The sequence below is a fragment of the Vulpes lagopus genome, chromosome 11 (assembly GCF_018345385.1).
Source record: "Vulpes lagopus strain Blue_001 chromosome 11, ASM1834538v1, whole genome shotgun sequence".
NCBI classification, from domain to species: Eukaryota; Metazoa; Chordata; class Mammalia; order Carnivora; family Canidae; genus Vulpes; species Vulpes lagopus.
This window is the reverse complement of record NC_054834.1, coordinates 6,324,319-6,612,676: the sequence shown is the minus strand read 5'-3', so window position 1 is coordinate 6,612,676 and position 288,358 is coordinate 6,324,319. Positions and strand designations below refer to the sequence as shown.

The 288,358-nt window shown below is 41.2% G+C and overlaps 5 protein-coding genes across 14 annotated transcripts in view; 4 read left to right on the top strand and 1 right to left on the bottom strand.

Annotated features, from left to right (window-relative positions):
- The window catches only part of HECW1 (HECT, C2 and WW domain containing E3 ubiquitin protein ligase 1), a 440,869-nt gene extending 390,921 nt beyond the window's left edge, over positions 1-49,948 (top strand). Inside the window, exons 23-29 of the mRNA XM_041773230.1 lie at positions 170-322; positions 28,570-28,668; positions 29,209-29,338; positions 34,256-34,402; positions 35,584-35,698; positions 38,345-38,543; positions 45,989-49,948. Coding sequence (XP_041629164.1) covers positions 170-322; positions 28,570-28,668; positions 29,209-29,338; positions 34,256-34,402; positions 35,584-35,698; positions 38,345-38,543; positions 45,989-46,100 — 955 coding nt within the window. The 3' untranslated portion in view covers positions 46,101-49,948. The remainder of the gene's footprint in view (positions 1-169; positions 323-28,569; positions 28,669-29,208; positions 29,339-34,255; positions 34,403-35,583; positions 35,699-38,344; positions 38,544-45,988) is intronic.
- An 11,651-nt stretch (positions 49,949-61,599) lies between these two features.
- On the top strand, positions 61,600-99,637 carry STK17A (serine/threonine kinase 17a). Of its 2 annotated transcripts, XM_041774067.1 has the most exons (8): positions 61,600-61,924; positions 72,109-72,321; positions 83,296-83,440; positions 93,941-94,067; positions 96,815-96,863; positions 96,950-97,129; positions 97,704-97,819; positions 97,919-99,637. In XM_041774067.1, exons 1-8 carry the CDS (start codon positions 61,716-61,718, stop codon positions 98,026-98,028), a joined length of 1,149 nt encoding a protein of 382 aa, XP_041630001.1. In that variant the 5' UTR covers positions 61,600-61,715; the 3' UTR covers positions 98,029-99,637. The 2 variants fall into 2 exon arrangements, with proteins under 2 accessions (XP_041630001.1, XP_041630000.1); XM_041774066.1 differs by having other exon boundaries at positions 61,602-61,924; positions 97,704-99,637.
- Positions 99,638-110,535: 10,898 nt separating this feature from the next.
- Positions 110,536-178,913, bottom strand: LOC121501731 (cytochrome c oxidase assembly factor 1 homolog). Of its 5 annotated transcripts, XM_041774069.1 has the most exons (9): positions 178,826-178,913; positions 173,659-173,712; positions 136,942-136,991; positions 136,678-136,832; positions 120,745-120,790; positions 118,580-118,679; positions 115,885-116,033; positions 111,810-111,886; positions 110,536-110,906 (listed from the first exon to the last, which is right to left on the bottom strand). In XM_041774069.1, exons 6-9 carry the CDS (start codon positions 118,662-118,664, stop codon positions 110,807-110,809), a joined length of 411 nt encoding a protein of 136 aa, XP_041630003.1. In that variant the 5' UTR covers positions 118,665-118,679; positions 120,745-120,790; positions 136,678-136,832; positions 136,942-136,991; positions 173,659-173,712; positions 178,826-178,913; the 3' UTR covers positions 110,536-110,806. The 5 variants fall into 5 exon arrangements, with proteins under 5 accessions (XP_041630003.1, XP_041630004.1, XP_041630005.1 ...); XM_041774070.1 differs by lacking the exons at positions 136,678-136,832; positions 136,942-136,991 and adding an exon at positions 172,383-172,491; XM_041774071.1 differs by lacking the exon at positions 136,678-136,832.
- Positions 178,914-179,012: 99 nt separating this feature from the next.
- On the top strand, positions 179,013-234,777 carry LOC121471481 (biliverdin reductase A-like). 5 transcript variants are annotated; one of them, XM_041722291.1, is made up of 6 exons: positions 179,285-179,473; positions 208,445-208,477; positions 217,962-217,991; positions 231,122-231,243; positions 232,825-232,944; positions 234,438-234,777. In XM_041722291.1, exons 2-6 carry the CDS (start codon positions 208,466-208,468, stop codon positions 234,664-234,666), a joined length of 513 nt encoding a protein of 170 aa, XP_041578225.1. In that variant the 5' UTR covers positions 179,285-179,473; positions 208,445-208,465; the 3' UTR covers positions 234,667-234,777. The 5 variants fall into 5 exon arrangements, with proteins under 5 accessions (XP_041578224.1, XP_041578225.1, XP_041578223.1 ...); XM_041722288.1 differs by lacking the exon at positions 179,285-179,473 and adding an exon at positions 201,886-201,950 and having other exon boundaries at positions 234,438-234,768; XM_041722290.1 differs by lacking the exon at positions 217,962-217,991 and having other exon boundaries at positions 179,013-179,473; positions 234,438-234,742.
- A 14,176-nt stretch (positions 234,778-248,953) lies between these two features.
- On the top strand, positions 248,954-254,034 carry LOC121471483 (biliverdin reductase A-like). The gene is made up of 2 exons (XM_041722293.1): positions 248,954-249,156; positions 253,680-254,034. The coding sequence occupies exons 1-2, from the start codon at positions 249,119-249,121 to the stop codon at positions 253,936-253,938; spliced, it is 297 nt and encodes a 98-aa protein (XP_041578227.1). The 5' UTR covers positions 248,954-249,118; the 3' UTR covers positions 253,939-254,034.
- The last annotated feature ends 34,324 nt before the right edge of the window (positions 254,035-288,358 follow it).

The following is a 288,358-nucleotide window of genomic DNA, read 5'->3' as shown; positions in this document are numbered from 1 at the left end:
CTCATTTTCTACAGCCAATTATGCTCCCACGGGGATCCACTGTAAAGAACAAAGGCTCCTCTCTGCTTTCCTTTGCACTGACTCTGAAAGAACACACTAGCACCTGGATAGAAACAGGCCCTCACCTCCCACATGTAACAAGCTTCCTGGGCCTCTGCTTCCTTTGCAGCCTGGACTACAGTGGTCCTTCGCGAGAGTTCTTCTTCCTTTTGTCTCAGGAGCTCTTCAACCCATACTATGGACTCTTTGAGTACTCTGCAAATGATACCTACACCGTGCAGATCAGCCCCATGTCCGCGTTTGTGGAGAATCATCTCGAATGGTAAGATCTGGAAGACTTGCTTCCTTATGCTTGAAGGTTCTGGTCTCTCTTAGTCAGAAGTCAGTAGTATGGACTTGAGCAACACTAGTTCTTGTGTAGAGTAGTGGGCCAGATATTAAGAGGAGTGATGGGAGTGGACAACAAGGCCCTAGAAGGAAGACTCAGTTAGTTTTCACCCAGAACGTGAAATAAATTACTAAAGACACTGCACATTTACTATCAACTGCAAATTGATGTTGATGAGCCAGTAATTGCCTTCAGAGGAAACACTAAGGTAAGTAGACATAGCTGAATGTTGAAATTTTTACTAAGTGTTGAAAAGTCTACTAATCATAAGAGTCCCCAGTGGAGGCTTCTTGGAGCTATTCATGAGTTTGAAATTTTTTGATTGTGGACCAGTGGCTCTAGGACTGTGGATGTGAGCTTCTACATCTTACTGTGAAGTAAGGCTGCTGGGCCAAGTGCTCTCTGAGCATCCCCCTGGCTTGAAAATCCATTATCTCTTTGGTTCTCTTTTATCAAGGCATCTATTACCACTTACTGAAATGTGTAAGAAGTTAAGTATCAGTCAACTCTATGCAGTTCTGTGTGTGAAATACCTCAGATATGGATATTAGAAGTCTCCAGAAAGCTGCATGGGACATCTAGGATGCAAGCTTTTTCCTGCTGTGGCACCACCACACCTGATTTGAAATTTATTCTTAGTCTCACTGTAGGAGCTCCTGCTGTTAGGAGGGAAATGAGTCCTGGAAACTGCTAATGTGGATTCTTATCTGACATTGCTCATTTATGATGTGTTGTGACAGCTGCTGGGGAAGGGAGCAACTGGGGTGATCCCTGGCCTCCTGGCTTAGAGCCCAAATGCCCACATTTTGTTTTAAAGCATCAGAACAACCCACTTCTGCTAAGACTTCCAGCTATTGCACATGCCCTCTCTCTCCAAAAACTCTTAGCTCTGAAGTTCTTGAGCTGAGGCAGCCGTGTATCTACATTAAGTGTTTGGCACAAGTGAAGAGCCAGAAGTTGCCCTTTTTTGTTCCTTTTCCTGTAACTTATCAAGAAGTGGATGCTGAAGTCTGTGAAACAGAAACACAGAGACAGGGCAGATGGAGCAGACGAGTGGCCCTTAAGGGGAGTTATGACCCCAAGAACTGAATGCCAGCTCTGACTTAGGTCACATCAGGCAGTTGTAGCAGTAGAAACTGCTGCAGCACCCATGACACAAGAGTACATACAAACACATATTATACTTAATATGATCCCTCAATCATCCTTTAGTTTGCGAACATGAAATTTAACATGATGTCTTGAAAGTCATAAATTAGAATTAGCAATCAATAAAGAAATATTTTCATCAAATATTATACCACATATGACTATGCTGAGGTGTTGTGGGGATACCTTCATTAATTCACCAGTTATAAATCAAGCACATACTATGTGCCAGGAGGATACAAAGATGAAATGAGAAAGATCTTCCCCCAAGGAGTGGTGGAGTGGTAGTGGGAGCAGCATATGATAGACCAACAACTATGCATAATGTCTTAAATGCCTGGTTATGCATGCTTAACACACGTGCACATGTGTATGTATGCAAGCCTAAGATGCATATATAATTATGCCTGAGAATTATATTAAATCACAAAGAAAAATGTCTCACTCCTCCCAAGGGAGGAAATGGGGTGTGGGAAGTGAAGCCAGTGGATCTTATAAAAAGAGGGTATGGCTACACCAAATCTTAAGGGACAGTTGAGTAGGAGACTCAGCAGAGAAGGAGAAAGAAGATATACCCAGGAGCCAGATTAGGAAGTAAGAATTGAAAGGCTATGAGAGGAGCCTTAAGCAAGCAGTGTAGACAGTTCAGAGCAGAGAATGAACTCAGGGTTGTGGTGGGAAGTGAGGGTTGGGACAGAACGGAGGCAGATGGTCATACCCTATGTGGTGAATACCATAATTGGATTTGTGGTTTTGAAAAGTAAATCTTGTCATAGCGTGGAGACACATTTGAGGAGGTAAAACTGGAAAGAGCAAGACCAGCTCTAAAGCTGTTGATGAGTCAAGGGGGAGCAAGAGAGATTCAAACTCAGGCAGAGGTGGTGTCTGAGAAAGGAAGGGACTGACTTGAGGGCCACCTTGGAGAAAGAAGAGAACTATTTCGTTCACTGAAGGAATGTTCACTGAGGTGAGGGAGGGAGAGAAGTGTAGCATATGTCAGAGGTCCTGGATGAGTGGACTGGTACTATACGATGGGAGTTATGTGAAGTAAATGATATTCAAATGTTTTATTTACTTATTTGAGAGAGAGAGAGAGCACATGAGCAGGAGGGAGAGGAAGAGGGAGAAAGAACCTGAAGTAGACTCCACACCAAGTATAGAGCCCAACATGGGGCTTGATATCACCACCTCGAGATCATGACCTGAGCAGAAACCAAGAGTCAAATAATCAATTGACTGAGCCACGTAGGTGCCCCTAAATAATATTTATAGGAAAGATAATTAATTTACTCTTTGGCAGGTGGTTTGCAGTTTCTGCTGCAAAGACAGATTGATGTATAATGTAACTAGAACTATGGCCCTGGTTAGCAGGAAAACATCTGGGCTAGAAATTGAGGTTTGGGAGATGGCAGAATGAATCAACTTTGAGAGAAGATGAGAGCCCTCAGAGCTTATGCAGAGGACAACCAGGGCCAAGGCCCACAACAAGGTGGACAACGTGGATGTGCAGGCATGCATGGAGTCGTAGATCCCTGAGAAAACTAAGAAGGAGCAGCCAAATTGCTGAGCTCCTTGAAGGAACATGATACGAGAAGGAGCATCGCGGTGGGAGCAGAAGGTGCTCAGGAGAGACCCTCTGGGAGAGAGAGAGACAGGCTAGAGAAGAGGAGCAGAGGGGATGTGAAGGCAATAGAATGGGGTCTCCAGGGCTCCAGAGCATAGGATTTGGTAAACAGAACTGAGGGGATCAAGGAAGTAAGAGCATTCAGATGACCAAGGGAGCTGCATTTGGATGGTGGTCTAGAGTAATAGGGTCAGCACCCTAGTGACATTACAGGACCCAACATTTTGAAGGAAACCTTGCAGTCAAGCACATTTTGGTGCAAACACAGAGTAAGGCCACAAATGAAGACCTAATGAGAAGCACAGAACTTGCGGGACCTGTGGCATGCTACTTGAGAGTGGCCTCAGTCACTTTCCACTGGGGCAGGTGGCTAGCCCGCTGCCTGGCTCCTGCTCTCAACATGACTTGGTTGTCTTCTGTTCCTCTATGAGGAGCTGAAGACAACTATGTCAATGTGTAAGTTATACTTTATCGCAGTGAGGAGGGAAACTGTGTTATACATGGATGTTGCATGCATTAGCAGAATTCTCTGGATGGACCCTTTATCAAGGATATCTTCTTCCATCCTCCAGTCCCATTGGCTAAACCATCCATCCATAAACTGGAGGACAAGGGATCTCCAGATATTGCAGCCCATAGCAGCCAGTCCCCAAGGTTACTTTGCAAGGAAAATAACAGTGGGAAACCCATGAAGATGGAAGGCCAGGATTAAAAATAGCCAGAAGAGCCTCTACAGCTCAGGACTTTCAATCCATCCACTAGAAATACTACCATTTGCTAAATCATATGTGGCTATCATATGTGTCTTTGACTACAGAAATCTCAAAATAACATTCCAAATTCTATATCTTTATTCTTTACCGTTTCCATATTAATGAGGTGTTCATATGTTGATCTTTTTATTATTTTAATCTCTATCATATGCTGGTTTTATAACCCTGGAGATACAGAAGTTAATATAAAGCTAAATAATAAAACATCCATTGAAGGCTTACCAACCATGCCAGGCACTGTTCCAGACATTTTCTGTAACCATATTATAACCCAGATACTGATTATCCTGCTTTTACACATGAAGACAATGAGGTATAGACATGACCAATGTTATGACCTAAGTGTTTTATGTCCTGGAGGTAAGCAGCAAACTTCCCTAGGATTATAGTGTTACATGTCATAAAAATTTTATTATATATATATATGTGTGTGTGTGTGTGTGTGTGTGTGTGTGTGTGTGTGTGTATACCTCATTATGCACTTATCATGTTGTATAAGGAGCTTTGAGGATGAGTGGGAATAAGGGACTTCCAGATAGAGGTCCCAACATTCACAGCAGGACAGGGGTGAACACACACATGTCCATTTGGTGTGGCTACAAAATAGAGAGACATAAAGAAGCTATAAAGTCATCATCATATCAGTAGGAAAAGGCATCTGATGCATTCCAGGGAGTTTGGATTTTTATCATGAAGATGACAATGTAATATTTTTAGAAGAATGTCTTGTATTTTAGAAAGTCAACTTGCTTACAAGTAGTTGAATAGGAGTGGGCATTAGGGGTGTCATTTAAAAGGCTCTTGAAATAGCTCTTTCAAAAGAAAATCAATTAGGACAGAAGCAGTGGAAATGGAGTTGTTTCAGAAGGAAAGTGGACAAATGAACGAAACTTGGTGTGGGATTATAGATGATGGGTTAAGTATTCAAAATTCTCCACCTGTTATAAAGTGATGTATAAGAAAATACCAGGTAAAAGATCCTCATATATTTTTAGTGGAAGTGACAAAACAATAAATGTGTAAAACTTCAAACTTATATTTATGTCTAATAGAGTATGAATGGTGCAAAATGCATATATTTTCAAATTATTATGCTTGAATAGGAAAGATCCACGTTCAGCTTAAACATCTCCTCTAAGAGCCTTCGTTGATCACTTGATTTAAAATAGCCCATCCATTTGTACCGCTCCAATTTAACAGCTTTTCATAATGACAGAATTTATTTCTTTATGAAAGTATATTTATATATTTATCTTGTATACCTTTAACTCATTATTATTTGCCTCTCCCCCTAGAATGGAAGCCTTGTAAGACCAGGGTCTTGTCTTTCTAATCACAAGCCTGGCACTCAATAAATACGTGTAGAAGCAAAGAAAGAAGTATGGGAGAGAAGCAAGAAGGATGGATGGATGGATGATGGATGGATGGATGGAAAGAAGGAATGAATACTCTTCACTTAAAAATCCTTAGTTATGAGAGTTTCAATCTCATTTCAATTTTTAGTTCAGAATATTTGAGATTCAGAAAGACAGTGCTCATTTCTGAATGTAATTTAAGATTTTCCCAACTGTCCTCTCTAAAATCACCACTAGAAATTCTTTTTCTGTCTCAATGATTCTAACAGCCACTTTTCCCAGAGCGAATCTAAGATGCACGGAAGCCTAAACAATTGAAATAGGTGAATGGCTTCTCTATTTTGAGGCAGAGTTCTGGAATGTCAGATATGCTCTGTTTGTTATAAGTATCGGCATGTCTCATTTTAAGCAGTTACTGTGATATGAGTCACTCTTTACTAATCGCCAGTGCAAGAATTTTCAGAAGCCAGGTTTTAAATTCGACATTGTCTTATCAGTTTCTGTTCAACAACTAGAAGGTCCATGTGGTCATTTTATGCCATGATGGTGACAAATAGAACTTTTTCAGTGTCACAACCAGAATTCTAAGACCCCTCAAATCAAAATCTCCAGGAGCCTTTGCTAACTGCAGCATAGGCTCTTCCCCTCCTTCTGCCTCTGCCCTGACCTCTCTCCCTTTCCAAGCAGACACGACTTGGGTGGTAAAAATCTTCTGCTTTTAGGTCTTTAGCAAGGGGAGGTACAGGGAGGAGAGGGACTCCTTTGAACATGTTTAGAGGTTGGCCACATGGGTATTAAATGTAATTGTAGAGTTTTATGGAACTTAAGAAGTCCTGGATAGCATACTTTAAATATCCCTTGCTATATGTGCCGAGTCTTGAATTAGTAGGTAGAAACCACAATACCACAAAACCCACTGGATGTCTCCTGGCCCTTCAACCCCCCAGGGCCCCTCCTGACAGAAGAGCTCAGTGTGTAGTTTTTATTTGAGTCAGAATCAGATGAACTCCCTGACCCCAAGTCATCCAGTAGCAGTCACTAGGGTCTTCTGTAGACCAAGAGCTTCATGGTTCCCATTTCTGGCTGAATCCGAGTAGCCTTCCTAGCAAGGCTGGGAAGAAACTGTGGAGGATAAACTAGTTTAGAAATCAGCATTGAAATGGGTGTGACCTGTTGTGACTGTGTCCCTTCTGTTCATTTCTTCGCCCCGCTTTCTTCAGAACTTGTGAGAAATTCCAGGTAAGGGCAGCCCCGGTGGCGCAGCAGTTTAGTGCTGCCTGCAGCCCAGGGCGTGATCCTGGAGACCCTGGATCGAGTCATACGTCGGGCTCTCTGTATGGGGCCTGCTTCTACCTCTGCCTGTGTCTCTGCCTCTCATTCTCTCTCTGTGTCTCTATGAATAAATAAATAAAAATATTAAAAAAAAATTCCAGGTAAAGTTTCAAAACCATTAGAAAGTATGCTCACTTTGAACACTTGCATTATCCAAACATAGACCTGAGGATTTAATATATTTAATACATTCAATTCAGTTGGAAAAGAATGGGTTCATTAGTTAATGATGCCAGTACAATGAGCCGTGCAACAAATGTTTTTTTATTTTTTTTATTTTTTTTTTGCAACAAATGTTAAGTTACATTTCTCCCTAATCCGAAAGAGTATGTGAAAATTGTAACAAATTTGCTTATAGATACTTAAAGATATTCTAGAACATAAGTGCTATTTAAAACGTAAAAAATAAAATAAAATAAAAAAATAAAAAAACCTTGAGTGGTAGAGACTCTTTAAATCATGACTGGAACCCTAGAATCTATAATAGAAAAGACATGTTTGAATATACATAAAAATGAAAATACTTTTTACGGTAGAAACACCATAAACAAACTCAAAAGGCAGGCTTTTGATTTTGAAAAATAATCTTTGCAACTCAGGAAAATCAGAGGTTGAAAATCCGTAATGTAGTTTTCAAAGAGCTCTGACAACTTGAAGAGGAAAGACAGCTCTAGAAAAATCAGCAGAGAACATGAGAAAGCTGTTCAGAGAAGAGAAAAGTCCAAATAATCAGCAAAGCCATAAAAAGAATTTCCGTTTTACCCATGATCAGGAAACGCAAAATAAAGAAACAAAGATTGATCACTTCATAACTATCAAATTGGCAAAAATTAAGAAGTTATATGAATCTCTTTTGGAAGGGGACATGGCCAAAAGGATACCCTCATGTATTACCAGTACAAACATGAATTGTTACAGCCTTTTTAAAAACACAACCAATGATATACACCAAAAAATGTAAACCCCGTGTAACCATTAGCCCATGAATCTATCTCACAGAAACAAAAGCACTACTGTAAGTCCCCCTGTAATAATAGTTAATATTTATGGAGTGCTTATGATGGGCCAGGTATCTTTTATAAACACTCTACATGAGTCACACATCCCGTTATGACCCCTCTATTTTACAAATGAGGAAACTGAGGTTTAATACTTGCCCAAGGTCAACACAGCTAGTTAAGTGTCAGAGCCAGGAATCAAACCTAGGCAGTCTGGATCTAGAGTGCCGACTTTTAAAAGCTATCCTGAAAAATAAATAAATAAATAAATAAATGCAAGCTATCCTGTGCTGCCTAACAAAACAGACAGAGGTGTTTGTTTCAACACTGTCTGCAAACACATAGATGTGGCAGCAACCCAAATGCCCATCAGCAGGGGACTGGTTAACTCCTTACAGGGGATCTCCACTGCATAGTGACATGAGGCAGAAGAGGACTGACAAAGATCTTGCCAGGTGATGGAGGGGGAGCTCTTCAAGACATGTAGAGAGAAGCAGCAGAAAAATATGAGCAATAAGATCTGAAATTTGAAAAGGAAGGATGCCGGGCACCTTCCGGCATCAGTCAATTGAGTGTCCAACTCTTGGTTTTGGCTCAGGTCATGATCTCAGTGTCCTGGGATCCAGCCCCGTGTCGGGGTCCATGCTCAGTGGGGGAGTGAGGCAGGTCTGCTTTAGGACTTTCTCCCTCTGCTCCTCCCTCTGCTCACATTTTCTCTCTCCGTCTCTCTCTCTCAAATGAATACATCTTTAAACAGAAAAGGAATGATGGAAAATTATGTTTGTGTGGACATAGATACATGAGTATAAATAACTTAGTATGTAAATGGAGGATTTAGATGAAAACTATGGAAAGATACGTCTTAGTCAACATGGGTCACAGGAGATGAGGTGAGGAGAGAGGAGACAACCGAGATGGGAGAAGACAAGACCATCGATAATAAAAATTTAAAAAAAGGATCTACATTCATTTTAGTGAATTTATCTAAAGATCATATGTGTGCGATTTTTTAAAAATAAATTCCTAAAGACTAAAAAATGCCATTTGGTACAAAGAGCTTAGCTAAATTACTAGAGGGAAGCATGTCTCAAACCTGAAGTCCTCTGTGCACTCCCACCCCTGGGACTTGTGCTGGGCACACGGATTGCCTGGCAGTGAGCCTCCTCTGGCTCACGTAGTATGAACGCTGCGTGTACGTGCTGCTACCTGGCTCTCCCAACCTGGCCTCTTCCTTTCTCTTCACTCTTCCTCTTCACTTTCTGCCACCCCTCACCCCATTACTCAGCACAAAAATCTTTACTAATCCCCACTGTCTACAGAATGAAGTCCAGATTCCTCGGATGCTCAGGCTAGCCTGAGGCCTGAGGCCTCTGGCCTTGAGACCCCATCTGCCTCTCCTGGCCAGCGCTCCCTCGTCCTCCCCCTGTGTCTCCCAGGGCTGCGATCCACTCTCCGTGCTCCCTATTTTTCCCCTGTCCCTCTCCTCTCAATCGTATGGGTCCCCCCCCGCCCACCCAGCCCCTTTAAAGTCCACTTAAGATATTTCTTTCCTGGACTTTCTTCTGAAAAACAACCTCAACTTCTCTTGAGTTCTTTAAGAAACAAAGTTGTTCAAACACTTTTAACTGGAACTGCTTGCCAGTGGAATTCACATTCAATCCTAGTGTCTAGAACAAAGAAAGTAGAGCCAGTCTCCACCAAGAGCTGGGTGGCTGCCCACTTGCCCACTCAGATCCTTCTTCTCCCTCCCAGGTCTTCGCGTTGTAGAGATTTGTGTTAGTTTTGAAACTGAATCTGGCAACACCTTTTCGTCTTTGCCCTTTGCACCCAGTGTGGTTTCTGGCACAGAGGCAGCATTCCAGCTCCTGAGGCAGGGTGCCACCCAGCAAGAGGGGATGACTTCAGAGCCTGGCACACCTGGGTGTAAATTCCTACTCCAGCTCTTCACTGCTGTGTGAACCCGGGCAGTTTTCTTAATCTACCTGAATCTCAGCTTCCTTGAGGTAACAGTGCCTATTCTGCAGGCTGGTTGTAAAGACACAGCAAAAGTGACTGGCACCTCATCCATACTTAAATTAGATGCTATCATTCCGTCCTTGATATTTTACAGGGACATCAGAAGGTGCGAGAGAGAGCTAGACTGGTTCCTTTGATCTGCAGTTTCTCAACCTCAGCACTATCGACATTTGGGGCCAGATAATTCTTTGTTGTAGGGACTGCCCCGTGTGTTGTAGGATGTTTAGCAGTGTCCCTAGCCTCTGTTCACAAGGTACCGTCGCGTCACCACCACCATCCCCAGTTGTGACAACCCAGATGTCTCCTAGGAGGCAGACGTCTCCCTGTTGAGAACCTCTGCTTTGATGTTCCCATATGGAAAGGGGTTGGGAAAGGAAAGTGTCGCATGGCTCAACAAGGGCAGCCACATTTCTGCAGGATAAAGAATATTTCTGCAAGTGTATAGTATCGTAAAAATATGTTCAACATTGGAATAAGTCATTTTTTTGGGACATCTTTGGTTACCGGATCCATATAACCCAGCCTCTGAGCAGGGACCCCGCAAGAGCCTCGGTGCAGCCAGGCCCCTGACTACATGTTCTGATTCTTTCTAGTCCATCCAGAAGAGAGCCTCCCAGTTGCTTTAATCACTTGTTTCCAGGACACTTGCCTCCTGGACTCCGGGACAAAGCCTAGAGAGAGGCCATGCTTCTCAGAAATCAGGATTCATGTGGAGTTCCTTAGGAGGGTTGCAGGCAGGCAGTTCTCTTAGGCCGAGTGATGTCACCTGCCCAGTAGGCCACCTTCTCCCTTCCAGCAGGCCTGCATCTGTGCAGGAGGGCCAGGTACCATGTCTCAGTTTTCTGTAGACCAGAAGGGAGCAATTACAGAGCAACCACTAGTGGGATTGCCAGGGCCAAGTCCAACCCACCACTCACTGTGGAGATGAGAGACTAGCTTGAGGCCAAATCCTGTACTCAGCTGGTAGGAATGTGCACCAAGCAGAGGGAAAGAAAACAATGCTGGGCATGGGATGGGAGCAAGAAGGGACATGTCACCCTGCTAGAGGACTGGGAGCTGCAAAGAACCAAAACTCCACTTTCCTAACACCTGTTCCAGAACAGCTCCATAGCAAGGATGTCATTATTGTTGGCACTTGCCCCTGCTGTTTGCACTGTGTGTTCAATTTCTAAAGGGAGTTCTGCTTACGTAAGTTATGGGGATGTAGTACACAGCATAGAGAGGACAGTCAATGATGCTCTAATAACATTGTATGGTGATAGATGATAACTAGACTTACCGGGGTGAGCATTTTGTAATATATAAAAATACCGAATTACTATGACAAATACCTGAAACTAGTAGGATATTGTGTGTAAGTCATACTTCAATTTAAAAAGTTTATATTAGCAATCAATAGCCTTAAAAATGGCTCTTTCTGGGAGCCTTGCTGTGTGGAGCAGTGAGAAGCGTGTAAGTTTTTTTAAGGAGACAATGTAAGAAGAGAAACAAAGACCCCCGTTATAAGAGAGAGCAAGAAATTGATGGGACAAGAGCCCATCTTGGGCAGGAGGGAAGACGACCTGTCACACTCTAGTGATGAAAATGAGAGAAGGTCCTAACTGGGATAGCAACCTCTTTCTGGCTGGAGGTGCAGAGCTAACAGGTGTAGGTTGCAGATGCGCACTTGAGGCTGGCATGTGAAGGGGATTGGCTTTGGCAAAGAAGAAGAACCCCTCCCCTATTTATTGTAGTGGAAGGTAGCAAGACAGGTGCATGTGGCTGCTGGTAAGTGGGCTGAGAGGAGGCCCTGCAGGCCACTTCATATCCTCTGCTTTGAGAAGAGACGGGTCCTTTTTTTTTTAAGATTTTATTTATTGGTTTGACACAGAGAGAGAGAGGAAACACAAGCAGGGGGAGTGACAGACAGGGGTAGAGGGAGAAGCAGGCTCCCCGCTGAGCAGGGAGCCCAACAGGAGGCTTCATCCCAGGACCCCGGGATCATGACCTGAGCCAAAGGCAGATGCTTAACTAACTGAGCCACCCAGGTGCTCCAAGAAGAGACAGGCCTTTACACTCCATCCCTGCTCCCCTGTCTGTGCATCAAATACAATGATTGATGCCTAAGACAAAACTCCACTTCTGACTTTCAGAGCATTTTTTTTTCCAGTTCAAAAAAAGGATGAGGGCTTTGGAGTTAGTGATTCTCTTTAGTTGGCAACCGCAGAACTTGTTTTAAATGCAGATTTCCACAACCCACTCACAGAGTCTGCTCTCTGGGCACCTGCGTTTTAACAAGCACCCCAGGGATTCTGATGCCAGTAGAAGGGTCTCCCGGCTTGGAGAAACACTGCTGTGGATGCTGGCAGCTTCAAGTGCCCTCAGAGACCGTGAGAAGAAGAAAGCTAGGTGTTCATGAGGTTTTCACCAGAGAAATGAATTCACCACAGGCAGAAGCAACAGATTTTTGCTCAATTTACCAATATGTGAGATGTTAGAAAACATAAAGATCCAAAAACGAAGGCAATAATATTGGGTAAAGGCACAGAAACATATGTTGTATGGGAACATCATAAATATTGTGTGCACTTAAATAATGAGGTTGAGAAAGGATAATTATTTTTAATTAATAATGGTTATGAGCATAAGGAAAGAGGAATATCTTTGAGATAGGTTTATAAAGTAGAATAGAACTTAGCAATTATGAAGTGCTTTTCATCTTCAAAGAACCTATTAACATTAAATTACTCTTCTTTTTAATTTTCCCATGAGGTAGGTAAGCAAATTTTAGCATTATTATCCCTTATTTGTAGATGAGAAGTGTGAAGAAGCTGTGACATGCCCGTGTAGACGTAAAATTGAAAGGACTTAAAAGGAAATAAAAGTTCCCACCAAAAAGAAGATCTGGGTTTTCAGGCTCTCGTTTCACCTTTGCTCTCCTGTACACTTATATTTTTGGAAAAGAAATTAGAGCAGATTTTGTATAATCAGCTGTTGGTAGAGGGATAAAGAAGCTCATTGCTGCACAGGGATGGGAGTTGCCATTGACTTATTCTCTTGATTTCCCTGGTGTATTAGGATTTAAACTGAAAAAGGCTTTTGGAAGAATCACAGTTAATTAATTTGACCAGACTATTTACATTATGTTACTTCAGCATACATATGAGTGGGGATTGAAAATTATGCTTTGATTACATGACTCTTTTTTATGAATACATTTATTATGGCCTGATTAAATAAGTAGGAATCAATGCTGCCCACCTTAAAAGTTTCCTTTGAAGACCAAGGAAAGGAGAGCACTCTAGTAACAATGTCAAGCCCAGGAATAAATTAGCATATGTGGCAAATATCATGGCTGAGAAATCCCTAAACTTTATTCTTTCTAAGTATAAATATTAACAAAGTTGGAGGTATCGTTTAAATCACTGAAAGATGCACTTTCCATGAAATTTGTTCATTTTCTGATTTGCCTTAATACCAAATAGAATTTAAAAAAAAATACCAAATAGAATTAACAGAGTCAACTACATCCTATTGGAAGAGGTTTTAAAAATAAAAACTATGTGAAAATATAGATTTATTTTTTGGTTTAGCCTCAATCTCATGAGAGGAAATGTATATTCAGAGCAGTGGGAAGGGTGGAGTTTGACAGCAGCAGAAGCTGGAATGATTGGAGGGTCAGGACAATGTAAACCACATAGAACGGATTTCTTAAGTTGAGTATACTATTCTGAAAAAAAGGTGTCGAGAATGGCATTTGCAGAGTTGAACCAGGGACAGGTGTTTAACCTTAATCAAGTTGAGAAGAGGATCAAGGGATCCCAGTGATCCTGAGAAAGTACAGACAGACAAACCTAATGATCAAGAATATCATTGTGAAAGATACATGCGAATCACTCTAGACTTCAGGGAGGTGTATGATATGATCCAGGACACAGATCCCCAGGCATGGGGTGGGCACAGATCTTGGGACCTTGGGATCTTCAAGGGCAAAAAAAGAGTCAAGAAGGGCTTAGAGTTTTCAGATGATGAATAACAAAGGTAGGTTCCAAGACTGGCTTTCCTTACTTACTATCCAGACTGCCAGGGACTTTGTCTTTTTATGTTCTAATTCCAAAGAATATCAATTAATTCTGTTATCTAAAGAAAAGTACAGTCAGTGGATAAATCTTCAAAACAGTAAAGTCAAATAGTTGCAAAACTATTTAGTCATAGTTAATAGTCATAGTTGCAAACCTCAATATCACATTTATTTTTTATTTTTTTTTTATTTATGTTTCCCATACTCTCCCTCTATCATTACAGTTAATTCAGAACCAATTACTTGGGGATCCCTGGGTGGCTCAGCAGTTTAGCACCTGCCTTTGGCCCAGGGTGTAATCCTGGGGTCACAGGATTGAGTCCCATATCGGGCTCCCTGCACAGAGCCTGCTTCTCCCTCTGCCTGTGTCTCTGCCTCTCTCTCTCTCTCTCTCTCTCTCTCTCTCTCTCATGAATAAATAAATAAAATAAAATAATTTTTAAAATGTTTTTAAAAAGAACCAATGACTTAAATAGCTTCAAGTAGTCCCACTACCCTAGTTACATCAGTACCTCTGTAGCTTAAGAACTTGATATTGTCAGAGCCAGCATTATTTTGCCAATCTCATGAAAATTATAGAATGTCATTGAAGTTGAGGCTTCAGTGAGTCTAATAATTTCCTGACCCCTAATAATTCACTAGACAATATACTCCATGGGAGCTTGGGAGGCTTGTCTGTCGTGTTTTCAAAGTAGCCCAACTACTAGCCCAGTTCCTCAAAAATGGTAGGCACCTCATTATGATTTGTCAGAAGGAAGGCAGGCAGGCCTAGAAGTTGTTTAGGATGTGTCAAACTGATTGTTTTCTTTTTACCCTTTTAGTGAAATACTGTGCATTGCTTAATGAGTCACAGGCAAGAGAGGGACACATCATTCAAAGGGTCAATAAGGCATCATGGATTCTGCTTGGAGCACAGTGACATTGCTCCCCTATGGTCTCTGCTTTGTGTGGCTCAGATAATTAAGAACTTTTAAACCTACACTTTCCTGGATTACTCAGTTAGATGAGGATATAGTAGATTTCAGAGCATTTTAGTTATCCAGGCAAGCAGCCCTTTCTGATCAACTTTTCTACGTAATTCTGGGCATGGAACCAGACTCTGGGTCTCATCCGAAATTAGATATATTCTCCTCTTGCATGAAATGAAATATATGAGTTTAGTGGATCAACTTACAAACTACATAGTGATACACTCGTTGAGAAGCATTCCAGAAAACTAAAGAGGATTTTTGGATTCTATATTTGTGTTCTATATTGCTTTCTTCTGGTGGCCATACCAAATTATCACAAACTCGGTATTCTCAGAGTTGGAAGCCAGAAGCCCAAAGTCAAGGTGTTGGCAAAGACACGCTCCCTCCAAAGCCTCTAGAGAATCCTTCCATATCTGATTCAGCTGCTGGTGGCTCTGAGAATTTCTTGGCTTGTGGCTGCATCATTCTCTGACTCTGCGTCTGTCTTGGCCTCTCCCTCTTTTTCTGTATCTTCTCTTCTGTCTCTAATAAGGACATTTGTCAGTGAATTTAGGGCCCATGTGAACAATCCAAGATGATCTCATCTTGAGACCCTTAATCATATGCACAAAGACCTTTTTCCACTCACAAGTTCCAGGGTTTAGGAAGCAGACATACCTTCTTGGGGACCAACAGTCAACCCACTACAGGCACAACCCACTTTAGCTTTCTCTAAAAAAGGAGTCACTCCTTTGGCCGCCATATTGAGGAACAAGCATCGCCGTTCTTACTTGTTTGCCCCCTGCAGGGCTGATATTAATAGCGGGCACTTGGCAGGCATCAGGGCTAGACATTCATTTCAGTTGCTAATTAGCAATCAGAAGATAATATCCTGTCATTATCTTGTGTTGGCAGTCTCTTTCATGGCAGATGAAGAAAATTTCAAGTTTTCTCAGCTCATTGCAACACTGTTTCCTCACACAAGGAACTATGAAAACCAAATAAAAATCATGCCTTGCATCTGCAGTATTTAAGCAGCTCTGGAGATGTGAGGGAGGGGATTCTTTACACATTCCTTGAAACATTATCTGGATAAAGGTGGGTGTAGAGAATAGACTTCATCCACTTACCCCAGGGGCCTTGACCTACATTCTACTCTGACCACCTGCTCCCACAGTGGCCCTCCCAGCCTCATTATCACCCCAAACTGTGCCATATCTGAAACTGAAAAATCTACAATCCCACCATCAATCATTCTACAGCCAGCGTTCCCACCTCCTCCCCCTACCACAGCTGCTCACCAACTTCATTTGCACCTCAGATTCGCCATCTCCTTCCCATCTGGCACGGCTTCCTTCACCCCAGGCCTCCATGCTTGCACTCCATCTGATGGGCAAAACGCCACCTTGGATCAATGTCATAATGCGCTCTCCCACATTCAGTGCCAGAGCTGTTTCCTGTACCTCTAGCACCAAACAAAATGAAATAATTCTGAGAGATGGTACAATCCTAATTCATACTCTCTGACCTCAGCAGGTTCCCAAAAAAAGCTCACCAGTCCTTTGACTGATGCATCTTCCATTCCACTGTCCTGAAGGCCCCTGCCGAATAGACTCCTTCACTTTGAGGAGGTGACTTCAGATCCCACTCAAGGAGAAACACTGAGGTGACCACCTCAGTTTCACACCCCAATTACAAATACCCAGTGCTGACACGTTCCCAGCATCACCCTTTTCCTGTTCAAAAGAGACTTCCACTTAGGCTCTGGATCCATCTTCTCCCATATCCTCCGTGCCCTTACTCCAGGAGTTTTCTCTTTCTTATCTGTCTTTATATTTTTACTTCCTCCTCTGGTTATGGCTCCTTTCCCCTGTTCACTTCTCCTATTGAATCCGATGTCAGGATTCATCACCAAAACTACCCTTTCCATGAGCAGCAGAGACCACCTAATCAACAAACCCAGTGAACAATTATCACTTTTTATCTTAATGGAAACTTTTACTTACATGTTTTATGTGTAAATAAACATATATAATATTATCACGTCAATAATATGCATTCATTGTAAGAAATTTAATTCTCATAAGGAAATATCTTCACACAGAAATAAATATTATTAATATTTTGACTTGAGGGGCGCCTGGATGTCATAGTCTGTTAAGTGTCCAACTCTTGGTTTCAGCTCAGATCATGATCTCAGGGTTGTGAGATCAGGTCCTGATGTTGGGCTCCGGACTCATTGAGGAGTTTGCTTGGAACTACCTCTCCCCACCCCCCCACTCTCTCCCCTTGCCCCTCCCCCTGCTCTCTCAAATAAATTAATCTTTAAAAAAATATTTTTGACTCGAGTCCTTCCATGCAATTTGATGGACAGTTAGATGGATGGATGGAAAGATAGATGCAAGTCTATATAAAATTTAACAATAGAATCAAAGTTTACTGTTTTATAAAGTTCTCTCCATCTTGCAGTATAAATCCTAAAGCTATATTTTTAGCCTCACCTCTCTGTTGAGCTGCAAACTCTTTTATCCAAACACCTATTAAACATCTTTATCTTGATCCTCCTCCAAGTTAACCTCTATCTAATCTCTCCCATGGCGACTTCCTGCCATCCCTCACAGCTCCTTCTGCTCACATAAAGCTCCATGTCCTGACCTTTTCACCTCCAAAATTTTCTCACAACGACCTGAACATACTGTAATACACTCTCCAATCTGCCCTTCTCCTCGCATCCATCCTTCACATGACTGCAGACTGATTTCTTAAATGTCAAACCAAGTATATCACTCTCTTGCTGAAACCCTTCAGTAGGTCCCCATTCTCTATGATTTAAAAGCTGAGCCTGTTGGCATGGAAAATGAGACCTTCCAAGACCTCCCACTTCCTCTTTCTTCAGCCCAATCTTGCCGCTCCTTGCTCTTTATGCTCTAGTCATCGTGAATTGCATGCTACTCTAAACACATTCCATTCTATTCCCTGCCTCTTTCCTCATGTGATTTTATTTTCTTGGAAAGCCCTTCCCTGCCTTGAGTGATCTAATTTCTACTCACTCATTAAAGCTCACCTCAGTCATCACTTCCTCCAGGAACCCAGCCTAGATTTAATCCCTTCCAAATCAGCAAGTGTCCTTCTTCTGTGTTTGCACACACCCTGTGTACTTTTCTACAGCCCATCTTACCTGGCATTGAATTGCTGCATTGTTCTGTCTACCCCACTCCTGTCCTGTAAACTCTTCAAAATGAATGTTTACCGTTGACATCTTTGTACACACCTGGCACATGGTGGACAATCGGTAAATTTGTTGAAATGAAAATGCACGAACACACGGTATATAATTTCTCTCACCTTTGAAAAACAAACCCAACCCTCGTTTGATGTCACACCCTCCTCCACCTACAACTGCAATTTACCACTCCCCCTGAGAGACAAATTCATACAAAGAGTTATCTGCTCACGTTCTCCACTTCCTTTTCTCCCATCCTCTCCAGCCAGCCTTTCCTCCCCTTTACCTCCATGGAAACAGCTCTCATCAAGGTTGCCAAATCCAGTGGGTAATTCTCAGACCTCTTATTACCTGATCTCAGATGCACTCTCTTGGTTCCTCTCCAACCTCATTGTCATTCCTTCTCAGTTGATTTTATTGTCCCTCCTCATCTTCCAGATCTGTGAGTGTTACAAATTCTCAGCCCTTGGTCCACCTCTCTATCTGCACCTATTTCTTTGGGGAAGTCTTGTCCAGCTGCATAGCTTCAAATCCAATCTACATCCTGCCAACCCTCACATTAACATCTGCAGCCAGGCCCTGTCCCCAGAAATACTGACTCAGTGATACAGCTGCCTACCCAACAGCTCTACCCAGATATTTAATGAGCCTATCAAACTTAGTATGTCTGAAGGAGAACTCTCAAGTTTTTTATGCAACCTTCTCTTCTGGTGTTTCCCAACTTGGTAAGTGGCACCACCATCTACACAATTGCCCTGGTCCAAGACCATGGACTGTCTTTGGTGCCTCTCTTTTTCTCACATCTCCCATCCAGTCCATCAGCAAGTCCTCTTGTCCCTATCACGAAAATACATCCTGAATCTGACTTCATTGCCCCCACTATCACGACCCTAATGTAAGCTACCGTCACCTCCCATCTGGACCTCTGCAGGAACCTCTAAACTGGTCTCTCTGCTTCCACTCTTGCCAGACTCACCTCTCTCCATGCAGCATCCAGAATGATCATTTTAACACATCAGTCAGTTCATTCATAGACCCTACATGAAACCTCCAGTGGATTCTCAATAAGCTTTGGATAAATTCCAAAGTCCTTACCAGGGACTGCCACCTCTGATGTTCTGTTCCCTGGGTGTCTCTCCAAACTCATGTTCTATCCTCCTCCCTTTCTCTGTCTGGGGTCCAGTCCAATTGCTCTCTTCTCTGTTATTCAAACAAATTATATGTCTTCCACATTGGACATTGCTATTCCCCCAGCTTAGAATACCCATTCTCCTTGAGGCTCACTCCTTTCCATAATTCAGATCAAGCATCATCCCCTCAGAAAAGATGACACAGCCTGGTGTATTTGGGAGGAATCACTCTTGCCTCCCATCTTTTCCCCAAGAGAAACATAAAGGCCAAGTTTCTGGTAGGAATCTAAAATTATATTTGGTGGAGTAGGAAGGTATACTTAGCTATTCTAGGAATGGTGGAAAATTGCTCAGGTATTGCAGAGTGGAGCATAAAGCCTTGAGATTGGTGACTTTCATTGCCTCGGGAGGCCCAGGAGAGGCAAGTGGTGCCTATGAGTCAGTTAGAAAGGAGACTATAATCACCTAGATTTGTGTATTCTTCCCCCAAAAGGGTGGCTTTGCCCTCACCCCCTCCAAAGGACATTGAGCAATGTCTGGAGACAGGTTGGGCTATCACAACTGGTACTGGCATCTAGGGGGGAAAACCACAGGTAGTGTCATACGTCTTCAAGTGCAAAGGACAGCAACAGTTAATAGTGCTATAGTTGAGGAACCAGCTCTATTGTTTTGGGAGTCACAAAGGTCCTTAACCCCTGCAAAGTCCTGCCAATTGCCAGGGAAGCAGTGACCTAGGATGATCTAGAAAGTAGCAGGAAGAGAAAGCATGGCTGCTATAGAGAGAGCCTTCTAGAATTCAGCTGACACAAACCACCTGCTGTCAGTCTGCAGGTGACAGGCAATGCACAGGTAGGTGCAATAACAGAGTCATAGCTTGGGAGGCAGGCCGTCGAGATGGGGCATTCAGGCATCAGTGCAGTTTTAGCAGCACTCTGGCCTCATTCGTTGACTCAGCAAAATGTATTTGAACCCCTGGTACTTGCCAGTACAGTGCTGGTCTGGACAGGTTTGTGCTCCACAACATGCTGTGACCTCCAAAGGCCTCCAAAGTCCATGAACTGTGTACAAGATTTAGCAGACCTCCATTCCCTGCCAGATGCTCAAACATCAGCTGCAGCCTCCATCCCCTCACCAGAGGCACCAAGAGCCAAACATATTATCACCAAGTGTCCAGCCTCTTTGCTGCTCTCAATATACCATCTGATCAGCGGTCCAGGCAGGAAGGCCAGAAGATAGGGTCAGCTTTGGGTCTTTCAAGGCTGAAGCTGATGCCAGGGGTCTCTCTGATGCTGAGTGGTATTGCATCAGAAGATCCAGCAACCAGAGTCGCACAGAGGGAGACTGAAGGCTTGCAGGGCAAGACTGAGAAGATCACCAAACTCAGAGACACCTTGCAACAACTATTAGGGGCCCATGTTTAATGCCAGGGGGTCAAACTACCAGATACACCACAGCAGAACCTTTTTGACTTGGCATATTACCTGGTGCTACACTGAGGGTTTTATTCCATTTTATATCACTTTCATATCAAGGGATTAATTAAAGGTTTTTGAGAGTATTTTGTTTCACTCTCCAAAATGTCCTTCCAGGGTATCATTAGGTCTTATTTCCTTCACTTGTCAAGCCATCTGCTTTCCCTTCCATAAATCCAGCCTGTAAACAAGAAATTCCTCTCCCTAACTTCCTGACTGAATTGTTTGCCATTGAGCAAACTGCTTTTGTTTAAAGAATCATTTGAAAAATACGCTGTGAAATCATTACATACTACCCCTTACGAAAACAGATTCCCATGGAAAGTCCCACTGGACAGATCGAAGAGGGAGTGGGAGGGAGAGAGAAGCCTGCTACTGCGTTGGTGTCTTGGTGTAAAACATTTGCCGCGTCCTTCCATATGCTGATCCAGTCACCCAGTCTCCTCTGCAGCTCAGTCGTTCTGTCTTCCTGAACGGAGACCTCTAGCGATATTGGAAATGTGAGCAATTAACCCAATCAGACGGGCATCAAATAGTATATGATGTTGCAGAAATTTTCAGTAGGCTGGTATAGTAGTGCTCCCCTGGGACAAAATCAGATGAGCATTTTTAATTTACTTCAAGTCAACAAACCTTGATGGGGTCCCTTACCTGTGCCAGGCATTGTGATCTGTGAATGTTGTGTGTAAGCAGAGCAAAAGCTTGTAGTTCTGTAGCAGCAGCCAACTGCCGGCTAGTCCACTGGCCCAGTCCACATTCTCACCCTTCAGTCCAGCGTGGGGTAGGCCCTGGGTTCTAAGGGAGAGGCATGCCAGTGTGTACATGGTGTCTATTAAACACTCAGGTGGACTGACCTCCACTAGTCCCTGGGCAAAGTCTTTTGTGTTTTAGCCCTTGCCCTATACAACATTATGACCCCCATTTTGCAGATGAGTAAACTGAGGTCCTTGGATGTTTAGCAGTTTGCCCAAAGTCACACAGGTCAGAGGAGTTAAACTGAGGCAGCGTGACCTTAGAACTTGCAATTTTGTCTTTCCCACCACACTACTTGTTTGGGATTATTGGCCAGCGGCACACGGTAATGAGTCAACAAACAGTAATACATTCAAGGAGAGAGTCAAGTCTTTGTTGGGCCTTCAAACAACGTGGGAAGATGTGCCAGAAATGTGTGAAACTCCATTCATTACCTTTTAAACTCACTGAAATGTACAAAGCTCAGATGAAACTGAGATAAATCCTTGCCAGTAACTTTGGTTCCTTTCGTATCTCCTGCCATAATCTCCTTCCATGTCTTTATGAAAACTCAAAGTGGCTGCAGTTGCTTTCATCAGAGGCAATGTCAGTTCATCCTCCAGATATTTGGTGAGCTGTTATTGAGGATGACTGAAGAGTGACATCTGCCCATTACAGAAGTCCTCTGATGGTCCCAGAGTTAACTGGCTGCATGCTGCCTCCCCCAAAACCTATGAGCAGATGGATAAAGATGAAAACCACTTAGGTTTCCATCAGAGCAGGAAGGGCCACACCAAGAGAAGAACATTTATGAAATGAAATACTTTGCAAGTTTATCTAAATAACACGATGAAACCCTATATTTGCATATATGTGAGGGTATCTGTGCTGCCCTGTGGTGTGAAAAGAGGAAGCTGCAGAGAAGCAGGAGCGGCAAGGCTGCCCCATTCACAGACACAAAGTGTCGGTGCTCACCAACTGATATGCAGGAGAAAGACCCATCACGGTCCACAAGAGTGCCTCATGTGACGGAGTTGATGTACTTTTATTTAATACTTTCTATGCTGTGTGTATTTTTCTTTACACTAAAAAATATCCAATTCTGTTTTGTTTTGTTTTGTTTTCCTTGCCAGGAGGATAAGGGTTGATGATACCAAAAAACCAAAACTTGCAACACATGGAAAATCAAGGATATGAAAAGAACTTAGAGTCCAGGGATTGTTCCTACAAATCACAGGGTTGGTGGGGTTAGGTTGAGAAACGTTAACTGTGAACCATCCACATTCTTACCCCTGAAGGAAAACAGACCATGCCTTCTCAACAATGAGACCCATAGTTGACTGACTCTCAAAAGAAGATTTTTTTCCTATTAAATGTGGAGTTCTTGGTATTTTGCTATCTTGATCTTATTTTTGTGATGTCTTAGGTCCAAATGGGTTTCTGTGGATTAATCTCTGACCAGTAAATAAATAGGAAAATATGGTTTATGTGTTTTTAGAGGATCAGGAATACATCTTAGGGTGATGGCGTATTGGAATATCCTGGGGAGTTTTCATATTATACCCAAGGTGGAGCCAGAAGGAAACTCTCTCTTCTCCAGACTTGAGGATTACTGATGGAGGGAGGCCCCATTCCTGACCCATCAGAGTATTGTATCCTTCAGGTGGCTGGAATGGAGAAAAGATTGAGACCAACCATCTAGTACCAGGGAAGGGTCTCAGAGGGACCTGCCATGGTGTAGGTGACATGCAGATTTAGACAGGTCTGGTACATGTAGTCAGAGGACATGCCTTATCTTCTCATGTCCTCAACACTTCCATGCTGTCTGCATGTGCATCTGCTGATTTACCTGGGGCCTGAGGCCCCTCCTGTGAAGAGAAGTTGAATGGTGCCCCCCATTGGAATCGAACACATGTGGGCATGTCTGATATGCTTGCAAAGGGGAGCCAACAGAAAGCAAGTGTGAGCAGGGAATCTGGGGTCCTCAGAAATAATACAGCTCAAGAGAAGCAGAAGAATGGCGCAGCAAGCCAGAGGGGCCAGCGAGCCTGAGATTGAGCTCTGAATGAGGAGTAGTAGCTGCTCCTTAGGTCCACCATGACTTTGCCAGCCTAGGGACTGAAGGACAGTGAGTAAACTTTAAAAGGAATCCTAAGGACACTGGGTGGCTCAGCAGTTGAGTATCTGCCTTTGGCTCAGGTCATGATTCTGGGGTCCTGGGATTGAGTCCCACATTGGGCTCCCCTTGCTGAGCCTGCTTCTCCCTCTGCCTGTGTTTCTGTCTCTCTCCGTGTGTCTTTCATGAATAAATAAATAAAATCTTTGGGGAAAAAAAAAAAAGAGGAATCCTAGTAAACTCTCAGGTCCCTAGCAACTCTGCTGTGAAGTCCCTCTAACAGAGCAGATCAATACAAGGAGCTGTTCCCTATCAGCAACATAAAAATGAACTTAAGCCGCTCCAAAGAGCACATCTCGGGCAGCGGCATCCCGGGGATTGATGGCAGTGGCACCAGAACATGCAGCACTTCAACCATTTCTGGGATGTGCTGAGAGCAGTATGGCTTCAAGAATGGCAGCCCAGAAAAGGAGGAATAGTGTCACACTGTGAGCCAGGCTGGCCTGCAGTATCAGCCGAGACTTCTCGCGGGGCCCCTGGTGAAGAAAGAGGAACAGAGGTCCTGCGAGTTCACACATGGGGGCCCTGCAACTGGGGACCCTGGAGCCTGGATATCAAAGTGACACATGAACACCCATAGGCAGAGAAGGCACAGTTGGCTACCTCTGTAGGGACTTACTTTTATTTGTCCATAAAACCCTTTATTTGTGGGGCACCTGGGTAGCTCAGCTGGTTGGGTGTCCAACTTTTGATTTCAGCTCAGGTCATGATCTTGCAGTCCTGAGATTGAGCCCTACGCTAGGCTCTGCACTCAACACAGAGTCTACTAATCCCTCTCCCTCCTCCTCTGCCCTTCCACACACTCACACTTAGTCCCTCTCTCTCTGTCTCTCATAAATAAAATCTTAAAAAAAGAAAAACCTCTTTGTGCCAAGTAATTTCGGTCAAAACATAAACTTTTTTGCTTCAGTTATGTGCACAATGTCTTCAATTATCAATACAGAGGCTAAAGAAACATAATTTCTTTCTATTTCATAATTCCTACACGTTGGTAACGAGTGCAATCAATTTCCCAACAAGTAATTGTTCAAGCTAAGTGAGATAAACAAAGGAAGTGCAAAATTACTAGAAGATGTTTTCTCATAAATGAAATTATGCACCATGGCAATTCATCAACGGGTAAAGGTTTTCCATTCCAATCTATGTTTTTTTAAGCGACTTGAATTGTACAATTGGATTGTGCTTTACATAAACACATCCCAGATCATAGTTCATTGCTCTGAAATATAGTTTACTGTGTATATTGGTCTGGCTCTGAGCCATCCTGTCTGTGTTTATGTAAAGCCAAACCACATTATCCTGGATTGCTTGCACACCTTCAGAAAAATATCGAGGGCTTACTAGTGGCCCACATCAGCCCGTGAAACCAGTATACTTTTGTCTTTAGAAATTCCATCTTATGAACTATTTAAAATGCTGTTTTCCCTGGCCATAGAAAAACTTATATTAGGAAGGCATTGTGTAGCAAAACTACTTATTCAGGCCAAATGGGAAATGAGTATGTGCAGTGTGTTTCTGTTATCTACTAAGTGTTGTTACTGAGTAAATGATTTAATGATATTTCTAAAAAAAAGAAGAAGAAGAAATTCCGTCTTATGATCTACCCATTCAAAGCAAATAAACAACTGTGTATCGGTGGTCTGCATTGCAAGTCTCCTGTACTAGAAGCCATGCCATCTGCTGCACTCCATCTGGTCGCAGCCCCTTGTTGAGAGGTAGGCAGCGGTGCTCCTCACTGCACAGCACTGGGCAAGACACCAAACCCGGAGATTCCTCCCCAGACCTTGCTTTCCTGATCACTGATGGTTGGTCCAGGGTGGGCAGCCAACCTGAGTTGCAACAAGCAAGGAATCGTGCTGGAACCTTGGACCCGGGTCAGAGAGGGTCAAGTTGGTCTCTTGAGGATGAAAACCATAGGAAGTATTGACATAGAGAAGAAAGGAGCAGATGTGCAAAGAGAGGAGCCAAGGGGAGAAGGTGGACAAGGGAGAATGAGGTCACTCAGGTCCCTCATCTTCCTGACACGCACTGCATCCATGACCCCAAATTCCATGAGATATCACCAGGGAGTTGTAAAAAATTTCCCCGGGCATCCCGGGTGGCTCAGCGGTTTAGCGCCACCTTCCTCCCTGGAGACCCAGGATCGAGTCCCACATCGGGCTCCCTGCAGGGATCCTGCTTCTCCCTCTGCCTGTGTCTCTACCGTGCTCTCTCTCTCTCTCTCTCTCTCTCTCTCTCTCTGTGTGTGTATGTAAGTGTCTCCCATGAATATAAATAAAATCTTTAAAAAAAATAAAAGAAACTCCTCCTTGGCTTAAGGTAATTGAAGTTTATTTGAGCCAAAGTATTTCTAATTAGCAGAAGTCGGTGCTGGAAGCCAACATAAAATAAGATAATACTATCATTTAAAGAGTGCAGTTTTCCAGAAGAGGAAATGGAGACCAGGTAGTTAAGTCTTTGCATGAGATCATAGGCCAGGCAACCTGGACCCTAGACCAGAGGATTAACTTCTCTACTGTTCAACTTCTCCAAACGGACACAAAGGGAAGGGCGTGATCTGGTGTGAGGCAGATAGGCATTGGTGTTCTCACCCTACCACTTGCTCGGGGCTAATTATGGACCCTCAATTTCTTAGTTTATGAAATGAAGAGAGCTAGAATCGTGAAAATAGAGCTGTTGCAAGAGTCAGGAAGATAACGTGAGTAACATGTGTTGGCCCAATAGACATTCATTGAAAGTTATTTCCAATCTGTTTCCAATTTTTCACTCATAAGTAATAGCAGTCAGCGGAGCTGAGAGCATATTGTAAAGGGTGCTGGTCAGCAGCCTCCTTCTGCATTTTTACTGTTAAATAGGGCGCTGAGATAGATGCTCCTCATTATGGGAAGGAAGCAGTCTTCTATTCCTGCTTTACAACAAAGATTTTTTCCTTGGAAATTGATGGCAGATATTATCAAGTAACCAGCTTCTCTCAACAACAAAAGTCATATGTTTTTGTCTTTTGATTTCATAATTTATTTTAATAACAATACCTAATATTAAACTGTCCTCAGTTTCCTAAAATCAAATATCTTTAATCACTTCTCATTGTTCTGGGAATGAATTGGTAGGTTCTGGTGTTTTAATTATGGGTTGTTTTTTTTTTAATGTATGAGTTAAATATCTTTAGTTTTCTTTCTTTTGCTCTTTGCTAGATTCCATTTTGTGATGATGGTAGCTCATAATGATGAATTACGGAGTTTTCTATCCTTTTCTGATTTCTGGAACTATATAAATAGCAAAGGGGTTTTCTATCCATGGAGGGTTTGAAAGAAACAAACATGTTTTTAAACATGTGTATGTGTGTATCTAGTCTCACCATCAATTTTGTATGTAGTCCTTTTTCCTTATAGTCTTCTAGTTCATTCGGTGGTTATTTGTCTATTTAAGTTTTCTGCTTCTTCTTGAATAGTTGAATAATTTATATTTTGTTAGAAAATTTACGATTCATTGAAATATTTCATTTTTTAACATTGAGCTGAAAATTGTGTTCTTGTATAATATTTTCATCTGCTCCCTATCTGTGGATACCTACTACCTGCTAAGATTACAATTTTTCTTTAGTAGGCCCTTGGGGGCCAGCTCTAAGTGAGGAGGGTACTTGGCCAGGCACCTGTGTTGATGTTTGCTCTCTTTCTGCTTTGGGTGTTTTGATCATCTCCATCTGCATGGTTACAACCCCATCATCATGCTAGAAGGATCAGCTGTAATGCTTAGAGTCCAGTTAGAGTGGGTAAGCCTCAACTGGGGTAGAAGTAAACTGTGTTTGTATACACAGGATTGTGGTCACCATGTGGGGGACTGGTCAGGTAGTGAGCTGGTCAGGAGAGACCGCTGAGGGATGAAGCACTAGTGGGGCACGCTGACCTCAAGGACTCTAAGACATCTGATTTCCTACAAGATCCCCCACGCACGGTGCACCCATAGCACCTTCACTGAGATTTCCTTTGCCTCTAATCTCTTCAGTCAGTAATATTCGTACATTGATATTTGTATATTATTTCCTGCAAATAGAATTGATCACTTGAAATATGTCAATTTGAAGAGTTATTGATAATTATGCTCATTCTATAGGATCAGATGATCTATTCATTTTAATAATTTTTAAAGTAGTTCTAGAGTAAGAAATCTTGTGAGTCTGAAAAGAGTGTCACGAAAGGTAGTAGAGATGAATTAGTTGAAAATTCCAAGTAAGAGGATCTGATCAAAGTCACAACTAAATCTACAGTTAGGTGAAAATCTAATTAGATGGAAAGAGGCCAGGGAGACCCCTGTATTGGAGGTAGGATCCAGAGATGGGCAAGGCCCACACGGTGAGGGAACCAGTATGCTAGACGAACCAGACAAAAATCTGGTTTAGGAGCAGGACAACAATGGGATCAAGCCCCAGGGAGACTCAGCACTCAGTCAAGCAGGTTATTAGCACAAATTCCAGGATATTAAAAAAAAAAATCCCAGGATTTGCCCCAAGAATTTAAATTATTAAAAGCCCTTACATCTGGAGGTAACCAGATCTACAGGACCCGTTCTTCCCAGCAGAGATCCATTCTTTGTGTGTATGTGGCTGGCAATATTAAATAGCAATGTAGGCTCAGCTTATCCTTACCAAAATGTGATTCCCTGTAACTCTTCCTACCGAATGTGAGCACAACTGCCATGTATGACCCCACTCAAATCCTCTACCTCCCGGTATGTATTGGCCACACATTAGACCTTCAGGTGGTATCTCTGGAATGCTTGAATAGATAAGGACGTATGGTCCAGAAAACTTTCTATGTCCTTGGGTTCAGGTCCTCCCTGGGTTCAATGTGGACTGTTTATCTAGGGTTCCAGACTTCTTTATCAGTGTGTTTCTTCTCTCGGGTCCCCATGCTATCAATTCTGAGAAGAGGATTCCAGCATAATGACTCTATTCTGGTACTTGGGGGAGAGAGGAGAGTTGCTTTCACACATACCAAGTACCTAGGCATTGTTTATGGTAAAGAATGAGGAGAAGGAGAATGGGTACCTCCCTTGTGTCATCAGTTGGCAAATTCCTTGAGCCTCTTACAATGAGTACTATCAGGAAACACATTAAATACAAATACAAATAATTTTTAACAATATAAATTTCCACCTGCCCTTAAATTTCTCTGCCTTGTCTGTGTTCCAGGTTCAGGTTTAGTGGTCGTATCCTAGGCCTGGCTTTGATCCATCAGTACCTTCTCGATGCCTTCTTCACGAGGCCCTTCTATAAGGCACTCCTGAGACTGTAAGTGTGTTATTGTGGGCCATGGTCTACCCAGCCCCATCTGAGAACAGGAGATGCCAGCTTCCCTGGCACCTCTCACTCTGTCCCTGTTTTGCCCTAACCGTTCCTCTTTGTTTGCTTTTCTGAGTGCTTACATATCACATAAACCTTTTAGTACAATAAAAAGGCATTTGGAGCTTTTATGTAAGCATAGGAGATTATTATAACATCATATAATGGATATGAATCCGTTTATATAAATAATTACAGTAAGATTACAAACTTTATATTACACTAAGTAGAATTAATCTAAAACTTAGTTTGTTTTAAAATGTTTTCTAAAACTTTTCTCCAATTGCCATCAAGAGTTCATGAGTCAATAATTATCCCATATTTATTATTGTCATTTCAAAAAAAAAAAAAGCATTGAATGAACTACAAAGATTCATCAGTATATTCAAAAGTACCAAATTGTTAGAATCGGTCTGTGTTGCTTTAGCCAGGTCTGGGCAGCTGTTTGTTTAACAACCTGTTTACCTTTCACCCTTGGAATGCATCCAGGCCCTGTGATTTGAGTGACCTGGAATATTTGGATGAGGAGTTCCACCAGAGTTTGCAATGGATGAAGGACAACAACATCACAGATATCCTAGACCTCACTTTCACTGTTAACGAAGAAGTTTTTGGACAGGTTTGTGGGATATGGGGCTTGGAAAAAAGCATTTGTTTTTTGCTGTGGAAAATTCACATAGCACAGAATTTACCACCTTCACTGTTTTTAAGTCTACAGTTCAGTATTGTTCAGTATGTTCACACTGTTGTACAATCAACCTCCAGGACTTGTTCATTTTGCAAAACTGAAACTATATGCATTAAGCAATAATTCCACACTTTTCCTTCTCCCCAGTCCCTGATAACAGCCCTTCTACTCTCTTTCTGTGAATTTGGCTGCTCTGGATACCTCACATAAGTGGAGTCATACAGTATTTGTCTTTTTGTGACTGCCTTCTTTCACTTAACACCTTGTCCTCAAGGTTATCCACATTATAGCATGTGTCAGGATTTCCTCATTTTTTAGGGCTGAATTCCATATAGTGGAATTATGCTATATACATATATATAGCATATTTTATTAATTCATCCACCCGTTGATGAACCCTTTGGTTGCTTCCACATTTGACAATTGCAAATAAGGCTGCTGTGTAGATTTATCTGTTCAAGTCCTCGCTTTCAATTCTTTTGGCTGTATACCCGTAAGTGAAATTGCTGGATCGTAAAGTAATGGGATTTTGTTTTTAATCTAGAAAACAAAGAGTCTCATTCATTTGAAAGATAATTTTCTGAGGACTACTTCCTTTAAGAAAGCTGCCCATGTCTTCTTCCTTCTCCTTTTCACAACATGGATCTATTTTATAGTCTTTGAAAACCAAAGTGATAATGGATTAGAAAACATTTTTGTGAAGTGTGAAATACATTTGGAAGGTAGTTCTGTGATCTGTGCAACTACAAAAAGTACTTATTTTAATCACTAGCATCTAGATATTTGCTCCTCCAAAATGCATGTATATTAATATTATTTAATAAGATAAAGCCTCTTATTTTTTTCCCCACCAGTATTTATATATCTTTGAATCTTCTGGGTTACAGTTTTTTCAGGCTAACCATAGCCTGAGTCATTTACAAGAGATTTCAAAAGCCTCTACAAGTGATAATCTGTAATGTGTCATTGTGAGAATTGAGCTGATAGGCTTTATAAGTACCTATAAGCATAAGCACAAATGTGAATGGCGTGCTGAGTCTGTGTATGACAGGTACACACTGAACTTTGCAGCACCTATACCATAGTCAGGAATTTTGGACAGGTCCTGGAAAATATCAGGATTCTGTTGAATTTCCTTTGTGTAAACGTATCTGTAAAGAATACCCTCTTCCATATTTGAGGAAAAAATTTTCCTTTTTACAACTATAGAGAACACATTTAAATATGTCCAAACATACATGATTGTTTGGGCACAAGACTGGCTCACTCAGTAGAGTGTGTGATTCTTGACCTTGGAGTTGTAAGTTCGAGCCCCATGCTAAGTGTAGAGATTACTTAAAAATAAAATCTTAAAAAAAAAATACAATTCACTTAACTGTCCTACATGTATTAGATAAAAGTATGAAATACAGTATTCACTATGTGTGACTTCTTTTTGCAATTCTTCACATTTGCCCCCAGCAGAGGGTAAATTTGTAAAATAAATACAATCATTTAGCAGGTGTTATTTTTTTAAAGACTTATTTATTTATTCATGATAGACATAGAGAGAGAGAGAGAGGCAGAGACACAGGCAGAGAGAGAAGCAAGCTTCATGCTGGGAGCCCAACGTGGGACTCGATCCCGGGACTCCAGGATTGTGCCCTGGGCCAAAGGCAGGCGCTAAACAGCTGAGCCACCCAGGAATCCCGTAGCAGGTGTTATTAAGACAACTGGTAGCCATCTTAAAAACTTTTAAGTTAGATTCCTAACCTAACTCATTACATCACAATAAATTCTACCTGGATTAGAAAGCCATTAAAAATAAATAAATAGGCACCTGGGGGGCTCAGTGGTTGAGCACTGCCTTTGGCTAAGATCATGATCCCAGGGTCCTGGGATTGAGACCTGCATCAGGCTCCCTGCGGGGAGCCTACTTCTCCCTCTGCCTGTGTCTCTGCCTCTCTCTGTGTGTGTCTCTTGTGAATAAATAAATAAAATCTTTAAAAAAATTTAAAAAATAAAATCTTTAAAAATAAATAAAATTTTAAAAATAAAAATAAAAAAGAATAAAATGATAGAATTTTCATTTTTAATCTTCCAGTAAGGAATGCTACTGTATATGTGACACAACTTTCAAAGTCATAAAAGAAGAGAATTGACATAGTGAACTAAAATTATTATTTAATTCTGTGTGGCAAAAATACAGCATAAACAAAGTAAAAATGGCATAATATTGAATATACTATAGTACACACACAAAAGGCAATTCTTTCAATATAGGGAGAGATCTCACAGATCAATAAGAAATGATCAACAACAAATAGAAAATTAGCAAAACATAAATAGTTCCCAGAAAAGGAAATATGAGGAAATAATCTCATTCACAAATTGTAAAAATGTAAATTAAAGCATAGTGAAATGCCATTTTCCCTTATGTGTCATGAATCAGAAAGGTTAGCAGTATTCCATTTTGGAGATGATGTAGAGAAAAGGCATGCTGTACAGGAGTATAGGTGGGAGTAAGTGGAAGTTTGGCTCACTGTCTATGAAAGGCACCTTTGTGGTAGCTACCTTCATTCATAATGCACCTGCCTTCCTGGTATTGTATATAAGTGATGAACCACTGAACTCTACACCTGAAACTAGTGTTACACTGTATGTTAACTAACTAGAATTTAAATAAAAACCTAAAAAATAAAAATTAAAAAATAAATGCACCTGCCCTTGAGTCAACACCCAGGAATTTGTCCTACTGATATTTATTCACACCTAGTTCAAGTGAGTAGTGTATTAAGATCTTCACTGCAGCATTGTCAACAGTTGCAAAAGACCTGAAATGATCTAAATGTCCAGCAATAGAGCATTGGTTAAATACATTATGATACATTCACACAATGGAATAGTGAACCAGTGGGATGTATGACTAAGAAGTGCAAGACATGCCAGCCCATCAACGTACAACAGTAAGCAGGGTATTGCAACAGCAACAACAAAAACAGAATAAGTCAGGTCTGGATTGGTATAAAACAATTGTCAAGGTACATTGTTAAGTGAAAAAAGTGTGGTGATGAACAGTGTATATAATATGCTATCGTTTATGGGGAAAAAGTGATGATATATACATATTCCCTGGTATGTATGTCTATTCTCCTTGGAAGAGATGTGAGGGCAATTTTCTCCAGGTAGGGAGATTATATGGCTGGGAGGTGAGATGGGAGAGAAGCTTGCTTTCCATTTATGGCCCTTTATACCATTTGAATGTTATTTCATGAACACATATTACCTGCTCAAAAAATGAAGTAAACTGTGAATAACTGAACCCATAAAATGAGAGGGGGAAAAAATAACATGGAAAGTACAAAAGATCAATCCTTAATGTGTGTGTGGCATAGAACAACTCAGAGAGAAGTTTAAAATGTTCCCAATGATAAAAATAAGGCTGCGTTGTAGATCTAGAATAACGTATATCTGTGTAAAGCTTAAACAGATCTCAGTCTTCTTGAAATGAGGTCACTAATGGTTTTAGAAAACTGAGTTGTAGCCCTTCTTTTGGCAAGTTAGGACATTCTGAGGAGCAGGCAGGTAGATGCAGATGAAAGACATAATAGGCTTTTCCTGAGTGTGTGTGTGTGTGTGTGTTAGGATTAGGGTCAGCTGCCTGTGAAGAACCCCAAAATGCCCTACTGAAATTAAGTTTATTTTTTAAGTTTATTTTTTTCTCACATTAAAATGTAGACAACCCACGGCTGCAATGCCTACCTTAGGCCTAGAAGCAAATAGTGCCCCAACCATCCTGCTCCTGCTTGAAGCAGCAGGACAAAGGAGCAACAGCCCCTCCCTTTAAGGAGGTTCCTGAAAGTGCCATACAACACTCCTGCTCACACCTTACCGGCCAGAATTTAGTTACACCTAGCTACAAGCAAGGTCAGGAATTCGTCTCTAACTGGGCAGCTGAAAATCAGAGGTTCCAAGGAATGTGGATATTAAGTGGCAATTAGGATGTTAGAACCAGCCAGTATTTTATAATTAGCACTAGTCACCTAAGTGATAAAAGAAAAAATAACATCAGACTTCTGCAGACTGTTTAGGTACCTATGTCAACGAACGCCAACTACACATATCTACGTTTCTTAAACCAATGGCTAAACACGGCAATGCCTCCCTTCTTACAGCTTTGAGTGGTGAGGTGAACCCCTTAAGTGAATTTGAGATGACGGACAATCCCGTCCAACGCCCAACACTTCCTGATAAAAAAGTCCAAAATGTCATCCCCTGCCTCACCTTCCAAAAGATAGAGCACAGATCATAACTTCTCTTAATGATTCATTTGTCCTAACAAACAAGCACCACCGTACTAAGTGGCAGGGTCCTTCTCCGTTTCCTTTTTCAACATCACTCTGCCATTCTCCAGCCAATATTATACCCAGCTGTAAAAGCCATCTTCCCACCCTCTGCCATTTTCCTGTCAATGATCTGCTCTGGGTGGGGAGGCTGGTGGCTTTTGAGAATGTGATCTAATTGGGATTTGGGGGAATTGAGTATCAGGACCTTCTGATCCATCTTTCCCCCCAGGACAACCAAGGGCATTTTTCTTTTAGTCCCATTATGCCTCTTGAATCAAGGAAATATGTTTCCCTTTATAACACATCAAAAAATGCAGCTTTTCCAAGGTGCATAACTGTCCTCTGAGAACAACCAGAGCTTTTGTAGTAACTTCCAGGAAAGGAAAAAGAATTAAGGACGTGAGAAGGCTGAACCCATGTGAAGAAGACTTTCTGTAAATAGTTCACCCTCCTAGAATTGATATGTGTCACAGCAAGGTCAGCTGAGCCGATAGGCATCACAGTCTTCTTGTGTCCCCACAAGGTAACCGAAAGGGAGTTGAAATCTGGAGGAGCCAACACCCAGGTGACGGAAAAGAACAAGAAGGAATACATCGAGAGGATGGTCAAGTGGCGGGTGGAGCGCGGTGTGGTACAGCAGACGGAGGCGCTGGTGCGGGGCTTCTATGAGGTGAGACCCAGGCCCAGCTAAGGAAGGCAGGCCAGGGCCAGGGCCCTCACCACCCCACAGCCCATTGGGGGAAAAGGAGAAGAACCAAGGTGGGTGGAGGGCTCAACTCCAGTCACCAGTGTGCAGAGAGGACCCCCTTGGGGTAGACAAAGGAGGAGTCCGAGATCTCTGAGAAACCTTCCTCTTGTGGCAGGTGAAAAATGCTCTCACAGAAATGTTGTGACACATATGCAAACATTCAGTGTCTCTAGTCAGGACATGTGCATGCTGTTTCCTTTCACTCAGTGAAATTAAATTAAGTGCAGTGAAGGCATTGGGGCACATTGTCCACTCTTGCTAGATTTCTCTTTCATTACAGTGTCACTTTGTGCCATATGATCCCCACTAAGGTAGTAAATCAAGAGGACAGGGACGGCTGCCAGCTTCCTGGGCACCCAAGGCTGGTGTCCTTTAGCCTTTTGCAATTTAGAAACAAGACACTATCAGTGTTTTCTCAGAGCTTGGGTCTTGGAAGGTTTCTTTCTCTGCCCATAGTGGAGGACAACACTGCCCACTGGCTTGTCTACCACAAGTTTGTTGAGAGGAGGTGCTCAGTTGTCCCCGATCCATGTGGCAACAAGGCTGAAGTCAGAGCTCAGCGGCCTAGCAAAGGAGGTCTTCCCAGATCTTTGAAGGGGGGGATGAAGGGCCGGAGTGAAGAAAGGAAGGGAAATACAGTTGTTGTTTTTTTTTAAGTAGAATGCCCATTTCTAGGAAATAAGTCATAGTTTAGTGTGGGAAACAGGATACCTTCCAAGGGAAATGATAATAGTAAAAGCCCTCAAGTCACTTCAAAGTGTTTGGACCTCCTGCCTTTAAAATGCAATGATACTTGGAAACTTAAATGTGACTAGAGAACGTCAGGTCGGATTGGCTCATAACATCATTCTGAGAGGGGGTATCCCAGGTAGTGAAAACCCTGGGACCTTTCTCGAGCTCCCAGCTCATCAGTGGGTTGTGTTTCAGGATGTAGAGGCCACGATTTTGAACCTAGACAGGATAGTACACTCATTAAAAACAAAAAACAAAAAAAAAAACAAAAAGAGTTGTAACGATGGTCAGTGTCCCAGCGTAGCCCACAGAAGGACTGGTCATGCCTACACCTTCAGGGTGTCGGACCTGAAGCCTCATCTGTGTTCCAGGTCGTAGACTCGAGGCTCGTGTCCGTGTTCGACGCCAGGGAGCTGGAGCTGGTGATCGCTGGGACCGCGGAAATCGACCTGAACGACTGGAGGAACAACACGGAGTACCGGGGCGGTGAGCGGGGGGCACAGGCCACGACCCTGTTGTCTGACCGGTGGCCTCCCAGGTGACCTTAGCCAGCCTCACAGTAGCCGGTTGGCAGTGAACAGAGCAGAGGTGTTTGCTACAGTCCTGGGGCCCTGCGACCCCACCTCTAGCTGGGTCCAAAACGCTGTCCTCACCCCGAAGGGAAACGCCCTGCCATTGAACACTTGCCTCCCCCCTTCCTCCCCAACCTGGCAGCCCTCAATCTGTATCCCGTCCCTATGGTTTACCCACTCAGGGTGCTTCGTGTAAAAACAACCATATAACATGTGGCCTTGGGCCTGGTTCCCTTCATTTAGCCTGCTGTTTCAAGGTTTGTCCACGCTATAGTGTTTCATCACTCCATTTCTTTTGGAGGTCGAATAATATTCCATTATCTATAAATATATTTTAATATAAATATAAAATATATAAATAAAATAATATATATTATAAATATTTATATGATTATATAAATTATATATAAATAATATAACATAGTAATTATATATTTATGGATTATATATAATTATAATTATATAATAATATAAATAATATAATATAAATAATATAATAATTTATAATAATATAATATAATAATATAATAATTTATAATAATATAAATATAATATATTATAATACAAATACATATTTATTTATATAATATATATGACATATTTTATTTATATAATATATATGACATATTTTATTTATATAATATATATAAATATATAATTATATTTATTATAATTATATAATATATAATATTATTATATTATTATATTATTATATTATTGTGTTTATATTATTGTGTTTATATTATTAATATTATTATATTATTATATAATTATATAATATATAATTATTATATATTATTTACATAATATATAATATATAATTATATATTTATATTTATTTATATAATATATATTATAATAATCATATTTATTTATATAATAAAATAGTATAAATAAAATAATATTCCATTTTATATCTATATATAACATATATTCCATCACTTTTCAAAGACTACAAAAAACTGGGCTTTAGGGCAGCCCAGGTGGCTCAGCGGTTTAGTGCCGCCTTCAGCCCAGGGTGTGATCCTGGAGTCCAGGGATGGAGTCCCATGTCAGGCTCCCTGCATGGAGCCTGCATCTCCCTCTGCCTGTGTCTCTGCCTCTCTCTCTCTGTGTCTCTCATGAATAAATAAATAAAATCTTTAAAAAAACACAAAACTGGGCCTTATCTCAATACATGTGCAAAATAGGTTCTCATAACATGCCTTCCTGTAACCTCCATCCTGAACATTCCTTCAGGTGATCGCCATTGGGATAGGCTCTGTCCTAACTCCATGTAGACGCATTACCAAGAGCCACCACCCAGAGGCCAGCTCCTGGGCTAGGATACATGCCTCCAGGGAAGTGCGTCCCATTTCCTGTAGGATTGGAGCCCCGTTCCCCTCAATCTTGGTTTGCCCCAACACGGTTCTGTAATTTCCCCAAATCCTATTCTAAGTCCTCCCACCTATTCACCGTCACCATAAACTAGTCTCCTGTCTTCCTGAAACATCATTTTCACCAGGCCACTTCCTTATCCACAAAATGGATAAATTTTTTTTTTAAGTCTCAAAACCATTTCCTTGTGTAAAATATTATAGAGAAACCATCCAAACCACAGAGAGAGAGCTAGGCCCCCCACCCCAGCCTCCCTCTTCTCCCCAGTGTACTGGGCCTGCGGAGCCTCTGTGGGATCACGGGGCACTTCCTGGCATGGCGTGGAAAGCGCCGGCCCCAGTGGCGAGTCCCAGGGTCTCCGCCTGGCCGCCACCGCCCTCTGAGGCTCCCGGCAAGTCTCCCCTCGGCCCTCACCAGACCCCCCTCTGCGCTGGTGGCCTTGCTGTTCCTGCAGATTTCTTCCTTGTTCTTGTCGTTCTCTAGCTCTCGTGTCCTCCGCTCACCAGAGCCTTCCCGTCCTCCACGCCCACCTCACTCCCCTCCTTCTACCCCAGCCCACACAGATCTCTCCCAGGCCAGATGCCTCTTGCATTTGCATCGGTGATGACTCTGACCTGAGCCGGTCGCCAGGCTGGCTCTCCTAACTCTGCTGGTGGCAGTGGCCGGACCCCAGCAGGCCTGAGGGCAGCCGCTCCAAGAGCACTGATGGCTGCTGGAGATTCAGGCGTCTTCTGTTCAGCAAGCTTGCCCTTGCCCTCCAGACGCCCCCCCAGTACGTGGTTACCAAGAACTAAGCTATCAGGACGGAGACAAATACAGTAAAATATTAGGTTGATGCGGGTTTTGTCTCTTAGGGTCCCAAGGGTCCCTAGCCACTCCTTGTCTCATTTAGATGAGGCAGGAGAATGGCTGGGGGGGGGCGGTCCCATGAAAGCAGATATCTCTGAGGACACCCCTCAGAGAGTCCAACTTTTTATAAAATGGCTATTTTCTAAACCTGCTTTTGTTGTGACACTTGACCCGATGGCGTAGAAGGTCACAGACCGGTGAAGGCCGTCGTTAGAGAACCCGGCAGACCGGTGGCAGCTGTTGGGGTCTCCCTGGCCCTGCCACACCCGTTGCTCTCTCCCTTCCTCCTCCTCCCTGCACATCCTCACTGGCTCCCTCCTTCTGCCCCACTCAGGGTATCACGATGGGCATCTTGTGATCCGCTGGTTCTGGGCCGCCGTGGAGCGCTTCAATAATGAGCAGAGGCTGAGATTACTTCAGTTCGTCACGGGAACGTCAAGTGTGCCCTACGAGGGCTTCGCTGCCCTCCGAGGAAGCAATGGGCTCCGGCGTTTCTGCATAGAGAAGTGGGGGAAGATTACGTCTCTCCCCAGGTAGGGGCTCCTGCCAGCCTCCGGGAAACCCACCAAAGAGGGCCAGTAGACCTCGGTATTGGAGTTTGGGTGATGATCCTCTGGGAGGAAATTCTTTCCTGCCACCCAAAGTCCTGTTATACGAGTTCTTGGTGAAAGATGCCAGGGAAGAGTCTCTGGGAGGTGAATTTAGACCATATTCTTAGTGGGTTTTGATGACTCATGGTATTTAGGTTACAGTGTCATGGTCCCTGTGTCGGGTGTGGGAAGCTTTCCTATCTGTTCGTAGCCCAATTTAACTTTGGGAGGACTGGCTCGCCTGGTGAGGGTGGCAGGGGAGGCTGGGGGCCCAAGTAACCCTTCTAGCACTGCATCTGTACTCCTCCAGCGCATCACACAATACTCTGTAGGTTGACTATGCATGTCCATGTCACATTTTTCTTACGATGTTTTAAAACATGTCAGGATAAGAGCATGTATTTCTTGAGTCTCTACAGTGACTTCTGTATAGTAAGCTGTCAAGGAGATTGTTGTGAGATAAATGCAGAAAAGGAGACACCAGGGATCCAGGCAGTTTAACGGAACAGTTCCTATGCCATGAGTTCTAACACCTCCTGGGTCCTTCCTAGGCCACTTTGAGCAGCCTTTTCCTGCTCAGTGAAAGAAAGAGCACTAAAGAGACTCCTGTATAGGTACCACAGTAAGAACTGTTGCTCATCAAGAGAAGTTTGATCCATATTATTTTCTTCTACTATGATATTTTCTAATTGTAAAAGAAGCTTCACATTTAATTCTGCTGTTTCCCTGTGGCCTCCCAGATGCTATGGCTAAATCCCAATGGAAGGATTTACTGAACTATGACTTGCATCCAGATCTCCCAGACCTTCTAATGTCCCGAAGACCCCCCACCTGATGTCAGTGGGCATCAGGTGGCCCAGGAAACAGAGTGCGTGCCCAACTGGTCAATAAGAGCCTAAAGCCTTGGCACAATTTTCAGCACTGGCTTCACACACTTGTTCAGCAGACCCTGGTGCTCATTCATGTGGGTCTGCTGTTGGCTGAGCCTACTGAATTAAATCTGGCAAGAAAATAAGGCTAAAAAAGGCAAGATTTCCATTTGTCTAGTTTAATGACAGATTTGGAAGATGAGGTTATTTGGAAACATTCTTTTTTTTTTTTTTTTTCATTTTAGAGAAATGAGTTTGAGTCACCACTTGATCATAGCACCCACACACAACCCAGCATAAGGTATACCCTGAAGAGTGGCAAAGATACAACCATCCACCTTCCAGAGGAGATTATAGTCTAGGGAGGAACACAGCCCAATAGGAATAAATTTTGTACAACACAAGGTGGAATCAGAGGAGCACTGAGAAAGGGAGGTAAGAGGAAGGTGCTATGAAGATAATAGAATACAGACCCACTCCCGATTGAACTGGCAGGAGGAAATGCCACAAAGAGGATGACACTTAGGTGAGCATTGAGGGGCAAGGAATGGGTAGAGGGCAATTCCAGGCTGAAACAGAAACATGAGCAAGTCCTAGAGGTGGGAGATGGCCAGCAAGTGTTCAGGAAGGAGAGCCCAACCAGTGTGGAGGACAAGACAGCCAAAGTGATACAAGGGATGAGATTGAGAAAGATAGGTGGGTCTTGATGGGTCACAGAGAGAAGACTGCTGAGGAGTCTCTGTTTTATTCTTTAGGAAATGGAAATAGGAATTGCTTTTGTCATTTGGGGGTCACAGATTGAGTCTAGTTACGTATTTGCTTTTGAGAAGCTTTGAAATATACATTAATATTAACCCACACTAAGAGCTTATAAGATGGACATTGGGCTTATAATCAGGCTCTTCACATCTGGGCCAAGGCATCCCTAAAAATCTGCTGTTCTGCAAACCCCAGAGAGCATCCTGGGGAGGCAGGGACTTTACCCTGGGCTGAGAGTGTCCCAAGAAGCAAGTTCTGAGATGCCTCTGGGAGGAGAGTAAAAATGACCCCCTGGATAGTAAGCCCCTACTAGTCTTCCTTATACATTTTCTGAAGATCCAAGAAGCTAGAAAGTGTCACCAATATGTGAAGAGAAAGTAGTAACTTCGGACTTCCAAGAATAGCAGTTTGGATAGACCTAGATGGACCACATGGCAGAGGGCAGGAAGCCCTAAGGCAGCATCTGCAATGAGTTGCAGCAGGGAAGGGCCCAGAGGCTGGCAGGGGCGCCAAACAGATACCAAATGACCCAGGACTTCTCAGAGAATGTGAGCCCAACTTACACTGCCCACACTGGAAGGAGAGGTGGTCTGAGCTGCTTTGTTCTCAGATCTTCCCCCTACAGAAAGGCAACTGGCTTCCCAGATGAGAGAACCAAATAGTGTCACAAGCAAACCTAAACCATAGGCCAGGCCAGATAAAACCTTTACATCAGTTCATGTCCTTGCCTCCTAAAAACTGTGGGAGGGTTAGGAAAGAGGGTTATGAGACTAGTGGTTTCCAGAATGTAATTTTACAGTGTCTTGTGAAGAAAGTTCAGTAAAAGATGGGTGGGACAGTCCCTGAGGTTGAGGTCGAGGAGCTGGCTGATTAGGGCATTGAACATGCCATCCATGTAGACTTAGATGCCACACAGCCTGGTGGGAACACCTGAAATGGGGAGGATTTAAGCAAAGTACCAGAGATTTTAATAAATGTAATGAGCTGGAAGATCCAAGGGTATGGAAGATGCGTCTAGATCACTGATTTTCAGTGATTTTCAAACTTTTCGGCCATAGGGCACAAAGAAATACCTTTTACATAACACCACAACCCAGTACTAATCTACTTGTGTGTACGTGTGTGTCTGAAATACAGGTTCCTAAAAACAATACTTTACCCTTCTTGGCTGCAGATATCATGCTCTATCTTCTAATCTATCCTATTTGATTGAAATAAAATTCCAGATAAAACCTGGAGTTATGGGAGGAAATATCTAAATGGCATGAGATTCAAAGGAACAGAATTTTTTAAACATCTGATTCCCTCTTAGTTTTTATTTATTCATTCATTTTTATTGAAGTATAGTTGACACAAGACGTTACATTAGTTTCAGGTGTACAGCATAGTGGTGCCACAAGTCTATGAGTTATGCTGTGGTCACCATGATGGTGGCTACCATCTGTCACCCTACAACACTATTATGATGCCATTGGCTATATTCCCTAGACTTTGCCTTTTATTATTGTGATGTATTCATCCCATAACTGGAAGTCTTTACCTCCTACTCCCCTTTATCCATCTTGCTCATCCTCCCACCCCCTCCTCTCTGGCCACCACCAAACTGTTTTCTGTATTTATGAGTCTGTTTTTTCCTATTTGTTTGTTTGCTTTGTTTGTTTGTTTTTTGGGGGTTTTTTTTGTTTGTTTTGTTTTTAGATTGCACATATAAGTGAAATCATTTGGTATTTTTCATTCTTTGTCTGACATTTCACCTAGCATAATACCCTCGAGGTCCATCCATGTTGTCACAAATGGCAAGATCTCATCCTTTTTTATGGCTGAGTAAAAGGAACAGAAATTTTTGATCAAAGATTGAAAAATAATAATCTAGAATCGGCAGTGGGGACTGAGCAGAGTGCTAAGTGCCATCTACATCACAGAGTGTGGCAGGCTGATCATTGGCCATCTCCACTCATGGGGACTGAGAACGGGTGCTAAGACTTGTTGGCCATGTCCAGAAGGGAAGAGTGGGAGAGTTTTCTTGCCATGGAACAAGGACTGGGGAGGGTACAGAGGAGAGGCTCCACAGGAAAGAAAAGTGTGGAAGCTAGTCAGAGTAGACATAGCACAAGATAGCATGGAGATGGAATAAAAAAGAGGAGATGAATTTAGGGGTTTACGTTTGAAGCAGGGACCAGGGATTACAGAACTAGGAGTAATGGGCAGTTGCATAAAAGTTGCAAACAGAATTCTGACAACAAACTTCACTGCAGATGTAAACTGAGCCCAAGCCCAGGTGGATGGGGGTCGGGGGGGGTGTTGGTTAAGGTTGGGCAGTTGGCTTACTCTATAGGGATGGCTCTCAAAGGGGATGGGAGAGGTGATTTTGCCTCCCTCCCAGACATTCAGCAATGTCTGGGACACTTCTGGTTGTGGTGGAAGGGTGCTAGTGGCATCCAGCAGGTAAAGACCGAAGATGCTGCTAAACACCCACAATGCACAAGACAGAGAATTAGTAAGTTTAAAATATCAGTAGTACCACGGTGAGAAACCCTGCTCTATGGACCATAGGCTACAATGGAGGCTTCATGGAGCCATTGGGAGTTCAGAAGAGAAACTGACAGCCACCGAGAAGCCATAGAGAAACCAAGGGGAGAGAGAGATTCAAGAAGAAAAGATGTCAACGGCTTTTAAAGAGCTTGTGGAAGTCAGGATGGAGAATGAGCCTCTGGATTTGGGGATAAGAGGCTCTTGAAAAGGTTAAAAAAGAGTAGGTTCAGTAGTGATGAGAATGAGAACCATCTGTAGAGTGAGGCTGTGGTTGGGCAGTGGAAGGAGATGGCATGAAGGGGAGACCGCGGCCTCACAGCTAGCTGAATAACCAGCTGCAGAGAGCAGCAATTTGTTTGCTTTTAGTAGTGTTGTTTGCTTTTGACCAGCCTTAAAGTGGTGTCTTCTGGGGAGAAGCATACTGCCTTTGGCATTGGTTACCATTTTAATCGATAACTTGGAAAAAAATCAAGGAGACACGAACACCAATCATGAAGATGATACAAATTAGAAGGGCAAATAATACAGTGACCGACACAATCTAAATCCTGACTTATCTCAAAATGCTGGAACCCTAGATGGACACCAACAGAGTGAAAATTGACCTGGCGTGATTGAAAAGATCCATGTGGAGTTCCAAAATATCAGTTGCACAAACAGGAGATGAGGGCGATTCATCTGCCAGTAGCTCATGTGAAAAAGGCTGAGGGTCTTGAGTCCCCACAGGTGTGACACAGTTCCTGAAATCATAACTGCAGTTGTGGTTGCATTATTAAGAGAAACTCATGGTTAAATGATGATTCACAGATTACAAAAGGCATTTATGTGCGTTCTAACATTGGTCCTCGCGACAACCCCTCCAGGTATACAGAGCATATATTATTAGTCACATTTTACATGTGAGAAAACTGAGTCCAGAAAGATTAATTGACTTTCCCAAGGTGATAAAGCTAATAAGTGGTTTAGACTGCAATCGGAATAGAGGTCTTCCAACCCCTGGTTTTGTACTTTTTCCACCAGCCCCCCACACCCCAGAGGACTGGGCACAGTGCCCAGGGAGGAAAGTGAGCAGATGCTCTGGGCTGTCAGAACCACACCTGGAGGACTGCAAGCATTTAAGAATGTTGAACTGAATCATGATTTGATTGTGTTTGTTCATTCTAGTTTATAAACTAGAATCTATTTTAGAGAGTTAACCAAGGCTGGTGATAAATACGGTAAAAGCAATTTGAAGAAACTCGAGATGTTCAAGCAAGGTCTTGAAAAGGTGCCATTTGCTAATGCTTTCAGATTATTCCCAGAAATTACCTTTTACAGCATTAATTTGGTTTGCAAATATGGGATTTTTTGCTGTGACTTTTCCACACGTGAGTGCCACTTTAAAGAACCAAGACAATGATGGCTGCTCATATCTCACGCTTAACTAGTTCAGCTAGGTTCAAAAGCATACTTGGGATTGTCCTGTGCCACTTAATGTGGTTACCTAGAGCCCAAAGTATGTCCTAGTTTTAATCTTTCTAAACATAGAGAAGCCACTATAATTGTCATCCTACTCATTTTAATGAATGCTTTTCCACTTTTACTCCAATGAGTTCAGGTAAAATATGTTAATTATTCTCTTGTGAAGTCACCGTAGACCTGATGGAATGAATCTTAGATCATAATCTGAGACCTCCTCTAATCTTGATCTGTTTTTATGTTTCTTCCCAGTTAAGTCCTTGAAGCCTAAGGCCAGATGCACTGCTGTCCTGTGCGAACTGTTGGAGCTGGTGGGGGGAGGGGTTTGGGGGGTCATTTCCCAGGGAGCTATGAGCAGAAGGAGGAATGGCTGTTGAGAGACAAATACAACAAATACAGGGCATCCTCCCCTGGTTCTTCCTGTACAAGAAAACCTACCTTCCCTCCCTGCTCTTCCCACCCCCGTCCCCACCTCTCCCCACCCCTCCCCCACGCACACACCCAGATAAACTCCCATATACCCTGACCACTGCATCAGCCTGATCAGGAACTCTGAAAACAAAGGTATAAATAATACACAACTTCCCTGGGGATCTTACAATTAGAAGAATTCAATCTCCCAAATGAAATTCAAATGAGGGGAGAATGGTCTCTTTGGTTAGTTTTGTTTAGTTTTGTTTGTATATATATTTGTTTTGTGATATTTTATCTTCTTCTCTTTTATTTTTTATTACTTTATTTCATTTCATTTTAATGGACCCTTTTTTGGTGCTAGTTGGCTTCTCAAAACACCTTTGCAACACACCACCCCTTCTAGGGAGCAAAAGGCATGAAGTTAACCTTGAGCTGCACCCCCCACCCCCACCTTCCTCCCTAACTTGGTACAGGCCTTGGCCTCAACCAAAGATTCCATAAAAACAAAGAACACCTGACAGGGAGAAACTAGTCAGGTGATTTGAAGTTCCACAGGAGGAAAGGGTGTCCTGGGCCTCTCGGACTCACCGCTGAGCCCCATACAGGTGACACAGGGTCTGGTCCTGGTCTGTGCATTAATGCAAGGCAGGGGAAGCCATTCCTTATCTCGACCAGATACTGGCGTGCGTGGGCCTGCAGGATGAAGGAAGAGTACGACAAAGTAGGGCACAACTTGGGGCACAAGGATGCTCCAGGCAACCAGGGGAGACTATTCTCTAAGCTCAGCTGTTCCTGGAAATGCAGCATTCTGGTGTCTGGTGTCAGGTTAGAAGTGTCCCACCAAAAAGAGAAGAGTCAGACAGTCACCGGGGCACACCTGACTCAATAGAGCATTGGATCTCAAAATTCCAGGGCATCCGGTGGCCCGTGTACATCATGCCCGTGGTTTACTGTGACCCAGAAATCAGAGCTGGACAAGGAGACTTGGGAATATGATCCTCTGGTAATAATTAGGTTTCTGCCTCTTTCACTGACCACACCCAAGCTCATATCTCAGTTGCAGAATAAAGCTGGTACCATAGAGTTCATGTCTGGCTTGCTAGTACCGTTCTACGTTAATGTGGTTTGCTAATAAATGCAAACCATCTGTTTCTAGTTATTCTACTCCCTCAACTGGCTTATTTTGTCTAGAAGGCTGTCATTCTTTGTGGCAATGCTTTATGGGGGTCCCAAATCATGGCTGTGCTCCCTTTTTATTCACTTCTGCTTCATAGCTTCAGATGGATCACAGATACATACAAACCAGTTGTTACCTTTGAAACCAACACCTTCACCGATCTTTTCTTCCCCATTCAGGGCACACACCTGCTTCAACCGATTGGATCTTCCACCTTATCCCTCGTACTCCATGTTGTATGAAAAGCTGCTAACAGCAGTAGAAGAAACCAGCACCTTTGGACTTGAATGAGGACATGGAAACTCACCTGACATTTTCCTGGCAGTCACATCACCCTTTCTGGGATGATCCCCTTGCCCTTTCCCTGAATCAACTCTCCTTTGATTTTGGTATTTCATGATTTTTATTTTCAAACCAAATCAGGATTGACAAAAGCTGTGCATGAAGAACTGCCTTCTTCTGAGATCCAACCTTCAGGCTTATCTCCTCTATTCTCGATGAACTGCTAGCCTGTATGCAATATTAAACAACAGCTGTCTCAAGGTCTGTGTGTATCTCCACATACCTCCATTACTAACAATGAAATAGGAATGCAAGTTATGCTACACTTGACCAAATGGTAATAAAAGTTTACTTCCATTTATATAAATGTAGGGAAATTTGAGCATTAAGCATTCCGAGCTTTTATACGCCCATGTCTTCTGAGCAGAGCCACCATTTTTTATAATTTCTAATAACCAACTCCAGGTCTAGGAGCCAATCAACAATTTCTTTTCCTCCCACTCTCCTTTTCCCCATGCATACCATCCATCCAAAAACAGCAGTGGCAAAGCTGAAATTTTTATACATTCAACTCATGATTCATATATGGCATCAGTCCCATCAGCTGGAACTAACCTAGATATATGGTGCAAATATTACATTTTCCAACAAATAACAACAGCAAGAAAAATGCCTCCTGCTGATGCAATGCAGTGCATCTCAATGGTTGTGGGGATTGTGGCTCAACCTGAGTGTAGAGAGGTCTCGGAGGGGCACACCCCCCGTGAACACTCACCACACAAGAAGCAGAAACTTGACACAAAGGAGATCTCATTATGTAGCATAAAGGATGAGGCTTCTACCCCCATGGTGTTGTGTAGAATGTGATGAAGCAGACAGGAGAGAGGGAAGAAGACCATATTAGGTTGGTTTGAATACCTGAGTTCTATACTGTTTTGTTTTGCTTTGCTTTGTCCTGTCTAGCTACAGTTCTCCTTCTCAAAGGAAAAAATAATAATAATCTCATGAGATAAACTCATAACTTCTTTGTTAAAGATAATTGGCAAATGGACTTTTGTTTTAACTTTGATATTGTTTTTTTATGCTACTTTTTTCCTTTTCTTTTCTTTATTGTGGTGTTAAATTCCTTCACATCTGATTGTCCACAGGGACACACTACATGAGAAGCTGCAGAGAGTGATGGTGCTTGTTCGGGGTCAAGGGCAATATAATACTCCTTCTTCATCCATAACAATTCTCCTGGAGCAGACACCTAACACCCCAAAGGCACATTGATTTGTCAAAATAGATATCCAGTTTCTTTTAGCACTCAGTAAAAGAGAGATCTCAGAAAACTTAGTGTTTTCAGAAAAACGGTTGCAGGCTCCAAAGACAGCCGAACCTCTTGATTACATTTGGAATAAGCCCAAACATAATGGTCATTTCTATTTTTCTAACCTTGTTATCCATGTGGTCTGAAATATGTCATATGTGAAAGTGTTTTTCTTCACTGGGAAAAGAAGAGTTAAAGGGGTCCCGTTATTGAAATGTCACCTTGTTGTTTCCAATATATTAAACAAGGGACAAATGTGAGAAATGTAAGATAAAGTGAATTTCGCAGGAAGCCATGCCTTGTGCTCATTGTCTCAGTTTGTGTCCAGGCAGTGCATTGTGTTTCGTGTGCTCCAAAATGAAACTTCTTTCAGTAGGAATATTTAGTATGCCCAGCACCCCTTGCTGCTGTGTTTCTATTGTCAATCAGGAAATAACACATTACTGAAATTTAGCTTTCTGTTGCTGTCTAAAAAGAATATTTACCAAGATAAGATGGAATGTGCATATTACATAATATACATTTGAAGGATCTGTAAAATTCAGTATACATGTCAAGTATCTGAAAAGTTATAGATTCCAATGGAGCTATTATTTATACAAACTAGAGCATAAGAATTATGCAAATAATTTCACCATTTTACCTCTTTGAACAGCATCTCTAGTATAGGGAACATCTTTTGTTTTTAGAACTTGGTGTTACACGTGTGTATGACTCATTAATTCAAGCACTTGATTCTTTTTTAGTACTTATCTTCTTCGTTAAGCATTGGCAACAGAGGAAGATGTTTAAAAGATGGAACCTGCTCCTGGGGAGCTTTACAATGTACATAAATATCTAATTAACACCTTACTTAGATTATTTGATATCTATTCTACTCATACATGGAAGGAACAAGGTACCCTAGAAAATATATAGAGATGAGATATCTTGGGCATAAATGGTTTTCCAAGTAAGTTTTCCTTCTTTCCATTCCCCCCCTCCCACCCCAATGCCCTAGCGCTAAACGTATCCCACAAAACATTGTACAATCAGTATTTGGTAAAAGTATACAATTCCAAAAGGAAATGCTGATGTCAAAGTCAGCTGAAAGAATGCAAAGCTTGCTTGACAGGGTCCCAGATTCTATTACAGCCTTGTACAGAATCCCAAGGGAAGACAAACAGAGAGGAGAGGCATACAGACAGTTGTTATGGAAAGATCCTATGATTTCCAAGTGATATTTATTTAGCTATTATTCCCTAATGTATGAGACTGGAATACATGAAAATTGTATGTGTGCGTTTGCGTGTATATTATATATATATACACACATATATATATAATTATGCTCGTAATTCCACCAGCTGGAGGTGTAAGCCTCCCCCAATCATATGACAGTATGAGCAAGACAGATCTGTTTGTTACCATTAGTAATTTTTTTTTTAATTTAAAAGTGTGAGCTTTCTCCATGGAGGCATATTATAATACTAATCACTTATAAACCACAATTCCCCTAAAACCAAACTTTTAGAAATAGTTTTGGTAAGAGTCTATTACCTTTAATTGGGGGAACAAACAAAAAATAAGAGAAACCTTACATTTCAAGTAGAAAAATACTTTTAAAATGCTATGAAAAATAAAATAAAATAAAATGCTATGAAGTGTTATAATAATTTCATGGATATGACATCTTATTCTATTATGTGAAGACGATAATCCTAAAAATAGAAATTGCCTCTACTGGGTCAGGAGTTCTCTGTAACCTCCTGTGTATATAAGTTGGCAGCAGTTGTGAGAACTTTTTACTACTACCACCAATGCAGCACACTTCCTTGGAGGGCAATGAGGAAATTAAAAAGAGATAAGTGATCCCTTGGCAGGCTTCTAAATCTTTTTCTCTTTTAATTCATGACCATATGTCCATTAGCGGTGAGTATATTTGCGTGCAAGTCGATAAGCCAGACCTTCTATCTGATATTTGACAAATATCTATGATATTTGTCAGTCCATGTGTCAAACCATGTGTCCAAAATTTGGGTTCAAAAAATTTCTCAATTGCCACAAATGTTTTCCCAGTCAAGATGAAACACTTTCAGATGAAAGTAGTTAGAACTTTACATAACAAATGTGGTGCTTTATTATTATTATTATTATTATTATTATGTACTTCAGTGTTCATTATTAAGACTACTGCAATACTATATCATAAAGATCGGGGATGGATGTTCTAGCCATCGTAAGGTCCAAAAGAAAAAAATGTTATTTTCCTGTTAGTGACATGTAGTCCCTTTGTTCTAGTAGAAAAAAAAAGGTGCCTAGAGGTAGTATATAGAGTAAATATTGTTCCATTAGCCTACTTCCTGCAGCTTCCAATTTATCTAAGGAAATGTCTATAACAATTTTGTTAAACGTCTTTGTTCTAGTCAATAGCAGGAGAAGTCCACATTACTGGGCTGATTTTGCTTACATCAACAAAAAAAAATGTCACGTGATACTCAGGCCGAGCTTTCTCTTCCATCATACCACCTTCAAGGAATGTCAATAAACTCACTTTGGTATGGCATTGTGTGTGCTCCTTATTGCAAACAGAAGTCTAGGGTAATACATAACAATTATGCCTGGGCTCTCACCGGATGTAGGCAATGAAACAACACAGAAGGCTACCAGCTGCTATGATAAATAATCCCTGGGATGATTATTTATCAAAAAAGCATAGCATGTGTTCACAAATCCATGAATAAAGGAACAGCGTTTGTAACAAGTTACTTGGGTATCCTTTTAGGACTGCACACAAGCCACGTGGGCTTTGTTTGTGAGCGTCCTTTATGTTGAACCCGGCATACACTGGCTTATTGAATTCCTACCTGTTGAGATGCTTCTACAAAGACTCCAGGCTACAGCCAAACACCCGGTGCGACCCTAGGAAAAGGGTTAGCACTAGGCAAAAATGTGTCCAATGGCACATATCAGAACTCCAACATCACAATGGTCTTGGGAGCCTCTAAAAGATGAATTGTGTGGCTGTCACTGGGCAGTCAGTTGATTTATTCCTTGAGGGGAAAAAAAAAAAAAAACCCTTATTATTAGAGAATGTGAATAGGACTGAGAGAAGGAAAAACCCGAGAAGTCTCCATATTGCACTTATGTCCATACTAAGTTTACTTTAGACTCATTCTTACTGAAAATGATTTTTCTTTTAAGGCATAAGAAAAAAATTAGCCTAAGCTGTAATTTCCAGATAGTAGATGATAATATTTTTTTTTCTGATCATTAATCTGAAATCAAGATTAGATTTCAGATCTCCTGATTTTTATGGCCATGTTTTTCCAATACGCTGTGCTGACAACTGTTTAAAAAAAAAAAAAAAAAAGGAAAGAAAAAGGAAAAAGGCACATATAGTCCAGATGCAGTTTAAGTATGTTTATAAAGGATGGTTCTCTAACAGAATAAATAAGAGAGTTATGGAAGGTCAGGCTAAACTTTATCGCTGCTGCAGGAATCATCACATTTTTAGCTGGGGAGAAACACTTAGACACTTTTGTCTGACTAGTTTTATCTTGGAGATAAAGAATCTGAGAGCAGGATAGATGATTTTCTCAAGGCCACTCAGGTTTATCTTGAGAGCTAAAGGTATGCCGGGTCACAAAATATCCCTTGAGGTCTTGAGCTCCTGGACCTGCTGTAACCTTAAGAAATTAGCCAGGAGGGGGAGAGATGGAAGCGGAGATCTAGCTGGCATGCCATAGGGGATGCCAGGAATCCAGTCAATTGCCTAGAGCTATAGCCCCTCTGTATGAGTTCCCTGGGGCTGCTGGAACAAAGGACCACAAACAAGTGGCTTAACCAAGTCTAAAAGTCTAACATCAAGGTGACGGTGGGGTTGATTCCCTCTGAGAGAGAAACTGTTTCATCCCTCTCTCCTAGCTTCCTAGGATTTACTGGGAATCTTTGGCCTTCCTTGACTTAGAGACCTCAATCTCCATCATCATGTAATATTCTGTGTGTGTGTGTGTGTGTGTGTGTGTGTCCAAATTTCCCCTTTTTATAAGACAACAGTCATATTGGGTTAGGTCCTACCCTATGACCTCATTTTAGCTTGATTACCTCTATAAAGACCCTAACTTCAAATAAAGTCATATTTGCAGGTACTGGGTATTAGGAGTCCAGCATATTTTGTTGGGGGGACACAATCCGAATTCATAACTATCCTCCTTCCTGCCATATTAATAGTTGTCATCACGGGATGAGCACTGGGTGTTATTCTGTAAGTTGGCAAGTTGAACACCAATAAAAAAGAAATTTATTATAAAAAAAATAGTTATCATCAGCCCCAACAGTAATAGCAATAATAACAAAAGCTGACTTATATTTAGAGCCACACTATTCACCCGGGTCTTTAATTGCTCTAGTAATAATCACAGAAGGAATAAAAACATTGCCTATAAGTTTATTGCTTTTTAAAATAGTTTAGTAAATCAATAATTACTATTGTGCTATCTATTTAATCAATGGATTGATGAAGATTACTGTGATCACAATAAATTTTTTCACTACTTAAGAAAAACTAATTTGCGCTTTTCATGTATCACCCTATGAGATAACTTATATCTCTATCTTAAACTGAAAAAAAAAAAAAAAAAAAAACCCTGAAACATGGAGAAGTTAATCAATTTGCCCAAAGTAAATGATATGGTCAAGATTTGAACAAGAAGCTGGGCCCCAGAGCCCAAATAGTAGACCACCACCACACACTATCTTCCCTGAATTAACCATTTATTGAGCACTTATTATATGCTGGGTCTTGTGCTGGGTACAGGGGGGAAAGTGGCAGTCTTTGCCTCAGGGAATTCATGGTCTAGAAATATACAATTCATTCTTCTGCTTCATGTGAGATATGGCCCCTGTTTTGTTTTTTCTTTTTTAAGATTTTAATTTATTCATTTGAGAGAAAGAGCGCATGTGCACAAATAGGTAGGATAGCAGACAGAGGGAGAGGGAGAAGAAGGCTCCCCCATGAGCAGAGATCCTGATGCTGGGCTAGATCCCAGGAAGCAAACACTTAACTCACTGAGCCACTCAGGCACCCCTGGCTCCTGTTTTTGATATGAATAGTCCCTCTTGCAACCCTGCCCCAGCTCCTAAGTTAGATATGATGTCATTTAAAAAATAATAATAAATAGGCAAAATGCTATAGGAAAAAGAAAACAGGAGCCATTGGCTCCATTGAAGAGGAAACACAGACAGGAATGAAATAGTCAATAGAGAAGGGACAAGAAGTGACTGAATCAGCCTAAGAACCTTCACATCTTGAAGACCTGGGAGATGACAACTACGAAGAGATTTAATGTCCAGAAACTCTGAGTGAGTTAGTGTTAAAACTTGCCAAAATTAATCATCTTATATATGCCCAAGAATTTGTATTTCTTTCCATCTTATTCCAAAGAGTTTATCTTATAGTTTTTTTCCTTTATAATTATGTAATCCCTATTATTTTTTAAATGTAATAAAAATTGGTTCATATCCAAACTTTTATATCTGTCCTTTCTAAAAAGAGCTGTTCTTCTTTTAAGCTTATTATCTTAGTAGGAAAAATTAAATAATAATCTTCTAATATTGTCACAGTTGCATGAAATGGCCTCCATTCTTCATCCCTCCCTACAGCCATACCCAGTCACGTCCCACTGGGAGCCTAGGCCAGAGGCCTGTAAATTCCTTGCACAATTGAGCTTGATCTCTCTCGGGAATCTCCACTGTCATGGAAATAGAGGTGTAAGAAGAGGATAAACGCATGGGGAGCAGTGGTGAGACTGGACTAAATCAATCTATGGCCAGATGACCCCAGATACTTGAGTAAACATGGCCAAGATTATGAAAGCCACCTAAGCCAAATTCCAGCTGACCCCAGAAATGTGAAATAAAGGTTTATAGTTACATGCCAGTGATATTTTGTGATGGTTATACATCATTGTTGTGGCAGTGGATAAGCACTTCAAAGACCAGTGGGCATCTTTCCATTCTGGGATTAATTTTTGAAACCAAGCACTGAAAGTTTAGTTTAATGGTATGAATGTGCCCATTATGCATGGTAGCCATTGTTTAAATTAATAATGATACTGAAAACAGAAGAGAAATTGGCATATTTGCATGAGCTCATCAACAAAAAATTATAAAATACATGAGGAACTCCACTGCCAGGAAAGAGAATCCACAGATAGAATAAACAGGAAGAACTTAAAATATACTGCCATCTAAAAGAGGTATAAAATAAATACCTAGAAATGTTCGAACACACAAGGAAATAATAGAATACATAAATTAGAAACAGGAGATTACAAACCTAGAAAGGCAGCCTTGAAAAGGACAATACTGTGCTTTTTTCCTTTTCTTTTCTGGAATAAGCCATTTGAATTCGTTAAGTATTTAACTTGTATGAAAATGTGTAGCAGCTCACAGCACTTGAAAGATGTGGCTTCTAAAATAAGTGAATCTATATATTTCATATATATGTACTTATAAAATGTACTTTTATCATAACTACATGATAAAACAAATATTGCTCTGTTACTTTTTATTTTCTAAATTCACGTTCAGGTTGACATAAGAATGCACAAATGCTGAACTTCTACCCTAAGAAAGCTGAACTTCAACTTTCAAAAAGTAGACTTTGTAGATATTTAATAAATGTTTTTTAAATTTGTTTTTGCCATAGTAAATATAATTTGTTTCACCGCCATAGCAACACACACATATACATAAATATGATTTGGGTTTTTAATTATTGTTATCAATTTGTGTAATTTATACATCAAAATTCCTTGAATTTATAGTTCAGTAAGTTTCATTTATTCTGAGACTAGGTATTATGTGTATATAAGTTCATGATTTTTAGGTCTCCTTGGTGGCTTCTTTTACAAATATGTCATTACATACCTTCTTAGTTCCCATCAATATTCATCTAAAATTCTACTCTCTTGGCTATTAACAGTTATTAAGAGTTCTATGAAGATCTACATTCAACTACTGTGTAGATACCCATAAGATCCTATACCCAACACACAGGGAATATGCATTCTTCCCAAGCACATGAGACATTAAAAAAAAGAAAGAAAGAAAGAAAGAAAGAAAGAAAGAAAGAAAGAAAGAAAGAAAGAAAAAAGACTACAATGTCTTAAAAAACACCAAAGAAATGATAGTTGCAACCTTAACTGACCACAATGCAATATAATTAAAAGCCAATACTTTAAAAACAAAAATCTACTTAACCTATTTACCACGGGATAAGAACAAGACATGAGTTATCCCTAACTCATGGAAGCAGCTAAAACATCTCTTACACTCACATATTCAACTGGCCAATGAACATCTCTCTCTATTCAGTGGGCTAATAAAGCTATCGTGCTTTTTTCAATAAGGGTTTTGATCAGGCAAGTATAGCCACTCTGATCCAGAATAAGGAATTTACTATAAAGATAGACCTTACACAGTTGTGGGAGCTGGTGAATAAATCTACGGGAGCTCTGCAGCTGATGGTTGCTCTGAATCAAGAAGAAAAGCCAGCTATAAAGCAGGAATGAGCTAGAAAAGGCACTAAGATAAACTGAAACTCATGAGAACAAACTAGAAGCCTCCTCAGGTTGGTGATCTTCCGAAAGCAATGGTTCCTTTCATCATGGAACTGCATACATTTCTGACCCAAGACTTAGAGAAACTGCAGAAAGGGATCCTTCTCCCAAACTCTTCATCTAATCTGCCACCAATTCCTGTTGGACCTAGCTTAAAAGAATTCCACTGTTTTTCATCAATCCCATTGCCATGTCTCTAGTCTGAGCCACAATTTCACATCTGTATGATTGTCAAGCCAGCCTTCTTGCATCTAGTTCACAACGCTATGGTCTGTCCTCCACACTGTAGCCAAATAATCATTATAAAACATGTGTTAATCATGTCACTCTTCAGTTTAAATTCTCTCATAAGTTTCTACATCCCTCCATGAGTTGCTACTAGTTACCTCGCTTATCTCTCACCTCTCTCTCCTAGTCACACACCCCAAACACATTTTCACCTGAAAGTATTTGCAATCATGATTCGCTCTGCTTGAGATGCTCTTCTTCTGCATGTCCACATGATTCTCTTCCTGTTTTTATTTAGGTCTCTCCCTATATGTCACCTTCTCACAGGGATGTTTCCTGTGCATCTGAAGTACCGCCTCCAGTCCTTCTCTACATCCTATTCTTTCTTCATGTTTTTTTCAGACTCCTTATCTCTACCTGACATTGTCTTATACAGTTGATCCTTGAACAATACTGGGCCTCGGGTGCGGACTCCCCAAGCACTTGAAAATTTATATATAGCTTTTGACCCCTCAAACTTAATAGCCTACTTACTATAGGCTAAAATCCTTACCAATAATATAAACAGTCAATTAACACATAGTTTGTTTATTATATGTATTACATACTGTATTCTTACAATAAAGTAAGCTTAAGAAAAGAAAATGTTTTTAAGAAAATCATTAGAGAAAATACATGTACAGTACCATCTGGCATTTACTGAAAAAAAAAAAGTCATACGTAAGTGGACCTGCATGCTTCAAAACCCATGTTGTTCAAGGGTCACCTATTTTCTTATTGCATCACCTCCATAATAATGTAAACCCCAGGAAAGCAGGGATATTGTTTTGTTTACCCTTAGAGCACCAAGGCCTAGCTAGACCAGTTCTTGGTGGAGTAAATATTCAGTGGATATTTCCTAAATAAATAAATGAATTCATTTCATATAGAGTATAAAAAACTTGGAGTTTTATTCGAGTATAAAAAAAGGCTTCAAGTGTCCGGTTCTGCATGTAAGGTGCTTACAAATTGCCACTCTGTCCTAACAACACGTAAAAAATTGAACAGACTGAAAAATTAACTCTCTCCTTGGAACCATAAGAGAGGGAAAGACACAGGGAAAACCATGGACTTTATTTTGTTTTATTTTTTTAAGGATTTTATTTATTCATGATAGACATAGAGAGAGAGCAGCAGAGACACAGGCAGAGGGAGAAGCAGGCTCCCTGCAGAGAGCCAGACGTGGGACTTGATCCCGGGACTCCAGGATCATACCCTGGGCTGAAGGTAGTGCTAAACCACTGAGCCACCCGGGCTGCCCAAAACTGTGGCCTTTAGTATTGGAGAGACAGACAGACAAATACAGGGAGTATAGAATACCAGACCAGAGACTCTTGAGCAGAAATTGCCATAGGAACCTGTGCTGGAGTAGGAAACCCTGGATTCTAATTGACAAATTGCTGGAAGCTTAGGGTGGACAAATCTGAGAGTTAAAAACCCTAACCATAGGGAAACCTCCACCATATTATGAGATTTACTTCCAGGTGTTTAAACAAGTCCCCAGAGCAAATATCAGAGAACAATTTCTCCAAGCTTGAAGGGAAAAGAGAACCATTTTGAAACATGCCAGAGCATTTTGTTCTTTTTAACAAGGCCTGTCCTCATGGGAAAGCAGTTAACTGGATCTCTGCCTGCTGGAGTGTTATGAGAGTCTCATTGACTTTGGGGAAAGGAAATACCAGACTCCGGGCCACTCTAGAACTCCACTTGGGAGGAGAGAAATGCCCTTCTATTCTCTCCCACCTAAGGAAAGAGGAAAAAGTTGACTTAGAAAAATTGTGAAGCTCACAGTCCAGAGGCACAGACCCACTGAAAGACTGAGACTTAATCATGGACTATAGCACACTTCCCTCCCCCACGTTGCACCCCCACATCACTGAAGGCTTACGTACAGCAATTCCTTTAATGCAATAGCTCATGTTTGGCTATTGAGAAAGAATTACGAGGCATATCAAAAGGCAAAAAAGAAACACATAAAGAGATAGAGCAAGCAATCATCAGAACCAGAAATGGCAGAGGTGTTGGAATTACTAGACTGGGAATATAAAGTAGCCGTGATTAATATGCTAAGGGTCTAATGGATAAAGTAGACAATACACAAAAACAGATGGGCAATGTAAGCAGAGAAATGGAAATCTTAAACCAGAGCCAAAAAGAAATGCTAGGGATCAAACACAGTGCAACAGAAACAAAGTATGCCTTTTATGGGCTTATTAGTAGACTGGACACAGATAAGGAAATAATCTCTAAAATTGAGGATATCTCAATAGTAACGCCAAGACTGAAAAGCAAAAAGAACAAAGACTGGGGAAAAAGAGAGAGAGAGAGAGAGAGAGAGAGAGAGAGAGAGAGAGAACAGACTGTGCAAGCATTATGGAACAATTACAAAAAATTACAAAAGGTATGGGTTCACAGTCAGGTCTGCGGTTGGCAAGCACGTTACCAGAGGTCATTGCTGCCAAGTCCCTAAGCATTCACATTTTGGATTCCTGGGCAGGTCCCTGCATAAGCAGGACTGTCTCCAGACTGCAGCAGAGCACGTCAGGAGTGATGTCATAGGACTGCTTCAAGGACCACAGTTGGATCTGAAGCTGGTGGGCCTGTTCTCAGAGATGCCCATGGGTTTGTCCACCACTGGGTCCCTGGGTCTAACTGCCTCTAGAGTGGAGCTAGAGCTGGGTCACGTGACTGTGGCAGGGACTGCAGTTGGGTTTGAGGCCAATAGGCCCTGTAACTGAGGGTATGACAAGCATGGCTCCTCCGGGGTCCCTTAGCAGAAGGGGCTGTTGAGCAGAACCATGAATCATCTTGAGCAGAGATTGAGTCAAGTGCACAGAGGGACAAGGCTGCTTCTATTCCACAGCAGGCCTGCCAGTGGTGCATGTGCCTGCCTTCTCAAAGGACCCGTCCTCAGTCTTGGGCTTCACTGAGGTGTTACAACCTCCCTCTCAGATCTCAAAATTCTCACAAAGTCACTTTTGTCTGTGGGTAGCTACCAAATATGTTTTTCCTTGGGAGAGGTGATCTGGGAACCTCTCATCCCACCATCTTGCTGATGTCACCAGTATCATCCTGTCTTGATTACTGTAGCTTTATGGCAGGTCTTGAAGTTGGTTAGTGTCAGTCCTCTGGTTACGTTCTTTCTCTTCAATATTGTGTTGGAGATTCCAGGTCTTTTGCCTCTCCGGGTGAATTTCAGAATCAATAACTACAATAATTCACTGTGATTTTTACTGGGATTATGTTTAATCTACAGATCGAAATGGTGTTATTTTGAGGCCCCAAGAAAGCACCTCAAGGTAAATCTTAAAAAATAGTGCCTAGAATATATTTATCCTAGGAATTTGATAAATGTTATTTCTGGCTGAACAGCCTTAGCTTACATAGGAGACAGAATTTAAGAATTAAAACATTCCTGCATCAGGTCAGTAAAGTCCAGTACAAAACAATTACTTCTGTGTCAACAGAGTCTTTATAGAACATTAAAAGGCTGACCTTTACTTTCCTCTCATTTCCTGGAGGATATCATCAGATATTTTGTAAGCAAATGTATTAATCTTCTTTTCTAATGTTGTGCCTTTGTATGTAGTAGAAACTAATTGTAGAGTCATGGGGGGTAATAATGTTTTATTCTTTTAAGCTTTTTTTTAATTCCAGTTAGTTAACACACAGTGTCACATTAGTTTCAGGTGTACAATACAGTGATTCAACACTTCCTTTTGATACCTGGTGCTTATCATGACAAGTGCACTCCTTAATCCCCACCAGTTATTTAACTCATCCTCTATCCCCTTCCCCTCTGGTAACCATCAGTTTGTTCTCTCTAATTAAGAGTCTGTTTCCTGAGTTGAGATGGCAGGGAGTAGGGGACCCCAAGTAGCTGGAATTCAGCTAGACAGTTATCCAATCATTCTGAACACCTGCAAAATCCATCAGAGAGCTGAGAAAAGAAAAGCTGCAATTCTACAAACAGAAAAGCAACCACTTTTTGGAAGGTAGGAAGCAGCCTGAGAAAACTGGGCAGGTACATGCAAAAGAATGAAACCAGACCACGTATTTTACACCATATTCGAAAATCAACTCAAAGTGGATTGAAAACTTAAATGTAAACTAAAACCATAAAACTCCTAGAAGAAAACCCAGACAGTAAGCTCTTTATCAGTCTCAATATTTTTTGGCTATGTACCCTCAAGCAAGGGCAGAAAAAAGCCAAAAATAAACAAATGGGACTACCTCAAACTAAAAAGGGTTTTGCACAGCGAAGGAAAGCATCAATAAAACAAAAAATAATCTACGCACTGGGAGAAGATATTTGAAAATTATATATCTGATAGGGGATTGATATCCAAAATACATAAAGGACTCATACAACTCAATAACAAAAAGCAAACAACCCAGTAAAAAAAATGGGCAGAGGACATGAACAGACATTTTCCCAAAGAAAACACACAAGTGGCCAACAGACACATGAAAAGATGATCAACATCTCTAATCATCAGTGAAATGCAAGTCAAAACAATAATGAGATACTCACCTCACTCACACCTGTAAGAATGTCTGTTATCAAAAAGACAAGAAATAACAAATGTTGGTGAAGGTGTGCACTGTTGGTGGGAATGTAAAATCAGGTAGCCCCTGTGGAGCACAGTATATGAGTTCCTCAATTAAAGACAGATCTACCATCTGCTCTAGAAATTCCACTTCTGGGTACTTATCTGAAGGGAAAAAACACTAATTCAAAAAGATATATGTACCACCATGTTTGTTGTGGCATTATTTACAATACCCAAGGTATGGAAGCAACCTAAGTGTGCACTGAGAGATGCATGGATACAGATTATATATATATGTGTATATATATATTATATATATAATATATATATTGGATAATATATCCATGGATATATTGCATATAGGATATAGGATATATATTGGATACAGGATATAGGATATATATGGATAAAGATTATATATACAATCTTATATATATATAGAATATATATAATCTTATATATAATATATAATTAGATATATATTATAATATAATGTATAATATAATATAATATATATAATATATATTATATATATATAACTCAGCCCTAAAAAAAAGAAATTTGCCATTTTCAATAACATGGATGGTCCTAGAGGGTATTATGTTAAGTGAAATAGGTCAGAGAAAGACAAATACCATATAATTTCACTTATACTTGGAATCTTAAAAAGAAAACACAAAACAAAACAGAAACAGACTTAAAAATACGGAGAACAAATAAGTGGAGGGGAGGCAGGTAGGCAAAATAGGTGAAGGGGATTAAGAGGTACTGAGTTCTAGTTATAAGATGAGTTATGAGGATGTAATGCACAACCTAGGCAATACAGTGAATAATATTTTAATAACTTTGTACAGTGATAGAGGGCAAGTAGATCTATGGTGGTGATCATTTCACAATTTACAAAAATATAGGTACTGTCTTGAACACCTGCAACTGACACAATACTGTAAGTCCACTTTAATTTCAGTTTTAAAAGGATCAGATGAGCAGGTGGAGGGAGAAGGTGTGCGGGACACCTGTACCCTCCCCTTGGTTTTGCTATGAACCTAAAATTTCTGTAAAATAAAAAGTAAAGTCTACTTAAAAAACAGCAACCTAATACTTTTTGTAAAGGCCAGACGAGAACACAGCAAAGGTACAGACGGTGCAGTCGTGGCTGGGGCACCGGGCGGCGTGAGGCCTTAATGCTCTTCATCCCAGCCCCGCTTCCCGCCAGCAGGCAGGGAGCCAGGTGCCCGCGGCTCCCAGCGCGCACAGGCCCCGCGCCCGAGTGCCCCGCCCGTGCCCGCACGCGCGAGCTCAGGTCGGGGCGCGCCGCGGGCTCGGCAGGTGCGCGGCTGGCTGAGGCCCCGAGGCCCCAAGGCCCGAAGCGCGGTCGGGAGGGCGGGAGGGCGGGCGGCCGGGGCTCCCTCCCCCGAGGCCGGGGCGGCCCCGCGTCGCAGCTCCTCGCTCTCGGCTGCAGAGGGAGCGCGCGAGGCACCCGGCGCTCCGCACAGCGGGCCGGAGAGAGAGGGGGCGGGGCCAGCGGCGGGGGCGGGGCCGGGGCGGGGCCGAGCCAGGGGGCGGGGCGGACAGGATAGGGGCGGGGCGATGTTGGACCAGGGGACGGGGTAGGACCAGGGAGCCGGGTAGGACCGGAGGGTGGGGCGGGGCAGGACCAGGGGGCGGGGCTAGGTAGACGCAGGGGGCGGGTCGGGTAGGACCGGAAGGCGGGGCGGGGCCGTGGGCGGGGCCTGGGCGGGGCCTGGGCGGGGCGGGGCCGGGAGTGTCGGGCCGCAGTTTAAGCGCGCGGAGGGGGCGGGCGGCTTCCCGGAGGCCGGCGAGCGGCGCGAGGAGCCGCGGCTGGGGCGGTTGCCCGCGGCGGCCGGCAGGGAGACGACCCGGCAGCATGATCCCGCTGGAGAAGCCGGGCGGCCGCGCCTCCCCGTCGGCCGGCGCGGCGGGGGCGGGGGCGCGGGCGGGGGCGGGCCGGAGCGTGTGCGCGCCGCGGAGGGCGCCCCCCGGCCGGGGCGGGCTGCTCACGGAGATCCGCACGGCGGTGCGCAGCGAGCCCTTCCAGGACGGCTACAGCCTGAGCCCGGGCCGGGAGCTGGGCAGGTGAGGCCGCGGGCGGGGCCGGGGCCGGGGGCGTGACCCGGCGCGGGGCTGGGGGCGGGCGGAGCGCTCGGCGGGTTCCCGGCGCGGGCCGGCGTGGGGGGCGCTGCCCGGGGGGCCCGGGGGTGTCGTCCTTGGCTGCGGGAGGGGCCCGCGGCGCCGTGACAGCTCCGGCGGCGGGTGCCGACGAACCCCGCCGTCTGCCCGCCTCACTTTCGGTTCTGGTTCCGGTTCTGGTTCTAGCTCTGGGCCGCTTTAGCTCTCAAACCCGCGGTGGGAGCCCCGCGCGCAGGCCCCTGGCGCCCGCCCCGCCCCGCCCCTCCCCTCCCCTCCCGGGGCCCCCTCCCCTGGGGACCGGCCCCCCTTCCCCTTCCCCTCCCCCTCCCCCTCCCCCTCCGGAGCGGTTCGCAGGAGCTGTGCAAAGCCCCGCTTCTGGGGTCGGGCCCGAACCCCGTGGCCGGCCTCGGGCGCCGCGCGGGCCCCTCCGGCCTGGGGAGCAGCGGGCCGGCCCGGGGCGTGCGGGGGCGTCAGCTCCGGCTGCGGACGCGGCTCCGGGGGCGGAGGCGGAGGCGGAGGCGCCCGCGCCGCGGCGGGGAGAGGGCCCGACCCTCAGGACCCCCCGCCTGGGATCTGGGAAGGGGAGAGTCTTCCCGTGGCGTCGGTGGCGAACAACGTCCCTTAAAAAGCGGCGTTTACGTTCCCTGTCCGCAGGGGCCGACCTCAGCGCGTCCTGCTTGCCCCAAGTGGGAGGAGGTCGAGCCCCCGAGGACCAGGGCTCCTTCGCCGCGGCGGGCGCCGGCTCACCCGGCCTGTCCGCGCTTGAGTACGACGAGGCGCACCTGGACGGCCACGGGCACCGCCAGGCATCCCGAAGTAGCCCTGGTCTGTGGGAAAAGGGAAACTAAGACTCCCTGTTACTTGGCGCCTGGCCTCATTCCACTAAAGGAAAACTCGGTGTCACACAGCCTGGAATACCTGCAGGTGGCAGGCACTGTCCTGCAGGCTTTGTAGGGAATGATTTAATGTGAGAAGAGTGATTCGCACCCTACCAGGTGTCGATACTGATTCCTCTAGGAATGTTCCTTTCTCTCAACTCTTGTTTTTATCTGTATCATAAAATTCACTTGCCTCCAGTGAATAGTTTATCTTTTACGTACATGTTACATGTATTTATGTCCTCGTATAGACTCTTTCCACCAAAGTAGTGACTTGTAAAGCAGCAGAACAATAGCTGCTTGATAGAAGAGCCTAAAACTGGAAAACAAAATTAAAACAAAATGAACGTATTGGTTTCTTTTTGTTGCTTTTTTTTTTTTTTTTTGACCCTTGTTATGGAGAAGTTGAATGCAATGGTGAAGAGCATGGGCTTTCGGAGTCAGTCTGTGCTTGAATCTGATTTCCTGGTTGTGTGTACTTGAGTAACTCACCGTTTGTTGCCTCGCAGTTGTGCAGAGAACTAAATGGAACCCATCTGCAGCACTGAGGCTGTGCCTTCCTGAGACGGAGCCCTCGATAAGCGTAATTCATTGTGTAGCAATAAATGTTCTTTGACGTGTAACCAGAAAGCAAAAATAAGAAAACCTCCACAACTTTGTGCTTCTCTCTGTGGCAGAAGGAATGAGATCTCCTTGCAAAAGACACAGGAAGTGTTTAGAACTCTCGGGAAGCAAAAGTTCTGTTTTGTGTGATTAGCAGCAGCCTTTAAGGTCTATAAATTTTGCCTGTAATATGACATAATTGCTTATTCGTGATCTTTTCCGTAGTACGAAAGTTGTCTCTTTTTCCGGCTATGAACTGTGGCTGCATTTCTGATGTGACTGATGATCTCATTCTGATACAGAACTTACAAAATCTCCTATGTTAACGTCTTAACCATGTGGAGGAGAAACAGAAGATCTGTTTGTTAGAATTTACTGTGGCCTCCCATTTAGTCAAAAATGTTGAAGAGGTGTGAAGAGCTAACCGTTCAGATGAAGAAACAGTTCTTTTGGGAGTTTGTATTATTTTCTCTTACACAGAAAGCTTTCAGTCAAATGAAGAGAATTTTTGAAATGGTCAATATTGGTTCTAGAGTAATAACGGAATATGATGTTGATTATTTTAAGAAATGACATGTCACATACTTTAAAAGTCTCCAGCAGGGTCCATAGCAACCTAAATGTGGATAAATATATGATGTAAAATTTTCTTTTGTTACTTGAGGCTTGACTTGTTATTCATAAAGTTTGTTACCTTTCTCTTAGTGAGGGTATGTGCCAGTGTAAACCACGTTGATGATTATCGGTGCAGGAGACATGACCTTGGGTTTTGAGGATTTTTTTTATAATGTTGATTTCTCTTGAGTTTGAAAGTACAGGAACAAATATGTGTTTCTAGAAATTCAATACTAATTTCACATTGAATGATTGCCTTACATGTGTTTTCATTATCTAGCCCTCAACTTTAACATTTTTTGATGCATTTATAAATTTTATCTTAAGAAAAAAAAAAAGATTTTTTAAGCCAAAAGAATGTCTTTTGTTTACTACATTAATACATACAAATAGTTGAATTTACCTATGGGAAGAAAGATAAATGAATTCTCTGCTGAATTAATAACTTATTTATGAATGTATAGTTTTACAGTATACAAGCTTTCATATGTATTATTTAATTCTCCTCACATGCATGTTTGAGAAGCCCCCCCCCCTTTTTTTTTTAAGGTTTTATTTATGTATTTGAGAGAGAGAGCTCAAGCAGGGGGAGTGACAGAGGAAAAGGGAGAAGAGCCCAACATAAGGCTCAATCGCAGGACCCTCTGGGATCATGACCTGAGCCCAAGGCAGATGCTTAACTGACTGAGCCACCCAGGTGCCCCAGGGAAGTCCCATTTTCAATGAGAAAACCCAAGGCAGAGATTGAGTCCAAGAAAGACTGCTGCGTTGGAACTCTTTGAAATCCCTCTCTTGTATCAGCCACAGAAGATGTTTCTCAAAGGATAATCTGCAGTCTGTCTTGTAGCTAAAACAATTTCTCCTAGTTTTTATAAGAGGACATGAGTTCCATGTTGGGACAAACTCTGTGAAGCTTCCCTGTCATATGGTTCCCTCCTCCGTTGGGCCTTTAGGTAGGGGATGTTGTATCTCTTTCTCTCCAGAGCAGTTGGGAGTAACAGGAATAAGGAAGGATTTTTTATCACAAAGTAAGAGAATGTTCAAGCTGAAGGAGAGCAGATGTATTTCAGGAACTGTGTGTCCTTTACTTGGATTCATGGCTTCAGGTTTTTGTACCTTACAACTATGTAAGCATGTGTCATATGCTATAATTCATAATTTCTTTAGAAATTAAGACCCTGCAGCAGGGGTGCATGGCTGGCTCAGTCATTTGAGCTACTGATTATTGATTTCTGCTCAGGTCATGATCTCAAGGTCCTAGGGTCCAGCCCCAGTAGGGCTCCACGCTCAGTGGGGAGTTTGCTTAAGGATTCTCTCTGCCCCCTCCACAGCTTGCTCGTGTGCTCTCTCTCAAATAAATGTTTTATTTTTTTTAATTTATTTTTTATTTTTTTTAATTTATGATAGTCACACACACATTGAGAGAGAGAGAGGCAGGGACACAGGCAGAGGGAGAAGCAGGCTCCATGCACCAGGAGCCCGACGTGGGATTTGATCCCGGGTCTCCAGGATTGCGCCCTGGGCCAAAGGCAGGTGCTAAACCTCTGCGCCACCCAGGGATCCCTCAAATAAATGTTTTAAAAAAAAATTTAAGACCCTTGTTAAGTAATATTGTCCATGTAGAAATTGACTTGTTTTAGGATGTATTTTATTTAAGATTTCTTGTACACTAGTCATTAGTATGAAGAGTATTTACCAACAGTTGTGTGTAATCTGATATTTTTGGATGGATTAAAGGAAAATTGACTATGTTTGTGGTTCGGCAACAGGAGATACTTGTATAGCTTCTAAGCAGATAACTTCATTAAATCAACTGTTTTAATTTTGAAAAATTGGGACTAAAAATAAGAGGTTAGTTTAAAATATATAAACTTAAGGATTTAATGAATTTCAACCTCTTTACAAAGCTGTGAGTAATAAGATTATATAAAATCGGATTATTGAACCAAATACATTAGAAAGCTGAGTAGGTACAGTCATTGATTCACCTATTCAGGTAAAGAAGGAACTACATTTATTGAGGGAATTTTTTGCACCAAGTAGAAAGTCAAAGACCACCTTCAAAACTCTTCTGTTCTAGGATTCTTTTTAATAAATTACTGTCATCATAGATCTGAAGTTAGAGCCCCAAATGATAAAAATAGCTACCGATTACTGATCATCTGTTGAATGCTATACGCTGTAGAGATGTAGTTTTGTTTAGTCTTTACTATCTTGCAAGGCAGTAAGTGCCGTCAACCTAATCTTACAGATGGAGGAATTCAGGCTCAGAAAGGCCGAGTAAATTGCCTAAGATTACACAATTACTAGCCACAATTTAAAACAGTCTGTCTTTTAAAGCCCTGCCTGTTCTTGTCACTCATGCTGATATCTGATCTGATGGACTCACTGATTTTTACACTTAGGCTTGACAGATATTTTGGTTTTTGCTGTTTTTCTTTCAGAGGTAGGGAAGAGAGGTAGGATCTATTCTAGATGTTTCTTTTTTCTTTTTTTTTAATTTTTATTCTAGATGTTTCCTAAATGAAAGTTCTTACACTTAATAGCACCCCAGTGTTCCTAAGTAAATGTTATATATTAAGCACAGAAGGCACTTTGCTAGGAGCTTAGCAGTTATCCACAAATGTAATAAATCGGTCACTACTCCCTTTATCAGCAAGGTGACATGTCACATGGGAAGATTTTATGGGGAAAATAACATTTGAGCTGAGCCTTAAGGAATGGATGGAATTTCAGTACTAGTGATGAAAGATACTCCTCCAGCCATTGGCAATAAAACAAGTAAGCACAGTGGCAGAAAAATTCAGTGAAAGAAGGACGAGCAAGTAGTCCAATATGATTCAAATATTAAACTTCATGAGGTTAAGTTGCCACAGAACTTTTATTTTATAAAATAACAACAGCTGTATGTATTCAGGATGCTTATGTGATATCCTGTTTGAGCACCTGCCATGTGCAGGGCACTGGGGAGATAAAAAGATGAATGATAAGTGAGGGCTGGCTGGGGAACTCCTCGCCTCGCTGGGGAGACAGGCATAGTACAACACGTTACACGATTTCAAACCAATGTGAATAATATAACACAGATGTAAACGAAGCATTTTATTATAGTCTGGGGCCAGACCTAGAACCACGATGATCCCTTTTGTTTTGGTTCCTCTCTCTACCACTCAAATTAGCATCTACAGTTTTTGATCTTTGAGAAACCTTATATATTTTGTTGGTAGCCCAACACTGGTGCTTACGCTTGGAAGAAATAGAATCATCTTTACAGAGAAGGGCACCTCAAACGTCTCCCATCCAAAAGCTAACACATTACCTTCCCTCCCCTCCCCACCCCCCACTCCAAACCTCTTACCATTCTTATAATCAGCCTGTCAGTTGATGGTGCTACATTTATCTAGTACGCAGGTAAAAATCTACAAGTCCTCCTCAGCTTCCACTTTTCCCTTTTCCCCTCATCTCTCCTGCAAGTCCATCTGCCATGGAGTGCTAATGAACCTTGACCCCCTTTTATTTTATTTTTTGTTGTTGTTGACCCCCTTTTAAATGCAGTGTCTCTTCCTAGCCTCTGCTGCTGCTGTTTTAGTTCAGCCCACTACCTTGAATTATTTTATTGGTTTCCCTAGTTTCTAGTTAACGTTTTGCAATATACTCTTCTCCACACTATCGGATTTAGCTTTTAAAAACCATTATTCTAAAAATTCTAACAAGTACCCATCTTTACCCTGAGAAAACCCAAATTCCCTTAGCTTGTCTTACTTACTTAAAGATGCTCACCACACCTTCCTAAGCTTCACCAGGTAGGCCTTGGCAGTGTGAAGATGACTAAAACCATCTAACTGGTGGATCTAACTCAGATGTCACTTCCTCTTGTTTATTGTTAACATATCTTTACTTTCCCACCGCTCTGCAGTGTATTGAGTAGTTCTAAAATACGTGGATTTTTTATTATCCCACCCCCCAACCCCCGCCAAAACCGTTCAATATCAACCTGAGTTGTCAGTTTAGTGTGTAATAGTGAACCATAGATGTTTGTGAAATGCTTGAAGAGCTCAAGAAATTGTAATGACTATGTATGTAGTCAGGAAGCATTTTGGCTAAACCCATAAAGAAAGTAGATGTGAAATAAACATACCGTTTGAACCTCATCAGCCTCAAGTCTGTATATTAACTGTGGCCACTAGTGTCAGAGAAACATTTATTTTATGCTTAGACAAAAGCCTGAGTAACCTAAAAACTCAGGGTTTAGGTACAGTTACGGTTTTTACCATGAAGCTGTGGTAAAACATGCATATTGGCATCCTTATGGGGTGTGGAATTTAGACACCGGGATGATGTAATCCTCAGTGTGTTCGCTAGGACTCTGCACCTCGAATACTGAATCTCACATTTCTGGGTACTGTGTTGCTCTACAGAAGGAACAGATCCAGAAAACTCTTTTTATCTCCTTTGGACTCCTCCTTGAGCAATTTGAAGAGTTCCCCTCCCACTGCACCAGTCATGTAGAGATGAGGGCAATACAAGTTTCCCCCAAACTGTCCTGATCTGCTGTTCTTACTGCAGGTTTCAGTATGACAGTGATGGACGAGTGTTTCAGTGTGGGATGACTGGGGGTTGGCGGACTGCTGCTGCCACAAGATATAGAATGATTTTTACATTTTCAAATGGTTGAAAAAAATCCGAAGAGTAATATTTAATGAGATGGAAGTTTTGTGAAATTCACACATTTAGTGCTTGTAGTTTTTTTTTTTTAAATCCCAGCTCCACCCATTCATTTACGTTTTGTCTGTGCTTTCATTTTATGATAGACTTGTATAGTGGCAACAGAGATGGTGCAAGACCAAAAATATTTGCCGTCTGCCCCTTTACAGAAAAGTTTGCTGGCTCCCAATATAGTGCATGACACGGTGGAAAGAAAAGAATAAACCTAAAATGAGGAGTGCCCCACAAAAACAAAGGTGGTGTTAAGAGTAGTTACTGGTGTGGGAGCAGAGCCATGGGAGCTGTGTTGCTGACCCCAAGAAGTGGTTGCATGGCCCCAGATGTCAAGTTAAGGATGGTTTTCTTCCCTATTTTTGTCTCTAGTTCCTGAATTTAGCAATAGCTCTTCTGTAGCAGGGGTTCCCAGAGTTTGTAGGTTTGCAATATGTGTGAATCTCTTTCTCTATTGAGTCCTTTGTCTTCCCTTCTATTCAAAAATACACATTCAGGCCAGACAGTAAGTAGTCTTACTTTAGTGCAGCGTACGTATTGCCTGGAATGTTAGGTGTGTGAACAGTAAACATTTGTGTGTTTGACGGGGGAATATTTTGAAGGCAGTTTAGCTGAGTCATTTCTAATTTACCAGGAACACGCTTGTTGTCAATTATATTTATTGGTCAGTGTTTTATAAATGAAACTTTCTCTTTTTTCTCCTCTTTTGAAACTTCTGATGTATAAATATTAAAAGAATCAAAGTAGTAATGATTTTTTTCTCAAAAGAACCCAAAGGTCATTAGGAACCTTTTAAAACTTGATGGAGATATTAGTCTAATGATTTTGTGGGGTAAAATAAAAGGCATTAGTCTGTGATGAGTAGGTTTATGATTTAATCCCTCGAAGCATCTCTAGGAGTCTTTTACATTTTTGTGAATGCAAAGAACTTTGATCTGAACAAGGGTGCTGTTAGGTAGATTGTCCCTTCTGAGGGCAGCTATGTTACAGATATGTCTAAGGGTGTATCATTTAACGTGTTTTTTTTTTTTTCATTTAACGTTTTTTTTTTAGTGGTGGCTACAAAAGCATAGAGCCCATGAAAAATATATTTGTGGTTAACAGTAGCTAGGAAGGAAGAATTAGTACTCTAAATTACATCAGTAGTCTGGACTGCTGGGTCCGAACTTAGAAGTTAGAATTTAACAGAACATGAAATGAAAGCCTTGCCTTTAATTTTTTAAAAACATTTTAAAAATTGGGGTGCCTGGGTGGCTCAGTTGGTTAAGCGTCCAACTCTTGGTTTCGGCTCAGGCAGTGGGTACAGTGTCACACTCCACACTCAGTGTAGAGTGTAGCTTGGGATCCCCTCTCCCTCTGCCTCTTTCCTGCTCTCTTTCTCTCAAATAAATCAATCTTTAGAAGACAAACAAAAACCGTATTTTAAAAATATAGTATGAGGATACTGGCTTGAAAAACTTCAAAAGGAAAAGCATCTAGGTGGTTTATTTACCAGCTCAAATGAAATATGAAAAACCTGTCAAGTTTTTTTAAAGAAAGCAAATATTAGGTTGTATTGTACCAAGGTCAACAAAAGAATAATGATGTAACCCTTTGATCTGATTCTACTGGAAGGAATTGCTTCAGATTTGGTTAGCACATTTTATCAGCAGTTCTGATGAGCCATAATAGCGAGAAAGTCTTAAAAACGGTTATGGGATGAGAAATGATTGAAAATTGGAAAAGGGAGGGGCATGTGGGTGGCTCAGTTGGTGGAGCATCTGCCTTTGGCTCAGGTCAGGATCCCAGGGCCCTACTGGGCTCCGTGGGGGAGTCTGCTGCTTCCTCTCCCTCTGTTCCTTCTCCCGCCCCACTTGTACTCTTTTCTCTCCCTCTCTCTCTCAAATAAATAAAATCTTAAAAAAAAAAAAATTGGAAAATGAATTGGTAGTTAACAGATCCTGTTGGCTGCGTTCAGTACCTGATGGATTGGTATTTGGCAGACAAGGGTCTTTCTGTGCTACTCAGCAAAAGGCCCAGGCCTCACAGGCCTTCACTTTAGGCTTGTAATGAAAAATCTTATTAAAATAATAAGCACTCAGAAGTGGAAGAGACTGTCTCACAGTTTGAAAGAAGATGTTGGCATTGGTATTTGGCAGTAGGTGAAAAAGAAAAAAAACACACACACAAAAAAAACCCCCCAAAATCTGTGATTTCTAAGCTGCCTTCCAACTTAGAAATTGGCTGTTTATGGGTGATGACTATCACAAAATAATGATTTGTTTGATTAACAATAATTTATTTAGGGCTTACTATATGGCAAGCTCCATGCCAAGCAATTGATATGTATTACATACTTGAATTCTCACACAACCATGTGAAATGGATTCTGGTACATCTTCTTTGACAGATGAGGAAAATGAGATTTAAAAATGTTAAATCAAAAAATTAATTAATTAAATTAAAAGGTTAAAAAAATTGCCCAAGGTTATGTGCCCAAGGATATGTGAGCTGCAGAGCTATTTGCAGGATTCAAACCCACATCTAATTCTAGAATTCATACTCTTAATTTGCTTAGTTATACTGACTCCCCTGTGACTTGCTTATTAGTTTAGTAACATGATAATGTTGCATATCAAAATAATGTTTGTTGTATCTGTTTTTATAGGAAAAACTAGACATTTTCAGCTGATGCTGTAGCTGAAATAAATAAATGAGATCTTAACTTGTATAGTTTTGGAAGGTGATAGAGTATTAGAGTCAACTCAGTTCTTTTAGGAATTTTGACAACCAGTTTCTCTCAGCAAGCCAAATGGCTTTTCTCAAGATTTAAATCATTCTTCAGTATAAATGTGTTTAAAAAAAAAAAAACTTATATAACTGAAAAGATATTGAATTTAATATTTGGTTATTCTTTATTTAGAAGGAATTTTCCAGGTTTACCAGCCACATTTTATTTGATTATGGAAGTATCTATTCAACTCTTTTTTTTAAGTTTTTTTTTTTTTTTTTTTTTTTTTTTTTTTTTTTTATGATAGAGAGGGAGAGAGAGAGGCAGAGACATAGGCAGAGGGAGAAGCAGGCTCCATGCACCGGGAGCCCGATGTGGGATTCGATCCCGGGTCTCCAGGATCGCGCCCTGGGCCAAAGGCAGGCGCTAAACCGCTGCGCCACCCAGCGATCCCCTACCTATTCAACTCTTATGTGATAGTGCCGCTTTTGTGATTGAATATGATCTATATTTGAATATCCACTAATGAGTATTTGGAAATTTTATTAAAACTTACCATCCCTAGAAAGTTGTCAAATCTAACTGTGAATGTTTTTGTTTGATTCTAGGGGGAAATTTGCAGTGGTGAGGAAATGTATAAAGAAAGATTCTGGAAAGGAATTTGCAGCAAAGTTCATGAGAAAAAGAAGAAAAGGCCAAGATTGTCGGATGGAAATAATTCATGAGATTGCTGTTCTTGAACTAGCACAGGACAATCCTTGGGTCATTAATTTACATGAAGTCTATGAAACTCCATCAGAAATGATCTTAGTTCTGGAATAGTAAGTATTGTTTTCCTTAAATGGAGTTTGTTTGATAGTCCACACTTCTTTATAGGATGCTAGTCATCTGGGGTACGTGTTGCAGCCTGGTACTCTGGAAATCTGAAGAGTTTTTAGAACTTTTCATGTGTTTCTTACACTAATTTGATATTTTTCAAACTAACAATCCATGCATATGAGGTTTTTTGTTTTCATTCTTTAACGAAATTCTTCTGATAGTAAACTTCTCTTATTTACTAGTGGCATTCTTCAGAAAGTAAGTGATGCCAAGGTAATAATAAAATAAGAGACATCTTACAATCCCTTACTGTTCATGTAGGCTGAGTTGGTAATCTCTTTCTTTCAGAAATAATTGTTTTGCTTCATACCATGTTTTCATTTACGTAGGGACAGTGTAGGAAACAGCTTTGGAAAATGAACAGTTTTTTCTTAAGAAATCCTGTTTTCCTCTTTGTTTCTCCTACCAAAGGAAATGATTGATAGATTTGACCACATTAAAAGCCTAACTTTGCATCAATAAAGACAAAATGAAAAGACAAGCTCAGGGAAAATAGTTCTCCTGTTTGTTCACCCAAAGTGCTTAACATTTCTTTGCTGTGTAACGAGGTACTACCGATTACACAACATGAACTTCCCAGTTTAAAACAGTGGGCAAAGGATATGTTAAACAAAATTTCAGTCAAGTAAAATCGAAGATCTGATCAGCTTTATGAAGTGAGTGCTTCTAGCAAGTGGAGGACAGCTCCAAGGCGTTGTACAAAATGGACAGTTTTTCTAGTAAGAAGGTTTTGGCAAGAAGTTATTAGCGAAAGAAAGAAAAGGCTAGTTTGAGGCAGGATCACCTTCCCTTATGGGAAGGGCAGGGGGCCTTATTAGGTGGGTTACCTCATCTTCTGTTGGGGGATGGATAGGACCCAGGGGAGATTTCTCACTGATGCTGATCAGAAATTTTCTGACTGACTGGTTACGACTTCTGTTTCTGGGGGAGGGAGAAACTGCAGTTAGGTTCGGTATTAAGCTCCAGTTTGGTGGTTTGGTCTAAGTGATACCATTTTGGGCCCGTGCTTTTCTTTTACAGGTAAGAAGAGAAATTCCACATAGATATACATATATAAGTGGCCTATATATAACACGAAAAATACTGATTCTTAGAACTTTTATACTGTAAACTTAAAAATAAATTTTCAGGGATGCCTGGGTGGCTCAGTGGTTGAGCGTCTGCCTTCTACTCAGGGTGTGGTCCTGGGGTCCCAGGATCAAGTCCCGCATCGGGTACCCTGTGGGGAGCCCGCTTCTCCCTCTGCCTGTGTCTGTGCCTCTCTCTCTCTCTCTGTGTCTCTTATGAATAAATAAATAAATATTGAAAGAAAACATTTTCATTTTCCCCCTGTAAGAGTGACAACAATCATAAATAAAAAGTGATATTCATGGGTCAAGCCATCTGATTTATACTGCAGGTGGCAGTGTTAATTGGTGCAGCTTTTCTGGGGGGAGGACAGGCTAGAGTTATATAGCAAAAACTTAAAAAAAAAAAAAAACAAATAAAACCTCTTTAATCCAGCAACTTCACTTACATATTTTTTCACAAGGTTATAATAAACGGGCAGTTGTACAAAGATGTCAGAAAATATTCAGTGAAGTTTTTTTTAATGTAACAAAAAAGAAATAACCTAATTGTTTAATAGGGATTGGTTGGTTAAATAAGTGATAATGTCACAAAGTGAATTGCTGTGTAGTCATTTAGAAAGATAAGGTGGATATAATAGATTTTTTTAAAAATATTTTTAAAAAGATAAAAGAAGTGAAAATAGCGTGTGTAGTAGTGTTTTTGAAAAATTTAAGTCTGTTGAAAGAAGATTCTGGGTGGCTAAAATAGTGTCTTCCTCTTGATAATGTAATTCAAGAGCATTGTGTCCAAAATTTTAATCAGTAATTTCACTTATAGAAATCCCTTCTGAAGAAATTATAAAATGTGAACAGTGAGAAGCACAAAAGTGTTTCAAAGTTTTTTTTTTAATTTATTTATTCCTGAGAGACACAGAGAGGGAGAGAGAGAGGCAGAGACACAGGCAGAGGGAGAAGCAGGCTCCATGCAGGGAGCCCGACGTGGGACTCGATCTCATGACCCCAGGATCACAACCTGAGTCGAAGGCAGAGGCTCAGCCACTGAGCCCCCAGGTGCCCCCGCACAGAGTATTTTTAATTCTAATAGTAAAAATATTAAAAATGATTGGGTGGGTAAGCAAATGTGTAGTATATGTGACTCCCCTCTGAATAGAGTTGTTGTCTAACCTAAAAAAAGCTTGGAGTAGGAATCTCGCATAGAAGCCCTGCCTGCCTACGTTTTCAGTTTCCGGGTTGTCTTGGAGCGGATCAAGGCCGGAGTGGAAGTTGATCTAGAAAAAATTTTACGAAATGTCATTCTGTGACCAGACCTGGTTCCTGTCCTGTTCTCACCAAACCTGCTCTTCAGCCTTTGCTGGTGGATTCTCTCAGGGCTTCGTGGTCCAGCGACTCCCTGCCCTTCGGTAGCTGTGCACTCTCTGGCCGCACCTCACCCTGGCCTGCTCCCTCTTGGCCTCCCCCGCAGCCCCTGCCTGCGGCCTCCTGGCCTCCTGGCCTCCTGGCCTCCTGGCCTCCTGGCCTCCTGCACACCCCGCGAGGCCGGTGGGGCCTCCCGCCTGCTGGGCACAGGCCTGAGGAGTCCTCACCTGGGCTTTCGCTGGCCTCGGGTTGTTCTTGGCCTCCTGGCTCATTCTCCTGAGGCCCGCCTCCCGCCAGGAGCTAACCCACACCTTTAGCACACTGGCCCGTCGCCTCCTGGCCATCGTCCCCTCCTGGCCGTGGTTTCTCAGACAGCGGCCTTCCTGCCCCGTGGAGCTGAGGCAGGCTGGCAGGCGCCCTCGCGCCCTCGCTCCGCGTCCCTCTGCCTCCACAGCCCTCACCTCCCCCCCCCTTTTTTAATTTAATTTAATTTATTTATTCATGAGACACAGATAGAGGCAGAGACACAGGCAGAGGGAGAAGCAGGCTCTGTGCAGGGAGCCCAATGCGGGACTCGATCCCAGGACCCCAGGGTCATGCCCTGGGCTGAAGGCAGATGCTTGACCCTTGAGTCACCCAGGGATCCCCTCACCGCCCCCCCTCTCCTCCCCCCTCTGTCTGGAGTTTCCCCCCTTCACTCTGGGGCTGCCGCCTTCCCCTCTGCTCCTTCATTCTCTCCCTTCCTCTTCCAGGCCCTTGGTTTGGTTTGAATCCGTTCACTGACCTCCCTCAGCCTTCCAGCCTCCTTCCAGGTGGTTCTTTCCCCTCGTCCTCCCGTGTCGCCCTCCCTCCTGTCCTAAACTTGCTTTTCCTCAGCTTTGATGGCCTGTGAGCTGTGGCCCTGGGCTTGTCCATCCTCTACGCTGTGCTCCTTGCAGGAGCAGACTGAACTTGCAGCGCTCCTCAGCTTCTAGTCGGTTCTGTGCCGGGCACCACGGCTCTTCCGTCGGCTGCACCTGCTCTTCTCAGACCCCGTTCGCCAAGACCAGCCTCCGCCCCGTAGTGCACTCCACTCCTCACTCCTTACAAACTCCTTACATACCTTCCTTCGTTAAATGATCTTCTGCTGCGGCTTCCATGGTCCTTTTTTTTTTATCTTCCCTCGCAGCCTCTCTCCGCTTCCCCTGTAGGACTGCACGCCTCGCCAGAGTGCGTGAGAGTTGTTCTTGTCCTACGTTTACTGTGAATGGTAACATTCCACGTTGGTGGCTTCAGCTACTCTTAACGTGTGATTATTTCCGAATCGTGGTCTCCAAACTTGGGCCTTCTGAGTTCCACCTGCGTATCTCTGTCTCCAGCCACATCCCGTTATCAATCCAGGACCGATATGTGTGCCCGCCTGCATTGCCCTGATAATGCCTGCTTTTCCTTTGTTCCCCATTTCCAGTGTTATCCCCATTTATTTCATAGCTCTTAGGCTAGAAACCTTGACTGTCTCTTTGTTTCCCTCATCTCCCTTAGAAGCTCGTATATTATAATAAATTACCAAGTCTTCCATTTAGTCCTCTCCCCTGCTCGTCCCTTTCACTTGGTGTCTATGTTGGGTCCTCATTGTCTCTCCCATGGACTCTCTCATGGTACCTTCTTAGCTGATCACCCTGGCTTCGATTCTAGGACGCTCCTCAGGCTGCTGTTAGGTAACTAAGACATGGATGTGGTGATATTGTCCCCTTAGAAATCTGTGGTGGCTTCTCTTGCATCAGTGATCGTGGTTTCCGAACCACCCATCAGTATGATTTGACTAAAAATGTTTGTGTTCTACTTTTTGTTTGAAGGGAAAGTCTTAGAAATAGACTTTTAGATATTGAGATATCAAAATTCTTGGCCACATCAATAGATTGTTGTTAGGGGGGATCCCTGGGTGGTACAGCGGTTTGGCGCCTGCCTTTGGCCCAGGGCGCGATCCTGGAGACCCGGGATCGAATCCCACGTTGGGCTCCCGGTACATGGAGCCTGCTTCTCCCTCTGCCTTTATCTCTGCCTTGTCTCTGCCTCTCTCTCTCTCTGTATGACTATCATAAATAAAAAATAAAAAAAAAAAAAGATTGTTGTTAGGGAAACAGGCAGATTTATGATCACTGCGTCAATAATCCATTTCACTTACGCTTAGGTACCTGCCATAGGTGGTAATAGGTGTTGGTGGCATAAAAGTGAAAATAGCCTAGTCCCTTCCCTCCAGATGCCACAGGTTTAGTGAAGGAAGTGTAAATGCTTTGCAGCAATATTGATATTTTATTAGAAATGCTTGCTAGTTGCTATGGGAACACAGAGTATAATCGTTGTGCTAAGAATTTACTGGGTGCCAGGCACTGTGCTAAGTAAGTCTTTCGACCAGCTTGAAATAAATTATTTACGTGCTTTGTATACATTATTTGTTTTATTTTAAAATTTTTTTCCAGCTTTATTGAGGTATAGTTGATATAAAACATTTTGTAAGTTTGAGGTATAGAAGGTGTGGATGTGATACACTTCTGTATTGTGTAATGATGACCACCATAGCATTAGCTAACACCTGCATCACATAATTACCTTATTTGTGTGTGTGTGTTAAAAACATTTAAGATTTACTCTTAACAGTTTTCAAGTATATAATATAGTAGTAGTAACTATCACCACTGTGCTGCACATAAAATCTCCAGAACTTCTTCATCTTATAACTGGAAGTTTGTACCCTTTGACCAGTATCTCTCTTTTCTCCACCTCCCCACCCACTGGTAACCACCATTCTAGTCTCTGTTTCTAGAATTTTTGCTTTTTTAGATTCCACATATGAGTGGGATATATTTATATGGCTGAAGAATGTTCTATTACATATAGAACACATCGTCTTTGTCCATTCATCCATTCATGGGTGCTTACGTGTCTTCGTATCTTGGCTGTTGTGATTAATGCTTCAGTCAACATGGGAGTGTACATCTTCTCAAGATTCTATTTTCATCTCTTCTGTATGTACACCCAGAAATGGGGTTGCTGGGTCCTGTGGAAGGTCTGTTCTTAATTTTTTGAAGAACCTCCATGCTGTTTTCCACAGTGGCTGCACCAGTTTACCTTCCCACCAGCAGTGTCCTTTTGTCCACATCTCCTGCCAACACTTGTCTCTCTTTGATGACAGCTCTCCTGTCTTCTGCCCCCACCTCTCTTCTCTTATTCCTTCAATTACAGTTTGTTAAACTGCTTGATATTGTCACTCAGGTCCCTGGGGTCCTAATATCTTCCCCCCACCCTCGCTTGATTCTTAAGATTGAATTTCTAGGTCTTAAAATTCTACTGCTAGGTTCTTAAAATTCACTGATTCTTCTGCAATGCTATAAAGCCCATCCAGTGAAATTTTCATTTTAGATACCTTCTTTTTTAATCTCTAGGAGTTCCATTTGGTCCTCTTTCATACCCCTCATCTCCTTGTCATGTTCCTATTTTATTTTAAATTGTTGAATATATTTATAATATCTGCCGATTCCACTATCTCTGTTATTCCTAGGTCTGTTTTTACTATTTTCTCATTAGTTGTGGATCATAATTTGTGGCATTTTTAGATGTCTAGTAATTTTTGGAAGGATGCCATACATTTACAGTGTCACAGTGTTGAGCAGATTTTATGATCTTCCATTAAAGAATGATGACGTTCGTTTTGGCAGGCAATTAAATTACTTGTGAATCAGTTTTGTTGGCGCAGGTCATAGACTACTTAACCTTACTACTAAGGTATGGCCCTTCTGGGGTGGGGGGCTTGCTGACTGCTTAAATGGTTGGAATGATTTTTATACTTCAGCTGGACAAAATTCAAATATCTTATTCTGTTCTCTGTGAATGCTAGGAATTGTTCAGCTTCTAATTTCCCAGCAGTTCTTTGTTTGACTTTACAAAGTTTACCCTAATGCTAATACTTCAGGATACAGCTAAGCAGATGTCTGGAGATCTTTCTCTGTGCGGCTCACTCTGGAAATCCAACCTCATTAACTATGCCAAACACCTGGTTTGTGTCTTCAGTTTAGCAAGGCTTCCGTTTTCTGCTTGGGTTTCTCCTCCACCATGTACCACGGTTCATAAGCTACTTCCAAGTAGGAAAACAGATAGTAGGGCTCAAGTTGTTTGTGTCCCTCTTCTTAGGGATCATGGTCTTAACTGCCTGTGTTCTCAGGTCTGAAAATAGTTGGCCCATTGACTTTGCTCAATTTCTAGTTGTTTATGACTAGAGGGTAAGTTCCGTGCCATTTGGCTAAAAGAGGAAGTAGGTACTTAACCTTTCGTGAGTCATATCATGTATTTCTGACACCATCATGCCCTTTTACTTGTGTTCACTATGCCTTGGATGTGCTTTTACCATTTTATTTAGTGGATTCCTATTCCTTCTACAAGTTTTGCAATAAATGTCATTTTTCTCAAAAAAAAAAAAAATGTCATTTTTCTCATATTTTTTTCTCCTTTCCAGTGAATTGCTTAGTTGCTGAATTGTCACTTGATACATAACGTCACACCCATAGATATTTACACATACATATTCTTTAAAATGTGTTTCATTTTTCTTTTTCAGTAGTACTTGAAATTATAAACAATACTTATTTATAATTTATCTTTCTGTCTATAGCGCATTGCACAGGGCCTAACATACTTGATTTAGAAGAGTGAGAGAATGAGGATCTGAACTAAGCCCTGAAGCAGGTAGAAATGGAAATGCTAGTTTTGATAGAAAAAGGAATGTTTGGTGTCAGGTTGGGAGCTAAGATCTAGTCAAGGTATAGGCAACAAGGAAACACAATTGCTCTTAGCCTGCAAGCATCATGTACATGGCTCTGCATAATGTTGATCAAAACATACTTAACCCCTAACTTTCTAAGGGCCACTAGAAAGTTGAAATTAAAAGTTCTTAATACTTTTTATAAAAATAGTTTTTATGTAAGAAAAAATACTCAACATCCCTAGGCTTCAGGGAAATACGAATCAATGAAATACCACCTCACACCAGTCAGAATGGCTAAAATTAACAAGAAAACAAATGCTGGCAAGGACGTGGAGAAAGGGGGACCCTGCTACACTGCTGGTGGGAATGCAAGCTGGTATAGCTACTCTGGAAAACAGTGTGGAGGTTCCTCAAAAAGTTGAAAATAGAGCTGCCCTATGACCCAGCAATTGCACTGCTAGATATATACCCGAAACATACAAATGTAGCGACCCAAAGGGGCACCTGCACCCCAATGTTCACAGCAGCAATGTCCACAACAGCCAAACTGTGGAAAGAGCCCACATGTCCATTGACATGAATGGATAAAGAAGGTGTGGAATATGTATATACAATGGAATATTACTCAGCCATCAAAAAATGAAATCTTGCCATTTGCAATGATGGGGATGGAAGTAGAGGGTATTATAGGTCAATCAGGGAAAGACAGTTATATTGTTTCACTCGTGTGTGGTATTTAAGAAGCAAAACAGGAGCATAGAGGCAGGGAGGGAAAAATAAAGACATAATCAGAGAGGTAGACAAACCATAAGAGACTCTTAATCATAGGAAACAAACTGAGAGTCACTGGAAGGAACATGGGAGGGGGTATGGGGTAACTGGGTGATAGGCAGTAAGAGGGCACATGATGTAACAAGCACCGGGTGTTATATAACCGATACATCACTGACCTCTACCTCAGACTAATATACTACGTGTTAATTAGTTGAATTTAAATTAAAAATAATTTTGTGTAAAAATTTTTGTGAAAAGCTCTTGAATTAATGTTTTTAAATAAATTTTTGATAAAGTATATGTAACTTGTAATAATTACTCAGTTTCTAGATAATTTTATAGTAGTGGAAAGTACACACTACTGAAGTAAGTACACCATAATCTAACTGTGGAAATGTTGCTGTAGCCAAAAGATAGGGCCCAACAAGACTTGAAGTGTTTCACTTCCTTCCTGTGTAAAGGAAGATACTTTGTGTGAAGTAGTTGGTACTGTTCTTATATTTCCTGTTAACCGTACTCAACAGATGCTTTTAATGTCACAAATTGTTCTTAAAATTTTGTTTAGTTCCATTAGTTAATATGACAGTTAATGAAGTCTGGCTTAGACTTAAGCAGACGTAGGATAGGATGATTACACATTGTACCAGAGGGTGTGTAAGTATTTCTGGTCGCTGAAGATTGGCCTTCACAGCTTCTTTAATAGTCTGCATTTGAAATACATCCTCGGGATGCCTGGATGGCTCAGTGGTTGAGCGTCTGCCTTCGGCTCAGGGCGTGATCCTGGGGTCCTGGGATCGAGTTCCGCATCGGGCTCCCTGCAGGGAGCCTGCTTCTCCCTCTGCCTATGCCTCTCTCTGTGTGTCTCTCATGAATAGATAAATAAACTCTTAAAAAAAAAAATAAATACATCCTCAAAAATTTTCAGAGAACTGTAGTTCTGTGCTTATGTAAACTACTGAAATTGTTGGGAAAACAAAGGAAACCCTTACATTAAAGGAAGAATGGGTAAACCTAAAAAAAAGAAAAAGAATGGGTAAACCATAGAGTGGAAAGAACTAATAATAAATTGCTCTTAATTTTAGATAAAGAAATCTTTGCACTTAGTGTAAATTAACCTGTATTGAATTTTATTGTGAATGGTAGTGAGCTGAGTTCCCCAGAGGACAATAAATTGTGATTGGGAAACTTTTACCTGTACCGAACTGTACCGAAGTACAGTTCTCTGTTTTAGTTGAGGAACACGGGCAGTTCTGGGTGTAACTGCCAAACTGTGGTGTGTGTGCGTGCGCGTGCGTGTGCAGAGAGCGTATTTACATCAGGGTGCATCTCTAGCTGCTTGGAACTGAGCTGACCCAGCCCATACTGACTTTTGCTTTAGGTCTTCAAATCCATACCAACGGTACACAGGACTGCCAGGCCGTAATGAATTTACTCTGTAATTACGTTGTGAATGTTCACCTTTTCTTTCCTTATGACTTGTGCGTTACTTTTACTGTGCTGGAATATGTGATGAGCATTTTACAACTAAATACATAAAAATGGTTTTAATGCTTTCATAGGTGGCTTTTAAAGTACTGTAGTCAAAATATAATAAAAAAAATCAGTTGTATATGTTTTAGCCAAAATGAAAACCTTATCAGCCAAGGAAATATTTGCTTTCACTTTCGTCACCTGCAACTGTTCAGCTAAACTTAAATATGTTCTTATCTAATTTTGGTGACCAGTCCTGTTTCCTTATATGGGCAGAATTTGGAAATAGGTTGCTTTAACAGAAAAGGAAAGAAAAGAGAACTAAACTATCATACTAAACGGAAATTAATAAGTAGCTCTGGTCTGACAGCAATATGGCTCTTTGGAGTTACAGATTTCATGTCAACTTTATACGAACTTTATGAAAGCAACTTAGTCTTTTTTTCTTGACACATAAAGGAAATTTTGAGATATGACATAGCTCTCATTTATGATACGAATGGATGTTTAAGTATGGGCTTTTTGCCAAAGAGGAATACAAATTTTTAAATGTTGATTTTTTTTTCTCTTATTGGCAAAATTCTTTGGAGGAAAACAGACAGAGATGATTTGTCCAGAGGTTGGAAGAAAGTTTAAATCAGTATCGCTCTTTTGGTGAGGATAGGCTTTTCCTATTAAAATTTTAAATGCACGTACCCTTCACTCCAGCTGTTTTGTTCTGGGTATCTATGCTTGAGGAGCTCCTGGCAAGTAAGCAAACATGTGAGAAACTGTAATGTGCCTTCTCATCACAACGTTGTTTATAATTGTGAATAACTAAAATGTCCATCAAAGGCTTCAGGTTTATCTATCCACAGGGATAGGAGTTCAAAATTATGAGATAGATAATTTTAAAAGCATCATGGAAAGTTCTTAAGACATGTTTAAGTAAGAAAAGGTTGTAGAACAGTATCAGTAGAATGTGTCCTGTTTACCATTTTTTTAAATCCATGCACCTAATATTTTTGTATACATCTGATACATATTTTCATATATACATTTCATTTTTATCTGGAAGGATATAGTACACCAAGGAGAGAATAGCACTTACCTTCTAGATGTGGCTCCAGCTGGGATCAGGGAAGGGGTCTTTAATTGGAGGGCATCTGCTTTATTTTCATTAGTATGTTTTATAAAAATAATATTTCTGTGTATTCTGTAATTAAAAATTCTTGAGAATTTTCTCTTGAAAGTGTGTTAGTGTCTCTTACTATTAAAATTTAAGTTCTTGAAACTCTTAAACTGATGTTTTTATTTAGTTTTGGAAATGCTAATCTTAGCTCATATTAGAGGCGTCACGTTTTTATCAAAAAAAAATGGAATTAGGCAAGTAGACAAAAGTTTACGCACACTCAAATGGTAGTTTATCTCAAGATACTTAATGTGTAAAATGTTAAAGACAAAAGAGACTAAATGTTTTTAATGAGCCCTTGCCTTTATAATTAAAGTATGCTTCTCCCCTTCTTTAGTGCTGCTGGAGGTGAGATCTTTGACCAGTGTGTTGCAGACAGAGAAGAAGCCTTTAAAGAAAAAGATGTTCAAAGACTCATGAGGCAGATATTAGAAGGTGTCCGCTTTTTACATGCTCATGATGTAGTTCATCTTGATTTGAAGGTAAGATCTAAATTACTTTACAATTTTGAGCTTGCTAGAGAATGATACTCCAGGTGTAAAGTATTTAACAATGATTTACTCAAACATCTATCAAGTTTGTGTGTTTTATTATGTAATAAGGAAATAAACATCAAGTCTCTTATCTTCTAGCCAGTTGGTTTTATCAGGGAGGTAATGTACATGTGTGTACATAGAAAGATAAATAATAATACTTTTCCTCAAAAAACGGAGCTTGGAGGATATTGGGAGGGTAGGTGAATTCTTCTGATGAGAGATAGGGTTTGAGCTAGACCTTAAAAAGAGGAAAAAGGGATTTAGGATAGATAAAGAAAATATAAGAGAATTGTAGAAAATAGAGATAAAATTAACTCATAAGAGTTAGGAAAAATTGTTGGTCAAATATAAATGGAATCGTGTCCCTAGAATTGAGAGATGAAGTAGGAGATGTTGACAATTGAGGAAAGGCCACATTCCAGGGGTTTCAAATGTCATGAAGAGATAGATGACTTTTTAGCAGGAATATCTGAAAAACAGTGTTAGAAAATTAGGCAGTTGGCAGTAAATAAAATAGAGAACCAGAGAAATTAGAGGCAGATAAATATCTAACTTAAAATTATCAAAGAAGGAAGGGGAGGCGGGAAGAAAGAATACACAAAGGGCTGTATATCAGTTATGATGCTTTCGAGTAATCGGAATTTCAGCCGAAAGTAGGGGAAGCAACAGAGGAAATTTTATTGGTAAAAAGCCCAGGTATAATTCTGTCCTAAGGTATGACACTGTTCATTAATTCAATTATTACACCTAGTTGGTTTTTCGTCCGTCCTCAGCTCTGCTTTCTCAGAATGGCGGTAAGATGGTAGTAAGTTAGATGCTGCCATTTTAGTCTTATACTTGTCCAGAGATTCAGCTGGAGAGAGCCAGGCTCTACTTGTTAGCTCTCTCAGAAGTCCTGAGATTGATGTGACCAAATCAACTAACAGATGTACGGGGTTGGGTGGGGGAGGCCGGTGCAGGGTTTCGACTGGCCCAGCCAGCATTACCAGTGTCATTTGTTCCAACCTTGGAGGGGTAAAGTCCTCCTCCCATCCCAATTTTTATTTGGACTGAGAGCGGGGAAAGGATGGCTTCTCAGACCAGCTCTGTTTGTAAAAGAACAGAAAGTGGGTGGGTACTCGGGAGACAAAGGTGAGCGTCCAGTCCACCACGGGTATCCCTCGTGCATTCCTTCAGGCATCGGGGGTGGGAAAGCCCAAGGTCCTTGTTGATTGGCTGCTTCCATATCGAGCCCAGGTGTGGCTGGGGGGAAGGAAACATTCCTCCAGGAACACACCAGTGACTTGTCAGCCAGAGGAGATAGGGGGAAGAAAGGCAGGGAACCTGAGTGGGGCTGAGCCCCTGGACCCAAGAAAGGCTCTCCTGACCCCGACTTATCTGACTCCTCATCGTCTGCTGCTCTGTCCCGCCTCTGCTGTAGTTTGCCCTCTAGCAGAAGGCAGATGCTTGTGGCAGTGGTCCTCCGACTTGGAAGGGATCAGAATCACCAGGAAAGGCTTGTTGAAGCACATTGCTAGGCCCCATTCCAGAGTTTCTAGTTCAGCGTAGGGCCACATGATGCGGGCCCAGGCGCCATTTTGGGAAGCGCTGTCTGGCAGGATGGGACACCGGTGGGCAGGGGTGCTGGGTAAACAGCAGGGTTCATCTTCCCTGCTGGAGGGAGCACTGAGGAAGAGTGTACAGTGTGTACTCTGGAGGTGGACTTCTAAAGGAAGCTTGATAGAATTCCATAAGGAATTCTGAAATAAGGTGGAAGGGTGATGGGTACTCCTTCAGATACTAGTTTCCTACAGAAAAATACAAGGGAAAGAAAACAATTTAGAGACTTTCTCGTGCTTTTCTGAAAAATGCCAATTGAAATTCATTCCATAAACATTTTTTTCTCAAAGATACTAATTTTTTTAGTACAGTGGCTAGAATGCATGGGTACAGCACTGTAGACTATGGTAGTTACAGTGGCACTTTTTGAGGGCAGGTGTGGACATGTGTGTACCTGTAGGTAGTCCCAGGATGTTAAAGCGAAAGTGGCCTGAGAGATCACGTAGGTAAAACCCTCATAGCATGGGTGAGGGAACCGGGGCCTGGTTTTTTACCTTTAGTGTGTCATATGCTTGGAAATTCAGAGATCCTTGCTGCAAGAAATACCCACCCAAGCCTCCCTTGGGAGCACTTAGCCAGGAGGATGGTCTCTGCAGTCCAGACTTCAGTGCACTCGGACTTTAAGAAGCCTCAGTTAGTGTCAGCCGTGCCGAAGAATTCCCACAAGTAACATTTGTACTAGGCTTTTTTTTTTTTTTTTCATGTTTGGCTTTATACACTATGGAAAGTCATATTCATTTTTTTTTATAATGTTTTGCTAGTTTTATGATGTAAGTAAAAAGGACTTCTAGGAATGAGCCCCAATTTAAATAACCTTGTACCTGTAGGAAGTACGCTTTCCCTTGTACCTGTAGGAAATACGCTTTCGATTTATGACAGCTTAACCTGTAACTATTATTCAGGAACTAATTAAGTAGCAAGTCAGACAGGTTGCTAACATTATATGTCATGGGTCTTTGATGTTACTTGAAAGCAGCCGAAGGTGAAAATTAAGTTCCTGAATACCAGGTTTAACTGTGTATTTACTCAAGGAAATTATATCCCTTTCTCCCCAGTACACTCCGTATAAATCATATTCCTTTCTCCCTGGTATACTTGGTGTAGAGTTCTCTCTGGATTTAATAGAGGCTTTGATGATGGGCCTTTGATGTTGGAAACTGGACTCTTGATGTTTCCTAGGCCCAGAGGAACCAGAAGACGAGGTGGTCTGGTGGGTTCTCAGCCGTCCCTCTGCCTTCCAGTCACAGGTGCAGTCAGATGTGTCCCTAAGTGAACCGCTGAAGGGGGAAGGTTGGAGATGGGGCTGGTGTGGCAGCCGTGCAGATGGAAATGATTTCTACCAAAAGGTCATCTCCAGTTGACTGTCTGTGACCTCTGTGAGTCTGGACAGAGAGTCTACTGTCCCACACCTTTTAACAGCCATCTGCCCAGTGACAATTTATGCTTGTAATGTTGACTCTCAGTCTCCGGAAGAGCTAGAAAGCTACAAAGCTAAATCTTTTTTTTTTTTGAACTTAAGTTGCAATTCTGGAATATTAATAATCCCCATGTCTAGGGTAACTTGGACTTAGTAGATTATTTCTCCATTATGGTTAAAATGGAAAATTCTTGTCCCAGAGACAAGAAGTAGGTAGGTTAGACTACTGTAGTTGCTCCTATAAAAGAGATAATTGTCACAATGGGAAATATGCTGTTTGGCTTCAGGTCAGACCCCAGATGGGCAGTTTGCCAAAGCACTGATTCACTGATGACTCTCAGCCAGATATCTTCCATTGAACATGGCAAATGCTTTGAGGGGTAGCAGATGCAGATCGTGGACTGTTTATAGGACTGCAGAAATAGAAAGGACCCTAAACTGTGATTAAGGGAAAGCCCATTCATTTCATGTAAATCATGGCACGATTGACAAATGTGAGAAACAGCAACTCTAGCAGAGTCAGGACAAAGCTACAAGCCTCAAAATAATCTCAGTTGGTGAATTAGTCACTGGCATAGTGGGCTGCTTTTACTTCGGTCAGGGGATGGACTTGACCAGAAAGAACCCAAAGAAAGCCAGTCTTAAAAGCCGGCGCCCCCTGTGTTTGAATGGTCCTTTGTCGGTCGATCCTTGAGCAGTCCTCCTCGAGGTAGTCGTCGTGAGCTTGTCCAGCCTGTCCGATGTGTCCGGGGAGATGCGGAGCAGCAGAACCCGAAGCTGGAACTTTCCCTTTTGAGATTTCAGTTGGTCCCTGACAGTTGGAACATCAACAAATTACTTGAAAGAGGGGTGAGAGGGATCCCTGGGTGGCGCAGCGGTTTGACGCCTGCCTTTGGCCCAGGGCGCGATCCTGGAGACCCGGGATCGAATCCCACATCGGGCTCCCTGCGTGGAGCCTGCTTCTCCCTCTGCCTATGTCTCTGCCTCTCTCTCTCTCTGTGTGACTATCATGAATAAATAAATAAAATCTTTAAAAAAAAAAAAAAAAAAGAGGGGTGACATTTCTAACCAGTCTCCCAAACTGATCTAGACAGTCGTGTTCACCTGTGTCTGCACTACGACCTGGGTTTTAATAAACAAAAAGTCCACTTGAATAAAATGTTCCTTAAAATTTTGTCCATGGTACCCTCAGGCTAAGTAAGCAAGTTAGCCTCAACCGGACGGTGATCCTACCCCAGGGTGAGTGTGCAGTAACTGCTGAACGGGTTATATACAGAGATGAAGACCCCACGATAAATGAAAGGATTCCCCCAAGAGAAAGAAGATTTTACGGAGATCTCCCTACTGCCTGTTTGTAGACACTGTGTTTCCTGTTTCTTCCACTGTCCTTGTGCCTCTCAGTGACCGTTTGTTTTCTCTCTCACCACCGAGGATCCATGCATCTTAAATAGGCCTCGTAAGCCCAACTTCTTCATCGTGACCCAGACTCCCTAGAAAGGAGGCGTGACTAGCTGTAATGCTCACGTACTTCTCCGTGTTTCCAGCACATGCATTTCACTTACTGGAAGCGGGTCTAAGTCGCCGTCAAAGACTGACAGGTTAAGGTCCTGTAATTGTCCTTCTGTTTTATTTAGAGGAGTAAGGTCTATTTTTTAAAATGTGCCTGTGGTCAAAGCAGGGCACAGTTGGTAGAAACTAGGTAATAAGCATTAACTGTGAAATTTGGTGAAAGAGCTCTGATGGTCAGATGTGTTTTTCCTACCCGTCCCTCTGTCAGCTGTTTGACGGGTCTCTCACTTTGGCGGATGACGGATGCATGTGATTGGGCCTAGATTTCAAATACAATAACATTTTAAGAATTTGATCACATTAATTTAGCATTTACTGCATCACCACCACACCTGGTGGTGTTTTTTTCATGATAACTAGTTTTTACACGATTGCTCAAGAAGGCATTTCCCAGGAAATGTAAAGCGTAAACAAAAAGTAAGGGGGAAAAACGCAAGCTATTTTAAGGGAAGAAATGGTATTTAAGAACATTCACAGACTGCATGTTTTAGTAATCACAGGCGGACCTTACAATATGGTGAAGATTTCCACTTAGCAATATTTCTCTTGGCATTTTTTTTTATGTACTGGGAAGGGCAAAACATGTTCAGTGATGAATATGTATAACAGGCAAACGTCTCTCATTTAATTTGTCTGAATAGTGACATTTTACTTTACCGTAGTATTTCATTTATGTAATAACACTAAAATTGCCTTGAAAAGTCTCAAGATTCATAACCGTAGTTTCTTTTTTTCCTAAAGAAATAGATCTAATTAACAAAGAGAGTGTAGCTTTATAATGGAGCTTATTTATACACCTTACCAAAACCTCTCGTTTTATCATCAAAAAGAAATTGCTTCTAACACTGATCGGTTGTGCATTTTCAGTCCTTTGGCAGTTGTGGCAGGAGCGGGTGCTTTATCTGGTTTGGGTAATTTCTAACACTTTAGCGTGCCTCTGCAGTCCACACTTCTCTAGTGACAGCAATATGTTGTTCTTGTCTTTCTGTTCAGTTTTAAGTTTTTACTCTAGCCAAAATCTTCTATGATTAAGAAAACAGTTTTTTGTACAAAATTACAGATTACACTGAGCCGCAAGATGGTTCTTTTCACTATAGACAGAGAGTCTTAGTTTTTATGAATGTGTTCTCAAGATGAACTACCATTCCATAATTGCACAGTGGTAATAAATTAGGATGGTATGCAAGAGATGGTAAGAATTCCCTGAACATTTATTGGGGTATCATTTGGAATTTTTTTTTTTTTTTAATTAAAGGAGTTCACAGCTGCACTGTTCAGTCCAGTAGCACTGGCCATTTGTGGCTGTTGAGCTCTTGAGAGCAGAGAGAGGTGCAAAATGTGCTCTCCACGCCAGGTTTCCAGGACTGAGTACGGGCAAAAAAAAAAGAATAAAATCGCTTAATACCCATACATATTACATACTGTTGAAGGGATAATATTTTAGACTTGCTGAATTAAAGAAATATTAAAATTAATTTCATCGGTTTCATTTTACTTTTGATAAGGTGGCTACTAGGAAATTTGAGGTTTCATTCTGGGACTTGCATGACCTTCCCGTAGGACGGCCCTGGTGTAGAGGATATCCACGGCTAATGAAGCCAGAAGGGCCTGCAATGGACCGTTTAGCCTCTCAACTTATTTTTCAACCGAGGATTTTCTCCCACAGTTTTACTAAAAACTACTCCCTCGGAAGCCCTTCAGAGCTTGTTTATTTGCTGTACTCAGTGGCCTTTTCTTGGTCGTCATCCCTCCCCGGGTCTGGTGTGACCCTCTTCTTGCTGACTCTCCTTCCTCAACATGATGCCTGGGTTCTTAGCCTCACTCCTCAGACTGCCGTCCCCGTCCTTGCCCCCGTAGATGGACTTAGCAGCCCGAACCCATCTCGGCCGCTTCTCTTCTTGCCGGGTTCTCGTCGGTGGGCTCAGTCTCCCCTGTGGCCTCGCCCTCCAAGGCAGCACCCTCGGCCCTGAATTCTCTCCAGGTGGCACTTGCAGCTGTCCTGGGTGGTGCTGCAGGTGCCTCCCTTCCTGGGGCTGAGAATCAAAATGGAACCAGTGTCCTGTCTTGCCGAGCTGACTGTAGTAGCCGGTGAATGACCGAAACACCGTGTTGTTTCTGCTCCTGCACGGCATCGGTCACAGTGGGCTGTGGATCTTGCCACTGTAACCTGCAAAGTTGCCTCTGGGTTTTTTTTTTCTTTTTAAATTATTCCATGTTTCATCATATCTCCCTCCCTCTCTCTCTCTCTCTGAAGCCTTTAAAAACAGGGTAGAGGCACATTCTACAAGGACATACTCTTATGTTTGATAATCCCTTGCTCGCCTCACGCTATATGGGCTCACCCGTATATTCTCTGGCAGGTGACCTTTTCTGTCCCTGGAATGTGCCCTGTGCCAGTTCTTCCAGAATGGCTCACAGAGCCCTCGGGTTCCCGGCCCGCATTTCCTTAGCAGTCTGGTGCCTGCCACCCCTTGTCCCCTTCCACCTCTGTGCCCTTCTCCATTTGCAGCTTCTCCATGAGGAGCTTGTTCTTGCTTCTGGCAAGGTCCTTCCTTGCCCCGGGCTGCTCCCTGACCACCCTGAACATGACCTACGTGTGCACACGGACGCACACCCAGCAGGCGCGCTTGTGCCCCTTCCCTGATTCTGGGGTCTTCCATGGGGCCTAAAATTACCCGAGGTATCGTTACTTTCTTCGTACTTGTTTGTTCCCATTAGAAGGTAAGGCTCCCAAAGAACAGGGGGCTTAGGTCTCATTTTCTCTTGTTTTCCCAGGAAGCAATCAATAACATTTTTTTTTCAATAGGCCACAAAGTCCTTTTTCTCGTCCAAGGTCGGCTCATTTATCTCCTGTGTGATCCTGCAAGGCTGACCTCTTCCCTCCTGTTCATTTATTTCCTGGGCGCTTTGTCTACAAGCGCACCTGAAACGCACCGAGTTAGTGGAGCCTGCGAGGTACTTCCCTCGGTTTTCTCTTCTGATGGTGAACGCGCCTGCGCCGTCACCAGGCACTTGCTGTTACTCCTGTTTACAGCTCCTGCCTTCCTTTGAAATTCTTTTGTATAGGAGCACCTGAGTGGCTCAGGTCATGACCCCGGGGTCCCAGGATCGAGTCCTGCATCGGGCTCCCCGCAGGGAGCCTGCTTCTCCCTCTGCTTGTGTCTCTGCGTGCCTCTCATGAATAAATAAATAAAATCTTTAAAAGTAAATAAATTAACAGATTGTTCTTTATAGTTAGTTCTGTTCCTTCCTTTACTCAAACAGCAAACGGTGTGTGCCTCCTGGGTGCCGGCACTGCTGCTGGCGCTGCCAGAGTGCCCGGGACTGGGGCCTGTGGGCTGTGGCTTCTTCCCTTCTCTGTTCCTGAAGCCAGACTTGGCTAGATCCACAAGCCTGTCCTTAAGGAGAAAGGGCAGGGTGGATGGCGGGGGTGACTGTAGCCCTTTCAGAAGAGGGGAACCACCCAGACCTCAACTTGCTGTTTGCCGCTGCAGTTCTTCACTGTTGAACATCGTTAGGATCTGTTTCAGTGTCCCCCCAGGTCTTCTCAGCGAGCTGACACTAGGCAAAGACCAACGGGGAAAAGTGTAAAAGATGCTGTTGTGGGCGAGCGAGCGAGTGGGAGAGCCTGAAGGCTGGCCCCCGAGACAGCCTCCCCTGTGGCCGAGCCACGGGGAGCAGGTTATGATGGGCATCCCCCAGGAGGTGCCCCAGCTGGCAGGGCTTCGGGTGCCACGTGGGTAGTTTGGCAGCGCAGGGTAACGGGCAGCCACCGAAGGGCTCAGGCAGGGGCGACAGGCCAACTTACGTAGTGCGGGAGAGGCTTCGGTCTGTAGTGTGGGCAACGCGGATCCTAGCACACCATTTGCAGGCTGTCGCCGCAGTGGAGCAGAACCCGATGGTACCTTGAACGAGTGGTCTGTAGTGGGAGAAAAATAAAGTCTAGAAATGGCTAAATGTAGGATTTATACTCAGTAGGATGTAATGAAATGTGAGCTAAGTAAGGAGAAAGTGGGGAGAGAGGAATGACCCAGTGGCCATGCGTGTTTCCTTCTACATTGCTGGGCAGGAGTGGCGTCCTCGAGGTGACAGTCAGTGGCATGCGGGGCCTCTGTGTGGGAGGGACCTTCGCTGTTAGGGGCCTGCGGAGTGAGGGGTAGCCGTGCAACGTCAGGCGGGAGGGATGAGGTAAGCAGTTGGCTGAAGATGCCTGAGCCAGAGGTAAAGATCCTGACTCATAACGTGCAGGTGACAGCAAAGCCTGGCTGCAGACCCACGTCTGGGGTGAGCATGAGACCCGCCGGGTATTGGGCCACTTGAAGGAAGGTGGACCACAAAGGAGGGGAGCAGCCGGAGCATCCCGAGGAAGGCCAGGGCCGTGCTCTGCTGTGGGAGCCGAGAGAGCGAGGAAGGAGAGGCCCGTGTCCGGCGCCGCTGAGGTGGCCCCTGAGGCCTGCACGTGTGCCCTTGGTTGCGAGTGAGACAAGGGTCAGAGGGAGGGTTTGAATGTGCGTGGAAGGCAAGGAACTGTCCACGTTTGCGCTGAAACCTCTGGAGAACCACAGTGTGACGGAGGGGACAGGAGAGTGCGGGCAATGACCTGTGGGATGTGTCGGCCCTGCACAGGATGTGAGGTAGGCCCGGGCAGGCGTCACCCTCCCGGGAAGGTCACAGGAGGCTCTCTTGGGAACCCGTGCTTCCTCCAGACCTGCCAGCACGGAGGGAGGGGTGGGCCTGTGAGGCGGCGAAGGGGAGCAGGCTTCCTGGGCAGGCGTCCGGCAGGCAAGGGCCTGAGGTGGGCCGTGCACCTCTGGTGGAGGGACGGCCGCTGTGGGATCTGGCCCATAGGTTGCCTGCCGGCCCTGAGGAGGAGCCCAGCCAGATCAGAGAACACTGGGGTGCTGTAGCAAGGGGTTCCCTGAGCAACATAAACCTTTCATGTGTCATTTCATTTTAAGAATTGAAATGAATTTTATATCCTGTGCATAATGTAGGATTGACTTTATACTTAAAGATGTCCTAGGTTATTTTTATTTGGGTAACAAACGTGACTCTAGGACCACGAATGTTACTGATTCTGTGTCGTCGGGTGGCTCTCGCCTGCCCGTCAGATGCGTCCCATGTGAGAGAGTGTTTGTCGGTGAGGACTAGCAACTTGTGTCCTAAAGACAGCACGGCAAGGTCATTGTGCAGTGAAGGATGGGTGGAGGGTGCGGGGAGCTAGAGGCAGGGGGACGTGGCCAGGTGAGAGCTCACGAGAGCCCAGACCTGAAGCAGCGGGGGTTCAGAGATTTAGGACTTGGCATTGGCAGGCCAGCGACTTCACTCGGCATGAGGCGTGACTGGAAATGAAGGAGACAGGGTACCTTAGGATGGCTCCCCCCAGTGCCTGGCCTGGGTCTCGGGACCAGGAGTAGGAGGAGAGGCATGGGTCTGCTGGGGCTGAAGGGAGAGCCCTTGCCCGAGCCGTTTACCCAATCAATGGCCTTGCTCGGGGGTGGGAGTTGAAGGTGTGGCCTATTTCAGCCCAATGAAAAGATCTGGTTTTATTTTATTTTTTTATTTTATTTTTTTTTAAAGATTTCATTTATTTATTTTATTCACAAGAGACAGAGAGGCAGAGACACAGGCAGAGGGAGAAGCAGGCTCCATGCAGGGAGCCCGATGCAGGACTCAATCCCAGGACCCCGGGGTCACACCCTGAGCCAAAGGCAGACGCTCAACTACTGGGCCACCCAGGCGTCCCTGTAAAAATACTGTTTAGTCAGTGACTGCTTACTGTTCAATTTGTCAGTCTCTGTGTCACAGGTGAAGTGTGCGTGTTTTATGGACACTCGTTCTTTCCCTGTTATTTTTTTTAGCCTCAGAACATTCTGCTGACCAGTGAATCTCCACTGGGTGACATAAAGATAGTTGATTTTGGTCTTTCACGAATAATGAAGAACAGTGAAGAGCTCCGAGAAATTATGGGTACTCCGGAATATGTAGGTAGGTACTCCTAAGAGGGGCTTATGTTCTGTGTTTGGGGTCAGACGTCATCTTCGTTAGGGGACTCTGTGCGGCATGATTCATAGTGGGGCCAGCCACCTGCCATGCTCAAATCCCACCATCGGAGACTCCTTCTTTTGTTTAAAAATTTAAAAATGGTAAACCCTAAAGAGGAAGGTACCAAATTGGTGATCCCCTTCCTGAAAGGCTAAGAGAATTTGAAGGGATTGCCACTAAAAGGAATAAAAGAGGATTTTCTTCATAAAAATGTGTAAGATATCAAGTTGTCCAGAGGTAGGGGGATATTTAACAGGTAAGGGCCGCTAAGGAACCTCCAGCTCATAGCAAGCAGTGTCAAGGTAGTGGCCAGCCCGTGATCCCGTAGGTGCGTGACACGGAGGGGAGGACCTGCTTTCGGTCAGACGCAGGTGGAGCGCTTCTGGCAGAGAAAGGAGTTAAGCCTGGAAGGTGCTCGCAGCAGAGCAGCTGAAGTGGGGAGTCGTGGCTTGTAGGTGTAGGTGCAGGAATAAGTAAACTGTGACTTTTTGATAGACCGGGAGGTAAAATAGGGCGCAGAAGGATTCGTGGTGCGAATGAGGGTAAAAGAAGCGGTATCTGTACGCAGAGCAGGGCAGGAGGGGATGGAAGGTCGGGACCTTTACAACGTGGACATTTGAACACTTCAGAGACGGAGCAGCTCCTCGCGATGCTGAGGGTCACAGAAGCAGCGGGCCGCCGTCCGGGGGGCGGGGAGGAGGACGGCTTCGGTGGCGGGTGGCAGCAGCCGCGGGACAGAGGAGGCTGTGGCCTGGGCCCGAAGGGAAGGGCGTTTGCCTGAGGCTCCGGGCGTCGGTGCGCAGACAGGCCCCTGCGTTCCCGGCCCGGGCCGCCCAGGCCTCCTTGTAGACACGCGTGGGCGCGGGGCCTCGGGGAGCAGGGGTGGCGGGCCGTGGCTTGCAAGGGAAAGCCCATCCCAGACGACACGAGGCCGGGAGGCCCGGCGAGCCGGGGGGAGACAAAGCCGTTTGGCAGTAGGAGCACCGGGACGGAGCCCAGAGCTCTGCGGCCGGCCCTCGGGTGCCCGACGGGAGCCGGCACGGGCGCGCTCCCAGGGCCACGGTGCTTAGTCCCGGGGGTGTCGGCACCACTAGGTAGGACTGAGGAGGGCTCCCCGGAAAGCGGCCCAGAGCGCGCTCGGCCCGGGACGCCGAGGCGGAGGGCCCTGTGGTACCCGCTGAGCCCAAGGATGGTGTCAGGCTTTTGTCCTGCTTTCTGTCCTTTGGGCCAATTCTGCGTTTTCTCCCAAGAGCCCCCCCACCCCCCCCAAAAAAAACCAGAATTATCTCTGATAAAAGTAATACCCGCTCCAAGAAAACTAAAGATAACTCCGAAGTACATAGAAAAACCGGAGCCTCTCCTGTCTGTGGCCGCACTGTCGGGGCCGAGCGCTTGTCTTCCCAGGTCACCTGCCCGGGCCACCTGCCTCCGTGCCGGTCCTGACCCCTCCCGTCCTCTGTCCCTAAAGCGGGGCTGTAACAGCACTGCCTGCCGGCGCTCGGTGGTCTGCATGTAACAGACGCAGGAAAGGGAGCTGCTGTTGCCTCCTGCCCCCACCTCCCACTGCCTTTGACCCCTTCGTATTTCACTTTTCGCCTCCAGTAGTTTGGATGCTGTGCACTGCATTCTAAATTTCCTAGTAGTTTCTTTAAAAACTTTAAAATAAGACTCACGACCTCTGTTTCACGGCGCAGTATCAGAAATTAGCCTACCTAACGTTTTCTCCCAGCCTGTTCTTCCTCCCTCATACCGGGGGACGGGGCTTGTCCCCAGCCAACAGTGAGCATGTGACTTGAGGGTTTTGTTTTTTCCTAGGATTAGAACATCTTCATTCTTTTTGTTTGTTTTAACTGTAATTATGTCAGTTGTTTAGTCTTTGATCTGGTTTTAAATGGATTCAGTACTTGATTCCCTGTCTTCCTAGTCACGTCCTTAAAAAAAAATCATCTTTTGGTTGAGTGGATTGTATTAATGAGTACGTTCTTCTTTCAAGGCAGATTTTCATGAATTTCTCCTGAGTCCTTGCACGTTTGAGAGTGTCTGTATTGCTTTACGTGTGACAGCACATAAATGTCACACAATGTCATCAAAGCCTACTGTTTCAGGACTCTACAGAGGCACCGTTGTTGTCCTTCTGTATGGTGCATGTCCTCTGAGAATGCTCAGTTTTTCCTTTAACCTTCTTGACTGACTTTTTGTCAGTGGGTGGGCATTTTGAGAGCCCCCTCTGGCTGCAGCACGGAGAATGGATCAGGGAGGTGGAATGAGTGGAGGGGAAAGTGCCAGGGCCTTGGGTGCGGGCGATAGGGACGAAGGGTCACGGATGGCATTGAGAACGATTTAAAAGCAAGAATCTGTTGGGTATGAGCTTGCTCATAGAGGGTACGGGAAGAGGAAGGTGTCAGACTTGTCAGTTCCTATTACAGTACTTAGGCATTTAGATATTTTAAAAATATTAAGACCCAACCATGGAGGGTGCTGGTGTGAAAAATACACAAATTAATTACAACTAGTTGGACTTTACAGTAATTCATGTTACTTTACATAATGTTAATTTATTTCATGTTAGCCCAAATCTTGATGGTGTCTTAGAGTTTCTGACAAGTATTTAAACAAATTTTATATTAAAGAGCAAATTAGGGACTTTTTTTTTCACATGGCTAAATGTGTTCTTCTGTTTCTGATACTAGCTCCTGAAATTCTTAGTTATGATCCTATCAGCATGGCGACGGATATGTGGTAAGTTATTTATAAAAAATTTGATCAAATTAGTTTCAAGAAATGAATATGATACTAATTTTTCCTCCATTTTCATTCTGATTTAGGAGCATTGGAGTGTTAACATATGTCATGCTCACAGGAATATCACCTTTCTTAGGTGATAATAAACAAGAAACCTTCCTAAACATCTCTCAGATGAGTTTAAGTTATTCTGAGGAAGAATTTGATGTTGTGTCCGAGTCAGCTATTGACTTCATCAAGACACTTTTAGTTAAGAAACCTGAGTAAGTATAGTTAATATTGATCCTTGTCCATTTTTGAGTGATCTTCTCTGGACAAAAGCAGGTTGAACTGAAACACCAAAACGAAGGCAGGAAAATATCGACATTACACTAGATGAAACCTTGAGCTTATTATTATAAATGTTGAAAGAAAATGTAAAAAATGAAAATATTTCTAGGAAATGTGAGCTGCCTCTCAGCATAACAGATATTGTCTATCCGCTTGGTCTCCCAAAAGGGCTCTTCAGAGATTATCTTAAAATGTTTTTTCAACATTGTAGGAATGGCATTTGCACACAAATGCCAAAACTTCCAGTCTGATTCAGGAATCACAAGGAGAGTCTTGTCAACTCTTGGTACCTCCCCAAATATAATACAATAAATATACCTTATGCTCTAATTTATTTAGTTTTAAGATTTTAAGTAATCTCTCCACCCAGCGTAGAACTCAGACTCCCAACCCTGAGGTCACACGCTCCACCCACAGAGCCAGGCAGGCGCCCCCAGTATGCTTTAATTTATAATTGAAGTTTTAAACTATCTTGTCCTAAGTGTGAAATGTGTCTCCTAATCACAGAGATCGAGCCACAGCTGAAGAATGTCTAAAACACCCGTGGTTGACGGAGAGCAGTATTCAGGATCCTTCGTTCAAGGTGAAAGGGGCATTAGCAGAAGCCAATGCACTCCAAGAAGGTGATTCTGTGCCTGAAATTAATTCAGATACTCAGAAACCAGAAACCGAGGAATCAGTTGTAACAGAGGAGTTAATTGTATTTACTTCATATACTTTAGGACAATGCAGACAGTCTGAAAAAGAGAAAATGGAGCAAAAGGCCATTTCCAAACGATTTAAATTTGAAGAACCTTTGCTACAAGAAATTCCAGGAGAATTTATCTACTGAGCAGTACTTCCCTTTAGACCTTTCAGATTTCTACATTGAAAACATTATTATTATTTATGGACTTCTGGCCAAATGGTACATGTACTAAAAGTGGATAAACCAGGTATCACTGATAGAAACTGAAATAACTTTGTCATGCTTGTGGAGTTAGGGATCTCAAGACAGATTTATAAAGTTGCCAACCGGGAGTTTTAACGGGTAAAGTTAATCTGTGTCAATGTTATCTTTAAGAAGGGAGATGTTTGAACCTTTTATTTCTAAATCTTGTTTCTCCAGAATGAAAATTTGTTATGCAAAGATATCTGTATTTACTTTCTTTAAAAATCCAAGAAGTGCCAAATTAACATCTCTGTAAATCTGTTGCATTATTCATGTGTATATATATCTGTCTATATGTATGTTGGTATCTTTACTAAAATTGATACTTTTTCACTTTGGATTTTTTTTTGGGGGGGGGAGTAGGCTTTTAATTAGGTATCTTCCAAATTTTGAGTCCCAGAATAACATCCACTGTAGTTTGATGATGTCTTATTTTTACATTTTATTACTGCTCCATATTGACTTGATTTGACTTCTGTTGTCTATTTTTTGCCTAATGCTTGTAACCCTATCAGCGAAGAGCCCTGGCTTTTTTTTTTTTTTTTTTTATTCAGTGTCACTAATAAGAGTGGTGTTGATTTTTTACCTCCGATTTTTCTGGTTTTAAGGACCAGGTTAAGTAATCCCGTACCATGAAACCCGTGCTGACTACTCAGCCCTTCCCTCGCCACGCCATCCTTGGCTGCTCTCTCTGAGGAGGCTGTGCCCCTGCCACCTCCTCACATGCTTGTCACCTAATTTTGGTCACTTGCAAGTGTCAGTGTGATCTGATCAACACGGTGGTTGCTTTGGTCAGTGAAAAGACGCTATTCTATTGTTTTTGTTAGTAAAATCCCCCAGAGAGAGGGGTAAGAGATGAGGCATATTCATCCTAAGCCATGGAGCCTCTACTATGGAGTTTATGAGTCCTCCGGCTATACTAGTAACTGTTATAAAATGCCAAAATATTTATAGACTTCTATTTTGTTAAAAAATTTGACATTGGATACATTGTCATCAGTTCCCAGAAGACTTACAAGAATATGCTCAACAGAATTTAGTTTGATGAAGATTGAACATTTCAATTGTACGTAGGCCCCACAGTGAACGGTAAATTCCTGTGAAAAAAAACGGAAATGGAAAAGTGTATGCTGTGTAACTTAAAGCAACTAAATATCGTTCTCACACAAAAAAATCTGAGTAGTGGTCTTATTTACCTTTCATTAGGCTCTCGTGAAGCAGTGGGTCGGCCCCGAGTGTGCAGTGTGCTGTGCTGCGTCCTCAGCGGCTCAGGCCCGGCCCTTCACAGTCTGCTCTTCGGGTGTCACACGACGCTCTTTCCCTGGCCTGAGTTCTCCAGGGCCAGTCTCGACCGTTCCAAAGGCTGTGCGGTGCTGGGCGTCGGCCCGTAATGGCACCAGCCCTGCCCTGCAGGTGTTCAGACGCCACACGTTGCACTGTTTTTTCACTAAATTGCCTGCAGTTTTACAGTTTCTTGGAAACTAGCATTTCTAGAGAAGGAGGAAGAGGAAATTCTGGCCCAATGGCAGGGTTTTCTGTGAAAACCCGTGACTACTACATGTTAAGTCTCAGGTAAGGCTCAGAAGAGGTAAAATGGAAGTGTTGGCACAGTTTTGTAAAGATCTGACAGAAATAGGAAGGAGGTGAGAAACCCACTGCTGAGCGAGACTTTTTTACACTGGATAGATTTGTCTAGTTTTAAAATCGAATCCTCTAGATGGCATTTAGATTTTTTCCAAGTCTTTTTGTGTTACATTCAAAATATATACATTTAAGATGGTTGCTCTATTTATTAGGAAAAAAAAAGATAAGACCCGTTTTCTTCTAGCCGGCCACTTTGCTGTTTGCAGCACGCTGCTTATCTTTAGTTGCTTTTATGCCTTGAATTTAGAGTCCTCCGGTGCTTTCTTAGGAGCACTTGTAAAAGTGTAAAAGTGGACTGACACGTTTTGGCTTATGTGATATAAATAGAGCATGAAAAGCCTTCACAAAATTGAACCAAATAAAATCTTTCCATTAATGACTTACCAACGAGCTCTATTCCTTACCTCATTTTTTTTTCATTTTTTATGTTAATTTTTTCTTTTAAAAAGTTTACAAAGAATGAAAGTATTATTGAATTTGCTCACAGACTTTTGTGAGTCCAGTTTTGATAGTAACAAAATTCAACATTGTCATATTTTAGCTTGATGAGAAATTTATGAAATAGGCAAAATGTGTAAGTGGTTTCAGTCATTTGGGAAATTATGTTTTAATGTTTTGTTTTCACATGAAAAGTAGGAGAGAACACCACACTCTTGTGGTTTAGAGAAGAAGGTCAGATGCTAAGTAAGAGATACCACAAACTCCTAAAACTTTTACAGCTGGCCTCGGTTTGGAAGAAAATTTAATAGAGTAGAAGTCATGAAGGTTGCTTAGAGAATACTGGGCAGGAGGTGAATTCGGGCCCTAGTAAAGCCATGGGGGGGCGGGGGGGTACAGCTCAGTCCATGAGTCCTAAAGCAAGATGGATCCCCCTCATCGATGATGAAGGGGGAAAGATATTAAGAAACTAACCCAAAATATATTTTAAGCTCACACACACTTGTAGGAATTTAAGTTGCATTGATGAAACTAAAAATCGTCAAAATCGTTCAAGGTCATTTACCACCCAGGAACTTCAATTAGTTGCAGAATTTAAAAGCTAGATTACGAGCCTTCATCTTGACCTCAGGGGCCCTCACCTCCAACTCTTGCTTTGTCATGGAGGCGGGGATACGATTTGCAAACGGGGAGCTGGAGCTGCGGCGACCTAAAGCTGCCCGGGTGGGGGTGGGCCTTAGTGCTGCCGTGTGCCCGGCCTGGCCTGCCCGCACCTTCCCGAGGAGGGGCCCTGTGGCATCTGGCTCCCCCCGCGCGAGGTTTCCAAGGCTCCTCAGCCCGGGGCCCGTGGGTAGTGGGCGCCTTTGGGTCGCGGGCGCGCGTGTGTCCTGCAGTAGCCCCTGCGCGGAGGCTCGGAGTATTGGGGGCACTAGGGGTTCGGCCGCCTGAGGCGCTGTGGCCCAAGGGTTTTCGTGGACACGTCGTCCTTCTGTCGGGCTCGGGGCGGGACGCTGGGTCACAGGCGAGGTGCGCGTGGAGGACGCTTGTGAGAAACCGCCGACCGGCCCCACCCTGCCCCACCCTGCCCCACCCGGCCGGCGGTGATCCCCGAGCCGTGGAGGAGCCATCGGGGAGCCATCGGGGAGCCATGGAGGCGCCCGGCCCGGCCCGCGGTGCGCGCTGCCCTGTCCCCGGGTCTGAGGAGGCCGCGGCTTCCTGTGCTGGCTGAGCCCTGCCTTGTCCTGCCTCCTCCGTCCCGCACAGCGGCTCGCGATCGTCCTGTACATGTTCCTGGCAAAGTCGTGTGTGGGACAAGTGCCTCCCCTCTAGAGGAGAGGGTGGTTTTGGTTTTGATGAAGTCCGATTTATCAGTTTTTGCTTTATGGCTAATACTGACCTTTAAGAAGCCCTTCCCTACCCCGCTCATGAAGATGTTACCTTTTCTTTTTTTTAATCTTAAGTTTTGCCTTTTACGTTCAGGTCCCCGATCCACTTGAGTCACCGTTTGCGTGTGTGCGTGGAGCAGGGAAGTGTGAGGTGGGGGTCAAGCCTCTCTGCCTTCCATACGAATATTCAGTTCTAGCACCACTGAATTACTATTTTTTAAGATTTTATTTATTCATGAGACGCAGAGGCAGGGACACAGGCAGAGGGAAAATGACTTGAGATGAGAATAGCAAAATAATTCAATGGGGAGGGACCCCTGGAGGGCTCAGTGGTTGAGCGTCTGCCTTCGGCCCCGGGCGTGACCCCGGGGTCCTGGGATCGAGTCCTGCATCGGGCTCCCTGTGGAGAGTCTGCTGTTGTTTCTATTCATATGGGGCCATTTCCATTTTCTTTCTGAGTCCCTAATTCTTTCCCTTTTCCCCTCCACACTGCTGTTCAGCCCATCCAGTGAGATTTTTTATTTTTTGGTTCTCAAATTTCCATTTCTTTTAATTCTTTGCAGAGGCTTTTTTTTTTTTTTAATGTTTCAAGCATATTGATAATTTTTCTTGGAAGATTTTAAAAATCTTTTTTACGGCTGCTTTAATATCCTTGCAGGTAATTCCAACATCTGTGTCCTCTCCATGTTGCTATTTGTTGATCGCCTTTTCTCATTCAGGTTGAGATTTTCCTGGTTCGTGGTACAGAAGTGTGACTTTTTTGTATATGGACATTTGGAGGAGACTCTGGATCTTATTTAATCTCATGTTGTAGCAGGCCTTCTGTGGCACACACAGCTGGGCCAAGTGGGGGGGGTAGGCGTATCACCAGGTGGACGTGGAGGTTCAGGCTCAGGACTCAGCCTCCTTTGACACAGGCGGTGGGGGGAGGGGGGCAGGGTACCCACCTCATCACTGCATCCTCCTGGAGAACATGGGCTCCACTGATACCACGGGGGTGGAAGGGCTGATACCTGCTGGAGCGGGGCAGATGTAGGCTCCCCATGTGGCCTCCGCTGACACCACGGGGCAGGGGTTGGAGGGTGGCACACCATCAGGCTGGGGTGAAAGCCACAGCTCCTCACTACATCTTCTGTGCCATGACAATAGGCGACTGGGTTGGGGAGACCACATTACAGCCAAGCAAGGGAGGAAATCTAAGCTCTCCACTTGGCCTCTACTTACGGGGTGGCACCGAGGACCATGGTTTTTCCAGGGGGTTGGGCTTGAATTGGGCAACTACCGTCTAAAAGTTCTTTGCCTTTATAGGCTGCCTTTTCTGGTCCTTTGGCTTGAGAGAGCTGGCTTTCCTTGGCTTTTGTTGTCTGCTCTCATTATCCTAGATATATTTACTAATTTGCTAAAGTCTAGAACATAGAAAAGGGAGTTCCAGAATTGCTATTTAAATTTGTTATTTTTTTAAGATTTATTTATTCATGAAAGACACGGAGAGAGGCAGAGACACAGGCAGAGGGAGAAGCAGTTCCATGCAGGGAGCCCGATGCAGGACTCCATCCCGGGACTCCAGGATCACACCCTGAGCCAAAGGCGGATGTTTACCACTGAGCCACCCAGGCATCCCCCACCCTTTTTTTAAAGATTTTTATTAATGTGAAAAAGAGCACACACAAGCAAGTGGAGAGACAGAGGGAAAGGGCAAAGCCGACTCCCCACTGAGCAGGGGGCCCAGACGTGGGGCTTGATTCCAGGACCCCAGGATCATGACCTGAGCTGAAGATAGATGCTTAACCAACTGAGTCACCCAGGCATCCAGAATTGCTAACTTTAAAAGGAAAAGGGAAAAAAAATCCTAACTAGAAGGTTTCATTTTTTATTTTTTGTATTTGTAAAGGTACACAGATACACAAATCTTAAAGTGTACAACTCCCTGTATTTTTACACATGCTTGGACTCCTGTAATCCATATTCTATGAAATCGTGATCATTTCCATCACCCGGGAAGATTCCCTTCAGCTCCCCTCTAGTCCATTTCCTGCTCCTGCTCTGACCCCAGAGAAAGCCACAAATTGTTTTTTTCACATAAATTTTATTTTTGATGCTTGAGATTTGCTTTCAAATACTCCACACATCAATGAATCTAGATGACAAAATTGTAATTGTTGAATGTTATTGGTTGATGAGCACATGGGGGGTTATTTTACCATTTTCTCTATTTTTGTGAATTTTTGAAAATGTCAACTTTTATGATAATGAGAGCCCAGTCTCTGTAGGAGATGGAAGTTACAGATGTGTAGGAGGAAATTGTGTGTGTGTGTGTGTGTGTGTGTGTGTGTGTGAATAAATTGATATATGCATATGTGCTACACTAACCCACTGAATGTAATGTTAAGATTTCTTGGGGTTTCTTTTTTGCCATTAGGATACATCCCATCAAGGATGCTGAGTCAGAATTGTCTTCAAGTCACTTGAAGTATTTCTTCACTATAGGTTCATTTGTTTCAGTATTTAAAAATATATTTTAAAGATTTTTTTTTCCCTTGTGACTTAATTTCACTTTTAAATTATGTAAAAACAAAACAGCATGGTTTCAAAGTCAAAACGACACACAAAAAAAGGTACATTGGGCAGCTCGGGTGGCTCAGCAGCTTAGCGTTGCCTTCAGCCCAGGGTGTGATCCTGGAGACCCATTCGAGACCCACGTCGGGCTCCCTGCATGGAGCCTGCTTCTCCCTCTGCCTGTGTCTCTGTCTCTGTGTCTCTCATGAATAAACAAATCTTAAAAAAAAAAAAAGTACATTCAGGTAAGTATAGTGTATAGTGTCCATCCTTGTCCCTACCTATATCCCCTTGCCATTTGTTTGCTTTCTCCAAGGTGGTTATTTTTCCATTGTTCCTTTTTGAAAGCAGAAGCTAGTATACACATAAACACATGCATTTACAATATGCATTCATATATATATATACGTATATATATATATATATACACACACACACACACTCAGTTATGTGAAAGTATCAAAAGTCTCAAAGTTTATTGATGGATATTTTGGTTATATTTGAGTCATCTCCAGTTTTTTGCTGTTACAAATAGTATTCAGTAAATAACTGTATGTTAATGGCATTTTGTATTTTTGACAGCTGCTTTTTAGCCTACAGTCTCAGACATAGGATTGGGGGGTCAAGTGGTAAAGGTACATAATATTTTTCTAGATTTTTTTTTAAGATTTTATTTATTTCCTTATTTGACAGAGAGAGCAGTCAGGGTGGCAGGCAGAGAGGGAGAAGCAGGCTTCTCACCAAGCTGAGAGCCCGCACCGGGGCTCCATCATGACCCTGTGGTCATGACCTGAGCCCAAGGCAGATGCTTAACCCACTGAGCCACTCAGACACCCCAACCTTTTTCTAGATATTGTCGAATTCCCCTCTGTAGAAGTTGTACAGGGTGTTCCCAAAAGCATTTTAAGAGAGCCTGTTTCCTCACAGACTCACAAGAATGTAGGTTCTCAAATTTAGGGATTATTGCCAATTTGCTTGAAGAAAAATGGTATCTTTAGTTTTAATTTGCATTCTTTTTAAGAATGAGGTTGAGCCTTTTTATATACATATGTTTAAAATTCAACTGCATTTTTTTTCTATGAATTCATTAGTATCTTTTGCTACTGGGTTACTGTTTTTCTCTACTTTTGCTCTTTACAAATTAAGGATATCAACTTCTGCTTTAAATTATAAATGCTAAAAAAAAAATAAAAATAAAAAAAATAAATTATAAATGCTGGGGCACGTGGGAGCCTGTCAGGTGAGTGTCCAACCCTTGGTTTCTGCTCAGGTCACGTGGATTGTGAGATGGAACCCCACTCCGGGTTCCTTGCTTGCCGGGGAGTCTGCTCAAGATTCTCTCTCTGTCTCCCTCTGCCCCTCCCCAACCCCTGCTCTTTTTAAAAATTGTAAATATTTCCCCCAGTGTATTATTTGCTTTTTGTTATTTCTAGACATGCAGAAATTGGCTTTTATAGAGTCAAGTGGATTAATTCCCCTTATCACTTGTAGATGGTGACTCACCATTGGAAGTTTCTGTACTTCCAGGTTCTAAGAATCACCTATGTTTTTGCTAGTATTTAGATAGTTTCATTTTTACATTTAGATCTTCCATCTTTTTGGAATTTGTATGGTGAGCAATGGATGGGATTTTATCCTTTTACATATATATATATATATATATCCTTTTCCTGATTTCCAACATCATTTTTCTGATGCCTTCTGCTCCCTCGCCTGACGTAGATGCTGCCTTTATCACAACCAGGTTTCCATGAGCACCTGGTCATACTTCTGGATCCTCTGTCCTATGACTTGGCAGCGGCTCTTCATGTTGGGACCACATTATTTCATTAACAAGTATGTTTTCATGTCTGGCAATACTAGCCCTCCCTCCTTGCACTTGTTTGCAGGGATTTCCTGGCTACCTTTGCTTATTCTTCCAAATAAGCTTATAACTAATTAGCTTATGCAATTTAGAAAAATCCCTAATGACACTTTTTTGGGTATCACATTAAATTTAGCTCTGGGAGAACTGGCATCTTTCTGATGAAGACCCATGCTGCCCATAAATGTGGTCCGTCTTTCCATTTGTACACTTCTACTTCTGTATCTGTCAGTACTGTTTTAGCACTTCTCATATTAGTTTTTGCAGGTTGCTTGCTAAGTGTTTTCCTAAATAATGTGGTTTTTATTACTATAAAGAGGGACTGCTCTCCATTATTTCTTCCAACCGGTTACTATTTGTATATGTGAAGAAGATTCTTTCTATATATTAATCTTATATCCTCCACTAAATACTTTGTAGTTTTCCAGATTCCTTTGGGTTTTGCAGATACATAATCATATCATCTATATAAACAGCAACTGTTTTACTCTAATTCTTAGTACCCTTGCTTTTTTCCTTTATTTTTTGCCTAATACACTGGATATAACACAATGTTAAATAAGAGTGGATACAGTGTGGGGCAGCCCAGGTGGCTCAGCGGTTTAGTGCCGCCTTCAGTCCAAGGCCTGATCCTGGAGACCCGGGATCGAGTCCCCACGTCGGGCTCCCTGCATGGAGCCTGCTTCTCCCTCTGCCTGTGTCTCTGCCTCTCTCTCTCTGTGTCTTTCATGAATAAATAAAATTTTTTTAAAAAATAGTAGATACAGTGTATCCTTATTTCTGACTTGAATGGAAAAACCTCTGGTAGCTTTCCACTGGAGTAAAATGTTGGCTTTAGGGAGTATGTGTTTGCCTACACACTCCCCTCTTCATCAAGGAAATGTCAATTCTCATTTGTTTTTACTATGTCAATGCCTTTCTGTATCAAAGTATCATCATTTTCCTCCTTAGCTCTATCAATATGATGAACTATATCAATGGATTTCTAGATACCAAACCACTTTGGATTCCTGAAATAAATCTGAGTCACTGTTAACAGAATATGCTAGATTAAGCTGATGTAAAAACGGCCCCTGATTTTATCAGAGGCTTACCATGGTTATTTCTTGCTCATGCCACATGTCCCTCTGTAGGTCAGCTGTAAGCTCTGGTTACATATCATCTTCATTCCAGAACCTAAGTCCCCGGAGTAGTTAGAGCAATACTGGGGAACTGGGGCAGATTTTAAGGAAGAGAGAAAAGAAGACATGGTGAACCAAGGGCTGACACTTAAACCTTCTAGTTAGAAGTCTTACATATTCCTCCCATTCACAAATTCATTGGCCAAAAAAGCCACAGGATAATCCCTAAGTTCAAGGGAGGGATGTATAATCTTCCCATAGGCAAGGCACCACAGTATTTTGTGAAAAATAGTACAATATATCACTATATGTCACTGGGTTTGGTTTGCTAAAATTCAGAATTTTCCAAGAACATTCATGAGAGATTTGTCTACAGTTTCTCACCTTATAAAATGAACTTGGAAGTACAAAATTACTTTCTTATTCAGTCTGCAAGGTGACTGACACTAACACAGTAGCTAAATTTAAAAGCTAAGTATTATGAAGTGGAGGGAAAATAATTTCTGCTTCAAAGGCTTATTATTTGGTGGCAAAGGCATTTACCATACCACATGTAAAAAAAATAAAAATTAAAAAATTAAAAAATAATTACAAAAGCAAACAAAATATTATACCATATGTGATCTGTGATACATACCTATGTCTGAGAGGCCTGTTTTTAATATTTTTACCTCCCACTTTTCTACTCTGGATTGTAAATGCCCCAGTTTTTCCGAACACAATCCTGACAGTACTCTCAAATGAACTACTCTGCTGAAGTCGGCCAAAAGACAAGCCTGGGCTGTGAGCAGGTTTCTAAGGAGGCGAGAATCCTGTGGGTGAGGACTGGAGGTTTTCCCAACATCCTCCCACCGCCTCCTTGACCCCTGTAGTCATCAGGCCTCCTGTGTGGACCAGCAGCTTTGGCCCAAGCATCCCAACAAGCAGTATAAACACTGCCTCACTTGTAAGGCAAGTGTTGGTAAGTATTTAGTCATATTTTTTCAGACAGACAAACTGAAAACACCAAACAGTCAAGTGGCCTAAGGCTAGTTGCCTTCTTAAAAACCTGCAGCTGCTGCCTATTGAATTACCTTGACCTTTCCACTATACCAGAGACCAGAGGCCAGAATTTGTCAAGTTCTGGCTTCTTCACATACATGTAATTTATTTCACTTTCATCTTTGTTGTAGCCAACGTTACCAAAACCAGGAGTAATAAACCTTGTCTTATCAGGTATTAAAGTCCCTGGATTGGAGGATAGTTGAAGGGAAGAGAGGTAGGAGGAAGCCAATTCTAGAAAGATGCAATAAATGACGGTAGAAAGTCCTCCTGGCCCTGTCATGACACATTCCTCATGGTCTCTTAAACCTTCATTAACTATAGAATCATATGCTTACTCCAAAACATCTGTTGCATGGCACATGCGACACGTGCAAAATGCTAACGCTGGCACATGCTATGGCCAGCTTACGTTTCCAGGGCTTTCTTTTACCACGTCTTCAACTAACCTATACCCCGAATGAATTGCCTATCATATTTCTGGGGCATAGCTCACATTTCTCCTGTTGAGGCCTTTTCTTGTGTTGCTCTTCCCACTTGCAACCCACTCTGTCATGCCTGAAATCTTAGACCTTAAGGCCCATCAGATCACCACTCCTAGATTCCTGCTAGTCAGTATCTCACTCTTCTACATCATTTTAGCACCACTGCTTGAAACTCTTTTGGCGTAGTATCATGATACTCTGTGACTCTCGGGTCCCTCCCCACCCACTCAGCATGCCAGCTGGTAAGCAACTTAACAGGGGAGAGAGCAAGCCACGTCTTGTGAGGAAAGGCACATGGGAGTCATACTTCCATTTGTTGGCTGTGATTTCTGATTTGTTGGCTGTGCTCTCTCTTCCACAGTTTTTAGAATTATAATTCTGGTGAAGCCCCTTCTCCAGCCCCTGTCCTATTATGGGGTATGTGGGGTGCGGGGGGGGGGGGGGCACTTGCTCAGACTGCTTATGGGGAAAGAGTTGCTTTTCCTCTGATGACAATGCATTTACAAGATGCCCTCAAGGTAGTTAACTGGAGTCAATGGCTGAGTCACAGTGATTACTGAATATACAGGAAGTAGTGGGCTGCAAACACACATATTGTCACGCTCAAAGCAAGGAAAAATAAGGTCTGTCTACTGTAATGACCTAAGTTCCGGCCTGTTCACAATCATCCAAGAAGGTAGTAAGCACATCCATGGAAGTAAACTGGAAAAAGTACCCTGGATGGTGACTTCCAAATACAAATCAAGGCTCTTTTTCATTATATAATACTATCTCCTGTCAGTTGGATTAGAAAGCCTCTTAATTAGTTCAAACTCTACACAAACAAAAACTGCCACTTGCTTTTACTTTAAGAACAGATGGCCCACCCGGACCCTGGTTTTCTATGATTTGGCAACAGCATGAAAAACAAACAAACAAACAAATAAACAAACAAACATTGAAAGGAAGTAAAAGTTGGAGGAAAATCAGATATGAAGCAATAGATAAGCTGACACATATACAATACACAGTATGTAATTGTTCAAAAATAAAGCAGCACAAAACTGCATACAGTGTTTCCATTTACTTTAAAAGACTATACAGGTTGTAATATTTATCAATAAGCATTGGGCAAAAGTGCTCTCAGAGAAAGACTCACTTTTCCCTCTCTAATCTATTCAAAGAACGCTTATGTTTTTAAAGAAACAAGCTCCAGAATAGAAATAACTTCCACCGGTTGAAGGCCTCATGCTCTACTAGCATGTTTAAGCTCAATAAGTGAATATTAAGAATTTAGGAAAAGAGCTTATGAATGTCCTTTATTGTGGGCAATTATAACCATATCAAGCCTAATCACACTGGCCTTTTCAAAGCAAAGGTATCAGATTTCTGGTTTTTATCAGCTCCCGTGCTCAGAAGGAAGATCTTTGGCTTCATAATACTCTTCCCTCATAAAACAGGTTAAACCTAAAGGTGTGCGTCTCTAATACGGGGTTGTTGGCAAAGCAGAAGGATAAGGACCTGCTAGCTTTAAATTATCATTCCTAAATTAGTTTTGCATGTGCTATGGACACATAGAAATACTTTAAGCTTCTGAAATGTTTGGATTAAAGCAATTATTTTGCAAATCTTCAATCAGGCAGGCAGTTGGTGCCTGATTAAAACAGAAATAAGATAAAACATCAGTGAAGCAAAAGAAAATACTCTGAAGGGACTGAGAATGTTCACAAGCTACTAGGCAACATGAATTCAGGGTAGGGCATCCTTACTGTTACACTTAAGGACCTCCTCAGGGCTAGTCAGTCTCGGTCTTCTCATGGATGGAAATGAAAAATACGGCGGGGGGAGGAGGAAAAACTAAGATGACAACTAGCAAAAATCAATAAACACCTTTGTTAATATGGATCGCTTTTACTCTGTACTTTGCTTTTAGACAGTGAATTTTCAAATAAATTCTTATAAATTTGCAGTAAAATTTTCACTTCTGATTAAAAAAAACAAAAACCACCACACAATAGTTGTGGTCAAATTAGAAATTACACCAAAATTACCATATGACAGTACATACAATCACCTCTGGCAACTGGGAACCTGGCTCCCAGCCACGGAGGGCACGCGGTGAGGAGGAAGGGCCCTGCTGGGAGCAAACAGTCTTTCTGATCATCTTTACTCCTCTTTGACTTCATGACCACTGTTCCCACTGTGCTTGAACACAGGAATCTGCTGACCATCCTTGAGCTTTAAGAAGACCTCCTGAAGGTGCCACCTGAGAGAAACCAAAAGAATAGTCTCCTTTCTAATCACGTACAGCAAGGCAAATCCATGGTCGGTGTGGGGGGGGGGGTAGCAGTTATTTTTTGAATAATGTCTTAAAATTTTAAACACTATTGTACACTGGAGCTAGGTTAGCATAATATTTTAACTTTGTATTAAGGACTCATTGTCTAACTAGCATCACTGTTAAGGCAAGTTTAACAAGGAATGAATGACAGGTGAATGGAAGGGGCCCCAGGGGAGAGGAGAGGCTTATTCCCCATTTCCTAATTCACATCAACCTTCCATTCCTGGCTGGAACTCAGCCAGCTCCTTCATTAATCCCAGGCGCAGGGGTCAATGAGCCCAGGGGGAGCCAGGTGGGGGTTGCCTAAGGACTGCTTGCTCCTTTTGTCCTGGGGAATTAAAACACATCTTGGCTAAATAGCAAGCATCTCTGAGAGAGGCTTCCCAAGGGGGAAGTGAGTGAATGTAGCTACTGGCAACCAGACAAGAAAAGCCAATTAACGGGGTGGAGATCTTATAGAAAGAATGTGATGAATAATTCTGGAACAGAAACCCATGCCTTTCTTCATTTGTAATGACCGAGGCAGTAGTGTTAGAAGCTGCAACACAGCATCAATTACCGTAGATCTAGACCACTGTAACTGTAAAGTTCTTCACAGTCAGCAACATAAGGACAGCACAATTCACGCGATTGTACTGGATAAAATGTCTGGATGAGCTAAGAGCCAAACACACTGGCTTGGCATCTAGGCCGTGGAACTTTTCGAGCTTTGAAAAATGAACTGTTATTCCTGCAATCATTTCACTACAAATGAAAACGGCAATCAGGCTTGTTGCAATCAGAAAGTTCTCTTCCTGCTCCCCTATTCCCAGCCACCCTCCACAATACCTCTGAAAGGGGGCATCTCTGGATGAGCTGACATAGAGATGGCCCTCTGACTTGGATCCAGAGACAGGAATCTTCAACTGGGGGGTTAAAAAATGTGAGATACAATTGGATACATTGTTGTCCTCTAAAGAGAAGAAAAAAATGCTATTTTCGGAGCAAACCCTAAGAAGTCCAAAAGTCATTCACATAATCGGTTGTTTTCTAACTGAGCCTCGCTGCAGAACTGACCTGATTTTCCATCTGGCTCCCTCCAAATGTCCTGCCCCTCTTGGGGTGGTTTGGTGAGGTCAATCGCAGTCTTCCTATTAGGCAAAGGGACCTTATGTGCAAACTCAATGCTCTGAGTACAATGATACTCAAAACGCCACTGCTAGAAAAGAACAAACTACAGATACTTGCAACAACACGGATATCAGAGATAGACCAAGTGAAAGACCCTACCCAAAAATATATAATGCATGATTTCATGTTCCAGAACAGGTTAAAAAATATCAGAAAAGTGATGGTCTCCAGCAGGGCTGAGAGATGTGAGAGGACCAGTAGGGGAGAGCATGAGGGACTCTGAGGTGATGTGAACAGCCTCATCTAGACAATGAGTCCATAAGCATGAGTTGCACAGGTGTATGCATCTATTAAAATTCATCAAAAAGACAGGTTTGTACCTTTCCCTAAATGCAAATTTTACCTCAAAAAAAGAAAAGAACAATAAACAAATATTAAACTCTGGCTAATGATATGTTGCTTATGTGTTTAAATGAAGTGTATGGATGTTTGAAAATAATGTGTTCATGGACAGATATGGCTAGGACAACAGATAATGGGATAAAGCGGATCAAAATATTATAGCTGACCCTTGAACAACATGTCAAAAATCGCAACTAACTTTCAACTCCCCCAAAACTTAACTACAACTAGCCTACTGTTGATCAGAAACCTTACTGACAATGTAAACAGTTGATTAACACATATCTTGGTTGTCATATGTATTTTACATTGTATTCCTACAATAAAGCAAGCTAGAGAAAAAAAAAAGTTGAAATCATAAGGAAAAGCAAATACATTTACAGTATTTTATGTCCTGAAAAATCTGTGTATTAAGTGGGCCCATCCAGTTCAAACCTGTGTCATTCAAGGATCAACTCTAATCGAATCCAGGCAGCAGCTATGTGGGTGCCACAGTATAAATTCTTTTATCTTTTCTGTATGTTTAAACGTTTCATAATAAAAGAGAAAAAAAAAGTCCACTGTTTAAATGGAGGAGCTATTACCAGCAATTTTGAGGGGGCACATACTCTGATCTGGACCGTAAAGAACAGGCTTTGAAGAAAAGTGTGTGGAGGCTCCTTTGGGAAAGATGGCAAGGAGTTCTTGGCCGGTTCTTGAGCCCCAGTGACTGCAGGCTGGGCCCACACCACATGGGGGACGCTGCCCAGATGCTGCTGTGCCCTGAGCCAAGGGATCAGCCTGGGAGCCTCAGAGCAAGCCGGGACATACCACTTAACACTCCTACTTAGAAACACACTGAATGTAGAATGTTCAATTTCTCAGTGAAAACTAAAGATGGTTTGAGCCTTTGGAAAGGGACACAACGTGGTGGTAGGGAAGCCTGTTATCAGGCACCTGCAGGGCCCCAGGTGAAGGGACACACTTCTTGGGCTGCAGGTGATGGACAAAGGTACTTTCAGGAACTAAGAGATGGCTTATCTCAGCCGCTCCAAACTGCCACCGAGACAAAGAAATACTTGGTATATACACCCAACATCTGTGTTTATTCTCCCTCTTTCGTTTATTTGAACACACTTTACAGAAGAAAGACACGGGCTTTGGGATGATGGCTCCCTTGCCCGAGTGGAGAAGTAGTCCCCTGTCACGCTAAGACAGTTCTGCAGGTTCCACTTTTGGGACAGAGCCCCCCTTTTCTTGGGATTATAAAATGAAGCAGCAGAGTCCAGACTGAGCATCTCTGCATTCTACGAGAAAACACAAGAAAGTTGTGTGTATGTGTGTGGGGGGGTGTGTGGACAGAAGCAAGTAGGATGGTGACCAGCAGCAGACACTGCCTTCCGGCAGCTGCGCCTCCACAGGTAGGTGAGGTCGGTACAGGCCGCTTTGTCCACTGGCCAGACCTTGCCAGAGAGTAAAGCCAATGTTTGCTAAACCACAATGTTGGTAGTTGGTGGCTATTTCACACATACATCTGGGGAAGAAAAATTCTTCAGTATGACAACTACCCCATGAACAACTGACACTTCTCACCTCTGGGGAAAATAAACTACAAATAGGGGGCTTTGGGATTAGACAGCACGTGTCGTATACATGCGTCGTTACACACAGCTGACTGTAGAGGAGGTGAGTAAAGAACACTGAGAAAATGTCATACGTGCTCCATAAACTGAAGAGTAAGAGCTGACCTTGAACTCTTGTCCCTGTTGAACTATGGTGCTGCCACATAGCAGAAGCCCAAAGCCAGCACCAGAGCCAACACTGCCATGTATCGCGGAAACCCGGGCTGCAGGAAGCCGGGGGTGAAGCCCTCTCGGCACCTCTCGCAGTGTGCCACGATTCTGGACCAAAGCAAAAGCTGGACCTGACCAGAGAAGCTTCCCTACCACAAGCACGATGGTGTCAACCACTCATCAGAGCACCAGAGCAAAGAACTGATGCTGTGTCAACCTGCCCTCAGCAAAGGCGCCTGCAGCCTTCCCGAGCATCAAAAGCAGACCCAGTGCTCTGTGCTGCAGACACAGTGAACAGCCAGAAGAGCCATCCCACATGTTGTGACAGGCTTGACGACAGTGCACAGAAGGCCATCTGGCACTCTGCACCTGTCCACTCCTTCCCTTTTCTCCTCCTGGGCTCCTCCTCTTGCCTAGTGGTACTGCCACCCTTCCATTCACCCAGGTTGGACATGAAAGCATCACCTCTGACCCACCCTCTCCTGACAGAACCAAGCCACAGCTCTGGCCCATGCTCTCACCACTGCACATCTGCATGGCGATGCTGCTTTCCTAAAGGCAGTTCCCCATACCTGTTCCCTGGATATCATCAATCAGCTTGAATTTGCTTTCTTTTAAAGCCAGATCAAATACGTTTATCATAATACTTGAGCTTGAATGGCTTTTGTAAGAAAAATATCCCACTGAAACAATTCCCATTAAAAAATTCATAAAAACAACAATAACCCCCCCAAAAAAACTAGATTAGGTCATCTTGCTCTTATCCTTAAAATCCTTCCGGCTTCTGCTGGCCCCAGAATCAAGTGTGCACACTTCACATGATGATGTCACGGCCCTGCAGCCCAGCCCAGCCCAGCCCAGCTACCCACATCTCCCTCCACAGCCTGTACCTCCACTGAGTTCACCCTGGCAGGAAACACGGCGTCATGCCTTCACGTGCATGCTGCGCCTGGGCCTGGCATTCCTTTCTTCTACGACAATATTCCAGGTCAATACCTGCTCCCCCCGGAGCCACTACAACAGCACTTGCCTCACCCTGTCTTACTTGGAAGTTTTAAGCTATAGTCCTTGAAAGCCTGCATCTCTATATTCCCCACGCAGCATAGAATCATTCCTTTAACTTGACATGAACTCAAAACATAGTTGTCAGGTTGAGTTTCCTGGCTGAACTATAAAAGAACATCAGATGCAACTGAGAAAATGGGACTGGCTTCCCATAGAAGCAATGCAAATAAATGGGCAGCAAAACTACAGTTTCCAGAGTTGCTCATATTTGAATGAACACTGACTGGCTGTGGATGTACTTCAAGTTCAAAGCTGAAGCTGTGGCTCCACCACCACGTTCACTTCCCTACAACCTTCAGGTCAAGATGGTGACCTGAGCCAGAACACCTCCTTCCCTGCCCCATTAATTCCTCAGAAAGGAAGAAAAATATAGGAGAATAAATTAACCCATACAGCCTTCAGAAGTGCTCAGTAAAACCTAGGGGCAGTTTTACTCAGTGAATTTTCTCATCAAATCTTATTCCAGATTCCTCCTAGACTCCCCCCAGATGGTGGCAGCCCTCTCCTTGACTTTGATAGGCACTCGGCCTGAGTCTGCACGGGAAGCACATTACCTGGGCATCGGCAATGTCCACAAAGTTGTACTTGTCAGAGAGGTGGAGATAGTGGATGTGGAGAGGAGGGCCCAGGGCTTCCAGGGCCTCAGGGTGGCTGTGCAGCTGCTCCAATGCCAGCTGGTAATAGGAAGCCTTGGAGAAAGCTTCTAAAGGGGAAAGACAGTTGTTGTATATTTATTTTTCTTTTTTCAACTTGGTAGACTCTCTGCAGAAAGTCAGAGGACACAATTCACTTACAGCATGGAAACAGAAACAAATGTGAAATTTCTGTATGGAAAAATAATTAGGGGGATCCCTGGGTGGCACAGCGGTTTAGCGCCTGCCTTTGGGCCAGGGCGCGATCCTGGAGACCCAGGATCGAATCCCACGTCAGGCTCCCAGTGCATGGAGCCTGCTTCTCCCTCTGCCTATGTCTCTGCCTCTCTCTCTCTCTCTCTCTCTCTCTCTCTCTCTCTCTCTCTGTGTGTGACTATCATAAATAAATAGAAATTAAAAAAAAAAAAAGAAAAAAGAAAAATTAGGGACCATCCACTGTTAAGCTGTCCATTTTAGAAAAAGTATCTGCGGGAATATGGTAGATGAACGTGAGCAAGGTATTTGATAGCCCTGTGCCTCAATCTCTCCATCTCCTGTTTCCTGCCTCACTCATTGCCTCATATCTTCATCAAGGGATTGGCTTGGAGCTTCTCCAGTTTTCCTTTTAGTTCTAAAGTCGCATGATTCCATGACTGGCTCAAAGTGACACAGTTAGCCTAAGGCAGAGCTGTGGCCACAGTCTATGACTCTGAACTTTTAAACACTGCTCCCTCCACTAAGATGAAGGTCCTGATAAACCGGCAAAAAAAAGGACCACAACTTCAACAACAATAAAACCCTTGGGCCAAGAAACAGAAACTGAAAATGCTAATTTGTCATGTTTATAGATTTTTTTAAAAAAATATTTTATTTGTTTATTCATGAGAGACACACACAGAGAGAGAGACAGAAACACAGGCAGAAGGAGAAGCAGGCTCCATGCAGGGAGCTCGACTTGGGACTCAATTCCAGGTCTCCAGGATCACGCCTGGGGCTGAAGGTGGTGCTAAACTGCTGAGCCACCCGGGCTGCCCATCATGTTTATAGATTTAAGGTAACATTTCATGTAGGTAAAGCCTTTAAATTGTCCTCAGTCGCAGGTACACTTCTTGGTCCAAAGGCTACTAGTAGAAGTACCTCCCTGAAGGTAGGTGTAAGATAGACAAACTGTCCCTGGGAAAGAGCAAGAGTAGGCTTCCCAAGTAGGGTTTTCAGTTTGACAACAAGAAAGAGCTTCCTTCCTATAGGCGTGATCTCAATTTTGGGACAGAAAGACACGTTGAGCCTGGAGGGACCAAGGAGAATGCCCCTCTCAGGCTGCATCCCAGGAGTGGGCTTGTAGGGGATGCTGCAGGTATGAACAGGTGCCAGCCAAGATAAGAAGAGGAGCAGTGAAGGCTGGCTCCAGATTTTCATGGCTAGACACTGTTCTCAATATTTCGTGTGTCTCACAGGGCTCAATAGATCACAGGTTGTGAGATTTTATTTTACAACAATTTCATGCACAGGCACTAATATTATCTCTCATTGCACAGATAACTGAGGTGAGAGATCCTCCCACAGGGCCACACAGTGCAGAGCTGGAGCTGGGATTTAACCCAGGAGGGTGGCTACAGGTGCCAGCTGGGGTGTCTCTACTGGATGACCCCAGCCTTCTAAGAAGGAAAGGCAGGCAGTCTCCGGACCCCTAAAATGCACCCATTCGTGTTGTGTCCTGCCCCCATCCCCATGGCAAAAGGGGAGAGGAGACTGAGCTATTCCAGTCTGAATTATCCGGTGCTCATCTCAGGTCACCTCAAGACTCTGAGACCTGTGGGCCAACTCTGAAGGAAGATGGGGAACAATGTATGCAGAGGACACTGAGCTCTCATTGCCTGTCCGCTGGTAATACTCACATCCTGGCAGGAAGTGAAAATGGCACAGAGTCAGAGTGAGAAGCCAAGCTCGACAGGCATAAAGGATCTTCAAAGAAAGTCAGTCTTGGAAAAAAAAAAAAAACTGCTGCTGCTTTGCAACCAGCAGCATTAAAATGACCTTAAATGCCTTGGCTGTCCACAGTAATTGTGGCCTGTCTTTACAAATTCAAATTTGGGTGCAGTGGGGCTGGACGCGGCATCTGTCAGGATTTTGCATTCTGGACCCTGCCTTTATTTTCTGCTCTCACCAAGTCTCTTGCTCAAGGTCCCCTCCTCCACTAAATCAATAGCAGAGAATGGCAGGGCAAACAGGCTGACGACACTTGAGAATCAGCCAGTTTTCCCCACCTGCGAACCATCTGGTATTCCCTTTCCCTCTCTTCTTTATATAATCTCAGAAATCTTCAGGGATCTCTTGTGTGTGCACTAGAGTAAAAGCTCATCTTGCTTTTTGCAAGGCCCCTGATGCAAATGAATCCTGGTCCTTTTATTTGCACTCATAGCTCCAGGAAAAACTAGGATTATAGGATAAGCAAGAAGCTATAGCCAATGGGAATAGTGTACTGGCTTCTAAAAATAGCCCTCTCCTCCTTTCTCTAATCTGTTGAAAGCATCTGAACTATTTCCTTTGATGGAGGAGCAGGGCTGAGACAGCTAGGAGGAAGCCATGCCTCGAGTGGCTTGGTTTGCTAGATACTTACTTTGTATAAGGTAATATATAAGGGTACAGCTCCCGCTGGTCACCACACCGGAAAAAAAGAGCAGTCTCCCCAGAGGCAATGGCATTTTGCTTCCTGGAGACTTGAAAACAAAAGGCATGGATTTATTGTTAAATTCAGGTTTAGGCCAAGGGCCTTTGCCTATGTCGGGCCACACAGGGAAAGAAAGCTAAAGAGGAAGCCAGCATGGAGGCGAGGCCACCTTCCCTATTTGCTTCCTTTCAGAAAGCCGGGCCGGCTCTGGAGCCAAAGCAAAATGCCCTCCCGAGGGTGGCCCACATCCAGGACCCAGGCCGTGGGGGCGATGGCTGAGCACAGAGCAAGCATTCAGCCCCGCTGTCTTTTCGGACAGAACCCAGCCTGTGTGCCAAGTCCTGCACGGCCAGGAAGCACAACCACTTTGTCTTAGGCCGGCTGGTAAACAGGAAGCTTATCCTTTTGTGGCAATAGTTGGTCTTATGAGGCTACGAATGGGCCGGAGTGGTCACTGGTTGCTTTCTTTCATATTTTGAAAAATGTCCCACCCCCTGGATGAGGAAACCATGATCATGACTTTCAAGATGAATGAACAGATGGGGAGGAACCAGCTCAGCAAATTCAGCACACCACACCCACCCTGGCTTCAACGCCCGTCTCCGAAGGCCTGGGTGGGGCTTGAGGTCGCACTTAGGCCTCAAAGGCGCCAATTATCTACCTTCCCAGTGGCCACTTAACCACTGTTCACACCTGGCCTGGGCCACTTTGTTAAGCTGTAAGATACCCGGCCATAAAGCAGAGTAGGACACTGGCTTAGATCAGGGTCACCATTCAAATGCCCACAAGACCACCCAAGTCATATAAATGAGAGAAGACACTGAAAAGTGAGGAGTGCGTGGCCCAGCCAAGGGGCAGCTTCAGCCCGCCTCCAGCTCATAATGGCTTTGTGAGCCAAGTCCAGATGGATCTTCCAGTATTTCAAGAGGTCTTTTATGTGAAACTGTCTAATTCTAAATGTTGACAACTAATTTTAAAAAACCAACACAATGCCTATGAGTCAGATTCTTTCCTCAGGCTTCCAGTTTGCTTTGACCACCCAAGCCGCATCGGGGCATCCTCACCCTCTGGCAAGATTTAGGTAAATTCCTCTGTCTTCGTTGATATTTTTCCAAAAAAGAAATGAGATTTTGGGCAGAGACGGAAATCCCAGGTTATAGGAAGAGAAAGATGAAAGTGTTTATGTCCCCATTTGAAGACCGTATCTTAGATTTTATGTATTTAGGACAAAGTCTTTGATGTGACGTAAAGGGGTCTAAGACATTGCTGTGCCAAGAGATGTGGGCATAATGCTAGCTCCTGTGCCAGCTGAACCTGTGAGTCAAGGCATCCATATTCTCACCATTTCCTCCTTTAACTTCTAGAATACAGAGTGCAACAACATGGTCTGCTTATCACTTCTGATAAGGTACATGAATCCATAAGAAGGCCTACTGGAGAAAGTTCCTCATGTGGATATTCTTTCTGGGAACTGAGAACTGAACACACCCTCAGATAAGGTTCAGGTTGACCAGTTCTACACAAAAAGTACATTAAATTGAGGTCTATGTATAGAAAGGAATTTCATCAACGTATCAAATCAGGGAGCATGAAGCTGTAGATCATCCCTGTATTATTTACTTCTATCCAGTGTTATCCAATTAAGAGAAACCCAAGATACATGTACCGGGATTTCTGGGACAGTTTTGGCTGGTGCTGGGTAGTTTGTAAGGATACTTATGAAAGTGGAATGTAAAATTAATTACAGCAATGTGATCTGGGAAAAGTCACTTAGTCTCATAATGAAAATGGTCAGAGCAGCTCCAAAAAAATGCATGAGTCAGATCTTGCTTAATGCGAAGGACAGTTCAGGAGTGTGGAGCAGTGAGTGTGAATCACACAGAATTCCACACAAGGTTGTAGTTTCTAAGGCCAGCAGGAGGTGTGAGGAGAAAAGTGTTCTGAAGCAATACAGAGACTAGCTACCCATCTCTCATGTGAAGTTACAGTCACGGGTGGACACAGAGACCAGGAAAACCGCACAATTACTGAGGGAGCAACTTACATCTACTGTCTAACTTGAGAATATTCTGGCAAGCTCTAATAGGGAACACAGCCCCCAGAACATGCGTTACCTTTGCCACTTCACGGTGCAGCTTTCTTGAAAATCATCAGAGGACTCTGCAATTAGATAAAGGTGTTACATTAGAATCAAACCCAGCCCTGATTTCCAGGTTTAGACAGCCAAGATTTGTTACCAATCCAGGCTTTGCAACATGAAGTTAGGTTTAAATTTCAAAACAAGCCTTGTCTATAAAGGGCCCTGGTTTGCCCTACTTTCTCTTTTGCCATATTAAGAAGACATGACGAAGCCTGCTGGATTCCTGTGTGTGTATGGTGACCTCTTGCAGCAATCAGAAAACTGCTGTGGGAGGGGCAGGAGCCCTCGGGTCCCCAGCCGCCCACCGAAATGAGGTGCTATCAACAGAAGCTGTACACCATGAATTAAAGACAGTTTCTCGGGGTTAAAAAGAAACAATAGTGTCTGCATAGACTTTAATAATAATGATAGTAGGTAACATGTATCTCTTATTATGAGGCACTTGGCACCTATATTCTAAGCACTATACATACAATAAATAATTCACTTAATTCTCCAATCACCTCATAAAGTAGGAACTACTGTTATCATCCCTATTTTACAGATAAACCTGAGGCACAGACGAGTGAAGTAGAGTGCCCAAATTTACAGACCTGTGTCTTAAGTGGTGGAACTGGGATTCAGACCCTGGCAGTCTAGCCCAGGATCTGTGTTCTTAATTGCCATGATACACTGACTTGAAGATCTCTGATTTCAGAAATAGTGAAATGTAAAAAAATAAATGGCTCTAAATTCAATATATTCATAATGTTCAGTACAAAAAGGGCTCATCATAAATGGCTTTCCTGATATTTTTTGTAATAAGAATATGGCATATACTTATACTTTCACTCTTTTGTTTAGCCAATGGTTGCCAGCTCTGGTCAGATAGAGTGCTGAGGGGAGTACAGATGACTCACAAAAGGGCCATCGCGTCCACCTGTGCAGTTCAGCACAGCACAATCCTAGCAGGGTGCCACTTCAGGTTAGACATCATCTTAGACTCCTATTTATTAAGACAGTCTTCCAACAAGTTGGAAATTCTAAAAAGTAACTTGCGGAAGGGGTGGGTGCCTCCTTCTAATTTGCACAAGGGCCCTAGTCCGCCCACACATGTGCTCCAGGAGAGGAAGTGACATCCAGGAAGTGGTTGGCTATGCCGGGAAGGGACGAGCAAAGGTTTCACAAAGGAAACTGACTGGAGAGACATCAGAGAACCAGGTTTCAGATCAGCAGACATGAAGAGCAAAGGCCCAGCAGCAGACTACAGAGGAGTGGGAGGGTCACAGGACATTGGTCTGAAAATGGAGGCAGTTCCTGCTAAGAAAGACCATTCACCCGCAGGTGAGGGGCTGCACACAGGAGGAGCAGCCATGCAGCAGGAACAGCTAGATGATGACCTGTGACGGAGCGCAAAGCCTGAGGCAGGAAGAGTCTATCAAAAGGACAGTTTCTTAAACTATTTGTTTGCTAACTGGTACGTGAGTTCATTCTAAAAAGGATGATGGGTCTAACAAGGATGCACATTTTAGAAGAGAAGAAGAAAACTGAATGAGGCGATGAAGCCAAAGAGAAAATAACTTTAATGCAGCTCAGGTAAAGAGTGCACAAAATTACACTCTCACGCACTAGACGGGTCTTCGAGGTAGCCATAGATCGGACACAGAGCTTCCTATCTGCTCAGCAGAAAGGGATGTCTAAGCAGCTACAAGGACCAGAGTTGTCCATAGGGTAACAGAAACTAGCAGCCCAGGAGGAACCACAATTCCTCGTACCCGGAGCCTGAGAAAGGTTCTCCCACACAGGCTCGGCAATGGAGTCTCTGAAGTGCCTCATACTACAAACGACATCCCTAGGATTTTTTTGAAAAGTTCACAACTTCCAAAGAACTATTTTTATAAGGTCCCATAATAAAAGCCACAATCATAGACCAAGAAAAAACACAGCCAATTTATAAGTGGCCAAGACAGTGAGGCCCAGGTGGGAAGCTCAAATGGGCTACCCTGACCCAAAGGAGAAATGAGGAGTCATGACGACTGGTCTCCAGGCAGGTGCTTCAGGTGTGACCGTGGGGTGAGGGGTCTGGGAGTGGGGCTGGCTGGAAAGAACAGGGACTCAGCCTCGCCCCTCTTCAATCAGCTTCAGTCTACCTGCCTCATCAGCTGTCCTGAAGAAAGTGTTGAGCAGTCTCCAATCTCACACACACAAAAATTCAAAAAGGCCTGGCCTAGGATCAGAGAGAGATTGTAGGCTACCTCTAAGATTGTTACATCTTAGAACTAAACTTTTGATAACTGAAAATTTTTAAATTTGATGTGAAAAGCTGCAAGAAACTCAAAAGTCAGTTAGCCTAACACACAATTAAGGCAGATTTGTGGCTTTACAGTTAACTAAGAGGCAAGAGCTGTACACATTTTGGTTAGCCACAAGAAGGTGGAACAGAGTACAGGCAAGCTCTCCTCAGAAAGCTCTAACTAGCTCTGCTCTGACACACACAGAGTGACTTAGGCCTCCAAAGGCCAATGGCTTACAAACACTCCAGAACACCTTTCTAGAATCAAAGGGCAATCTGTGAAACAGATGCCGGCAGAGCTGCTCAGGCCAGCACAGGGTTGGAGGGGCCTCCTGTCTGCCTCCCTTTGAGCCCCCAACCAGATGAAGAAGATCTGCAGGAAGTATCATTAGGGGGATAAACACGAGCAGCCAGAGGGTTCAAGCCACAGGCAGGAACTGACCGGGGAAGCATGGAAGCAGTCTGGTGGTGCAAACTCAAGCCGGGCTGCATGTCAGAATCATCTGAAGAGCTTTAAAAAAAAGAGAGAGAGAGAGAGAGAGAGCTGTCCAAACCACTCCTCAGATCAATTAAAACAGAATCCATGGGGGTGGGGTCCAGGTACAGGGGTCTTTTAACCTCCTCAGGTGATCCTAATATGCAGCCAAGCTTAGGAACCAGTGGTCAACAGGAGCAAAGCACAGAAAGTCAGCACATGGCCTGAGATTCAAAGGCTGGTCAGGTGATCCTGTAGGGAATCCTGGGAAGTTAGAGACTAGAAACAGCTAGTCAATCCCATGCCACACACACCATCTACCCCCACCACATCTTGAGAGGTATAGAGCCTGTGGCAATAAATGGAACAGACCCCTCCACCCTGGCACTGGCCAAGAGGCAGACACCGCACCATCAGCCAGGTCAGATGGTGGGAACCTCAAGCAGAGATGTGCCAGTCTATGAGATAAAACCCCTGAGTTTAATAACAGTTGAGCTCAGGAGGTCCTCACAGCAAGACAATCATCCCAAAATCAGCTGAGGAAGATGGACCAATCTACAGGTAAAAATCCTTGATTTTTAACAGGCATTTTTCTCACATTGTATATTTTTGAAATCAGGCTATGTCTTACAAGAGGAATTTCTTAGTAAAGTGATTCTTTTCTCTATACCACCAACCCAAAATTGTTAAAACCATGATTGACCTTAATACATCAAGAGTGGGCACTATAGGCAGCTGAAGTAGGATCAAGGCCAGAGCTTATATGTGAACCCAGAGCCATGCGACCTTCGCAGCAAGACTATTAACATCCCATGGTTCTCTCTAACTCTGGGCTTCGCTGGGGGAGACCCACTTATTTTCCTCTGGATGACATATGGCTGGTGTGGCTTATCCCTCATCTGAGTGACTACCATGGGCTAGGCACAATGCAGGATATTTTATGTGCACTACTACTATTTCTTATACTATCTATGGATGGTAGATATTTTTGTCTTTTTTGAGCTAGGAAAAAAGCCTCAGGAAAGGTTTTGAAACTTGCTCACGGTCACATAGCTACTATACAGCAGAGCTATCACATGTGTGTGTCTGATCCCAGAGGCCACGTTTTTTTCCACCAAGTAACAAAACCTATGTTACAGACCACGGGTTTCAAAACAATCAGCTTCCCACGTAGGTGGTATGTGCTGTCCAAAAGCCACTCTAAAAGTTCACATGTGCCATCTGCAGGAAGCAAGCAAATCATCACTATCCTGGGAAATAGTTTAATCAATATATCTCCAGGCTATAAGATTTTACAGATCAAGACAAAGCAAAAACATAAAATCTACTTAGAGACTACCAGGAGGAGGAGAGACAAATCTTCCTTGTTTGTTGAATGACACTGTCCACTGCTACTACCCCCTGAGGATTACATATCCTTCCAACCTTCATAAAACCAAACCATGACAGGAAGGGGAAGAAAAGGGACAGAATGCTTAAGAAAAGAGAGATGAAAAAATTAATAGGAATTTAAACTAGAATGAGAGAATAAACCAAAAAGACAAAAATACAGGAAAAAAGAGATTTTAAGAAAACAAAACCATGAATAGTAAAATAAAGAAATAAAAGAAGGTAACTTTTAAAAAAGGAATGTATTATACTTGAGATAAAGACAAAAAAGTTAATACCAAAGAACAAAAAGATAAAAGCATGGGAGTAAATATATGAGATAAGAAAAAACTAAAAGAACTTAAAATGTTCTCACCAAAAGAGAGAGAAATACATGAGGTGATGCACTCATTAATTAACTAGATGGGGGAATCCTTTCATGGTGTATAAGCATATAAAATCATCACAATGTACACTTTAAGTATCTTACAATTTTATTTGTCAATTATACCCCAACAACAACAAGAGGCGATGATATTGATGGGAGGGCACTAGAGTGGAGCTCTAATCCAATACGACTGGTGTCCTTACAAAAAGAGGACGAGACCAGGGATGCAAGCACAGAAAAAACCATGTGAAGAGGCAGCAGGAAGGTCATCTATAAGCCAAGGAAAGAAACCTCAGAAACCAAACCTGCTAACACCTTGACCTTACACATATAGCCTCCAGAACCGTGTGAAAAGAAAAGAAAAAAAATCTGTTGTTCAAGCACCCACCTCCACAACTTAAAAGACTAAGAAGTTAAATGTTTAAAAAATCAAGCACAAAAATGTTACTGCCAGATTCTTAACCTAGGTTTTGGCTCCCGAATTAAATATAAAATATTTAAATTTATATGGCCTAAAATTCCAGAAAACAAAATATAAAATGTCTGTAAAACTAAGCAGAAGGACTCATTCATAATTGAGGTAAAAATACTGTTTTTTGTCTTGATGTCGGTAGAGAAGTTAATAGAATTAAAACCATGAATCAAATTCACTAAAGGAAGTAAAAGCAAACAAGCCTTTGTCATAGGAACATCATATCAACTAAAGTAATAAATGTGAAGGATTTAGACTCATACTGTGGTAGGCAGGCTCCAAAGACGACCCTCAGGTAAACCACACCTCCTCATCCCCATAGGCTTGTCACTTGAATTCAGGCTGGCCCTATGACTCACTTCAGCCAACAGAATGAGGCAGTTCCATGCCCGTTTTAAGGAGGCCTGGCAGCTTCCAGTTCAGCACTCTTGGGAGTCCTAACCTGCCACCTAAGAAGTATGGTTACCCTGCTGGAGAGACTTCATAAAAAGACCATGTTGAAGTGACCACTTGGAGAAGGAGAGGTCTGAGACTACATGGAGATAGACAGACAGACAGACAGAGACACCCGACTGTCCCAACATCCCGTTTGAACCCAGCTGTCCCTATCAACACACTAGCCATGTGGATGAGCAACCATGGACATTCCAGTCTAGAGGAGCCACCAAATGACTGCAGTGCCAGTAGAATATCCATGGAGAACGATCATCCATGAATCACAACAGATAATAAATGGTTCTAGTTTTAAGTCACCACTTTTGAGATGGCTTGTTATGAAGCAATAGAAAACCAAACCATCCTTTAAAAGCTTTTCTGAAAGAATTTTCAAAACTCTGTAAAATACACATTTTTAAGAACAATTTAAAAGGCAATGAAAGGCTTAAAAATAGAAGGCTTGGCATATTCAAATAAAAACAGAGTGGAAATATCCAAAGAGTAGAATTCTAAGGCAAAAACCCTTTTTAACTGAATCAAAGATAGACAAAAATATGACAGCTATGATCAGTAGTAGTAAATAATATAACACTGAAATATATAAGGCCAAAACTGCTAAAAAAAAAAAAAAAAAAGAAGAAGAAGAAGAAAAAAAAGAAAAACCTTAAAAAGTACACTATGAAACCAAAATGTCATTTTCTATCTTTAACAAATCCAATGAACAGAAACACAATCAAGAACCAAGAATCTGAATAATTTTTTTTACCTTGCAAGATCAGTGTGTATGTGTGTGTACGCACATATCTGTGAATACATATTTGAACATTCAAATATGAATACATATCTGTGAACGTATTTGAACACTGACTCTGCAGTGTCTGGTAGGTAGCTTTCATTTCAAAAGGCTTCAGGAGACTGACATAAATGTTTTCCTGTTTCCACTGTCCAGTCCTGTGACTACTTTCTGGAGAATATATCTGTACAATTCTTGAAAGGACAAAGCAAGTATAGACCAGGATTATGTGTCTTAAACCAATTCATATGAATCACAGTGGAAATTCACTTTACATTATTGCAAGTGGCTATTATCCTTAATTTTGAGGATAAGATGGCAAAATTTAAAATTGAGTCTCAAGAAGATGGAAGAATTTAAAATCAGCTGAGGGCAGCCCCGGTGGCACAGCGGTTTAGCGCCGCCTACAGCCCGGGGTGTGATCCTGGAGACCAGGGATCAAGTCCCACGTCAGGCTCCCTGCATGGAGCCTGCTTCTCCCTCTCCCTGTGACTCTGCCACACCCCCCTCAATAAATAAAAAATAAAATCTATAAATAAATAAATAAATAAATAAATAAATAAAATCAGCTGAATGCCATTTTCATTAAGAATAAAACAAATTGGGATCCCTGGGTGGCTCAGCCGTTTAGCACCTGCCTTTGGCCCAGGGTGTGATCCTGGAGTCCCAGGATCAATTCCCGCATCAGGCTCCCTGCCTTGAGCCTGCTTCTCCTCCCTCTGCCTGTGCCTCTGCCTCTCTCTCTGTCTCTCTCATGAATGAATAAATAAAATCTTAAAAAAAAAAAAAAGAATAAAACAAATTGGGGCACCTGTGTAGAATAGTCAGTTAAGCATCTGCTTTGGATTCAGGTCATGATCCTGGGGCCTGGGATTAAGTGCCACATCGGGCTCCCTGCTCAGCAGGTAGTCTGCTTCTTCCTCTCCTGCTCCTCCTCCCTGCTTGTTCTCTCTCAAATAAATTAATAAAATCTTAAAAAGAAAAAAAAAAGATTAAAACAAACTGAAAATCTTAAGGTGCTGTCCATTCGTTCAATGAACATATATTTGCCAACTGCACTCAAAATACCAGGCACGCTATGCACTGGAAATACGGCAGAGACAGGTGGTTTGTGGACCTTATTACATTATAGTGGAAGGCAATAAACAATAAGATTAATTAGTAATAAATACAGTGAGGAAAAAAGTGTCAAGATAATCAAGAGACAAGCCACAGACTGGAAGAAAATATTTTTGCAAAAGACATATTTGATAAAAGGACTGTTGCCCAAAGTATACAAAGAAATCAAAGTCAACAATAGGAAAATAAACCTAATTAAAAATTGGGAAAAAATCTGAACTCTCTCACCAAAGATGTACAGATGTGCATATAAGCATATGCAAAGATACTCAATGTCGTTTGTCATCAGGGAGCTATAAATTAAAAGAATGAGATACCATTATGTACCTATTAGAACCACAAAAATCCAAAACATTAAAACACCATCAAACGTTGGATGTGGAGCAACCACTGATGGTGGGACTGCAAAAGGTTACATCCCAGTGGCTTACAAAACTAACCTACATACCTACCTAAACAAATAGATGAACAAATGTATGTGTCATGTGTGAAAATCAGTAAAGAGAAACCACTAAAACAGAGTCTGGAGGTTGGGCAGGGGAAGCTCTTCTGCCTATCACTTATCCCCAAATGCGAATCCAACAGGAAGAGAGGGACCTTGCAGGTGGAAACTATTTTTCCATCCCAACAGCAAGAAGAAAGGTTTTCCCTTTTCCTGACCACACCACCACCTGGCTCTGCCCACAACAGCCCAGCCAGTGGGAGACAACCACCACTCAGCCAATGAGGAGCTACTGTACTTCAATGAAATCAAAGAGGAAATTAAAAAAATATCTTGAGGCAAATGAAAATGAAAACAACATTTCAATACCTATGAAACACAAAAAGAAGCAGTTCTAACAGGGAAATTTATAATGATGCAGGCCTCATCCACATAAAGAAACAAAACCTCCAATAAACAATCAACATCTAAAGAAATAAAAAAAGAAGAAAAAATAAAAGTTAGTAGAGGGAAGGAAATAAAGATTATAGTGTAAATGAATGAAATAGAGACTAAAAAACAATAGAAACGATTGATGAAACTAAGAGCTAATTCTTTGAAAAGATAAAACTGATAACCCTTTAGCCAATTCATCAAGAAAACAAATGAGTGGTTTCAAATAAATAACATCAAAAAAGAAAGATAATTGATACCACAGAAATACAAAGGATCAAGGGACTACTGTATGAATTATATGCTAACACATTGGAAAACCTGGAAGAAACGGATAAATATCTAGAAACATACAACTTCTATGACTGCATCATTAGGAATTAGAAAATCTGAATGGACTTATTACTGGTGATTACATTGAATCAATAATTAAAAAAACAAAACAAAACAAAACACTTCTCAGCAAACAAAAGTCCAGGGCCAGACAGCTTCAAAGGTAAATTCTACCAAACTTATATAAAAGTTATAACTAACCTTCTCCAAGTATTCCAAAAAATTCAAAAAGAATGAATGCTTCTAAATTCTATGAGGCCAGCATTACTCTGATACCTAACCCAAAGACACTACAAAAAAAAAAAAAAAATTACAGACCAATATCCCTGATGTGAACATAGATGCAAAAATCCTCAACAAAACATAAGCAAAATGAATTTAAAAATACATCAAAAGGATTATAGGCCATGATCAAGATGGATTGATTCCAAGGACACAAGGATAGTTCAATACCCACAAATCAATGTGATTCACTGAATTAACAAGACGAAAGACAAAAACCATATGTTCATCTCAACTGATGCAGACAAAATAGCACTTGACAAAATCCAACAGCCATTTAGGATAAGAACTCTCAACAAAGTGGATATAGAGGAAACAGGCCTCAATATAATAAAGGCAAAAACATATGATAAACACACAGCTAACATCATACTCCTCAGTGAAAAACTGAAAGCTCTTCCTATAAGATAAGGTACAAGACAAGGATGCCCCCTCTCACCACTTTTATTCAACAGCAATTAGGCAAAAAAAAAAAAAAAAAAAAAAGAAGAAGGAAGGAAGAAGGAAGGAAGGAAGGAAGGAAGGAAGGAAGGAAGGAAGGAAGGAAGGAAGAGCAAGCGGGCATCCTCCCTGGAAAGAAGTAGAACTTTCACTATGTGCAGATGACATGATACTACATATAGAAAACCTTAAAACCCCTACCAAAAAATTGTTAAAACTAATAAATAAATTCAGTGAACCTGCAGGATACAAAATCAATCTGTTGTATTTCTATAAACTAATAACAATCAGAGAAGTTAAGAAAATAATCTTATTTACAATAGCATCAAAAAGAATAAAATACCTAGGAGTAAATTTAAACAACAAAGTGAAAGACCTGCACTCTGAAAACTGTAAGACACCAGTGATAAAAATGAAGATGACACAAACAAATGGAAAGATATATCATGCTCATGGATTGGAATAATTAATATTGGGATGTCTCGGTGGCTCAGCGGTTGAGGGTCTGCCTTTGGCTCAGGGCGTGATCCCAGATTCCGGGGATCAAGTCCCACATCAGGCTCCTTGCATGGAGCCTGCTTCTCTTCCCTCTGCCTGTGTCTCTCTCTTTCTGTGTCTCTCATAAATAAATAAAATCTTAAAAAAAAGGAATAATTAATATTGTTAAATGTCTATAATTCCCAAAGTAATCTACAGATTCAATGTAATCCCTATCAAAATACCAATGGCATTTTTCACAGACATAGAAAAAAACCACCCTAAAATTGCTATGGAACCACAAAAGATCCCAAATAGCAAAAGTAATCTTGGGAAAGAACACAGCTCAAGGTATCATACTCCCGAGAGATTTCAAGTAATCCAAAGAGTATGTTGTAGGTACAAAACAGACAAATGGATAAAACGAAGTGAACAGATACTCTAGAATAAACCTACACATACATCATCAAGTTATACTAAAGGAAGCAAGAATATACAATGAAGAAGTCTCTTCAATAAATGTTGGGAAAACTGGACTGCAAAAGAATGAAACTGAACCAGTTTCTTACACCATATACATAAATAAATACCAAATGGATTAAAGACCCGGCACTCTTATTTTTTTTAATTAATTAATTTATTTTTATTTATGATAGTCACACAGAGAGAGAGAGAGAGGCAGAGACACAGGCAGAGGGAGAAGCAGGCTCCAGGCACCAGGAGCCTGACGTGGGATTTGATCCCGAAGACCCGGCACTCTTAGAAGAAAATATAGGTAGTTAGCTTTCTGACATTCATCTTGGCAACAATTTTTCAGATATGTCTCCTCATGCAAGAACAACAAAAGGGATATTAAACTTGTAAGTTTTTTACAGAGCATAGGAAACCATCAACACAATAAAAAGGTAATCTATTTGCAAATGATATATCTGATAAGGGATTAACATCCAAAATATATTTTTAAAAACCTCATACACCCCAATATTTAAAAAAAAAAAAACAATTAAAAAATAGGCAGTAGATCTGAATAGACATTTTTCCAAAGAAGACATACAGATGGCCTACAGACACATAAAACAATACTCAACATCACTAATCACCAGGGAAATGCAAATCAAAACCTCAATGAGACAACACCTCACACCTGTCAGGATGGTTATCATCAAAAAAGAAGTAACTATTGGTAAGAATGTGGAGAAAAGAGACACACGCACTGTTGGTGAGATGTAAATTGGTGCAGCCACTATGGAAAACAGTATGGTGGTTCCTCAAAAAATTAAAAGTAGAAAATACCATACAACCCAGCAATTCCTCTTTTGGTTATTTATCCAAAGAAAATGAAAACACTAATGCAACAAAACATACACACCCCTATGTTCACTGTAGCTTTTTTTAAAATAGGCAAGGTATGGAAGCAACCTAGGTGCCCATTGATGGATAAATGGGTGAAGAAGATGTGATAAATATACACAATGGAACAGTACTCAGCCATAAAAAGGAATGAAATCTTGCCATTCACAACAATATGAATTGACCTGGGGGGGTTATACTAAGTGAAGTCAGAGAGAGAAAGACAAATGTTGTATGATTTTACTTACATGTAGAATCTAATGAATGAAACCAATGAACAAACAAGAGAGAAACACACTCATAGGTACAGAGAAAATGATGGTTTGCCAGGGTGGAGGAAGGTGGTGGTGACAGACCAAACAGGTTAAGAAGATTAAGAGGTACAATATTCTAGTTATAAAATAAAACACAGGATGTAATGTACAGTATAGGGAATATAGTTAATATTGTAAGAACTTTGTATAGTGACAGATGGTAACTGGACATCGCAGTGATGATTTTGTAACATATATAAATCCTGAAAAAAAATCCTAAATCACTGTTACACACCTGAACTAGTTTAATATTGTATGTCAATTATTTCCCAGTACAAAAATAAATCCTTAAAAAAATCAAATTAAATTTAAAAAATAAGGTAAAATTAAAAAATTTAAAAGGCAAAAAAATGATCAAATTGAGGACAGTATTTCTGATGGGGAGGATCGAAGGTAGGATGGGAAGAAAGATACATGTGGACAGAGAGTGTTGGGGAGGTAGAATTTTACTTCTACCATCTTAGAACCTCCAGCTGAGCCTGAGAATTAGCACAGATTAACAGGGCAAAAGCATACAGAACTTATTTTTGCGCGTACATGGAAGCCTTCCATAAGGAAATGAAGACTTAAGGAACTGGCAAAACCCAGGTGCTTCTATGTGAGCAAGGACAGATGATTGTGGAAATAATAACTAAAATATATGGCAAACCTAAAAGAAAATAGTAATTATTTTAACAAAGTCTGTCTGTACCGAATACTCAGTCTCGACCTCTGACTGGTGATATAAATGTTTCCTCCCTGGACAGGGAGGGCATCTCTCACGTGGGAGGTCTGAGCGCCCTTCTTCATACCTGCTGTTTTTCAAGTGCCTTTAGCTAAGGTGGAATATGTTGCCACTCTTCAATATATTCCAGGTTCTCACATTGTTCTTACATTAGGGGATCCATTCATAGAAATCCATACCTTATATATGTGATACACAGGTTCTTTGTCATATATTTTTATATAGAAACATTTTTAAAATATAAAATATTAGCTCTGTGCCAAACATATAGTAAATGTCCAAGAAATACTAACTATATTTTCAATGGGAGGGGAAAGCTCCTACATCCATAATAGTAGAATTCAATCACGTATACGCTGGATGGTCTCTATAAAAATGGGACCTATTTTTTAAGGATAAAAAGGAACTTGAAGAAATAGATCAAAATGTTCACAACTTCTAGGTGATGAGAGGCAGAGTTAATTTTTTTCTGGATCTTCATATTTACCCGTACTTTCAAATCTTCTGCATTAAGCATGCTTGAACTACCAAGAGTGACAACAGAATCAAACAGAACAGTCGATGATACAATGTCTCACGCAAATTATGTCTTTAAATATCTGTCATAAGAATAAAAAAGTAAATGTCTTATTTTTTAAATATTATCAAACTACTAAATAACTGTGCATGCACCATTTTATCCTAGCAAAGTCACTCAAAGACCAATACAGTATACATTCTAAAGATCCCTTGAGCTCCTCTGCATGGCTTATTAACAGCTTAACTAACTCCTCACTTGGTTAGTTAGAATATCCCAAAGATACTGCAAAAACATAGCAGTGGGGCCAAATACCTACTCCATTCTTCATTTAATCTATCTAGGCCTTTGCACTATAAAGCCCCAACAGTACTGCTATAAAGAATAATGGAGATAATATCATTAAAAACAATCTGTAATCTGTAAAGGGCAAGGCAATTGAGAGTCATTCATACTGTCCTATACTTTTGAGTACTTGGGAAGCATAATCAGGTTTGTAATCCCAGTGACTATCAAAGAATTCCTGAAACAAAGAAGTTCAATAATGGCTTCTTAAATAGAATTTTTAAATGTGTCTTCCTCCTCCCCCACCCAATAGTAGTTCTAACACTTCTGTTTTATAGATTATAAACCTCCAATGACTAAGATGGTCTGTGATAAAAATCAAAACTATTCTTAAAATCCAGCTCTGGGTAAGCTTTCCTTCTGTCTTATGTGTGTTATACTCACAAGTAGAAACTATTAACTTGTCTTGGGTTCAGCATAACACAGTGTTCGGCAAATGGTAAGTATTTAATACACAACAGGGATTCTTTCTTTCTTATTCCAAAAATAAAAGCTCAATAACCTTCAGGAAGAGTTGGGAGAAATTACCCTAAATACATAAAACTGCTGGTGATACTACCGTAGGCAAATTGATGATAAGCCACTCTTTGTGTTATAAAAGAATGAACATAGCAACATGCTTTGTTCATAATTTCAGCCTGACGTAATCCTGAAGTTGAAGTGTATGATTTGTGACAAATGGACCTGATTCAAGGACAAGATTTCCTTGATGAATAGGCTTTACTGAGTTATTCACAGAGGGAATAAATATACACAATTCAGTAACAGGGCTTATCTTCAGGATTTTTAAGGGCAGGCTTCCCATGACCACTCTCATTCCAACCCAGTCTGTGGTTTCCATAGCTGGCATAGCTTATGCCATGGCATAAGCATTAGGCATTTTCAAAACTGCTGATAAACTGATAGAGTTGTTTGGCTGAAGGTAATTTTAAAGGTTAAAGGTTATTAGCCAAGTTTACTTTTCAACAGATATTACACTTTGGTTTTCTTATACACTGTCTATACAAAAGTAGCCCTTCAGGGTTTTTTCTTCTCCAACACACAAGCCACATGACATTTAAATGCACAAATACATGTCAGGCTGTAGAATAAGTAAGTACATTCACAGTAACACCATCTCCTCCCACACTCGAGGAAACAAATTGAAAACTATTAGAAAATTAAGTGTAAGTCTACCCCAATTTGTACTGTAAAAGTAAATTAATTACAAGCTTAATCCAACTCCTAGATTTAACAAACTACCTGCTAAATATCTCATGACCATTCACTTCTCTGAATTATAGAGGGATATTGTGACACAGAGAAAGTTAATTACACATATGGGGGGGGGTGCTACTGGCATACAGTTCAAGAGAATTTACATGAAAAGTCTTTTTAAGGAACCTTACAATGAATTTGAAAAAAAGCCAGATGTTAATCAGTAGCTCATTTGTACCACTGGAATAAAATAATTAATGTGCTACTCTGCTGATTCCTTTAATAGTAAAAGCCTTTCCAAAAACTACTACCCATTAATATTTGATATCCATATGGGAACCTACAATTCTAAGAATAAGGTTCCAGAAACTGTTTTTTGTGGAAGTTGACAGGAGCCATTCAAAACAGATGATAATTCTTTCTATGACATATACTTTATCACAACTTACTGCTAATTCCCCTGCCAATTTCAAAGGGTCTGGAAAGACTACAGTGGAACTGAGGGAACTAGAGAATCAGGTTATCTAGAGACCCTCCAATGTTCAGGGTTCAATGAGATCCTTGACACAAAGCAGACAAAAAACAAGGTGCAAACAGACTCACGGGACTGGATACCTCACCCTTCTTTAGCCACCAAGGAAGACTGATGTTTTTAAGTGGTAGAGTTATTACCTGGGTTGTGAACAAATACCTCCTCCTTAACAGTTCCTTTGAACACTATTCTAGAAACTTCAGTTCTATCAAAGAATTTCCATTGAAATTGGTTGTTTCCTTTTTGTTGTTAAAAATAATAGAATCAATATCTTCAATGAGCGTTGGTTGATATGAAAAGAAATTAAGAATGCCTTCTATTTTGTTTTATACACTGAGTCATGAAAGACATGAAAACACAGCTATTATGTATTTGTGGTTTATTTAGAGAAACATTCTGGCAAATTAGCATGGTTAAGTGTTACTTATTAGTAACGTTGGTTTAATAGTAATTTTAAAAAACAGAAACTACCAGCTTATTTCAAGAATTCAAGTCAAATTTTCATTCTGAATAAAATTTCAATTAACGCAAACAACTTGGCTACACTATTAAAGCAACCAAATAGTAAGGAGACATTTAATGAATAAACTAACCTGTTAACACTTTGCCTGAGTAGACTTTTTCAGAGATACTGTGTTCTGGCTACATGAGGCTGGTTTTGTTTCTTTCAATAAATTAGAGAAGGGAAAAAGGTGTGAAAGGGGATGTGACAATCACACTTAATCCACACCAGGCTGCCATATGTCACTTTTTGTCCTTTGCTGGTTCATTGATTATTCATGAATTCACTACCTGAAAAGTGCTATATTTATCTTTCCAGCCACAAAGCTGTCAATTCAGTTCCAAGCAAGCCTGTCTTTGTTTTCAATGAAACATACAGTTTGTGCAAGAAAAGGCCTTGTGTATATGACACTGCCCTGTGCTATAATATAAATATTAAAAAAAAACAACAACAACACTGATATAAGTGAGTTTCCATTTTGGTCCTAGCTTGAGCCTTATTATTATTTTTAATGACTGTTACATCAAAAGAAAAATGAAGCAGTTTCAGCTTTTAGAGCCTTTAGCCTCTAAGGATTTCCACAAGAGGCCCTGAATCCTGCTCCCTGTATTTTGTTATCAATGGTCTTACTGTTTCCATTTCTTTTATTCTTTTATACATGCTTGTTTCTGGCAAGTTTACTCTGCTATTAACTTACCTGCTTACAGCTACCTGAGTTCCAAGCACTGCTTCCCTGGGATGCATTACATCAGCTCTAGCTCAAAGTCTGTCCTAGAATTTCCTTTTCCCATATACAGTCATCTCCATGAAAGATTTCACAGGTAATTCAAATTCCAACTTGTTTGCCAGCAACTAAAGAAGACATATTTTTAAACGGTATAAAAAGAGACACTTAGCTTTTATCATGACCAGATAAGAAGATAGGGAAAACAAGTTTGCCTAAAGACATTTTAAATGCTACCTTGATGGCTGTAAGCTTACAACTGTCACCACAAATCCATCATATTTGTCCTAAAGGAGAAAGATCAGAGAGAGAAAACAGATTAAAAATGTGTGTCCTAAAATTTCCTTGACTAGCCTGAAGAATAAAAAAGCAAAGTGAAATCTACACTCCAAAATTACTGTCATTTAAAGGTTCTGATAATAAATAATGCCAAAAATGCAAATTGAATTTAATTTTCCCTCAGTGTACCCAACAATAATTTTGACATGAAAGTTCAAAACATGATAAAGGTTAAGAGTTAGTGATTGAGGGGAAAAGACCTAATACAAAGTAAAAACTGCCCTTCATAAATAGTTCCAACATATGATGCATTCCTCCATGGGTTTATTTCAATTTAACTTGTGAGGATCCCCAAACTTAAAAATTTCTTTGTAACTCAAAACTATGATTAAGACTTATACCTCCATTATCAAGAAAATAAAGCAGAGTGAGCCTTGATATTTCAGAACTCCACTATGATGTAGGACTAGTCATCAAATTCCTAAAGTCATTAAAGCATGAGATCAATGTTTATGCCTAAGAAAACAAAACAAAACAAAAAAAGATTCAAATACAGGTTGAATGTTTTCATGATTTTAAAAATAATTTTGAATTGCAGAGACTTATCCACATCAGTGTATAACTGTTTTATAGGATTATCTACTCCCAGAAGTTCCTAAATTATTTGTTCTCGATCCAATGCATGACTACTTGTTCAGTCATCTAGGACAAAAACTTGGGCCCCTTCTAGCACCCTGCTTTCATTAGTCAGGATTAGATCCAGCTGCATATGGCCATCTACAACAAGAACAAAAACATATACAGACAAAACCCAGGCTTACATAAGATAGAAACTGATTGTATTCTCTCTCTCACACACACACACACACAAAGCCCTGATATAGTCAGTTCAGTGTACAGTAGTTCAGGGTGTTGGGACTCTTTCCCACATGATGATGTGCTATTCTCAACCAGTGAGACACTGGGGTCCACTTTGGGGTCCACGACATCAAGATGGCTGCTTGAGTTCCTGCTATCACCTGTACATAATAGTCAGTAGGAAAGAGGGGAAGCAGGAGTCAATCAGAAGATTTTTTGGGTTTCTGAGGCAAGATGGCCAAACGAGGTAGGGCACCTCGTTTCATCTGGTCTCTTGAACTTAGCTAGGTGACTATCAAATCATTCTGAACACCTAAGAACTGTGGGAATTTTACAAATAGAAAAGTGACCAGTGTTTGCAAGGTAGGAGGTACAAAGATGTGGATCTGTGGGGATATACTGGAAGATAAAAGGCCGAGGGAGAAAGCCTCCATAAGCCAGCTACCAGAAAGTGATTTAGTCCCAGAGCACAAAATTGGAACTTTTAGAGGTCTACTCCAGTGAGAGACGGGCCTGCCTGAAAGGTGCTCAGCTGGAGAAGGAGGCAGGATCCTAAGTGGAACAGTGTGGTCTCAGGATCCCTGGGGTCATAGAAAGAAAGGGGGTGCTGCGCATTCCCAAGCACTGGGGTGGGGAAACTGCTTACAGTCAGATGCTGGGAGGGAGGTCTCAGCTCAGTTTCCCAAAAAACCACACACCGCAGCCTGACAGGACAACCACTTTCTACGCAGGGGCCCTGCAAAGGGCAGAAATGCAGGGAACTTCCCTCTTCCCCAGGAGAATCGATGGGGGGCATGGACGTCAGGAGTCTGCAGAGTTCGGCTAAACAAAGGTGAAGACTGCTTTTCCCTGAGGGTTTTGGGGGGGGGGGGCGCTGCCATCATTCAGCTCTGGGCTGGAGGTGGGGGCTTGGCCATTTTTATTTTCATCCCCTAAAGCAGCACAGAAAGCCTTCAGGCAACAAAAGCCATACAGAACAGCCCCATGCAGCTTACAGGGGCCGGCCCCCCTGCAAGGGGCATCTCAACTGTGCCTAGGCGAACCTGAAGATCTGCACAGCAGGCCCCTACCCCAGAAGAGAAGCTGAAAATTAGGTGAATACCAAGTTTACCAAGTCCACAAAACTGCAAAACTGCAGTGCTACAGGAAATATTATATAAGATTTGAGGGGTTTTTTTCTCATGAAAAAACTCTTTCAGTTTAAAATTTACCTTTTTTCCCCCTTATCAACTAGTTTCTTATTTGTTCAACTGTTTTTAAGTCTTTTTTTTTAACTTTAATTTTTCCATTTACTTTTTATAGATATCTTCTCCCTCATTAGCTTTGTTTCACTGTATTCAATTTTATTTTTGTATAAGTTTTTGCTTTTTACAATTGTGGGGTGTAGTGTCTTCTAACACACAGGCCAAAATACACACACTCAGGACCAAGTGGATCACCCCGTTTTGTCCATCCTGTGAAATTATATTCTCTCTCCTCCCCAATTTTTTCTTTTTTCTTTCCCTTTCCTTTCAATTTTTTTTTTCCTTTTCTATTTTGGTTTCTGACCTCTTTGGATTTGTGCACTGTGTATTTCACTTGGGTCATGGTTGATATTTTTTATTTATGTTCAACCATTCTTCTCTAGGCAAAAGTACTAAAAGGAGGACTTCATAACAAAGGAAAGAACCAGAGGTAATACTCTCTCCCAAGATCTAATCAATATGGATAGTAAGTAAGATGTCAGAGCTGGAATTCAGGATAATGATTATAAAGTTACTACCTGGGCTTGAAAAGAGCAAAAAAGACACTAGAGAATCTCTTAGTGCAGAAATAAAATCCGATCAGGTTGAAACTAAAACTGCTGTAACTGAGATGCAGTCTAAAATGGATGCCTAACGGGGAGGGTAAATGAAGCAAAAGAGGGAGTTGGTGACAGAAGAAGATTCAGCCATCAGAAAGAACAAATATCTACCATTTACACGGATATGAATGGAACTAGAGGGTATTATGCTGACTGAAATAAGTCAGAGAAGGACAATTATCATATGGTTTCATTCACATGTGGAACATAAGAAATAGTGCAGAGGACCATAATGGAAGACAGAGAAAACTCAATGGGAAAAGATCCAAGAGGGAGACAACCCATGAGTCTCTTATGAGTTAACCACCTCTTAACTCTGGTAAACAGACTGAGGGTTGCTGAAGGGGAGAGGGTGGGGGGTGGGGTGACTGGGTATTAATGATCACATGTGATGTGATGAGCACTTGGGTGTTATTGCAACTGATGAATTATTGAAAACTACATCTGAAACTAATGATGTACTATATGTTGGCTAATTGAATTTAAATTGGAAAAACTAAAAATCAATAAACTAGATCTCAAAATAAGACAGAAAAACATATATATACAAAACTAAAGTAAAATACATTGAAAAGAATCAGAAAATATGGACAGAAGTATATTGTTGTAAGGCTTATGCATGAAACATTATTTAAAAATACATTGATGAAGTTAGATATATATTGTAAACCTTAGAGTAATGCTAAAAAAAGAAAAGGATAGCTAATATGCCAATAATGCAGACAAATGGAATCACAAAAAATACTTTGTTAATCCAAATGAAAGCAAAAAAACATAAAATGTTTTTTTTTTTATTTTTCATGAAATAGGGAATATGAAATGTGGAAAACAAAGAACAAAATAGAAAGATCTTCTTCTTTCATCTGAGAAATGACTTAGTACAGAAAGGAGGGCTCAGTAAGGTTCTTATTTCACAATGGGTCAAGAAGTTTTTTACCAATAAAAAATTTCCCTGCTATGGAGTGAAAAAATGCAGAAAGTCAGAATTATGAATTCTTTCTAGTACTACTAGCATAGAATCAGATTTCCTGAAAAGACAAAGTTTCAGTGAATTCAAGCCTCCCTGCCACAGAAAGAATTACATTAATTTGAAAGGGCTGGGGGATTCAGTTGTCCAAACTAACTCATGTCACAATGACCTACTGAGGCTTTTGCAAAATTGAGCCTCCAACACCAATTAATGCTACTACAGCCATTGGGCAAGGAGAAAAAAACCTGGTGCTACATCAAGTCAAGGATTTTGCAGGAGTTACATGTGTTGGCCACATCTTGGCAAGTTAGGCTGTCAAATGTACACCTGAATCTATGAGCAAGTCAGCTCAATTAAATAGGTAATCAGGCTATATGGCCCAGCATTTTCCTCTTTCGTCAAGTAAGAAAAAAGATGTACATCTCACTCAGGCTCCATCATAAAGAGTAAAGTTATAAGCAGCTTCATTTATACCCATAAAGGTAATTTCTCTGATAAATATTGTGAGGTGACAAAAATAATTTCTTAAGAGTTAGGTCAGTGCAGTTAGGAGTACTGGATCAGTATCTGACCTTGAATTCCTAAAAAGCAGCAGCCTATAGCAAAACAGTTTCACAGTTTTTTTTTTTTTTTTTTAAGATTTTATTTATTTATTCATGAGAGATACAGAGAGAGAGAGAAAGAGAGAGGCAGAGACAGAGGCAGAGGGAGAAGCAGGCTCCATGCAGGGAGCCCGATGGGGGACTCGATCCCAGGACTCCAGGATCACGCCCTCGGCCAAAGGCAGGCGCTAAACCGCTAAGCCACCCAAGGATCCCTGAGTTTCACAGTTTTAAGTAGCCTCTTAACATTAGTTGTGTTTTGTAAAACTAATATCCAAATACTGAGAAGGTGTATCCTAAGGACATTCATTGTTGACTCAGAGTAAACAGTCTTATAGTGGGTTGTTTTATCCAAGGATCTAAATGAGAAACATGGAGCCATGTAAAAGGGAAATCAAGGTAGCTAATGAAATCATCAGATGATGCAGGAAGAGCAAGAGTCAAAGTGAGTGACTTTTTCTAAGGAGCAGTATAAGTACTTGTATTACTTATCTATGGCTATTGAAACAAATCAACACAAATTTAGTGGCTTAAAACAACACAAATTTATTATCTTATAGTTCTGTTACTCAGAAGTCTAACATAGATCTCACTGAGTTAAGATCAATGTATCGGTAGGATGCATTCTCTTCTCGGGGCCTACTCCTCATGCTGTTCTCTCTTCCAATTCCCTCTCCCACAAAGACTCCTGTGATTACATTGGATTCACCAAGTTAATCCAAGATAATCTTCATATTTTAAGGTCAGCAGACTAGCAACCATAATTCCCCCTCGCCATGTAACCAAACATTCAGATGTTCCAAGGATTAGGACATGGACATCTCTAGGGGAAGAGGCATTCATTATTCTGCATAACATAGTGCCCCAGGCAGCTTCCTTTTCTCCACTAGTTTGCAATGTTGGTTAAAAGGGAAAAACTATACAGATTGGGGAAAATATGGGTAACCATTGTGGTTCCAAGTCCACACTTTTATAGGTCTTAAAAGTATGAACAAAGATCCAAGGAAGCATCAACATTACTGCACATTGGATTGGCCCAGAATAGAGTGGCTGGGAAACATTAGTGCCAACAATCAGAAGCACAAACAGGCAAAAGCAAAAGGGGGAAAGCAGAGTGAGTGAGGGTCACGGTTTGATACCGGAGTTCAAGATTTGGCACTAGCTGCGACATCTTACTTACACAAGTCACTTGACTTCCGTGTTTTACTTTCCTCATCTATAAAATGAAAACGGTGATCTAAATTATCCTCTAAAGTCTCTTCCAAGTCAAAATGCTATGATGCAATGAAATAGGGGAGAACAGAGAAAAAGACCTGAAGTTTACTTTCCTTAAATTTGAAACCAGGGCTTAGTACTTCATATTCCATTAGGAATGGAAAGTAGAAAAGTAGACTTTTAAATTTTGAGGCCAAACAAATGATACCTTGAAAACAGTAAGTATGAGGGAAAATCTGACTATAGCATTTTCATCACTTAACTTTTCAACTCAATCCATTTAAGTAAAAGGAGCCAACAGATGACATATTTTGATGATTCTAATGATTCTGATCAGAATCATCAAAATACATAAAATGATAATACTATGCCATTAAGAAAGGAAAGAAAATTTCAGAAGGTTAGCCATTCTTTAGTGTTGGGCAGGAAGAAATGAGAAAAGTGGAGGAACTAGTTTGTAGGAAGTAAAAAGTATCATTCAGGAAGAATAATTTATGAGTTATGAAATAGTAACCAACTGATTAATAAACACCTCATAACACAACCCTAATAATGAACAAAAAAATTAACCAAATGAATGGCCGGCCATTCTACATGATCTCAGAATACTAATTTTAAAATGATAAAGTACTGAAATATATTATGTAGTTAATCCTTATGACAAGAATATTATCCATAATATGTGAATATTTATGGATTGTAGGAATTTCACACATATAACATAACTAAATCCCTACACACAGTATGTAGACTTTTTTTTTCTCAGAATGAATTGAGTATAATTTGTAACCATTTTAGATAAATTTACCAGAGGAACACTGAAAAGTATAAAAAATTACAAAGGGAAATCCCCTCTAAGTAATCTAGATGTCTACTCTTTGGCCTCAATTAACACTTAAATATTAGTAAGATAGCTTTGAGAATTTAGAAATAAGTTTGTCTGAGTAACTTACACATTATAAAGAGAGCTATAGTTTTTATAAATGATTGTAGTTCTAAATTGTGAATGTGTGAAAGAAAACTATAGGGAGCCAGCACTTTAAGGACATAGCTGGACTTAGGAATAGAGTATTTATAGAGCAATCATGGAATAAAAGTTGTGGTTCTGGTGACAATGAATCAAACGTTTGGAAACTGGAGCCCTAAGTCCCCACAATCTTTAAAAGTCTAGGTTCACTTACCTAGACTTACCTAAAAGATTCTAACAGTTGAGAGAATAACAGCCAGATATTTTTCATATTCATTGATGGAAAATACTAAGAAACAGGCATATACCATTAAATGAAAGCCTTATAATGGATAAGGGAATAGTTTTACATTAAAAAGTATTGTTAAATTTTGCAACTTACCATCATAAAAATCCTACAAATTACTTGTTTAATAGTAAACTTTATCTTTAGAGAAGTTTTAGTTTTACAGAAAAACTGAGCAGAAAGTACAGAGAGATCCCATGTGTCCTCTGCATAGCACCCCCCACATCCAGCCTCCCCTACTAGCAACATCCTGTGCCAGAGTGGGCCATTTATTATAATCAATAAACCTACAGTGATACATCATTATCATCCAAAGTCCATAGTTAAATGAGGGTTCACTCTTGATGTTATATGTTCTATGGATTTTGACAACATGTATCCACCATTAATTACAGTACCATACAGAATACTTTCATTACCATAAAAGTCCTCCGAGCTTTGCCTATTCATGCCTACATCTTTTTTTTTTTTTCATGCCTACATCTTACTAATAACCCTTGTAACCACTGATCTTTCTTATTCAAATGATTTTTTTTAAAGGCCAAATGCTCGCCTAGGACAATGTAGCCTAGAGTTGGAAAGACTTGTTATAGAACCACTTGATGTCCTAGGCCGTCTGCACTCACTGTCATACAACATCACAGAGCACCAGAGCTATGTCACTATTATACAAGCAGTACAAGGTAAGGAGACTGACAAGAGTAAGATATTTCATACACAAAACAATAAGTTATTGATGTGTTTTTTTAAGATTTTATTTATTTATTAATTAGAGATAGAGAGGCAGAGACATAGGCAGAGGGAGGAGCAGGCTCCCTGTAGGGAGCCTGATGCCGGACTCAATCCCAAGACCCCAGGGTCATGACCTGAGCCAAAGGCAGACGCTCAACCAGAGAGGCACCCAGGTCCCCCATTATAGATGTATTTTTTTTTAAGATTTTGTATTTATTTATTGGAGACAGAGAGAGAGAGAGGCAGAGACACAGGCAGAGGGAGAAGCAGGCTCCCTGCAGGGAGCCCGATGCAGGACTCAACCCTGTGTCTCCAGGATCATGCCCTGGGCTGAAGGCGGCGCTAAACCACTAAGCCACCGGGGTTGCCCTATAGATGTATTTTTAACAATATTCTGATATTGTACTCATCTAAACTTAAAAGAATTATAGAGAATGTGGTGTAATGTAAAAGCAAGCAAGCAATATTTTTTTAAGACTTTATTTTTGAAGTAATATCTACACCCAACATGGGACTCGAACTCACAACCCTGAGATCAAGAGTCACATTCTCTACTGACTGAGCCAGTCAAGCACCCCAAGCAAGGAGCATTTCTGCCTTGACCATTTTTTCCAGTGGTCCTTAATACTTACAATGTTACTTTCAATTAACTTTATTCTTCAAGAGATGCTAAAGGAATAACTAAAATTAAAAAAACTGGTATTACCTGCTCCTGACAGTAATATAAAGTCTTTATCATAATATCCTACTAGTTTTTTGTTTCCCAGCTTTAAGAAACGAAATTTTTTTAAAGATTTTATTTATTTGTTCATAAGAGGCATGAGAGAATGAGAGAGGCAGAGACAGAGGCAGAGGGAGAAGCAGGCTCCATGCAGGGAGCCTGACGTGGGACTCGATCCTGGGACTCCAGGATCATGCCCTGGGCCCAAGGCAGGCGCTAAACTGCTGAGCCACCCAGGGATCCCCAAGAAATGAAAATTTAAGTTCATTGTGCTGTACATTGTACAGATCAAAAATCCAGTTTTCCTTGTTTTCTCTTCTTTTTTTTTTTCCAGCAGGGGTCAAAATACTGGAAATGAATAGTTACAAATGCTAAAAGCAGAATTTGGCCATCTTTATTCAATATATATTTACAGCTAAGCAAAACCATAGTGACCATTCCTCAGGGTGTTTCTGTGACTCAAACCTGACTTAAAACTCTTTTGTAAACCCTAAACCCTAGACTCAGTGTAATCAGGCAGGTATGGAAGACCTAAACTGCCTGGGCCAAATGGGTGAGGCCCTATCACTTAGAGCATGTTTCCACTTGCCAAAACAATTCATTTGCAGTCAGAGAGGAAAAGAGCTGATGAAGAAACAGCAGAAAAGACCATGGTAACTCCAACTACAATGCATTGCCAGGAGGCCAGATTTCAGATGAAAAAAAATGTTATCACCTTGGATTTTGCAAGCCCTCTTCATGTATGCCATCTACTTTTTTTTTTTTTTTATGATAGTCACATACAGAGAGAGAGAGAGAGAGAGGCAGAGACACAGGCAGAGGGAGAAGCAAGCTCCATGCACCGGGAGCCCGACGTGGGACTCGATCCCGGGTCTCCAGGATCGCGCCCTGGGCCAAAGGCAGGCGCCAAACCGCTGCGCCACCCAGGGATCCCTATGCCATCTACTTTAAGAAGAAAAGAGAAAAACTCATGGCTGGGACTATTCTGGTTTACCCTATAACCTAAGGCCAGTACATTGTGATATGAAATCTATTTTGCTACTCAACATAGGCAACATAAGATCCCTTTTAATAAATCTCCCCCAGTGAAGAGATAGTTAATATAACAGGAGTATTGCATTGGACTGCATTCTGTATCCTAGTAATAATGTTCTGTTTCTTGATTTGGGTGCTCATGACACAATACGTGCAGGTGCATACTCTTCAGTATTCACGTAATACTTCAATAAAAAGCTCAAACCAAAACAAAAATCAAACATTCACCAACAGAATAAACGATTCATGGGTATGAATAGGTAATCTACAGAAATTCAAAGGGCCAAAACTTTTAAAGATGCCCCACCCCTCTTGAACTCCTGAACCCTTTCCCTATGCTCTCAGAAACTCATCTGTCATCCTCAATTACTCATCCTTTTCTCAGAACATTCTTGCTTGGGACACAACCCTGGCTGTACATACAGTCGCCTGGGAGTTAAAAAAAAAATGTACTTAAGCCTGAGCTCCACCCCAAACTGTCTGAGTCAGAATCTCTGGAGGCTGGGACCAAGGAAATGGTATGTTTACAAGCCCTCCCTGGTGATTTTAATGCATAGCCAGGGTTGAAAGCCACTGCCAACTGAAACCTGGCTCTCCCTACAACCTTTTTCAGTCCTATCTTCATTCTGATACTCCTCTTTCCATTAGGCCTAGAGACAGGATGGATGTTCTTTTTTCTTGTTGCTACTTCCAAACTACTGTCTCATCTGCCTCCCTAAAATTCTAACTTTCAATCCCCAATATCAGACCAAATTATCATTACTATCCCTAATGCTTGCTGTAGTCATCAACATGACACCCCTAACCTCATTCCTTAAATATTTTAGTTCCTGGCCATGACTCTCTCCAACACTGTTCTTATCAAAATGCATGATGATCTATGAAGTCAAAAAAATACCTAGACATAAATGAAAATAGAAAAACAGCATATTAAAATTTATGGGATGAAGGGTGGCTGGATGGCTCAGTCCATTAAGTGTCTGATTCCTGGTTTCAGCTCAAGTCATGATCTCAAGATCCTAGGATGGAGCCCATGTTGGACTCTCTGTTCAGCAGAGAATCTGCTGGTCTCCCTCTCTTTCTGTCCTACCCTCTGCTCATGCTCTCTAAAATAAATAAATCTTATAAAATAAAATAAAATGTATGGGAAGCAGTAAAAGCTGTTCTAAGAGGGATATTCATAGCAATAAATACTTACCTCAAGAAAAAAGAAAAATTCCAAATAAACAAGAAAAGATTACACCTCAAAGAACTAGGAAAAGGAGAACAAATGAAACTCAGAGTTAGTAGGAAGAAGGAAATGACAAAGATCCAAGCAGAAATAAATGAAATCGAGATTAAAAAGAATATGGAAAAGACCAAGGAACTAAGACGTGATTCTTTGAAAAGATCAATGAAATTGACAAACCTTTAGCTAGACTCACCAAGAATAAAAATGAGAGGACTCACATAAAATGAGAAATGAAAAAGACATTACAACTGATGCCACAAAAATAACAAAGAACCATAAGTGACTGCTATGCACAATTATATGCCAACAAATTGGACAATCTAGAAGAAATGGATTAATTCCTAGAAATAAAGTGCATGATGATTTAAAAATCCACATATATGAATGATCTTTAACATCCTCCTCTTCTCTCAAGGTCCAGTCCTTCACTTGATTTCAGCTACTTGTTCTCAGTCTTACTCTAGAACTTCTCACCAATCACTTGACCCCCTGTATAATCTCAATTTCTAGCTTCCTACAACCCAGCCAGCCTCTAACTCTTCAACTCACCTCTTCAAGAATCTTCGGTATTTAAATCTCAGCTCTATAATCCATTAATCCTATAACCTTTGCAGTGTTCTTTATCCAACTTAGAGTCTATGATCCATTACAATAATCTCCCACCTTTGAATACACCCTCAACTATATTATCCCTCTTCCTCTATCATGGTCATCAGGCAAATCCCAATCCTAGATACGTCTTAGTCTCCACATTATCAGCACAGGTGGTATGGCCTTGTCATCACAGACCAGTTCTCTAGTCTCCTAAATGATTAGGTCATATATTTTCCTATATTTTACTTCTGTATCTCCTTCCCTCTCCTTGGGCTTAGCAGATGATCTTGCTTCCCAATTGACTGAGAAAAGAAAAGTAATCAAAATCTGTTTATCTACATTTGTGCCAAAGTACTCTTGTCTTCCCTTTGCTATTATGGATGGTCTGTGTTCCTATTAAGACCAATCCCTCCATTGTATCCCTCCATCTCCTTTCATCTACTCAACCTCATTCCAGCAATTCACCCTTTTCCCTCATGCATCATCAATTTCCCCAACTTTACTATACTATTCATATCAGCATCAAACACACTGTAATAGCTCCTATCTTTGAAAAAATTCTCTTAATCCCGTATCTTCTTCCAGCAGTGGTCTCATTTTCCTATTCCCTTTAGGGAAGAAATTCCTCAAAAGAGATATCTGTTTTTGTTATCTTCCATTCCTATCCTCCCATTCCCTCTAGAGAGCACTCGATCCTAGCCTTTATCTCCTCACTACTCCATAGGGACGGCTCCTATGAAAGTCATTCAAGACTTCCATATTGTTACACCTAAAAGTCAATTCTCAGCACTCATCTTACTTGATCTGAGCATATTCAATACTGCCGACCAATCCTCCTTTGAAACAGTTTCTACACTAGGCTTCCAGTACACTATTCACTCGTGGTTCTCCTCCTCCTTGCTGAGCACTCTTTTTAAGTCTCTCTTACTGATAAACCTTATCCTCTTCTCTCTTACTGGTAAACCTTATCCTCTCACCTGTAAATGCTGGACTGGCCCAGGGATCTTCTTGGACTTCTTTTTTATCTCTGCTCTCATTTCTTCATCCAATCTCATGGCTTTAAACCACTCCTCTATGCTGACATCCATACTTCTCGCTCAGACTTCTTTATATTCCAGACTCTTGGATCTACCTGCATATGGAACATCTTAGCCTGAATGCTACGGAAGCATCTATAACTTGATCAAAATCAAATTCCTGATTTCTCTCTCCTCCCTGCTCCCACAGATCCCTTTCAGTGAACGGCAACTCTTAGTCTTCCAGTAGTCCAGGCCAAAATCTTTGTACTTTTTCTCTCACATTCCATATCTAACATATCAGCGTGCCTTGTTAAGTCTACTTTCAAAATATATCTAGAACACTCTTCACCACCTTTATCTTCACCCTGGACTAAGTCACCATCTGTTGTGCCCAAGATTGCGAATCCGAGAAACCACTGAGGAGCCGACACCGATGCAAGCGCATGAGGGTTTATTTGCAAGCTCGAGCTTGGGTCCAAGTATACCCGACACAGCGGAACAGGAAATGTGGAGGCCGAGAAAAATCAAGGCCATTCCACCTCAAGTTTAGCATTAGCACAAGTACAGCTATCTTAGGCCCCTGTGAATAAGAGCTGAACTTAATAGGAAAAACTGCAGAATGTCCTCAATGTCCTCGTCAGGTAATCCCATATCAGAAAGACAACAGAGCTCAGAATTGCCCTCGGCAGAGAATCCCATATCAGGAAGACAACAGAGCCCACACCTGTGGTAGAAAGTCCCATATTAGAATGAGAACAGAGCTCAATGCCCTTGAAAGCCCCATATCAAAATGTAAACAGAACTTCAGAAATTCTTCCATCCTTTCTGAAAATCCCCTAGACCAGCCTATAAAAAACCCACCTGTAACCCACTTCGGGGTCCAAGTCCCTGCTCCGCTGTGTTGGGTACACTTGGACCCAAGCTCGAGCTTGTAAATAAACCCTCGTGCGCTTTCATTGGTGTCGGCTCCTCGGTGGTTTCTTGGATTTGCAATCTTGGGCACAACACATCATCTTTTACCTAAATTATAACAGCCTCCTAATTAGTCTTCTGTTTCCTCCTTTAGCCTCTCTTACACTGTCCTCTTAACACAGCAACTACAGCAATCCTTTTAAAACCTAAATAAGATTATATCACTCCCCTGTTAAAAACCTTCACATTTCAGGTAGTAATCACACTCAAGGTAAAAGACCAAGTCTTTACAATAGCCTATGAAGCTCCCTATTAATTCTCTTACCTCATCTCCTTTTACCCCCTTACTTCTAGCTGCCCTGGCTTCCTTGCAGTTTGTGACATGCTACACATCAAGGTCTTCTCATGTTTTTCCTTCTGCCTGGAATTTAAGTCTGATAAAACCAAGAATGATGAGAAAATGATGAGAATATGGAACAAAAACTTTTATATGCCAATGGTGGGAATACAAATTAATGGGAGTACTTTACAGAACAATTTGGCGGTATCTAGTAAAGCTGAAGATGCATATACCCTTTAATTCAGCAACTGCACATCTGTGTGTGTGTGTGTGTGTGTGTATATATGTATATATACGTGTATATATATATATATATATATATATATATATATATAGTCTAGGATATATGTTCTAGGGCCTAGAACAATTCTCTCACAAATACACATGGAGACCCCTACAAGAATACCCACTGCCACATTGTTTGTAAAAGTAAAACAATCAGAAATCTAAATATCTACCAATGGGAAAAGTAAAACAATCAGAAATCTAAATATCTACCAATGGGAAATGTGTAAATTATAATAGGTACATAATGGAATACTAATTAACAGCTAAAATGAATGACCAACCTAGAATCATCAACATGCTTGTAGTTAAAAACCACAATAGTAACCTAATGAAAAGCAAGTTGCAGAAAGATAAATACTTCAGTATGATCTTATGAATATATATTATTGAAAATGTGAAAAATGAAGCATTATCTTAGAAAAACTGGCTTTTGCAAGGTCAAAAAAAAGAGAGTCACGCACAATATGATAAAGAAATGTTTAGTCTGCAGATAAATCACAGGTTAGATTACTTTCAGTGATTCAAAACAACCCACTTGCGCATAAGCAAGATTGTTTTTAAAAATCTCAAACATGAAACCTGAGACACAATCCACAAATGCAGAGGCATAAACCCAGCTGACTGGTATAAATGACAAACCCCTTAATGCTGTGGTTTCCTTACTCTGATACAGTGTAAAGATACTGAATACCTGTCACTCACTAATATTTATACAGAAACTTAGAGTATATCAGGAAAAAGGCAATGCAAAACCTGCTATATAACCACAGTGATATGGTTGTTTAACCGTCAGGTTAAATAAACAAGTTGATGCAGGAGATAGCCATGAGCCAAAAATGATGATAGCTAAATGGCAGGAGAATAATTCCATTATGCTAATTATTTGTATAAATTGTGTTAGTTGTTGTGAGGTATGAATCAGCAGTAGTGTGTCATACTTGCACATGATCTTGGGTACCTAGTTTCCAAGGACATTAATCGAAGCTTCAACATACTTTAAAGGCCCATTACTAGTTGTTACTGATTAAACTTTACAATTAGATATGGCTAGGAAGGCACACCAAGCATAAAGCTTCTATCACACACATAATCCATCTACAAAAGGGCTGATATATCCATCCTGAAAAAGCATCTGCCTATTTGAAAGCCACAGCCCTCACCACCACCACTTCATATTAGCATAAACAGCTTTGCAACCAGAAAGTTTCAAATTCCCCAGGGCTTTATTTTAGCACTGCATAGGCATCCAGGGCTTGGGAAAACTCGGAATGGGGTGGGTTAGGGAAGCTATAATTATATCTTGACTGCCTTCATCAAATTATAGGAGTGGGAGGTAAAGACATTCTAATTGAGAGATGCTTGTGAAAGAACACACCCTTAAAGTTGAATCCAGTATTCTGATAAAGTAGGATCAAATGTGGAAAAAAGCACATATACCCATCACTTGGTAAATTTTATAGGAAGCACAACAATGAGGAGTGCTTATTTCATATGTTTCTAAGAAGAGAAATACATGCTTTTAGCTGTAACCAAGGCAGTTGTTATGATTTAATTAAAAGTTCTTATTCACTTTATTAATTACAGAGTTAATTATATCTGTTTAAAATGAGCCAAGGGATTTGCAGAATCAACTTATTATTTGTTTAAAAAAAAAAAGGTGAAGAGTTTTTTCTAAGTACTAATCAGCATGGGTGTGTTTTATGTTTGCTCTAATACAGTTTCCAACCTTGAAAGACTGCCTAGACTTCCACTTGACTCTTTTTACCACAGGCAGTACCACTATCACATAGCCACAAAAAGGAAATGTTAAACAATTCTGTTAGGAAATGTTTTAATTGATTCAATTTGCCCTAGAAGCTTATTTAATATCTTACAAATAATACCACATATATTTAGAATGTTCTTAACATCCCAACACGTAATTAGCATATCATAGACATTATCATTTCAGAATGAGAGCTATCTTGGAAGGTATAGCCAGAGGCATTTGAAGAATATGTTGAAGGAAAAATTAGGCAGGAAGAGGGGAATTCCTGGGGATCAGAGTCAGCCTAACTTATCAATATACAACTTTCAGGGCCTGGGACTATTTGGAGTACATTTTCAGTCTATTCTTTTGATTCTTCACCTGGGAGATCTATGTTAAGTATATAAGTATATTTAAATATCTATATATGTATATATACATATTTAATATCTCTTTGTAAGTATGTAAAGGACAAGGAAAGATTTAATTTCTGTTTCTTTAGTGTCCCTCATGAAATAAAAATCAAGACTGTGCCCGCAAATCCAGGATGTCCTGTGATTTTGATGGACCTTATTCAAAGCAGGCTCTAAATATTTAGCATCATTTGGTGGCAAATTTATTCTTTAAATTGGAGAATAAAGTATGGATCACAAAGAAGTAATGTAAAACATCAAATCAGTAATAATATTCCAACATCACTACAAATTAAAGCTTTTGATAATTGTTGAATTTGGGTCATAAACACATGGGTATCTGTTATCCTATGCTCTCCAATTTTGTGGAAGTATGAAATTTCCCAAACAAAGAATGAAAAAAGCAAACCTCTGGAAGTAACCAGAGCTGAGAAAAATTCTTTAGACCCACATTCTATCAAATTTTGGTCTCAATTCTGGTAATATCACAGCTAGCACAGAAGCACTGATCAGCTTTCTAAAAATGTAGGAACATCCTTATACATACACACACACACACACACATATATATATATACATATACGTATATGTATATATACGTATATGTATACATATACGTATATATACACATATATATCAACTTAAACATATATATTTTAAACTTAAGTTTATACTTTAATATTCAACTCACATTGACTTGCTGCATTTTATCACAATAATTCAGTTTTCAAAAATGAGATGGAAATAATCTTTAGTTTACAAACGTAGTGAGTTGAGAAAAATGAAGCTATAGTAATACTGGCCTCTGCACCCAGGAAACAGACCTTCCTACTAGATGCTCTATAAAAAAGTTAAGTATTCTCAGGCCATCAGAGGCTTAAAAGGGTCCCTTGCCTCACAGAAATCATAATATGGACTAATAACGTCATTTTATAAACAGCAGTAATGAGTTTACAGTGACATATACTGTCTACCGTATCTGTTTTCATTCCTACAAAAGAAAGCTACAAAGAAAACCAAAGTGTTTACTAGACTTAAATCAATTATATTACTTTGAAGTATCTTTTTCATTTAAAAAAATACTTCTTTACCACTAACTTACTTTTAAAGAATAGAGTATAAAAGCTCTTTTAGTAACAAATAAAAGTTGAGAAAAAATTCAGCTTTTTTATCTTTTACTTGAAAGAAAATCTTTTGTATACATGTGTAGAGTATGTCAATTCAAAAGCTAAAAAGGTATGCACTAATATTAGAATCTTCAGTGATTTTCCTTTCTGGTCTATGTCTTGAATCTGTTTAAATTCTGGTCTGGGCCTTTCATTTACCCTATGAGCCTTCTTAATTATTCAGAGGTTTATGCATGGCCATGAAAGAATGTCACTTGTATTTAGTGAAGAAAATACAGAGAAATTTTACTTATTTTAAAAAGTGTGTGTGTGTGTGTGGGTGGGTGGGTGGGTGGGTGTGCGCGCACGTGCTTGCGCATGTGTGTGGAGGTAGGACTCAATAAGGATGACTTCAATCACCTTTTCATCACAACCAGGAATACTACTGAATCAAGTGTGATATAAATGATCACCATAAAAATCAACAATGTTCTTACAAGTAAGAACAATTAGAAAATATAAACTTCAGGGATCCCTGGGTGGCACAGCAGTATGGCGCCTGCCTTTGGCCCAGGGCGCGATCCTGGAGACCCGGGATTGAATCCCACATTGGGCTCCCGGTGCATGGAGCCTGCTTCTCCCTCTGCCTGTGTCTCTGCCTCTCTCTCTCTCTGTGTGTGACTATCATAAATAAATAAAAATTTAAAAAAAAGAAAATATAAACTTCAAAAACAATATTCCAATTGCAATTAGAATATATATATTAAATTTTTTTAATTTAACACAGAATATATGTCACTTTCATAAAACCACAAACCTCCTGAGTTACAATAAGGCTTAAAACAATAGAAAAATATACCCTCAAAAAAGTGACAGCTTTATTTACAATTAAGACTTTTCGGGATCCCTGGGTGGGGCAGCGGTTTGGCGCCTGCCTTTGGCCCAGGGTGTGATCCTGGTGACCCGGGATCAAATCCCACGTCAGGCTCCCGGTGCATGGAGCCTGCTTCTCCCTCTGCCTATGTCTCTGCCTCTCTCTCTCTGTATGACTATCATAAATAAATAATAAAAAAAATTAAAAAAAAACAATTAAGACTTTTCTTTGATGAAAATTAAAAGAAACAACAAATGTGGCATAAAAGTGTTTCATTACACTTCCATCAAACTTAAAAAATTATACTGTTCGTGGATCACACAAAGTTGGAGCATCTGAATTTTCAAGGGCAAAGTCACTTTGTGTATGCGCAATGGCTAACACTGTTCCTATCTAATCTTTAAAGAGTTAAAATTTTTAAGTATAATATCAAGCCCAAAAGCAATCAGTAACCAAAGGACACAGGCAAGCATTCACAAATTAGATTGAGAGGTCAGAAGGAAAATCTCATACTGAATATCTGCTGGGTATTGTAAAGCTGGGTAGTTCTTTCCTTATTTTTCTATTGAAGTTTAACACTCAAAGAAAAGAACACAAAACATAAATATTCAGCTTAATAAGTTATAACAAAGCAAGAATCTATGTAGTCACCATGAAAAGCTAGAAATAAAGCACTGCCAGTACCCCAGCAGATATTTCTCATTTCTGCCTGATTATTAAATCCTTCCTCCTCTCCAAGGGTAACTACCATGACGTCTAAACACTGAGATCATACAGTACACATTCTTTTGCATGTGGGTTTTTGCTCAACATTATGTTTTCTAAATACATACATTTTGTTGGATGAACTGAGTTTGTTCATTTTTACTACAGTAAGATTTTCCAAGGTAGGAACGTATAATGACTTACTACCTACTATAATATTGATGCACATCCCACCCCCTAACATATAGCTAGACCAAATTATGCTGCCATAAACATTCATATATATATATATATATATATATATATATATATATATATATATATCACTTGGTTATACACATGTATGGTATTTCTGTAGGGAACTGGATTGCAGGGTCACAGAGTATGTATATATTCAGCTTCTACACTGCCAGTTTACCAAAATGGTACACCAATACATATCTTACCAATAGTGTATAAGAATTTCATGCTCCATACTCCCACAAACTATTATTATTCTTTTAAATTTTACTCTTCTGGTAAGTGTGTAGTAGTTGTATGCCATTATGGTTTTAATTTTTATCCCTCTAATGACTTGTGGTTTCAATCAACTTTTCTTCTTTTTACTGGACATTTGGACATCCTTTTGGTGAAGTACTTGTTCAAGTCTTTCACTCATTTTTCTATTAGGCTGTCTTTTTCTCACCAATCTGTAGTCTTACTTATATCCTATTTTTGAGCTCCTTGTCAGAGAGTTACAAATATCTTCTACTTTATAGAAGTAGCTTGCCTTTTACTTGCTTAAGGTGATTTTAGATAAACAGAAATTCTTCAGTTTGATAAAATCCAATTTATTATTTTTTCATTTAGGGTTAAAATCCTTTTTGTGTCCTGTTTAAAAAAACTTTTTATATTCTTAGGTCACGTAAATACTTTCCTATATTGTCTCCTATAATATTTATTGTTTTGCCTTTCACAAGTAGATCCACAATCCCCTGGAAATTTATTTTAGGTGTGGTATGATATACTTGATTCACTTTGTTCCATATAAATATGCATGATGCTCTAGCATCATTTACTGAAACACCACTGTTCCTACTGTTCTGCATGTCAGCTTTCCCATATATCAAATGTCTATATATACACATGTTTGTTTCTATAGTCCTTATTTTGTTCTGCTGATCTATTGAACCAAGAATATTGTCTTTATTAATCTAACTTCATTAAAATCTTGAAATCTAATAAAATAAGCTATTCCACTTTGTTCTTGAAGAATGCCTTGACTCTTTTTACTCTTTTGCATTTTCATATAAATGTATTTCAAAGATTGTGACAACCCTGTGTACACCTAAGTCCTATTAGCCTACTTAAAAAATATGGTACAGCAAGCCTAGGAGAATTATATAACTTGTCTGAGGCCATAAAACTGCAAAGTCTAAAATGTGAATCCTGGAGTGTCTTTGTGCAAAGTGTACACTTTACAATACAATATCCTATATGCCTATAAACTCACACAGAAATGTTAAGCCTAAAAATAAATATACAAATAAAAATAACAATAAAATATTATTTTAATACCTATTCAACTTATTATGGGTAATGTTAAGATAATGATTTCTGTCAATGATGGCAATTTTATGAAGATTGGTACTAATAGTACCAATTTTGCCAGAAGTGAAAATTACTACAATCCTTTTAGAGCTCTAGAAAACCCGTAATGTTTACTACTAATAAAGGCATAAGAGAATATGGTGTCCTGAAGGACTTAATTATTACCTACTAATGTTCAACTGTTATAAAATGTGGGTTATGTCTAACTCCCATTTGAAGACCTATTAAGATGAAATAGATCTCTGGTAGGTAAAGGAAAGAAAAGATTTGTGGATGATTCTTAGATACAGTCTGGCTTGAACAAAGCACACTCACAGAACTTATATACTATGAACTAATATTTCTTTAGAAACTAGGCAGTGTGGTACGTACTTGACATCAATGGTCTCATTTCATCTTTCCAACTCTAATAGATATCACTGATGTCTCAAATTAAATATGGGAAAGAAAGTATTAGATATCAGATCTTAACTAAAACCTTCACCTGCTAAGCTTTTTCTATCACTGAAAACTGCTAATATCCATGTGATATTTGTTTCACAACTGAGCTGAAAAACCAGATTTTCCACTTGGGAATATATAAGTAATACTAAAACAACAGCCAGGCAGCCATCAGGGTTTCCCTGTAAATAAATATACCAGGTCAGATGGGAGACTTTTGACATTACTGCCCCTAGCAAAGTAATCTTTGAAAACAATACTAGATTTGTTTGTTTGGTTTTCTTTTTTTTTTTTTTTCTTTCCGGGTTGTTTTTTTTTTTTTTTTTTTTTGGCGGCTTTTTTTTTTTTTTTTTTTTTGCCTTTTTTTCCCCTTGAATTTTGGCACCTTTAAGATTTAAGAAATGAAAGATGTTTAGATCTTTAACACATGAAGAAGACCATGTAAGATCTCACTCTATGCTTTTTACAATTCAACTTCAGTGACAGCAGAAACCCTGGAATTTGGTTTCTAACATAAATAGACATAAATTAAAACTAAGTATTATAGGATCATATAAAGATTAAGGGGTCACTATGATCCACAGTGATGTAACTGAGCAGAAGAGAACAATTTTCTTATACACATGAGACCACGGGAACTACATTCAGGAAAGACACAGATCAACCTCATTCTGTACTCTTCAGGCCACATTAGTAATACAAGGCAATACATTTAAGATGGACAACAGATGAACCAGACTAATGATTTTTACCCATGAGTACAATTTTATCACGAATTCTTGGAAATTATAAATCAAATGGGTTGAAGGCAGGACCTAAGACTCTACTTTTTTAAAAGTTTCTACAAATAGCTAGAAACCAATTTTATTTTTTTTAATTAATTTTTATTGGTGTTCAATTTATCAACATACAGAAAAACACCCAGTGCTCATCCCGTCAAGTGTCCACTTCAGTGCCCGTCACCCATTCCCCTCCAACACCCGCCCTCCTCCCCTTCCACCCCCGCTAGTTCTTTTCCCCGAGTTAGGAGACTCTATGTTCTGTCTCCCTTCCTGATATTTCCCAACATTTCTTTTCCCTTCCTTTATATTCCCTTTCACTATTATTCATATTCCCCAAATGAATGAGAACATACACTGTTTGTCCTTCTCCGATTGACTTATTTCACTCAGCATAATACCCTCCAGTTCCATCCACATTAAAGCAAATGGTGGGTATTTGTCGTAGAAACCAATTTTAAAAATGGCGATAAGTATACACCTATCAATAATTACTTTAAATGTAAATGGATTCAATCCTCCATTAATAGACACAGAGTGGTTAAATAGATTAAAAAAAAAACAAGGCCGATGTATATGCTATCTATAATAAATTCATTTCAGTTATAAGGACATACATAGACTGAAAGAGAAGAGATGGGAAAAAAATATTTCATGCAAATAGGAACCAAAAGAAATTTCACGTAAATATACCCCAATATAAATCAGACAAAACAGATGTTAAGACAAAGCCCATAATAACAGACAAGGCGATTATGTAATGACAAAGGGGTTAATCTAACAAAAGAAATGATATTTGTTAAACATATGTACACACAATATAGGAGAACCCAAATATATAAAGAAAATATCAACAGACCTAAGGAAGAAATAGACAATACAGTAATAGTAGGAACTTTAATACCTCACTTTCACAAATGGATAGATAATCAAAAGAGAAAATCACACAGTATTGGAAGCACTAGCCAGAGCAATTAGGCAATAGAAAAAAATAAAAGGCATCCAAATTGGAAAGGAAGAACTAAAATTGTCACTAATTGGCATGATACTTGGCATGATACTATATAAAGAAAACTCTAAAGACTTCACCAAAAAAATTGCTAGAGCAAATAAATTCAGTAAAGCTGCAGAATACAAAATCCATACACAAAAATCTGTTGCATATCTATACACTAATATGAAACTACTAGGAAAAGAAAATAAGAAAACAATCCCATTTACAATTCCAAAAATAAGAATAAAATAATTAGGAGTGTATTTAACCATGCAGGGAATAAACTTGTAAACAGAAAACTCTAAGACATTGATGAAACAAAGTGAAGATGACACAAATAAATGGAAAGTTGTTCCATGCTCTGGATTGAAAGAATATTGTTAAAATGTTCATACTCCCAAAGCAATTTACTAATTCAATGCAATCCCTATCAAAATGCTAATGGTATTTTCACAGAAAGTAAATAATCTTAAGATTTATATGGAAATGTAAAAGATTGAACAGTCAACACAATCTTGAAAAAACAAAGTGGAGGTATCACAATTCCAGACTTAAAGTTATATTATGAAATTGTAGTAACAGTATAGTACTGGCACAAGAACAGACACATAGATCAAAAAAACAGAATAGAAAACCCAGAAATAAGCCCACAATTATACATTCAATTAATTTTTGACAAAGGAAGAATACACAATGGGAAAAAGATAAGTCATGTTGGGAAAACTGGACAGCTACATGCAAAAGAATGAAACTGGACCACTTCCTTACACCCTACACAAAAATAAATTCGAAATGTGAGACTTGAAACCATAAAAGTCTTAGTAAAAAGCACAAGCATTAATTTCTCTGACATCAGCTATAAGAACATTTTTCTAGATATGTCTTCTGATACAAGGGAAACAAAAGTAAAAATAAATTTTGGGGACTACATCAAAATAAAAAGCTTCTGAGCGGCAAAGGAAACAGTCAACGGAACTAAAAATCTATCGAATGATAGATTAAAATACAATAAAAAATCGAATGATATTTGCAAATCATATGTCTGAAAAAGGATTAGTATTCAAAGTACATAGAGAACTTATACAACTAAACACCCAAAAAACATATAATTCAATTTAAAAAAAGATTGGGTACATGACCAGACATTTTTCCAAAGAAGATACACAGATGGCCAAGAGGTACATGAATAGATGCTCAATCTTACTAATCAAAGAAATGCAAATCAAAACCACAGTGAAATTATCACCTTACCCTTTCAGATTGGCAATTTTCAAAAAGACAAAAATAACAGGTGCTAGTGAAAATATGGAGAAAGAAGAGCCCTCATACACTGTTGGGAATGTAATTCATGCAGCTATTATGGAAAACAGTATGATGGTTCCTCAAAAACTTAAAAATAGAACTATTGCACAATCCAGCAATTCCACTTCTGGGTATTCGTCCAAAGAAAACACAACCCAGGGACGTCTGGGTGGCTCAGTGATTGAGCATCTGCCTTTCGCTCAGGGTGTGGTCCCAGAGTCCCAGGATCAAGTCCCACATCAGGCTCCCCAAGAGGAGCCTGCTTCTCCCTCTGCCTGTGTCTCTGCCTCTCTCTCTGTGTCTCTCATGAATAAATAAATAAATTCTTAAAAAAAGAAAGAAAGGAAATACAACCCAAAGATATATAAGTATCCCTATGGTCAATAAACATTATTTGTAATTGCCAAGGTATGCAAGAAATTTACATGCTCATCAACAAATAACTGGATAAAAAGATGGGATATATATATATATACATACATATATATATATATATATATATATATATATATATATATATATATTGGAATATTCCTCAGCCATAAGAAGGGACAAAATTTTAACATTTGAAACAACATGGATGGACCTAGCAGGTATGATAATCAGTAAATAAGTCATATACAAAGACAAATACTGTAGGAGTTTACACACACACACATAAAACCCACAACAAATGAAAGAACAGACTAATAGATACAGAAAACATACTGTTGGCAACCAAAGAGGCATGAACAAAATAAATTAAGAGGATTAAAAAGTACAAACTTCTAGTTATAAAAAAAATAATAAACCATGAGGATTAAAAGTACAGCATAGGTATACATTCAGTAACTTCCTAATGATTTTGTATACTGACCGATGGTAACTAGATTTTTAGAGATTATTTTGTAACACATGAAGTATCAAATCAGTATTATGTACACCTGAAAATAATAGGATATTGTATGTCAATTATTCTTCAATTTAACAAAAAGAGGCATGCCCTTCAGCTGCTTGGGATGCCTTGCCTACAGTTCCTGCAGCTGATCAATGGGCACCCCCAGTGCTCCACATACCTCACCCATAGAAGCACACCACTGTGCAAAGCACCCTGCATTCTCCCTATGGCAGCTAAAACTAGTTCTTGCAGGTGAGCATGCCTGGAAAGCCAGTCTTGGAGAAACCACAAACTTAAACATTCAGCATCACCAGCAAAAGGGAAGCTGGTATCATCTAATCCAGCTTTGCAGGATTGAGAGAAGGCATACAAGTTTAAGAATTCTGCCACAAGAAGGGAGCACGAAGTGTGGAGCAAGTGTATTCATAGAAGAGGTCTGAGAAAGACTAAATCCCATACAGGACTGAAAAAGATATTTCTCTCCCAAAACCAGGAATAAAGACTGGAAGAGGTGACAGCTTCTTCATTTTTTTTTAAAGATTTTTTAATTTATTTATGATAGACACAGAGAGAGAGAGAGAGAGAGAGAGAGAGAGGCAGAGACAAAGGCAGAGAGAGAAGCAGGCTCCATGCCGGGAGCCCGATGAGGATCGATCCCGGGACTCCAGGATTGTGCCCTGGGCCAAAAGCAGGAACCAAACCGCTGAGCCACCCAGGGATCCCCAGCTTCTTCAAATGTAAAGACAGCAATGCAAGACATGAAGAAATATGAATATATGGAATATAAGAAATAGTGAAAGGGACCATAAGAGAAGGAGGGGTAACCAAGTGGGGAAAAATTAGAGAGGAAGACAAATCAGGAGACACTCTCAACTCTGGGAAACAAAGGGTTGTGGAAGAGGAGGCGAGTGGGAGAATGGGGTAACTTGGTGATACGCATTAAGGAGTGCACATGATATGATGACCACTGGGTATTGGCAAATTGAATTTAAATTTAAAAAAGAAAAAAAGAAAAAATGTGAATATTAAGGAATATAAAAACACAAAAGAAACACAATAATTTTCCAATAACTGAACCCAAAGAAACTGAGATCAGTAACTTAACCAATAAAAATTAAATATAGGTTGTTTTTTTTTTTTAATTTAGGATAGTCACACAGAGAGAGAGAGAGAGAGGCAGAGACACAGGCAGAGGGAGAAGCAGGCTCCATGCACCAGGAGCCTGACGTGGGATTCGATTCCGGGTCTCCAGGATCACACCCTGGGCCAAAGGCAGGCGCCAAACCACTGTGCCACCCAGGGATCCCAAATATAGTTGTTTTAAGGAAGTTCAGTGAACTACAAGAAAACACAGACAGAAAATTCAGTGGAATTAAGAAATGGGCAAAAAAAATTAGAACTCTATAGAAAGGTAAAAATCAAAAAAAGAACCACACAAATTCTGGAGCTGAAGGATACAATAAATGAAATGAAAAAAAAAATACAATAGAGAGTAGCAACAGAAGAATGGATCAAACAGAAGAAAAAAAGTCTGTGAAATAGAAGGCAGGGCTTTTGAAATTATCAGTAAGAGTAGAACAAATAAAAGAGTAAAAGAGAGTGAAGGCTGCCCATGTGAACTACAGAATACCATTAAGAGAAATTGTCTACATACCATTGCAGTCTCAAAAGGAGATGAGGGGGGAAAGGACAGAAAGCTTACTTAAAGGTATAACAACTGAGAATTTCTCAAATCTGAGAAAAAATTTAGACATCCAAGTTCAATCCTAAATTACCTTCTCCAAGACAGATTAAAATAAATCTGTCTCAAAGGGAAAGAATTGGGAAAACCCTCAATTACAATGAAACCTCACAAGGCTATTAGCAAATTCCTCAGCAAAAATCTTACAGGCCAAGAAAGAGTAGTATGATATATCCAAAATACTAAAAGAAAAACAATTACAATCAAGAACATGTTACCCAACAAAGCTGTCCTTCAGAAATGAAGGAAATAAAGACATTTCCAGACAAACAAAAGCTGAGTTTATCACCACCTCACCTGCCTTACAAAAAATGTTGAAAGGAGTTCTCTAAACTGAAATGAAAGGATGCTATTTAGTAAAATGAAAACATGTACTGGTAAAGTAAGTATAACTCAAACTTAGAATATTCTAACACTGTAATATATGGATATAATAACCAATTAACTCCAAAATAAAGGTTAAAAGACAAAAATATAACTATAGTTACAATAATTTGTAAATTAGTTATAAATTGTGACATCAAAAGAAAAGATAAAGGGATAAAATGTAGTTTTTGTATGTGTTCAAAGTTATTATCAGGGCAGCCCAGGTGGCTCAGTGGTTTAGCACCGCCTTCAGCTCAGGGTGTGATCCTGGAGACCTGGGATCGAGTCCCACGTTGGGCTTCCTGCATGGAGCCTGCTTTTCCCTCTGCCTGTGTCTCTGTCTCTCTCTCTTTCCGTGTGTGTGTCTCTCATGAATAAATAAATAAATAAATCTTTAAAAACAGTTATCAGTATAAAATAGACTACTGTATCTATAAGATGTTTTATGTAAATGGCATAGTAACCAAGAAGCAAAACCTTGTAGCAGACAGACAAAAGATAAAGATAAGGAAATGAAAGTTAGAGAAAATCATCAACTCCCAAAGGAAGATAGAAGAATGAGAACACTATAAAACAGCAAGAAAATGGTAAGATCACATTAATATTCCTTACTTATTAATAATTACTTTGCCTGTACTTGGATTAAATTCTCCATCCAAAAGGCATAGCATGACAGAGCAGGTAAAAACGAGAACCAACTGTGTGATTGATATATATAAAAGGTAAACTTCAGATTTAGGTACTTACATAGGCTAAAAAAATGAAGGAATAAAAAAGATATTCTTTGCAAACAGAAACCAAGAGAGTAAGAGTAACTACATTTATTTCAGAGAAGAGAGACTGTCATTCAAAAATTGAAGAGACAAAGGTTACATAATAATAAAGGGATCAATTCACCAGAGGGAAAAAAAAATTCACCAGAAGATATATCAATCATAAGTACCCACAAATGAAGTATCTACATATACTAAGCAAATATTAACACATATGAACAGCTAAATAAATAAAAATACAACAACAGGAGAGGACTTCAATACCCTACTTTCAATAATGGATAGCTTACTCAAAAAACCAGTAAGGAAACCTTGGACTTAAATTATACATTAGACAAAATGAACCTCCCAGACATTCCCAGAACATTCCATTCAAAGGCATGAGAATACACATTTTTTTCAAGTACACACAAAATATACTCCAAGACAGATCATAAAACTGGTCAAAAAGAGGTCTTAGAAAATTTAACAAGATAACAAGATTGAAGTCACACCAAATATCTTTCCTGACCAAAATAGCATGAAACTAGAAATCAATGACAAGAGAAAAAGTGGAAAATTCACCAATGTGTGGGAATTAAACAACACATTACTAAACAACCAATGAGTCACAAAAGAAGTCAAAAGGGAAATCAAAAGTATTTTGAAACAAATGAAAAAGGAAACATACCAAATTCATGAGATTTGATAAATGCAGTTATAAGATGAAGGGTTATAGCAATAAAGGCCTACCTTAACAAAAAATAAAGATCTCAAAAATAACCCAACCTTACACCTCAAGGAATTAGAAAGAGAATAAACTAAGCCTAAAGTTGGCAGCTGAAAGAAATAATAAAGGTGAGAGCAGAAATAAATAAAACTGAGACCAGAAAAACAAAGAAAGGCCAACAAAACTGAGGGTTTTTGTTTTTTTTTTTTCATAAAATAAACAAAATCCACAATCCTTTAGCAGACTCAGGGGAAAAAAAGATTCAAATAAATAAAATCAGAAACTAAACAGGGGACATTAAATCTGACACGACATAAACATAAATGATCAAAAAAACTACTATAAAAGCAACAAAGTATACAACCAACAAATTATATGCCAACAAATTGGATACCCTAGATGAAATGGAAAGTTCCTAGAAACATACAACCTACCAAGCCTGAATCATGAACAAAGAGAAAATCTGAACAGACTAAAAATGAATAATTCAGAGACTGACTCACTAACCAAAAACTCCTAACAACAAGCCAGGATCAGCTGGATTCCATAGTGAATTCTGCCAAACATTTGGAAAAGAATGAACACCAATCCTTCTGAAAGTCTTGCAAACAACAGAAAAGGGAACACTCACAAACTCATTTTAGGAGGCCAGCATTATCCTGATACCAAAGCCAGATAAGGACACTATAAGAAAAAGATTATGGGATGTATATGATGCAAAAATTCCCAAAATGATTACTAGTAAACCAAATCCAATAGTACATTAAAAGGTCATATACCACAATCAAGTGGGAGTTAACCCCGAGATGCAGAGATGGCTTAAGTATCTGCAAATCAATATGATTTAACAGAATGAGCATGTAAAATCACATGATCATCATAACAGATGTAGAAAAAGTATGTGACAAAAATTCCACATCCTTTAAAGATAAAAACACTCAATAAAGAGAGTGGGGAGGAAATGTACATCAATGTAATAAAGGCTATATAAGACTATGCAGGGATGCCTGGGTGGCTCAGTGGTTGAGCATCTGCCTTTGGCTCAGGTCATGATCCCAGGGTCCTGGATCAAGTCCCGCATCGGGCTCTGTGCAGGGAGCCTGCTTCTCCCTCTGCCTGTCTTTCTGCCTTTCTCTCTGTGCCTCTCATGAATAAATAAATAAAATATTAAAAAAAAAAAAAGACTATGCAACAGCTAATAACATACTCAACAGTGAAATACTGGAAGTTTTTCCTCTAAGATCAAGAACAAGACAAATTTCATCATTTATATTCAACACAGTACTGGAAATCCTAGCCAGTGCAATTAGGCAAGAAAAAAATAAAAGGTATCCAAGCCAGAAAAGAAGCTAATTGCGCTCTCTGCAGATGACATGATCTTATATTTATATTTATATATATATAACATATATATATATAAATTTGTATATATATATATATATATATATATATATATAAAATCCTAAAGACTGCACCAAAAGAACTGTTAAAACTAACCAACAAATTCAGTAGTTATAAGATATAAAATCAACATACAAACATCAATATCATTTCTATAAACTCACAATAAAATGTCTAAAAAAGAAATAATGAAAACAATCTCCTTTATAATAGCACCAAAAATAATAGAATACTTAGAACTACATTTAACCAAGATGGCAAAAGATCTGTATTCTGAAAACTATAAGACACTAATGAAGGAAATGAAAGAAGACACAAATAAATGGAAATATACTCTGATTTCATGAATTGAAAGATTTAATAATGTTAAAATAGCATACTAACCAATGCCATCTATAGTTTTAATGTAATCCCTATAAAATTCCAATGGCAAAGGTGTCTGGGTGGCTCAGTCAGTTAAATGTCTGCCTTTGGCTCAGGTCATGATCCCAGGGTCCTGAGACCAAGCCCCACTTCTTTTTTTTTTTTTTTTAAGATTTTATTTATTTATTCATAGAAATGCAGAGAGAGAGAGAGAGAGGCAGAGACACAGGCAGGGGGAGAAGCAGGCTCCATGCAGAGAGCCCGACATGGGACTCGATCCAGGGTCTCCAGGATCATGCCCCGGGCTGCAGGCAGCGCTAAACTGCTGCGCCACCGGGGCTGCCCAGAACTATATCAAATTAAAACGCTTCTGCACAGTGAAGGAAACAATCAACAGAACTAAAAGGTGACCTCCTGATGGGAGAAGATATTTGCAAATGACATATCCAATAAAGCGTTAGTATCCAAAACTTATAAAGAACTTACATAAAATACAACACCCAAAAAACAAATAATCCAATTAAATGGACAGAAGACATCAACATACATTTCTCTGAAGAAGATATCCAGATGGCCAACAGACACAAGAAAAGGTGTTCAACATCACTCACCATCAGGGAAATACAAACCAAAACTATAATGAGACATCACCTCACAGCAATCAGCAATTATGTGGAGTAAAAGGGAACCCTCTTGCACTGTTAGTGGGAATGCACACTGGTGCAGCCATTCTGGAAAACCATATGAAGGTTCCTCAAAGAGTTAAAAATCCAGCAATTACATTAATGGGTATTTACCCAAAAAATAGAAGAACACTAATTCAAAGGGATACACATACTCCAATATTTATAGCAGCATTATTTACAACAGCCATGATACGGAAGCAGCCTAAGTGTCCATCAATTGATAAATAGCTAATGAAAATTTACATATATGTATAAATGTGGCATACATATGTATACATACACACACATATACACACAATGGAAAACTATTCAGCCATAAAAAAGAATAAAATCTTGCCATTTGTAACAACATGGATGAAGCTATAGAGTACAGCGCTGAGTGAAATAAGTCAGAGAAAGGTAAATACATGATTTCACTCATATGTGGAATTTAAAAAACAAAACAAGGAAAAAGGAAAGAAAAAAAGAGGGAGAGAGAGAGACAAGGCAAGAAACAAACTCAATTATAGAGAACAATCTGATGACCACCAGAGGAGAAGTGGTCAGTGGGGGATGGGTTAAATAGATGATGAGGATTAAGGAGTACACTTGTCAAGATGAGCACAGGGTGATGTACGGAGCTGTTGAATTAATATATTGTACACCTAAACTAATACAACACTCTATATAACTAACTGGAATTTTTTAAAAACTTAAGTTAAAAAATTCCTAATTGTTTTCCTGAAGTAAAAACTTAAAGCAATTATTTTTCAGCTAACAAGAAGCAGTACGATCTTTGTTAATATGTCCTATTACAGTACCACACTGCCATCTGTTGGAAGACATCACTAACAAAATGTTTTTATTCATAATCAAGTGTGTGGGGAAATTTGTGAACTTCTGAAAGAAATGGTGGCAATGGGAACTTGTATTTTGTAGGTTCCACAGGACCATAATACCTGGAAACATTTCTTGACAGGCTACCACCCCCAGGGCACTACCCAGAAAGCAAACTGAAACATACGCCCTTACCTTTTCATGAAAGGCCTACTTGGTAGTCCTGGAGCTTCAAGTTTGGCACACATCTGAAGGCCACACAAGTACTCTTAAGAAACAGGCCGAGGACATCAATTTTGCACTCTCCCTATGCCTTGCTCACTAGTATTTCCCAGAAAGTTCACATTCATCTGAGTCCCACTTACTGTGACTTGGCAAGTAGACACCTTCAGACTGCATGGCTCTGGTAGCCAACAGGGCTTACAGTAATGGTCTTACGGGATTATGGATATTTGGATATTTTAAAAGCTGCTGCCTGAGGGTCTGGCTTCCAAACATCTGAATCTTGGTGTTGACTGAGGTCCTCCCCTTTGGCATACTGGTATTAAATACCCTCAACTACTCGGAGCTACTAAGAATAAAATAAGCTACTTGGGCAATCACAAAGGTTTGAGATAAAACTATGACCTAGGGCTAAGGTTGAACAATAAGGTTCGTCTCCTACACAAGGCTGACACTTCAAGATTGAGAGAAGTAATTGTTTCATCTAATGGATAGAAACCAACACAGAGTTAAGCAGTCAAGCAAACAGAAGACAAAATATGCTCCAAATGAAAGAACAAGATAAGACTGCAAGAAATAAAACTTAATAAAAACAGAGATAAGTAATTTATCTGATAAAGGGCTCAAAGTAATAGTCATAAAGATGCTCATCAAACTCAGGAGAAGAACGGATGAACACAGTGAGAATTTCAACAAAGAGGTAGAAAACATAGAAAAATTCCAAAAAGAAGCCACAGAATTAAAGAATACAGTAAATTAAACGGAAACATATACTACAGAGGTTTAACATCAAACTAGATAAAACAGAAGAAAGGATTAGTCAACTTGCAGACAGGGCAGAGGAACACTTGATTATGAATAAAAACATTTTGTTAGTGATGTCTTCCAACAGATGGCAGTGTGGTACTGTAATAGGACATATTAACAAAGATCGTACTGCTTCTTGTTAGCTGAAAAATAATTGCTTTAAGAGGGTTTAATTTAAGAGGGTTTAATAATTGCTTTAAGAGGAACTCACCCTTTTTTTCCACCCCAGGAAAAAAAAATGAAAAAAGGTAAAGGTACCTTAAGGGACTTCTGAACAACATCAAGTAGACTAGCATGTGCATTGTAAGGGTCCCAGAAAGAAAACAAAGAGTGAGAGGGGCAAAAAAATTATTTGAAGAAATAATAGCTGAAAACTTCTGTAACCTGAGGAAACACCCAGATCCATGAAGCACAGTGAGTGAATAAAAGAAACCCAAAGAGATCCACATCAAGACATATTAGAGTGTCAAAGGTTAAAGACAAGAAGAAAATCTAAAAGGAGGAAAAGAAAAACAATTTGTTATACAACAGGGAACCACGATACTATCAGCAGATTTTACAGGCCAGCAAGGTGTGCCAAATAATGTTCAAAGTGCTAAAAGAAAAACATTTCCAACTGAGAATACTCTACCCAGCAAAGTTATTCATAATTGAAGGAAGAATAAAAAGTCTTCCAGAAAAGCAAAAGCTAAGAGTTCGCTGTCACTAAGCTGGCCTTACAAGAAATGTTAAAATGATTTAAGCTGAAAACCAAAGGCACTAATTTAAAAAGAAAACATATGAAAGTATTAATCTCACTGAGAATAGTAGTTATGTAGTAAAGGTAGAAGATTAATCACTTATAAAGCTAGTAATAAAATTAAAAGACAAAAATAGTAAAAATAACTGTAATTACATTACTTTAAAAATACACAAAATAATCAGACATAAAATGTATAGTCAAAAACACAAATCATAAGGGAAAGAGTAAGAATGTAGGCCTTTAGAATGCATTTAAACTTGTTATCAACTTAAAATAGACTGTCCTAAGTATGTTTTTACATGTAAGCTTCAGAAAACCACCAAGCAAAAACAGTACATACACAGAAGATAATAAGAAATGAATTAAAGCATACCACTAAAAAAAACTCATCAAACCACAAAGGAAGAGAGCAAGAGAAGAACGGAAGAACTAGAAAATAGCCAGAAAAAAATTAAAATAGCAATAACTACATATCTATCAATTATCACTTTAAATGTAAACGCTATAAATTTTCCATTAAGAGACAAAGGGTAGGGATCCCTGGGTGGTGCAGCAGTTTGGCGCCTGCCTTTGGCCCAGGGCGTGATCCTGGAGACCCGGGATCGAGTCCCATGTCGGGCTCCCATGCATGGAGCCTGCTTCTCCCTCTGCCTATGTCTCTGCCTCTCTCTCTGTGTGTGTGTGTGTAACTATCATAAATAAATAAAAATTAAAGAAAAAGAGAGAGACAAAGGGTAACTGAATAGATAAAAAACAAGACCCATCATTCTTTTAAAATGCATGTGGAACATTTTCCAGGACAGATCCCACATTACACCACAAAACAAATCTCAATATTTAAGAAGACTGAGATAATCCAAGCATCTTTTTTGACCAACAGTATGAAACTGGAAATCAGAAGAAGAAAACTGGAAAAAACACAAACACATGAAAGCTAAACATGGTACTAAACAAACAATGGGTCTCAAAGAAAACAAAGAGGGATCAAATACCTGAGGCAAATGAAAATGGAAACACAATGGTTCAAAATCTTTGGAATGCAGCAAAAGCAGTACTAAGAGGGAAGTTTATAGCAATATAGGCCCGGCCCATCTCAAAAAAAAAATTTCAAAGAAACAATAAAACTGTACACATAAAGAAAATAGAAGCACTTGATGGGATGAGCACTGAGTGTTATACTACATGTTGACAAAATGAGGTTAAATTTTAATAATGTAAAAAAAAAAGAAAATTGTTTTGAACTGAAAAAAAAATAGAAAATAGAAAAAGAACAAAGCCCAAAGTTAGTAAAAGAAAGGAAATAATAAAGATTAGCTTGAAAAGAAATGAAGTAAAGTCTTAAAAATATATATAAAAGAACAATGAAACCAAGAGCTGGTTCTTTGAAAAGATAAACAAAATTGATAACCTTTACCCAGAGTCATCAAGGAAAAAAAAAAAAGACTAAAATAATATCAGAAACAAAATAGAAGTCATAACCCACACCACAGAAACATAAAGGATTATTAAGCTATTATAAATATATGCTGGCAAATTGGACAACCCAGAAGAAATTAATAAATACCTAAAAACACAGTTTTCCAAAATGGAATCAGGAAGAAAGAAATAATCCAAACAGACTGATTACTGGTAATGAACCCGAATCATTAATCAAAAACCTCCCAACAATTCCAGGACTAGATGGTTTCACTGGTGAATTCTACTAATCATTTAGATACCAAATTCTTCCAAAAATTCAAAGAGGGGGATCCCTGGGTGGCTCAGCAGTTTGGCGCCTGCCTCCAGCCCAGGGCATGATCCTGGAGTCCTGGGATCAAGTCCCGCATCAGGTTCCCTGCATGGAGCCTGCTTCTCCCTCTGCCTGTGTCTCTGCCTCTCTCTGTGTATTTCATGAAAAATAAAATCTTAAAAAAAAAAAAATTCAAAGAGGAGGAAATGGTTCCAAATTCATTTTTTAAGGCTAGCATTACCCTTATACCAAAACCAGACAAAGACAGTGCAAAAAAAAAAAAAAAAAAAGACAGCAAGAAAAAAAGAAAAAAATTACAAACATCATCCTTGATGAGCTGATACAAATATCCTCAACAAAATATTAGTAAATTGAATTCAACAATACATTAAAATGATTATTCGCCCTGAATAAGTAGGATTTGTTCCAGGGATGTAAGGATGCTCCAATATCCATAAATAAATCAACAATGATGCATCACATTCAGAAAATGAAAGGCAAAAATCATGCAATCATCTCAATAGAAGCAGAAAAGGCAAAGCAGAAATTCAACATCCATTCATGATCAAAACCCTCAACAAAGTGGGAATTGAGGAAACATACCTCCACATAATGAAGTCCATTTCTGAAAAGCACACAGCTAACGCCATGCTCAATGGTGAATGCTGAAAGCTCTTTCTCAAGATCAAGAGCAAGACAGGGAGGCCCACTCCTGCCATGTTTATGCGACATAGTGTTAGAAGTTCTAGCCACAGCAATTAGGCAAGAAAAATAAACAAAAAGCATCCAAACTGGTAAAGAAGTAAAACTGTCACTATTTGCAGCTGACATACTACATACAGAAATCCCTATGATGACACAAACAAAACTATTAAAATAATGAATTCAGTAAAATTGTAGAACACAAAGCTAATATACAAAAATCTGTTGCACTTCTAGCAGAAAGAGAAATTATAGAAAAAAAAATCCCATTTACAATTCATCATAAAGAATAAAATACCGAGGCTGAGGAAAAAATTTATCCAAGGAAGTGAAAAACCTATATTATGAAAACTGTAAGAAATAGGTGAATGAAATTGAAGAGGACACAAAAAAATGAAAAGAAATTCCACACTCATGGATTGGAAGAATTAATCTTGTTAAAATGTCCATACCACCCAAAGCAATCTACAGATTCAATGCAATCCCCAACAATATACCAATAATATTTTTCACAGAACTAGAGCAAATAATTCCAAAATTTGTATGGAACCACAAAAGACCCTGAAAAGCCAAAGCAATCTGGATAAAGAATAAAGCTAGAGGCATCACAGTCTCAGATTTAAAACTATATTACATAGCTATAGTAATCAAAACAGTATGGTACTTGCACAAAAACAGTCAGTGGAACAGAAATGAGCACAAAAATAAAACCATGCTTACATGGTAAATCAGTATGCAACAAAAGAGGCACAAACACACAATGGGGAAACAACAGTCTCTTCAGTAGAGAAAACTGGTGCTGGGAAAATTGGAAAGCTACATGCCAAAGAATGAAATTTTCTTTATCGCTATACCATTATTTTTTCAACTATTCCCCTGACATTGGAACTGTAAATTTTTGTGGGAAATTGAGATCCCTCTGAATAACTGCGACCAATGGGGAAATGCAGAAAAAAAGACAACAGTATAGTTCAACCAAACCTTAGAAAATAGAAATTGTTGGCTGCCTGCTAGACCATCCCTAACACCCTCTCCTTCCAATTGCAACATCGTTCATAAACTCCGGTTTAATAGTCCCTCATCATTGTTACAGCCCATACCCCACAGTAAACAGCAACTTCTCATTCTTCACTGATAAATATCATGGGTATTTTTGCACTGGGGGAGGAAAACTTACCTGTCAAAAGCAGCAATATTCACAGCATACCAGAGTAATTGCCAAAGTATCCACCTAGAACAGCAGAATAATAACAGATTAACAGATTCAAATCTTTGGAACTATACAAGTATGCAAAATCACCTCCATTTTAGAGTCTGCCATGATGGGTAACTTACCCTCTAACATTAAAAACACAGAATTAAGGGGGGGAAAAAACAGCATGGATTATAAGGAAGTTTAGGATTTGGGAAACTATTGAGGTAAACCTTTCATTTAGTCTGAATTCTAATCATTCTAATAAGCTCAAGGAGCCCCACGTCCTAAGACAAAAACTTCTATATCGCTTCAATTAGGAGACAGCCCTTTGAATTTATATTTATAGAAAGGTAAACATGATAATATATGCCTAAAACACACAGTTCTGTTAAATTCCCTATTTTGTGTGAAGGACAAAAATCACTGAAACATACGTGTAGTTCCTTAAAAAGTTAAACAGAGAATTACTCTATGATCCAGTAATTCCACTTCTGGGTACACATCCAAAAGAACACAAACAGGTATCTGTGTACCAATGCTCATAACACTATTCACAAAAGCCAAAAGATGGAAATGACTCAAATGTCTACTAATAGGTAAGTAAAATGTGATATACACATACAGTGAAATATCATTTAGCCTTAAAAAGGAAGGAAATTCTGCTACATAACATGGATAAACCTTAAAGACATCATGCTACATGAAATAAACCAGATACAAAAGGACAAATACCGTATGATTCCATTTACATGAGTTACTTGGAATAGTCAAACTCAGAGACAAAAATTGGATGGTGGCTGTCAACAACCCAAAAATTGGATGGTGGCTGTCAACAACCCAAAAATTGGATGGTGGCTGTCAACAACCCAAAAATTGGATGGTGGCTGTCAACAACCCAAAAATTGGATGGTGGCTGTCAACAACCGGAGAGAGGGGCACTATGGTGTTATTATTTAATGAGAACAAGGTTTCAGTTTGGAAGATAAGAGCTCTGGAGAGGATGGTGGTGATAGCTGCACAGTAATATAAATGCACCTAGGTCACTGAATTGTACAGTAAAAATGTTTAGAATGCTAGATTTCATGAAATGTACGTTTTACCACAATTTAAAAAACAAAAACAAAAACTCTGAAGCAAACAAACACCAAGTCAAAACACAGAGTTCTAACAAATCAGGCCAAAGGATAATAATGAGGCCTTGGGCATCGTATGTAAAATAGAGATGCAACTTTTTCTAGGGAGCTGTGTTATATAGCTTTCCTCAGTTTCTCAAAATGTTCAGAGATCCTAAAAATACTTTTATTACCACTACCTTTAATTCAACGAGAAAAGTATGAAAATAATTTTATCAGGATTTTATTAAACTACTATCTCCAGCATGCCCCAATCAATATAGAACCAGCATACTTACATTCAAGCCCTGCACACAAAAACCTTCAAATAAACTTCTGCTGGTATGAGGTAAGTACCTACTATTTGACTGTCCAATATGACTCTCACAAATCTAATGCAATGTATTAAACATGAGTAAGAGAATATGCAAATAGCTTCTAGGAATCTATTTGAAATACAAAATTAAATGAACCAACAAAGCAGGTTATAGTATATTTTTCAAGGCAGAAGGGTGGAGAGACACCAGTGTCTGAAACGATGAAACTATAAAGTTAACTATAGTTTCAGAGACTCCGACATCACACTAAGCAGTGTCAGTTTCCATAACACCCACGATTTAACAACAGCAGCCCAAACTGCCACCTGGAAGCCTTTTATAGGAAAAGATGGGCAGTCCTGACAACACAAAAATGCAAAACATTAGTATAGTAAGAAATACAAAACAAAGTTAACAGGCAAACAGACTGAAAATATCTGCCACATATCTAGCAGCCAATGGGTTAATATCTCTACACAAAGAACTCCTACCAATCTATAAGGAAAAGACAAAACTCAATAGGGAATGGACAAATTACATAAACTGGTTCCCCCCTGCTCTGTTTTTCAACTATTAAAATGCTGTGGGCAGCCCCGGTGGCTCAGCGGTTTAGGGCGTGTCTCTGCCTCTCTCTCTCTCTCTCTCTCTCTCTCTCTTTCTGGTCTCTCATGAATAAATAAATAAAATCTTTTAAATAAAAATAAAAATAAAAATAAAAATAAAAATAAAAATAAAATGCTGCTCACAGGTTCTTGACAGCATGTTTTCCTGGGCCTGGTATTTTCTACACGTAACAGTTATGGTTCAACTCACTCTCTGCGTCACCCCTTCAGACCTATAACCTGGTCTCTAAGAAGAGTAAAAATCAACCTCATGTGATTTTTAATCTTTTTTAACTTTTATTTACTTATGATAGTCACAAAGAGAGAGAGAGAGAGAGAGAGAGAGGCAGAGACACAGGCAGAGGGAGAAGCAGGCTCCATGCACCGGGAGCCCGATGTGGGATTCGATCCCGGGTCTCCAGGATCGCGCCCTGGGCCAAAGGCAGGCGTCAAACCGCTGCGCCACCCAGGGATCCCCCTCATGTGATTTTTATTTAAAATAATTATATCACAAACTACAAGACTTGTCACATGTCTGACACAGGACCTGGAATATACAAAGAACTCTTACAGGAGTAGCTAGCTGGTTCAGTCAGTGGAGCATGCAACTCTTGATCTCGGGGTTGTGAGTTTGAACCCCACGTTGGTTGCAGTAATTGCTTAAAAATAATCTAGGGCTGCCCGCCCAGGTGGCTCCGCGGTTTAGCGCCTGCCTTCAGCCAAGGGCGTGATCCTGAAGACCTGGGATCAAGTCCCACGTCAGACTCCCTGCATGGAGCCTGCTTCTCCCTCTGCCTGTGTCTCTGCCTTTTTCTCTCATGAATAAATAAATATAATCTTTAAAAAACAAAAAAACAGGTAATGACAAGTGGTGGTGACAACATGAAGGGATTAGAACCCTCATATACCGCCAATCAGAATATTATAGACACTTTGGAAAGTCTGGCAGTTCCTCAAAATGTGAAACATAGAGTTACCATATGACTGAACAATTCTAATCTTAGGTATATACCCAAGAGAAATGAAAACGTGATGATGTTTACACAAAAACCTGGACATAAACGTTCCTAGCAGCGGTATTCATAATGGCCAATACTCAAAGGTCTACCAACCGACCGATGGATAAAGGGTAGTACATCCATACAATGAGATACTATCTAGCAGTAAAATGGAATGAAGTGCTGATACAAGGTACAACATGCCTGCATAGGCCTATATACAGACAGCAGATTAGTACCTGCATAGGGGTAGGAGCTCGGGGGAGTAGGGGAAAAATCAGATTCCTCATGGGTCAAGGCTTCTTTCTGGGGTGATGAAAATACTTTAAAATTGATTACAGTAATGACTACACAACTTTGTAAGTATACTAAAAATCAATGTATATTTTAAGCAGGTAAATGCTACAGGTATGTGAACTATTATCTCAATTAAGCTGTTACTTCTTAAAAGGATTTTCTTTCTAGCGTATCCCTAGCTCTTAGGACAGTCCCTGGCAATAATAGGAATTCAATAAACTTTGACAAAATGGAAAAATAAATTTCAAAAGGCAGGTAAACCATTGCAAAACTTTGTCACACCCAAAGTAATGAACTTGCTATATACTGTAGCTGGAGCATATGGTGTGTGTGTTGGCGTGTTTTCCATCAAAGGAGACTGAAAAACTCAGCATCAGCAAGGAGACCATGAAAGGTCTGGAAGCCAGGCTAAGGAATCCGCATTGCCCTGAATCAACAGGAAGGCCGGGAAGATTGTGAGCATGGGAATAACACAATCAGATGGATTTTCTATGTGAGCATGGGAATAACACGATCAGATGGATTTTCTATGTGCAGAGTTTAAGCAGAGGTTTGTTAACTTTTCTTTTTAGATTTTATTTATTTATTCACAAGAATACACAGAGAGGAGAGGCAGAGACACAGGCAGAGAGAGAAGCAGGCTCCATGCAGGGAGCCCGACGTGGGACTGGATCCCAGGACCCCGGGGTCACGCCCTGGGCCCAGGGCAGGTGCTCAACCGCTGAGCCACCTGGGCTGCCCGGTTTGTTACTTCTATACAAATGTGAAATAGAGGGGGAAAAAAGTGCCTTACAAATAAAGCACAAGTAAGAATGAGGAACATTCAAGGAGCAAGTATCAAAGTATAAGAATCTGCGGATTTTTAATATTATACACGACACACCGACTGACGCTCATACATGCTCGTATGTCCTTGTCTCCAACAGTCAAAAGTCATTTCTACTGTCAGAACCCTGCATGGAATTCAAGAGTGATGGGGGCTCAAGTCACTATGACCAACTGTCAGAAAATTCTTCTCTATGATCATCGAGGCAGGGTCTTCCTCACAGGGTTGTAACTCAGGACCATCAACAAAGCGCCCGATTCCACCGCTCAGAGGGGACGCCCCACTCTTCACAAATGTGCTCTGAGGAACGCCGGGCAGGGCAGGGTAGGGCAAGGTAGGGCAAGGTAGGGTAGGGTAGGGTAGGGCAGCGCAGTGTAGGGCAGGGCCACGCAGGGTAGAGCAGGGCAGGGTAGGGCAAGGTAGGGTAGGGTAGGGCAGCGCAGTGTAGGGCAGGGCCACGCAGGGTAGAGCAGGGCAGGGCCGTCCAAGCTGGGCAGGGTAGAGTAGGGTAGGGCCAGGTAGGGTAGGGTAGGGTAGGGCGGGACAGGGTAGGGTACGACAGGGTAGGGTAGGACAGAGTAGGGCAGGGCCACGGAGGGTAGGACAGGGCTGGGTAGGGTGGGGCAGGGTAAGGTAGGGCAGGGCAGGGCCAGCTGCTGGCGGCCCCGAACCCCCCGAACCCCGGGGCGAGCTCGGGGAGGGGCGGGCACCCTGCAGCCCCTGGCAGCCTCCTGCAGCCCCCTGCAGAACCTTGCAGCCCCCGGCAGCCCCCTGCAGCCCCCTCGGGCGCTGCGCCCACAGGGGCCCCGACACCACGCAGGCAGCAGGCGGGTCGCCCCCGCGACGGCTCAAGCCCCGGGAGGTGGCCCCCGCCGGCAGCCCCGTCGCCCGCACGCACACACACACACACACACACACACGCAGCCGCGCAGGCTGCGGCGACAAACGTCTCCGAGGGTGAAAGGAAAGCGAGGCTCGGAGCCGCGGGGGCGCTGACCTTTCCGGGCCGCAACCGCGCGCCGCAGGAAGCCCGCGCCTTCCTTCCTTCCGGGGGCGGAAGTGCGGGTACGCGCGCCCCAGGCCGGCCCGCCCCGCGAGGAGCAGCGGAGACTTCCGGCGCGGCGTCCCCGCGGGCTAGAGCGTCCGGACGCGCCGGGGCGGGGCACGCCGGGCCAGCGGGTCGGAGTCGCGGGCCGAGGCCGCCGCGGACGCTCGGCCCCGCCCGGGGAGCGAGGTGGGCCCCGCAGAGCCCGCCCTTCTGTCCCGCCCGCCCGCCGCGCCCCTGCGGCAGCCCCCGCGAGCCCAGTCGCCGCCTTCGCCTGACCCACCGGCAGCGCGACAGTCGTATCCATCCAGTCGCGGTGCAGTGCCTACGGCGCTCCGGAGAATGCGAGGGGAAGAAGAAGAAGAAGAAAACAAGCGGACGACTTGAGTTACGTAGCGCGGGGAACGGTAACAGCATTTTTACCTGGTGCGTTTGCTCCAAGGACGTAAAGCGCTCGGGGGGCGTCTGGGCCTCCGCGGTCGTACGCCGCAGCCGCGCCCACCGCCCTGTGGGTCGTCCTGCCGTCCCCGCGTGGGAGGATGGCGGCCTGGGAAGCCCTCGGCTGAGGAAGAATTCTTGAGAGGACTTCGTGCAAAAGAGGTGGGTTTGGGTTTTGTTTTTTTAAGATTTTACTTATTTATTCATAGAGACACAGAGAGAGGCAGAGACCCAGGCCGAGGGAGAAGCAGGCTCCATGCAGGGAGCCCGACGCAGGACTCGATCCCGGGACCCCGGGGTCACGACCTGGGCCGAAGGCGGGTGCTCAACCGCTGAGCCCCCCGGGGATCCCCAAGAGGTGGTTTTCATTAAACCTCTACTGACAGGACCTGTGGACAGAAAGCTGCATGGGGTCGTGAGGGGTAGTGATTATACACCCTCAACTTGGGGGGGGCGTGTTAGTCTGTAAGTTTCAAAGGAATTCTGGAAACAAGGTTGCCAGGACCTTGAAGGGGTTGGTTATTGTTGGGGAAAGGTCATATATTATTGTCTGGTAAACCCTTAGGGCGCCCGGGTGGCTCAGCGGTTTAGCGCCACCTTCCGCCCAGGTCGTGACCCCGGAGTCCAGGAATCGAGTCCCACGTCCGGCTCCCTGCGTAGAGCCTGCTTCTCCCTCAGCCTGTGTCTCTGCCTGTGTGTGTGTGTGTCTCATGAATAAACAAATAAAATCTTAAAAAAAAGATGAAAAAGAAAACCTTGGTCATAAGACCCTCCGCCCCCCCCTCCCAGATACATATCCATAGGTCCCGTGCTTGGAAGATGGTTGCTAACATGTATCTTGACTCCAGAATAAAAATAAAGGACGTTCTGTCTCCCTTCCTGATATTTCCCAGACATTTCTTCTCCCTTCCCTTATATTCCCTTTCTTAACTCTGGGAAACGAACTGGGGGTGGTGGAAGGGGAGGAGGGCGGGGGGTGGGGGGGAATGGGTGACGGGCACTGAGGGGGACACTTGATGGGATGAGCACTGGGTGTTTTTCTGTATGTTGGTAAATTGAACACCAATAAAAATTAATGTATTAAAAATAATAATAAAAATAAAGGACGTTTCTAAAGGAATTTTTATATGTTAAAGAAGACCTGCAGGGTCCTGGCGGGTCAGGCCAAGATTGCCCCTTTGCCCTTAGCAAAACCAACATGGGGGCTGCTGAGCCCGTAGAAGAATGTCACTCCGCCCATTTCAAGAACTCCTCAATGGGCTGCAAGTAGGGAGGGAATTAATTTTCCTTCTGCCTTTGTTTCCCACATGATTATCGCCACTATTACCATCATTATTGACTTTTTTTTCTTTTCATGTAAGTTTGAAGTCCAGGTACGTTTCCTCCAAAAAGGTACGGTCTCAGCATTGGTGGGTCCCCTAAATTTGATGTGTTACATGACCGGACTAGTCAAGTGTAATCTCATGTCGTTTAAACCTGGAGCTCACCCTATTTCTGAAGTTCTTATGGGGATATCTAATACGTTTCCTTATTTTCTGGTAGAGGTGAAGATTAAATGAGTTTAGGTAGCACTAGTAATGTTGTAAGTGCCCAAAATTATTAGCTATTGCTGTTGAGACAGGGATTCCACTTCTTAGAGCCACAAGTATCCTTATCTGATTCTCTCTCTCTCTCTCTCTCTTTCTCTCTTTCCTATGTATAAGGAAAGGATCTGTTTTGCTACCTGTTAACTTCTAAGGATCCAGGGTAGGGGTAGGAGGTGGAGAGATGAGAGAGAGTTGACTAAAGTGCTGTCAGTTGTGGGGTGATATTAAGTGGTCAAATGGCTGCTTTAAGAAATGCACTTAAGAGCAACAGGATGGAACCACCGTGTCTAGTTTCTCTCTCAGCAGCAGCCTAGAACTATGAAACTAGAGTTTCTACGTATGGTAGTTGTTCATATACACGAAAGTATCATTTTTGCATATTAATATTCTAACTAAGTTATTTTATTGTTTGGAGTTGGGTCTTTTAGATTTTCTGTCATTACAATCATGTCATTGAGATGACAAAATCCTTTCCAAATTTTATACCACTAATTTGTCATATCTAACTGTATTGGCTAGTTATTTCCAATAAAAATATTTAATAATAGTGAACATAGTATAGGCTTCTTTGTCTTATTCTACCTTTAACGGGACATCTCTAGAACTTTCCCATTAAGTATGCTACTGGCTTGGGAGACTAAGGTAAATCTTTTATCTTTTACCATATTAAGGAAGTGCCCAGCTACTAAGAGAACAGGAAAAATTTTGACACAAAGCATTGAGCATGCCCCTACATCTTGTCATAAAAGTAGGTATAAACTAGATAATATTTGCCTCAGAGACTCTAATGAAATTCACATTAGCTAGGTTGGAATCAATGTTCTTTCTTAATCTTACATACTATCGTCATGAAATTGAATACTGACTAGGTTGTTTATAAGAAATCTCCCTGTGGAAAGGAGAGAAAATGTGTGGGTACTAGGGAGACAGAACATGAGAGACTCCTAACTCTGGGAAACGAACAAGGGGTGGTGGAAAGGGAGGTGGGGGTGACAGGTACTGAGGGGGGCACTTGATGGGATGAGCACTGGGTGTTATGCTATATGTTGGCAAATTGAACTCCAATAAAAAAAATATATGAAAATAAATAAATAAATAAATCCCCCTCTGATATGCCGATTTTTAACCCTGGAAAAGTTCTTTTTTATCTTTTATAGAATATCACCTTTAATCCAAAGTCTATGCTTGTTCTATACATTGTGGGAAATTGCATGGATCTACTATAGTTTGGTTATCAAAGTTGTGTCTGTCCAAATATGCTGGTTGTGGAAAATAGGAATATTTTATGATAATAGATTAGGTCATCAAGAGATATAACAATCTTAAACTTGTATGCAGCGTAGCAGAGATTTGATATATGTGAAACCAAAAGTGAAAAGAGAATTAGAAAAATAAAAAATTACAGTGGGTGATTTTAACCTTCATGTCTCAGAAATTAATAGAACTAGACAAAACAGTAAGTGTATGGAAGACTGAAAAACATTACCAGCCAACTTGACCTATTGACATTTATAGAACACTTTGTAAAAAGCAAAATATCTTGTTTAAGTGCATAGAATATTCACTTTTATGGGGTTCATAAAACAAATCTCAACTTTAAATATAGACTAAAATCACTCAATATGTTGTCTGACTATAATGCAATTATATGTGACATAATTAACTTATATTTATAATATATTTAATATATAATTTAATTGGGAATTAATAATAGTAAGGTTTCTGAGAAAGCTCCAAATATTTTGAAATTAACATATTTTAAAATAGCTTATGGGTCAAAGAAGAAATCACAAGGAAGCAGGTAAATATCTTGAACTGAATAAAAATAAAAACATATCCAAAAGTGTAGAACACAGAGCAAGTGACGCTTAGAGGGAAAAATTATTGCTTTATATGTTTATATTAGAAAAAATGGAAAACCTAAATTATGTAAGCTTCCACTTTAAGGGATTAAGAGGAAGAAAACAAAAGTAGGAGCAAAGGAAATAGATACTTTTGGAAATTAATTGAATAGAAAATGTGTTTCTTTTAAAACGTTAAATTAGTAAACATCTAGCTACAGATCTGATCAATCAAAAAAAAGAGGTTAGGAGACCAAATTACCAATATCAGAAATGAGAGAAAAGAAATCACAGATCCTATAGACATTAGAAATGAATAAATAGGACTCTTCCAGTAATAGCTAAGTACTTCCTATTGAAGCAACCCTCCTACAGGTAAAAACTGCAAACTCTGGGCCAAGTAGAAAAAATAACTCCCTGAAAAGAACAGCACAAGAAGGTATACACTGGAGGAGAATTAGTGCTTTTGTAAAAAAAGAAATGAGACAGTGAATTTCCCATTTGTATGGCTTTTTGCCTGAGGGCAAACCCCAGTTGTTATTCTCAGTCCCAAAAGACAGTTTGGGACTACTAGAACAAGTGCAAAGTAGGAGGTCATCAAAGAAAGGAAATCCCCAAAAGAAAGAAGTAAAAAAGGAAGAAGACCACATTCTGTGTATAAAATGCCTATATTTCTGTCTGACACCTGAAACACATGTGTGGAGCTGACTTTTGAGCTATTGAGAGCTCAAAAATTGAAGAGACATCGTCTGCTGCCCACCACAGTTGAGACTAACAGAACTGAAGAGAAATAGACAAATCCACAATTTTTTTTTTTTTTTTTTTTTTTTTTTACAAATCCACAATTATAATTGGAGCTTCTCTTCTTGCTTTCTTTCTGTTTAACAGTTGGAACTTTCAACAGTCTTCTCTCAGTAGTTAGTATGAGATCTAAATAAAAGTTTAGTAAAGGCTGTAGCATTATCAACCACCTACCTTGATCTAATTGTTTCTTTATAGGACACTGCACTCAACAACTGTAGAATACACATTCTTTTTAAATATACACACTTTGTTCATCAAAATACATCATAAGCCAGACTATGAAACAAGTCCTAATAAATTATAAAAGATTAAAATCATGCATTAGGTTTCCTATCAAAGATAGAATTAAATCAGAAATAAGTAATGGAAAAATATCTGGAAGACCCCTAAATATTTGTAGATACTTATATAGTAATGTATAGCTTTAATACTTGTTTTTCAAAAGAAGAAATGTATAACTCATGACCTAAGTTTCTACCTTAAGAAGCTGGGAAAGGTAGAGCAAGTAAGGCCAAAAAGGTAGAAGGAAGTAAATACTAAAGATAAAAGCATAAATCAGTGCAATAGAAGACTAATAACATTATATTTACAAAACTAAAGACTAGATCTTTGACATATCAACAAGATCCATAAATTACTAGCTAGGCTAATTAAAACAAAAATTAACTAACAGGAATGAAAGAGGAGTTAACACTACAGATCCTACAAACATTAAAACTTTTGAAGGTGGGATGAACTCTGAGATGCTCTGAGAAGCAAGAGGTTAGTCATAAGATATTGGCCATTCTAGGAAAGGAATATAACCATGGGTGAAACTGCTCTTCACCTGAGGGAGCTCTTAGGAGACAGGTTGTGTATCCCAGCAACTACCATTGACTTATGAGGGGAAGAGAAGCAAATCTAGGGAGAGTCAGGTTATATTTAAGACAGCAATTACTCAACAAAAGAAGAAGGAAAAAAGTAAATTAGATAAAGTTGCCTAGAAAATGTCCTAAAATGATAGGGGATTTAGACAAAGGAAAGGAAGAACGTTTCCACCTCTGGAAATACTGTGACACAAAGCATACAGTTAAGAAAATTAGGAACTAATTTCTAAAATTATATATACAGATTGTGAGCTTGCAAGTATGCTATAGGAGTACTTTTTAAAACTTTTATTTTGCTGCTATAAACATTGAGGTGCATGTGCCCCTTCAAATCCATGATTTTTGTACCCTTTGAATAAATACCTAGTAGTGCAATTGCTGATTTCATAGAGTAGCTCTATTTGTAACTTTTCGAGGACCCTCCATACTGTTTTCCATAGTAGCTGCACCAGTTTTGCATTCCCACCAACAGTGTAAGAGGGTTCCCCTTTCTCCACCTCTGAGCCAACATCTTGTTTCCTAAAATGTTAATTTTAGCCATTTTGACCAGTGTGAGGTGGTATCTCATTGTAGCTTTGATTTGTATTTCCTTGATGCAGAATGATGGTGAGCATTTTTTCATGTGTCTGTTGGCCATTTGTATATCTTCTTTGGAGAAATGTCTGTTCATGGCATAAGCCCATTTCTTGACTGGATTTTTTGGGTTTTGGTGTTGAGTTTGATTAGTTCTTTATAGTCTTTGGATATTAACCCTTTATGATTTGAGAATATCTACTCCCATTCTGTAGGTTGCCTTTTAGTTTAGTTGGTTGTTTCCTTTGCTGTGCAAAAACTATATGTAACTGATGAATCACTGAAGTCTACCCCTGAAACTAATATATATTTTTTAATATGCTTCTGTTTTAATGACCTTTAGAAACTGGTCCAAACTGATTATCAGCAATATATTGTTTTTGCTTTTTTTCTTTAAAAAAATATTTTGAGACCACTTTTGATATACACACATATAATTCTGTGGTCAAAACAGACAAATAGGACTTTAATGAGACTAAACAAAAATGCAAAACTTAAACAAAATTTAAAAATTTGGAAGCATAAGCTAAATTTTTCTGCATAGCTGAAATCTAAAGCAAGTCCTGTTGGCAGGGGTGGGAGGGGGTACTGACAGGAAGATAAAGCAAGGGTTTTTTTTTTTATGCCTTGCACCTTTAAATGTTGCAAAAAATTTCACTCCATAGGCTGAAAATGTTTCACAGATAGTTCATTCCTATATCTTTAGACACCATAGCTGTGTCAGTGCCTCCTTTTGCAAGGTAAACTGCAGTGCTGGATTTGGAATGAACTGCCCTGTTACTGCCACTGTTGTTGACATCACAGTCCAGTGGTTCAGTGGAAATGACCCAGGTGGAGGGGCACCACCACTTAAGAGAATAGGGAGTTTTTACACAGTTAACATAACTAAATTGAATTTAAATTTTTTAAAAAATTAAATAAATAAATAAAACTTTTTTATTTTGAAATAATTATAGATTCACAGGAAGCTTGTAAAAAGAATCTAAAGGGATGTCCTGTGTACCAGGACCCAGTTTTCTCCAGTTGTAACCTCTTTTGTTTACTATACTATAATATCAAAACAAGTAAATTGATATTAGCATAATCCAAGAATTTATTCAGATTTCACCAATTTTCCATGCACTCATTTGTGTATGTGTGTATTTCTATGCAATATTATCACATGTTTAAATTCATGTAACCACTACCCCCAATCAAGGATCCCTGGTACTACCCCTTTCATAGCCAGTCGATTCCTGTCTTTCCTGCCTCCACTGCCACCTTGTAACCCCTGGCGACCACTAATCTGTTCTCCATCTCTATAATTTTGTGGCAAGCATGCGGTTAGTTCAGTTAAAATACAGCTTGAATCATGGCCTATCGTTATTTTGTGGAAAAGCATCATCTTCACCTTAGACTTTCAAACTTCTCATGAATCTTTTCATTAGTAGTCAAATTTTCCAAGATAATTTCTACCAAGGTCATTGCAAACCAGCTGTCTTTAAATTTGTATTCTCTAGTTCTTCCCTCTTACTTCTAGAATATGATGTTGTCAAATATTTTACAAATGAATCATGACCATCAGATGTGGGTTGTTGTTGTTGTTTTTTGTTTAAAGATTCTATTTACCTATTCATGAGGGACCCAGAAAGAGAGACAGAGACACAGGCAGAGGGAGAAGCAGGCTCCATGAGCTGCTTCTGAGCTGCCCAGGTGTCCCACAAAAAAATTTTTAAATTTTGCTTTAAAAATTTACTGTCAGTATATCTTCCTTGATCCTTTCTTCCACTACAAAGGCACAGATAATCTTACTAATCTGTTATTTATTGTGGAAACTTTCTCTGAAAATATTCCCTCCTTCTCTGAGATCATTATCTGACCACCTCCCCCCATTCCTTCCATCCCAATTTAAGTGTTTTTTTTTTTTTTTTTAATCTATATGCATGTTTTTAACCCTGTTACAAATATTGTTTGTATCTGGGTCAGATGAAGTTCCCAGCCACAAAGAGAGATGCAAACTATATACTAACAGCTTAAATTCAGCTAGGCACACCAGTGTGATCCTATTGGTTGCCAGATACCAAAATACTTTTGTACAAGTTAATAAATAGCTGATACCAGAAGACCCTACAACAATAAACTTAGGCACAACTAGGTCCCATCTCTGAGACCCATCAGACATCCTATTAGCCAGAAACCAAAGGTCTGGCATTATAGACAGCTTCTGTTCTGTTTTGAATATTCCTCCTTCTACCACTAAGTACAATAAAAATGTGATCGATGGTGTATTGGTGATTTTTTAAAGTTTTATGAAAACTCAGAGAATGGAGTACTCTTTGACAACAGCAGGTAAGATTAAGAGAGTCAAGAGAACATCCAAGAAAAGTTTACAGAGTATATTAGTGCTTCCCAACTGGTGATAAATAATAGTAATAATAAATACCATTTTTTTTTTTCAGTGCTTACTAGGTCATAGGCTCTGCGCCAAATTCCTTTTACAAACATTTACTGCATTTATTGCTCACAAAACTGCAAGACATATAATTACAATTCTATTTTATAGATGAGCAGTATTGTTCTTCACCAATTGATACTGATAGAGCTGAACCAGTTTTTCAAAGCTATCCATTTTAATTAGTCAGTGTTGTGATTAGTCCGCACCTGGACCATGCCAATTATTAATAATTTTGAACATCATTCCTACAGATAAAAAATCAGAAACTAAGAATAAATCAGTAGCAAAAGATCACATACCAAAGAGTAGAACTGGGATTTCAATCCAAGGCTGAACTAGTCTAAAGTTCATGTTCTAAACCACTTTCTTACCTACATTTCTTTTTTTTTTTTTTTAAACCTACATTTCAACTATGAAAACAACTTAAAAAAACTTCCATAATATGTTTTTCCTCTTTATATCTTCTGGGAAGGTAAGTGGTACCATATGTTTTTAATCTCCCAAAAGCCCTCCATAAGAAACAGATGAATAAGGTAGAGAAGCCAAAAACCTACAGATAATATCAATAACAAATTAGGTGATAAAGTATTCCCACAAACTAAAATTTGAGGTGTAGGATTCAACCTCCAACAGTAACACACTCACATAGTATTTGTCAGCAGCTACACAGAAGGGAGCAGAGAAAGGAGAGGGTCTTCTGATAGCCCTGGAAGCTAGAGAGCCCCCAAATTACTATAGGTACTCTCAGAAATGCTCACAAGACATATCTGAGAACAATAGCCAAAACTGGATGAAGTTTGCAGACTCCCAGTCCCAAGTAACAGGAGGAGGACTAGAATAGTCTGAGCCCTATGAACTCTCAATTCTAAGTGATGAAAGTTCTCTGATAAGACAAAGCTTACATTAAGAAACTGCTAGAAGTAAGACTAAGCAGAGCAAATTGAGCAGTCAGGAATGGAGAAGGCAAAACAAGAGATCCAATGATGAGGGGTAAGAAACTGCTGGAAGTAAGACTAAGCAGAGCAAATTGAGCAGTCAGGAATGGAGAAGGCAAAACGAGATCCAATGATGAGGGGAGGAGTACTTTATGAAAACAAAGTAAGAGGGAGCTCTAGTACTGATACATTAGGAAGGTTATCCTTAGGTTACTTCTTTCATGGGTTAGAAATGCTCATCTCACTTAAGCATGAGCAATCAAATGGATCACAAAAGTAAATGTCTTACAGTTCTTGTTGGAGAAGGTCATCAAGAAGACGTGACTGCCAGTTGACCTGTGAGCTGGACTCAGGCACTAGGAGGCTCCTCATCCCCTTTCTGTCCTTGGAATGTGGGTTCTGTTTGCCTTTCCCACTCCCAGAGGCTGCTCTCAGGACACAACCTTGAGATAGTGATGTGTTGAGAACAACTGCACGGTATATGTGATTGAACCTAGTTAAGACCTATATTTGGGCAGCCCGGGTGGCTCAGCGGATTAGGGCCGCCTTCAGCCCGGGGCCTGATCGCCTGATTGAGTCCCGTATCGAGCTCCTTGCATGAAGCCTGCTTTACCCTCTACCTGTGTCTCTGCCTCTCTCTCTCTCATGAATAAATGAATAAAATCTTTAAAAAAAAAAAAAAAAGACTTCTATATTGACTCTCAAAAGTTGGCAGGCCAGCATGGAGACTTACTTGTCTTGCTGCCACCAAACACAAATCTTGTGTATAAGTTCATTTTGCTGCCACCTACTAATCTGGAATGGCCTACGAAAGAGACCTTTCTTTGGTCTCTTTCCCACCCCCTGTATAGGAGCCAGTTTCAGATTTTCCCCGGGAAGCTCCTGAGAGGTTTCAAACCAGTGGTTTCAAACCAGTGAGTGGTTTCAAACCTTGTGAGAAAAAAGGAATAAGGAACAGAATAACATCCGTATAGACAATAAAGGCACACTAAAAAGAAATGTCTACAAATAGGTGAAAATATAATAATATATTCTCAAATCAGCCAAAAAAAATGGAACATTAGCACAAACTTTCTTAATCTGATTTAAAACAATAGCAACAACACTGGCAGAGCCAGGAAGCTCAGCAATCCCCTAGGACTTTCATAAAACACACTTAAGTATATCATGATAGAAGTACTAAAAATCAAGGGAGGAGAATATGTTAAGAGTAGGGAGAAGGGAGAACAAGGACAGAAGTATAAGAAGGATGGCTGATTTTACTTCAGAAATGATGGTCAGAAGAAAATGAAACATCTTCAATGTAATGAAAGGGAAGAAACTGTCACCTTAGAATCCAGATTTATATTTTAAGACTATTAAACACATTTGATGAAAGAAAATACAAAATAAATTTATAGACTAAAAATAATAAAATCACTACACATTGAAACCTTTGGGATGCATGTAAAGCAGTGATCAAAAGAAAATTCAAAGCATTAAACACCTATAAATCAAAAATAATTGAGTTAAGTTCACAGATAAAAGAGGGAAAACCCCTACAGACCAAGTGAAATCAAGAGAAGGAAATGAGGATTACAATAGAAATCAGTGAGGTGGAGAATAGAAAAGCAGCAGACATGATTAATAAATCAATATCTGGTTTTAAAACCTTTATTGAAGTGCATGTAATTTATCCATTTAAAGTGTACAATTCAGTACCTTGTACTATATTTTTTTAGCTTGTACTATATTTACAGAATTGTGCAGCCATGAACAATTAATTTTAGAGCATTTTAATCACCCCCAAAAAGAAATTCTACATCTTTTGACTATAAATCCCCCCAAATCCTCACTCACTTTCCCAGCCCCAGACAATCAGTAATCTACTTCCTATCTTTATAGATGTAAACTATTCTAGACATTTCATAACAGAATGGTATGAGGTCTCTGTGACTGGCCTACACTTAGCATAATATTTTCAGTGTTCATCATGATAATAAAATGGTTTGCAAACTCTATAAGCAGGAATAAGAAAACTATGCATATAAATGTTAACTGTGGCATTTTTTCAAATATTAATAAGAAAATTGTGAAAATGCCTCAGTTCCAGGGGAGTGTTCCAAGTCTCATTTCACAAGCAGACCAGAGCATACCTAGTTAAAACTTACCACATTCAGTCCAGGGGCCAAATACTGCCCAAAACAGGCAAAGGGAACCTCTGCAGATGACAGGCCTGAAGGATAAAGCAGTCAGGACACAATAGCAGAGTACACACAGCACATATTGGAAACACCTCCAGAAGTTCCAGACCTTGGGAAATAGGGGACATTACACTGCAGGGCACTTCTGGACCTCTTTTCCAAAGTCATTACCCTCAAAAACAAGAGACATAGCCAAATTTCCTAGCAGAGAAACAGCACAGAAATTTAAACAAAATGGGGAGACAGAGGAATTTGTCCCAAATGAAAGAACAGGACAAGGCCATGGCCAGCGATCTAAGAGAACAGGTATTAGAGAATTTAAAGTAATGATCAGGGCAGCTCCGGGGGGCACAGCGGTTTAGCACCTACCTTTGGCCCAGGGCAGATCCTGGAGTCCCGGGATTGAGTCCCACATCGGGCTCCCTGCATGGAGCCTGCTTCTCCCTCTGCCTGTGTCTCTGCCCCCCCCTCTCTCTCTGTCTCTCATGAATAAATAAAATCTTAAAAAAAAAAAAATAATGATCATAAAGATACTCAACAAAGAATGGAAGACATCAGTGAGACCTTAACACAGAGATAAGGAGTAACATAGCAGAGATAAAGAGTTCAATAAACAAAATGAGAAATATGCTAGATGGAATGAATAGCAGGCTTGAAAAAGCAGAGGAATGAATTAATGACCTAGAAGACAGAGTAATGGAAAGTAATCAGACTGAACAAAGAAGAGGAAAAGAATTATGCAAAACAAGAATAGACTTAGGGAAATCAGTGATGTCATCAAATGTAATAACATCTGTATTATAGAGATCTCGGAAGAGGAGAGAGAAAAAAGGGAAGAAAATGTATCTGAAGAAACTGAAAATTTCCCTAATCTAGGGAAGGAAACAAATATCTAGATCCAGAACATATGGAGAACCTTCCCCAAAAGTGAACAAAAGCTGGTCCACATCAAGAGATTGTAATTAAATTGCAAATTGTAGCAATAAAGAAAAAAAGTATCAAGTGAAAAGAAGATAATTACATATAAAGGAAACCATCAATTTTGATTACTGAATCAGTAATCAAAAAACTCCCAAAAAACAAAAGTGCAGGACTGACAGCTTCACATGCAAATTCTATCAATATTCTAAAGAAGAGTTAATATCTATTCTTCTCAAACTATTCCAGACAATGAAAGAGGAAGGAAAACTTCCAAATTCATTCTTTGAAACCAGCATTACCTTAATAGCAAAACCAGATAAAGGCCCCACAAAAAAGAGAACTACAGGCCAATATCTCTAATGAACATAGATGCAAAAATCGTCAATAAAATACTATCACACTGAATCCAACAGTATATTTAAAAGCATTCACTATGATAAAGTGGGATTTATTCCCAGTATGTAAGTGTGGTTCAATATTTGCAAATCAGGGACACCTGGGTGGCTCAGTGGTTGGGCACCTGCCTTTGGCTCAGGGCCTGATCTTGCGGTCCTGGGATCAAGTCCCACATCAGGCTCCCTGCATAGAGCCTGCTTCTCCCTCCACCTTTGTCTCTGCCTGCCTCTCTCTGTGTCTCTCATGAATAAATAAATAAAATCTTAAAAAAAAATTTGCAAATCAAACAACATGATACATCACATCAAGAGTAGGATAAAAACCATATGATCATTTCAGTAAATACAGAAAAAGCATTTAACAAAGGAAAACATTAATTCATGATAAATACCATCAACAAAGTAGGTTTAGAGGGAACATACCTCAACCTAATAAAGGCCATATATGAAAAACCCACAGCTAACATCATTCTCAATAGGGAAAAACAGCTTTTCCTCCATGGTCAGGAACAAGACAGGGATGCCCACTCTCATCACTTCCATTCAACATAGTATTGAAAGTCCTAGCCAGGGAAATCAGACAAGAAAAAAAGAAAAGACATCCAAATTGGCAAGGAGGAAGTCAAATTCCCTCTCTTTGCAGATGACATGATATTATATAGAGAAAACCCTAAAGACTCCACCAAAAACACTTACTACAACATATAAATGAATTCAGTAAAGTTGCAACATAGAAAATCCATGTCAAATTTGATATTGGTCAAATTTCTATACACTAACAGAAAGAAAAATTAAGAAAACAATACCGGTTACAATTGCACCCAAAATAATAAGATACCTAGGAAAAAAACCTAACCAAGAAAACTATACTATGAAAACTATAAAACATTGATGAAATAAATTGAAGATGACACAAAGAAATGGAAATACATCCCCTGCTCATCAGTTGGAAGAATATTGTTAAAATGTCTATACTGCCCAAAGCAATGTACATGTTTAAGGCGATCTCTATCAAAATACTAAAAGGATTTTTCACAGAACTACAACACAAATCTTAAATTTATTTGGAACCACAAAAGACCCTGAATTGCCAAAGCAATTTTGAAAAAGAAACTCAAATCAGCAGGTATCACAGTCCCAGACTTCAACTTATATTACAAACCTGTAGTGATCAAAACAGTATGGTCATGGCACAAAAATAGATGCAGATCAACAGAACAGAATAGAAAATCCAGAAATGAACCCAAAATTATATGGTTAATTAATATTTAAGAAAGCAAGAAAGAATATCCAATGCAAAAACAGTCTCTTCAACGAATGGTATCAGAAAAACTGATCAGCTACATGCAAGAGAATGAAACAACCATTTTCTTACACCATACACAAAAATACATTCAAAATGGACTAAAAATCCAAATGTGAGACCTGAGACATGAAAATCCTAGAAGAGAGCACAGGAAGTATAATGTCTCTGACATTGGCTGTAACATTTTTCTAGATGTGTCTCCTAAGATAAGGGAAATAAAGGCAAAAATAAGCTATTGAGACTGGATCAAAATAAAAAGCTTCTGCACAGTGAAGGAAACACCCAAAATAAAACTAAAAGGCAATCTACTGAATGGGAGAAGATATTTGTAAATGATATATCCAATAATGAATTAGCAACTAAAATAGATAAATAACATAAAACTTCAAAACAAATAATCCAATTAAAACATGGGCATAAAATGTAACCCGACATTTCTTCAAAGTACACATACAAATGGCCAATGGACCTATGGAAAGATGCTCAGTATCACTCATCAGAGAAATGCAAATCAAAAATGAGATACCATCTCATACCTGTCAACAACACAAAAGACACCAGGTGTTGGTGAGTATGTGGAGAAAAAGGAACCCTCCTGCACTGTTGGAGGGAATGAAAACAAGTGCAGCTACTGTGGAAAATAGTATGAAAATTCCTCAAAATTTTAAATATAGAACAACCCTATGATCCAGCAACTAGTGTTTGAGTGTTTACCAAAACAAAAACCCTAATTCAGAGGGATACATGCACCCCCTATGTTTATAGGACCTACCCAAGTGTCCTTCAATTAGATAAATGGATAAAGAAGGAGTGATACATATATTCAATGGAATATTACTCAGCCTTAAAAAGAGAATGAAATCTTGCCACTTGCAATGACATGGATGATGCTATAGAGTATAATGCTAAGTGAAATAAACCAGTCAGAGAAAGACAAATACCATATGATTTTACTCATATGTTGAATTTAAGAAACAAAACAAATGAACAAAGGAAAAAAAAAGAGAGAGGCAAACCAAGAAACAGACTCTTAAATATAGAGAACAAACCAGAAGGAGGTGGGAGGAGAGGGGGAGGAAATAGATGATGGTGATTAAGAAGTGTGCTTGTTATGATGTGCACAGGGTGATACTTGGAATTGGTGGATTATTATATAGTACACCTGAAACTAATATTACACTGTACGTTAACCACACTGGAATTAAATTTTTTTAAATTTTAGATATGAAATTAAATATGCAAAACATACCTATTTTAACAGTATTTGTGGGCAGCGCTGGTAGCCCAGTGGTTTAGCACTGCCTTCAGCCTAGGGTGCGATCCTGGAGACCCGGGATCTAGTCCCGCATCAGGCTCCCTTCATGGAGCCTGTTTCTCCCTCTGCCTGTGTCTCTACCTCTCTCTCCCTCTGTGTGTCTCTCATGAATAAATAAATAAAATCTTAAAAAAAAAAAAAAACAGTATTTGTATTAGTAGATTGGCCTCAAAAAAAAAATCTCACATAATTAAACACTCAAATTTTTAAAAATTTTTAAAGAGAAAACCTGTCTAAAGCAAAAATTAAGAAAATAAACCTAACTCTGTACAGTTAGTGGTATAACCACTATGAGAAAAACTATCATGAGTGTAAAGCACTGTATTTGATTGTACATCTTAAAAAAAAAAAATACCTGCAAAGAAGTGTTGAATTAAGTTCAGTAGGTTTGTGTTTGTACAAACCTGGATTTGAATGTGTTTCCTTCCCCAGATTAGGGAAGTTCTCAGTTATAATTTGTTCAAATAAACCTTCTGATCCTTTCTCCTGCTCCTCATCTTCTGTGACCCCTATTATCCACATATTATTTTCCTTTATGGAATCGCTGAGTTCTGTGTTTCCCTTTGTGATTCAGTAGTTTTTTTTTCCCCCTTCTTTTCAGCTTCCTTATTTTCTATCCTTTTATCTTCCATATAATTTCTGCTTCATTCATCCTTGTTTTTATAGCCTCCACTTAGGACTGCATCTTTGATAATAGCATTTTTAATTTTGCCCTGACTAGATTTTAGTTCTCTTAGGTCTCCAGTAAGGGATTCTCTAGCGTCTGTTATGCTTTTTTCAAGCCCAGCTAAGTATCTTCACAATCATTGTTTTAAATTCTAGTTCAGAATCTTACTTATATCCATATTGATTAAATCCCTGGCAGTGAGTACTACGTCCTGTTCTTTCTTTTGGTGTGAATTTCTCTGTCTCAGCATTTCTGCCCATAAAAGAAAAGAAGAAAGAAAGAGAAATAACTCCAATAACATCAATGATAACAGAGAAAAACCAAACCAAACCAAACAAATGAAAAAACCCAAACAAAACAAAAACCTAGATCCTAAGTGTATTTCGGTCTGCTTCTTAAAAGAAACTAGATGCCAAAATAAGAAGGAAAGAAAAACATATGTAAATAAAATGAAATACAGTACAATGAAAGGAAACAAAACAAAATACATATATTATGTATATATATATTTTTTAAAGATTTTATTTGTTTATTCATGAGATACACAGAGGGAGAGAAAGGCAGAGACACAGGCAGAGGGAGAAGCAGGCTCCATGCAGCGAGCCCAACGTGGGACTCGATCCAGGGTCTCCAGGATCAGGCCCTGGGCGGAAGGCAGGTGCTAAACCGCTGAACCACCCAGGGATCCCTATAATGTATATTTTAAAATAAAAATTAGAAAAGAATTTTAAAAGTCAAAAAATGAAAACAACAAAAAATAATCCTAAAAGAGTAAAGATTAAAAATACAAAGATTTCTGTACAGTGTTTTTTCCAAGAGCTTTGCAGCCCTTTGTGATCAGTGAGCTGTACGAGCGTGAGTTGGTGGTGCTGGTCTTCTGGGGAAGGGGCCCTTCTGCGGATTCTCAGGGGGCACTCGCCCCAGTGGAGAAAAGCCCCCCGGTACAAGAGGCAAGTTTCAAGGTACTGGCTCCAGATTCCAGTAGGTGGTGAAGGCTTTCAGGGTCACTATGGCTGTTACCCCCTCCCTGCCCCCCAGCCCCAGAGCTGCAAGTACATCCCCCACTCTTCTGTGAGCCCTCACCAAAGAGCAATCACTCACTCTTGTTTCCCGGGTTTCCATCCAAACTCTGAGCTCAACAGGCCTGTGGCCAAACGTTTTTATCTCAGGCCCTCAATTGAGTTTCAAAATTCCAAATTTTAGGGACTCCCACGGTGGAGACCCACACTATTCCTCTGGGAGGGGGGAGGTTCTTGTCATACTTCTGCCTTTTGCTGGACCCTTCCCAGGAAAGCAGTCACGGGACCCTGTAGCGGTTCAGTTTATGGCAACACAGAGAAGCAAGCTGGCACCTTGACTTGCTGTTCTCAGCAGCCTCCTGGCTCCTAGGCCTGGAAACTCCACCTCACCCAGGCCCCCCGCCCATTTTCCTTGCAACCCGAGGGTCCTCCAACCACGTTGGCCCACCTGGGATTCCACCCTGCTTCACCACCCAGCACCTTTGAGCCAGGCAGGGCCCCACCCTAACTAACTTCTAAAGGTTCCAATTTTGCCCTCAGCTGCTTCTGATACTTTGCGGTAGCTCCTTAAGCAGGCTCCCTCCTCTCCACTACATCCTCAATCCAGATTGAAGTCTTTGCACCTCCTACCTTTTCCAAACAGTGGTTGTTTTTCTACCATTGACTTCACAGATTTTGTTTTTTGTCGTTTTGTTTTTTCCAGATCTCTGATTGATTTCTCTGGTGTTCAGGATGATTTCATAACTATGTAGTCCTATTCGAGGGATGAGACAAATTTAGGGTCCCCTCTACTCCTCTGCCATCTTAACTCTTCCTCCTGTATACTATTTTTTATTGAAGCCATAGTAGATTGGGTCAGTCCATTTTACAGAGTAAAGAAAATGTGCGCTAATACAAGGAGTTAAAACAAAGTTGAGCCATTTCTCTGGGTAGGCAATTTAGCATAAAATGGAGGCTGTTTATTCTAAGAAGTATTTCCAGAAAAGGAAGAATCTCGCCAAATCTTAAAGAGGATCCATGGGTAACTCTATCAAAGGCACAAGGGTTTTTCTGTTAAAATGGATAATGTGGTAATCCCTTCCCAGCTGTGTGTTCCTCACCGTCAAAATTCAAGAATTTATAGATATGTTTCTGGCATCCTCCAATTTCCCCTGCCTGTTTCTATAAGGTCACATTTACATTTATTCCCCATTCTTTTCAAGCTGATCACTCCTCCCCACATATGCAGGGCCTTAGGCAGGGCCCCCCTCCTTGGGTGGTATCTTAGAAGGGTTCATAATCAGGCCAGAATATGCTGGACACTCTACTCTCCTGACTTTGTCTGACATGCTTCCAAAACTACAACACCCTCAAAGCTCTGTCATTTAGAACTATAATATATTTTCTCAGCACCTTATACCAGTGCTCATAGTATATGCCCAATAAATACATGTAGAATGCTGGACTACACGATGGCCTTAGACGGCAGAATAAGTACGACCTACTAAGCGTTCCATTTGGTCCCCTATCTTCTCCAGTCTGTCCTCCAGTTAGATGCAACCATGGGACTAGTGCTAACCAGGGCTACAGAGCCTTAAAAATTCATTCAGATGACTTTGAAGGGAGGGAGCTGGAGCTTGGAGTTCATGTGTTTTGATATGCTCTAAAATGAAGTTATCAAAAGTGGGGCTAAATCTAAAGGAAACTCTGTACTGGGAAACTCAAATTTGACATTCACCTCCAGCTTCTTGCTGAGGGGATCCTTTTGTCCCTTCAGGCAGCTTTATTGGACCAGACCCAAGACAACTGTCTCTCCTGCATTGCTCACACCTGACCCATGGGAAACACAAACGTGTCCCGTGGACTACTGACCCTATGTACACACTGACCAACTCCAGCACAGCAGCACACAGCTGGACTATCCGCCCCAGCTGTCTGAAGCCTATCTCTCCCCAGTGGGAGATAGAGAACAGTCCAGAGAGTCCCCCAAGTATATTGACTCTGGTACTCTGGTCCCCCAGTCAGGCTGGTGGGGTAGCCCATAGGTGTGATATGAGGGAAATAGGCTGACTGTAGCCTTCCTCAAATGGGGGGAAGAGGAATTCACAGTACAATAACTCATCAGAGATTTCACCAAATCTTGCCACTTTGATTCCTTCTTATATCCTTGGATATCTGATCCTAGAATTTTACATCTAGTGTATCGTGTCATTTTAATCAAAATCTATACAAAATCTATTACTCCTAGAAGGAGAAAATAGGTAAAGAAATTGATAGAGAAATGGCACTGGAGATCTAATATAGCTCCTTACTTGTTTAATCATTTTTGAGTGGGGTTTTTCCATTACTTGTAGACTAGGGCAGTCTGTTACTGTCCCCACAACCTATCAGAGTCCTTCAGGCCGGAGAGGGTTACTACTTTGTACAATGGGAAGTTCTTATTCAAAAAAGGAGTAGAAACTGAACATAAAATCAGACTTTGCAAAGATTAGGATAAACTAACATATTTGAAACACATTATTACCAGAAAGTTAGGGTGTTTGTGGTTCCATACTTACACTTCATTTTTTTTTCTTCAAGATTTTATTTATTTATTCATGAGAGACACACATAGAGAGAGGCAGAGACACAGGCAGAGGGAGAAGCAGGCTCCATTGTAGGGAACCTGACATGGGACTTGATCCCGAGTCCTGGGTCTCCGGGATCACATCCCGGCCTGAAGGGCACTAAACCGCTGAGCCACCCGGGCTGCCCAGCCATCCTTACACTCTATATTCAAGGATACGTGTGGCCCCTCTCACAGGCTTCCTCAAAGTTGTTCTGTGTGCTAAGTCTGACTCAGCAAGTGAACATCTGTGGGTTTTGCTTAGCCAGCATCTCTCCTTCTAATAACAGAGTTCAGCATTCCATTTTGGGGAACCACCTCTTCTCCATATAGTTTATTGATCTTGCATTCTGATAGATCGATCCTTGAGTTTAGCTTATGACCTAGGCTTTGAAATGCCATTAAAGGTATAGGATCCTTTTTGTGCAGTTATTTCTTTAAGAAAAGGTATATCACGACACAAGAGGAAATACTAAGGTGGATAGAAGGGATGGATAATGAACAGTAATTACATGTAGTAACTAATTAAATATTTGAATACATTAGAAGGTGTAAGTGCTATAGGAAGAAATAATAGCCAACTAAGGAAGTCAGGAGCAGGGCAGGAGATAATTTTGAATAGAGTGGTCAGAGTAGTTGTCACTGAGGTGGAATTTGAGCAAAATCAGGAAGAGTGGGAATCAGCCATGCATTCCAGAGAGGGGTCAGCCAGGGCAAAGGCCTTACTGCAGGAGCCTTCCTGTCTTGTTCAAGGAATAGGATGAGGTCCAGAGTGACTGGATCAGAGTAATCCAATGGGAGGGTCATAGTAGTAGATGAGGTTGCAGGAGCAACAGAGAAGCCAACCATATAGGGCCTTGTAGAGCCTTTCAGGTGTTTTGGCTTCTACTCTAAATTGTATAGAAAACCATTGGAGGGTTTGAGCAAAGAAAGGACATGATCTTTTGTTCTTTTCCTTTTTTTTTTTAAAGGTCATTCTTGGGCAGCCCAGGTGGCTCAGCGGTTTAGCGCCACCTTCAGCCCTGATCCTGGAGACTCAGGATCAAGTCCCACGTTGGGCTCCCTGCATGGAGCCTGCTTCTGTCTCTGCCTCTCTCTCTCTCTCCTCTGTGTGTTTCTCGTGAATAAATAAATGAAATCTTTAAAAATAATAATAAATAAAGATCATTCTTGTCCTGCATGGGCATAAACTGCAGGAAGGCCAGAGAAGACACTTCTGTGACTCTGATGGAGGTATGAGTAAGAAGTAATCAGTTTCTAGATACGCTAGGAAGATCTAGCCAACAGAATTTCCTGCCGCATGGATGTGGGATAGAAAAGAAAGGTGAGTCAAAAATAACATCAGAGTTTCTGGCCTGAACAACTGGAAGGTTGAAGTTGCCAATGATGTGGTAATAATATGGGAAGGATAAATGGGGGGGGGGGGGATTCAGGGGCACAGATTAGGACATGTTATGATTGACACATATTTTAGATATCAAAGAGGTGATATTAAGTGGCGAACTAGATAGAGGAGTATTGAGATCTAGCCAATGCATTTTTAATATTTTTTCTAGTTTTTTAAAAAAATTATTTTAGAGGGAGAGAAGAGCAGAGGGAGAGAGGAATCCAGAGCAGGGTCTATGCCCAGCTCGGAGCCCAGTGGAGTAGCCAATGCATTTAGACAGGAAAAAGAAACCAAAGTCATCCAAATTGGAAAAGAATAAGTAAAATTATCTCTGTTCATGGATGATTTAATCTAATATGTAGAAAATTTGAAAATCCTAGAGAAAACTATTGTAACTAATAAGTGAATTCAGGAATGTAGCAGAACACAAAGTCAACACACAAAAATCGCCTGCATTTCTATACACTAACAATGAATAACCTGAAAATAATGACCGAAGTAAGTTAATTTACAGCAGCATTTAAAAGAATAAAATACTTAGAAATTAACCAAGGAGATGAAAAACTTGTACAATGAAAACTATAAAAGCTTGCTGAAAGAAACTGAAGAAGACATATATAAATGGAAATGTATCCCATGTTCATGTATTAGAAGACTTAATACCATTAAAGTGTCAATACTACCCAAAGTAATATACAGATTCAATTCAGTCCCAACAAAATTTCCAATGTCTTCTTTTTTGCAGAGATAGGAGAACTTATTCTTAAATTCATATGGAATCTTGAGGGAGCATGAATTGCCAAAACGAGCTTGAAAAAGAACAAGAGAGGAGGAGGACTCACTTCTTGACTTCAAAATTTGTAACAAAGCCATAGGTAATCAAAACTGTGGTATTGGCATAAAGACAGATATGTCAAGTAATGGGATAAAATAGAGACCCCAGAAATAAACTCTCACACATATGGTCAAATGATTTTTGAGAGGCACGTCAAGTCTGTTCAGTGTGAAAGGACAGTCTGTTCAACGAATGGTGTTGGGAAAACTGGATATCCACATTAACTCAAAATGGATCAAGGACCAAATTAAGACCTGAAACAATAAAATTTCTAGAAAACAGGACAAAAGTTTTGGGATATCCAACTTGGCAATGATTTCTGATATGACATCAAAGGCACAGTAACAAAAGGAAAATTAGAGAAATTGACTCTATGAAAATTTAAAGATATTTTATATCAGAAGATGCTATCATCAGAGTAGAAAGGTAACTCAGAGAACAGCAGAAAATATTAGCAAATCATATATCTAATTAAGCATTAATATCAGGAATATATGGTGTACTCCTAAAACTCAACCACAGACAACCTGATTCAAAATAACTTCAATAGCTGTTTCTCCAAAGAGGTACAAATGGCCAACATGCTTAGGAAAAGGTGTTCAGCATCATCTTTATTAGGGAAATGCAAATTAAAACTATAATGAGCTACCACCCCGTCCCAGGCCTCCCCGCCCCGGGCCTCTGCTCCTCCGCCAGGTGGACCACTGGGGCCAGGCTCTCCCACTTGGGGGCGTGAGGCAGGGCCCCCCTGCTCCCTCCACCCCTCCCCTCCCCGCCCCCTGTTCCCTCCACCCCTCCCCTCCCCGCACCCCCTCCCTCCCCCGCCTCCGCACCCCCTCCCCTCCCAGGCCCCGCTCCCCCCGCCCCCCCCCCCCCGCTCCTCCGCCAATCGCAGCCGGGCGCCCGCCTCCGAGGCCCGGCAAGAGGCCCGGCAAGCAGGCGGCGGCGGGCGGCAGCGCGGAGGCCGGAGCTTTGTGCCCCGCGGCAGGTAAGGCGCCGGGCGGGGGGGCCGCGGGGATCGGGCCCTGGGCCGGGAGCCTGGAAGGTGGGCGCGCTCCCGGCCCGGCGGGGGGCCCCGGGGCGGCGGGGCGGCGGGCGGCGGGCGGCCCTCCCGGCAACGGCCTCCCCGAGGCCCGCGTGTGTCTCGCTCCGTCGGCTGCGCCCGCGCCCCCGCCCCGAGTGCGAATCCTGCGCCGGCCGCCGCGTCCCTCGGCACCCGCGTCGGGTGGGAATCCGCCGAGCTTGTGGGGGCCGCAGGAGTCAGGGGCGCCCCGAAATCCGGCAGAGCTCCCGGAGCAGCGGCGCTGCGGCTGCGGCCCTGGCGCGGCCCGAGGCCCTGAGCTGCTCGAGGCGGGAGGCGGTGCGCGGCGGGCCCGGGCCGGGGGACCGGGGCGCGGCCAGGGCGGGAGCGCGGCGGGCGCTGCGGAGTCCCGCCGGGGGGAGCGGCCTGGGCGCCGGGGCCGGAACCTTCCGCGGCCAGGACCCGCCGCCTCCCCGCAGCCGCAGCCGCAGGTGTCCGGCGGCCGCCCGGCAGGACACCCGACAGGACGCCCGGCGGGACACCCGGCAAGACACCCAGCGGGACGCCCGGCAGGACAACCGTCGGGACACCCGGCGGGACACCGGGCAGGACGCCCGGCGGGACGCCCGGCAAGACACCCAGCGGGACGCCCGGCAGGACACCCGGCAGGACAACCGTCGGGACACCCGGCAGGACACCGGGCAGGACGCCCGGCGGCCACCCGGCAGGACGCCCGGCAGGACACCCGGCAGGACAACCGTCGGGACACCCGGCAGGACGCCCGGCGGGACACCCGGCAGACCGGCGCGTCCCAGCGGGGGCAGGTCACCCGGGACCGTGGCCCGCGCACGCCCGGCTTGCAGGCGCCTTCGCCCCCACCGGGCAGCCACCATTTCCTTCTCTGTTCACAAGAGCTTTTATATTTATTCGTGAGAGACACAGAGAGGCAGAGACACAGGCAGAGGGAGAAGCAGGCTCTATGCAGGGAGCCCGATGTGGGACCAGGACCCCGGGGTCACGCTCTCGGCCAAGGCAGACGCTCAACCGCTGAGCCCCCCAGGCGGCCCCATAAGAGCGCTTAGGTCATCGGAAACACCAGTGATTCCCGAGTCCTTCCCGGGTGGAGGGTTGTATTGCGGGGGCCCACCCGCACTTGTGGGTCCAGCAGCCCCCTCCCTTTTCTGTAGCTCTCTGCAGGACCAAGAACTAGTCTTTCAGTAATAGGGATCCAAGCCCCACCCCAGATCTTTTTGGGGGATCAATGCCTAACGATACCAGTGGGCCCCGGAATGTCCTGATCTCAACCCAGTTTGGAAACTGAGTTGCACCTTGTTCGCAATTACTTGAATTAAGTTGCTTTAAAAAAAGGGGGGAGGAGGGACATACTCTTCTAAATTTACATACGCTAGATTTTTTTCCTTAATAAGAGTATTTTGACTCCTGTTAGCTCATTTATTTCCCACTACATCTATCAAGATCACTTTCAGGAAAAGGTAGAAGGTTTGGAAATGATGTTGAAGAGGAATGGGGAGGCTCTAGTGCAGGTGGGAGGGGCCAGGGGGTGGAGAGGGAGAGAGAGTGGCTTAGGTTTGGAGGGAGTGTCCTGGACAGCTTGGGTTTTAGCTTCCTGGCAGCTGCTCACCTGGCCGCTGTAGCTGGGGCCTTCTCCCAGTTACCTGTGTGCGGGTCCCTGACAGAACCAGAAGAGCAGCTCACGACCTCCGGTTAATCGAGGCACACACTGAGGAAGCTAAGCCTAAGGAGAACAAAAAAGTAGAAGTGGGTCAGGATTCCAGCGTGTCAGCACGGAAGAGAGCGAGGGTCATCTACGTTTGTCTAAGCTCATGCGCCCCCTCCTTTTCTGCAGTGCCGAAACCAAGGCAGGAAGAGAGCGTGTGCCTTGGCCTTGGCCTTGGCCAGATTGGTAGTGGGTGCTCACGCCTGGTGTGGAATTCTGGGCTCCCCAGGCTCAGGCAGGCCCTTATGCCTCCAAGAGGTGTCTGGTCTGTGTGCACCCCAGCGCATCAGATTTTGGTGTCAAAGCTCAAAGTCCAGCACTGTTTAGTCCACCTGCTGCAGCAGATGTGTGGAAAGGAAAAGCGTACTTTAAATTGTTTTTTTTTTTTAAGATTTTATTTATTTATTCATGAGAGACCCAGAGAGAGAGAGAGAGGCAGAGACACAGGCAGAGGGAGAAGCAGTCTCCACGCAGGGAGCCCGACGTGGGACTGGATCCCAGGACTCCAGGATCACGCCCTGGGTCAAAGGCAGGCACTAAACCAGCTGAGCCACCCAGGGATCCCCTAAATTGCTTTAAGCAGAATTTTTATGCAAGTTTTTTTTTTAGCTGTCTAGAGAACCACTGCAGCCTGAACTGTCTTTGTCATTATGTGGTAATTCAGGAACTCACTCAAGATTCTTCTGTTTTGTACTTTTTTTTTTTTTTTTTCCCAACTGCTTGCTCTTAGGCAGACCTATCATATATTTCTGGATGGGAAGACCTATTAATGTGCATTAATTTAATCTATAAGTTTGATGCACTGGACACAGTCCCAGTGGAATTTTTTTTCTTTTTACAAAGAATGTTCTAAAAGTAATCTGGAAGTCTGAGCAAACAAGAATAGGTAGGGATACTGCACAAGTTAATGAAAGAACTTGAACTGTCAGGTAACAGAACATGTTGTTAAGCCACATCATGTGAACAATAAAGGCCTGGGAATAAAGCAGAAAAAGCAGAAAAAGTGAAAAAAAGAATAAGCATATTCATAAGAACTTATGTATGAGTCACTGGGGGAAATGATGAAATATTCAATTAATGATTTGGGAGCAACTCAGCTATTTGAGGGAAAGGTACAGGTTGAGTCTTATCTCAGGCCGTATAGCAAAAAAATAACTTGGATTAAAATGTGACAAAATAAAAAAGTTAAAAACCGAAAAGGAAATAAAAATGTTTCTTTTTTTTTGAAGATTTTATTTATTTATTTATAAGAGACGGAGAGAGAGAGAGAGGCAGAGATGCAGGTAGAGGGCTCCATGCAGGGAGCCCGACGTGGGACTCGATCCCGGGTCTCCAGGATCACTCCCTGGGCCTAAGGCGGCGTTAAACCGCTGGGCCACCGGGCTGCCCCTCTATAAGTATTTCTAAATAGTACTGGAAGCACTATCAAAGGCTTTTGATGTCTATTTAAATATTAAACCCTTGAAATAAATAAGCAAACAAACGGAAATCTTGTTATAGGATCCGGTCTTAGATCGCTAAGAATATGTTCAAATATAGAATAAAATTCCCCCTGGGTTCTTTTCCAGCTTCAGTTAGTCTTGCAGGACAGTGGGAAGGAAGAGGACGCATGCTGAGTGGGGAGGGTTTAGGGAGGCAGAGTCAGATCCCATCTGGCCGGGGTGGGCCTCCTGCCGCTGCCAGGTTATTATAAGGGGTGCTGAGCGCTGGAGGGGAGGGAGCCCGGGAGGGTACCCCAGTTGGAGGATCCAGCCAGGATACCCCAGTTGATAACTCTCGATCATACACGAGATTGCAGTTCATCCTCGGTCGTGGACTGCTGATGCCTGACGCAATGGGATTTCTCCCAGTCCTTGTTCTGTTTTCTTTTGCTTTCCCAGATCCTGTGGGAAAGCAGTAAAGTTCATAAACCATGTTGTCTTGTAGACATTTTTTAATCGGGAAGCTTTCCTGGACGTCCCTTGAAAGGGAAGGCAAGTAGTAGCCGTGTTCCTGGGAGGACAGAGGACACAGGGCAATTGAATGGTTTCTCTCGAGTGCGATTTGGACCCTGGAGATACATTGGAAGCCGGGAACCGCCGGGTCGGAGGCCGTGTGCACGTGGAAGCGTGACGCTCGGTGCAGGTTGCCCCGTGGGCTAATGCCCCCCGGCCCCCTAATGGCAGAGGGCGTATTCTCCACCTTGGCCCGGCAGGCAGCGCCGCAAGCATTGTGGTCTCTGGCAGGTGGATGGACGGCGTCTCTGAAATCCTGAGTCGCGTTCTGTGGTCACGACTGAGGCCGAGCACCGTTCCACCTGTTTCAAGAGGCACCGGAATTTCCTTCTGTGGAAACCAGAGAGCATTCTAGAGCTGGACAGGCCTGAGAGACAAGGCCCGTCGTCCAGCCCGCGGAGCCTGAGCCGAGCCCCTCGGCTAGCCCAGGACGGAAGCGGGGCCGACCCAGTTCTGCCGTGTGTCCTAGCGGCCTGGGTGAGGGCGGCACAGGCTGCAAAGGTCTGGAGGCCTCTGGGGCTCGGCTCTGGAACCACAAAGTCCGAGAATTCCGGGGCAGCGCCCAGACCGTGAGGCCAAAGGCTTTTACCCACACTGACCTCGGGGCCCTCATCCCTAAGCCAGCATTAGCCGTAGCTCTCGCCAGGGCTTTAGGAGTTCGTGTTAATATAAAGTAGTTGAGACACAGGTGCTCACACCTGTTATTATCGTCCTCACCTTTGTGCGTTTTGTTACCTGACTTTGCCCCCCACATGTAAGCTCTAAGGGGGCTTAAAGGAAATCCATGAGTTTGGGGCAGGGCACCTGAGCAGGGGGGAGCAACCAGGGAGTGTTCTCTGGGGAGCCCCTGTGGTCCAGGCTGCTGCTGAGCACCTGTCCTCGCCGCCTTAGTTCCAGCCTTCCCCGGGCTTTGCTATCAGCATCTTGCTTATCCTCCTGAGATAGTTGATGCGGAAGAAGCCATCACACCCTTCCTGACTCCCTGAGATCTGAGAAGAAAGCTTACCCACTTTGCGACGAAGCAGGGTTTTTAACCCAAAAAGCAGGGTTTGTCTTCTACAAGTACCTTCTTGCATGTTTCTCAAGAAAGATGAAAAGGCTCTGGATTATTAAAGGAAGGACGGCATGTGTGCTGGGTAGGTTGGGTCACGCAATCTCAAAGCAGACCGGAGGAATGAGAAGAGAGGATAGAGGGGAATTACTGAAAATGGGTTATTTTCGACACATAGCCCCAGGTGACCATCCCAGGTGTTCAGAGGATTGTCAAGAGTCGTTTTCTTGTGTTTGTTGTTTTTAATGATGAGTGTTATTATTTCATCGTTCTTATTCATGGTTTTCATCCCTATGCCCGGCCATTGCTAAATAGTGAAGAAGAAGAATAGGATCAAATGCAGGGATGGGTCCAAGGACAGAGGCCACCCTAGCCTTCCCTTCCCGGAGGACTTGGAGGGCCCTCCTCCTTCCTCTCCTCCAGCTCCGAGCATCATCTGCATTGCCTTCCTGGACATCCCACTCGGTGGAAGGGCTGGAGAGGCTTTAGTGCTTCCTCTCGCTTCTAGGCACCCGGTCACCCTGCCATTGCCTGCCCAAGCCGTAGCTGAATTAAAGTGGCGATTCTAACAGCCCTGGAAAATGAAGGAGAAAGTTAATTTTTATGGGCCTCTCTGTTCTACTCTCAGTTCTAGTGTTTCTCCAAGTGTGGCTGTCTGACCATGTGTACGTGTCTTTTGGACAACTGTTGAAATGCAGATTCTCAGCCTCCCCTCCCCTCTAGAATTCCTGATTCGGAATCTCTGTGGGTAGAACCCAGAAATACGCATTCCTTGGAATACATTAAAGTTTGGAGCCACTGTTACTCTGCTAGTTTCTTATTTTCCTTCTCTCTCCCATGTCTCCTTCCTTTCCCTTTTTCTTTCCTCATTTCTTCTGACTCCTGCTCACCTGCTTGGTCCTTCCTTCCTCCTCCTCAATGCTGTCGGTTCAGAACAGCCTGCTAAGCTGTTCTTCTAACATAATAAATTTAAGTCCTCTGGAAAGTCAGCTAGGAGAAAAAAAGAAGTATGTGTACCTTGCTTGTCTCCATAAAAGGGGCACCTGAGTGGCTCAGTCAGGTAAGCAGCCGCCTCTTGATCTCGGGGTCATAAATTCGAGCCTCATGTAAAAAAAGAAAGGCAGATCCAAAGCTATCCTCTCCAAGCATCAACTTTGGGACGAGCATCATTCTTTTAAGTACAGATAGGCATTGCATTTACAGTCACCCTTCCAGTATAGGAGATGGTCTCTCAGGGTTGGAAATGTCCTTCTTTAGAGAAACATTACTGGCATGACATCCTGGTGACCACAAGCCTCAGAGTCAGACACTGGCCTGGGTACCGTTACTGGAGGGGTAAATGAGGTGGTGGAGGCATTTGGGGGAAGTTAGGGAAGTGGGATAATAAGTCATTTGGGAGAGGGGTGCCTGAGGGTCTCACTTGGTTAAGCATCTGATTCTTGGCTTTGGCTCAAGTTATGATCTCAGGGTTGTGGGATCGAGCTCCGTACCCAGCAGTAAGCTTGAGATTTTCTCTCTGTCTCTTCTCTCTGCCCCTTTCCCAACTCAGACACTCTTTTTTTTCTCTAAAATAAATAAATAAAATCTTAAAAAAAAAATAGTGTGGGATAAAGTGGGGTGGCCAAGGGGAGTGTCTGCGTGGAGTCTGGAGTTCTGACCTCTGCTTTTGTCTTCACAGCCACTGAAGGAAGAGATCAAGATGAATGCAGAGGTGAGTTCTTTACAAGGACTGGTTTAAGGCATGCTTTTCTTGCAGTGTTCCTCATGTCTCCTTCACACAGTGTCTTCTGTCCCTACGGAACTTTTTTCAAACGCATCAGCACAAACTTGAAAACATTTCCCCTCCAGCCTGATAAGCACATGGCTCTGGGTGATATGAGAAGAATTAGGCCCTGTGTCTGCCCAGCTTCAGTTAGATTAGAGTTTATCTATTACAGTTAATCCTGAAACAACACTGCAGGGCTTGGGCGGGAGCGGCAGCAGGCCGTGGGGGTGCTGGGCCTCAGCCCTGCTTTGTGTTACCCTGGGGACACTTAACCTCTGCTTCCGGGCCATTTCTCTGCATTGTCTCCTAGGCTCTCAGTTCTACTCTCCTTGTTCTTTGATCTGCTGAGATTTCTAGTCACTTTGGGCTTTTGTTCTTTCCTGACGGAGTGGCACCTGCCTGCCTTTCCTCCTTTCCAAGTCCAGCCAACCCCAGGTGTCCATCTCTTCAACCATTCTTGGGCTGATGTCCCCAGCTGCTCATCTCCTTGTCCTGTTGATCCACGATGCCAAACCCAGGACAGTGGTGTCCGGTGAGTGCCACAGCTTCATGCTGTTTGCAGCTAGTGGGTGTCTCCAGACCCTCATGTGCTCAGCACGGCTGAGCCCTCTTTCCCTCTGCCCTGGACGGCCAGGTCCAGTCTTCTCCTTCCTGCCTGCTCCCTCCTCACTCTTAGTATCTGGACCACTTTTTACCTAACAGAGAAAACTTAGAACCATCAGACATCTTCTGTCTCAAGTCCTGCCTTCCCATTCACCTTACTGTGAAAGGGATGTTTATCAGTGACAGAGCTCCAGGCCATCAGTATTGGAAAACCCAACTTAATGTGTTTTTTTAATCTTAGAAGTCCAAATGGAGTCAGACTTCAGGGCTGGTTGATCCAGTAGCTCGGCAGTCTTGAGGATCCAGGATCATTTTGTCTCTCTGCTCTTCATTCAAATGTTGGCTTTCTCCTAGAGATAGTTCCCCTTGTGGTTATAGGAGGGCTGCCAGCAGCACTTGGGGTTACATGCTTCCTCATTCACTCTGAGTAGAAGGAGCTAGGCTTCCTGCAGCTCTCTCTGGAAAGTAGGAACCTCTTTTTTTTTTTTTTTTTTTTTTTTTGAAGACTCACCAGATGCCTCCTTAGGTCTTATTGGCAAAAATTATGTCACATGCCCACCCCTGGGTAAGAAGGGCCAAGATTTTGCCAATTGGCTTAGACTAATCAGGCCCACCCTGAAGCAGCTACCCCCCACACACACCTGGGCTGGAGATAGGAAGAAGAAAGGGGAGTGGACCTATCCCATCCGTTGTCCCTAGAAATTCCTGTGCATACTCTGAGTTACAAATTTTGTTGCGTCCTCAGACCTCACGCTGCCTCCCTAATGATTTCCTTTACCAGCTGCATTGTTAACTGCATTTCTACTGACTTTCTCATGAATATTTCCAAATGCTTTATTTTATTTTTTTAAGGATTTATTTATTTATTTTAGAGAGAGAAAGAGATAGAGCATGAGTGAGAGGGGTGAGGCAGAGGGAGAGGGAGAATCTTGAAGCAGACTCCCCACTGAGCACAGAGCCCCCCGATGCGGGTCTTGATCCCAGGACCCTGAGATCAGGATCTGAGCCGAAACCAAGTGTCGGATGCTCAACCAGCTGAGCCACCCAGGCACCTCCTCAAAATGCTTTAGTTCTTACTTTCTCTAGGACAGAACAACACATGATATTTTGTCAAGCTACCGTAGTCCTATTTTTTTCGTGTCTTTCAAAGGGAGGCTTCTTGAAAGAGATGTCCACAGGTCATTTCTCCCATTTTTCTTCCTCTCTCCAAGTCATTCTCAACCTACTGCAGCCAGGCCTCTTTCTTACTGAAATTCATCTTAAATAATAATTTTAAAAAATATATTTTTGTAATCATGTCAGTACATATACGTAGGATAAAACTCAAAAGCCCTAAAATGACAAAAGTTGTAAGTAGGTCTCCCTACTGCCCAATCCCTTAGCCTTCCCCATTTCAGAGCTGACCTACTTTTGAGCACTTGCTGGTGCCTCTGGCCCCTTAATATGAAGGCCCCTGTGACTCACTCAGATTCTCATGGTCTTTTGACACTTCCTTCTTTGATGACTTTTTCCTCTCGACCGTTGAAAACATGTCAGACCCTGGGTTTTCCTCTAACTATCTTCCCTTCTCTTCTGCCTCAAACACCCATTGTTCAGCATCTGTGACCACGTTCTCACTTCCCTTTTTATGTCAGCCTCACTGGAGTCTGACTCGGCTCTCACTGTTCCACCAAAACCTCGCCATTGAAAGGCACCAGGACCACCCATGTTGCCAAATTTGGTGGAAACCTCCCTTTTGAAGCATTTGACACTATTGGCCAGGTTCTCGCAGTGTTGCTAGGACATCCCAGGGTTTCTGCCTATCTCTGCTCACTTCTTCTCAGCCTCTTTCTTAAGTTTCTCTTCCGCCTACTTCTCGAAACCTTGTGTTTCCCGGGATACCTCTCGCCCTACCCGTTGTCCCGGGCTGCTCACCTGAGCCCACAGTCTTCATCAGTCGTTTGCTTAGGAATGTCTCAGATGGATTTGTCCAACCAGATCCTGCTCCGGCCCCAGGTCTGCACATCCGGAAGCCTGCCGCACTGCTCTCTACCAAGAGGTTCCATTTAGCACCCCTGCTCATCATAACCCACGCTGGACCTGCTGCTTTTCACCTGCCCCAATAGGTTGCTCAGGATTGGTGCTATTGCCGTCTGTATACATGGCCTGGGAGCCTGACATCCTCCCCACTCCTTTCCCACAATCCATGCTGGAAATTCTGTTTTCTTGATTTAGTCACTAAAACATAAATGGAACAGTACACTGTCCCAGACTCTAGACTTGCCTTTATGGCTTTAATGGTAAAAAAAAAATAACATACTCCTGTACTCATGGAATTGGCTGAGAAGCAGGACCATGTCTTCCAAGTCTGTCTTTTTCTTGCTTGACTTTGCTTCCTCATCACTTCCTCACTTCCTGTACTTACTCTCCTTTCCTTACCCTCCTCTAGGTCATTGTCTCTCCCTCTTGGGGGGCAGAGGAGAAGGCCTCAAGCAGAGAAGGTACTCCTCAGCCCCTGTTCGTGACATGTGGTCTTTGTTGGTGTGTGCAGGGCTCCTCTCTTGTATTTATTTTCTCATTCATTTTGATCTTCATCCTCATTCTCACCCTTCCAAAAACAGTTATTCTAATGGATTAAATGGTTGCCTTTTTGTTTTCATGTACTTATGAAAATATATGTTATTGTTTTTTTAAAATTACCCTTTACATTTGGTAAAATAATATTATATATATATATATATATATATATATATATATATATATTTTTTTTTTTGGTGCACAAGTTCTGTGAATTAAAACACATGCATCGATTTGTATAACCATTACCACAGTCAGGATTTACACCCTCACTCCAAAATATTCCTTTCTGTTGTTCCTTTGTTGTCACAGCCTCCCTCACCCTGAACCCCTGGCAACCACTGTGTAGTATACTTTTAATTTCAGTAATTGTATCATATTACAGTTTATATCTTGTTCTCTTTCTTATTTTTTCCACTCAGCTCTATGTTTTCAAGACATAAACAGAGTTAATCTGCTGCACAGTATCCCATGATGTGCATTTATTTAATGCTAACAACACACCTATGAACAAGATGCTATTGTTGCCTCTGTTTTGTAGATGAGGAAAATGAGGGTTAAGTAACTTACTCAAGTCACGGGGTATTGGGGCAGAATGGTCATGCAAGCCCTAGTATCTCTTGATTCTCTGAATGCCTTTCTTCTTTTGGATATCCAGCTAATCTTATCCATGTGCTCATATGTCATTTCAGTTACATGAAAAGTTTCTTGAGCTTTCTCTTCAGAAGTGATATCTCTTGGTAATTCCCGTTGCCCTTTATCTTGTTTTTTGTTACCTTCCATTCTCTGACATCAAATGTAGCTGTCTTATTTATATTAGTATGGCTATAGTGATGCCTCCTCCATACTTTGTTCTCACCAAATGGCAGTCGTTATTTAGTGAGGCAATCAGATGGTTCAGAAACTGTTGAGTAATCTTGTAATGCAATCCAGAATCTTGTAATGCAACCCAGTGGATGGGCTAGTGAAAATGTAGTGGAAGGAAATTATACGACAGAAAATTTCAAGGAAAACTTGCTGTGACTCAGCAACTGGCTGGAGTGGAAGGGTGAAGGACTGTCAGCCTCAGCTAGCCCTTTGATCTCAGAGGAAGTTTGTTGAACATGTGAATGACTCCCAGGATTTCAAGCTGAGTCACTGATAGAATTTGTGGAGCCACTGGCCTTTGCCCAGAGGTCAGAGCACAGCCTGTCAGGCAGGGTGGATGGTTGGCACCTAGCACAAAGCGTAATGTCAGAATGAGATGGCGAAAATTGGAAATGCCTAGTTGGCATTTCTTCTTAGGACTGGAGCTTGGAGGAAAGGGTGGCTCACAGCTCAAGGTGTTAGAGTTCTCAGCATACAGGTGGTCATAGAAACCTTAAGAATGAAGGGATCCCCCCTGGGTGGTGCAGCGGTTTAGCGCCTGCCTTTGGCCCAGGGCGCGATCCTGGAGACCTGGGATTGAATCCCATGTCGGGCTCCCGGTGCATGGAGTCTGCTTCTCCCTCTGCGTGTCTCTGCCTCTGTCTCTGTGTGTGTGTGTGTGTGTGTGTGTGTGTGTGTGTGTGTGTGACTATCATAAATAAATAAAAATTAAAAAAAAAAAGAATGAAGGGATCCCCCACCCCAAATACAGGGAAGAGAAAAAAACAGAGGGACAAGGATTGACCACTGGGAACTACATCCAAAGGGCAGGGTAAAGAAGGAAAGCAGTGAAGTGTGAAAAGAAAACTTCAGTAAGAGGTGGGAGAAGCCAAGAAAGGAGGGAAGGTCTGACAAGTTTTAAATATGGCTGAGGGCCAGGAGAGTGCAGCTGAGAAAAAGCCCTCGGATTTAGCGACAAAAAGGTGGTCTGTGATGGACAGTGTCATGGTAATGGAAACCAGGTGATAGCGAGGCCAGAAAGTGTGAGTGAAAGCAGCACTTACAAGTGCCTGGAGGTGTGAGGAGTTAGATGATGGGGGCCAGTAGACCAGGCAGTGAGGGGCAGAAGGTCCCCAAGATGGGGAGCAGAAGATTCTGGACGCCGTAGAGGGACCTCCCGGAAGGGAAATGGGAATGCACCAGAGTCCACCAGCTGTAGAATTCTAATCTGCCTGGAGCATCCTTTGGACGTTTGTATCTATTTTAAGTGTTTTTATTTTGGATAACAATGATATATATATCATTGTTATATATATTATATATCCACATGATTCAAAACTTTAAAGAATTTAGAAAAATAAAATTACCCTAAAAAGTTCCCTTCCCTCCCAGCCACTCTGTGTCTCTTGCTCCTAGGCAAACAGTGTTACTGGTTTGTTGGCTATCCTTTCAGAGATTCTAAACATATACAACATTTTTTTTTTCTCGCCAGCTGTCCCCTCCATTTTTTGCGCAAACTAATGCACAACTTACACTGATTTGTATCTTGTTTTTCTTACCCAACAATCTGTCTTGGAGATCAATCCCTTTTTTTTTAAGATTTTATTTATTTATTCATGAGAGACAGACAGAGAGAGAGAGAGAGAGAGGCAAAGACACAGGCAGAGGGAGAAGTAGGCTCCACGCAGGTTGCCCAACGTGAGACTAGAACCAGGGACCCCAGGATCATACCCTGGGCTGAAGGTGGCACTAAACCACTGAGCCACCCGGGCTGCCCAGATCAATCCCTTTAAATACATAAAGATTCTTTTCGATGGTGGTATAATACTCCATTTTAAGGGTCTACCATAACAGATAATCAACCCGCTAGTAACAATGTATATGTTATTTTCAATTTTTTGCTATTATGAGTAAGGTAGCAATAAACCCAAGTCATCTTATTGTGTATCTCTATAGGATATATTCTTAGAAATGGATTTCCTGAAGCACAGAGTATTTGCATAAGTATTTCTGAGTTGCTCTCCACAAGAGTTGCCCATTTTTCTCTCCCTCTTGCGATGTATGACTATACCTGTTTTTCACGCTCACCAAAGTGTTGTCAAACTTCTTGATCCTTGTAAACACTGGATGTTTACTGATTATTTGGAATTTCCTTTCCCCCTCCCAGAGTGGTGGTCCAGTACTTGCCCTCATGAGATTCCTCCAAAATGATTTTATTTTATTTTTACAGAGGGAGAGAGGGGGCCGTGTAGAGAGAGAAGGGGAGAGAGAGAGAGAGAGAGAGAGAGAATCTTAAGCAGGCTCCACATTCAGCACAGAGCCCGACGTGGGGCTCGACCCCATGACCCTGAGATCGACCTGAGCCTAAATCAAGGGTCAGATGCTTAACTGACTGAGCCACCCCCTTATGTTTTCTTTTACCCTTTTCCTCTCAAAACAGTTTTTTCTAAGTTGACAGAATGTGTTCTCTTAATCCTAACTTCCTTTGAATTCTATGATCAGATCTGGAGTTCCAGACACCAGCTTCTCTGAGTCCAAAAGGGGGAGCAAGCTCATCTGGTAACAATGATTTGACCCTGAATTAGTTTTTGAGTCACTTTGCCGTCCCTTATGTGTGTGTGTCCTTTTACTGCTGTCTTAAAACTGCTCCTGTTCCTTTACTTCTGGAGCATTTTCCCAAAGGTTTGAGATAGCAAAGCAAATAACTAAATATGGAGTTTTAGACATCCTGGCTTCTAGAAACTCATGGCCCTCCCCTTCTTGGCTCCTTTCTCTGTATTCTTCAGCCTTTTCATAACCCGTCTGTACCGTTCCCCTTTCTGCTCCTCTTTCTTGCCCTTTCCTCAGCCTTCTGCTGATTCTGACCCCCAGAGTTTTAGCCACCAGGATCTGTGGATTTTCCAGTTATCTTTCTATTGTTGATTTCTAGTATAATTCCATTTTGGTCTCAGAGCAGACATTGCATCACTTTTGTTCTTTTAAATTTTTGAAGTGTGTTTCGTGGTCCAGAACGTGGTCTGTCTTGCTGAATGTTCCATGTGAGCTTGAGAAGAATGTGTATTCTACTGTTGTGAAAATAGTCCATAGATGCCCGTGTTACCCAGTGGACTCATGGTGTTGTCGAGTTCAGCTGTGTTCTTACTGCTCTTAGCCTGCCGGATCTGTCTACTTTTGACAGAGGGGTGATAAAATTTCCAACTATGATACTGGATTCATCTTTTTCTCCTTGCACATCTATTGGGTCTTGCCTCACGTAGTTTGATGCTCTCGTTAGGCACATATATGTGAAGAGTTAATATTATTGGATCCCAATATTATGTAATGCCCTTCTTGAAATTACTGTAGTCACTTTTGTATTTTAGATTAATATTAACATGGTATATTTGTCTCCAGCAATTTACTTTTAATCTGTATGTGTCTTTATATTTTAGTGGATTTCTTGTAAACTGTATATCATTGGGTGTTGTTTTTTGATCCACTGAGACGGTCTTTGTCTTTTTAATTGATGCATTTTGACCATAAATGTTCAAAGTGATATAGTTGGATTCATATTTCTTGCTATTTTCTATTCGTTGCCCTTGTTCTTTGCTCCCATTTTTGTCTTCCACTCTTTTCCTGTTTTTTTTTTAAATATTTTATTTATTTATTCATGATAGACATAGAAAGAGAGGGGGCGGCAGAGACACAGGCAGAAGGAGAAGCAGGCTCCATGCCAGGACCCCGACACGGAACTCGATCCCAGGGCTCCAGGATCATGCCCTGGACCCAAGGCAGGCACCAAACCTCTGAGCCACCTAGGCATCCCCTTTTCCTGGCTTTAATTTGAGCATTTTATGATTCCATTTACTCTCCTCTCTTAGCATATTGGTTATACTTCTTTTTAACCTTTTGTTGTGGTTGCCCTAGAGTTTGTAATATATATTTACAGCTAATCAAAGTCCACTTTCAAATAACAACTATACCACTTCACAAGGTGTATTTTAACAAAATACTCCTATTTCTTCTCGTGCTTTGGGTCATTTATTTCACTTTTATGTAAGCATACATAAGCATATAAATTCATAAGATACATGTGTATAAACATGCATAATTAAATATTGTTGCTGTTACTATTTTGAACAAATTGTTATCAGTTAGATGAATTAGTAAGAAAAGGTTATAATTTTACCTTCACTTAATCCTTGTTGGTGCTCTTCCTTTCTTTATGTAGACCTGGATGTCTGCCTTTATTATTTTCTTTTTTTTTTTTAAATTTTTTTTTTTTTAATTTTTATTTATTTATGATAGTCACAGAGAGAGAGAGAGGCAGAGACACAGACGGAGGGAGAAGCAGGCTCCATGCACCGGGAGCCTGATGTGGGATTCGATCCCGGGTCTCCAAGATCGCGCCCTGGGCCAAAGGCAGGCGCCAAACCGCTGCGCCACCCAGGGATCCCCCTTTATTATTTTCTTGGTCTCTAAAGAACTTCTTTCAACACTTCTTGCAAGACAGTGTAATGGCAACAAATCCCCTTGATTTTTTTTCTTTTTTTTTGCCCAAGAACTCTATTTCCTCTTCACTTTTGAAGGATCACTCGACAGGGAACAGAAATCGAGGTTTGTAAGTTTGCCTCTCAACACCTTAAATAGTTCACTCTCCTCTCTCTGCTTGCATGGTTTCTGAGGGGAAGCAGCGTGGAATTCTTGTCTTTGTTTCTCTGTAGGCAAAGTGTTATCTCCTCTGGCTTCTTGTCCTGCTGGTGTCTCGCCTCCTGCAGCTGCCTGACAGCCCTTGCACAGTCTGTTGTGATTTCTTCAGTCTCTGTTCTCTTTCCTTTTCAGTTTTGGAGGTTACTATTGAGATATTCCTGAGCTCGGGGATGCTTTCCTCAGCTCAGTCCAGTCTACTCAGAAGCCCGTGAAAGCCCTTCTTCATTTCGATTAAACGTCTCTGATTTCTAGCTTTTTTTTTTTTTTTTTTTGGTTCTTTCTTAGGACTTCTGTGACTCCTGCCCATCTGTTCCTGCATACTGTCTGCTTCATCTGGTACAGTCCTTAGCATACTCATCATACTTGTTTTAAATTATCATCCTGGTGATTCCAACCCCTCTACCATGCCTGGTTCTGATGCTTACTCTTTCTCTTCAGACTGTGGTTCGTTCTTTCTTTCTTCCTGTCTTCTCTTCCTTTTCTTTCTTTCTTTGCCTTTTGGTATGTCTTCTCAAATTTTTCTTGATATCCACACAGGAGGGACTGTGTAAGAGGAACTGCTATAAAGCAGGCCTTTAGTGATGTGGTGAGGGAGGGTTGTGGGCGAGCATGCTACAGTCTGATGAGTAGGTCTATTCGTGAGTCTGTGCCTCTGAACTGTGAACTCTACAAATGTTGCTCAGTTTTGTTTTTTTGTTTTTGTTTGTTTTTGTTTTGTTTTGTTTTTGTTTTTTAGGTGGGAGAAGATAGCTTGAGTGGGCTAGAGGTGGGTATTTCCCTTCCCTGAAATCAGTCCGGCTCTGACAGTAATCCAGCAAGTTAGGCTCTGGGTGCTTTTCCCTGAGGACAGGCCCTGTTAAGAACAGAGTGCTCTGGCATGTTTCAAAAATGGTTCTCTTTCTCTCCTCTTCCTGGACGCACAAGGGAAAATGTTTCCAATATATATTGCGTGAACTTGATTAAAATTCCACAAAACTGAGGTAGTCCCCCTATGACTGGGTCCTCCTGGACTTTTTAACTCTCAGAATTGTCTGTACTCAGCCTCCAGCAATTCATCATTACAGTTCATGCCCTCCTTACCGTGGTACTGGTTCCTGTGGTGGTTTCCACTCATGGGTCTGTGCTCTTAGTCAGTTGTTATTCTCTGCATTTGCCTGTTTTTCCAATCTTGGGGATAGTGGTTTGACCTATATTTTAAGGATCCTAGAAGAAGTGTTGATTTTTCAGTCTGTTTAGCTTTTTCATTGTTGTTAGAATAGCATGGCAACTTTTCAGCTCCTTACATGTCAAATGGGAAACCAGAAGTCCTTATGTCTTTGATTTGCATTTTCCTTTCAGAACATGACTTAAACAGGCGTCATGTAATATGAAGAGGCTCAGGTATAATGGTCGAGTTATTTTCCTCAAAAAATAAAGTCCTTTTTTTAAAGAGGAACTCAGCTGTTAAGATATGAGTATTTGGGCCCTCTGTGACAGTTTTGCAAGGCAATGTTGTCTAAATCAAACTCTAAAGTGCTTGTTCATTCATTGTGACACTGTGCAAGCCAGGTCATATATACAAGTTTGTGTGTATCATTAAATTTTGAAATGAAGAAAGCAATTTGGCTTTATTCCAGATGATGGAGGTTTCTTAACCCCATGGCTCTTTGGAAGCTCATGGGAAGCTTAAATTCCTGCTTGTTTTCTGAAAAGTAGTATTTCCAAACGACATTTCCCAAAGTTCCCCTCTGTATGTGAAGTTGGCTAGTTACAGGCACTCTCAGGAGATTTGGAAGGCAGAAGAAAGACTATTTTCCACAGGGCCCAACTGTAGTCAAATGTGTTAGTCAGGGGTGAAGTGAGCCCAGATTGGTGTGTGGTTTAGCAATAGCAGCCAGTCAAGCTTCTCTGACTCAGTTTCTCCTGAACTGCAGGCTAAAGTAGACTACAGACACTTTCCAGACATCTTGGCTTCCAGGAAAGCTCTGAGAATCACTTGCTCCAGTACAACAGGGAGATGGTCAGTGATGGCTTCTCTGGCTTTAGCTCTCCAGTGGTTGCAATGGTTATATAAGCCTCTAAATTGCCTGTATTAAAATTCTATGCTTAGAACACTTAGAATGTTGTTGTTGTTGTTTTTAAGATTTATTTATTTATTTTAGAGAGAGGGAGGGAGCATGACAGGGAGGGGCAGAGGGAGAGGGAGAGAGAGAGTCTTAAGCAGACTCCACTCTGAGCGCAGACCCTGACATAGGGCTGGATCTCAGGACCCTGAGATCATGACCTGAGCCAAAATCAGGAGTCGGAGCCTTCACTGACTGTGCCACCTGGGCATCCTGGAATGTTTTCTTTTTTTTAATGACTTATTCTTCACTGTAACTGTGTGGGATTTAAAAAAAATGGAAGTGGGTCACCTGGGTGGCTCAGTCAGTTGAGTGTCCAACTCTTGATTTCAGCTCAGGTCATGATCTCGGGGTCCTGGGATCCAGTCCCTTGTGGTTCTGCATGGAGTCTCTTTGAGATGCTCCCTCTCCTTCTGCCCTTTCCCCAGCTCATGCCTATACTCTTTAAATAAGTAAATGAATAAATATTTAAAAAATAGAAGTAAATGGTGTTAACAACAGTAATATAAAGTCTTACATGTGAAATAGTGTATTACTTTAAAGTAGCTGTGATAGATAAAATATATATAACATAAAAGCCTTAAAATAACTCCTGAAGAGAAATTACAGCTTTAGCCAACAAATGAGGTAAAATGGAATCATAAGAAGTACTCTATTAACCTAAAAGAAAGCAGAAAAAAAGGGAGAGAACAGATTGGACAAATAGAAGACAAAGACAAACAAGATGTTGGATTGAAACCCAACCATACCAATAATTATAATGTAAATTATGTAAATACCTCACTGAAAAGCAAAACCTGTTAGGTTAAGACCTGACTACACGCTGCTTACAAGAAGCTCACTTTAGATATAAAAACACACAAAGGGTAAACGTAAAAGGTTGGGAAAAATGTACTATGCTTACCCTAATCAGCAGAAATGAGGAGTGGATTGTTAGAATCAGATAAAATAAATTTCAGGGCAAAGAATATTACCAGGAATAAAATTGTCCTTTCAGAGTGATGGAGGGATCAATTAATCAAGAAGACAACCAATTTAAACATTTGTGTACCTAATAATGGAACTTTAAAATATGAGTAAAAAATCGATAGAACTGAAACGAAAAATATCCAAATCGACAATTATATTTGGTACTTCCCAGTAATTGGTAGAATAAGTAGAAAATTGGTAAGGATATAGAAGACTTGAACATTATCAGCCAACTTCACCTTAAAGACTTGGGGAATGGAAAAAAAAAAGACTTGGGGAATGGTTCACCCAAAATCAGTAAAACAGACATTCAAGTCTGCCTAAAACATTTATTAGGATAGATCACATTCTGGATCATAAAGCATGTTTCAAAAATTTTTTGATGATTCAAATCATTTTATTTATTTATTTTATTCAAATAATTTAAAGGGTTTTTTTTCTTTCCTTTTTTTTTTTTTTTTTTTTTTTTGTTTTTTCATTTAAAGAATGTTTTCTGACTGTAGTGGAACTGAGTGAGAGACCCATAATGGAAAAATACCTGGAAAACTCCCCAACATTTGTAATCCAAATAACACATTTACAAATAATCCATTGACCAAAGAACTAACCAAAAGGAAGATTAGACTGAATGAAAATTAAAGTGTAACACTTCACAACTTGTGGGATGCAGGATTGTCATCACAGGGAAATTTATAGTACTAAATACTTATTTTTGAAAAGAAGAGTTTCAAATCAGGACCTAAACTCCTACTATCCAAGTGAAAAGAAGAAAGCATATTAAATCCAAAATAAGCAGAAAATCTGAAATAATAAAGGATAAGAACAGAAATCAGTATAATAGGAAACAAAAAAACATTTGGGAAAATCAGGAAAAGCAAAAACTGTTTTTTGAAGTCATTAGAATTGATAAACCTCTAACCTAGCTCTGGAAAAAGAAAAGCCCTCGGTTACCAAATCTCTTTCATCAGAAATGAAAGAGAGAACACTGCTACAGATTCCATAAATATTAAAAGGATATAAGAGAACCTTACGAATACCCTTATGGCTAGGAGTTCAACAGTTTAGATGGTAAAGGCTTATTACTTGAGTCAATTTAAGCTCTTTTAGAAGAAATGGAACTTGATAGCAGGCACATGGGTAGAAGAGGTCCAGGCAGCTGAGGAGGAAGAGAGCATGTGAATGAACAGGTTAACCCAGGTGCTCAGATTGCTACGAGGAACCTCCCCAGGCCCAGGGATGGGCAGTAGAAGGAGATGCTGGAGAGAGGCTTCTGAAGCCCACACTGATGGGATCTAGCCCACAGCTAAGCCACCTGATGACACTATGTTTCCTGTCTCCTTCCCATCCTCGTTCATCCTCTTCTACGTGGGGCCCTATGACACAGTGCTGAGCAGGCTGGCTCTAGGCTTGAGTAGAACTGTGCAGCATGCAAGAGAGCACTGTGGGTACCAGGCTGGCTTGAACAAGCTCAGTTTCCTTCAGAACACTGCCCAAGTTGCTCACGTGATTATGGATTTCCATCACCCAATGCAGTGCCATAAGGTTCCTCTCTATCACCAGCTCACCTACAAAAAAGGGTAACTGAGCTGCCTACATCTTAAACTTATCTTGGGTTTTAGGGGCACCTGGGTGGCTTAGTGTGTTGAGCATCTTGCCTTCAGCTCAGGTCATGAACCCAAAGCCCCAGGATGGAGTCCCACATGGGCCTCCCTCTGCCCCTCCCTGCCCCTTGTGAGTTCGGTCGTTCTCTCTCTCTCTCTCTCTCTCTCTCTCTCTCTCTCTCTGTCATAAATAAATAAATAAATAGATAAAATTTTTAGAAAAATCACCTTGGGTTTAGATGAAGGTCTTACAGAGTATTTAATTGAAAAATCATGATAAATATCACTAATATAACTGCTTTCACTTAATTTTCACCTTTCAAACACTTATTTTCAGCTGGAGAAAGTCTAATAAGTGGCCTATATTGACCATATTTTCCAAAATGAAGATTTATAATAAAGTTGGTGTATCAAGTGTCTTAATTTAAAAAGGAATAGATAGGCAACTTGCATGTTTATATATCCCTACTATGCCTTTTATATAAATTGCATCTGTTTTTAACTTAAAACCTTTCTACTGAGAGAAATTCTGCTGGATTGAAGAAGCAGGTGGCTATGATGTGAACTGCCTTTGGAGAGGGACATTTGTCAGGGAACTGAAGGAGTCTTCTGGGAGCTAAAGGCCACCACCTACTCTCTTGCTCGCTTGCTCGCTCTCTAAATTAATAGTCTTTTAAAAACAGTAACAACAACAAAAAACACTTACCTAAAAAGCATCATAAAATTACAAATAGTTGATCATGAAAATGCAAGCTCGAATAATCAGATTCATTTGTCAAATGTTCTGCTTACAAGTTTTGCAAACACTCAAGAGGCTGTAGCAAACAGATGAGCCTATAGGCCTGGGAGATTTGGTTGGGGCCACTGACATGCAGATTATCTCCACCTTTCTCAACAGCCATGGGACTATATAATAAAAATTGAAGTTCATAATTGTAACCCATCGGCATTGTCTAATCCAGTGAAAAGTAAACAACAACAACAAAAAAGATTTTCTGGAATATCTAGAAGATTCAGTTGTTCAGAACCAAAAGTGCCCCCTTCCTGGGTAAATGAAGAGTCTAGTGTATTTTTTTTCTTTCAAATCGATTAAATGACAAATAGTTGGAATTCTTAGGTGTTACTTCCTTAAAAGAGGAAAGTAGCATGTAATATGGGCAAATATGTATATGTATTTTTTCTCAGTTTTGTAGTAATTATAAGCAGGTAAAAAGAAGAGTGCAGGGGCAGAAACAGTACAGAAAGACCATAAAAGCATCCAGACTTTTCAATTGTGCTGCTAAAAATTTTGTATACTCCTCTTAGTTGCAAGTGATGCCAACAAAGAAAACAGTACATCTTCTTATGGTATCTATTTAACCTGAAAATTTCTGGGGGAAAATGTTATACAGTTTAACTGGTAATTAACATCAAACAATATGTTTATATTAAAACAAACACTGACATTTATGGACTAGCAAGTAATGTGTACAAATTTTAAAGATATACTGTGAGATTTAAATGTAGTTTTTGTAGTTGGCTGCTGTGGCTTATAGTCCCAGACCCATGAGAGTTTTAATTCTTTTATTGTAAAGAATAAAACTTCAGTGGGAAACTTTAAGAAGCATGTCTTAAGATATCAGATACTCCTTTAAAAAATAACCTTTATTAAGGTATACTTGATATATAATACACTGCATATATTCAAAATGCAGTTTGATAAGTTTTGATGTATGTATGCACCTGTGAATCCAGCCTAACAACCAAAATAGTGAGGTTATCCGTCACCTGCAGAAGCTTCTCCATTTTCCTTTGTACTCTCTCCTTTCATCTCTCTCACCTCCTGTCAACTAGGCAGGTGACCTCAAATCTGCCTTCTGTTGGGACGCCTGGGTGGCTCAGGGATTGAGCATCTGCCTTCGGCTCAGGGCATGATCCCGGGGTCCCGGGATAGAGTCCCGCATCGGGCTCCTCATGTGGAGCCTGCTCCTCCCTCTATCTCTGTCTCTGTCTCTCTCTCTCTCTCTCTGTGTCTCTCATGAATAAATAAAATCTTAAAAAAAGAAATCTGCCTTTTTTCATTATAGATTATTTTGCACTGTCCAGAATTTTATATAAATGGAATAATATAGTATGTGCTTTTTGTGGGAGTGTGTAAAATAAATAAACCTTGTTTAGAGCTGCCAGTACTTCCTTGGAAGGATTCAGACAGTGTTATGCTTCTACAAGCACAAATGGATCCCAGTTACCACGTGTACCTCAAAGAAATGAAGACACCTAGTGTCTTGGGCGAGCTATTGCAACCTAGATTCCCAGTCTGTTCTGCTTTTAGCCCATTGCGGGATGCTATGGTGGCAAACATCTACGCTCCTTAGTATCACGTGCTATTATGTGCAATAGCAAGCCGTGGTTTTAGCTCAGGCCACATCAGATGCCAGCCCCGCTCGGCCTACTCCTTCACAGTCTTTAAATTTGGCACATGTTCCCGAGGAGTAATCCTTACGAGCTCCAAACTTGGTGATTAAGGAAAATTGACCCATGGATGCGAATGTTCAAATGAATGTGTGGTGAGGGCCAGTGCTAAATGAAGAGTATGTCACGGGAGGCTGGCTAGTTCTCTTTAGCACTGTGTATTTCTTTTCTTCCTTTTGTCAGTTTATCATGGTAATGGAAGCCATGTTACTAGTTTATGTACAGCAAGTTGGATGATTTCCTGTTAGGCAAGAAAGAGGTCAGCAGCTGGCTCCATATAACATAGTCAGAGTTAACAATGATGGGAAACAAGTTTAATGCGAAGAAATGGATCATTTTATGGATGATGGGCTTGATGGTGAAGGTGGGGAAGGTGCAGGTGAAGCTGTTCAAAAACCTGGAATAATGGCTTTAGGTGGGTTTTTTATCACTGCCTTCTGTACTTCACTAATATCCAGAGGGGCTTCCACACGTCAGCGGTTAGGCATGAAAAGTTATTGCACCTGAAGAGGAGGGTTTGACTTTAGGAAAGTGTTTTAAACAATAGTGCAGTTATATATGTTAACACATATATTAACATATATAAACATATATGTAACCCTTTTATTATGTACAGAGATTGTTTTAAAATTTAAGCTTGTACATATGAATATTGTAAGCACAAATGGATTAATGATTGTGTGATTTTTAAAGATTTTAAGAGAACATAGTGTAACAACATTGGTCTTCCACATTTTATCCAATTATGTATATTATACCAAGAAAGACATATTTATGGGTCTTATTTCTTAAAAGAGCTGCTTCACATGTAAATGTCTATAGTTACTAGCTCATCCATTCAATGTGTAATTTAATATACTTTCTATGAATGATTCTGAGAGTTTTAAATGGATGATCTCATAGTTTTTCATGAAGAATGTCATTTACTTAAATGTGCTAGTAGCTTCTTATCTAGCCATAAGCCAAGGAACTTAGCAGTGATCTTAATGTTTTTGGATAAAGGACACCTATTTAAGGCATGTGTTCCATCTATTGGAGTTAGTACCATAAAAAAAAAAAAAGACAGTTCTTTAGTGGAATTAACAGTGATATATTTTATACAGGCATTATAAAAGGCAATGCTTTTATAAAATCAGTCATCCTAGAAATCATTACACATTATAAGAAAATTATGGACCAGTAACTCTCATGAGCATAAATGCAAACGTACTTAATGAGATTTTAGCAAATGGAATCAGTAAATAAAAAGGATAATATATTATGACCAAGTGAGGTTTATCCTAGGAATAAGTTATCACTAAATTGATAGAGTTTTAGAAGAAAAAAAATCTATGATTATATCAATAGAATCAGAAAAGGCATTTGATAAAATTAGACACTTATGGTTAAAAGAATCTCGGCAAAATATAAATATTCACATCTCGATAAAGGGTATCTAGAAAAAAATCTACAGTTAACACCATTTTTCATGTTAAAGACCCAATGTCTTCTCCCTAAGATTAGAAAGTAGGTAAGAGGGCAGCCCTGGTGGCGCAGCAGTTTAGCGCCGCCTGCAGCCAAGGGCGTGATCCTGGAGACCCTGGATCAAGTCCCACGTCAGGCTCTCTGCATGGAGCCTGCTTCTCCCTCTGCCTGTGTCTCTGCCTCTCTCTCTTTCTGCATCTCTATAAATAAATAAAATCTTAAAAAAAAAAAAAGAAAGAAAGAAAGTAGGCACGAATGTCTGCTGTCACTAATCCAAGTCAAAATGATAGTGGAAGACCTACCCAGTGCAGTAAGACAAGAAAGGTGAATGAACTGCAGATTGAGAAGGAGAAGTGAAACCATCTCTATTTAGGTCTGACTTATGGTCTATGTAGAAAATCTGAGAGAATCTCAAAAACAAAAGTCAACTGCTAGAAGTAATGAGTTCAGCAAGTTTATGAGGTCCAGATCAATATGCAAAAATCAATTATCTATTTGCAACAAATAATTAGAAGTAGAAACTAAAAAAAGAATACTATTTACAATAGCACTGAAATCATAAGGTACTTAGATATAAATTTAACAAAATATGTTCAAGATTCATACACTGACAGTGATAAAATGAAAGAAATCAAAGAAGACCTAAATGGGATATATACCATGTTCATGAATATGGATTCACTCTTCCAGGATGTTTTTTCCCAAACAAATCTATAGATTCAATGTAATCCCATTCAGAATCCTGACAGATTTTTTTTCTTTGGTAGAAATTGAAAAGGTGATTCTAAAACTTTTCTATCAAGGCAGGAGAACTAGAGTTTTGGAAAAGAAAAAAGTTGGAAAGTTGACAGTAACTGATTTTAAACTTGCTATAAAACTATAACAATTGAGACAATATCTACCAAAAAGGTACAAAAGCATTTCAGTGGAAAAAGGATAGTTTTTCTCAATAAATTTTTGTTGGAATAATTGAATATCATATTCAAAGAGGGGGGAAAAAATCCGTTCATTGCTTCCAGAGCAGACGGCACATGAGCTGGTGTAAGTCTAAATAGTATTTACATACAAGCCTGGCATACGTCTGTCTCATTGTAGGCAGTTGATACAGCCTGTGGAAATTGAAAGGCTGCCTCTCTACCTAAAAAAAATTTTTTTAAGAACTCTTGATTCCTACCTTACATCATGTATAAAAATTAAATCAGAACATAAAGTAACTAAAACTATACACCTTAGACTATAAAGGATAAGGAAAAAATCTTTGTGCCCTTGTGTTAGCCAGAAGAATGATACATTAACTTTTTTTTTTGATAAGTTGTACTTCATCAAAATTAAGATATTCATTCAAAAGACATTTTTTTAAAGATTTTATTTATTTATTTATTCATGAGAGACACGGGGGGGTGGGGTGCAGAGACACAGGCAGAGGGAGAAGCAGGCTCCATGCAGGGAGCCCGATATGGGGACTCTCTCCTAGGTCTCCAGGATCAGGCCCCAGGCTGAAGGTGGCGCTAAACTGCTGAGCCTCCCGGGCTGCCCCTCAAAGGACATTCTTAAGAAAATGAAAAGACATGCTGCAGACTGGAAACTGTAGTTAACTAAGAACTGTGTTTACACAAAAACTAGTCCATGACTGACTATAGCAGCTTTATTCATACTGGAATGAATTATGAATTCATTCGAACTGGGAGCACCAGAAATGTTCTTCATTTGCCAAATGGATAAACAAACCAGTATATGCATATAATGGACTCCTACTACTCAGTAATAAAAAGAAAAGTAAGTGGCGGCCTGGGTGGCTCAGTGGTTTAGCACCACCTTCAGCCCAGGGCCTGATCCTGGAGACCCGGGATCGAGTCTCCATATTGGGCTCCCTGCATGGAGCCTGCTTCTCCCTTTGCCTGTGTCTCTGCCTCTCTCTCTCCCTCTCTCTCTCTCTCTGTCTCTTATGAATAAATAAATAAATAAAATCTTTAAAAAAAAAAGTATTGATACATGTAACAACATAGATTTAAAAAATTTGTTGTGCTAAAGTCAAGCCAGACTCAAAAGACTACATATCATATGACTTCATTTCTATGACTTTCTGGAAAAGACAAAACTATTGAGACAGTAAGCAAATAGTGATTCCCTGGAGTGGGAGTAGGGATTGGCTACAAAGGAGCATAGATAATTTTGGAGAAGGGTGATGGGGCTGTTTTGTATCTTGATTTGTGGTAGTAATATGGCTGTGTGTTGATCAAAACTCACAGAAATGTACAAATGGGTGGATTTTATTAAATGTAAAAAATAACCAATAGGATAAGGAAGGGCATCTTATGAAGATGTCCAAGTCTTGAAAGCTTTGAAGGTGTCCAGGTGGGCAGTAGGGAGGAGCTCAAGGGACACAAGATTTGCAAAGACTTAAAGATAGAAAACATACAGAGTTTTACAAACTTTCCAGTTTGGAAAGTCCAAAGTCTAAAGATACACAGTGGGAGAGGTGACCAGAAAAAGTAGACTGGAGCCAACATTGGAAGGCCTCGATGTTTAGTAAAGAAGTCTTTGGTAAAGACTTTCATATTTAATTAGAAGACTTATATTGTTGCATGTTTTATGATCATGTCCACTATTTCTAAGCCCTGCAGGTATCTGCCCCCCTTGAAGCCTTTGAAAGAATGCCTTCTGTCCCATTTGCCCCCAGATAACTATGTGTCTCATCTTCTCATTTTATTCTGGTCTTTGTTCAAAGCTGCCTCCTCAGAGAGGCCTTCCCTCACCACCCTTTCAAAGGCAAGGCACCTCCTCCCATAATCTCCCTCTATGCCCTTTACCCTACTCCACGCATCCTGGTAATGCTCACTATCTCTTGATATTTATTCATGTGTTGAGTTGTTTACTCTCTTCCTTCTTTAAAATCTCTAAGAGCAGGGTCTGTCCACAATACGTCCTTGGATCCTGACATTTTTTGGAGTAAGTCATATATACAAAGGCCCTAAAGTGCAAATGACCATGACCTGCTAAAAGAGTAGGAAGGCAGCCAGTATGATGAGAGGGAGAGCGGTAGGTGATGAACTAAAGGAGATTGGCAGGGGCCAGATTACAAAGGCCCTTGTAGACCACAGCAAGTGGTTTGGTTTTTATTCTGAGTATAATAGGTAGCCTCCAGAGAGTTGTAAACTGGGAAGTGGATGGGGAGGGGCAGATAATAATACCTGGTTATGTTTATTCTAACGATAATTCTTGCTGCTCTATGAGGAATAGAACAGGACAAAAAGTAAAGCAGGGAAGCCAGTTACAAAGGCCACTGGAACAGTCCAGGTGATGAGATTGTGACTTGGATTGGGGGGCAGCAGTGAAGATGGACAGCAGTAGATTGAAGGCTTATGAATGTTGATGAATTGAATATCAAATATTGGACGGAGAAAAAAAGGCAAAGATAACTCCCAAGTTTAAGGACCTGAGCAACTGAGTCGGTGGTGGTGGCATTTAGAGATGGGAAAGTCTGAGGGAAATATAACTTGGATGAGGGGCTGGGGTAGAGAATGAAAATTTTTTTTATGTTTTTGTTCCATGAACACCAAGGGGCAGAGAGGCCTTTTTTTTCCATCTTAAAGTATTTTTTAATTGAGTTATGATTGACATAAAATAATATATTAATTTTCAGGTGTACAGCATAATTTTTTTTTTAAAGAACTTCAACTTCGGTATTTTTCTCTCTTTTGTTGGTGTCTTAGTTGGGCTACTATGATACAGCAGATAAAGTACCACAAACCAGATGCCTTATAAAAGAATAGAAATTTATTTCTTACAGTTCTGGAGGGTACAAGTCTGAGATCAGGCTGCTTGGTCAGGTTCTGATGAGGGCTCTCTTCCAGGCTTGCTGAGACCTGGGCAGAGAGCAGGGGGTGGGAGAGGCTCGTACAAGGACACTAATCCCATTCATGACAGCTCCTACCTCATGACCACATCTAATCTAAATTACCTCTCTAAGGTCCCATCTCCTAATACCATCGTAATTGGGGGCTAGGGTTTCATGACACGAATTTTGGAAGGAGACAGTCAATAACAGTTGAGAAAATGAAGGGCTTTTCATTAAGGGGAGGGAGTAAGGGGAGGGACTTAGTTTTTATCTTAAGCAACTGCTCTGGCAGACCTGTGGATGATGGAAAGGTTTAAAATTAGGAGTGAGACCAGTGGGTGAATGAGGCAAAGAAATCCTGGGCCAACACTAGAGCAGTGAACACAGGAAGGAGTAGAATCAGTGGGACATGGTGACGCAGATCTCACAGGTGGCGGGAAAGGGTGAATCTGAGGTGATACTCCCATTCCTGCCCAGAGACATCCAAGCAGAACTGGGTTTGCGGGATGCGTAGAAGTAATTTTATCAGTTTGAATGAATTGAGTGGCTCTATGACTTTGAGAATAAACTTGATTTTTCACTCAGTACTTGCACACAGCCCCCAGCAGCATATCTGAGTAATATGGTCAGCTACCACAGGAGAGTGGGAGTGAAGTTGGCTGGAACTCAGAAAGCTGTAGTGGGGAGTCTGAATAAGGGGACAGCCCATGGTTTGCCTTGTGTCCTGTGTGCCAGTGTCTCATGAAGCAGCTGTGGCCTCTCAATGACCCCTAGCTGTATCAGATTGCATGTCCACTGGAGGAAGGATTCAGGGAGTACCAGGTATAGCTTAATGAGGAAAAATCTCTCATCTTTGGAGAGGTGGCATGGAAATGGGGAGCCAAATGTAAGGAGCCTTTTCTATGGATGACACAGTCAGAGCTCCTGTGGAAGCATGTTTTGGGTGGAGCTGACTTCTCCCTGAGCTCTCATATAAGGGACTGTCTTACCCCAGACTCATATGCTACAGCTTCTTGTGGGTTCTGGGTTGGCTTCTTTCCTCATCTGGACCCTGACTGGTCCTGCTGACATGACTTTGTTTTGCTGTTCTCTGCTCGATGCATTTACTATTTTTATTTTATTTTATTTTTTTATTTTATTTTATTTATTTATTTTGTTTTTTTATTTATTTTGTTTTTTTATTTATTTTATTTTATTTTATTTTATTTTATTTTATTTTATTTTATTTATTTTATTTATTTTATTTTATTTTATTTTATTTTATTTTATTTTATTTTTTTATTATTTTATTTTATTTTATTTTATTTTATTTTATTTTATTTTATTTTTTTTATTTTATTTATTTTATTTTATTTTATTTTATTTTATTTTATTTTATTTTATTTTATTTTATTTTATTTTATTTTATTTTATTATTTTATATTTTTGCATTTACTATTTTTAAATCCTACCTTGGTCCCTTGTGTTTCAGCCTGAGAGGAAGTTCGGAGTGGTGGTGGTTGGCGTTGGCAGAGCTGGCTCTGTGCGGATCAGGGACTTGCGGAATCCACATGCTTCCTCAGCATTCCTGAACCTGATTGGCTTCGTGTCCAGGTGGCTGGCATTTGCTTTGTGCCTTGTAGTTCATGGCAAGACCAGTGAGATGAATTAGGGGTTGGGACACAGAGATTCTCCAGACCCCAAAGAGAGAGCACCAGCTCTCTCATTCCAGAGAACTGTACTCAGGGACAGCCCCAGAAGGTCTCAAGTTTAGATGGGTCTGGGAGGTGGAGTGCTGGACCTGCAGCTGCAATGTACAGCAAGTCAGTCTCAAGGGGACTACGAAGACAAAGGCAGGGAAGATGAGAGCAGGGCCTGATGGTTACAGAAGGGGCACAGTGAACACTTGGTGGGTTGGCCTGAAGGAAGAAGGCTTTCAGTGTGTGCCACTTAATTGTTGTGTCAGTTATCATAATAGCCATCCACGCAGTGGCCCCGGGCTTTAGAAGCCTTATCAGCTATTTGACTTATATACTGTTATCAACCCCACTTTACACATAAAGAAACTGAGCCACAGAGAGGTTAAGTAATTTGCATAGAGCTTAAGACCTGCGCAGGAACACAGGTTTGATTCCAAAGCCCATTGTCTAAGCAGCATGTATTCTTTTCCCCTTGATAATTTTGAGCCTTACTTTTACCTCCTCTAACTTCATTTCCTATAACTCAAACAAAACCACATTTCCTATTGTGTTTCTTCTTCCCTGACCCACACTCACTCAGCATCTTCCTCCACCACTTCTTACATGCACCGCCCACTAAACTAATACTATATAATGTCATGTATGAGTATTAATTGTGAACAAGATGTGGGCACTGTGTTGGTGAGGAGGGGGTTGGGGAGCAGCTTAGGCACCTCTCTCTGCTTTTTAGTGCTTTAGAGAAATCCAAGTATAAATAACTATTGTGATGGTCCATGTAGACCATCTGGGGCACTAGAGAGACCCAAAAGTGGTAGGAATCTGCCCTTGGTCAATCTTATCCCCTCAGTAAGATTTTAGGGGGGTTGCACATAAATGAGAGAGCAAAATTACTAGCCAGCACTGTAACTCCCATTGCACCCATACTTGAAGCTGTCTCATATACCCTGTTCCTCGTGACCTACGTGCTAAGTCCTACCGTCTCCCCAAGAAGCCTAACTTGAAATCCTAAATTAGATGAACCTTGCCTTCATTGAATTACCCACCTATACCCTCAAGCACATTTCTCAGGTTAGTCTTGTATTGTTACTATATATATGCACGTATCTTCCTTCTTCTCTGAGACTGTGAGTGAAGTCTGGTAGTCATGGTGTTTGGCCAAATGCTTGGGTCTGGCTGTGATCCTAGAGACCACTTCTCATGAGACCAAAAGAGATCAGTTGTTTTTATTTTAGAGGTGGAGTAATTCAGACTGTCATGTCATCTGGCCTGTTAACAGTAGTGTTGGCACTCGATGCCAGGTCTCTTAACTTAAACCCTGAGGCTGTTTTCCTCACTCTGTGGTGGAAAATGCCCTGGAAGTGGGAGGGAGGAAATAAATTTCTTCATTTCCAAAAGCTAGTTATGAGGACATTGTTGGGAAGAGAGGAGACGGATGGTGCTCATTTATTTGGTATTCTATGTACTTTTGAATTGCATTTCTATTACTCTCAAATAGACGAGAGCTTGGGAACATTGATGAAGTCCAGCAGATTTCTTTGGAAGATGCTCTTTCCAGCCAGGAGGTTGAGGTTGCTTATATCTGCAGTGAAAGTTCCAGCCATGCGGACTATATCAGGTAGGTTTTCAGTGTTGGTAGTCCTTACCTTGCACACTGGGCAGGAATATAAAAATGACTGGGGGCAAGCTGAAATCTCTCAAAGGAATCTTAATAACTGAAGGAAAAAGTTGCAGGAGGCCATTACCTTTAAAAATTGTCAAAATGCTAAAAATTCTTACCATTCATTTTAAATGTGTAAGGAAATGAAAACCATGTAAAACTAATATTTACTTAGTACACTGTAACTTAAAACAATACAAAGAATTAAAGTTGTTTTCTTTATAAAAATGTTATTGACAGTAATTTGAATAGTGCTTGTCTTTTGTCATAATAGGATATGTAGCCAACATCTTTGCGTGCTTTGGCAAATTGTCACAATCCTTTCTAAGTTTGAATCAGCTTCCAACATTTTATCCCTTGTGCTTTTAATATTGTTAAATATCTCTGAGAGTTCCCTTAACATGAAGTGTTTTTGCCATGAGAATAAGTGAGGAAAGAAAGTAGTGGTGGCATCGAAGAGGGGAGATGACATTATAGAGCAAGAGAAGTGATATGTCCCTCCTCTCCACTTTCAAATGCAAAGCCTTAGAGCCCTTCAAGCATTTGGTGGGACTGAGCCTGGAAGGAGGAGCCCCACATGGAACCAGCAGCTAACCAGGCAGTTCCAGCCACTTCCCTGAATCTCACTTCCCTTCTAGGTCCTTGCATTAAATTGCAGGTGCCAGCATGCTGTTCCCTGGAAGTAAGCTGCTCCCTCCTTGTCACTTCAACTCTAGTGTGGAAAGAAACACCTTTTCTTGGTTCCCTTCACCCTTCTTTGGTACCAGAGTATATTTCCTTAAAAAGGTGATTTTGTTATTCTCATCTTATAAATGTTTGTATTTAGGAGTATCTGGAGAATAAAATCCAAACTTCTGAACATAGCATTCTACATTCTTCACAGCCAGGCTCTCAGCTACTTGTATGACTTTGTTTCCCTCTGCTCCCTGTAGTCTACTCCCCTGCCATGCTGAAATTCGTACTATTATCCAAATGGACAAATCTCCATAAAACACCCAAACCTCTGCATATGCTGCACAAAGTGAAATACCCTCATCCTGCATGTTGTACCTGGGAAATGCCTACTCATATTTCAGGCAGAGCTAGCTGTCATGGGTTTGGTAGTCTTTATTCATTGCTATCATGTGAGATAATAGGCAATTTACATGTTAATATCTTTTATTTCTCCTCCAGAGTAGCTGGCAAATAGTACTTAGTTGAATATATGAATAGGTGAATGGATGAATGTTCAAATTAACACATAAGTAGAAAGTCATTCTCTTCTAGCATAGCAGAAAGTAGCAGGAAGTACATTTCATCCATTTCATCCTCCGGCCCTGATTCTCATCTGCCTTCCTTCGTGACTCAGAGACTTATGTGTATTTATAACAGTCCATTCTCTGTCATGCAAGGCATTTTAAAATGTGAAGATTACTTGAAGTGTATTTTCTCTCTCTCTCTTTTTTCCCAAGGCAGTTCCTAAATGCTGGCAAGCATGTCCTTGTGGAATATCCCATGACACTCTCTTGGGCAGAAGCTCAGGACCTGTGGACGCTGGCGGAGCAGAAAGGTGACGTATATTGTCTGTCGAACACAGACCCTCTTTTAGGGTTTCTGCCTGCAAGATGTCTTTGGTACCATCTTTATGCTTTAAAGCTTCATCCTGTGTCAGATATGTCCTGTGGGCTCCCAACCTCCTAGCTGTCCCCCGTACTGTAGGCACACATAATGGGTGTGTTGGAATACCAACAGGGTGGAGAAATGAGTGGGAATTTGCAAATTTTTGTCAGAGACTTATAAACTTCTTTGACTCTAATGAAAACTATGAATTGGCTTTGACTTATGCTATTGTCATGATATTATTTTGCTGTTATTCATATGATATTTACATTGCTAATGGAAAAATATCCAAGTCAGAGTAATTGATCGTATCTGCATATTTTGTGCTGTTTCTCAAGAAGAGTACCATTTATCAAATACTTACTATATGCCAGGAGTTTGGGAACTGTACTAAGTACTTTATATGTTCTTTTATTTAATTCTCCTAGAAACTCTTAGAGATAGGTATTTTCTCTAACTTATGTAAAAGAATCCATGCTCAGAGAAGTAATTTGAGCCAGATCACAAAGCTAGTAACATCATTACTAATTGGAAGATGGAGATTTGAATTTATTCCTTCCCGGCTCTGAGGTCTACATTTGTTCATCTAAGCTCTACTGCCCTCCAGAGACTTTTGTCCTTATATACTTCCACAAGTCCCTTTATGGAGGCAATGAGAATTAACTAGAATGTTTAGGGATTACAGGATTTAGTTAAAGTGTAAATTACAAACTCTTTGTTTCAAAATTTGCTATTGAAAATCTTTAATATATGAGCAAAGTATGGTAAACACTTACATGAAAATCACCAAAGAAAGTACCTTGCACTTATCACCAGTGTAGACTGATCAAACTTTATTGGAACTCCTGTAGTGCTCTGTAGCACTGGGATGTACTGCTGAAGAGCAGAGCCCATCTGTCCCCTCTTGTAAGCCCCAGCAGCTAAACACTTCCTAGAACTGAGTAGGCCTTCAGGAGGTGTTGAATGAGCAGATAGATGATTACTGATGTGAGTGAGAGGAGCCTTTGAAGCCATCACCTTTGTATATTGTTTTCTCATGGCACAGATGTCCATGGACCAAGAACAAGATACTAAAGAATACGCCATAGATTTCTTGCTAATTGCAAAGAAAAAAATGTACTTTTACAATGAAGAGCTCTGTTGTTGTCATTCTAAAACCAAAAGATTGTTAATATGGGTCATTCTGATGTCACAAACCATCTGATGTGATATATACAGCATCAATCATATAATAGAGATTTACAGGTAATGCAGGGATAAAGAAACATATTAAATGACACTGTAAAAAATGAAGTAAACTAGAATGTGGAACACTCGACAAAATAACAGACTAAGTTTCTTCAGAAAGATAATGTCCTGCATGTAGTGACTTTCTTCCAAAGAATAAATACAGAAAGAAGGGGAAAAGAGTACACTCTACAATGGAGAAACCAAACAGTGCCTCAGCTAGTTGATCAAAATTAAAATTAACATCCACAGTGGTAAGTCATGATAATAAGATGTACCTTCAATATACTATGATGAGAATGGCCCATTACTTCTGAATTTTTCTCCCCAAAACATAACCTCAGTGCAATCATGAAAATAACATCAGAAAAATTCCAGTTGAGGGGCATTCTATAAAATGCCTGACCAATACTCTTCAGAACTGTCAAGGTCACTAAAAAGCAAAGTTTAAGAAACTTTCTAACTCAAGAGGAAGCTCAGGAGACATGATAACTAAATGTAATGTGGTATCCTGAAACAGAAAAAGCACATGAGGTAGAAACTAAGGAAATCTGAATAAAATATGGATTTCAGTTAATTTTTTAAAAAGGAGAAAAAAATACTAAGAATCAGTGTTATATTAGAGCCTTGGTATTATCTCCATAAGCAAGCAGAATCTGAGTGGATATGTAGAGATCATAGAAAAGAAAAAAAATTCTTAGCAATGAAACTGACCTATTCTCTAGGATTAGAACATGATTATGCATGAGAGATTATTATGCATGAGAGATTGTGCTTGACAGTAAGAATAACCAAAAGATGACTCTTGCCCTTCAGGAGCCCACATTGCCAAATGTTTACAACTAATAGTATTAATTTGTCTGTTGAAAGTGAGTTGAAAATGTAACTATAACATTTACATTGTAGCCCAAGAAGTAATAATTTTATTCAACTTTGCCTACCTAAGTGCAAATATCATTTTGGAAGGCAAAAGTTATGGATAATTTAGGACTAATATCAGCAAGATTGTGCAATAGGAAGCCCTAGGACCTCATTCCACCACAGAGACACTGATTTAAGAGCCACATATAGATCATATTGCCTTTGTGAGAATTCCAGAAACCATTTATTTTATTTTATTTTTTAAATGAGAGTATTTTATTTTATTTTATTTTTTTATGATAGTCACACACACACAGAGAGAGAGAGAGGCAGAGACATAGGCAGAGGGAGAAGCAGGCTCCATGCACCGGGAGCCCGACGTGGGATTCGATCCCGGGTCTCCAGGATCGCGCCCTGGGCCAAAGGCAGGCGCCAAACCGCTGCGCCACCGAGGGATCCCTCCAGAAACCATTTAAATGGTTACAATTCCCCAGGCATACACAAAGCTAAAACCGGAATTGAAGTGGACAAGAAAGTTCATTGTATTTACTCCCTATGGCCCTTTCCCCTTCCTGGCACAGCATGGTGTGATTAGGACAAAACTCCGGACTCTTAGCTTCTCCCTTGGGTAAAAAGAAAGAGTGGAACATGTGTCCAGTGTTCTGGTTTTTCACAGGTTGCTTGAGGGACTGGTTTCTAACTCTCCTGAGTTAGAATGCTGAAAGAAATAGTGTACTTTAGATGCAAAGTTGGGCTTCTAAAAACCAAAGCAAACACTGTGGCTTGTTACAGCATCAGAGAAACTGAAGTATTGCATAAAGACACCAGGAGGAGCAAGAGATTACAGGTTTTTGAGAACAGGGGCAAATCTCTTTCACTTGGAAATTGCACACATAATCCCAGAGAAGACACATCCCCAGAAAAGATTTGAGAGGCCCCCTGAATTGCTAGCCTGGCTGATTGGTGAAAGTCTTTCCTTGAACAAAGTCAGTCTGTAAAGACTGGAAAAAGTGACTGTTTTCCCAAATATTCAGATCTCAACGAATGATCACAAGGCATAAAAAGAAACAGGGAAACATTGGCCTTTCAAAGGAAAAAATTAATCTCTAGAAACTGATCCTAAAGAAATAGAGATCTATGAATTACTGGACAAAGAATTCAAAATACTCTAAAAGATGCTCAGTCAGCTAAAAGAACACAGACAAGGAAAAAAAAAAAGAAAAGAGACAAGTAAATAAAATCAGGAAAACAGTGTAAAAACAAAATTAAAATATATCAACAAAGAGATGTAAAGTATAAAAAGAATTTAAAAAAAGAATAAAAAAATTCTAGAGATGAAGAATAAAATGATGGAATTAAAAAATGTGCATAGGATCAACAGTAAACTTGATCAAGTGGAAGAAAGAATTGGTAAACTTGAAGATAGGTAATTTGAAGTTTGAGTCAAAAGAACCAAAAGAAAAAAATAGAAGTGAAATAAGCTTAGGGAATTATGGTACACCATGAAATAGATCAATATATGCATTATGTAAGTCTCAGGAGAAGTCACAGGAAGATGTAGTGAACTTATTTGGAAAAATAATGACTGAAAACTTCCCAAATTTGAAGAAGGAAACGGAATACAAATTCAAGACGATGAACTCCAACTAGAATAATTACAGAGATCCATACTAGGCACATTATAATTGAACTTTCAAAATCACAGATAAAGGCAGAATCTTGAAAACGGCAAGAAAAAAAATAACATCATCTATAAAGGAGCCCCTATAAGATTATCAGTAGAATTCCCAGCAGAAACCTTGTAGGCCAGAGGTAGTGGGATGGTGTATTCAATTTCTTAAAAGAAAAACAACTGCCAACTAATACTATATTCACCAAAATTGTCCTTCAGAAATGAAGGTGAAATTAAGACTTTCCCAGGCAGTAATAGCTGATGGAGTCGATCACCATTAGACCTACTCCACAAGAAATGCTAAAGGGAGTCCTTTAAACTGAAGCAAAAGGATGTTAAACAGCAGCATAAAAGCATACAAAAATAAGCTCTCTGATAAAGGTAAATATAAAGACAAATATAGAATACTGTAGTTTTTTGATGCTTCATAATCATTTTTAATTCTAGTATAAAATTGAAGTGACAGAATTTTAAAAAGCTATAAATCTATGTTAATGGAAAAATAACATAAATAGAAATATAGAAATAGATTATTATAATTAGATGCTTTATATAATCCCCATAGTAACTACATGAAAATATTTATAGAAAATAAACAAAAGGAAGTGATGAAGGAATCAAACCACGTCACCACACACACAAAAAAAATCAACAAAACTCAGAAGAAGGCAGTAGGAGAGGAAAAGAAGGACTAAATACTACAAGACAACAGTTAAGAAAATGGCAATAGTAGGTTTTTTCCTGTCAGTGATTATTTCAAATGTAAACTGCTAAACTCCCTCATCAAAAGACTTAGATTGGCTCAATGCATGAAAACAAAACAAAAAACAAAAACAAGGTCCAGCTATATACTATCTATGAGAGACTTCAGATCCAAAGACACATGTGGATTAAAAGTGAAAAGATGGAAAAAGATGATACTCCATGTAAATGGTAATGAAAAGAGCAAAAGGTCTTACTTATAGCAAACAAAACAGGCTTTAAGTAAAAAAAGTGTCATAGGATATGAAGAAGGATATTACTGATGAAGTGGTCAGTTCATCTAACATTAGAGCTCCCAAATATATGAAGCAAACATTGTTAAAGGTGCATTATAATAGTAGGAGACTTCAGTACTCCACTTTTGAGTAATGGATACAAAAACTGAATAGAAGATAAATATATGAAACTGAGGACTTAAACAGCACTATGGACCAATTGAATGTCTACATCCACAGAACACACATTCCTCTCTTTTTAAAAAGATTTATTTACTTATTGGAGAAAGAGAGAGAGCACACAGATGTGAGGAGGCGGAGGGGCAGAAGGAGCAACTATCAAGCAGATTTCCTGCTGAGTGCAGAGCCCAAAGTGGGAATCCATCTCACAACCCTGAGGTCATGACCTGAGCTGAAATCAAGAGTTGGACACCTAACTGGCTGAGCCACCCAGGCACTGCTGAACACACATTCTTCTCAAATACACATTCTCCAGGATAGGCCATATATAAGCCACAATAAGTCTTAACAAATTTAAAAAGATTGAAATCATGCTTAATATCTTTTCAGAACATAGTGTGATGAAACTAGAAATCAACAGCAGAAGAGAAACTGGAAAACTCACAAATACATGAAAATTAAAATAGCATACTCTTAATCAGCAAGTGGATGAAGGAAAAAAATCACAAGGATAATTAACTTGAGAAAATGAAAATAGAACATACCAAAATTCATGGGATGTAGTAAAAGCAGTTCTAAGAAGGACATTTATGGTATTAAACACACTAAACAACAAGGAAGATTGCAAGTCATTGACCCAATTTTACACCTCAGGGAACTAGAGGACTGAACTAAATCAAAAGCTGGCAGAAGAAAGGAAAATAAAGATTAGACTATAAATAAATAACATAAAAACAACAGAAAGAAAATTAAAGAAACTAAAACTAACAATTGGTTTTTGCAAGATTATCAAAATTGACAAACTCTTATCTAGATTAGGAAGAAAAGAGAGAAGATTCAAATAAAATCAGAAGTGAAAGGAGACATTATGATGTGCCACAGAAAGAAATGTATTACAAGAGACTACTATGAACAAGTATACTTTCAAGAAATACATTTCAAGAAATAATGTCTAAAATCTTCCTAAATCTGGGGAGAGATATGGTCATTCAGGAACAATGAAGCTCAACTATCCCCAAAATGATTTAAATCAAAGAGATCTTTACTTATACACATTGCAATCAAGCTCTCAAAAAAATAATTTAAAAAACCAAAGAATTTTAAAAGCAGTAAGAGAAAAAAGACTCACCACATACAAGGGAATCCTGATAAGGCTGTCAGCAGATTTCTTAGCAGAAACTCAGCAGGCTTTCCCAGGTGCTCAGTGAAGAACACAGTCAACCAAGAATACTTCAGAACTGCCAACCACAAATATTAGAAGTGAAGGAGGGATAAAGACTTTCCCAGGCAAATAAAGGCTGGGGTACTATATCATCATTAGACCTGCCTTACAAGAAACACTAAAGGGAGTTCTTCAAGCTGAGATGAAAGGATGCTAATTAGTGGCATGAATATACAAGTATAAAATTTACTGGCAAAAAGTAAATATATAGTTAAATTCAAAGTACTTGAATACTCAGATAGTGAACTCTAACACTTTGAATTCTAGCATATAGGTTGAAAGACAAAAATGTTACCTATCAGTGATTACTCTAAATGTAAATTACTTAAATTCTCCACTAAAAGACATAGGGTGGCTCAGTGAACTAAAGCAAAAACAAAAACAAATCCAACTATATGCTGCCTATAGGGACATTCATAGGCCAAAAGTGAAAGGATAGAAAAATAATACATGCAAATGGAACCCAAAGCTGGAGTAGCTATACTTATATCACACAGAATAGACCGAGAAGCTGCAACAAGAGATAAAGAAGGGATCAATAATCATATAATGTATATGATATATATGATATAAAATCATACATGATCTTATGTCATATATAAAAACATATATGATATAAAAATGTATGATAATTTGTCATAACATAATAATAAAGGGACCAATTCATTAAGAGGTTGTAACAATTGTACATTTTTATGTACCCAGTATTGGAGCACCTAGATACATTAGACAATTTATAGATTTGAAGACAGAAATATTTTATTTTTTCCCCCAGATTTTATTTATTTACTCAGAGACACAGATGGAGGCAGAGACATAGTCAGAGGGAGAAGCAGGCTCTCTGTGGGGAGCCTGATGGGAGACTGAATCCCAGGACTCTGGGATCACACATTGAGCCGAAGGCAGATGCTCAACCACAGAGCCACCCGGGCATCCCAGTCTGAAGGCAAAAATAGATAGCAATGCAATAATAGTAGGGGACTTCATACCTTGCTTTCAACAATGGAGAAATCATCCAGATAGAATATAATATGGAAATAATTGGGGATCCCTGGGTGGCGCAGCGGTTTGGCGCCTGCCTTTGGCCCAGGGCGCGATCCTGGAGACCCGGGATCGAATCCCACATCGGGCTCCCGGTGCATGGAGCCTGCTTCTCCCTCTGCCTGTGTCTCTGCCTCTCTCTCTCTCTCTCTGACTGTCATAAATAAATAAAATTAAAAAAAATATATATATATAATATGGAAATAATGGACTTGAACTACACTTCAGACCAATTCAGACATATATAGAACATTACTACATCAACAGAATATACATTCTTCTCAAGAAGAATGGAAAATGGAACATTCTCTAGGATAGATCATATGTTAGGTCACAAACAAGTCTTAACAAATTTAATAAGATTGAAATCATATCAAATATTACCTTTTCTGACCACACAATATGATATAAAAATCAATAACATAAGGAAAGCTGAAAAACTCACAAATATGTAAACAACATACTCTGGGGGGAAAAAAGCAGGTCAAAGACGAAATCAAAGGGGAAACAAAAATATCTTGAGATAAATGAAAATGGGAATATGCCAAAAATTATTGCATCCAGCAAAAACATTTCTAAGAGGGAATTTTATTGATAAACACTTCCATTAAGAAAAAAGAAAGATTTCAAATAAACAACCTATCTTTACATTTCAAGGAAATAGAAAAGGAAGAACAAACTTAGCAGAAGAAAATAATCATGATTAGAGCAGAAATAAATGAAAAAGATACTAGAAAGATGATGGAGATCAATGAAATGGAGTTTTTTTTTAAAGATAAACAAAACTGACAAACTTTTAGCTAGAAAAGTTACCAAGAAAAAAAAAAGATGACAAATTAATAAAATAATAAATGAGAGAGGAGACGGTATAACTGATACCACGGAAATACAAAGGATCATAAGAGACTACTATGAAAAATTACATGCCAACAAATTAGATAACTTAGGAGAAATGGATAGACTCATAGAAACACATAACTTACCAAGATTTAATCATGAAGTAATAGAAAAACTGAACAGGCCAATAATGAGGAAGGAGATTGGATAAATAATCAAAAAAATCCCAACATGCAACAGCATGATGAACCTAGAACACTTTATGCTAAGTGAAACAACTTAGAGAAATAAATACTGTATGGTTTCACTTATATTTAGGATCTTTTTAAATGGGGAAAAAAGCAACTTTCCTAAAAACAGGGATTAGAATGGTAGTTGCCTGGTAGTTCCCTAGGGGGAGAGAGAAATAGGGGAATGTAGCTCAAAGGGTACACATTTTCAGTTATAAAATGATTAAGTTCTGAGCATGTACAATGTACAACATGTTAACTATAGTTAATATGCTTGAAAGTTGCTGAAAGTAGACCTTAAACATTCTCACCACCCATATGCAAAGTTGACTATGCAAGGTGATGGATGTGTTAAGTAACTTTTTCTTGGTAATCATTCCACAGTATGCATGCTTATCAAATCAACAGGTTGTACACTTTAAACATATATAATTCTATGTGACAGTTACTCCTCCATTTATGAAAATGAAAAAAAAAATGAGGAAATGAACATTGGTACATACTAAAATCTAATCCTCAGACTCCATTCAAATTTTCCCAGTTTTCCTATTAACACTTTTTTATAGCAAAATGATTTAGTGTAGGACTACATACTGTTTTGAGTTGACACATCACATTGTCTCTGCTCTGGACATTTCCTCAGTCTCCTTGGTATTTAGGAGGATTACAGGCCAGTTAATTTTGTAGGATATTCTAAATTTGGGTTTGTCTGATGTGTCTTCAGGATTAAATTCAGGGTATACATCTTTCATAGGAATATCACAGAACTAATGCTGTGTTCTTCTAAGTGAAAGAAGTGGCATTTGATTCAAATAGTCCATTAATAATTATATCATTGGATTAAAGTGGTGTCTGCCAAGTTTCTACATGGAAAGTTACTTTTACCCCTTTATATTAATGATTATTTTGTGAGTAGGTAGTTTTAAACTTGATAAATATCCATTATTTATCACACTTTCTGATTACTCATTTATGGATTTATATCAATAAGGATTCATGGCTTCCTTTTAAATTCAGTGTAATGTAATCCACTGTCATTATTTATTTTGATATTAGAATTGTTTCCTGGGGATCCCTGGGTGGCGCAGCGGTTTGGCGCCTGCCTTTGACCCAGGGCGCGATCCTGGAGACCCGGGATCAAGTCCCACGTCGGGCTCCCGGTGCATGGAGCCTGCTTCTCCCTCTGCCTGTGTCTCTGCCTCTCTCTCTCTCTCTGTGTGTGACTATCATAAATAAATAAATAAATTAATTAATTAATTAATTAAAAATTATTTCCTATTTTGTTAGTGGGGACCTTTTCATGCTAGCTCTTGTATCATTTTATCATATTTCCATTATTCTTTGAGCAGTTTCTTGCTTTCTGGTATAAACTGGTTTGTGTTCATTGTGTGCGCTCTCTGCCTCAGCTGTGCACTTAGCCATTTCTCCAAGAAGCCCTAGTTCATTTAGTAGTGAAATGTTTTCTTTTTTTAATTTTTAAATTGAAATGTAATTGATTTTATGTTAGTTTCAGGTATGCAATGAAATGATCCCATTTTTATATATATAGTAAAACGATCATCACAGTAAGTTAACATCTATCACCACACAAATTTTTTTTCTTGTTATGAGAACTTTTAAGATCTGCTCTTTTAGCTACTTGCCCATATGTAGTACAGTACTAACTATTGTTACTCTGCTGTACATTATATTTCTATGGCATTATCATTCCAGTTATAATTGGAAGTTTGGACCTTTTGACCACCTTCACCTATTTTTCCCACCCCCTTCCCCTACCTCTTATAGCCACTGATCTGTTTTCTATATCTGTGAGTGTGCTGCTTTTTGGTTTGGTTTTTTAGATTCCACATATAAGTGAGATCATTTCCCTGACTTATTTCACTTAGCATAATGCCCTCAAGGTCCACCCATTTTGTTGCAAATGGCAAGATTACCTTCTTTTTTTATGACTGAATAATATCCGTTGTATATTTACATCAAATTTTCTTTATCCATTCATCCATCAGTCTGACTTAGGTTGTTTCTGTGTCTTAGTAAATAGTACATGAGGATGCAGATATCTTTTTGAATTAGTATTTTTATTTCCTTTGGATAAATGCCCAGAAGTGGAATTGATGGATCATATGGTAGTTCTATTTTTAATTTTTGGAGGAACCTCCATACTGCTTTCTATGGTAGCTGCACCAGTTTACATCCCCAGCATTAGTGCACAAAATTCTATTTTGATATCAAGATTTGTACTCTAGGTGTGATCAATAAAAAGATCTAGGAGAATGTGATTATGAATTTGTGTGTGTATGTGTGTATGCTGTGGTACCATGTGTGTTTATCATGAGCTTTGGATGAATGATAGAAAAAATAAGCAAAGATTCAGTTGAAAGATAAAATCTTTAAGTTTTTTTCATTTGTTTTTATTGAAGTTCCATTTGCCAACATATAGTATAACACCCAGTGCTCATCCTCAGTGCCCATCACCCAGTTACCCCAACCTCCCACCGACCTCCCCTTCCACAACCCTTTGTTCGTTTCCCAGAGTTAGGAGTCTCTCATGGTTTGTCTCCTTCTCTGATTTATTCATTTATTTATTTAGACAGTATGAGCAGGAGAGAGGCAGAGGGAAAGGGGAGAGAGAATCTCAAGCAGGTTCTGCGCTGAGCATGGAGCCTGATGCAGGACTTGATCCCACAACATAGATCATGACCTGAACCAAAATCAAGTGTTAGACATTCAACTGACTGAGCCACCCAAGCACTCCAAAAAAATTTTTTTTTAAAGATTCTTTAATGAAAATACAGAAATGGAAATCTAGAAATAGTTCTAGAGAAAATATAACATGCACCAAAATATGGTCCAACTCGCCAGATGCCCAAGTCCCCTCATAGGCATATAAATATGGATAAAATCACCACAGGAGAGAAGCTTCTACTTATTGTAAGAAGCTTTCTTTGCCATATTCATTGGCTAGGGAGTGGATAGGATAGAAGGAATCTTACTCTCCCACACAACTAACTCTCTAGAGACTCAGGAGACATGCCTGCCTACTCAAGATGCAAGAACAAGCCCAGCACATTCTGCAGTTTTCTGTGAAGCTGAGATAAGCAATGGCTGATGTCCCAGGAGCATCTCCCAGTGGCCCAGATTTCCCTCTGTGTTTCTGTCAAAGTATAGATCTTAACCACATTTTATACTTAATCACAGTATAGTTCTTAAATAGATATTTTTTTCAGAGAGGATATCAAGGTGGCCAACAGGCATGTGAAAAGATGCCCGATATCAGTAATCATCAGGGAAATGCAAATCAAAACCACAACGAAATATCTCACCTCATTCAAATGGGTTATCATCTAGAAGAAGAGAGACGAGTGCTGGCAAAAGGTGAAAAGGATAGTCATATACATTGTCAGTGGAAGACAATATGAAGGTTCCTCAAAAAATTAAAAATAGGTCTACCATACAATCCAGCAATTCCACTTCTGGATGTTTATCCGACAAAAATGAAAATGGGATTTTGACAAGATATATGCAGCATTGTTCACAATAGCCAAGATACAGAAACAACCCAAATGCCTATCAACAGATGAGTATTTTAGAAAGGTGTGGTGCATATACAAAGTGGAATATTATTCAGCTATGGGAAAGGAGGATGTCTTGCCATTTTGCCACAGCATGGATAGACCTTGAGCACAATATGCTAAGTAAGATAAGTCAGAAAGACAAGTACCATATACCATTAGTATGTGGAATCTAGATAGTCAAGCCTGTAAAAAGACCCAATGAAATGGTGGTTACCAAGGGATAGGGGTATGTTGGGTGGTAAGATTTATAATGTTTAAGGGTACAAACTTGTAAAGAGTAAATAAACGATAAAGATATAAAATAAAAATAGAATGGAAATACTAAGCAAAATATACTCAGAGAGCTTTTAATTGTGTTTTAAGTTTTTAAGTTTTTTTTGTTTTTGTTTTGTGGACCCAGAGAGATTAGTAATATGGGGGGAATATATATGAAATAGGCGTGTGAGACTAGTTGAAAATAAAGAGCTATCGAAGAGCGGGAAATACTTCTGGTATTTTATGAAACTTCTAGCCTAGATGAGAAAAAGCCACCAGAGCAAAAAGTTTTAATGGCTTTTTTTAATAATCAAAAATTTTAGTTATGAATATATTTTTTATCTTCCCTCCAATGTGGGTAATTTGAAAAAGTCACTTGGTTCTTCCAGTTCTTTGAAATAGAATCTATTTCTAGTCTTCTCCATGTTTCTTAGATTTTTATGCTACACTGTCTCCTTCTGGCTAGAAGAGACTAAGAAAACACTAAGAGGGATCCCTGGGTGGCGCAGCGGTTGGCGCCTGCCTTTGGCCCAGGGCGCAATCCCAGAGACCCCGGATCGAGTCCCACGTCAGGCTCCCGGTGCATGGAGCCTGCTTCTCCCTCTGCCTGTGTCTCTGCCTCTCTCTCTCTCTCCCTGTGTTCTCTCATGAATAAATAAATAAAATCTTTTTAAAAATTTAGGTTATCTTTATAATTTGGGGTGGAGACAGTTGGGAGCAAGATCTTGGCCACACCTATTTCTCACACAAATATTCTTTTGAGTGTGCTTTTGAATAGGAGATTATGAAGACTAAGAAAACACTAAGAGGGATCCCTGGGTGGCGCAGCGGTTTTTGCGCCTGCCTTTGGCCCAGGGCGCAATCCCAGAGACCCCGGATCGAGTCCCACGTCAGGCTCCCGGTGCATGGAGCCTGCTTCTCCCTCTGCCTATGTCTCTGCCTCTCTCTCTCTCTCCCTGTGTTCTCTCATGGTTTATAAAGAATTGTAACAGGTACGTAGTCTTTTAAATTTAGGTTATCAGGCAGCCGGGGTGGCTCGGCGGCTTAGCATTGCCTTCAGCCCAGGGCGTGATCCCAGAGACTCCGGATCGAGTCCCACATCAGGCTCCCTGCATGGAGCCTGCTTCTCCCTCTGCCTATGTCTCTGCCTCTCTCTCTCTCTCCCTGTGTCTCTCATGAATAAATAAATAAAATCTTTTTAAAAATTTAGGTTATCTTTATAATTTGGGGTGGAGACAGTTGGGAGCAAGATCTTGGCCACACCTATTTCTCACACAAATATTCTTTTGAGTGTGCTTTTGAATAGGAGATTATGAAGACTAAGAAAACACTAAGAAAACACTAAGAGGGATCCCTGGGTGGCGCAGCGGTTTGGCGCCTGCCTTTGGCCCAGGGCGCAATCCCAGAGACCCCGGATCGAGTCCCACGTCAGGCTCCCGGTGCATGGAGCCTGCTTCTCCCTCTGCCTGTGTCTCTGCCTCTCTCTCTCTCTCTCTCTGTATGACTATCATAAATAAAAAAAAATTAAAAAAAAAAAAAGAAAACACTAAGAAAAGATTGCTGTATCAATCTTCTTAATATTGACATAGTTTGGGGGATCCCTGGGTGGCGTAGCGGTTTGGTGCCTGCCTTTGGCCTAGGGCATGATCCTGGAGACCCGGGATCGAATCCCACGTCGGGCTCCCAGTGCATGGAGCCTGCTTCTCCCTCTGCCTGTGTCTCTGCCTCTCTCTCTCTCTGCGTGACTATCATAAAAAATAAAGAAAAATTTAAAAAAATATATTTTTAATATTGACATAGTTTGTAGATATTGCTGTTTTCTTCCTAGTTATCATAGCTGTGGCATTTACAGACAGCTATATAGTATTTATAGGAATATAGACTTGGGAGACTGAAATACCTTGATTCTTCTTCTTTTACAAGACTTCTTTAAATGACTCACTAAACAAGGTATAGATGTATGTATATGTAAGTGTATATATGTATACTGTATGTAAACTATACATCCATACCCATATCTAATATTAAAAGCCTGAAATATTTTTTATTATCCTGCGGGCTAGATGTTTCTAATAAAATCTTTCTAATAAAATGTCTTATTTTCCTAACAAAATTGAATTAAATAAACAAGCAAATGGAGAGATGCTTTTATGAAAGTTTTCATTCAGGCACCTAAATATGAGTAGTCATTTTGCACAGCAGGCTGTGAAGCAGGATCACTTGGTCCCAATCACTTAGCCATGGCCCCCTGCCCACAAGCTGCTTCTGCTCTCCAGCTGTCGGTTACTTCCCAATTCCCATGGTGTTTGTGATTCCCCACAGCTGGCCCATTGGAAGAAGAGCGGTTTGGCTTCCCTGCGTTTAGTGGCATTTCTCGCCTGACCTGGCTGGTCTCCCTCTTTGGGGAGCTTTCTCTTGTATCCGCCACATTGGAAGAACGAAAGGAAGATCAATATATGAAAATGACTGTGTGCTTGGAGACAGAGAATAAACGGTAGGTGGTGAGGAGCCGTGCAGAGAAGGAAACTTGAGGGCATTGTCGTGTGTTCACAAAGGTGAATTTAGACAGAGCCCAGAGGGCCTAGAACCCACCCCCAACTCCAGAAGGGCTGTGTTTTTATAGACAAAATACATGCTGGGATTTCACTTATACTGCCTCATTTCAGCCTCACAGGAGCCTTGAAAGGTAAATAAGACAAATTTGAGCCCCTCTGCCAGGAAGTGAATAGAGGCTTATAGAATTTGGGCAGGTTGCCTCTGCCACAAGTAAGCAGTATGAGAGGTAGTAGCAAAAATCCAGTTACCTCTGTGACCTGAATTTTTTCTAATTTTATTATGAAAGTTTCAGACATATGGTAAAGTTGGAAAAATCTTGCAGCGAATACCCAAAACTACTACCTAGATCTTGCCATTGACATTTTACCTGCTGGCTTATTATCACACGTCCAAATATTTATCCCTCAGTGTGACCAAAACTTAAAGTTCTATTTCTCAGGTTTATCGTATATCCTGTCATACTGTTCCCCAAATTTTCTGATTCTTTATTTTGCATACCCAGTTTTTTAAAACAAAAGCATATTCATAGTTTTCCTTGAAAAGCATTTAGGCCCTGCAAAATATCTAAAACAGCAAGTGTTTTATAGTGTTTGTAGATATGTTTCCAGGAAAGTGAGTCTCTTGGTAATAAAAGCAGCAGGTGGGTATTTACAAAAAGAGAAAAGTATTTGAATTCCTAAATGTAGCCTGATCTATGTCCATTTGAGGAGTTCCCTCTTTGCTAGGGAAAGGCAGAGGTCATAGATGAAGGAAAAGCATGCGGAGCTTGGAAGTGCTGTGTTTGGAATAATCGTGCTGGTCGACCCTGGCTCTGACTCCGACATTGTGTTAGAATTGCAGCTATGGTCTGTCCATCCCTGCAGACAGGTGCGGTCTCCTGTAGCCAGAGCTAAAGGTAGCTCAGTGTGCTGCAGGAGCACAGGAAAGGGGAACCTGGAGAGGTAAGGTCATGCTTCTCAGAGGAAAAGATGCTTTGCTCAATCTTGAAATTTGAGTAGGTGTTAGGAAACAAGATGTGAGTGAAGTAGAGACGGACTCTTGCAAAGGGGGGCAAGCATCAGGTGAGGGGTTGGGACAGATGGCAAATCCATATTATAATTAATTCTTAATTTCAAACAATGCTTTCTACTTCACAGATTGTACTTTTAATCTCACACAACCACAACTGCATAGGTAAAGCTGTATACTTCTTATTCATATTCACAATGAGGAAATTAAAGTGGAGGAAACATCCTGATGTTTTGCATTTCTTTAAATTTAAAGTTTGACTCCCTGTTATATGGAAGGACATGAGAAATTTTCTTGGGTGGCAGAATGTTTGGAGTATCTCAAACTTCTTTGTATCCAGTGTTAAAGCAGTGAATAAATGGCATTAATGTTCATTTTTGTCATTGCATTGTGGAATGTTTTAAAGCCTGTACAATGTACTTTAAAAAATATATTTTATTTAAATTCAATTTGCCAACATATAGTAGAACACCCAGTGCTCATCCCATCAAGTGCCCGTCACCCAGTTACCCCATAACCCACCCACCTCTCCTCTGCAACCCTTTGCTTGTTTCCTAGAGTCAGGACTCTTTCATGGTTTGTCTTCCTAATTTTTCCTCACTCAATTTCCCTCCTTTACCTTATAAAGGTATTTCTTATATTCCACGTATGAGTGAAACCATCTGATAATTGTCTTTCTCTGATTGACTTATTTCACTCAACATAATACTCTCATAATGTGCTTTTAAAACTAGCTGTGGGCTGAGCACCTGCGTGGCTCAGTCCATTAAGTATCCACCTTCGGCTCAGATCATGATCCTGGGGTCCTGGGATTAAGCCCTGAGTCTGGCTCCCTGCTCAGTGGGGAGTCTGTTTCTCCCTCTCCCACCGGCCCTCTCTCTGCTCACGCTCTCTCTTGCTCTCTCTCTCTCAAATAAATAGAAATATTAAAAAAAAAAAAAAACTAGCTGTGGGCTGAAACTAGTATAGTCACTTATACCTCAATTCAAACAAAAAAAAGTAGCCATGGAATTTAATATTTTAGGAGTAAGACCTACTTTTTGATGAGAGTTTGTAAAAATCATTTATTTTTAAAAATCTGAGTCAATGCAAAATTTCTAGATGATTGGACACCTTAGTTTTACTAATTTACTGATTTAACTATGGTCTCTTAGATTCTTTGTCTGACCTGAATATGAATTTTTGATTTATGGGCTATCATTGATTCATATATAGGTCATTTTAATGACTTCTAGAATAGAAAACTTGCTTAACTGTGGCTCTTCAGAACAAATGCATCCCTGCTCAGTTTACATGGCCCTTGGTGTAGTGTGCCCTGTGACAAAGAAAAGCCATCTTCCTGCAAATGCAGTCTTGGCTCCCAACAGTGCCTGGGAGGAATGCTTGGGACCTGTGGGCTTCTTTTCTCTCTCCCCCAAAGCTTGTCCCAGTCTGCAGACCAGATTTCTTACAGCTACAAGAAGATGTCTTTCTTGTTGTTACTACACATTAGGAGCCTCTGTCAGTTGTTTCCGACACAACTTGTTAAGTTATAGCTGCCTTCAAACGACACCGTAGAATACAGCAGAATAGCTGTGGACAGGGAGGAGAGTAGGCATGATCTTGAAGGGTCATCATAAAAGGATTTGCAAGACAAGGATCCTTACCTGAATCCCCACTGTGCCAATGCTAGTGTTAGTGAATGCTTATTGAGTGCTTCTATGTGCGAGAACATAGCCCTTTAACAAGGATTTTTTCATATAATCTTTATACCAACTCTTTGAAGTGGCCATTATTACTATCACCTAGGAAACTGAGGCTCGAAGCAGTTTAGAAACTTGCTAAGGGCCCAGAACTAAGTGATTGTGTGAGACTCACACTTAGCCTGTCTCCTGACTCCAGAATGTCATGTCTTCTCCCCAAAGTGCATGGGAAGGGCACAAGAAAGGACTATCCTAGAAAACACACCAGGCCCTGTCTTTCCCTACAGCAGTCCTCACCCACCAGTGAGGCAGGTTATCGCTGTCTTAGATCCCAAGGTCATCCAGGAAACCCCAGTGCAACTGATTCTCGCCCATGTTCTCTCCATCATACCAGCAGTTTTCACACTTTGTAAAAATAAACAGAATACTTTTTTTAAAATACAAATATTATGTGGATAGTCAGTATATAGAAGAGTTGTAAGTTTGAGCTCTCTTGTTGAAGCCAGCTGGTAGGAGTGGGATTGAAGGCATGCTTGGTGTTGACTGCTCTCCCTTCAGGGCCTCGAGAGAGCACTGTTAGAAATCACCACCTCCACCAGGCTTGCAGGCACATGCTGGTACTAGGGATGTAGATGTAGTTGAACACCTCCCTGTAGAAGGTGAGAAGCAAACAGCATTTTTATAGGCAGTCCATGCTCAAGGAGACAAATGCAAATATTTGCAGATGAAGGTTTCATGAAGAGGAAGAGTGGAGGAGCTGTGAGTTCAAAGCTTGTGTTTTGGGTTGGGATGTCTGGAGCTAAGTGTTGTCTGAGCCCAGAACTTTAGTGGACCACATCCCATCCTAACCCTACTCCATTCAGTTGGCAGTCAAGTGCCAGCAGTCAATATCCACACTTAAATACATGATTAGGAGATTAGGAAACCAGAACTTTTCAAGTTTTTAGCTGATAGGCCCTACAAAATAAGGGACTTATTCTGTCAACATCTTCCTGGTGTCTCCCTGCATGTTTGGGTATTGGCATGGCTTCCCCTTTATGTACTTCAGATCTTCTCTTAAACATTCACCTTTGCGTTCTAGTGTGGGTCTTGGTAAGCTAGGTTAGTCAAAGAGGTTCATAGACTTTTTGAGAATGTATTGAAAGCACTCTAAAAACTCATTCCGTTAAAATGCACATACACATGGAAAAAACAGTTTTGCATGGATTGCCTGTAGCCCTTATCTGGATCCCTTAGATCTGTGATACTCAGGGTAAAAACAAATGAGAGAAGGGGAGGGGGAACGAGGGAGAGACAAGGGGGAGGGGGCTCGGGTGGGGCAAATAGGTGATGGGGATTAAGGAGGGCACGTGTTGTGGCGAGAACTGGGTGATGTATGGAATTGTTGAATCACTATGTTGCACACCTGAAACTAATTTAACACTGTATGTAAACTAACTGGAGTTTAAAACTTTTTAAAGAGTTATGGATAAGGCAGTCACAAAAGGAAAAAACAAGCAACTGATGGTCACACAAAAATCATTGAATGAATTCTATTGTTTAATGGCAAAATTAAATGAAGGACTGTTTGGCAATAAAATTGGGAACAATCACCCAAGGCCTCTGGGTGGCTGGTGGAGGTCAAGATGCCACCTGAGACACTACATTGAGCAGCAGCTTCAGGGAAGATGGGTACAAAATGAAGACCTGTTACCAGGTTCTTAGGTACCAGCAAACATCCACTTGCTCTCCCTTGTAATTTCTAACATTTGCTATTCTTTTGTCTTTGCAGTCCACTCACATGGATTGAAGAGAAAGGGCCTGGTCTAAAACGAAACCGACATTTAAGCTTCCATTTTAAATCTGGTTCCCTGGAGAACATGCCAAATGTAGGAGTCAATAAGAATATTTTCTTGAAAGATCAAAATATATTTGTCCAGAAACTTTTGGGTCAGTTTTCTGAAAAGGAGCTGGCTGCCGAAAAGAAGCGCATCCTGCACTGCCTATGGCTCGCAGAAGAAATCCAGAAATACTGCTACTCAAAGAAGTGAAGAATGCATGCAGCACTTCTAAGATGGGACCATAGTTTCCTTTTTATGAAGAGTTGACCTTTATTCTTACAATTAAACATATCTTGGGTAAACAGACTTTGTTTACTGTCCCGAACTGTGTTGGGAGTGATATTTGGGATTTGGGGGCATATGGCATAGGCACGAGGAAAGAACTAACCTTGGGTGAATTGAGCTAAATGCTTCATATTCCTGATTTCGTTCACTCTTCCCAATAGCCCTATCAGATGGGGTTAGTTTATTTTACCAGGTTTGTTTTCATTAGTACGTTAGAAAATCTTGTTTGAAGTCACCTAGCTATTAAAAACCAAACCAGCCTTTAAACTGCTCATGTACTGAGCCACTGCAAAATAGTACTTAGAAGCCTCCCTATTTTTTTTTTTAAGATTTTATTATTCATGAGAGAGACAGAGAGGCAGAGACATAGGCAGAGGGAGAAGCAGGATCCATGCAGGGAGCCTGATGTGGGACTAGATCCCAGGACTCCAGGATCATGCCCTGAGCTGAAGGCAGATGCTTAACCACTAAGCCACCCAGAGGTCCCCCCTCCCCGCTTTAAGGAATTTTATTTCCCTCAACCAACTTTCATTGGGTGACTATGGTAGGTGCCAGGGATTCTAAAAATGAGTAAGGAGTAAGACATAGCCACTACCCTCAATAACTCACAGTGTTGAAAGGGAACCAGTCACACAAACCAGTCATTGTAATGGAATAGTTCCAGTAAAAGAGAGATGCCCCTGGTCATCTGGAGGAAGGTTCAGGGAAAATCCACAAACCAGATCTTGAGAACTAGGTTGGCTGTGTAAAGATCAGAGGAGGACTTTCCTGGCAGAGGACTGACATGAGCAAAGAGAAGGAAGCAAGAAACAGCCTGGAACGGTGTGGCTGGAGCATTGTCTTTGGAGGAGGGAGTCCCAGAGAGGTTGAATCTGATTGTGGGATCCCGATAAGCTAGATGAAGGAGCTGGGGTCTTATATGTTAGGCAGTACAGAGGCACTGAAGGGTGTTATTTAACAGGGGAGTGATGTGGTCAGGTTTCCAATTTAGGTACTCAGAGGGCTGCCAGGAGGAAATGAGACTGGAGACCAAGAAGGAGGCATCCAATTGAGACCCTACAAACGTGTTCATACTTGCAGCTCTTGGTTTGTCTAGACTTCATTGCTCCTGTTGAGAGACTGCTGACCCTGAGGCAGATTCCCAGGAATCTGCTCTTTCATTCCATTGGTGGTCTTGTGGCCTTTTTTTTCAAAGCTTGTGTTAGATTTCTTGCCTTTGTGTCTCCCTCTTGCTTTTTGCCAACCACCACCCCACTGTTAGGTTTAACCAGTTCAGGAGCTAGGAAGTCCTTGATGTCACCACTCTGTTTTCTACCTCGGTTTCCATTGTTCTGTCACCATATACCTCAAGGTAAAACAGGCAGATATATTTATTTAAATCTAAAACCCAAAAATCCTTAAGGTTATTCCTTTATTTGCTATGTAAAACAAATTAATAAATCTCAGTCAGTTGGTTCTCTTGTTTTATTATTCACATCAAATATCCCTGGAGGCCAGGACATATATCTATTTTTGTATGCTGTACAGGATCTAGCATGAGGCAAATATCAAATATGATTAAAATGTAGTGCAATAGCCTCTCCCATTTGGGGCTAGTAACTCTATTTCAAAAACATTAGCCATATTTGATATTAAGAGGTGGGCATGAGTATCAAAACCAGAGCTGTACAGTAAAGTGGTATAAGCCAATTTTATTCAAGACATTTGCAATAGAGGAAAATAGACTTCAGTATAGAACCAGGCTCAATTCCAAATACAGCATGGCCAAGTGGGGGGGCTTACAGCCAAAGGGCAGGGTGGGGATCAGTGGATGCAAAATGACTAAGAGGAAACATCAAGGGTGGGGGCATTCTGTCTAAACCAACTTGACAAGGTTCTTCCTGAAGGTAGGCCCAGCACGAGATACTAGGGCTGGGAGATGAGGGATTTGATCAGATAGGGTAGGAATGCTTACAGAACTGACTTAGTAGGAGTTTTGCTAAATTGGGCAATGCGAAGACAGATTTAGAAATGCAAAGGTGAAGGTCTAGTTGAGAAAAGGGTTCAGAGCAAGCTGACTGAAGTTTGATCAAAGTCTGTTATGGGATGTATGATTACTAACTGATGACTACTCATCTCAAGCTTGTTTCATGTGTAGTCAAGAGACTAAAAATGAAAATATCCATTAGTTTTACTAATTGGCAAGAACTGCAGAAGGAGAAGGAAGGGGAGATGAGAAAACAGAACCTGGGGAAATGGAGCAGCAGTCCTTTATTTAAAAAATTATTTATTTAAATTCAATTTAATACATGTGTAAAAAAAAATAAATTTTTTAAAAAGGTAAAAAAAAAAAAGTAAAAATAAATAAATAAATTTTTAAAAATACATGTGTATTATTACTTCCAGGGGTAGAATTTAGTGATTCATCAGTCACATATAACATCAAGTGCTCATTACATAAAGTGCCTTCCTGAATGCCCATCACAGTCACCCCATCCCCACCCACCCTGTTTGTTCCCTATATTTAAGTGTCTTATGATTTGTCTATTTTTACCTTATTTTATTTTTTCTTCCCTTCCCCTGTATTCACCTGTTTTGTTTCTTACATTCCACATATGAGGGAAATCATAAGGGCTTTCTCTATTTCACTGAGCAGAATACCCTCTAGTTCCATCCGTATGGTGGAGCAGCAGTCCACCACTCTGTTTACAACTGCCCTCCACGTCCTCTGGGGCTACTGAAGCCATTCTGGCTCTATCCTAATAATACCCTACATTATCTGAGTACTCCTTCCAATGAAGGCCACCCAATCGTACTTCTCTTCCAGGGTTTCACTGAAGCAACGAAGCCACAAGTATCCGTTGCCATTTGTATAAAGTACCCAAAAGATGGTGAGCTTTGCCCTTCTCCCCTGCCTTAAGGCTATCTTGACTTCCCTGGAAGGCTTACTGGGAGAAGGGGGGATTTGAGGTCTGAGATTTCAGAACAAATTTGGCTTTCTGTCCAACTAGAAAAAAGCCTTTTATCCTACTGTACTTGTAAGTGCTGCGGGTCTTGTACTGTACTTGTACTTTATCCCACTATGCTTTTAAGTGTTAGGGGATCTTCCAGGAAGAAAGTAGTGCCCTTGATCCCTCTTCTCCTCACCCACTTCTGTGGTAGGAGCAACCTGCCTTAGTGGTAAAGCTTCAAGAAAGAGACTAAGCAGCAAAGCCCAGTCATCCTCCAGATGCATCTGAGTTCTGTTTGTCCATGTGGTAGGTAGCAGGGGAAGGCTCTTCCTCTGCAGTGGGATGATCTGAAGCTTAGAAAGTTAAGTTATTCAAAGGGGAGAGTAGCAAACCTATTTGGCTACAGAACCTAGCTACATTCCCCAATCAGCTTGATCATAACAAAACATTCTTTTTAAAAAAAAACTCCATCTTTCTCCTGCATTTATAGCTGAATTGGTCCCCAGATTTGGAAAGGAGAAAAAGAAATATTCTTTGCTGGTCTCTTAAATCCTAACAATAAATTCTCTCATGGTCCACTGCTGGAAGGAATCAAGGGGAAAAAAAATTTGACACTGGAGTTCCTCAAGAGGAGACTTCTTTTTGGGAAAGTCCCTGCGAAGCCAGTGCATTAGTATTGTTGATGTTGGAAATGGAGGGGGACTGTAATAGAAGCAGAAGGCTTGCAGACCTAGGTTGATGGGTTGAAAGGAAAAAGATAGACATGCCTCTCTCCAAAAGTAATTAACAGGGATTTAGTGCAAAAGATGGGGAATAAGAGGCTCAAGACAACTAAGTCTTTGATACTCAAAATGTGGTATGCTGACCAGCAGCCTTGGCTTTGGCTTAGCCTGGAAACTTGTTAGAAATGCAAATTCTGGGATCCCTGGGTGGCACAGCGGTTTAGCCCCTGCCTTTGGCCCAGGGCCTGATCCTGGAGACCAGGAATCAAATCCCAAGTCGGGCTCCTGGTGCATGGAGCCTGCTTCTCCCTCTGCCTGTGTCTCTGCCTCTCTCTCTCTCTGTGTGACTATCATAAATAAATAAAAATTAAAAAACAAACAACAACAAAAAAAAAGAAATGCAAATTCTCAGGCCTATCTCAGACCTACTGACCCAGAATCTCCTTTTGAATAGGCTTGCCCAGATTAGTCTCTTGGAGCTTTTGGACTAGTAAGGAAGAAACTCAAATGTTACTCAAATATTAGCACAACTACGAAGAATACTAAAAAGAGGATTTAAAAATCTTGTGCCAGGGAAGAGTTTTTCTAGGCAAGAAGTTAGGAAAGCCTTCCCTAAAGAATGCACTGTAATCTGAAGATTGAGAAAGACTTTTGGAGAGAGCAGGCAAAGGATGTGAAGAACATTCTAGGTAGAAAGATTAGCATGTGCTAATCTGGACCCGTGTCCAGCTATGCCTAAGGCCAGCAGTACTCCCGGATGTATTGGGTATTGACAACTTAAATTCCCCTTTGTTAATTCCAGTTGGCTTTTCCAAACCTAGCTTTCTTTTCTTCTTTTTTAAATTGTGGAATGAGAACGGGCTACTAGCATTGCAAACTCTCTTTTGCTTGCTAAAAAATTGTATTAATTACTATTTTTTTTAATTTTTATTTATTTATGATAGTCACAGAGAGAGAGAGAGAGAGAGAGAGAGGCAGAGACTTAGGCAGAGGGAGAAGCAGGCTCCATGCACCGGGAGCCCGATGTGGGATTCGATCCCGGGTCTCCAGGATCGTGCCCTGGGCCAAAGGCAGGCGCCAAACCGCTGCGCCACCCAGGGATCCCTATTAATTACTATTTAATAAGCAAGCAATATGCTCCAGGCCTGATGCTAAGAGTTTTATATACATTATTCCATTTACTCTTTATAATTCCCATAGAAGGCCGTATGCAGCAAGCACTTTTCATTCATCTTTTTTTTTTTTTTAAGATTTTATTTATTTACTCATAGAGACAGAGAGAGAGAGGCAGAGACACAGGCAGAGGGAGAAGCAGGCTCCATGCAGAGAGCCCGACATGGGACTCAATCCAGGGTCTCCAGGATCACGCCCTGGGCTGCAGGCGGCGCTAAACCGCTGCGCTACCGGGGCTGCCCTCATTCATCTTTTTAAACATATAATGAAACTGAGACTCAATTTACGTGGCATGGCCAAGTTCCCTTAACCTAAGTTAGGAGTTGGCAAAGGCCAACTCCAGCTGCGGATTCCCTGTTTATATAATAGTTTATGGGAACACAATCGTGCTCATTTATTGATGTATTGTGTATTATTGCTTTCATGCTATAGTTGCAGAGGTGTGTAATTCTGACAGAGACCATATGGCCCACAAAGCCTAAAGTATTTACCATCTGGCCCTTGACAGAAAACTTTTGCCAACCCTTGTTTTGGTGGAAGCCCAGAGGTGACCTCAGGCCTCTCTGGCTGCGGATTTCCTTTCAGTCCCCATGCTGCCACTCATGTCAGGATTAAAGGGATAGGCACTGTCGTGACATAAATATCAAACCACAAAGTGTAGAAACTGCCATAAGCAGATAGGATACACTTTCCAAATTTCATTGTTAACTGTTTCTGGTTTTAGTATGCATCGTTCATTCATTAGTTTGTATTCAACCAGCAGTAACGACCTATGATGTATATATGCTGTTTGTGCTGGGCTGTGGGGGTACTGAAGCGAGTAAGACTCGGCTCCTGCCTCAGGATGCTGACAGCTTACAGAGGAATGGCTAACACCAACTGGAGTGTGTGTCCTAGGAGAGGCATAGCTTGAACCTAGATACCAGAGAGGAGCACTTCCTTATGAGATGTCTGGGAGGAAGTGGCATTTGGGTGGAGCCAAACAAGATGTAGGAAAACACAGAATCTGTTCAGAACAAAAGTTAGTGGTGTAATTTGACAACACGGAGGAATGCTAGGAGGTGACTGAGAGGTAGGAAGGGCCTGTACCTGGAAGACTCCAGGTACAGAGGATTGACTCTCAGAAGGCGACCAGAAGGCTGCTCTGCAGCCCCAGATACACTACTGAAGTGGTTTACATCCTTGATAAAATCATCTGATGTTTCTGGGGTTTTTTTCCCCTCATCTTAAAAGGAGTGGAACCTGGTATCTTCAGAGTTCTTCCAGGAGGATTTTGAGCAAGAGGCTATCATGAGTGGAGTTGTATCTCAGGACAACAGACCCTGGAGAGAAGGGGGTTACAGCCCATGTTTTTCTCCCCAGACACGGGGCTAAAAGCAGAGCTACTGCCTTGGAGAGAAAGAAACTTCATTTAACAACAGCTGGGTTATTGTAGAGACGCAGGGCCAATGCACAGAACCATAAAACGGGGTTCCCTCTTTTCTATGGAGGAGAATTCAAGTAAATCTTTCCAGATGAATCTTGATCAAGAGAACTACCCATATTAAAAATGTGACTTGGGAATTTCTATGCAGAGAAAACCAGGGCCTCTGAAAGAACGACCAACACCAAATGGAGTGTGTGTCCTAGGAGAGGCATAGCTTGAACCTAGATCCCAGAGAGGAGCACTTCCTTATGAGATGAGCACTTCCTTGCTGGTTTCCCAGACATCTCATGTAGTTTTAATGTGAAATAGAGTTGATCAGATGTAAAGAGGCTGCTGCTTGGGCCCAGGAAGTAAAGTTTTTTCTTTTCAACTTGGGATCCAGAAAGCTCACTAGGAGGGAGATAGGAGGGAAGAACATTATGCAAGAATGCAGAGTCACCACAAATGAGGATGCAGCCACAGAAAAAGAAGCCTGTTCACTGCCTAAGCCTGGTAGCAAAGTCAGAGAAAACCAGGGAGCTGACAGCCACCTCACCTTTCTAACCAGGACAGATTTCTTACTTGGATGAAAATGCTCGCATGGCCATGCCCAGCTGTATTCTTTATGAAGCCATAGACAAAAGAGATTGAGTCAAGAATCCTCTTATACTTTCTTTGTGAGATGGTCCTTCTACTCCTCATTCTTTCTGGCTGGGAGTGCCAGAAATTTACCCAAGAGATCTAAATCAAGGCTGACCTCCACCCCACCGCCTTCAGTTTGCAACATGCCTGGCTAGCACTTTCTTTTTCATTAATTTGAAATTAGATGTAATTAATGTATAGTGTAACCTTAGTTTCAGAGGTAGAATTTTATGATTTATCAGTGGCTTAAAACACTCAGTGCTCTTACATCAAGTGCCCTCCTTAATGCCCATCATCTAGTTATCCATCCACCTACCTATCTCCCCTCCAGCAACACTCAGTTTGTTTCCTGAGGTGAGAGTCTCTTATGATTTGTCTCTCGCTCTGTTTTCATCTTATTTTTCCTTCCCTTCCCCTATGTTCTTCTGTTTTGTTTCTTAAATTCCACATGAGTGAAATCATACAGCATTTGTCTTTCTCTGATGGACTTATTTCACTCAGCATAATACCCTCTAGTTCCAGCCACGTCACTGAAAATGGCAAGATTTTGTTCTTTTTGACGGCTGAGTAGTATTCCATTGTATTTATACACACCTTCTTTATCCATTCATCTGTCAAGGGATATCTGGACTCTTTCCATATTTTGGCTTATTGTGGACATTGCTATGAACATTGGGGTGCAGGTACACCTTTGAATCACTATGCTTGTATCCTTTGGACAGATTCCTAGTAGTGCAATTGCTGGGTCAAAGGATAGCTCTATTTTTAACTTTTTGAGGAAATCTCCACAATGTTTTCCAGAGTGGAAATGCACCAGCTTGCATTCCCACCAACAGTGTAAGAGGGTTCCCCTTCCTCCATACCCTTCCCAACATCTGTTGTTTCCTGAGTTGTTAATTTTAGCCATTCTGACAAGTGTGAGGTAGAATTCCATGGTGGTTTTCATTTGTATTTCCCTGATTCCAAGGTCTGTGGAGCATTTTTTCATGTGTGTGTTGGCCATGTGTAGGTCTTCTTTGGAGAAATATTCATGTCTTCTGACCATTTCTTGACTGGATTGTTTGTTTTTTGGGTTGTGGGAGTTTGATGAGTTCTTTATACATTTTGCATACCAGCCCTCCATCTGTCATTTGCAAATATCATCTTCCATTCCGCAGGCTGCCTTTTAGTTTTGCCAACTGTTTCCTTCACTGTACAAAAGCTTATCTTGGGGCAGCCCCAGTGGCCCAGTGGTTAGCGCTGCCTTCAGCCCGGGGTGTGATCCTGGAGACCTGGGATGGAGTCCCACATCAGGCTCCCTGCATGGAGCCTGCTTCTCCCTCTGCCTGTGTCTCTGCCTCTCTGTCTCTCTGTCTCTCTCTCTCTCTGTGTCAGTCATGAATAAATAAATAAAATTTTTTTTAAAAAAAAGCTTCTTATCTTGATGAAGTCCCAATAGTTCATTTTTGTTTTCCCCCTTGCCTTTGGAGATGAAGTCTAGCAAGAATTTGCTGCAGCCGAGTTTGAAGAGGTTGCTGCCTGTGTTCTCCTCTAGGATTTTGATGGATTCCTGTCTCATATTTAGACTTTTTATTCATTTTACTTTTATGTAAACTGTGTAAGAAAGTAGTCCAGTTTCATTCTTCTACATGTGGCTGTCCGATTTTCCCCAACATCATTTGCTGAAGAGACTTTCTTTCTTCCATTGGAATTTTCTTCTAAAGAATTTTCTTGCTTTGTCAAAGATGAGTTGACCATAGAGTTGAGGGTCCATTTCTGGTTTCTGTATTCTGTTCCATTGATCTATGTGCCTGCTTTTGTGCCGGTACATGCTGTCTTGATGATCACAAATTTGTAGCCTCACTTGAAGTCAGGCACATGATGCTCCTTTGGCTATTTGGGGTCTTTTCTGGCTCCATACAAATTTTAGGATTATTTATTCCAACTCTGAAAGAAGCCCATGGTATTTTGATAGGGACTGCACTGAATATGTAGATTTCTCTGGGTAGCATAGACACAATATTTATTCTTCCAATCCATGAGCATAGAATGTGTTTCCATTTCTTTGCATCTTCCTCAATTTACTTCATAATTGTTGTGTAGTTTTCAGAGTACATGTCCTTTACCTCTTTGGTTAGGTTTATTCCTAGGTATCTTATGGTTTTTGGTGCAATTGTAAATGGGATTGACTCCTTAATTTTTTTCTTCAGTCTCAATGTTAGTGTATAGAAATGCAACTGATTTCTGTGCATTGATTTTATATCCTGCCACATTGCTGTATGAGTTCTAGCAATTTTGGAGTGGAGTCTTTCCACATACAGTATCATGTTAGCTGCAAAAAGGGAGAGTTTGACTTCTTTGCCAATTTGAATGCCTATTATTTTTGTTGTCAGATTGATGCTTGGACTTCTAGTACTATGCTGAACAACAGTGGTGAGAGCGGGCATCCCGACATGTTCCTGACCTTAGGGGGAAAGCTCTCAGTGTTTCTCCATTGAGACTGATATTAGCTGTGGGCTTTTCATGGATGGCTTTTATGGTATTTTGGTGTGTGTCCCCTCTAGCTCTATACTTTGAAGAGTTTTAATCAAGAAAGGATACTGTATTTTGTCAAATGCTTTTTCTGCATTAATTGAGAGGATCATATGGTTCTTCTTGTCTTTTTCTTTTATTAGTGTGATCTATCATGTTAATTGATTTGTGAATGTTGAACCACCCTTGTATCCTAGGAATAAATTCCACTTGGTCATGGTGAATAATCGTTTTAGTGTACTGTTGGATCCTGTTGGCTAGTACCTTGGCGAGTATTTTGACATCCATGTTCATCAGGGAAATTGGTCTGTAATTCTCCTTCTTAGTGGGGTCATTATCTGTTTTTGGGATCAAGGTAATGCTGGCCTCATAGACTAAGTTTGGACGTTTCCCTTCCATTTCTATTTTTTGAAGCAGCTTCAGTGGAATAGGTATTATTTCTTCTTTAAATGTTTGGAGAATTCCCCTCGGAAGCCATCTGGCCCTGGACTCTTGTTTTTTGAGAAGTTTTTGATGGCTGCTTCAATTTCCTTGCTGGTTTTCCATCTGTTCAGGTTTTCTATTTCTTCTTGTTTCAATTTTGATAGTTTACCTGTTTGTAAGAATGCATCCATTTTTTTCAGACTGCATAATTTGTTGGCATACATTTGCTCATAATATATCCTTAAAATCATTTGTATTTCCTTGGAGTTGGTCATGATCTCTCTTCTTTTATTCATAATTTTACTAATTTGGATCTTTTTTCTTTGTAATAAGTTAGGGGTTTATCTATCTTATTAATTCTTTCAAAGAACCAGCTACCAGTTTCATTGATCTGTTCTGCTGTTCTGGTTTTTATTTCATTGATTTCTGGCATAGTCTTTACCATTTCTCTTCTGCTGCTTGGTTTAGGCTTTATTTACTGTTCTTTCTCCAGCTTCTTTTAGTGTAAAGTTAGCTTGTGTATGTGAGACTTTCCTAATTTTTTGAGACAAACTTGTCTTGAAACGTACTTCCCTCTTATAACCACCTTTGCTGTATCCCAAAGATTCTGAACAGTTGTGCTTTCATTTTCATTAGTTTGCATAAATCTTTTTAATTTTCTTTAATTTCCTGGTTGACCTATTTATTCTTTAGTAGGATATTTAACCTCCAAGTGTTTGAGTTCCTTCCAAATTTCTTATGTGACTAAGTTTAAGTTTCAAAGCAATGTGGTCTGAAAATATGCAGCAGATAATCCCAATCTTTTGGTATTGTTTGAGACGCGATTTGTGACTCAGTATGATCTATTCTGGAGAAAATTCCAGGTGCAATCAAGAAGAATGTGTATTCTGTTGCTTTAGGATGGAATGCTCTGAATATATCTGTGAAGTCCATGTGGTCCGGTGTGTCATTCAAAGCCCTCATTTTCTTGTTCATCTTCTGCTTAGATGATCTGTCCATTGCTGTGAGGGGGGTATAGAAGTCGTCTACTATTAAGGTATTATCTACATGTTTCTTTACCTTTGTTATTGTTTTGTATAATTGGCTGCTCCCAAATTAGGAGCATAAATATTTATAATTATTAAATCTTCTTGTTGGATAGACTTTTTAAGTAGTATATAGTGTCCCTCTTTATTTCCTACTTCAGTTTTTGGTTTAAAATCTAATCTATCAGATACAAGGATTGCTACCCCAGCTTTCTTTTGGGGTCCATTTGCATGGTAAGCTGTTTTCCACCCCCTCATTTTCAGTCTGAAGGTGTCTTTACTTCTAAAGTGAGTCTCTTGTAGACAGCATATAGATAGGTCTTAGTTTTTTATCCAATCTGATACCCTGTGTCTTTTGACTGGAGCATTTGCCCCATTTACATTCAGAGTTAACTATTGAAAAATATGAATTTATCCCATCGTATCACCCGTGAAATCCCTGTTTCTGCAGACTGAGTATCTTTGGGCTCCCTCTTCACTAGCAGGATCCCCCTTAATATTTCTTGTAGGGCTCGCTTGGTGGTCACATATTCTTTCAGTTTCTGTCTGTCCTGCAAACTCTCTCTTTCCATTCTGAATGACAGTCTTGCTGGGTAAAGTATTCTTGGCTCTATGCTTTTCTCATTTAGTATCCTGATTCTATCATGCCAGCCCTTTCTGGCCTGCCAGGTCTCTGTGGATAGGTCTGCTGTTAATCTAGTATTTCTCCATCTGTATGTCAGGAATCTGGTCTTAACCTGCTTTCAGGATTTTGTCTTTATCTCTGAAATATGCAAGTTTCACTATTATATGTCAGGGAAATGATCTATTTTTTATTGATTTGGGGAGGGGTCCTCTCTACCTCTTGGATATGAATGCATGCTTCCTTTCCCATATTATGGAAGTTTTCCACTATGATTTCCTCAAATATACCCTCTGGCCCTTTCTGTCTTGTGCCCTCAGGAATTCCAATAATTTGATTTTTTTTTCTCCCATACTATCAGTTCTCTCAGAGCCTCTCCTTATGGGATGTTTTTCTCTCTTCTCAGCTTCCTTCCTTTCCACCAACTGGTCTTCTATGTCAGTTATTCTCTCTTCTGCTTAATTTACCTTGGCTTGTCAGAGCAATATGCAGTTTAGGCTGCATCTCAATAGAATATTTTAAATTTCAGCCCGATTAGATCTCATTTCTGCACTAAGAGATTCTCTAGAGTCTTTTATGCTTTTTCAAGCTCAACTCGTAACTTTACAATTGTTTTCCTGAATTCCATATCTGACATTTTACTTAAATCTGTATCCATAAGATCTGTGGCAGAGTATTGTCTGGTTCTTCCTTTTGTTGTGAACTCCTCCTAGTCATTTTGAAGAATGGCTATGTGAGTGAACAGAATCAAAAATATTAACCATGACCCAAGCAATACATACTAGCATATCCGAAGAGATCAGGAACCAGAAAAGAAAAGAAAAAAGACAACAACAAGCAAAAACAAGCAAAACAAAACCAAAAAAGAGAAGGAAAAAAAGCAGAGGAATAGAGAGGGAAGAGAGAATATAATCTCACAGAGTGAACCATACAGGATGATCCACTTGGTCTTGAGTGTATTTTGGTCTGTGTGTTAGAAGATACTAAATTCCAAAATTAAAAGAAAGCCAAAAGTTTTATATATATATAACTTATATATATATAACTTTTATAGTGTTATATATATAACATTATATACATATATGTATATGTATATAATGTTATATATATAAATGAACCAATCCAGCCTCAGTTCATGATTTATGGCAGAATAAGCTGAGAGCCTCCTCCCAGGATTGCTGACCTATACCTGTTTCCCTGCTCCAATGCTTGGGAACTCTGCTGGGTAAAGCATCCCTGTTATTTCTGTGTCTATAGGAATTTTGAGACCCCATTGTCCCACATGTAATTCTGCCCCACTTCACCACTGAGCACCTTTCAGGCAGGAAAGTCTGAAACAGGAACAGACTTCCAAAGGTCCCAATTTTGAGCTCCAGGGCTATGTCACTTTCTGGTAGCAAACTTACAAAGTCTCCCTTCCCGCGCTGTTTGTCTTCTGATATATTCCCCTCCGTTTCTCTTCTCTGCCCTCCTACCTTGCAAAAAAAGTGGTACGTTTTCTACTTGTATAGTTCCAGCCATTCTTTCCTTACATTTCAAGTTGAATTCATATGTGTTCAGGATGGTTTTACAGTTATCTAGCTAAATTAAGAGGACCAGGTAAAATGGGGATTCCCTACTTTTCCACCATCTTGCCTCTAACCTCGTATTTGAGCAAATTATAGCTGAGAACTTCCCAAATCTGGGGAAGGAAATAGGCATTTGAGTTAAAGAGGCACAAAGAACCCCCACCCCAAAAAATCAATAAAAATAGGTCAACACCCTGACACATAATAGCAAAGTTTGCAAATTTCAGAGACAAAGAGAAAATCCTGAAAGCAGCTCAGGACAAGAGGTACATAGCCTACAGAGACAGGAACATAAGAGTGGCAGCAACCTATCCACAGAGACCTGGCAGGCCAGAAAGGACTAGCATGATATAGTCAGGGTGCTAAACAAGAAAAATATGCAGCCAAGAATAACTCAACTGGCAAGGCTGTCATTTAGAATAGAATAGATAAAGAGCTTCCAGAGACTGAAAAAAATTGTGATCATTAAACCAGTCCTGGAAGAAATATTAGGGGATCCTTCAAGTGAAGAGAGAGCCCAAAAGTAAAAAGACCAGAAAGGAACAGAGAAAATATACAGAAACAGTGACTTTACAGGCAATACAACAGCACTAAATTCATGCCTTTCAATAGTTACTCTGAATGTAACTGGGCTAAATGCTCCAATCAAAAGACACAAGGTAACAGACTGGATAAAAAAGCAAGACTCATCAATATGCTGTCTACCAAGAGACTCATTTTAGACCAAAGACACCTCTAGATTGAAACTGAGGGGGTGGAAAGACATTTATCATGCTAATGGATATCAAAAAAAATCTGAAGTATCAATCCTCATATCAGACAAATTAGATTTTAAACCAAAAACTGTAATAGGAGATGAGGAGGGATACTATATCATACTTAACGGGTCTATCCAACAATAAGATCTAACAATTATAAATATTTATGCTTCTAATTTAGGAGCAGTCAATTATATAAAACAATAACCAAGTTAAAGAAACACATTGTTAAATAATACAATAATAGTAGAGAACTTTATCACCCCACTCACAGCAACGGACAGGTCATCTAAGCAGATCAACAAGAAAACAAGGGCTTTGAATGACACACTGGACCAGATAGACTTCACAGATATATTCAGAGCATTCCATTCTAAAGCAGTAGAATACACATTCTTCTTGAATGCACATGGAACATTCTCCAGAATAGATCACATACTGGGTCACAAATCAGGTCTCAACTGATACCAAGAGATTGGGATTATCTGCTGCATATCTTCAGACCACAATGCTTTGAAAGGAATTTTCAATTTGGAAGGAACTCAAACACTTGGAGGTTAGAGTATCCTACTAAAGAATGAATGGGTCAATCATGAAATTAAGGAAGAATTTAAAAAATTCCTGGAAATAAATGAAAATGAAAAAACAACATTTAAGTACCTCTGGGATACAGCAAACATGGTCTTAAGAGGGAAGTTAATAGCAATACAAGCCTTTCTCAAGAAACAAGAAATGTCTCATATACACAAGCTAAACTTACACCTAATAGAGCAGGACAAAGAACAGCAAATAAACCCTAAACCAAGGAGTTGAGAATTAATAAAGATCACAGCAGAATTCAACCAAATAGAAACTAAAAGAACAGTAGAACAGATGAATGAAGCCAGGAGCCGGTTCTTTGAAAGAGTTAAAAAGAGACACCCTAGCCAAACTTATCAGAGTAAGCAGAAATGAACCAAATTAATAAAATCTTGAATGAAAGAGGGGAGATCATAACCAGCTCCAAGGAAACACAAACAATTATAAGAACAAATTATGAGCAACTGTATGCCAACAAATTAGGCAATCTGGAAGAAATGGATGCATTCCTACAAACAGGTAAACTACCAAAATTGAAACAGAAAGAAATAAAAAACCTGAACAGACCCATGCCAGCAAGGAAATAGAAGCAGTCATCAAAAAAATCTCCTAACAAAAACAGGAGTTCAGAGCTGGTGGCTTACTAGGGGAACTTTAGCAAACATTTAAAAAAGAATACCTATTCTTCTGATGCTGCTTCAAAAAATCGAGAAAAGCAGCAATGTGCCCTGGAGCCGGACATCTGAGCACACAGGAGGATCCCTTGAGGGCTTTCCCAGTTTTTCAACCGTTAAGGCAGTTGTGTGCAACTCCACCCCCACTCAAAAAAAGATAAGCCTACTCTTCCCTTAGTCAGATGTCAAGTAATATTGATAGAAATCTCTCAAATTCTCTGACTACCCCTCAGGAATTCTGGGACCAAATGTCACAAAATCGCTTGAGAAATCTCAGGAAATCTAAGGTCACTGCCTGAAACTTGGCCAAAATCTTCTGAGAGATTGGACCTAATCTGCCAGGATCTATGGTCAAATTAGCAAGACCTGGGGAGACATCTCATGGGAACTCTGCAGGGGTGGTAGCTCCCTAGCCTTGAGGTTTGTGCTAGGTAATAGCTGGTGCTTGGATATTCCTGTTTGGGGAACCCTGGGAACAACTGGCATTCCACAAAGCTCACATTCTGATGTTGGGGTCAAAACAGAGCACTGAAATAGGGAGGACTGGGTCTCCGGGACACTTACTGACTTTACCTGAGAGGCAATAGACAGAGGAGGGCATTAGGTACAGGAACAGGAAACAAACCTTCGAGCTGACTCCCTGGAGGGCTTTCCCAGGCATTTGATATTTCAGGACAGTCTGTCTCACCTGCAGGAACAAGCCACCTCCCACCTTAACTGATCTCACATGGTCTCAGTCAAATCTCCTGAAATGTCATCCAAATCTTATACGTTCTCATGCCCAGCAGGCAAGACCTAGTGTAAAAACTCATGAGAACTCTGGCCAAAGGTCCTGGGGCCTTGGAAGGAACCGGTAGTCCCTAACAGAACCTAATTTGTGCCCCTAAGGAATGCTTATGCCAGGCTTGGGCACAACTTCCAAAATACTTGGTTTCAGAAATGCTCCTAGCCACATGACCTACAGGAAGCCACAAAATGCCTCACAACTAAGTCAAGGTGTTTCACTGTTCTGGGTGAAGGGGGGTAACAAAGAAGTCCTGAATTCAGGAAGAATGGGCCCTGTGGGCTCTTATTCCCAATAAACCAGCGATGACAGAAACTGGAGGTAAGGAGGAGGAAGACGAAGCCCTGGGCCCCAGAGCAGGTTACATGAGAACCCAGGCAGGATACCTGGGGCTTCCCCAGGCTTGCAACACAGTAAGGTTATCTGTGTTTGCTCACAAACCCCTCAGAAGAAAAAGATAAGGTACCTAATTTCTTAGCTAGATCTCATGTAAACTTGGGGCAAATCTCCCAATTATCTGACTACCTCTCAGGAATCCTTCAACCAAATCTTGCAGGAACTCAAGACAAATCTCACAAGATCAAAGCTCATCCTTGGACAGTGGGAGGTGAGGGTGAGGGAGGGGGCAAATCTGAGAGGTCGGGCCAAATCCTGCCAGGTCTATGACTAAATCTGGCTAAGCCCTGGGATGAAATCTCAAAGGGACTTAGCAGGGGCAGGAAGTCCAGAGCCCAGTTGCCCCGGCGGCAGGATAGGCAGCGTTTGGCCATTGCCCATTGGGGAACCCTGAGAACACCTTGTGGGCATCTCCTCAAGCCCACAGACACCATTCTGATGCTAGGATAGAAATGGAGCCCTGAAATTCAGAGGAATGGGCCTCCAGTCCCCTGACCACGGTTACATGGGAGGCTAGAGACACGGGAGTGCATTAGGGACAGGAAAAACCCAGGAGCCTGGGAGCTGGCTCACTGGAAGATACCTCACTGGCAGGCTCCCTGGGGACTTTCTGGAGCTTGTGATATTTCAGGACAGCTGGTGGCAGTCACCACCTGTAGGTACGGGCCACCTCCTACATAGACAAGTATCAAGTCATCTCGAGGCAAATCTGCCGTGATCCTGTTGTGCCCAAGATTACGTATCTGAGAAAGCCCACACCAATGCAAACACAGGAGGGTTTATTTACAAACTCAAGCTTGGGTCCAAGTATACTCCACCCAGCGACACAGCGGACCAGGGACTTGGACCCCCAGCTGGGTTTCAGCTTAGTTTTATGGACTGGTCTAGGGGACCTCCAGAAGGGGTGGAAGAATTTCTCAAGTTCTGTTTACATTCTGATATGGGGCTTTCAAGGGCATTGAGCCCTGTTCTTATTCCAATATGGGGGCTTTCTAGGGCGTGAAGCTGTTTTTTTCCTCCTGTAACTGAAGTAATGTAAATTCCAGCTCTTATTCACAGAGGCCTGGGACGGCTGCACTTGTGCTAACACCGACCTTAAAGCGGAATGGCCTTAATTTCCTCGGCCTCCACAATCTCAGTCCTAATCTTGTGAGATCTCATCCAAATCTCCGAGACGTCAGGTCCTGCCAGCAAGATCTGGGGGGGGGGAGAGGGTGAGTCCAACCTGGTGAGACCTCCGGCCAAAGCTCCGGGTCCCCGGGAGGACCTGGCTCGCCCTGGCCGGGCCTACTCTGTTCTCCTTTATTTATTTAAAGATTTTATTTATTTATTCCTGAGACACACACACACACACACACACACACACACACACACACACACACACAGAGGCAGAGACCCAGGCAGAGGGAGAAGCAGGCTCCATGCAGGGAGCCCGATGCAGGACTCGATCCCGGGTCTCCAGGGTCACGCCCTGGGCGGAAGACCGCTGAGCCCCCGGGCTGCCCTGTTGTCCCTCAGCAGGTGGCGTCCGCACGTACCAGGATCCAGGATCGGGCCCACCTTCAGGAAGGCTCCCAGACACCACCTACCGGAAGACACGAGGTGTGTGACCCTGAGGCGCCTGAGGCTTCGGGACCCGGCGGGAGCGGGGCCGACAGAGGCAGCGAGCAGTCAGGAAGCACCGCGGGCGCGTGCGCTCCGGCCCCTGACACCGCGGGGGGGGGGGGGGGGGGGGGGGGCCCCGAGGGCAGCCTACCAGGGCGCCTGCGCGGGGCTGCCACACCGGAAGGCTGCCCCGCCCGCGCCACACCCACAGGAGAGTCGGAAACGCCGCTGGCGTCCTGGGCCTGCTCTCCGCGGCTGCTCGCAGGAGTCCGCCAACCACATCGGGAGGAGCCCGGACAAGTCTCTGGCGCGGCAGACCTGGCGGGGGGAGCCCTGGATTGACCCCGGACGCCGCGCTGACGTGCCCTCCGGAGTTCCGACCCCGCTTACCTGAGGGGACACGAGGGACCTAGGGACGCGGAGCAGGCGCGAGGCCGAGCTGGCGCAGCAGGACCGCTGCAGGCCCCGGGGGGCTTTCCCTGGCGGGTCACCTTTGCCAGCAGTGCACGGGGCGAGGCCACCGGACAAGCTCGCCTCCCGCCTCTGCCGGGTCTCCCTCCGTGTCGCCGCGAGCCTCCGCCGTAGGATCCCAGCACGGCCCGCCGCCTCTCGCAAGGCCTCGCTCCAAATCTTGCGTGGTTTCAGGGGACGCTTGCGTGATCTTGGTTCAAATCTCGGGAGATTTCAGGCGTAGTCTCGTGAGACCTCCCTCAAGGCTTTCCTTCCAGGCTCGCGGCCCGCAGCCCCGAGCCGCTGAGAGCTTCTGGAAGGTGGGGCTGGCACGTGCGGCGGTTGGCGATGGCGCGTGACTGCGGGCGCTTCGGCTTTCGGAAAGACACAAGGTGTCCGCCCCGAACCCCCCCCCCCGCCCCCGGGGAAGCATCAGGGGAGGGCTGCGGGGTGGGGGGGTGGGGGGAGGGGAGGCCTGGTGCCCCAGAGTCAGCCGACAGCCCAGGCCGCCCTGCAGCCTCAGCCCCCCCTGCCCTCCCCCGGGAAGGGGGCGTCACCAGGGAGCGCTCAGTGCAGGCCCGAAGCGCCCCGAGGCCCTGCTCCCCAGCAAGCATCAGGGGAGGGCTGCGGAGGGCGGGCGGGGCAGGGGGAGGCCTGGTGCCCCGGAGCCAGCCGACAGCCGCAGGCCACCCCAGGGTCGCCTCGCGGGAACTGGGCCCAAGTCCCCTGAGAAGTGAGGCCACATCGCACCCGCTGGAGACTGGTCTCCCAGGAGGGCTGGGGAGAAGCATCCAGGGACCTCAGCAGGGCTGGGACCTCCCTAGCACTCCAGCATCCCGTGCGGGAAGCCGGCAACCCCTGGCTTGCTGCTGATGCCGCAGACGCCATTCTTTCGTTGGGATCCATTGGTTGCAGCCAACTGGGGAGGAAGGCCCCCTGGGTCCCTTCCTGCCAGTACCTAAGAGGCGGGCCACCCAGGATCGCAATCTCAGTCCAGATCCCCAGAGATCTCAAGATCTCAGTCCAAATTTTCTGAGTTTTTTTTTTTTTTTAAGATTTTATTTATTCATGATAAACACACACACACACACAGAGGCAGGCTCCATGCAGTGAGCCCGAGGTGGGACTCGATCCCGGGACTCCAGGACCACGCCCTGGGCCAAAGGCAGGCGCCGAATCCCTGAGCCACCCAGGGATCCCCCTCTGAGATTTCCTAAAGACTCCCCTGGTCTCCGTCCAAATCTCATGAGATCTCCAAGTCTCACCTGATCTCTGTCCAAATCTCATGAACTTTCCTGCAAGTCTCGAGCAATCTCGTTCCAAATCTGGTGAGATTTTCTCGAAGCCTCCTGTTACCTCTGCCCAACTCTTGGGGTATCTTCTCCCAGTTTGGTGAGAACTCAGTCCCAGTCACCAAGGCCAATGGGCTAAAATACCTGTCGTCTGTGGCTACCATTTCCGGGCCCTCGGATTTAGCTGGCACTCCCTAGGGGAGCCTCATTTGTGCTCCCGCATTAGGTAGGGGTGGCACATGCCACCTTTGGCACACCATCCAGCACGTCCACTTTCAGAAATGCTCCCGAACTCAACCTGCAGCAGGACACAAGGTGTCTCGTAAGGAATGCCGTGTGTCAGACTCCCGGCGGGAGGAGGGGTAACGGGGTAGCCCTGTATTCAGGAAGAATGGGCCTTGTGGATTCGTTCATATGACGCTGCTGGTGATCAACTCTGGAGGGCAGGAGGAGATCAGTGACGTGCTGTGGCCTGGAGCAGGACGGATGAGCACCCATGCAGACTCCCAGGACCTTGCTCAGGCTTTCATCCTGTTAAGGCTGCCTGTGTCAGTGGTGGGACCCTCAGGAGAGAATGTGGTGCCACCTCCTTCCGTCTGACCTCATGTCCTCTTGGGGCACGTCTCAGAAATCCTCCATCCAAACCTCTAGAGGAATGCAGACAAAGCTCCCGAGATTTAAGGCCCCACCTTGGATGGGGCCAAATCTCCTGAGATGTGGGCCAAATCCTACCAGATCTGTGACCAGATCCTCAGAGAGTTCAGTGGAAACCACACAGGAGCTTGGCTGGGGTGGAAATCCTGGGCCTCGATGTCTGGGATGCCTAAAGAGCAGTACTTGGGGACTCCTGCTTGGGTCACCCTGGGAATACCTGCTGAACATGAGGCCTGATGGGGGGGAGCCTCGATCCATCCTATGGCCATGGGATCATGACCTCCGCTCCAACCAAGAGCTGGCTGCGTAGCCCCTACCCTTTTACTCTTATCTGAAGCTAGATTAGCCCGAGGGGCCATCCTGAGCCAGTGTCTCAGAGCAGTAACCTCTGCTTTAAAGTGGGGACTCAGGCAGACCTCTGAGGACTGTACGATATATTGTGCTTCAAGGCCCCTCAAAATTTGGAGACAAAATTTTCAGAACAATTTGGACATTGGGAATCTTCAGGTATTGGATGGCACTCGGCAGAGAATGTTTCTGTGTAGGCTAAACTGTAGGTTTTGGGAGGGGGAGATGGCCTCATTCCTGGGGCAAGGGGCAACACAATTAGTTCTATTTTTCTCAGGATTTTTCTAGTTCACCTTTGAAATGTACAACGTTGACCCTCTTAGTAGGCGTTTCTGGAATCCTTCAGTGCTTCTAACTGGGTGTTTGCTCATATTCAGGGGTGACGGGCTCCCACCCACACTGCCAGCCAGCACCCAAAGATTGGGACGAGTTCTCACTTTGTTTCTGTGCTAAGCAAGCATAAATGATGTGTGATGTCGACCCAGAACGAAGGCCCTTGGGTCCCTGAACACTTGCTGCCTGGGGAACTGTCGCAAGCAGGACGATGACTAGCCACACACACCTGCCGCCTTCACACTGCCTCCGCCACATGCAGATGCTCAGCACACATATGCCACAGAAACAGGAGACACTGAGATACTTCCTCACACGCAAACAGCATAAACTACACATACACCCCACACCCATCGCATACACTGCAGACCCAAAACCAATACCTCACACACAGCACACGTACATCAAACCCCTGTACACTACACTACCCGTGCTAGACGTACACCACATACACACAACTCACATTTCACACATAAAACACACAATACACACACGCCACACATACCACACCTACACCATGCATACACATAAACATACCACACAATCACCATAGGCACTGTGCACATACACAACATACACCATGCCTATGCCACATACAAGCCTCTTGCACAGCACATCCACCACACACATATAACAGACATCAGAACACACACCGTACCGTGTGCAACGCATACAATTCACACCACATGCCCACTATATGTACACCACCCCAAACAAGACAGCAAACATACACCACATACACATTTCATTTACCTCATATACAGCACATTCACACCAAAACTGCCTGCTGTATTTATCACACATCTGTCACATATGCTACACACAGAAGGCACACAGCGCATATCCTACAAAAACTCACACCACAAATACCACATATAAAACATTCATACCACTCTTATACTATACAAATACATCACACATACACCTCACACACACAACATGCATGTAACATACACTACCAAACACCCACCCAACACATATAAATATGCACACCACACATACTACACACAGACATCACACATACACCACACAAATAGCAGATTCACCACAAATAAGCCCCACAAACTGGACACACATTCCACATAATAGTCACACCACACATACAGCACCAACACAAGTAAATAACAGACACCACATGTATACCACACTCACACATACAGCATACAAACACATGAGCACAACATACATGGTATACACACACCAAAATGCACACCAAAAAGACACTATATATATGTGTGTGTGTATATATGTATATATATGTATGTATATGTATACCTCCATCACAAACACGCAACACATGGTACATGTACAGTGCAACCACACACCACACACATTACACAACAAAAACCACCACACATATCCCACATTTAAGCCATGTGTATAAAAAATAAATAAAATAAACAATGTGTATAACATGCACCAGAATCAAACCACATATAGTTGACCCATTTACCACATGTAAATCACACACAACACATGCATGACACATACAACACATATACCACACAAACATACATGCATCACATGCAAACCACACACAACCATATACAATACATACAATATACATATAACACATAAAATGCACACCACACATACAAAACAAACACTACAAATACACCACACACACCTATACAAAAACATGCCACATATACCCCTCACACACACCACCACACTTGTAACAAAAATCACCACACATAGAAAACCTGCACACCCTACATACACCATCCACACACCACACCTATACTACCCATACACACTCACATAAACCCACATTTACCACAGTAATACAACATATTTATTGCATACACCAGACATATGCCAAACACATACACCACACAAAAACCAAAATACACAAAAATATTTTACACAATATACACACCACATATGCAAAATAAATCACATGTGTATATTACATATGCACAGATCACATAGAACACATGCCACTTATACCAGAAAGTCACAGCACTTATACAATAGAAAAACATACACAACATACTCACCATACACATAGCACAGTACACCACACACACCATACATATGCTACAAATATGGAACACATATACCACACAAAAATATACCACATATGTACCATGCACCTAGGACACAAATAACATACAACACACACACCACTAACACACTGCTCACATATCATACATAGACACCACACATACCCCCACACAAATACCAAACATACACCATACAAAATACATCTCCATCACACACATACAAAACATGAAACACACTAAACCCCTACCACACATTCACACCCACATATTCAACACACACATACCACACATAAACCACTTAAGGAAGAGACACCTGTCAGACTTACATCACACTCAAAGAACACCAGCTACACACATACATATACGCCACACCACACACTACACATATAATGAACACAGACAAGAGATACACATACAACACCTACTTAGTTGTTGATTGGCTGGTGTAAGCAAATGGTGATAGGTAGCCAGCTTATCTCCCTCCTCTATCTGATTGATGTGCCTTCATTATGAGGAGATGATAGTTCACCCATGCCCAGAACACTTCATGACATGGCCAGCACAAAAAGAGTGCCTTCATGGAATACTGCACTGAGGCCCAGATTAGACTTGAGATCATCCCCCCTCCCCAAGTACCCCTGATACCCCTGAGCCAGTGCTACCTGTATTCACTGATGGGAAGGGCAGGAGAAATATCCCAAGCCAGAAGTTTTCTCTCTTTCTGCAGGAAGAATTCAGGCCTCTTGCTGACAGGGCTCCCAGGTGTAGCCAGTGGAGGTTCCCTTTGGCCAAGCCCTTAGGTGTTTATTTCTTATATGGCTAGCTCACTAGAAAGTTGTCCTAGTCACTTGATTTTCAAATTATCTGATTCTCGTCTCTATTAAAGAACTCTGGCCCTCTGTATCCATGTCCGTCCATTGGTTCTTTTTCCAAATTAGGTTCATCTTTGAGGCCATTCAGATCCTGTGTCTCAGAGCAATATTCTGTCCTTTAAACCTGGGATTCTGGCTGGGTCCTTAGGCCTGTGCAACAGGTTGGGCCACAGGATCACTTGCAATTTGGTCTCAGAAATATATGGACATTGGGAGGCATAGGGTATTTTAATATGCTAGCATAGGATGTTTGTGTGTAGGCTGGGGCAGAGGTTTTAAGAGGGAACTGGCCACATTTCTGTAGTAAAAGGAAACTAACATCATCCCAGATTTATTTCATTCCCATTGGAATGCAGAGGTAGGAGGCAAGATGGTAGAAATGTAGGGTGTCCTATTTCATCTGGTCCCCTTATTTAGCTAGATAATGACCAAACCATCTTGAACATCTATGAATTCAACCTGAGACGTAAGGAAAGAACAGCTGGAGTTCTACAAATAGAAAAGTGACCCCTTTTTGCAGGGTAGGAATGTGGAGAAGAGAAACAGGGAGGAGGGAGACTTTGTAAGCTGGCTCTGGGAAAGTGATTTAGCCCTGGAGCTCAGAATTAGGACCTTTAGAAATCTGCTCCTGTGAGACTTCTCCTGTCTGAAAGGTGCTCAGTGGTGAAGAGGGCAGAATCGCAGGTGGGGCAGTGGGCTCTTAATATTTCCTGAGGCACAGAAACGTCAGGGTTGCCTGAGCTGATAGCGTTCCCAAGCATTGGAGTGGGGAAATGGAGAAACACTGAGAGCTTTTCCCCTAAGGTCAGGAATAAAACAGGATGCCCACTCTCACTGCTGTTGTTCAGCATAGTACTAGAAGTCCTAGCCAAAAAAAAAAAAAAAAAAAATCAGACAACAAAAAGAAACAATAGGCATTCAATTGGCAAAGAAGAAGTCAAACTCCCACTCTTCACAGATAATATGATACTGTATGTGGAAAACCCAGAAGACTCCACTCCGAAATTGCTAGAACTCATACAACAATTCAGCAATGTGGTAGGATATAAAATCAATGCACAGAAATCAGTTGCATTTCTATACACTAACAGAAGAAAGAGAAATTAAGGAATCGATCCCTATTACAGTTGTACCCAAAATCATAAGATACCTAGGAATAAACCTAACCAAAGAGGTAAAGGATCTATACTCTAAAAACTATAGAATACTTATGAAAGAAATTGAGGAAATGCATAGAAATGGAAAAATATTCCATGCTTCTGGTTGGGAAGGATAAACATTATGAAAAGGTCTATGCTACCAAGAGCAATCCACACCTTCAACGGAATCCCCATCAAAATAGCATGGACTTTTTTCACAGAGCTGGAACAAATAATCCTAAAATTTGTATGGATCCAGTAAATGCCCCAGATAGCCAGAGGAATGTTGAAAATGAAAACCAAGGCTGAGGACATCACAATACCAGACTTCAAGCTATATTGCAAAGCTGTGATCATCGAGACAGTGTGGTCCTGGCACAAAAACAGACACACAGATCAATGGAACAGAATAGAGAACCCAGAAATGGACCCTCAACTCTATGGTCAACTAATCTTTGACAAGGCAGGCAAGAATATCCAATGGAAAAAAGACAATCTCTTCAATAAATCATGTTGGGAAAATTGGACAGTCACATGTAGAAGGATGAAACTGGACCATTTTCTTACACCATACACAAAGATAAACTCAAAATGGGTGAAAGACATAAATGTGAGACAGGAACTCCTCAATATCCTAGAGGGAACACTGGCGGCAACCTCTTCGACCTCAGCCGCAGCAACTTCTTGCCAGATACATTTCCAAAGGCAAGAGAAACAGCAGCAAAATGAACTGCTGGGACTTCACCAAGATAAGGAGCTTCTGCACAGCAGAGGAAATAGTGCACAAAACTAAAAGGCAACCTGTGGAATGGGAGAAGATGTTTACAAATGGCATATTAGATAAAGAGCTGGTATCCAAGATCTATAAAGAACTTATGAAACTCAATATCCCACAAACAAATAAGTCAAGAAATGGGCAGAAGATATGAACAGACATTTCTCCAAAGAAGACATACAAGTGGCCAAGAGGCAAAAGAAATGCTCCACATCACTTGTCATCAGGGAAAAACACATCAAAACCACAACAAGTTACCACCTCATAGCAGTCAGAATGGGTAAAGTGAACAAGAGAGGAAACAAATATTGGCAAGGATGCAGAGAAAGGAGAACCCTGTTACACTGTTGGTGGGAATGCAAACTGGTACAGCTACTCTTGAAAACAGCATGGAGGTTCCTCAAGAAGTTAAAAATATAACTACCCTAGGACCCAGCAATTGCACAAGTAGATATTTACCCCAACAATAAAAAAGTAGTGATCAGAAGGGGCACCTTCACCTCATTATTCATAGCAGTATTGTCTACAATAGCCAGACTGTGTGGAAAGAGCTGAGATATCCATTGACAGGTCCATGGATTATCTATCTATCTATCTATCTATCTATCTATCTATCTATCTCTCTATCATCTATGTATCTATCTAATGGAATGTACTCAGCTATCAGGAAGAATGAGTACTTACCATTTACATTGACATGGAACTGGATGATATTATGCTAAGCAAAGTAAGTCAATCAGAGAAAGAATTACATGGTTTTACTCACATGCGGAATATAAGAAACAGCACAGAGAATCATAGGGGAAGGGAGGGAACACTATAAAAGGAAAGTCATCAAAGAGGGAGAAGAACAATGAAAGACTGAGTTCTAGGAAACAACCTGATGGTTTCCGGAGGGGACATGGGTGGATGGATGAGGTAACTGGGTGATGGCCATTAAGGAGGGCACACGGTTTGATGAGCAGAGGGTGTTACACACAACTGATAAATTATTGAACACTACATCTGAAACTAATGCTTACTAATTGAACTTAAATTTAAAAATAAATGAATAAATGCTGTCATGTGGAAGTAAAAAGGAGGCACATTTTCATTACACAAAAGCAGAGTTTAAAACCTCTAAGGTTGAAGAACTATGTTCCGCAGAAGTGATTGCGTTTTTGTTGGTGTAGGTAAGCTGGGACAGTTGTGGTTTCCTTTTTCTTTGTTTGGTATAATGCAAGCACCTGACTTAAGCTTTGATTGCCAGGACGTCCACCTCAAAGAAGCAACATCTATTTCAAAGATGGCTATCTCAAACACATTGCTGCCACAAGGGTAGCCAAACAGGTCACGTTCCCCTCATTGAAGCTCCATCAATTTATAAATCTTGGTTGATTTCAATAACTGGCCATTTGAGACACTTGTCTTTTTTCTTCTCTCTGCTTTTCCCCGCTCTTATGTTTTAAATTTACCAGTAAGGAGTAATCCCCTGAAACTCTAGGCCACCATTATTTACCCTAATAAAAGAAGTACTGGCAGACCATGTGCATTGTCTGTTTTTTTTCTCTCTCTCTCCATCTGTAATCTTGCTGTGTAACATCAAGTATTCTGCGTAATTTCCATGTCTTTTAAGTAATAAAACTTTTTTTTTTAGTTTCCTGATGGTTGCAGTGAAACGGTGTCTTACAATCATAATAAGAACAACAAGGCTGAGTTAATTGGTTATTTGTAAGTTAAGATGCATGCAAAACAATTTGTGTAATCAGCAGGATTGCATGATTGCCCTTGCAATTAACCAAGAGGAATATCATTTGCCTGCAACTTGCCTATTAACCATCTGAGTTAGGTGGGTAACACCATCTGGGAAAGAAGCACCACTTGCTGGAAATTTCTCTTGCTACTGTGTGCTTTCCATATTGCCTATGTCATGTTTTGCCTCTGGTGTCCAACTCCAAAGCTGCCATTAATAATCCAACGATCTCCCCAGAGAAGCATGATCCAGGCCATATGGTCTAACAAGATGTTTAGACCACTAATTATGAAAGCCTTACTTGACTATTAATATGTGAAAGGGTCCTCTATGACTCAAAGCTGAGGAGGGTGGACTGGATCAGATTGGACTGTGAAGTTATTGTCATTTCCCTAAGACAGGCTCTAGGCTAAAGGCATGAGGAAAAGATTCCTATAGGTGAGCAGGGTAGGAGACCTCTGCTTGCAACCAACGAGTTAGTGGTTCATGCCTTGTTTATATGTCTTAACCTAGAAGAGTGAAGTACCCAGAAACCAATGGTAACACAAAATGAAAACCACAACAGAGGCCTGCAGTGTCTGTGTCACCACTTCACTCACAACTGTCACTACCTTCCCTGACCTGAATTGGGCCTGATATTATGGGTCCAATTCCTGGCATCATGTTGCTAAAATATTAATGGACCAATACAAATGTCCTTAACTTTTGGGGTTAGTACCTCCTAGGAGCCTTGAGAAGGTACACTAGCTCTCTGATGAATGCAAAACCCCACAGACTCTTCCTGGGCATTATTTGATGCCATGCATAACAAGGTGCCAAGACTCTAGCATTACGCTTCTGGAACCTAAGGGCTTTCCCAGCCTTATCATTCTGGTAGAGGCAGACCCAAGTTCTGAAGAAGTCTGTTGGGACAACCTGGAAAAGAAAGTAGCCACCTATGAAGAGGGCTCACAGTGACATCACTGACATTTTTTCAGTAACAATACACATTAGATTAAGATAATAGGAACAAAAAATCAAGAAGTAGAAACAGATTTAAAACAAAAAAACGGTACCTTAACTGAAATCTAAGCCTTTCTTAAATATTTTATGTAGAAAGGAGAGAGGGAATCTAATTCGTATTGTGGGTTCTCTTATTTGCTTAAAGGAACTCTGAATTTTTATTCTTATCTGTCAAAATCTGTCCACTGACCAGTATTGAGTCCCCTAGAGAGGAGAAAGAGGGTAAAGAAGAGGCAATCTGTACAGGGCCCTTCTCCTTACTTGAGGGTAAAGAAGAGGCAATCTGTACAGGGCCCTTCTCCTTACTTGAATATCTATTGCTTGGCACTATGTCCTCACAGTGAATGAAAACCTGTAAGGTAAGGCCCAAGTCTTGTTTTGCAAAATTGGCAGAGTCAAATGTGTGTAACATTTCCATGACTACAGTGACCCAAATGATCCTCTCATCATTTCCAGCCCCAAAAAGGTCCTGTTTGACCCTGAGTCCAGAAAATTACTTTTTACAGGTGCTCCCCCTAGTTACAGGGTGAAAGTGACAGAAGGGGGAAAAAAAACCGGAAACAAAGGCCAGACTTTGCTGCAGCTCCTGGTCTCCAGGGAGAATTCTGGAGGCATAAAGATGGTAACAGTCCTGCAGTTCTCTCCAGGACTTTCTTTACCACTCTTGCTTTGCTCTTATTAGTGTCACTTTCCCTGATAGCCTCTAAACACTTCCCAAGATACATGTTAGCAATTACCTCCTGAGTATATGGCTTCCTGATATACATCTGAAGGGCCTCCAGACTAATGTCTTACTAGGCGGTAGTAAATAACCTTATCTTAGCAGCAGTTAGCCCCTCCCTCATGGTCCTGAAAGCTTTACTTGCAAATTCCTTAGAGACTGGAATTTTCCTTAGCCCCTACTAACTAGGAAGTATTTAATCAATCACTTCTTACAAACTCTTCTTGCCCGTGGGTCCTGTCTTTGTACTACTACCGTAGTCCTGGGGAACTGGACAGGAAAACTGAGAAAAAGCACCTTTTTGCACTGAAAATGGCTCAAGAGTTTTTTTTTTTTTTCTTGACCTTTCACTCTTAGCCCTACTCACGTCAGCAGTACTACAATTTTAGCTCCTGGTTCATTGATCTGTTCTGTCATTTATTTTGTTCGTATTTTGTTTATTTCTGTTCTAATCTTTATTATTTCCTTTCTGCTACTGGTTTTGGTTTTTGCTTGCTCATCTTTTCCTAGTTCTTTTAGGTGTAAAGGTAAGGTTGTTTGAGAGTTTTTCTTGCTTTTTTGACGTAGGCCTGTTTTGCTATAAACTTCCATCTGAGAATAGCTTTTATTGCATCCCAAAGATTTAGGACCATTGTGTTTTCATTTTGTCTCCACGTATTTTTTTATTTCCTCTTCTATTTCTTGGCTGACCTACTCATTCTCTAGCAGCATGTTATTTAGCCTCCATGTATTTTTGGTCTTTCCAGATTTTTTCTTGTGGCTGATTTCTAGTATAGTGTTGTGGTCAGAAAGGATATATAGTATAACTTCAACCTTCTTGAATTTGTTGAGACTTCTTTTGTGACTTAACATGGGAATGTTCAATGTATGCTTGAAAAGAATGTGTGTTTTGCTTTTTTTAGCATGGAATGTTCTGAATATATCCGTTAGTACATCTGGTCCAATGTATTATTCAAAGCCATTGTTTTCTTATTGATTTTCTATTTGGATGTTCTGTCCCTTGATGTAAGTGGGGTGTTACAGCCCCCTACTATTATTGTATTAGTATCAATTATTTCCTTTATGCTTTTATTTTATTTTATTTTAAAGATTTTATTTATTCATGAGAGACAGAGAGAGAGAGAGAGGCAGAGACACAGGCAGAAGGAGAAGCAGGCTCCATGCAGGGAGCCTGATATGGGACTCGATCCCGGGTCTCCAGGATCATGCGCTGTGCGGAAGGCAGGCGCTAAACCGCTGAGCCACCCAGGGATTCCCTCCTTTATGCTTTTAATAGCTGCGTCATGTATTTGAATGCTCCCATGTTGGGTGTACAAATAGCTACAATTACATCTTCTTGTTGGATTGATCCCTTTATGATTTTACAGTGTCCTTTGTCTCTTGTTGCAGTCCTTGTTTTAAAGTCTACTTTGAACAATGTAAATATTGTTACTTTGGCTTACTATCACTTCCATTTGCATGATGAATGCTTTTCCTTCCCTTCAGTTTTGGTCTGTGTGTGTCTCTAGATCTGAAACGAGTCTTTTGTAGTCAGCATATAGATGGGTCCTGTTTTTTTGTTTTTTGTTTTTTGTTTTAATTCATGAGAGACACAGAGAAACGGAAGCAGAGACAGGCAGAGGGAGAAGCAGGCTCCGTGCAGGGAGCCCAACATGGGACTCAATCCCAGGTCTCCAGGATCACGCCCTGGGCTGAAGGCGGCGCTAAACCGCTGAGCCAACCAGGCTGCCTTGTTTTTGTTTTTGTTTTTGTTTTCTTTTGTGTGTGTGTTTTTTTTAATCCATTCCATCACCCGATTTCCTTTGATTGGGTTAGTCCAATTACATTCAAAATAATTATTGATATGTATGTACTTACTGCCATATGTTTGTTTTTGTAGTTCTTCTCTGTTCCTTTCTTCTCTTGCTCTTACCTCTCATGATTTGCTGGCTTTCTTTAGTGATATATTTGGATTCCTTTCACTTTAATTTTTGCATATCTGTTACCACTTTTTGATTTGCAGTTACCATTAGGTTTGTATGTAACATCTTCTGCATATAGCAGTCTATATCATGTTGATAGTCGCTAAATTTGAACCCATTCTTTACTCCTCCCCCTTCCCACATTTTAGGTATATGGTGTCACACTTTATATCCTTTTATTTTGTGAATCCCTTAATTTCTTTCTTAGATATACTTAATTTTACTGCCTTTGTGCTTCCTACTTTCCTTACTCTTGCTTATGGTTTTTCCTTTCCACTCAGAGAATCCCCTTTAACATTTATTGCAAGACTGGCTTAATGGTGATAAACTCCTTTAGCTTTTTATTTATTTATTTATTTTTTAACCTGGGAAACTCTTTATGTCTCCTTCTATTCTGAATGATAGCCTTGCTGGATAGAGTATTCTTGGTTTCTCCTTTCAGCACATTGAATATATTATGCCACTCTTTTCACCTGCAAAGTTTCTGCTGAAAAATCAGCTGATACTTTATGGGTTTTCCTTGTATGTAACTGTTTTCTTTTGTTGCTTTTAACGTTCTCTCTTTATCACTACTTTCTGCCATTTTAATTACTATGTTTCTTGGTGTTGAAGCCTCTTCTTGTCTTAGACCTGGATTTCTGTTTCCTTCCCTAAATTTGGGAAGTTTGCAGCTATTATATCTTTAAATAAATTATCTGCTCCCCTTTCTCTCTCTTTTCCTTCTGGGAGCCCTATAATGCAAATGTTATTACATGAGTTCTATTAATTTATTTTAATTTTTAATTACTCTCTTTTCTCCTAGTTTGCTTTCCATTACTCTATCCTCCAGCTTGCTATTTTTTTTCTGCTTTCTTTATTCTTTGTTCCATCTCATGTATTTTTAATTTCAGTTACTGAGTTCTTCATTTCTAATTGGTTCTTTTTATGTTTTCTATCTCTTTGTCGAGGCTCTCACTGAGATCCTCCACTTTTTTCTCAGGTCCTGTGAGTATACTTATGACTATTACTTCAAATTCTCTATCAGGCTTATTATTTATCTCCATTTGATTTAACTTCTTGCTGTGATTTTTGCCTTGGTCTTTCATTTCAGACATATCCCTCTGTCTCTTCATCTTGTCTAACTCTCTGTGTCTATTTCTGTGTATTAGGAAAGTCAGCTACATCTCCTGCTCTTGAAAGTAGTGGCCTTGTGAAGAGGAAGTCCTGTTGTGCTCTGCAGTGCAATGTTCCCTCTTCATCAGAACGTGGTGCTTCAGGTGTGTCTCCTATGTGTGTTGCATGAACCCTACTGTTGAGGCTGAGCTGTGTTTGCCTTCAGTCCAATCATCTGCAATGGATCTCTTTGCCTATTATGGACAGAGTTTGAATCCTGTGCTGTTGAGCTTGTGTCGAGTCAGACCAGGCATTTGCTAGACTGTGAATTCCATAGTCACAGTGAATTCCAAAGTGTATGGTTATCATCCCCTTTCCCCCAGGCATGAGTCATTTTGGAGTTGTGCTGGACTTTGTCCAGGCTTCTTGCACATTGTCATGCTTGTGGCACCACATTGGGTGGACTCCTGCTGAGGGTGTGTTGGATGGGGCAAGCCTGCTGGAGAATACAGGGTTTGCTGTGTGTTGTTAGCACAGTTTTCACAAATCTGCTGTGGGAGGGGATCTCTAGCTGCTTTGAAGAACTATCAGGGGTGGGTCCATAGGGAATGCTGTTGTGGGGCACTCTCTTAGCAAGCTAGATCGAGAATGTTTTGAGTGTCACTGGTTCCCACAGGTGTCCATGTATTTAGTTGGAGATAAGGGGTTGACAAGAAGAAGGAAATGGCATCCACCAGCTCTTCAGCTCTTCCATTCTTAGATAAGTCTCCTAACATTTTCTGGCCCTCCAGCATTGTTCTGAGATTACTAAATAAATCTCTTTCCCATATACTCCAGGCATTTTTCAAACTGCTGCTTCTATGCTGTATCTTAGTGGTGTTGTTTGTTATACAAAGATGCTTTCCTGTCACCCTTCAGTTCTCCCAGAGCTGAGTTCATTGATTTTTAAAGTTTCAGGTGTTAGGCCTCACTGATTGTAAGCAACTCTTGAAGTTAAGGGCCCTGGTTTTCATAGACAAATGTTATGGGGATTCATTTGTGTGTCCCCTGTGTCTCAGGTGTTGGTGTGGGGATCTGCTCTTCTCCCTTCTTTGTATCTATGGGGTACCTCCCTCCCACAGACAGTTTCATATGTCATCCTAGTTCCTGACAATGTCTCCACTTTTCCTACCCTCTTCAATGTAGCCTCTTCTCTATATTTAGCTATTATGAAGAGTCTGTTATGCCAGTCTTCAGGTTATTTTCTGGGATATTTACACTGATGTGGGTGTTTTCTAGGTGTACCCATGGGAAGAAATGAGCCTGGAATCCTTGTACTCTGTTGGAAGTTTATATTTATTTTTTCTAAAGATTTTATTTATTTACTCATGAGAGAGAGAGAGAGAGAGAGAGAGAGGCAGAGACATAGGCAGAGACAAGCAGGCTCCATGCAGGAAGCCTTTGCGGGACTCCATCCTAGGCTGGGATCACGCTGAGTCAAAGGCAGATGCTCAACTGCTGAGCCACCCAAGTGTCCCTAAAGCAAAATTTTTAATTCCTATCATTCCTTATACATTTATTAGCTGCTGCCAGTTGCCTCTTAAGGAAGATTCCTGGAAGATACTATGTATTAAAAAAGATGCCTGCTTACATTCCACTGGTGTGTGTTATGGCTTTGTGTTTACCCATGTGGAAATTCATATGTTGAAGCCCTAACTTTCAGTACCTCAGAATAAAACTGTATTTGGAAATAAAGCCCTTAAAGACATGGCTAAATTAAAATGAGGCCATTAGAATCCAATCTGACTGGTGTCTCCAAAGAAGAGAGAATTTGGACACACGTAGAGACATCAGGGCTAAATACGCACAGAGAGATAACTATGTGGAAAAGCAGCAACATGGTGACCATATGTAAGCCAAAGAAAGAGGCCTCGATAAAACCAACCCTGCCAGCGCGTTGATCTTAGACTGACTTCTAGTCTCCAGAATTGTTAGAAAATAAATTTCTGTTGTTTAAACCACATAGTCTGTGATACTTTGTTAGAGCAGCCCTAGTATTATGCAAATACTGCTGCTATTGTAATACATACCTAAAAATGTGGAACTGGCTTTGGAACTGAATAATGGGTAAAGGCTGGAAGGATTTTTACATTAGATAAGCCCTAGATTGCC

What these genes read in the sequence shown, in the direction of transcription:
- STK17A (XM_041774066.1), top strand. Translation starts at nt 61,716, where the DNA reads ATGATCCCGCTGGAGAAGCCGGGCGGCCGCGCCTCCCCGTCGGCCGGC. An exon ending in CCGGGCCGGGAGCTGGGCAG is followed by an intron (nt 61,925 to 72,108) that starts GTGAGGCCGCGG and finishes GTTTGATTCTAG; the next exon opens with GGGGAAATTTGCAGTGGTGA. An exon ending in AGCATGGCGACGGATATGTG is followed by an intron (nt 96,864 to 96,949) that starts GTAAGTTATTTA and finishes ATTCTGATTTAG; the next exon opens with GAGCATTGGAGTGTTAACAT.
- LOC121501731 (XM_041774070.1), bottom strand. Translation starts at nt 118,664, where the DNA reads ATGCCATTGCCTCTGGGGAGACTGCTCTTTTTTTCCGGTGTGGTGACC. An exon ending in TATATATTACCTTATACAAA is followed by an intron (nt 116,034 to 118,579) that starts GTAAGTATCTAG and finishes TTTCCCCTTTAG; the next exon opens with AAGCTTTCTCCAAGGCTTCC. An exon ending in TGGACATTGCCGATGCCCAG is followed by an intron (nt 111,887 to 115,884) that starts GTAATGTGCTTC and finishes TTAACCCCCCAG; the next exon opens with TTGAAGATTCCTGTCTCTGG.
- LOC121471481 (XM_041722287.1), top strand. An exon ending in GAAGGCCTCAAGCAGAGAAG is followed by an intron (nt 211,615 to 231,121) that starts GTACTCCTCAGC and finishes CTTGTGTTTCAG; the next exon opens with CCTGAGAGGAAGTTCGGAGT. An exon ending in CTGATTGGCTTCGTGTCCAG is followed by an intron (nt 231,244 to 232,824) that starts GTGGCTGGCATT and finishes ACTCTCAAATAG; the next exon opens with ACGAGAGCTTGGGAACATTG.
- LOC121471483 (XM_041722293.1), top strand. Translation starts at nt 249,119, where the DNA reads ATGAAAATGACTGTGTGCTTGGAGACAGAGAATAAACG. An exon ending in TTGGAGACAGAGAATAAACG is followed by an intron (nt 249,157 to 253,679) that starts GTAGGTGGTGAG and finishes TTGTCTTTGCAG; the next exon opens with TCCACTCACATGGATTGAAG.